The following is a 243,793-nucleotide window of genomic DNA, read 5'->3' on the forward strand; positions in this document are numbered from 1 at the left end:
TAAAAAAAAAGTCTGAAGACCACCAGTCTATTTCAATACTCTATTTTGTTGATGAAGAAGCTGGTGACCAAAGATACCCAAAGACTAAGTCAGGGGGATGCAGGGGTACAGGGGTGCCTCTCACTTTCCCAAAGTGAGATCCACATACCACAGCAAAATGATTTGAGCCAGCCTGTGGATGAACACATTTAAAATTTTATTTATAAATACATTTACTGTTACATTTGACTTCTTTTTATTAAATACATTTGTGATTTATTTTTGCAATGGTCTTCTGTGACAAGTCATTGATAATGGTTTTCCACTTGAGGGACTGATAGGAAGTTTCCTTTAAAAAATGCATGCAGATAAACTGGACTTCGTAAAAGCTAAAAACTTTCTGATGCAACACACACTATCAAAAAAGTGAAAAGACAACTCACGGAATGAGAGAAAAGATGTACAAATCATATGTCTGCATAAAGAAACTGTATGCAGAATTACAACTCAGCCATAAAAAGACAACCCATTTGATGAATGATAAAAGGTTTTGCTTTAGCCAAAAAGCTCATGCAAATGTGCTCAACATCAGTAGCCATCATGGAAATGCAAAGCAAAGCCACAATAAGATACCACTTCATATTCAGTCAGATGGCCATAATCAATAAGACAGATGATAACAAGTGTTGGCAAAGATGTGGAGAAATTGAAACCCTTAGACACTGCTGGTGGAAATGCGAAACAGTGCAGTTGCTTTAGAAAATGGTTAGGCTGGCCGGGCACGGTGGCTCATGCCCGTAATCCCAGCACTTTGGGAGGCCGAGGTGGGTGGATCACGAGGTCAGGAGTTTGAGACCAGCCTGGCCAACATGGCGAAACCCTGTCTCTACTAAAAATACAAAAATTAGCCAGGCATGGTGTTGGGCGCCTGTAATCCCAGCTACTCTGTAGTGAAAACTACCCATATGTCTATAAACTGAAAAATGGATAAAGAAAATCTATATATCCATACAATAGAATATTATTCAGTCATGAAAAGGAATGTAGTATTGATAAATACTGCAATAATGATAAACCTTGGGAACATCATGCTCAGTGAAAGAAACCAGTCTTAACCATATACAGCATGATTCCATTTATATGAAATGTCCAGAATGGGCAAATCTGTGGAGACAGAGAGTTGATTAGTGACTGCTAGGGTGGATGGGAAGAGGAGGTGGTGACCACCAGTGGTTTGGGGTTTCTCTTTGGGCTGATGAAAATATCCTAGGATTATGGTAATGGTTGCACAAATCTGTAACTATACTAAAAACCATTAAACCATACACTTTTGGCCAGGCACGGTGGCTCACGCCTGTAATCCCAGCACTTTGGGAGGCTGAGGTGGGTGGATCATGAGGTCAGGAGATGGAGACCATCCTGGCTAACACGGTGAAACCCCGTCTCTACTAAAAATACCAAAAAAAAAAAAAAAAAAAAAAGGCTGAGTGTGGTGGTACGCGCCTGTAATTGCAGCTACTCAGGAGGCAGAGGCAAGAGAATCACTTGAACCCGGGAGGCAGAGGTTGCAGTGAGCCAACATTGCACCACTGCACTCCAGCCTGGGTGACAGAGCGAGACTCCGTCTCAGAAAAAAAAAAATCCAAACCAAACAAACAAACAAACAAACAAAAATACACTTTTAAAAATTGCTGCATAATATTATTAGATTGGTGCAGAAGTAATTGTGGTTTTGCCGTTATGCAAAAAATTTTGCACCAACCTAATAAATGTGCATAGTTTCAGGGTATATGTGATAATTTAATACATTCATATAATTTGTAAAGATCAAATCAGTGTACTTGGGATATCCATCAACTTAAATATTTGTCTTTATGTTAGAACTATTCAAATTCTCCTAGCTATTTTGAAATATGCAATACATTATTGTACACTGTAGCCACCTTACTGATCTATCTGTCACTAGGTCTTATTTCTTCTCTCAAACTGTATATTTGTACCCATTAATCAACTACTCATCATCCCACCTCCCTCCTCCCCTTCAGAGTCTCTGGTAACCACCAAACTACTGTCTATCTTCATAAGATCTACTTTTTAAGCTCCCACACATGAGTGGGAACACGCAGTATTTGTCTTTCTGTGCTTGGCTTATTTCACTTAACATAATGACCTCCAATTCCATCCATGTTGCTGCAAATAACAGGATTTCATTTTTTTTTATGGCTGAATAATATTCCATTGTGTATATACACCACATTTTCTTTATCCATTCATCTGTTGATGAGCACCTAGGTTGATTCCATAGTTTGGCTATTGGGAATCATGCTGCAATAAACATGGAGTGCAGGTGTCTTTTCAATATATTGATTTCCTTTTTTTTTTCATATATACCCAGTAGTGGAATTACCGAATCATATGGTAGTCCTATTTTTAGTTTTGTGAGGAACTTCTATCCTTGAACCATGCACTGTAAATGGGCAAATTGTATGGCATGTAAATTTTGTCTCAATAAAGCTGTTAGAAAATGCATGCATTTGGCTGGGTGCGGTGGCTCACGCCTGTAATCCCAACACTTTGGGAGAGCGAAGTGGGTGGATCACGAGGTCAGGAGATCCTGACCATCCTGGCTAACATGGTGAAACCACATCTCTACTAAAAATACAAAAAAATTAGCCAGGCGTGGTGGCGGGCGCCTGTAGTCCCAGCTACTCAGGAAGCTGAGTCAAGAGAATGGTGTGAACCCAGGAGGCAGAGCTTGCAGTGAGCTGAGATCTCGCCACTGCACTCCAGCCTGGGCAGCCTGGGTGACAGAGCAAGACTCCATCACCAAAAAAAAAAAACAAAACAAAAAAACATGCATTTGATTTTGGCTCCCAGTTAAGATGTGGTAACAGAGACCAGGTTTATCCTCCCAGTTGAAACAGCTAAAAAACTGGAATGAATACATGAGACAAGAGCTCTTAGATGTTGGACATCAGGCAATAAAGGACAGTGATCCTTGAGAATTAGGAAACAAATGAGTTTAGCCCTACGGTCTCCCCAGCTGACTGCCTGGAGAGCGTTTCCAGACCACAGCACAGGGAAGGAAAACTGAGGTGGGACCAGGAGATTCCCTAAGTTGAAGAGACAGAGCTGGAAATCCAGGGAAGCCATGGCAGGCAGGGTTCACATTGCAGAGCACAGAGACACAGTTGAGAGATCACAGAGCAAAGCCCAGAGGTATGCAGAGAATCCTTGAACATGCAGTTGAGTTCTGCTCAGAGAATACAGACAAGGAAACTACCCTAGGGCTAGGAAAGAACCACCCAAAAGGAGAAGAGGGAATCATACCTGGAATCACACAGGGCCAGGAATAGTGTCTATTCCTGACAGGTGAATAAACCTCAGAATTCACAGGGCATTGTTTAGCGTACTAAGAAGGTTTTGGCTCAGTAGCAGAGAAAAAAAAAATCAACTCTAGAATAAATGCTTCTCAGGCCCTGCCTAACACATCTTAAAGACAAAACCTGAAAAAATTCAAACAGAGCATCAGTTAACCACGGCACAACTTCAGTGGCAAATATACACAATTGAAGTCTCCAGAGGAGAAGGAGGGCAGAAAAAAAATATTTGAAGAAATTATGTCCAAAAAAAAAATCCAAATAGGATGACAATTGGACACTCAAAGATTCAAGAAATTTCATGAACCCCCAGCACAAGAAACATGAAGACTATACCAAGGCAATAATCAAATTACTTAAAATCAGTGATAAAACCTTAACAGCAACTAGAGAAAAAAGACGTGCAGAGGAGCAGAAATGGATTACTAGCAGATTTCTTGTCAAAAATGAGTGAGAAAATAATGGAACAGTAAACAATAGCAAATACCCAAAAGGCTGTCAACCTAGAATTCTTTACCATTGAAATGTATTTCAAAAAAGAAGAGGAAATAAGAACTCTTTCAGTCATACAAAAGCTGAAATAATTTTTCAGACATAAAAAGCAGATTTACGCTACAAGAAATGCTAAAGGAGTGGCTCACACCTGTAGTCCCAGCTGCTTGGGAAGCTGAGAAAGGAGGATCGCTTCAGCTTGGGAGACATAGGCTGCAGTGAGCCATGATCGCGCCACTGACTGCTGCCTGGGCGATAGAGGGAGATACTACGGCAGAAAGAAAGAAAGAAAGAGAAAGAGGGAAAGAGGGAAAGAAAGAAAGGAAGGAAGGAAAGAAGGAAGGAAGGAAGGAAGGAAGGAAGGAAGGAAAAGAAAAAGGCAGGCAGGCAGGCAGGCAAGCAGGCAGGCAGGCAAGCAAGCCTGCCGGCCAGGTGTGGTGGCTCGTGTCTATAATCCCAGCAATTTGGGAGGCCGAGTTGGACAGATCACTTAAGCCCAGGAGTTCAAGACCAGCCTGAGCAATATGGTGAAACCCTGTCTCTAATAAAAATATATATATAAAAAAATTAGCCAGGCATGGTGGCATGTGCCTGTAGTATCAGCTATTACACTTGGGTGGCTGAGGGACAAGAATTGCTTGAACCTGGGAGATGGAGGTTGCAGTGAGCCGAGATCACACCACTGCACTCCAGCCTGGGAGACAGAGTGACACACTGTCTCAAAAAAAAGGAAAAAAGGAAGAAAGAAATGCCACTGCACTTCAGCCTGGGAGACAGAGTGAGACACTGTCTCAAAAAAAAAAGAAGAAGAAAGAAAGAAATGTTAAAGGAAATTCTTCGAAGAGAAGGAAAATGCTACTAGACGGAAACCTGGTTCTACAAAAAGAAATGGGGTCAGGCGCAGTGGCTAATCCCTGTAATTTCAGCACTTTGTGAGGCTGAGCTAGGAGGACTGCTTAAGCCCAGGAGTTTGAGACCAGCCCGAGTAACATCATAAGACCCCATCTCTACAAAACAATAGATAAATAAATTAGCCAGATATGGTGGTGTGCACCTGTGATCCCAGTTACTTGAGAGGCTAAGGTAGGAGGATCACCTGAGCACAGAAGGTCAAGACTGCAGTGAGCTCACAATATGCCTATATGTCACTGCACTCCAGCCTGGGCAACAAAGCAGACCCTGCCTCAAAAAAGACAGACAGAAAGGGAAGGGGAAGGGGAAAGGGAAGGGGAAGGGTGAAAGACAAGGAAGGAAGGAAGGAAGGAAGGAAGTTAGTTGATTAAAATTTAATTAACTTAGGCCAGGTGTGGTGGCTCACGCCTGTAATCCCAGCACTTTGGGAGGCTGAGGCAGGCAGATCACGAGGTCAAGAGATTGGGACCAGCCTGACCAACAGAGTGAAACCCCGTCTCTACTAAAAATACAAAAATTAGCTGGGCGTAGTGGTGCACACCTGTAGTCCCAGCTACTCAGGAGGCTGAGGCAGAAGAATCGCTTGAACGTGGGAGGCAGAGCCATGGTGCCTGGCCTTGTCATAAATCTTTAATAAGAAAAATAACCTAATTTTAAAATGAGCTCAAGGCCAAGAGCAGTGGCTCACGCCTATAACCCCAGCACTTTGGGAGGCCAAGGGTGGGTGGATCCCCTGAGGTCAGGAGTTCAAAACCAGCCTGGCCAACATGGTGAAACCTCATCTCTACTAAAAATACAAAAATTAGCCAGACATGGTGACGGGCACCTGTAGTCCCAGCCACTTGGGAGACTGAGGCAGGAGAATTGCTCGAACCCAGGAGGTTGGAAGTTGTAGTGAGCCAGGATCTCGTGCCTCTGCACTCCAGCCTGTGTGACAGAGCGATACTCCATCTCAAAAAAACAAAAAACAAACAAACAAAAAAAAAAACAAAAAAAGGCTCAAGATATGAACAGACATTTAAAGAAGATGCCTAAGTGGCAAATAAGTACATGGTAAGATGCTCAACAACATTTATCAGTAGAGAAATGCAAGTTAAAAGCAGAAAGAGATATTACCATATGCTGATTAGAATGGGTAGAATTCAAAAGACTAACCATATCAAGTGTTGGCAAGGATATAGAGGAACTGAAATTTTTATATACTGCTGGTGGGAATATAAAATTGCACAATTGCTGTAGAAAACAGATTGGCACTTTCCAGGCCTATCATGTAATCTACCTATTTCACTTATAGGCATTTACCCAAGAGAAATAAAAGCATATATCCGCACAAAGACTTGCACATGAAGTTTTGAATGTTCATAGCAGCTTTATCTGCAATAGCCGAAAACTGGAAATCACCAAAATGTCCATCAATAGGTGAACTGATAAGCAAAGTGTGGTATATCCATATAATGGAATACTACTCAGCAATAAGATGAAACAGACTAGTGAATCATGCAGAAACCTAGATAAATCTCAAAATAATTACACTAAGTGAAAGAAGTCAAACAAAAAAGGACACGTACTGTATGGTTCTATTTATATAAATTTCTTTCTTTTCTTTTCTAAAAATTTATATAAAATTCTTTAAAATGCAAAGTAGGTGGGGTGCGGTGGCTCACACCTATAATCCCAGCATTTTGGGAGGCTGAGGCGGGCAGATCACTTGAGGTTAGAAATTCAAGACCAGCCTGGCCAACGTGGTGAAATCCCATCTCTTCTAAAAATACAAAAATTAGCTGGGCATGGGGGTGCATCCCTGTAGTCCTGAGGCAGGAAAAGCGCTTAAACCCCGGAGGTGGAGGTTGCAGTGAGCCGAGATCGTGCCACTGCACTGCAGCTTGAGCAATGGAATGAGACTTTGTCTCAAAAAAAAAAAAAAAAATGCAGACTAATCTAGTGGCAGAAAACATATCAACTGTTACCTGGGAACAGGGAGGGAGGCAAGGATTATAAAAGGGGTGATGGATACGTTCACTCTCTTGATTGCGGTGATGGTTTCAAGGAGTATACGTATGCCAAAACGTATCAAATTGAACACCTCCAATATGTGCAATTGATTATATATCAACCATACCTCTAATAAAGCTGTTAAAAATAAAAAATCTGAGACAAGCATTTAAGTTTTTTTTTTTTTTTTTTGAGATGGCGTCTTGCTCTGTCACCCAGGCTGGAGTGCCGTAGTGCGATCTTGGCTCACTGCAACCTCTGCCTCCCAGATTCAAGTGATTCTCCTGCCTCAGCCTCCCAAGTAGCTGGGACTACAGGCACCCACTGCCACGCCCGGCTAATTTTTGAATTTTTAGTAGAGATGGGGTTTCACCATGGTGGCCAGGCTGGTCTCGAATGCCTGACCTCAGGTGATCCACCCACCTTGGCCTCCTAAAGTACTGGGATTACAGGCATGAGCCACTGCGCCCAGCCACATTTGAGTTCTTATAAAGTCAGTTAACCTCAAGAGAAATAGTAAGTAAAGAGAGGTACAGTTGGCACAAAAACAAGGCAAAGATTGTGCATGTTGAACTGGAATGAGAAGAGTTTAAAAATTTGAGCAGAAAGAAAAGCAGTAGGCTCTGGAATTAGCCTGCTTGAGTTCAGATCTTCGGTCTCCTGCTTATCAGCTAGGACCGGCCTGGATAAAACTGTAGTTAAGTGAATAGACCTTGCTTCCATAGTGCCTGGGTTGAAATCTCAGCTCTGCCACTTTCTAGATGAGTGGCCTTGGGCCAGTTATTTAACCTCTCTGTGCCTCAGTTTCCTCATCTCTATCAAAAGAACATGTCTCTCAGCATCGGTATAGTACCTGGCATATAATAGGTGCTCAATGAACATTAACTGTCATTAGTAGTACCCAGTGAATTGATGACCGGATTGGGGTGAGATCTTGAGTACCTGATGCCAAAACCTGAGCTCTCCCACCCTTCAGGGTGCATCCTGGACAAACAAATCCCAGCCCCAGGGAGGGAAGTGTTGCTGTTAAGGTTGGATCCGTTCCTTGGTCTCAGGTGCTCAGCTCGGAGGTCCAAACTCACATCACATGCTTCTAGGCATTTTGCAGTCATGGCTGATAGTGTTGAGTCCTGGGCGGCACAGGTCCTTTCTCCCCCAAGGTCAGAGGCTGAGCTGAGCATCACTGCAGCGGTGAGATTCCTGTAGCTGGATGGAGCCAGGTGCTTGTCACTATGCTCAGCTTGGTACATATATCCCCTTATATAATCCTCTCAGCAACCTTGAGAAATGAGGGGTCTCTGGCTTCATTTGACCCATGAGGAAACTAGACTCAGAGAGGCAAGGTGATCTGCCTGAGGTCACACAGCGAGGTCAGCCCTTCCCAGCATGTGGTTCCAGAGCTGGTGCTCTTTCCACTCTACTGTGCTGTTTCTCCTCCTCCCAGCCCTGAGCACCTTTTCTCTGGGTCCCTGGGTGCTATTGTGTGTGGGTGGGGTGGGGGTGCAATGCTGAGGGTGATGGCTTTCTGCCTCTTGCCTGCAGGGGCCTAGCTCTTGCTGCTTTCCTGGGTCTGGTCCTGTGGCTGTCTCTGGACACCTCCCAGCGGCCTGAGCAACTGGTGTCCTTCGCAGGAATCTGCGTGTTCATCGCTCTCCTCTTTGCCTGCTCAAAGCATCATTGCGCAGTGAGTGCTAGTTGTGGGGCCCAGGGCTGGAAGTGTTTGCCTCTCTCTTCTGCCCCTAGGCTGGATCTGGGAGCTGGGGTATAGGCAGATGCTCCTGTTGGGAGAGCCCTGGAGGCCCAGGGCCTGGAGAAGGCCTGTGTGTATCAGGATAGGCTTCCTGTGAAGCAGAAGTCTTCAAAATCCCCAGCAGGGATTTTTTTTTTCAGACTCAGAGGCCACCAGGACATTTGTTTCCTTGGTGACATGTCCTCTGGTCAGTCTAATCCTGGTCTTCAGGTCTGTAGGCTCAGGAACCACCTCCACCCCCAACCACAGAAAACACAGGCCAGAACTCCAGTCTGTCTGCAGAGCCAAGGGTTTCCTGGAATCATTAGCTTAAAATAGTGCTTCTCAAAGTCTGCGCCCCAGGCCAGCAACAGCGGCGCCTCCATGGAACTTGCCAGAAATGTAACTTTTTAGGCCCCACCCTAGGCCCACTGCATTAGAAACTCAGGGGCAAGGGCAGCAATCATCCTGTCAGCAAGCACAGTTCTGATGTGTACTAAATTCTGATGTAGACTAAATTCTGATGTACGCTCAGGCAGCCACGCACCCATTTGGGAGGGCCCTGCCATAGGCAGATGGAATCTTCTCTCTCTCTGCCTCCGTAGCATAAGATCCCTCCCTGTTTCACAGTGAGGCTACCACCTTCCCCAGGCTACAGCCAAGCCTCCCAGGAGCTTATGATACACACCTGAGCTTGGACTCACTGCTAAGGAATTATTAAATGCTCATCAAGGAACAGCAACCTGAGGAGCCCAGCTCTTGTCTGCTAGGAGGGGCGTGGGATGTGGGCATGGAGAGAGTCGGGGTCGAGGCGGCTGGGAGTCCAGCCTATGGAGGAGAGATTGGAGACGGTCAGGCAGACAGGGTTCACACGAGCTGGGGAGGAGCTGGGCCCAGAGTAGTCTGGTGCTGATCCTGAGGCCAGACCCCCAGGCCACATCTCTGGCAGTGATGACCAGGAGACGAAGTGCCGTGGCATGCCCAAGGCTGGTCCGGTTTCACCTGAGTTCTTGGTTAGAATCTTGGCCCACCCCTCCTCACTGCCCAGGCCCATTCCTACCAAGCACATGGCCTGTTCTGAATCCCAGGGAGGGTGTGACCACTGGCAACAGGCCTAGTACTCTGCCTGGCTCCAGCCCCATCCTCTGGGCAGGCCAATGCCCCCTGCTCTCACCCCCACCCGGCTCCCTGCCCATCCCCCAAGGAACTGAACTCAGCTTTCTGTTGGGTGGGGTGGTAGGTGTCCTGGAGGGCCGTGTCTTGGGGACTTGGACTGCAGTTTGTACTTGGACTCCTCGTCATCAGAACAGAACCAGGATTCATTGCGTTCGAGTGGCTGGGCGAGCAGATCCGGGTAGGTATGTGGGGTCTGGCTGCCCAGAGCATCTTAGATTACTGGGAGTAGGGGAGAAGCCACTTGGCAGGGGGAAAAGTCGGTGGTGAGGCCATAGAGAAGGCTTGGGACCTGGAGGGTGGGGTGGACTGGGGCCCCAGACCAGGTGGGCAGCTGGGGGCCAGGCAGTGCAGCTGCCACTTCCCTCACGCCTGGTACTGAGGCCCCAATAGAGTAGTCTTTCCAGAGGCTGGGTCTGCAATCAGCAGTAACTTGGAAATTGTAATAGTTAAAAGTGCTAAAAAAAAAAAACCCCAAATCTGCAAATGATTTACTTCTGTGTGTGTGTGTTTAAAAATAACGTTTATTGAAGTTATACATTTTTGTTCTTTTTTTTTTTTTTTTTCTTTCAAGAAGGAGTCTCGCTTTGTCACCCAGGCTGGAGTGCAGTGGTGCAATCTTGGCTCACTGCAACCTCCACCTCCCTGGTTCAAGCAATTCTCCTGCCTCAGCCTGCCCAGTAGCTGGGATTACAGGCTCCCACCACCATGCCTGGCTAATGTTTATATTTTTAGTACAGACAGGGTTTCACCATGTTGGCCAGGCTGGTCTCAAACTCCTGACCTCAGACGATTCGCTTGCCTCGGCCTCCCAAAGTGCTGGGATTACAGGTGTAAGCCACCACACCTGGGCCCATTTTGTTTTGTTTTGAGACAGTCTTGCTCCGACATCCAGGCTGAGTGCAGTGGTGTGGATATGGCTCACTGCAGCCTTGACATCCTGGGCTGAAGTGATCCTCCCACCTCAGCCTCCCCAGTATTGAGTAGCTGGGACTACAGGTGTAAGCCACCATGCCAAGCTAATTAAAACATGGTTTGTTTGTTTGTTTGTTTGTTTGTTTCTTTCCCTTCCTTCCTTTCTTTTTTTTTTTTTTAGGAACGGGGTCTCCCTATGTTGCCCAGGCTGGTCTCAAACTCCTGGGCTCAAGTGATCTCACCTTGAGCCACGGTGCCCAGCCAATTCTGTTTTTTATTTTGGTAAAATATACATAACATAAAATCAACCATTTTAACCCCTTTAAGTATCATTAAATTCATGCACACTTGTTGTGCAACTATCATGATTTACTTTTGTCAAAAGAAAATTAGAACAAATTTAGTTTAAAGATCTTAATTGGCTTTTATTTGTGATTTTAGAATTAGGCAACACCTCATTCTATAAAAATACAGTGAGTGTTCCAATGAGTTGAGCGGAGGAGGTTGGCTTTATAGACAGAGAAAGGCTGAAGAAAGCAGAAACAGAAAATAAAAAGCAGATTGGTTGTTTCAAGGTCACTTTCCTTATAAAGGTCACAGCTGAGGGGACTGCCTGTCATGCTGCATTTGGGGATTTGGCTATCTGTCTCATTCTCCTGATTTTTTGGAAGGTCAGAAGACAGCTTAGTTTTGACTTGTGATGTGGAACTTTATAGCATGAGTGATTCCATTGTGGTTTGGTCTGTTGGGAGTAGTGCAGGAGCTCAGTCCAAACTAATGGTCTCCTTTATTTAACACTTAGAATTTTTTTTAAATCTATTTATTTGTTTATTTATTTTGAAACCAGGTTATGAGACTAGCTAATTTTTCTATTTTTGGTAGAGATGGGGTTTCACCATGTTGCCAAGGCTGGTCTTGAAGTCCTGAGCTCAAGTAATCTGCCCGCCTTGGCCTCCCAAAGTTCTGGGATTATAGGCATAAGCCACCATGCTGGCCTTTTTTAAATTTTAGTTTAGTTTAGTTTAGTTTAGTTTTGAGACAGGATTTCACTTCCATCACTCAGGCTGGAGTGCAGTGGCGTGATCTTAGCTCATTGCAGCCTCGACCTCCTGGAATCAAGGGAACTTCCCACCTCAGCCTCCCAAGTAGCTGGGACTCTAGGCGTGAGCCACTACACCTGGCTAATTTTTGTATTTTTAACACTTTAAAAAATATAAATCATCAAGGACATAGGTTAAATATGTTAATCTACTCACCTCCCTCTCACCAGCTTGCAGTTCCCTGTGCTCTGTGCAGGGTGGAGCATGAGAACCCTGCCGGTCCAGGAATGTGCACACCTGCTGGCCTCGCTGACAGTAACTGTACAGGGTGTGGAGGAAAAGACAGAGAGTTTCTTTTCTGGTCATGTCTCCATTTTATAGATGGGAACACTGAGGCCTGAACAAGAGAAATGACTTGCTGCCCCTGCAGTCACATTGCAAGTTCAGGATATAACACAAGTCTCCTGTAGAAGCATGGCTGGGCTCAGACTCCAAGGCCACAAGCCCGGGATGGGGACAAGATGAGGGGAGGCTTTGCCGTTGGTTGTCAAGGGCCTGAGCGGCACAAGAGGCACTGCCTTCTTCACATGTCTCATGGTTACTTCTTCTGTTATCTCTTCTTTATTGTCCTAATAACTCCCACAGCATTTCTTTTTTTTTTTTTTTTTTTTGAGTCAGAGTCTCGCTCTGTTGCCCAGGCTGCAGTGCAGTGGCGCAATCTTGGCTCACTGCAACCTCTGCCTCCCGGGTTCAAGCGATTCTCCTGCCTCAGCCTCCCAAGTAGCTGGGATTACAGGTGCCCACCACCATGCTCAGGTAATTTTTGTATTTTTAGCAGATATGGGGTTTCACCATGTTTGCCAAGCTGGTCTCGAACTCCTGACCTCAGGTGATCCGCCTGCCTCAGCCTCCCAAAGTGCTGAGATTACAGGTGTGAGCCACTGCACCCAGCCTGCAGAGCATGTCTTTAAAATTGACCAGAAAGGTGTCTCTTTGGCAAATATGCTTAGGAGTGAGTGCCCGTGACAGCAGCTTTAACACACCTTGCCAGGTGGTGCCCCCCCGGATAAGGGCCTGGGGGGACTACGTCCCTGGGCCAACCCGCCTGTCTCTGGCCGCTGCTTCCTCCCTCCTCCCTTCCCAGCCTCACTGCCTGTTTTTGTTTGTTTTGCTTTTTTCTTTCAGATCTTCCTGAGCTACACGAAGGCCGGCTCCAGCTTCGTGTTTGGGGAGGCGCTGGTCAAGGATGTCTTTGCCTTTCAGGTCAGCTTGACTCAGGGTCCCAGAGGCCTTTAGCAGCCACCGCCCAGCGACTCCAGCTAGAGGGGAGTCTGGGCATGGTGGGGGCCCAGGTGGAGGGGAGGAGTCCCGTGGGCAGAGGTCGCCATACTGGGAAGTTAGTGAACCTTAAGCCTGGGGCCCGGGAGGAGCCCAGCAATGTTCACCTCATGAGATGTTTTTGCTATATTTTGTAAAATTTGCAAAAGTAAGATATTTCTGTATGTTTTTTTCTTAGAGATGAACCTCCAAATTATAGAATTACTGAGTAGCTGAGGACAAGAAGTGGGGGTAGGGGTCATGGGGACAGCTCCTGCTGAGACCTTAGCCCCTGATGTGCTGCAGAGACTCTGGGCCCAGAAAGAGCAGTTTCCAGGAAGGCTTAGGCTCAAATGATCCTCTCAGGCGCTCCTCCTTCAGGGCCCCTCACAGGCCACCTCTGCCAGGAAGCCAGCCCTTACTAGTCCCGCTGCAACAGCTCCCTCCTTTGTGTCCTCCTCAACCTACGATCCCACTTTCCCTCCCTCCCTGCCTCCATCCATCCTTCCTTTCTTTCTTCCGACAAAAATCTATTGTACATTTACTGCACTGCAAAATATTATAGGGGAAATGGAGATAAAGGCACTGTTCTGTTTCAAAGACCTTATTGTCTAATGGTGGAGCCCCAACCCTAATTTAAAAACAGGGCAGCCTGTGCGGAGGATGAGGATGCTACTGGTGGGACTGCTTCACTGTTCTGGGTGGAGCTGTGGTTGTATTCTTTTTTCCCTAGTTCATTGTTTAAGCACCGAAATGCCTTGTTTAGTAAGAACTCTAGTGTAGCCCTCCTCTGCCTGTCTTACACTCCAACTGTCTAAGACCAGCTTGCTCTAGGCTTAAGCTCCCTTGCCAGGCAGAAGAGAGAGACTTGGGCCCCACTTACCCAGTAGCTGGCCCCAGTTTTCTGCCACTGATGCGTGGCACTGAGAGGGAAATCAGGGCTGCCCACTCTGGTACATCCGGGACCGCCATCACCATGGAGCTGCTATGCAAGACCCCATGTGCAGGTTCCAGAGGTTTCTGCTGTTTTTCATTATGCTGGCCACTGTTCCCAGAGTCTCCCCACCCTGCTGGGGGTCTTGGACCCAGGAGACTTTTGGCCCAAGCCATGGACTTAGCTGTGGACTTCTGGGCTGGCGTTGAGCCAGATCATGAATTCAGACCCTCCTGCCTACCCCTGACCCTGACCCTGACCTCTGGTGAGCTCCCCTTGGAGCCTTAGCATCTCTTGTGCCAGCAGACTCCTAGGGAATGTCCAGTCTAACATCGTCAGCCCTAGGAGGAAAGGGAGGGGCCCAGGTTCCTATCTTCTCTGAAGTCTTCTTGCCCCCTGGGCAAATTTGCCCATCATGTTTTCTGAGACCAGTTCTGCATAGGGAGAATATTGGGAGGGGGAGCCTATGTCAGCCCCGCAAAGGCCCCTAATACCATATTCCTTTAGGGTAACGAGCAGCTGCTCCCTTACCTTTGCATAACCAATGCGGGGGTACCCGAGGTTTCAGAAAAGACAAGTAAGGTCTGCTTCAGGGTGACTTCTGGCGTCCACCCAGGCAGGGAGGCTCCCACAGCTTCTTACACTTTAAAACACACACACTCAGCCGGGCGCGGTGGCTCATGCCTGTAATCCTAGCACTTTGGGAGGCTGAGGCAGGCGGATCACTTGAGGTTGGGAGGACCAGCCTGACCAACATGGAGAAACCCCATCTCTACTAAAAATACAAAATTAGCCAAGTGTGGTGGTGCATGCCTGTAATCCCAGCTACTTGGGAGGCTGAGGCAGGAGAATCACTTGAACCCAGGAGGCAGAGGTTGCAGTGAGCTGAGATCATGCCATTGCACTCCAGCCTGGGCAACAAGAGCGAAACTGCATTTCAACAAAACAAAACAAAACAAAACAAAAACACACACACCCGACACTCTGCAGTTCAACCTCCCCAGGCAGCTGCGTTCAAGTGCAGTAACGGAGGGGCCTGAGGAGTGCCTATAAGGAGAGATTCTTCTAATAAGAGACCGTGAGGGAGACTCCTTGAGGAGGCAGCATTTGACATGGAGTTTAGGACAGAAGAGATTTGGGCAGACTGAGCTAGGCAGGAAGAGGAAATGGCATGGGCAAAGCATGGAGGTGAGAATGTGCTGGTGTGTCCACAGTGCAGGGCAGAGTTCACTGGATGGGCAGGTAAGCTGTTTCCCAAAGGGAAATTAAAGCCTCGTTAGCCAAAAAGCAGGGGAAGAGGTGCTGGGCGGGCCACGCAGCTGCTGTCCGCCAGAGCGCCTTCCCCCACCCACCACTGGCCCGCGTCTCTCCTGCGTCATTGCTGGGCTTGCCTCTGTGTCTGCCCCCTGGCCACATTAGCTATGTCTCCTCCCAGCCTGCCTCCCTCTCTGGAAGGATGTGTACACACCTGCTGCTTGCATCTCTCCCTGAATCACCCTTTAGAATCATGGATTCCTTGACCGTTGGTACCAGGAGGGAGCTCAGTGGTGTTGGGGCCTCCCTTTTGTATTACTGATGGTCCAGCCAAGCTCCAGAGAGGAGCAGTGCGCTGGCCGCAATGGCACAGTGAGTTAGCGCAGAGCCAGAGCTAGAACCCCTCCCCTGGAGTTCTGGTTAAGGGACGTATTCTTCCTCATACTAGCTAGAACCCCTCCCCTGGAGTTCTGGTTAAGGGACGTATTCTTCCTCATACTATCAGCAGAAATCAACGGCCTCATGTCTCTCCTCCAAATACAAAAAGCACTCTGAATAACAAAAATGATCATTTAAAAATGTATCCATTAGGCTGGGCGTGGTGGCTCACGCCTGTAATCCCAGTACTTTGGGAGGCTGAAGTGGTTCGATCGCTTGAGTTCAGGAGTTCGAGACCAGCCTGGCCAATATGAAACCCCATCTCTACTAAAAATACAAAAATTAGCCAGGCATGGTGGTGGGCGCTTGTAATTCCAGCTACTCAGGAGGCTGAGGCAGGAGAATGACTTGAACCTGGGAGATGGAGGTTGCAGTGAGCGGAGACTGCACCACTGCACTCCAGGCCAGGCAACAGAGTGAGACTCCATCTCAAAAAAAAAAAAAAAAAAGAAGAAGAAGAAGAAAATAAAAATGTATCAGTGGTGGCAAAAAACTTTGAAGTTGAATGTTCGGTTAAGACAAAAATGATAGTGAGGTGGGTTTATCATTAACCAGCCTCAGCATTTCCCAGCGAAACACCAGCAGTTTCCTGGCCCCTGGTAGGCCCTGTCCTCTGGACAAATTCCTGGACCGTGTATTGGCTGATGCACCATCCTTAGCAATGCCAGGAAAGAGGAAGGAGGACTAGGATAAATGCTCTGTGGCCACAGAATTATCTTTCTCACTAATCACAACATTTTATTCAGCCTCCCCCTCTCCCCTATATCACACACATGTTATTGGGATTTGCCCTCAAGGTAGGGGTGGTTTTGTTGAATGCTGAGCTGAACAGAAGACTCAGGAAGTTCTCTCTGTTCTTTCTATGAATCATACAGACCTAGTCCAAGGCCTTTGGCCAATTTCAGTCTGGGGAAGTCTTCTCTGAGCTCACTCAGATTTTCAGAATCCAAGCTGCTTCCTGCTGGGCCATGGTCCAGCTGCTCTCTTCTGGGGGGAAGTAAAGTCTCTCCCTAGGGCTTCTTCAGCCCTCAGCCTGCCCTGGACCTGGAATCCAGCACAGTGGACGTGGCAGTCACCCCTTGGCTGTATCAGCTGGATTAGTCATTCCACCTTGGCTCTGTCTCCCTTCTAGTAACTTTCCACCCGCATGATCATACTCCCCTGGGTCTGGCTGACCCGGGAGCAGACTCTCATTCTTTCACTATTGTTCTAGCCTGTGGAACAAGCACCCACTGCTAAGCTCAGCAGTGCTGCTCAGATTTTCTCTGGAGGAACCCCTAGGGTCAAGGAAAATGTCTTCATCTCCTGAGAGTTTCGGGATGTCTGATGTAGACTCTGCAGTCCCCAGTGGTCAACAGTGCCAAATTTTGCACACGCACACACACACACACACACACACACACACAAAGATCAAATAAGGACCAAAAGGTATCATTGGATTTGGTAGTTAAGGGGTAACTGGTAACCTTAGTAAGCATGGTTTTCGGTGAAGGGAATGGGAAGTAAATGAAGCCTGGGGTGGGATGGCTGAAAGAAGGGAGATGGGACAGCCGAGGCAGGAGGCATCTTGTTGAAAACCCAGGATCCAGGCAGAAATGGGAATGAGGGGCAAAATGCTGAGGCCATTCTGGGCGAAGGGATGGCACAAACAGGAAATCAGGAGGCGTAGCTAGGGGACAGCCAGAAATGCAGCTGCTCTGGACTTGGAGATGAGTCCCTTCCACTTTCTGGCGGTGGTACTGGTACAGTGTGCACCACAGCTGCTGCCCCGAGCATCTTCCAGCTTTGGGTTTTAGTGGCTCACTGTGGCCTGGGGCTGGTGACAGGGCACTGTCGACAGTGCTCAAGCCTTGGGGTCTGGAGACATGAGGGTTTGCCCAGACAGCCTTAGAAAGTCAGCAGGAGCCCTGGCTCAGCTTCCTCCAGGGAGAGGAGGGGGCAGGCCGTGTCCTTAGTGGGGTTTATCTGGCCTTCAAAGCCTGTTTCTTGGCCCAGGTGATGAAGTTTGCTCAGAGCGTCTAATCTAGTCTCCAGGGCTGTGGTTGTCAGAGTGTGGTGTCCAGGTCAGCTGCACCAGCAGCATCTGGAAAGGCCAAACATCAGGCCCCACTGTAGACCTATTAAATCCAAAATATTTTTAGCAAATTCTCAAAGGATGCTGCTGGTCCACGTGCTGAGAACCACTGGCCTAGAAGAGCCAGAATTTCCTTCTTCCTTGAGTTATGGTACTAGCAGGACCAGCCTCCAAAGCCATTTCTACAAGGCAGTGGTCAGGACTTACTTGGCTCTTCCTTGAAGGGGACTGCCTTAGTCCATCCAGGAGGCCATAAACTGGGTGGTTACAAGCAACAGAAATTTATTTCTCACACTTCTAGAGGCTGGAAGTCTGAGATCAGTGTCCCTGCAAGGTTGAATTCTGTTGAGGCCCACTTTGCTCTCTGCCCACTTGGTCGTCTGTGTCCTCACATGGTAAAAGAGGTGAGGGAGCTCTCTGGAGCCTCTTTTATTTTTTATTTTTATTTTTTTGAGACAGGATCTCACTCTGTTGCCCAGGCTGGAGTGCAGTAGTGTGATCACTGCTCACTGCAGCCTCCATCTCCTTGGCTCAAGTGATCCTCCTGCCTCAGCCTCCAGAATAGCTGGGACTGCAGGCACATGCCACCATGCCCAGCTAATTTTTTTGAATTTTGGTAGAGACAGGGTCTCACTATATTGCCGAGGCTGGTCTTGAACTCCTGAACTCAAGGGATCCTCTGGCCTCAGCCTCCCAAAATGCTGGGATTACAGGCGTGAGCCACGTGCCTCTTTTACAAGGGCACTAATCCCATTCATGAGAGCTCCACCCTCATAACCTAATCACCCCCAAAGGCTCCACCTCCTAATACCATCACCTAGGGAATTTGGTTTCAATATATGAATTTAGGGGGACACAGACATTCAGTTTCCAGCAGGGATGCATGCTGCCCCTGAAGGCAGAGAAACAAGCCTCCAGGACTGTTCCCAGGGCAAACCTCCTAAGGGGCATGGCAGGACCTTGGCAATCTGCATGGTGGCTGGGAGGTGCATCTGCCTCTTTGCAGGTGTGTGACCTCGGGTGGGTAGCCAAGATCTCACAGCCTCCGTGTGCCCATTTGTGAAGTGGCGACAGTTACATCCACCACAGATGCTGTGATGATTCATGAGTCCCCACATATTAGGGACCTGGCCCAGGACAGGCCCTCGTGGTTGGCACACAGTGGAATTTAATGGCACTTGCCTCCCCTTTCCACAGCAGCACTGCCTCGAGCTGCTGCCCTGTTCTGCCATCTCACATCCTGCAGGCCCCAGAGGTGTTTCCTGGGCTGTAAGATGATATTGGCCACAGGGACCTTATTTAATATTCTATCCTACCTTAGAAAATTGGGGCCACCTCTTTTCTCTTTCATTCCCCTCCCCTCCCTAGACAGGCCCCACTTAATCCAAAACATAGCTTCTCTTCCACCATTCTCCGTCTCACAGATAGAAAATCTTTTGATTGCTGGCAGGAGAAAGTCCCAATGCTGCAGTGGGGTCCTGATGCCCCGGGCACTCTCCTTCCTGGCGTGGGCCCATCCCTGCAGGCCTGCCAGCTGCCCTGCAGTCCCTCTCAGGATCCACTGGACAAGCAGTCTAGACAGTACGTGACCCTCTCTGCATCTCAGTCCCAGGAGTGTGGGATGATGTCATCCTACCCGTGCTGGAGGTGTTTCTAGCCCCAGGCGGGAGGAGGAGTCACGGGGCACAGTTCTGGTGTTCTCTGTCGGGTGACTTCCCCACCACAGGGAAGTTGGTGACAGATGACAGCAGAGCAAGTCCAGATACAACCTGCAGCATTGGTCTGGGAAGGGACAGGAGAAAGAAAAGGCCTCAGCAGGGCTTGCCTCCCAGCTGCCCGGGCAGAATCTCCAATCTCTTCAGGGTCCATTCTGTAATCCCAGTTTACTTTGAACTAGAGCCTAAATTTGGTTGCTCAAGACTCTCCCTCCTTAAAAAATAAAAGCAGCCCTTGCCGGGCCCTCACCAGTCTCCGGCAGTGAGCACAGTGCTGCTTCTTGCAAGGGCTGTCCATTCTTGTGGTCTCCCCTTCTTCATGTCTCACTTCCACCTTGGCTCACTGACATCAGCCTCAGTCCCCACCCTTCCTCTGACACTGCTCTCACCTAGATCATGGGCGCCTCCAAGTTGCTAAGTCCCAGGGGTCTGGCTCAGTCCTTACCGTTCCAGAGTTCTCTGATGCCCCTGACACAGTGCTAGTGACTATCCCTTCTTGAAAGCTGCCCCTCGGTTTCCATCCTGCCTCTCTTCTGGCCGTCCTCCAGCCTTTGGCTATTTCTTTGTCTCCTTCACAGGCTCCTCCTTCCCCTCTCACCCTTTAATGACACACTGACCACAGGGCCCTGTCCTTAGCTCCTGCTCTTCTCACTCAGGGCTATTTCTGCAGTGAATTGCATCCACCAGCCACCTCAACCTGTTGTTGTTGTTGTTGTTGTTCTTCTTCTTCTTATTTTAGACAGGGTCTCACTCTGTCACCCCAGGCTGGAGTGCAGTCGGATGATCTCGGCTCACTGCAACCTCTGCCTCCCGGGTTCAAGCGATTCTCATGCCTCAGCCTTCCGAGTAGCTGGGATTACAGGCACCCGCCACTACTCCTGGCTTATTGTTTTCTATTTTTAGTAGAGATGGGGTTTCACCATGTTGGCCAGGCTGGTCTCGAACTCCTGACCTCAAATGATCCACCTGCCTCGGCCTCCCAAAGTGCTGGGATTACAGGTGTGAGCCACCATGCCTGGCCTTTTTTTTTTTTTTTTTTTTTTCAAACATGGGGTCTTACTCTGTTGTCTGGGCTGTAGTGCAGTGGCATGATCATGACTTACTGCAGCCTCGAACTCCTGGAATCCAGTAATCCTCCCACTTCAGCCTCCAGAGCAGTTGGAACCACATGTGTGTGACACCATACATAGCTGTTAAAAAAAAATTTGTTTATGTAGAGATGGGGGCCTTGCTTTGTTTCCTAGGCTGGTCTCAAACTCCTGAGCTCAAGCAATCCTCCTGCCTCGGCCTCCCAAAGTGCTGGGATTACAGGCATGAACCACCATGCTGGGCCAACCTGTACATCTTATGAAAGAGCCCCAAGCCAAAGCCTGGCCCAGATGTCCCTAACCCTTTTATCCAGCTGCCCACTTGGTATTCCACAGGCATCTCAAATTCAAAGTTCAAAGCCAAACTGATCTTCCCACAAACCTCTCCTGCCTATGCTCCTTCCCTTGAGAAATGTCCACCTATTATTGAAAATTCTAGGAACAACTGGGCACAGTGGCTCACGCCTGTAATCTCAGCACTTTGGGAGAATGGGGTGGGCAGATCACTTGAGGTCAGGAGCTCGAGACCAGCCTGGCCAACATGGTGAAACCTTGTCTCTACTAAAAATACAAAAATTAGCTGGGTGTGGCAGCAAGCGCCTGTAATCCCAGCTACTTGGGAGGCTGAGGCAGGAGAATCACTTGAACCCAGGAGGCGGAGGCTGTAGTGAGCCGAGATCGTACCACTGTACTCCAGCCTGGGCAACAGAGTGAGATTCTGTCTCAAAAAAAAAAAAAAAAAAAAAAGTAGGAACAGATGAGAAATTCAGAAATAAAGAAAAAAGAAAACAACATTTCCATAGCCCCAGCACATAGAAACAAATCCTTTGACTATCTGGGAGTGCTTCTTTCTATAATTTTAATATTCCAATTTTCCCATTTAACATTGTAGCATAAGACTGCTCCCATGCTATTACCAGTTCTACATGACTATTTTAAACTGTTGGGAACACAGGACACAGAATAGAGCAAACATTCCAACACAAAAGGGTATAAGGTAAAAAAGAAAACTTCCTTTCATCCCTGGCCCCCAAGGCACTCAGTTCCCTCCCCAAGGCACCTGCTGTTGCTGGCCTCTTGCACATCCTTCTAATGATTCCTGTGCCCATACAAGATCACACACAACGCCCCTCACACACATGCTTTTAGAGAGGTAGGGGACCTTACGATGTTGCCCAGCCTGGCCTTGAACTCCTGGACTCAAGCAATCCTCTTGCCTCAGCCTCCTGAGTAGCTGGGACTATAGACATGTGCCATCGTGCATGGCTACCCCCCACCCCCTTTCTAAACCCACATAACAGCATAGCATACACTCTTGTGGTACACCTTCTCTTTTTTCATTTAACAACATATCTTGGAAATCAGTCCACAGCTGCCCATAGAGAGCTTCTGCATTCTTGTTTCCTGACCTTTAGTGCACTAGGGTATGTCTGTATCCTAGGTGATGAAACTAGTCTTCCACTAAAAGACCTCTCCATTTTTTGCCAGTTTGTTACTAAACATCAGACTACAGTAAAGAAAGACTAGGGTGCAGAAAAGCAACCTCCTTTTCCTTGGGCCTGGAAAAGAAGGAATGGGTGTGAGAGAAATTCTAAAGGGAGAATGGGTGAGCTTGGAGTGAAGGAAGAGGAGTGTTAAGCCTGGTACTAATAATAGGAAATGGGGTGATGGGAGGAGATGCTGGCTCAGGTCCAGGATAAGCCTAATTCTGAGCCTGTTGGTGCTGAGCAGAAGTGGAGCACCAGAACGATGAGGGTCCCCTCATTCAGGCCCAAAGCATGAGAGGGAGGTTAAGGCCAGAGTCTGAGGCCAAGGATTGAGCTCATGGAGAAGGGTGCACACTGCCACCTTCACAACGACCCTCAGATGTGGGCATTTTACTCCCCTTTTAGAGACAAAGAAGCAGGAGATAAAAGTAGTACACTCAGGCCCCACCCTACCACAGCACAGGCCTACCTGTGCTGAGGAGAGGGGGTGGTCTGGCGGCTGGTCACTATTTAGAGGGGAGCCGAGAGGACAAGGCTGCCTCCAAAGAGGCCCTGCATGTGGAACCCTGGGACTTCATGCACTGATCTCAGAGCATCTTCCCGGATCCTGTCAGGCATCTGAGTGGCAAGGCCTGGGATGGAGTGGGCTGTCTGGGGTCTCCTGGGCCCCGCCTGGCACCCTGCATCCTGCCTGCCTCTAACCTGCGGTCCTATGATCTCCTTCCCGGCAGGTTCTGCCCATCATTGTCTTTTTCAGCTGTGTCATATCCATTCTCTACCACGTGGGCCTCATGCAGTGGGTGATCCTGAAGGTAAGTTCCCAGTGCCCATGGCCAGGGCTCTCCCAGAGTCACCAGCTCACAGGGTTCACACTCTCCCAGAATGTCTTGCTCCCAGAGCCCAAACCTCCCCAGAAACACTGCTCCCCAAGCCCACACCCTTCCAGAATCCCCTGTTCCCAGTGCCTCCACCTTCCCAGAATCCCCGGCTCCCAAGTTCCACACCTTTCTGGAATCCCTTGCTCCTGAGGCCCATACCTTCCCAGAATCCCCTACTCTTAGAGTTCACACCTTCCTAGAACCCCTTGCTTCTGAAGTCCATATCTTCCCTGAACCCCCGGCTCTTAGAGTTCACACCTTCCTAGAATCCTTTGCTCCTGAGGTCCATACCTTCCCTGAATCCCCTGCTTCCAGGATCTTCACCCTCACAGAATCTAGTGCTGACCAAATATCCTTTCCCAGGGTCTCCTGTCATGATACTAAAGAGAAATAGCACCAAAGTCTAATGTGGTCTTTGCTGGAGGAAACGTTGCAGTTTTGAGGCAGCACTGAAAAGGTGTAGAGGGAAGAAAATAATTTATACCGAAAAGATATTGAGAGACTGTAGCAGTGGACCACGTTGGCCAGACTTAGCTGGTATAAATGTCAGATCCTGTGCTTATGTTCATAAAATATGCTGCACAAAACTAGGATGTAGGAGATAGCATTGGACAGCAACAGATAGCATTGGACTTGGCAAAAGATTCCAAGGTTTTAGCTGATTGAGCTCAGAATAAATCAGCAACATCAGATGGCTTCCAGAAATGCAAAAACAACCTGTGGTTATTATCTTTGTTCATTTTCTGTTGCTATAACAGAATATCACAGACTGGGTAATTTATAAAGAAAAGAGATTTATTTGGCTCATGGCCAAATAGAGGGTATGGTTTCAAGATTGAAACCTTGGCTGGGAAGGCCAAGAGCATAGCACTGACATCTGGTAAGGGCCTTCTTGCTGTGTCATAACATGGTGGAAGGGCAGAAGGCAGAAGTGAGCACACAAGACACAGAGAGATCAGGGCCAAACTTATCCTTTTTATCAGGAGTTCACTCCCATGATAACCAAACTACTCCTGCAATAACAGCATTAATCCATTCATGAGGGCAGAGCCTTCATGCCCTAATCACCTCCTCAAGGTCATGCCTCTCAACATCGTTACAATGGCAATCAAATATATATTTTTATTTGGCAATCAAATTTCAACATGAGTTTAGGTGGGGATATTCAAACCATAGCAGTTACGTTAAGAGCACACACAGCATAGCATAAAGGAGGTGATTCTCCCCAGACCTGGAGACTGTGTTCAACCAAGAGGCTATGACAAACTGAACTATAAGCAGGAGAGTGAAAGGGATTGAAACCATACCCTCTACAAAATGGTTGAAGGAATAGGGAATGAGGAGCTTGGAGAAGAGGAAGTTAGGGGAGGATAGCTGTCTCCAAATACTTACAGAAGAGAGATTAGGCAAAGGGCAACCGGAGAGGCACCAGCAGTGGAGAGAATTCCAGGGAAGCAGATTTCATCTTGATTAAAAAGAAGAGCTTTCTAGTTGGGCGTGGTGGCTCATGCCTGTAATCCCAGCACTTTGGGAGGCCAAGGCAGACGGATCACCTGAGGTCAGGAGTTCGAGACCAGTCTGGCCAACATAGTGAAACCTCATCTCTACTAAAAATACAAAAATTAGCCGGGTGTGGTGGCGGGTGCCTGTAGTCCCAACTACTCAGGAGGCTGAGGCAGGAGAGTTGCTTGAACCTGGGAGGCAGAGGTTGCAGTGAGCCAAGATTGTGCCACCGCACTCCAGCCTGGGTGACAGAACGAGGCTCTGTCTAGGAAAGGAAAGGAAAGGAAAGGAAAGGGGAAGGGGAAGGGGAAGGGGAAGGGGAAGGGGAAGGGGAAGGGGAAGGGGAAGGGGAAGGGCTTTCTAATAGAGTGTTTCCCAAAACCTTTCCCACAAAACTCTAGTTCCACAGCATGTTAGTAAATGTTACCAGGTAAAGGTAGCCTAATCCCATGGTCAAATAATTTAGGGAAACTAGGCTAGACATTATGCTATGTAAATTTAAATAGGCTTAATGCAGGACTTCTCAGAGGCTTTACTAAGCTAATGTGTATTGGTAATCTCCAAGGTGTGTGTGTGTGTGTGTGTGTGTGTGTGTGTGTGTGTGTGTGCATTTCACAATTCTCAAATATATTGGGCCAGGAAATCCTTTCTGCATTCCTACAGTGAAATGAATGGCCTTGGGAAGGGGTAAGCCCCCATCAATGAAGGTGTGGAAGAAGAAGATGAATGGACCTTTTGGGAAAATGTAGATGAAGGGGTCCTACACTGGGCTGGGAGTTGGGAGGAAACTGTGTAAGGTCTTCCACTCCAGCCCCCTCTGACTCTGGGGTTTGCTGATGTCAGCCCACAAAGAACACTCTGCTTCCTTCTAGATTGCCTGGCTGATGCAAGTCACCATGGGCACCACAGCCACTGAGACCCTGAGTGTGGCTGGAAACATCTTTGTGAGCCAGGTGGGTATGGAAGCCTCCTACCCTCATGCTCATCAGCAGCTTCCCCAAAGAGGGCAGTTTCCCTGGATCCCCAGAGCTCTGATTCAGTCCAAGGAAGAGCCATTTGAACCTTCTCCCAGGGTCATCAAATTCTGCTGCCCCAGGGATACTCTGTTTGGGGGATGCCTGGGTCATGCCAGGGAGGATGTCATCTGTCTGGCTTCTCTTACCACTCTAGCCCTAGGCGGTCTTCATCAGCCCAAAGACTCACAAATCCTCCAGATGGATCCAGTTTCTCATTTTACACATGAGGAAACAGGCTCAGGGGATGGGAATCCCTTGACCAAGATCCCACACATATAAGCCACGGCTTCAAATCCAGGTTTTCTTCTTTCTGGTCAGAGTTTTTTCCACTGCATCATTTTGTCTTTTCTTTTCTCCCTCTTTCTTAAAATGTGTTTTCCAAAGTAAATGTGACTCTGAAAGTACCCTCGGTGCCGAGTCCCTTTCAGAAAGCCTGATCCCCCTGAGGATGGCCCTCTGGAGACTCTGCCAAGGCCTGTCCTGGCCCATCTGCCTAATGTTTGAGTCACCAAGAGACACACTGGTCAGAAGATGCCATATTTCACTGGACAGTTTAGGAAACTTTGGAGAATATTTTTATCTTTTTTGCTACGGTGCATGTGTGTTGATTTGAAAGTTTTTGTTCTGGTTATTTTTTGTTTAGTTTTGTCTTGTTTTTAGCCGATGAAGGTAGACGTGCTCTCAGATAAACTGTCAAAAAAATCCCTTAAGGTGTTCAAAATGAGGCAAAAGAGGAAAACACTATTAAAATGCAAAGCAGTTATTCTATATGAAAGGCTGCAAATGTGTTCCATGTGTTTTGCTGGGAAAATATGTAGGTGAAATTGACATTGGGCGATGTGAAGCGCTGCCAAGGTGAATTCACTTTGGACAAGCTGTTGATTAAGCTGACCTAGATGCCAGGGTCTACGCCTCATTTCCCCCAAGAGGGAGGGATGGGGAGCCTTCAGGGGTCAGTGGCATCATTTGAACCTCTCTACTTGTGGCAGGCCTGGGCCCTCTGCTCTTGTCCATCCACACTCCCTCCCTGCAGGATCACATTAGCCCCATGGCTTTAAACACTTTAAATGTCTCTCAGGTCCTGCTCTGCAGTCCTGATCTCCCATGAACTCAGGACTGACAGGTCAACTGGCCCCTTGACCGTCCACTTAGAGATCTAAGGGGTGTCGCACATTAAGACGCTAAGTCCAAACAACCTGAACTGTTGCTCCCCTCCCTCATCACCCCTGCCCCTCTCAAGCCCTTCCCCTCTTGGCAAGTGGGAACATCTTCCACAGGATGGTTCAGGCGGAGCTGGAAGAGCTGCCCTGCCTTCCTCCGCTTCCCCCACTGCGGCATCCAATCTATCAGCATTCCCACAGCGCTGCCTCTGTGGCCCATCTACAACCCCCCGCTGCCCGGGCCACCTGCCTCTCACCTGGACACTGCCGTCTCCTCCTACCTCTTCTTCCTTCCCGTACTATCCGTCCTTCACTCATACACCCGAGTGACCCTTCAAACACACAAAGCAGATCATTCCACTCCCGCCTAAGCAAGCGTGCCCCTCACCGTGGCTTCCCAGCCCCTCTGTGGCCCACCTGCCCACTCTGCCTCTGTCTCAGGCAGCTCCCCCGCGCCCATCTGCAGCAGACATGCTGACTGCTATGGCTTTTGGACCTTGCAGAGCTTCTTGCTGCCTTAGGGCCTCTGCTATTCGCTTGCCTGGAATGCTGTGCTATCACACCATGTCACTGGCTCCTTCAGGTCTCAGCCAACCCTAACCTAATGTCACCTCCTCAGAGAGGGCTTTGCCGATTTCTCAGTTTCTTTGTTTTTGTTTTCTGAGATGGAGTCTCGCTCTGTCACCTAGGCTGGAGCGCAGTGGCACAATCTTTGGCTCACTGCAACCTCCGCCTCCCGGGTTCAAGCGATTCTCGTGCCTAAGCCTCCCTAGTAGCTGGGATTACTGACATGTGTCACCATGCCCGGCTAATTTTTGTATTTTTAGTTGAGACAGGGTTTCACCATGTTGGCCAGGCTGGTCTGGAACTCCTGACCTCAGGCGATCCTACCACCTCAGCCTCCCAAAGTGCTGGGATTACAGGCGTGAGCCACTGTGCCTGGCCTACTCAGTTTTAAACACCCCTAACCAGTAGGCATTATCACACATATCTTCACAGCTTTCATCACCATCTAAAATGACACTGCTTACCTGCTTGGTTCCTTGTTGATTATCTATATCCTCCCACCACCTCCTAAAGCCCCCCTCCCACCCTCCACTGCTCCCAGGATATAAGCCCTATGAAGGCAGGGACTTTATCCTGTCGACGCCATGTTCCTATTCTATATAACAGTGCCTGGAACACAGTAGGTGCTCAATAACTAGATACTGAATGAGTAATGAAGGGCTTCGGGCTGCCCAGATGCCCAGAAATGCACCCCTCATCCAATGCCCAAGCTCCTTTCTTTTTGGCCACTGCTGTGGCTGCAGGAGAGCTTGGGCCTGCAGCAAGACCTGCTTCACATCCTTTTACATGAGCAGGGGTCATTCCTGGAACCCCTCCGAACCTCTGTTGCTCTCCTGGAAAACGGAGATACCCAATTCTATCTCAGAAGGTTGTGAGTAACAAAGGTGACGTGCTTAGCGGGGTGCCTGGCACGTGGCAGGACATCAACACAGGGGAGCATTGTCAGGCCGGGAGGGAGGGATGGGGGTCCTTCTGTAGAGGTAGGCAATGCTGAGGTTCAGAGAAGCTCAGCCAAGTACAGACCCTGGTCCTTACCCCATCCTGCTGCCTCTTACCGTGGGACTCCCAGCTGCTCACTGTGACCTGTGAAGGGAGAGGATGTGCCCAACCACCCCCACCCTGCTTGTCTGACATCTTTCCTGTTTGCAGACCGAGGCTCCATTACTGATCCGGCCCTACTTGGCAGACATGACACTCTCTGAAGTCCACGTTGTCATGACCGGAGGTTACGCCACCATTGCTGGCAGCCTGCTGGGTGCCTACATCTCCTTTGGGGTAGGTAGAGCCCTCCTTCTGCTTGGCTATGTTGAGGACCTGAAGCCCATCTTTGTGGGAGCCCCACACAGCTCCTGGCCAGAGCAGCCCTCAGATCTTCTCTCTTGGGCCTGCTGTGCTGGCAAGAGGAGTGGCTTCCCCTGAGCCCAGTGGGCTGGACCATTTGCTCGGGCTTTGCGCATGGCCACCTGGGGCAAAGCTTCCTGGTGTTCCATTTACTGAGTGCATGCTAGGTACCAGGCAGTATGCTAGGTGTTTTAATATCCCCATTTTCCAGATGAGAAAATTGAGGCTCCAGAGTAAGTGAGATGCCCAAACCCAGATCTGTCTGACTCCAAAATTCGTGCTCATTTCTCCAGTCTCACACCTGGGCTGTCCCTAGAGATCCGTCCTACTCCTTCCCTCCTCCCTTTCCCCACACTCTGTCTGGGCTCAAGTCCTGCCTCTGCTCCTAAATTATTGCCTGTGCAGTTTACACAGCACAAAGAATTTGTAGGTCAAATTCCAGTGGTGTGAATTAGGCCCTAAAAGCAATCACAATGCTACTGCATGGTGGGCAGAGGGAAATTCTCAAATGCATCCCTCACGTAATGCCCGGTAATAATGCTTTACATTCATAAAACACCTTATGCTTTCACATTTGTGCTTTCACAGGCAAATCTTCAAAGGTCTCAATTTTATTTCCTTAATGATCAAAGAAATTCTTGCTTATTGCAGAAACAAATAAGTTTTTAAATCTCTTTCTTAACCCCACTTCCCATGGGTAACTGATTTTATTTTTTATTAATTTTTTTTTTTTTTTTTTTGAGACGGAGTCTTGCTCTGTTGCCAGGCTGGAGTGCAGTGGCGCAATCTTGGCTGACTGCAACCTCTAGCTCCCTGGTTCAAGCGTTTCTCCTGCCTCAGCGTCCTGAGTAGCTAGGATTATAGGCACGCCCCACCACGCCCAGCTAGTTTTTTTTTTTTTTTTTGTATTTTTAGTAGTGACAGGGTTTCACCATGTTGGCCAGGATGGTCTCGATCTCCTGACCTTGTGATCTGCCCACCTCAGCCTCCCAAAATGCTGGTATTACAGGCATGAGCCACGGTGCCTGGCCTGGTAATTGCTTTTAATAGCTTAGAACAGCTATTCTGAAAGTGGGGTCCATGGACCAGCATTGTCAGCATCACCTGCAAACTTGTTAGAAATGCAAATTCTTGGGCCCACCCTAGACCTGCTGAATCAGAAACGATGGGGGAGGCCAAGGCGGGTGGATCATCTGAGGTCAGGAATTTGAGAGCAGCCCGGCCAACATGGTGAAATCTCATCTCTACTAAAAATACAAAAAAATAGCTGGCCGTGGTGGTGGGTGCTTGTAATCCTAGCTATTTGGGAGGCTGAAGCAGGAGAATCACTTGAAACTGGGAGGCGGAGATTGCAGTGAACTGAGATCGCACCACTGCACAGTAGCCTGGGCAACAGAGTGAGACTGTGTTTCAAAAAAAGAAAAGAAATGATGGGGGTGGAACCAGCATACTGCGTTGCAACAGGCCTCACAGGTGATTCTGATGCTCGCCCAATTTGAGACCACTGACCTAAAATGTCATTCCAAATCTTTCTGTGTAAGTAGGCTTTTAGGTATATACACCTGAGTACTCACATACTTTCTCTCTTTTTTTTTTTAATAAAAGTTGAGAATCATTGATCAGGAGAAAATAGTTCACAAATTATAAAAAGATATTCAAGCTCACTGATGTTCAAAGGAATTAAGACAATAATAACTTATCTTTCTTCTAAGTGATATGAAACCCTTTACGTGCCCCCAAATGGCAAGTGTGTGGTACTCACCCACTCATGGTAACAGTTTAATTTACTGTAACCTTTTTTGGTGAATGCCTATCAGTCTATTTATTTTTTATTTATTTTATTCTATATATAATATTTTTTTATTTTATTCTATATATAATATTTTATTATTTTATCGTATATCACTTTTAATTTTTTTATTTATATAATAAAATATTATATTTTATTATATAGAGCACTTAAAAATATTTATTTTTTGTTTTTTAACTCCCCACATGACACCAACATGTATTTATATATAGAGAGACAGAGTTTCCCTCTGTTACTCAAGCTGGAGCACAGTGGTGCAATTACAGCTCACCATAGCCTCAAACTCCTGGACTCAAGCAATTCTCCCACCTCAGCCTTCTGAGTAGCTGGGACTACATACGTGCGCCACCACCCCTGGCTATTTTTTTGTTTTTTTTTTTTTTTGGTAGAGACGGGATCTTGCTATGTTGCTCAGGCTGGTCTTGAACTCCTGGGCTCAAGCAATCCTCCTGCCTTGGCCTCCCAAAATATTAGGATTACAGGCATGAGCCATTGCATCCAGCTTCAATCACTTTAAAAATATTCTTTCCCTTTGATCCAGCTAGAAAAATTGTGATATAGGGATATTCTCACAAGTGTTCAAGAAATGCAAAATTCCAACATTTGCAAAAGCAAGAAAACTGGACAGCCTAAATGCCCAGCAGTACAGTCATAAGCTGGGTAAGTTGCCCCATACAAGGTGGTAGCATTCAGCATGAGAGTGAGGTGGCCTGTATGTGCTGATTTGGAGATTGACCCTGCCCTGCCTTCTGGCTCTCTGCCCCTGCCCCAGGCTCTCTGGATGCTGTGTGTGTGGGGGGGAAGGCGGGGTGGTGGTAGGCGGTGACCAGAAAATGACCTACACTGTCCCCTTCTTTAGTCCCAAATTCCACCTGTCTCTCTCATCTCTGTCCCTGGGGATGATGAGAGATGGGTGAACAAACAGCCAGCCTGCCCCTCCATCTCTCCTTCACTCCGGATGCCTGGACCACACCAATAAGCTCAGCTCTACATGCCACAGAGCTGTCTGGGCAGGGCCAGCTGTTGCGTGACTTTTCAAGAAGTCCCCTTGGGCTCAGGGGCTTTGGTTTCTGGCCTGGTACCCTCCCATCTAGAATTCTAGAGACTGTCATCTGGTTTGCACCTGTCTTGCTAAGGCCTAGAAAGGGCTCATTAAAACTAGTGCACCCACCCACCCCACCACCAATTGTTTTTGGAAGTGTGGAGGCCAAGGGAAAATTTCCCCTACGTCCTCTGAAGGTTCACTGAAAAATCAGCTCACAAAAGGGAGATTAACAGGAGAAAGGCACACAAATTTATTTAATGTATAGACACGGGGGCCTTCAGAAGGAAGACCCAAAGATACAGGGAAAATTGTCCATTTTTACGCTCAGGTTCAACAAAGTATGGACAGCCACATAGAAATAGAATTGGACAAACAGAGTGTGATCTAATACTAATCGACTGAGTGGAGGAAAAACAGCAAAGCCTGTCTGTGTAGACTCTTCTTGGGCTCTCTGAGCATTTTTTCCTTCTGGGTATGGGGCAAGATCCTCTCTGGAAGGGGGGGTCTTATGACCTACAGTCAAACAAAGTAGGTCAGATAATTTCTTTATTGCCACTTTTTACCCAGAAAGGCAGAGGGAAGTTAGAGCAATGTTTTTGGGCTTTATGGCTGACTTTGGGGAAAAGGGCTTCTGGTCTCCGTGCCCTGCCTTGGAGAAGGGGAATTCTAGTTTTTATGGCTAGCCTTGAAGGAGAATTGGACTGATAAATGGGAGGGCAGGACAGAAAAACTTCTTCTGAGGCTACTTCTGAGCCCTTCATTCTAGGTTTTGTTTTCAGAGTCCCAGCAGAAGGAATTTGATATTTCAAAAATGGAAACCCAAAACTTTGTTCCTGAAACTTTTTTTCATGGCAGGATATTGGGGGAGGGGATGCCATAATGTTTTCAGAACTTAGGGCTTTAAATGTCTTAACCTTGTTCTGGTCCCCTTAGACAACGAAAAGAATAACGCTGGTGTTCCTCCTAGTCATTACTTAGAACTTAAACACTGGAAGAATGCTCGCCCATTTCCACAATCTGGCTTAAAACTCAGCCCTCTTTTCTTCCCTTTCTCAGGCAAAAGTCCAGGCCCAGCCCTGGGCAGTCTGGCTTCCCCATTGACAGGGCCTGGGTACCCACTTCCCTTTAGCAGCACAGAATGGGCAGAGGCAGCCAGGATCATCCCTAGGTGCCCTTGAGCCTCCATTTTACAGTCTCTGGTTTGAAAGCCCCAGACTACAACTATAGCTGGCCCAGAGGAAAAGCACCTAACAAACCTTCCTTCCCTTCAGTCTCTGGATCTGCCCCAGTCTTGTCTCCAGAGCAGCTCTCTTTTGCCCCCACCTGGCTCATGACAGTCACTGCACCAGCCCTGTACTGCACACCCTCTAACTTCCTTCCCCAGTCAGTTCCTCAGTATCTTTGGCTCTGCCCTCAGTCCCTGAATCCCAGAAAGGTCTCTCTTGCCCTTTCCTTCAAGCTCCCAGGTTCGTTCGTTCGTTCGTTCTTTCTTTCTTTCTTTCTTTTTTTTTTTGAGACAGAGTCTCCCTCTGTCGCCCAGGCTGGAGTGCAGTGGCTCAATCTCGGCTCACTACAACCTCCACCTCCCAGGTTCAAGCAATTCTCCTGCCTCAGCCTCCCAAGTAGCTGGGATTACAGGCATGCGCCACCAACCCAGCTAATTTGTGTATTTTTAGTAGAGACAGGGTTTCACCATGTTGGGCAGGCTGGCCTTGAACTCCTGACCTCAGGTGATCCACCCGCCTCGGCCTCCCAAACTGCTGGGATTACAGGCATGAGCCACTGCGCCCAGCCTCCAAGCTCCCAGATTCTTAAAACCACTTTGTTGCTCAATCTCTGGCTCGCTTCTCCGCACATCCCTCCTATTGCTAATATCTGGATATTTCTAGATCTCCACTGTCCAGTACAGTAGCCACCAAACACACATAGCTATTGAGCACTTGAAATGAGGCTAGTCGTACTGAAAAAATTTTAAGATGTTTTATTAATTTAAAATTTTTATTTTGTCATCCATATTGATAGGTTTATATTGATTACATGGGTGGAAAGAAAATATTTTGGATATATTGAGTTAAGACATTATTAAAATTAATTTAACCTATTTATTTTTTCCTTTTTAAAATGTGGCTATGGCCGGGCACGGTGGCTCACACCTGTAATTCCAGCACTTTGGGAGGCCGAGGCGGGTGGATCACCTGAGGTCAGGAGTTCAAGACCAGCCTGGGCAACACGGAGAAACTCTGTCTCTACAAAAATACAAAAATTAGCCAGGTATAATGTCAGATGCCTGTAACCCCAGCTACTCAGGAGTCTGAGGTGGGAGAATTGCTTGAACCCACAAGGCAGAGGTTGCAGTGAGCCGAGATCGCCCCATTGCACTCCAGCCTGAGCAACACAGCAAGACTCTGTTTCAAAAAAAAAATGTGGCTACTAGGCTGGGTGCAGTGGCTCATGCCTGTCATTCCAGTACTTTGGGAGGCCAAGGCAGGAGGATGGCTGAGACCAGGAGCTTGAGACCAGCATGGGCAACATAGGGAGACCCCTATCTCCACAAAAAATTTAAAAAATAAAAAATTACTTGGGCATGGTGGCACACATCTATAGTCCCAGGTACTGGGGAGGCTGAAGTGGGAGGATCACTTGAGCCCAGGAGGTCAAGGCTATAGTGAGCCATGATCATGCCATTACACTCCAGCCTGGGTGACAGAGCGAGACCCTTTGGGTCAGAGAGAGAAGGGTTATGGGCAGGCGTGGGCCCTGGGATGCTAGGATGGAAGGCTCTCCTGACCAGGTGCCTGGGAGGCAGGGCTGGGGAATGTCACAGCCCTGCAGAGTAGCTGGCAGTGGGGAGGTGGGTGTGGGCTGGCCCAGTGCCCAGGGAGCCCTGCCTGTGCAGGACTCAGCCCTTTCTATGATGAGATGGAAACTAGCAACTGCAGCATTTGAGGCTGTGACCACAACTGGGTCACCCAGGGGACAGTGTGCAGGAATGTGACAACTGCAGGGTGTGTTCTCTGCCGTGACTCAGGTTTACAAACCAGATGTAATCTACAAGTCAGAGGAAGGGTCAGGGTCCTGCCTGGTGGAGGGAAAATCCCAAGATTCCAGGTGTGGCACCATCCCAGCTGGGGCTGAGCAACTGAGGAGGAAGCAGGGGAAGTCCCAAAGCCCAGCCCAGAAAGTCCAGAGAGGACACCTGCCCCAAGTGGGTTTCATCCAGCAAGGGGCAGGGGCCCAGGCTTGCACACCCAGTGTCCACACAGGGCCCTGGGGAGGTATCAGGCTGCTGCCAATTCTTGTTCACATTTTAAGAAGTTTTGTCGATCGTTAAAAAGAAACAACTGGGGTTTAGAAAAAGAAGGACACAATACCTGGGATTCAGAGCCTGAGAGGGTCTCCAGCCTGGTTTCTCAGCAGCAGGCCTGGCACTTCCCTGAGATGGTAATGAGGGGTGCCCACGATCTGCCCTCTGCTTTTTTTTTTTTTTTTTTTTGAGATGGAGTCTCACTCTGTCGCCCGGGCTGGAGTGCTCGGCTCACTGCAACCTCTGCCTCCCGGGTTCTACCCATTCTCGTGCCTCAGCCTCCCAAATAGCTAGGATTACAGGCACCCACCACCACACCAGGCTAATTTTTGTTTTTTTTGAGATGGAGTCTCGCACTATTGCCCGGGCTGGAGTGCAATAGTGCGATCTCGGCTCATTGCAACCTCCGCCTCCTGGGTTTAAGTGATTCTCCTGCCTCAGCCTCCCGAGTAGCTGGGATTACAGGCACACACCACCACACCCGGATAATTTTTCTCTATTTTTATTAGAGATGGGGGTTTCACTAAGCTGGCCAGATTGGTCTCGAACTCCTGACCTTGTGATCCTCCCACCTCGGCCTCCCAAAGTGCTAGGATAACAGGTGTGAGCCCCACGCCCGGCCTAATTTTTGTATTTTTAGTAGAGATGGGGTTTCACCATGTTGGCTAGGCTGGTCTCAAACTCCTGACCTCAAGTGATCTGCCCGCCTTGGCCTCCCAAAATGCTGGGATTACAGGCGTGAGCCACTGTGCCTGGCCTGCCCTCTGCTTTTATCAGCCTGAGTGTCTGTCTTCAACTTACCTCCCTCCTCCTTTTTATTTTTATTTAACACTTTAGAATGCAGTTGGCTTATTACAAACTTTAAGAAGAAACATCTATTTTGCTTTTGGTATATTAAAAAAAAAATTGTTGTGGACATTTTGAGAGATACCAAAACACCTGTAATCCCAGCACTTTGGGAGGCCAAGGCAGGCGGATCACGAGGTCAGGAGATTGAGACCATCCTGGCTAACACAGTGAAACCCCGTCTTTACTGAAAATACAAAAAAAAAAATTAGCTGGGCGTGGTGGTGGGCACCTGTAGTCCCAGCTACTTGGGAGGCTGAGGCAGGAGAATGGCGTGAACCCGGGAGGTGGAGTTTGCAGTGAGCCAAGATGGCGCCACTACACTCCAGACTGGGCGACAGAGTGAGACTCCATCTCAAAAAAAAAAAAAAGCAAAGAAAGATACCAAAATGCAGAAAGAAAAGAAAATCGGCCGGGGATGGTGGCTCATGCCTGTAATCCCAGCACTTTGGGAGGCCCAGGTGGGCAGATCACGAGGTCAGGAGTTCGAGACTAGCCTGGCCAACACGGTGAAACGCCATCTCTACTAAAAATGCAAAAATTAGCTGGGCGTGGTGGTGCACACCTGTAATCCCAGCTACTCTGGAGGCTGAGGGAGGAGAATTGCTTAAACCCAGGAGGCGGAGGTTACAGTGAGCCAAGATTGTACCACTGCACTCCAGCCTGGGCGACAGAGCAAGACTCTGTCTTGGAAAAAAAAATAAAGCAAGAAAGAAAATCACCCCTGGCCCCAGCAGCCAGGGACAGTCAATTCATTGCCATTTTGGTGTATTTCTTTCTAATCTTTTCATGAGTCATTTTGGAGTTTGTTTCCCCACTGCCCCCAGTTTTGGTTCTTCTCTACCTGCAATGTTGTGGGCCCTTTCCCACTTCACTGTGAGGCCTTGATGACCATCATTTTCAATGACAACCTGACGATGCTTAGCCGGTCTCCCATTGTTAGATGTCTGAGTTGGTTCTAGTTTCCCTGCTTGGTAAATGACACAGTGATAGGGGGAAACGTGTCATATTTCTCTGTGGAAAAGAACAGAGAAGCAAAGGGTTTGGGGTCCCAGTGAAGATAAAAATTCAGGAAGGGAGAATCCCAGGGGCTGACATTGCTCTGCCATTTTGCTGGGAGTGGTTTTCACAGCGTGGCTCCCAGAAGGAGACTGAGGGTCAAACGGTGGCTGTCATAGAGGCAGATTTCCTGAGAAGTTCTCAAACTGCAGGACTGGATGTGATGGGTTGCCTTGCAGTGGTGAGTTCCCCGTCACAGTAAGCATTCAAAGAGAGAGCCTAGAGAGGGAGTACCTTCCTACGCTAGTACATACCTACACTAAGGTGGAATTGGTTTAGCTCTTAAATCCATTTCATTTCAACTCTTAGGTTCTAGAGCTTTGTCTGAAAGCATTACAAATTCCTCCACTAAGGGGGAAACCTCAGCTAACGGGGATTAGTGGTCAACAGTGACAGCCTAAAAAGGAAGAAAGAACCTTGAACTTGGAGCCAAAAGATGTGATAGGCTCTAATTCCTTCTCTTCCTTTATTTTGGGAAACCATATTTAATCCTTTGGAGTCTCAGTTTTCTTGTCTGTAAAATGAAGATAACAATATTTGTCATTCCTAACTTAGGGAAGCACCAGGAAGAAATAGAAGGTCCTATACATATAGCCTGTGACCTTCTACACATAAAAGGTATTATTATTATTAGTGATGACAGCAGTTATGACAATGAGGACATATCAGTGGGACAGACTACACATGTGCCCTTGCTGCCCTGGGCCGCACTCCTTGGTCGCCAGCATTTCTTCTGACTGTCCACCTAGAACCTGCACTCTCACTCTTGCAGATCGATGCCACCTCGTTGATTGCAGCCTCTGTGATGGCTGCCCCTTGTGCTTTGGCCCTCTCCAAGCTGGTCTACCCGGAGGTGGAGGAGTCCAAGTTTAGGAGGGAGGAAGGAGTGAAACTGACCTATGGGTGAGCACAGCAGGAGGTCCTGCAGACAGGGTAGTGGTACAAGGTTGGGGGAGCAAAGCAGAGGGTCCCGTTCTCTCTGTCCATCACTGTCTTCCACTAGCCCGGGCCCATCTCTCCACTTTCCCTGCTCTGGTTTGGGCTTCATTTGCTGTCTTAGTCCATTTTCTGTTGCTTATAACAGAAATCCTGAAACTGGGTACTTTATAAAGAATAAGAATTTATTTCTTACAGTTATGGAGGCTGAGAAGTCCAAGGTCGAGGGGTTGTATCTGGCGAGAGCCTTCTTGCTGCTGGGGATTCTGCAGAGTCCCAAGTTGGCACAGGGCATCACATGGCGAGGGGTTGAGGGGTGCCAGGCAGGGAACTGAGCATGCTAGCTCAGATCTCTCTTCCTCTTCTTAAGAAGCCACCAGTCAAGTCCAGGTGCGATGGTTCATGCCTGTAATCCCAGCACTTTGGGAGGCTGAGGCAGGCAAATCACTTAAGGTCAGGAGTTCAAGACCAGCCTGGCCAACATGGTGAAACCCCATCTCTACTAAAAATACAAAAGTTAGCCAGGCATAAAGGCTCATGCCTGTAATTCCAGCAACTTAGGGGGCTGAGGCACGAGAATTGCTTGAATCCGGGAGGTGGAGGTTGCGGTAAGCCTAGATCACACCACTGTACTCCAGCCTGGGCAACAGAGCGAAAGTCCATCTCAAAAACAAAACAAAAAGCCACCAGTCCTACTCCCATGATAACCCATTATCCCATTAATCCAACATTCAGGAATGGATTAATCCATTCAGGAGGGCAGAGCCCTCATGACCCAATCACCTCTTAAAGGCCCCACCTGTCAATCCTGCCACATTGAGGATTAAGTTTCAAAATGAGTTTCCGAAGGACAAACATTCAGACCACAGCATTTGCAAAAATGCGCACTCCAGTTCTCACATCTTAATGTCCAGTCTCTGACCAGCAGGAAACAATGGACCAGGCAAGGCTTGGGAGTGTGGCCTGGTTCTTGGGTCTGTGGCCTGGTGTGTGTACATGTTGAGGAGGGTCATAGAAAGGCCCCATGCCCCCATCTCTATGTGCCTGAGCTCTGACTGCCAGGGTGTCAACCACACATTGACATGCTGAGTGCCATCTTTGATTTCACTCACCTCCTAACATCCCGTCATAGTCTTAATAACTGTTAGGTAACTTTTAAACCTTAAACAATGTTGAAAGGGCACCACATTGGACACATGTGCTTGGGCACAGTGGATGACCCCAACCTCACAACCTTCTGAGGCACTGGAGCAGTGCTGTCCCATGGAAATGTAATGTGAGGCGCCTGTCATTTTCTAGTAGTTGTCTTTTAAAAAGTGAAAAGAAATGGGTGATTTTAATAACCCATTTTACTTAACCCTGTATACCCCAAAGTATTGTCATTTCAACATGTAACCAGTATAATAATTATTGAGGTATTTTGCATTTTTTGGTACTAAATCCTCAGAATCTGCTCTGTATTTTGTACAACACAACTCAATTCAGACAGCCTCCTGTCACGTGTGGCTGATGGCTTCCATCTTGGACAGTTCAGCGTTAGAAACCTGGATCTTATCCCGGTGCTTTGACCAGCCCCTTTTTCTCTCTGGGTCTCAGGGAAAATTAGGATTTCCCGCTCTGAAATGCTCTTCCAGGGTTCCTATTTGAGCCTATAGGATAGGGACCCTTGCTGGTTGTGGAGACAGGCCAGTAATGATCATTCTTGATCCCAACAACAGAGATGCTCAGAACCTCATAGAAGCAGCCAGCACTGGGGCCGCCATCTCCGTGAAGGTGGTCGCCAACATCGCTGCCAACCTGATTGCATTCCTGGCTGTGCTGGACTTTATCAATGCTGCCCTCTCCTGGCTGGGAGACATGGTGGACGTCCAAGGGCTCAGCTTCCAGGTGCGTTTCTGGCAACCACACTCAGTCTGTAGAGAGGATGGCCCCAGGTGGGTGGTGAGTGGTGGCTGGAGACCTAGCAGAGCCCAGGCCCAGCCCTCGGTGCCAGCCATACCGTTGTGCCCTCAGCTCATCTGCTCCTACATCCTGCGGCCTGTAGCCTTCTTGATGGGTGTGGCGTGGGAGGACTGCCCAGTGGTAGCTGAGCTGCTGGGGATCAAGCTGTTTCTGAACGAGTTTGTGGCCTATCAAGACCTCTCCAAGTACAAGCAACGCCGCCTGGCAGGGGCCGAGGAGTGGGTCGGCGACAGGAAGCAGTGGATCTCCGTGAGTGTCCCAGTCCCTTCCCTGCAGCAGGGGGATGACACGGCACAGCCACTCCTCAGGGCCCCTGGCAGCTGCTCTCCCGCTCTCTGGGCCTGGCTGAGACACTGAAGTGGTGCTTCACCTCCTACATCCTGTAGTCCTGGGAGACAGGACAGCTTCAGGCTTCGCTGCCATCTTTCTCAAGGCCTTTTAGGAGGCTGAGGTGCGCGGAGAGAGCATTGTTTGGGATGTCTGAAAGCTGGCTCTAGATGGGTCGCTTTTCACTGTGGCCTTAGGCCAGCCACAGTACCTTGCCTCTTCTGTTGGAAAACGGGGTGAGATGACTGCCACATCTACTCCAAAGGCATACACGTGTGCACCCAATGAGCTGGGAGAGTGAGTGAGATAAGGAGACTTCACTAACACCTTCACTGTTTTGGTTTGGTTTGGTTTAGTTTTTTTTTTTTTTTTTTTTTTGAGACGGAGTCTCACTCTGTCGCCCAGGCTGGAGTGCAGTGGCGCGATCTCGGCTCACTGCAAGCTCCGCCTCCCGGGTTCACGCCATTCTCCTGCCTCAGCCTCTCCGAGTAGCTGGGACTACAGGCGCCCGCCACCAGGCCCGGCTAATTTTTTGTATTTTTAGTAGAGACGGGGTTTCACCGTGGTCTCGATCTCCTGACCTCGTGATCTGCCCACCTCAGCCTCCCAAAGTGCTGGGATTACAAGCGTGAGCCACCGCGCCCAGCCGTTTTGGTTTGGTTTGGTTTGGTTTGGTTTTCTGAGATGGAGTCTCCCTCTGTCACCCAGGCTGGAGTGCAGTGGCACATTCTTAGCTCACTGCAACTTCCACCTCCCGGGTTCGAGTGATTCTCGTGCCTCAGCCTCCCAAGTAGCTGGGACTACAGATGCCTGCCACCACGCTCAGCTAATTTTTGGATTTTTAGTAGAGACGGGGTTCACCATGTTGGCCAGTCTGGTCTTGAAATCCTGACCTCAAATAATCCACCCGCCTTGGCCTCCCAAAGTGCTGGGATTACAGGTGTGAGCCACCATACCCGGCCATCACCTTCACTGTTAATATAGTGGATTCAGTGCAGGGGTTGGCTCTTTCTGTTAAAATTTATTTTTAAAAACTATAAAAGTTCTATAAAATTAACCTTTCTAAAAGAATAGTAACATTATTGAGAATGAAAAAATTACCTACAATCTCACCATCCCAGATAATAGTTATTGTTGTTTCTTACATTTTCTTCCATTCTTTTAAGAGAGAGTTTAGGTCAGGTGCAATGGCTCATGCCTGTATTCCCAGCACTTTGGGAGGTCAAGGTGGGAGGATCACTTGAGGCCAGGAGTTCAAGACTAGCCTGGGCAACATAATGGGCCCCTGTCTTTACTAAAAATTTTAAAAATTGCGGGGTGCAGTGGTGCATGCCTGTAGTCCCAGTTACTTGGGAGGCTGAGGCAGGAAGATGGCTTGAGCCCAGGAGTTTGAGGCTGTAGTGAGCTAGGATTGCATCACTGCACTCCAGCCTGGGCAACAGAGCAAGACCCTGTCTTTAAAAAAAAAAAAAGGGAAAGCAAGAGAGAGTTTACATAGTTTCTGTCGTAGCAGCCAAACCGTGCTGTAGCCATTTTTGTTTTTTTGTTTTTTTTTTTACTTAGTATTACAACATAAGCATCATTTTGTATATGTGTCCTAACATATTTACCCAATCCCCTGCTGTTGGGCCATTCAGACAATTGTATTATTTGATTTTTATCCACATGTTGAAATGAGTATCTTTGTGCATACAGCTCTTCCTTCCTCTCAGATCATTTCTGCAGCGTTCCCAGGTGTGGGCTGACTGACTCCCACATGAGTCTTCACGTGGCTGCAGCAGCTGAAATCAGCAGCACCAGCTGTGCCTGCGAGCATTTATTTCGCCACACAACTAAACAGCATCGAGTAGCTTCTTTTTAAAAACAAGGTTCACTACTTCAATAAGCAAATAATAGCTCATTGTTTTCATTTGCATTACTTGGGTGACTGGAAACTTTCAATGGGAAGTCCTTTCTCTTGTCTTTTTAATTATTTTTTAAATTGTAAAGGAAGGGACTCTAGGTTTTTTAAAAAAGAAAGTTTGTGGCCAGGCACGGTGGCTCACACCTGTAATCCCAGCACTTTGGGAGGCTGAGGTGGGTGGATCACTTGAGATCAGGAGTTTGAGACCAGCCTGACCAACATAGCGAAACCCCTTCTCTACTAAAAATACAAAAATCAGCGGTTGTGTTGGAATGTGCCTGTAGTCCCAGTCCTTGTGCTGAGGCACGAGAATTGCTTGAACCTGGGAGGAGGAGGTTACAGTGAGACAAGATTGTGCCACTGCACTCCAGCTTGGGCAACAGAGTGAGACTCTGTCTCAAAAAACAAAACAAAACAAAAAACCAGGCATGGTGGCTCACACCTGTAATCCCAGCACTTTTGGAGGCAGAGACTGGAGGATCACCTGAGGTCAGGAGTTTGAGACCAACCTGACCAACATGGAGAAACCCCGTCTCTACTAAAACTACAAAAATTAGCCAGGCGTGGTGGCAGACGCATGTAATCCCAGCTACTCAGGAGGCTGGGGCAGGAGACTCTCTTGAACCCAGGAGGGGGAGGTTGCAGTGAGCCAAGATTGCACCATTGTACTCCAGCCTGGGCAACAAGAGTGAAACTCCATCTCAAAAAAAAAAAAAGTTTGTATAGAGTAAAAAGCACAAGTTTCCCCTCACTGCTTACTCTCACCTCTGGTCTCACCCCCTCCTCAGAGATTAATAGAGGGCACGCCCCTTCCTGTTCTTTTTTTTCTTATTTATTTTGAATTTCTGTGAGTACATAGTAGGTGTATAGATTTATGGGGTACATGAGGTGTTTAGATGCAGGCACACAGTGTAAAAATATAGAATGCTTCATGAATTTGCACATCATCCTTGCACAGGGGCCGTGCTAATCTTCTCCGTATCGTTCTGATTTTAGTATGTATGCTGCCGAAGCAAGCACTTCATGATCTTTTTTTAATGAACTTCATTCCTTCAGCAAGTATTTGTTGAGACCATTTAGGTGCCAGGCATTCTGCTAGGCACTGGGGATAAAAAGGAGAATTACACAGACATGGCTCTGGTCTCATGGAACCGACATGTAGTGAGAGACACAGGCAAAACACAAGAAAGCAAAGGAACAAAAATTAAAATAACCACAATTCGTGGTAAGTTCTATGAAGAAAACAACAAGAAAAGAAAAAAAAAAAAACAGGGCAGGGTCTTCCTTGGCTGGACTGGTCAGAAAAAAAATCCCTGAGGTGTGGCATTTAAGCCAAGACTTGGAGAACAGATGAGCTAGGACAAGCTGGGAAAAACATTCCAAAGGAAGAGGCATGTGCAAAGGCCCTGAGGTTGAAAAGCACTTGGTGTGCTTAGAGAGCAGAGGCAATGGATACAGCTAGAGCAGGTGGTAATCACAGGCCAAGGAACAGTTGGAAATCACTGAAGATTTGACATTTTGAATTTTAAGAAGATGACTGGAGGCTGGGTGTGGTGGCTCATACCTGTAACCCCAGCACTTTGGGAGGCTAAGGCAGGAGGCTCACTTAAGACCAGGAGTTCAAGACCAGCCCTGGAAACAAAGCAAGACCCTGGCTTTACAAAAAATTTAAAAATTAGCCAGTTGTAGTGGTGCACGCCTGTGGTCTCAGCTACTTGGGACACTGAGGCAGGAGGATCGCTTGGACCCAGGAGATTGGGGCTGCAGTGAGCTATGATTTTGCCACTGCACTCTAGCCTAGGTGACAGAGTGAGACCCTGTCTGAAAACAAAAGACAGAGAGAAGGAAGCAAGAAAGGAAAGAAGGAAGGGACACAGGGAGGGAGGGAAAAAGACAGTGAGACCGAAGGAAGAGAGGGAGCCTGGGGCTGCTCTGTGGAACACAACTGTAGGTGGGCAAGCAGAGATGCAGGTACCTTCATATTTTTTCCAATAATATTTGTATCAACGCTTTATGTTATAAAGGCATTAACTTTTTTCTGATATATTTTCTACATATACTTTTCCTAGCCTTTTCTGTTATTGCCCTTTATGTTGTATAAGGAAATTTATTTTTTGGTTTTTAAATGTAGAACGCTTCATGAATTTTTGCGTCATCCTCAGGTAGGGGCCATGCTAATCTTCTTTGTATCATTGAAGTTTTAATATATGTGCACAAGAAGCAAGCACAGGAATGTGTTTTTTTTTCATTAAAAAAATTGTATTTACTTAGAAGCATTCAGAATGTCAACAAAACAGCTGTAACTTTTGAGTGGTATGTATGTATGTATGTATTTATTTATTTTTGGAGACTGGGTCTCACTTTGTCACCCAGGCTGGAGTGCAGTGGTGCAATCACAGCTCACTGTAGCCTCTGCCTCCTGGGCTCAAGTGATCCTCCTGCCTCAGCCCCTGTGTAGCTGGGATTACAGACGTGTGCCACCACACCTGGCTAACTTTTGCATTTTTTGTAGAGACGGGGTCTCGCCGTATTGCCCAAGTTGGTCTCAAACTCCTGACCTCAAGCAATCCTTCTGCCCTGGCCTCCTAAATTGCTGGGATTACAGGCATGAGCCACCACGCCCGGCTCCAGTGGTGTTTAGTTAACAAAACAGCAACTATTTTGTGTAAGCTGCATCAGAGACAACTAAAGATGAAGGCACTACCATCCACATACATAACTAATGTGTGCTGTGTGCCAACAAGAGCCTGCTTTAAATTTCCATGCCAATTTATAACCCCCATACTGCACCAGGCAAGGTCGGTGGCTATTGAAAATACCACCAGGACAGAGTTATCTAAAGACACATTGGGTAGTATGTAACTATGCAAAAAAAAGGACACTGTACAGTTTAAAAACAAATCTTACATGGCCTTACATTTTAATTTATTTCTTTAAAAGGAATGAATTTAGTTTGGGGGGGTTAAATACATTATATACAAAAAAAAAACTACTAGAACTAGCTTATTCATCATCTTCATCTTCCCCATCTTTCCTTCCCCCTCATCCTCTTCCTCTTTCTTATGTTTCTCCTATCCTTTCTTTTTCTTTCTTTTTCAGCCTTGACAGCTCCCTTATTTTTGCTACATCAGGCTTTCCTTTAGCTCGGTATGCAGCAATATCCCTTTTGTATTTTTCTTCCAGCTTTGCAGGTGTCTTTTTCTAAGGCTGCTTATTCTCCACAGCGGTTTTATAACCACATCTCTCCTACTTTCTTTGCAACATCAACAACGGATAGGCTGGGATGTTCTCCTTTGATTTTTGGGTGATGCTTGGAATAGAACAAGAAGAGGCCAAAGGAGGCCTCTTGGGCGCATTGGGATGCTGGAACTTCTTTTTTGTTTTCCCTTTAGGAAGGATGTAAGTTTTCATTTCTCTTTCCTAGCCAGCCTTGTCCGCCTTTGCCACATCTTCAAATTTTCTTTTCTGTTTAGCTGACATAGTCATCTGCCTCTCTGGCACTTCTTTGAAAGCTCTGAGGAGTTGCCTGAAGCATCTGGGTGCTTCTTCTCGTGTCCCTCCCAACAAGCTTGGACAGGGAGTGCGTATAATGACATTTTGCCTCTTGGCTTCTTAGGGTCTCTTCTGCCCATGTTTAGTTATTTTTCCTCAGTGAGGCACAGAGTCACCCAGTGCCTGTCAGCTCTCACTTGACCCAGCATTTGGGATTTGTTTTTTTTTTTGAGACGGAGTCTCGCTCTGTTGCCCAGGCTGGAGTGCAGTGGTGTGATCTCGGCTCACTGCAAGCTCTGCCTCCTGGGTTCACGCCATTCTCCTGCCTCAGCCTCCCAAGTAGCTGGGACTACAGGCACCCGCCACTGTGCCCGGCTAATTTTTTGTATTTTTAGTAGAAATGGGGTTTCACCATGTTAGCCAGGATGGTCTCGGTCTCCTGAACTTGTGATCTGCCCACCTTGGCTTCCCAAAGTGCTGGGATTACAGGCGTGACCCACTGCACCCGGCCGAGATTTGTGTTTTTTTTTTTAACATAGATTTTATACCAAATATTTTCTTTTGTGATTTCTTCTGTTATTTCTAAACTTAGAACGTTATCTGGAAAGTGCGGCTGGGCACGGTGGCTCATGCCTGTAATTCCAACACTTTGGGAGGCCAAGGAGGGTGGGTCACTTGATGCCCGGAGTTTGAGACCAGCCTGGCCAACATGGCAAACAGGAAATAGAAAACTTAGCCAGGTGTGGTAACACACACCTGTAATCCCAGCTACTTGGGAGGCTGAAGCATGAGAATTGCTTGAACCCAGGAGGCAGAAGTTTTCAAAAAAAGGAAAGAAAGAAAAAGAAAGTTATCTGGAAAGTGTTAAATTCGTGAAATAACATGATGAGATAATTCAGACCATGAGCTTTGGAGTCAAAACTGAGTTCAAATTCTGATACAGCTACCTTCTTGCTGTGTGAACTTCCTTAGTTACTTAACCTCTCTGAGCCTCGGTTTACTCCTCTCCAAAATAAGAGTAATAATAGTACCTTGTAACTATATTTATTATCCTATATTTTCTATCATTCTATACTTAAAATATTAATATTTATCTAGAATTAATTTTATATAGTGTGAGGGGAGGCTCTATACCAATTTTTTAAATAATTTTTAATTTTTGTGGGTATATAGTAGGTGTAAATATTCATGAGGTACATGAGATGCTTTGATACTGGCATGCAATGTGAAATAAGCACATCATGGAGAATTTATCCTTTGTGTTACAAACAATCCAATTATACTCTTAGTTATTTTTAAATGTACAATTAAGTCATTACTGACTATAGTCACCCTGTTGTGCTATAAAATATTAGCTCTTATTCATTTATTCTAACTATTTTTTTGTACCCGTAAACCAATTTTGTTTTCAAATTATTTCATTTTGGCTCTTAAAACTTCTTTCTGGGAAATAGGACAGTTGTTAAGAACAAAAGCAAATAACTATTGTGTTTGAACACTTACTGTCTGCCTGGTGTTTCCCATACATTATATAATCCTTTTTACAGCCCTCCCAGGCAAGTACTATTATTCCCCTATTCCAGACAGGGAAACTGACACAGAAAGAAGTGACTGACTTCTCAAGCTGATCATTGGTGAGACAATCCTAGAAGCCAGGCTGGCTGGGCTCCAAATCCCTTACTCTTTCCTGTGGGCCATACTCCCTCTCTCAGCCTGAGAGCATTCACAGGAGTGCTGTGAACTGGAAGCCCAGGACTGCAGGGTCAGGGAAGGGGCTGTCCACCAAATGGCCCCAGGACAGAGCTTAGTAGGGCCAAAGCGACAGGACTAAGAAAGGCTGAACCCCATCCAGAAAGGCTGGTAATGAAGATTAAAAAGTTGAAGGACAGGCTGGGTGTGGTGGCTCACACCTGTAATCCCAGCACTTTGGGAGGCTGAGGTGGGCGGATCATCTAAGGTCAGGAGTTTGAGACCAGCCTGCCCAACATGGCGAAACCCCATCTCCGCTAAAAATACAAAAAGTTAGCCGAGCGTGGTGGCGGGCACCTATAATCCCAGCTACTCGGGAGGCTGAGGCAGGAGAATGGCTTGAACCCAGGAGGCACAGGTTGCAGTGGGCTGAGATTGTGCCACTGCACTCCAGCCTGGGTGACAAGAGTAAAACTCTGTCTCAAACAAAAACAAAAACAACAACAACAACAAAAAAGTTGAAGGACAGATAAGAGAGGGGGACTATGTTTTTGATGTGGTGCAGTTTGAGCCAACTTAGAGGTGGGATTGCAAGGCTGGGGAAGCGGCAGCACAGAGGACTCGAAGGTCAATTACATGTAAGAAGTGGGTAAAATTAAGGCCAGGGAGCCTGGGTGTTATAGGGGTGCCCAGGCCCATCTGAGGGGAGCCCCTCCTCATGCATCTTCTGTATTTTCAGGTCAGAGCTGAAGTCCTCACGACGTTTGCCCTCTGTGGATTTGCCAATTTCAGCTCCATTGGGATCATGCTGGGAGGCTTGAGTGAGTCTAATCAGGGCCTCACCAGTGTCTAGGAGAGTCTGGGACTTGAACTTGCTTGGGACATGTAGGCCTCAGTTGTCTCATTTGTCTAAAGCAGGACCCAAACAAGATGACCGGCCGGGCGCGGTGGCTCACGCCTGTAATCCCAGCACTTTGGGAGGCCGAGGCGGGCGGATCACGAGGTCAGGAGATCGAGACCATCCTGGCTAACACGGTGAAACCCCGTCTCTACTAAAAATACAAAAAATTAGCCGGGCGTGGTAGCGGGCGCCTGTAGTCCCAGCTACTCGGGAGGCTGAGGCAGGAGAATGGCGTGAACCCGGGAGGCGGAGCTTGCAGTGAGCCGAGATCGCGCCACTGCACTCCAGCCTGGGCGACAGAGCGAGACTCCGTCTCAAAAAAAAAAAAAAAAAGATGGCCATAGAGGCCAGGTGTGGTGGCTCATGCCTGTAATCCCAGCACTTTGGGAGGCCCAGGTGGGTGGATCATTTGAGGCTAGGAGTTTGAGGCCAACCTGGCCAACATGGCAAAACTCTATCTCTACTAAAAATACAAAAATTAGCCAGGCGTGGTGGTGCACGCCTATGATCCCAGCTACTCAGGAAGCTGAACCCAGGCACGAGGATGAGCTGAGATCGCACCATTGCACTCTAGCCTGGGCTACAGAGCGAGACTCTGTCTCAAAAAAAAAAAAAAAAAAAGAAAAAGAAAAAGATGTTCATAGAGTTTCCTCCTAGCCCTAGAATTCCGATTCTCTGCTGCTGCTGGTGGCCCAGGAAGTTAGCACCTGGGCCTTGAAGGCCAAGCCTGGCTCAGGGGCGGGAGGTGTGGTGCTTGCCTGTCCCCAAGGCTTTGGCCTGCCTGTTCCCACACCCACAGTGGACAGGCAGGCAGGCCTGGTGGGGCCTAAGGTCGAAGGGTCTGCACAGTTCTCAGTTCTTTACAAATAACATTTCCAGTCCTGGCAGCTACACTGCCTGGTGGTATAATCACCCCATTTTACAAAGAAGGAAACTGAGTCTTCATGAAGTGAAGTGGTGGCCCAAGTCACTCAGCTAGTGAGTGGCTGAGCTTGTATGTAATCCCAGGTCTGCCTGACTCCAAACTCACATTCTTTTCCTGCATCTGCCACTCATGGTGTGTAGGGAGATGTGGGGCATTGCCTAGGGGTCCAAGCCAGGCCAAAGAGAACTCCTGAGCTCAGCAAGCTGTCAGGAGGACAACCTCTGTCCCTCTGGCCATCTATTAATAGAAGAGGAAGGGAGGTCAGCAGATGCAGCCCGAGCTGCGGAACACGGGCAGAGAGGGACACAGCTTCCCAGGCCCTGAGCACTTCTGTCCCCTTGCAGCCTCCATGGTCCCCCAACGGAAGAGCGACTTCTCCCAGATAGTGCTCCGGGCGCTCTTCACGGGAGCCTGTGTGTCCCTGGTGAACGCCTGTATGGCAGGTGAGTGCAGGCCTGGCAGGCTCAGAAGGTGGAACCCTGACTTTCTGGCTAGCCCGGGGGCCCTGCCCACCCACCACTTTCCCTCTACAGGGATCCTCTACGTGCCCAGGGGGGCTGGAGTTGACTGCATGTCCCTCTTGAACACGACCCTCAGCAGCAGTAGCTTTGAGATTTACCAGTGCTGCCGTGAGGCCTTCCAGAGGTGAGGGCCTGGGCTGTGGGACATGCAGGGCACCCACAGTGATAGACAGAATGCCTGAGTGCTGGGGGGGATGCCTTCGGTACCAGGGTGAGGGTAGAAATGTTACGGCTGCAGCTAATGGGGAAGTGAAGGCTCGAGGACCAATGGAGGAAGGGTGGACCAGAGACTTGAAACAATGTTCCCAGTGTTGCACAGCCTGGTGGTGGCCCGCGGAACCAGGCCTGGAGCTCACACTGCAATCTTTGCTTTCTTTTTAGCATCAACCCAGAGTTCAGCCCAGAGGCCCTGGACAACTGCTGTCGGTTTTACAACCACACGATCTGTGCCTAGTGAGGACAGAACATGTTTGTGCTTCTGTGCTTCTGAGGGCTGTTCTCCCCCAGGAACCATCTGTCCCCACCTTCCCTTTCCCAGAGCCCTCTTCAGGGAAGCCACAGGACTTAGACCCAGCTCAATCCCACAATTGGGAAGGGGTCATGGAGTGAGTGTGCAGAGACTGAGTGAGGACATAAGGAAGGACATGTCCCACTCCATCCCCCTTCCTGCTCCCCCATTTCCTAACTCCCCCAGTGTGAATTCTCAGGGTCACTTCTGCCTCCTCCCGTTTCCCCTCCACATCCAAACAGCACCCTGGTCCTCTCTATCCCCCCTCTCCTGGGGTCCCTCACATGCCCCTTCCCTTCTGTTGTGGGCCGCACACCAAAGCCTCCTCCCCTCCCCACTTCCTGGGCACTAGGATCTCTCTGTGGCTTCCCCTGCTGGGTGGTGTCACCTCTTTCTCTGCTTTCAGAGAAACCCTTCCCTCCTTTCCTCAGAGTGCTTCCCAAACTGAGGTCCCATGGCACACTGTCCTGGGAGGCGTTCAGAGGGTTCCATGATGGACTAGGTTTGGAACCACTGGGTTAAATAAACTTAGAGAGGGCTGTTTAGACTTTTTGTTTGTTTATTTTTTTGTTTTTTTAACTGTGAACTTGTCAGAGCTTGGTGGTTTTTTCCACATTTACTTGACCATAAAAACCTTTTCACTCTGTCACCCAGGCTAGAGTACAGTCAGGTGATCATGGCTCACTGCAGCGTCAACCTCTCAGGCTCAAGCGATCCTCCCACCTCAGCCTCCTAAGTAGCTAGGATCATAGGCACATACCACCATGTCCAGCTAATTTATACATAAATACACGCACATATATACATACATATATATGTGTGTGTATGTTTTTATATATATATATATATATATATTTTTTTTTTTTTTTTGGTAGAGATGAGGTCTTGCTATGTTGCCCAGGCTGGTCTCAGACTCCTGGACTCAAGTAGTCTGCCCACCTTGGCTTCCCAATGTGTTGGGATTATAAGCATAAGTCACTGTATCTGGCCCGTAAGAACCTTTTTGATGGAAGTGTCTCAGTTGAAGATTTTGTGGAATACAACTTGGGAAATATTGGCTAATGTTCAAACTGCTTTGCTCTAGGCAACTGTAATGTTAGCAAATGCTTATGTGGCACTGTGTGCCAGGCACTGTTCTCAGCACTTTATATATTTTAACTCAATCCTTACAACAACTTCATGCAGTAGGTGTTATTATTGTCACTAGTTGAGGAATCGGAGTCGCGGACAGGTTAAGTTATGTGCCTAAAGGGACAGAGCTGGGAAGAGGCAGAGGCAGGATTTGAGCCAGGCCACCTAGTTCTGGGTGCTATAGGGGTGCCCCGAGCCCATCTGAGGGGAGCCCCTCCTCATGCATCTTCTGTATTTTCAGGTCATAACACAAACTGTGATGTGGGGCCTCTCTGTTGGGCTGCTGGTGTTCAGGGAACCCTGATGTGTGGCCCGCCCTCACCTCCCTCCCTGCCTTTCCTCCCCACCCCAAGCCCTCTGTGCCACTAGGTGAGGCCCGATGTCCCTCCCCTGCCTTCGTTTCTGGAGTTCCTATCACCAGCATGCCCTCTCCATCTCCCTGCCACCTGCCCTGCTCCCATCTCAGTTCTCATTTTCCCCAGCAGCTTTGGCTTCCAGGACCTGCGATGCACCCTGCCCTTGTGGCTGCTGGGCCCCTACACCCTCACCCCTACCTGCCAGGTCCAACTTCCTTCCTAGCTGGGGCTGACCCTGACCTAGGGCAGTGGGAGGATGGAGCCCTGGGCAGCAGTTATTCAGCTCAGCCCCAGTGAGCCAGGTCCTGTTTCTGTTCTGCCACAGACTTTGGTTCCAGTGGGCAGCAGCCTTGCTCCTTGTGAGCCCCACAGGCTGACCTGGGTCCCCATCCTCAGGGCCTGTGTCCTTCCCTTAGCTCCACAGAGTGGAGGCTTGGCCTGACTCCTGTAGCTCCAGCTAGGCTCTTGCCTTCTCTCTGCAGCCCTCCCTCAGTCCTTGCCACCTGCTCCAGCTGCCCTTGGGCTGTGGGCAGGGTGCCCTGTTGATATGGACAACACAGTCCTCTCCCAGGATTGGCCCTCCGCCCCTTCCCTGCCCATATGTTGGCCTCAGCTCCACTAGCTGGGTCATGGAACAGCCCAAGGACTGCCCTTGACCCCCTTCTCTGGACTCCCTGCATGCTCATTCTGTGGCCAGTGGCCTTCCCTAGAAGACTGCAGGCCACTTGAATATAGGGCTCACACTGTACACTTCTGTCTTAGTCAGTTTTGGCTGATAACAAAATACCATAAATGGGATAGCTTATAAACAACAGAAATGTATTTCTCACAGCTCTTGAGGCTGGGAAGTCCAAAATCAAGGTGCTAGAAGATGCTGTGCCTTGTGAGAGCCTGTTTCTCATAGGTGGCACCTTCTCCCTGTGTCCTCACATGGCAGAAGAGGCTAATGAGATCCCTGAGGCCTCTTGCATAAGGACATTAATCCCATTCATGTGGGCTTTACTCTCATGACCTTATCACCTCCCAAAGGCCCCCCCTCCTAATACCTTCACCTTGGGGGCTAGGATTTCAGCATATGAACTTTGAGGAGACATGAACATTCAGACCATAGCAAATAGTAGTGTAAGCTATTAACAAGAGGGGAAAATGGGTGTGGGATATATGGGAGCTCGGTAGTATTGGTGCAACATTTTGTAAGTCTAAACTATTCTAAAATTTAATAGTTTATTTTTTAAATGGCATGGGGAAAAAAAAAACCGCGTGGACACAGATGCTGTATAACTTGTAATTCAGCCCATGGGTAACTCTGTCCTAGAAAATGCATGTCCCAATAGGCAACATGCCAAGGTCTGTGAGTTGACTAATGGGCTACATTGACCCCCCTTCTGCCCCTTTCTTCCCATGGCCCTGCCCTCACCTCTGCTGCCCCCTCAATTTAATTCAAGCTCATGCCTTCAGCTGAATGTTAATTAGTCCTGACCTCTTTGCAACCACATGAAGAATATCATCTGCTTGAAATTACTTTTGACTTGGGATTAGTGAGCCCTGAGGTTGGACAGGACCTTAAACATCATTTTGAGGGTGTCTACCTCCCCATCCAGCTTTTCTGAGAATGTTTATACCCACTGTATGGATGGCCTCTGTCACCATGTTTTTATATTTGAGTCATGAGACTCCATTCCCATGAGTGATTTGCTATTGAACCAGGATTGAATGCCTGACTCAGGGCAGGCCAAATCTGTACTCTTGCCAATGGCCTTTTGGATTCTTGGGAAGGAATATGAATTATAAAACCCAGAAACAGAGCTGGGAGCTGAGTCACCACGGTGGGGCTATGGCTTGGAGCTGATCTCATTCCCTCCCTTACTGCAGCCCAGTTGTTCTGCTTTTCCTTGGATTCCATGACAGCCAAATTCTTTCCAGAAATCCCCTCTAACCTAAACTAATTGAGAAGGTTCCTCTTTGTAATGAGAAGGACATTGACTAGGATAGTCACTTTGTTAACCCCCGATTCTGCTTGAAATCAAGCAGTCATTCATCATTTGCTTAAACCTCATCAAGATAATAACCTCACGCCTCTCATTGCTACTCCACATTGGAGAGCTCCACTTCTGAGAAGGTTCTTTTTTGATTTTGCATCAAAAAGTGTTTTGCTTTGATCCATCCCAGTTTTGCCATTCTGGGCCACTCTGAATGGGTCTCATCTCATATGTATATCTTTGTTGTCCTTTTTCCTACTTACCAAAGTAATACTTGCCCATTAGTTTTAAAAAGTCAAATCTTAAAACTTATAGAAATGGTTTAATCCCTTTTTCACATGACAATCCATCAAGTATTTGAAGATGATGCCCATCCAGGCTTCCCTTCTCTGAGCCAGGCACCCTTAGTTCTTTCAGCTGTTCCTCACATAACACATAGCAGGGTTTCAAAATTTGCTCCAGACCTGATTCGAAGCTGTTCTGCATTTGTGTGCAGACAGTGCATGAGTCAAGAGCAAGTCGAAGATGAAGCCAGAACACAGCATGGTAAATATGATCTCATGGGTGGAACCAAGATGCTGTGATGAGACTAAAGATTGGATATGGTCTTAGGAGGATATTTGAAAGAGGCAGACTTATTAGGAAGGGTGTTTTGCTTTGTTGTTTGTTTTGTTCGAGATGGGGCCTCTGTTGCCTGGGCTGCTGTGCAGTAGCGCAAAAATCCTGGCTTGCTGCAGCCTGGACCTCCTGTGCTCAAGGGGTCCTCTCACCTCAGCCTCCCACCTCAGCCTCCCAAGTAGCTGAGACTACAGGTGTGTGCCACCATGCCCGGCTAATTTTTTTTTTTTTTTTTTTGTAGAGATGGCGGGGACTCTCTCTATGTTGCCCAGGCTGGTCTTGAACTCCTGGCCTCAAGTGATTCACCCATCTCTGCCTCCCAAAGTGCTTGGATTACAGGTTTGAGCCACTGTGCCCAGCCTTAGGAAGGGTGTTAAGAAGCTACATGCCCGCTTCAGAAATCCTCAAATCCGAGGGCTTGCATGTTGAGGGTATAATTTGAAGAGCAGTTGTCATTTAGGAGAGAATGAGAGAAAGTCCTGGCCTGGATCATAGAGGCACTATCTCTAGGACACAGCAGGAATGGGGTGGGAAGGACCTTATCTACAGGGGCATCCTAATTGCCCACCACCAAGGAGTGCAACAAGTTCCTACCTTGCCTGGAGGTTGCTTTCCATTTCCTGAGTGAGAGAAACTGCAGCTTTGGATGAAGTTCTGACAAAGATATGGAATGGTGGAATGGGGACAATTTGCCAACAGAGACTTTGTCACTGGCAGGGATGGGGAGGCAGCACAGCCAGGCAATTGTCCCACACTTGAGAATAAAGCCATTTAGGAAAGAGACTCTGCAAGGAAAGGCAGCGCTTGGATTGAACCCTGTCTCTGCTGGGCAAAATATCCTAATGAGGAAGGAAAGGCAGAGGCAACAAAAGAAATCAACGTGGCTATGAGTGAATAGGAAGGATCTCATTCATAAACTCAAAATTTTAAAATATCAGGCACCAACATCAGGCTGAAGAACACTTGACCCGTGTAGAAAGACAGCTGGCTGTCCTCCAGTCGCCAGTCTCCTTTTTTTTTTTAGTAAAAACTGACAATCCAGCTGGGCATGTGGCCACTTACAATAAAAACTACATTTCTCAGCTAGGCGCGGTAGCTCAGGCCTGTAATCCCAACACTTTGGGAGGCTGAGGTGGGAAGAGTTCAAGATCAGCCTGGGCAACATAGTGAGACCCTGTCTCCATAAAAAATAAAAAATTAGCTGGGCATGATGGTGTGTGCAAGCAGTCCTAGATACTCACGAGGTTGAGGTGGGAGGATCACTTGAACCTGGGAGATTGAGACTGCAGTAAGCTGATAGTACCACTGCACTCCAGCCTGGGTGACAAGAGTGACTCTGTCTTAAAAGAAAAAGAAAAAGGACTACATTTCTCAACCTTCCTGGGCTAGGGGTGGCCATGGTCTGGCCAGTGGGGTGTGAGCCGAAGTCCAGTAGGCAGCCTCCCATCATGCCCTTGGAAGAGGGTTCTGTTGACTTTTTCTTAAGGGTCAGATAGTAAATATTTCAGCTTTTGTGGGCCATATTGCTGTGTTACGACTACTCAACTCTGCACTTGTAGTTGAAAGCAGCCATAGACAAACAGAGTGACTGTGTTCCGATAAAGCCTGTTTACAAAAACAGGAGGCCAGCCTGTAGGCTGTGGTTGCTGACCCCTGCCTTAGATAAATGGGGGCATCCCACACGTTCTTGGTATATTTCACATTTTTGCTCCATGCCAGTTGGAATGCAGATGGGAAGGTGAGCAAGCTTGGACCATGAAGACAAAGGCAACACCCGAGAGATGGAGCAGCTTCAAGTTGAAGGGAGCCTGAGGCCGTGGCTCGCCTCTGTAGTCCCAGCACTTTGGAAGGCCAAGGTGGGCAGATCTCTTGAGCCCCGGAGTTTGAGACCAGCCTGGGCAAAATGGTGAAACCCCTTCAAGAAAAATTAGCTGGGCATGGTGGTGGGCACCTGTAGTCCCAGCTGCTTGGGAGGCTGAGACAGGCTTGAGCCTGGGAGGTGGAGGCTACAGTGAGCCATGACCCACTGCACTCCAGCTCAGGTGACAGAGTGAGACCCTGTCTTAAAAAAAAATAATTAAAAAAAAAAAAAGAAGGAGTCTGGGGTCCTGATGTCTTTGCAGAGCAAGACTGCCATGACAGCACAAACTTTATGTGAGAGGGGAATAAGTTTCTATCTCCTTTATGCTATTATTCGGGATCTCTTATATGAGCCTGCTAGTAGACAGGAAGAATAAGATAGGTGGCAAGAAGGAGCAGATTTGCCTCTTTCCTGCGGGGATCCTGATGTACAAATGGGAACAAGCTATTATTAACAAAGTGCCCATCATCCCTGCCTGGCACTCCTGGTTCTCTGGTAACATGGGGCTGGTACATTCACCTGGAGTCCTAAATGGGCCCACTCCTTCGGACAAAGTCTAAATCTGAAACATACCTCCCACTGGCCACCAAGACTTCAGAGAAAAAAGAGAGACTCCTGATACATATCCGAGGGGAAGTGGAAAGAGAGCCAGATGGCCAAACTGCAAAGTTTTCCAATTTAGCTTCATGATGGGAAAACACCAGAGACAGAAGGCAAGGCGAGGCAAGGGAGGCTCACAGCAGTTTCCAGCCTCAGGCTTACAGAAGCAGGAGTCGGCAGAGGTCCATGTGCTGTGTATAACCTTTCAACACACAGTGACCTGATCCACTGGTAAGTGTGGCCCAGTCTACCCACTAAGATCCGTGTTCCCTCCCCTTGAAGAACAGCAAGGAACTAGAACAGGAGCTAGAAGAAGGACAGGCTTCTCAGGTCCCCATCCTGCTCCCCCCCACCTGCCAAACACTGCAAATTATGTTGAGAGCAAAAAAGAACAAGGAAGAGATGATCCCACAAGGACTGCTTGGAGCAGTTTTCTCATCCTCACACAGGGTGTGTGGCTATCTGCTCTCTATACAGACACCTTTCCTATCTTTCCAAGGTGGGACTCATTTCTCATCTACAAGTAAGAAGGCAGTAACCCACAGATCAAGACTGCCAACCAGATGGACACACGAAATGCTGCTACACACTCTCCTACACGTCAGTAAATTCCTTGCATCCAATGACTCCACGTGCTTCAGTGACGGACCATGAGTGAGCCTGACCAGGCTGGAGATGCTACCACGCAGGTTACTTCCTCCACTCAGCCCCAACTGACAAAGGACACATTTTTATCCCAGCAAAACTTCTGTTTTTCTTTTTCCAAGAAAACAGAAAAGTCGCCGGGCACGGTGGCTTATGCCTGTAATCCCAGCACTTTGGGAGGCCGAGGCAGGAGAATTGCTCGAGCCCGGGAGTTTGAGACCAGCCTGGGCAACATGGTGAAACCAAGTCTCTACAAAAAAATACAAAAAAATTAGCCAGGTGTCGTGGTGCACGTCTGTAGTCCCAGCCACTCCTGGGAGGTCGAGGCTGCAGTGAGCTGTGATCGTGCCACTGTACTCCAGCCTGGGGAACAGAGTGAGACCCCGTCTCAAAAAATAAAAAAAAATTTTAATAATAAAGTATAAAGAAAAGTTATTTAAAGATAGAAAATTCACTTTATAAACAAAAGATTGCTTTTATCCCTTGAAACTTCCTTCCTCAATAAGATTCTTTTCTACTTTTAGAGGAGTCCATTGTTTATATTACCAAACTATTCTTTTCAATGCCATCGCATCAATTAGAAGACAAATAAGCTCCATCAAAGCATACAGCTTTCAAGGGATCTTTTCTTGGGCAGTGCCCAGAGGGCAGATATTTCTAATCTCTAATCCTCTTTGGATCTGGGGCATGTCATTATTTCAGTGTCAGCTGCTCTGAGCCAGAGTGTGGCCCGATGCTGCAGGCTGGGACCAGGGTCCTCCAGGTAGGCCCAGAACCCAGAGGTGAGAAAGTCTAATGGCTGGTATGGAAAAGACAGGGCCTCCTTCTGAAAAGTTCCGTAACTCGGTGAATCATCTTCAATGACTTAAACTGTTAGGAGTCTCAGGAAGTTCATGGCAAGAGCTCTCAACAGCTGGTGGGTTTTATCACTTAGAGGTGTGTCACTGTAATTAATTGATTCCTTTATAACAGTGGAAAGCCTGAGCCAGGTGGCTCACACCTGTAATCCCAGCACTTCGGGAGACTGAGGCTGGAAGATTGCTTTGAGCCCACGAGTTCAAGACCAGCCTGGGCAAGATAGCGAGACCTTGTCTCCACTAAAAATTTAAAAATTAGCCCAGCATGGTGACAAGCACCTGCAGTCCTAGGAGTCTGAGGCAGGAGGATTGCTTGAGCTCAGGAATGTGAGGCTACAGTGAGCTGTGATCACACCACTGCACTCCAGCCTGGGTGACAGAGCAAGATGCAGTTTCAAAAATAAATAAGAAAAGTAGAAAAATATAATAGTGAAAGTACTGGAGTTTATGAATGATTTACCTTATTTGTAAAAAATGTATAAATCAGAGGGGTATATTACTTAGGATTCTTTTGGTTGCAAATGACAGAAAACAAATCAAATAGCTTAGGAGAAGAGGAATGTATGGGCACCAGGAGGGATGAGGGTGTAGCTGCAGGCAGCTGGGCCTGGGGACTTCATGACTCTAGGGCTCTGCCTACCGCTGAGTTCCTGCTTTTGTTGTGTTTGTGTCTTCCTGCACTGTGACCTCCTTCTACTGAATTGGATTTCTCCATAAGACTGGACCATGGCCATCAGAAAATCATGGGTTCATATATTAGCTTGTTTTCCTGATAGCTAGTTGTGGCAAAGAAAGCAAACCTCCAAGAATGTGATTGATCTGTCAGGGCCATGTGCCCTCCTCCAGACCCATTGTTGAGGCCTAGAAAATGGGATAGGGTGATCAGTGTGGCCTGGCTCTTCTGCCCACCCCTGAAGCAATCACTGTGACCAGGGAGGTAGAAGCTGGCAGCTCCTATTTGAACAGAAAGGGAAGGAGGAGCAGTTTCCCACGAGATCAGGGGTGTTGTTTCCTGATGAAAGCAACCATTCTTTCCATTTATCTATAAAGATTTCAAATGATAGCATATCTTCAAAAATCTGAGATAATAGAAATAATGGAAATGTAGCACTTGAAATAATTTAGGGAAAAAGGGACTAACGTTTTCTGAATGCTTATTGTGGGACAAGTTATTTGCATATGCTGTCCGTGTAATCCTTAAAAACAAACAAACTATGTGAGGTAGATATTATTATCCCCATTTTACCAACAAGGCAACTGAGACGTGGAGAAGTGAAGTGGTTTGCTCAAGGGCACACAGTTCAGCGGCTGAGCCAGGTTTTGAACCCAGTTCTGTTTGGTTTTAATGCCAGATACTTAACCATCGTAGCACGTTGGCTTCCTCATTGATCTGTCTAGTAAACAGGTATATGATATGTGTAAAATACTTTACATTATTTTTATTTTAATTAATAATACTGAGTCATTGTGGTATTTTTATGACATGGCTGCAAATTTTCTAACACTCCTCCCATGAAGCAGTCAGATCTATGTCCTCTCCCTGTTAATCTGGGCAGGCTTGTGACTGCTTTGAGAAAGATGGCATGGTAGGAATGATGCCATGTGACTTCTGAGGCTGGGTCATGAAAGGCCAGGCAGTTTTGGTCTTGTTCACTGGGACACTCACTCTTAGCACTCTGACCCACCACAAAGAAAGAGTTCTCCCTGCTCTGTGGCTGCCACGCTGTGAGGAACCCAAGTCATCTGGAGGAGTAACATGTAGGCACCAGGTCAACTGTCCCAGCTGAGCCCAGCCTGCAAGTCATCATAGCCCAAGTGCCAGACACGAGCGAAAAAGCCTCTGGGTGGTTCCAGCCCACAGCCATTTGAATCTTCCCCACTGAGGCCTCAGACATCATGGAACTGAGACAAGCCATCCCCTTTGGTGCCCATCTAAATTCCTGAGACAGTGAATCCGAGAGCATAATGGATGGTAGTGGTTTTATGCAACGGGTTTGGGATGTTTATTCCATAGCAACAGATAACTGGAAGAGCCTCAGAACAGCAATCAAAGATGTCTGACCGTGAAGCATCTGGAATACAAGAAGATGAAACTGAGGAACACCTTGTATCAGTAAAGTAGCAAAGTCGTGATTTTTCCCAATACAGAAGCTCTTGGAACACTCGCGCTGCAGTCTCCCTTCTTCCACCAGGTGGGGTGGATGCATTGGTGGCTGCCTCCACAGCAGTTCCTCACGGAGCAGTGGAAGACTGTGTTTCTTTGGTTCAGCGGGACTGTGGCTGACCCCACCCCAGCTGGGATCCCTGGCTGCGAGGCTGCAGAGCACAGAGCCCCAGGAGGGCTTGGGTTTGGCTGCTGCTGGGAGCCTCTCCCTTTTGTGGGGGAGGTCGGTGCCTCTGAAGGAGGATAGAATCTGAAAACATATTCTCCTGGCAGGCTCTATCATCCCACTGCACTCCTATCAGGGTTGTGGACAGGAGGAGTCACTCTCTGTAATGCAGCCCCCTAGGTGCGGCTCAATTTTCCCTCCCATTGGACCTGAGGTAGGGGCATTGACCCCAGCCTTCCTGATCAAGGGATAGGATCCACAGCGAACCCCCAACTTCCTCCTTCCCTCTCCACATTTCCTTTTTCCCTTCCATTCAAATCAAAGTACTACAGATACTTGATTTTTAAAGTCAAATGGTACCATAGTTATATCAGCAACAATAACAGGAAAACATTTCGGTAATTCCCTCCCCATCCCTGACTTCTCCCCTTCAAACTCTTTCAGTCATTTCTGTTACTTACATCCATATTTCTAAGTAATGCATCCATACTGCTATTTTCTCAAATTAGTGATTTTAGATAGTGTCTTTTTACTCCCCATTACAGAAGATGAAGCATTAACTCTTTCATACCACCCCATATTCCATTTGCCCTCCCTTTCTCCTCCCAACATGGTAATATACAACTTTCAGAAAAAGCTGTATTCCATTAATGTGTTTCTGTCTGATTATGGCTATAAGACTTGTGCATTGGTGAGCCATGGAGCATATTATAATTACATTTCCTATCTTGCACATTTTTCTCTCTCCCTTCTTTCCTTTCTTTCCTTCCTTCCTTCCTTCCTTCTTTCCTTCCTTCCTTCCTTCTTTCTCTTCCTTCCTTCCTTCCTTCCTTTCTCTTTCTTTCTTTCTTTCTTTCTTTCTTTCTTTCTTTCTTTCTTTCTTTCTTTCTCTCTTTCTTTCTTTGTTTCTTTCTCTTTCCTTTTTCTTTCGACAGGGTCTCACTTTGTCACCCAGGCTGGAGTGCAGTGGCACAATCATGGCTCACTGCAGCCTCAACCTCCCAGGCTCAAGAGATCCTCCCACCTCAGCCTCCTGAGTAGCTGGGACTACAGGCGCACACCACCACACCTGACTAATTTTTACTTTTTTTTTTTTTTAATAGAGATAAGGTCTTCCTGTGTTGCTAAGGCTGATTTCAAACTTCTGAGCTCAAGCAATTTTCCTGCCATGGCCTCCCAAAGTGCTGGGATTACAGACGTGAGCTACTGCACCTGGCCTCTTGCACATCTTGTTCCTTCTGAACATATCACCATAATTCTTCTAATTTAAGACAGTAAGATGTGCCATTTTTTATGTACCACTAAGAAAGAACACTCCCAACTAAACTGTGACACTCCATTGTTTGTAGGATGCATCTCCATATCAGAAATGTTAAAATGTGAAAAATTTATGCATTTTCAAATCCATATACCTTGTTTTTTTGTTTTTGTTGCTTAGATTTTTTTTTAACTGTCATTATTTCTTCCCAAATTTGTTAAGAAAATTATTTTTAATTTTTAAACAACTTTATTGACATATAATGATACACTATAAAATTACCCTATAGTGTAAAATTCAATGGTTTTTAGTATATTTAGTTGTACAGCCCATCACCAGAATCTATTTAAGAATATTGTCATCACCCGAGAAGTCATTCCCCAACTCCATTCTTTTGCACGTAGTTTTTTGTTTGTTTGTTTTGTTTTGTTTTGTTTTTTGAGACAGAGTCTCACTGTGTTGCCCAGACTGGAGTGCAGTGGCGCAGTCTCCACTCACTGCAACCTCTGCCTCCTGGGTTCAAGCGATTCTTGTGCCTCAGCCTCCTGAGTGGCTGGGAGTACAGGCGAACGCCACCACGCCCAGCTAATTTTTCTATTTTTAGTAAAGACAGCATTTTGCCACATTGGCCAGGCTGGTCTCAAACTCCTGGCCTCAAGTGATCCACCCATCTATGCCTCCCAAATTTCTGGGATTACAGGCATGAGCCACCATGCCTGGCCGACAAAACTATTCTCTCTGATTGAATTGTTTTGGCACCGTTGTCAAAAATCAATTGACCATAATATGAGGGTTTATTTTTGAGCTCTTAATTCTATTCCATTTATCTGTAGTCTATCCTCATGCCACTACCACACTATTTTGATTACTGTAGCTTTGTAGGAAGGTTTGGAATCAGGAAGTATGAGTCTTCCATCTTTGTTATTCTTTTTAAAGATTGTTTAAGCTATTCTAGTTCCCTTGCATTTCCATATGAATTTTAAAATCACCTCATCAATTTCTGCAAAAAACCCAGCTGGGATTTTGATAGAGATTGCATTGAATATGTAGATCAATTTGAGGGGTACATCCAGTTTAAAATATTAAGTCCTCTGATCCATGAACATGGGATGCCTCTCCGTTTGCTTAGATCTTCTTTAATTTCTTTCAACAATGTTTTGTAGTTTTCATTGTACAAGTCTTGCACTTCATTTATTAAATTTATTCCTAAGTACTTAGAATTTCTGAAGAAAACAGAATTGTTTTCTTCATTTTGTCATTGGATTGCCCATTGTAGAAATATACTTGATTTTTGTATATTGGTCTTATATCCAGAGAAAATTGTTTATATATATAAATTCGCAAGCTCCGAGAGCTATTTTCTATAAGGTCCTATATCTGATTCCCTCTTTTCCCGAGATGTTCCTTCTGGAACCCTGTGTTATCTTATTCCACCTGGTTCTCTTCAGGCCTGCTGCTGCTCAGCTGTCACCCTGGGACTTGCTTACACCTCTCTTGGGTGGATGTCCTATTTTTGGAACCCTTGTCTTTCTCTTTCTTGGGTTATTCCCTCATTTTGGTAGAACACCTGAGAAAGTATACACAAGAGATCAAATTTTGTGAAAAATTGCATATCTGAAAATGTCTTTATTCTACCATCACACTTGGTTAATAGCTTAGTAGGGAATATAATCTAGGTTTGGAAATCACTTCCTCTTACAGTTTTTTGTTGGTTTGTTTGTTTGTTTGAGGCAGGGTCTCATTCTATTACCCAGCCTGGAGTACAGTGGTGCAACCATAGCTTACTGAAGCTTTGGTCTCTCAGACTCAAGCCATCCTCCCACCTCAGCCTCCCAAATAGCTGGGACTACAGGAAGGCACTACCAAACCTGGTTAATTTTAAAATTTCTTTTATAGAGATGAGATATCATTATGTTGCCCAGGATGGTCTCAAAATTTATTTTATTTTATTTTTATTTTTTGAGATGGGGTCTTGCTGGGCATGGTGGCTCATGCCTGTAATACCAGCACTTTGAGAGGCTAAGGCGGGTGGATCACTTGAGGCCAAGAGTTCAAGACCAGCTTGGCCAACATGGTGAAACCTCATCTCTACTAAAAATACAAAAATTAGCAGGGTTGAGTGGCGCACACCTGTAGTCCTAGCTACTCAGGAGGCTGAGGCAGGAGAATCGTTTGAACCCAGGAGGTGGGGGTTGCAGTGAGCCGAGATTGCGCCATTACACTCCAGCCTGGGTGACAGAGTGAGGCTTCATCTCAAAAAGAAAAAAAAAAAAAAAGAGAGATGAGGTCTCACTCTGTCACCCAGGCTGGAGTGCAGTGGCATGATCACAGCTCATTGCAGCCTCGACCTTCCCAGGCCTAGGTGATCCTCCCACCTCTGCCTCCCAAGTAGCTGGGATTACAGGCCTTTGCCACCATGCCCAGCTAATTTTTGTATTTTTTATAGAGATGGGGTTTTGCCATGTTGGCCAGGCTGGTCTCAAACTCCTGGCCTCAAGTGATCTGCCCACCTCGGTCTTCCAAAGTGCTGAGATTACAGGCATGAGCCACCATGACCAGTCAGGGAAGTTTTATATCCTTTCTTTGTTAATTTTCTGTCTTTCATTTTCTCTATTTTCTCTTTCTGAAACTTCTTTTTTTTTTGTAATGTTAGACCCTCCGAATTTATCTTCAAATTTTTTTACCTCTCTTCTCTTATTGTTCTTTCTTTATAATTTTGTTTGCTTTCTGAAAATTGTCCTTAAGCTTGTCTTCCGACTTTTCTATCAACTTGTTTCCTGCTATCATAATTTTAACTTTCCAAAGCTCTTTCCTCATGGTTGGGTTTTCTTTGTTTCTAATATGCCCTTCCTGTTTCATGTGAGTAATATCATTTCCTGTGTCTCTGAGAATATTAATAGTTTCAAGGCGTTTTTCTTTGTCCATGTGCATTGTCTCTGGACCCTCCATTCCTTTTTGTTTTGTTTGTTTTGATCTCTGTCTTCCATATTAGATTCTGTCCTCAAATCTATGGTGATCCTTTGTTTTATGTTCATACGTAACAATGAGTCCCTGAAGAGTTGCTTAAACACTGAGGAGTTGGGGAGGGATAAGGCTTATCAACTAGTGTATCTTACTGTGAGATAACTGGGCTGAGACCATCTATTTCAATGGGGGGAACTCTTGGATTTCAGTACCTATAAATCTATTTTCTGGGGTCATGATGTTTCTCCGGAGAAGAATCTTCCAGTCTCCTGCCTGGAGAGGGCACACATAGGGTAGAGAAAATTCCAGGAATACAGTGGCACAAAGAGGGAGGAGGTGGTGCTGAACATTCAGTTTATAAACTCTCCCGCAATCTTTCTTTAAAATACGGAACATTTTCCACTCCACTGTGCCTGCCTGCTTTTTTTTTTTTTTTTTTTTTTTTTTTGAGACAAGGTCTTGTTCTGTCGCCCAGGCTGGAGTACAGTGGTGCAATCTCAGCTCACTGCAACCTCCGCCCCTGCTGAATTCAAGAGATTCTCCTGCCTCAGCCTCCCAAGTAACTTGGATTATGGGCATGTGCCACCATGCCCGGCTAATTTTTGCATTTTTAGTAGAAACAGGGTTGCACTATGTTGCCCAGGCTGGCCTCGAACCCCTGTACTCAAGCGATCCACCTGACTTGGCCAGCCAAAGTGCTGGGATTACAGGCATGATCCACTGTGCCTGGCCTGTGCCTGCTTTTCTGATTCAATATCTCCATAGGATAAAACTCCAGTTTCCTGTCAGAGAAGAAAGAGCCACCTGGATGTGGGTGATGGGCAGGTGGGCCTGGGGCTCTAGGCTTTCAACTCCGCTTCCTGTTTTCAGCCCCACCTTCGCCCTCGCTTTTGCAGTAATAGGTGCCTCCAGTTCCTGAGCTTCACAGTTCAGCTTTATCAGCTCTGCTTCCAAAACTGTGTTAACATTCCTTATCTCTCCTGTTGCTGCTCTCACTCTCTTAGTCCTTATTGCTTTATAAATCTTTTCTTTCTTTCCCCTTTTTTTAGTGGAGTTTTGAGCGACAACAGTGCTAACTACAGGTGCTCTCAATTCAGCATGTTTAACTGGCTGATCCTGAATTGGCTTTGCAGGGACAGAATAGCAGGGTGAGGGAAAGCCTGGGCTTTAGAGCCAGACACATACATGGTTGAGTTCCAGCTCCACTTCTTCACATTCCTGTGTTGTCCTCGGGCAAGATAATTTCAGGTTTCTCATCTGTAAAATGAGAATATCACCTCCTAACTCGTAGGGGTGTTGTAAGCATTAACTCTGATAATGCAGGGATTTTTGCCTAGCCTTATCTGAATGCAAGGCTGTGCTCTGAACCATCCAAGCAGCCTGCCTCTTTTGAGAACAGCGTGACTCAGAAAGGGGCTTCTCTTTTCTGCCTGGATTTCAGGATAAAGAAATGCATGGAATAGAGCCGCAGCAACCTCAGGTGACTCATTCTGTGAGTGAGAGAGAATTTTTTTTTTTTTTTTTTTTAGAGACAGGGTATCACTCTGTTGCCCAAGCTGGGGTACAGTGATATAATCATGGCTCACTGTAGCCTCAACCTCCTGGGCTCAAGGGATCTTCCTACCTCAGTCTCCCAAGCAGCTGGGACTACATGTATGTGCCATCACACCTGGATAATATTTTATTTTATTTTATTTTTTGTAGAGACGAGGTCTTGCTATGTTGACCAGGCTGGTCTTGAACTCCTGGCCTTAAATGATCCTACTGCCTTGGCTTCCCAAAGTGCTGGGATTACAGGTATGAGCCACTTTGCCTGGCTGAGAGATAAATCTTGATGGTCGTAAGACACTAAGATTCCGAGACTGTTACGGCAGCATCATTTAATGACAGTTAATTAATACAGCAGCAGTTTAAGGTGGTCCAAGTACTCCAAGATGTTGGGTGAGAGAAGCTCATGCCAGGTAAAGTCACTAACTAGGTGAGACAGCCAGGAAGAGTTTGGGATTCACAACGGCAGCACCTACGACAAAGATACTGCCCTTCATCAAACCACTGGGGCAAGATGATTCATTGAAATGTTACCCTGTGCTCATTTGGTTTACATTTGCTCCTCCCCTGGCTCTTTCAAGCAGAGAGTGAGTCCCTTGGTGTTTCCTTGCCTTGGGTATTTCTGGTGGTCAGAGCATAAAAGCTATCGGAAGTTGGTGGGTCTTTCTGTCTTTTGCAATAATCTTGACCTAAATTTTTAAAAAAATTTCTTAATTATTTTTAGAGACAGGGTCTCACTCTGCCACCCAGGCTGGAGTGCAATGGTGTGATCATAGCTCACTGAAGCCTCCAACTCCTGGGCTCAGGTGATCCTCCCGCCTAAGCCTCCAGAGTAGCTGAGACTACAAGTGCTCACCACCATGCCCGGCTAATTTTTCTTTTTTGTAGAGACAGAGATCTCGCTATGTTGCCCAGGCTTGTCTCGAACTCCTGGCCTCAAGTGATCTTCCCTTCTCAGCCTCTCAAAGTATTAGGATTATAGGTGTGAGCCACTGCACCCAGCCTTCCTTGACTCTTTATAGAGACTCTGTAAGGTGTCCTGAAAAGAGAAGAAAGAAAGGGTGGGCCTATGATTTTTTGTTTTTTGAGATAGAGTCTTGCTCCGTCACCCAGGCTGGAGTGTGGTGACATGATCAGGGCTCACTGCAACCTCCATCTCCTGGGCTTGGGTGATCCTTCCACCTCAGCCTCTGGAGTAGCTGGAACTATAGGTGCATGCCACCATGCCTGGCCAAAGTTTTGTATTTTTAGTAGAGATGGGGTTTCACCATGTTGCCCAGGCTGGTCTCAAACTCCTAGTGCTGGGATTACAGATGTGAGTCACTGCACCAGGCCAAGGGTGGGCCTTTGAGAGCAGGAAGAAGGGAGAGGAAAAGATTTTTACCCCAGAAGGGAAAGGGGCAGAGTGTGACTAGGGCTGGGGGAAGGGAGGAAAGGTCTCAAACCTTGACTCTAGGCAGTGTCCAAAGGTGACAAGGCCTTAGAGGACATGGCTGCCTGGTACACTCAGGGAGAGTGGACTTGAGCACAGAGCTTTCGCCCCTCCCTCACAATTCCCACATTCCAAGGGTGACTCCAAATCAGCAGAGCCACCAAGCCTGAGGTGCCACAAGGCTGGGATGATGGATGTTCTGCATTTGCTAGTGTGACCAGTGGAGCCAGCCTGAGGCCTCAGCACTGCCTAAGACCCTGGGACCTTGGCAAAATCTTGAGAATGGGGGAGGGAGACTCAACGATATGCCTGAGATTGAATTTCTTGCCAGCTCAGTGGGATAGTGGCTTAGAGTCAGATTTAAATTGAATTAGAAAAAATGAAGAAGCAGGCCAAACCACTCCAGCCTTGCAATCCCTCAGGCTATCCCTAGCCACACCCCTTACTCTCATGCTCACCAGCAAGCAGTGGCTACCACCACTGGATGCCCCATGTGACCCATAGCTGAGGGTCTTTATACACCCTCTCCCCAGGAGTGGGCATCCACTTGTGTTTCCCTGGACAGGGAGCTTCCAATCTTCCATCCTGAGGTCCTGCTAGAATGGGCTGTTAGAATATTCCCTCACTAGATAGAGGGGTGGGGAAGCAGGAGTCCAGTTTCAGAAGCAGGGAAGGGACTACAGTCATAGCGAGTGGTGGACATGTGGCGGAGGGTGGGACACCCTTTCACAAAGTGGCCCATCACACCACAACACAGTATGGGACAGGGCTGGCTTCTCTTCAGCTCTGGCATGGCCAGGGAGGGTACCTACCTGGGGTCCAGCTGCACCCTGAGCCTGTCTATCAGCCATTGTACACCAGGCCAGTCCATGATGGGGTTCACCCAGGATGAGACCTGGACAGCAGCTGAGCCATGCAGGGCAAGTGGGTGGTTAAGAGGCAGATGGTCCAGTTGGTTCTTTCAGGCAATGTGCCAGCTCCTCATCGTGGCTCACGAGGATGCTTGGATCCAGCCCCTGATGACCCCCTATTTCACCTCTAGCCATTTCCTAGCACAGCCCCTCCCCTGTCCTAGCTCCAGCCTCACTGAGCTGCTTTCAGTCCCTTGAAGGAGTTGCACTCTCCTTCCTCTCGGCTCTTCCACAGGCTGCTCCAGACGCTTGACCACTCCTTTCTTTCATGTACCTAACTCCTACTCATCCCTCAGGACCCAATGTGGCTGTCTTCTCTAGGAAGCCATCTGAACTTATAAGTTGAGTTAGGAGTCTGTTCTGGACCTCCCACAGCACCCTGATTCTCCTGTCTTGGCCCCTGTCATACCTTGTGAAGTCTTGTTTAATCATCTATCTCATACGTGTCAGTATGCTTCTGGGGGAAGGAAATGTGTCCATCTTGTTTAAAACAGTATCTTTAGGGCTTGATGTCTAGTGAGGGAGGAAGGGAAGGGGAAGGAAACGATAAGGGCATGGGAAGGAAGGATAGAAGGAAGGAGGGAAGGAAGAAGAAAAGAAGAGAAACAGGGAAGGAGGCAAGGAAGACGTTGAAGGAAGATTGCCCACTCCTTTCAGGGCGCTCACTGCCCCAACAGATCTTCCCAGCAGGAGCAGCTGCACAGAGATCACCTATTCCTTCCTCTCGCTCAGTAGGAGACATGCTCTTTATTGGTTAGAATGATTGACATTACCCAATATCAATTGCAAGTAACAGTGCATTCAATAGAAAATGGTTTACATGATGTGAGATTTTTAATATCTCACATAGTAGCAACTCCAGGGGTAAGTGGCTCCAGGATTAATCCAGGCATCAATGATGGTATCAGGGACCCTGGCTCTTGCCACCTCTCTGCTCTGTTATTTTGGTTTTATCCTTGGATTGACCCCTTGTGGTCACAAGATGGCTGCTGAAGTTCTGGACATTACACCCAGACAGGGCCATGACTAGTAGAAAAGGCTTTTCCTCCCATGCATTCATTAGATGGGAAGAATCTTTCCACAGAAGCCCCCAGCAGATATTTCTTTCTATCCTGGGATTAAGCCAGAGGCCCATGCTGTAGCTGCAAGGGAGGCTGGAAAAGCAAGTGCGTCTGCAGCTGGAGGCAGACTGCCAACATAGGAGCAGGAGGGGATGATTGATGCTTCCCTCTTTTTCTTACCTGTAAGGCTTGAGACTTCCTTGCCTTTGAAGATCCTCAGTATGAAATCCCAGTGCTTGGACCTTTATATGGTTTGGCTGTGTCCCCACCCAAATCTCATCTTGAATTGTAGTTCCCATAATCCCACGTGTCACGGGAGGGACCTGGTGGAAGGTAATTGAGTATTAGGGGTGGTTACCCCCATGCTGTTCTCATGATAGTGAGTTGAGTGAGTTCTCACAAAATCTGATGGTTTTTTAGAGGGCTTTTCCCCCTTTGCTTGGCACTTCTCCTTCCTCCCACTATGTACAGAAAAATGTGTTTTTTTCTTCCCCTTCTGCCATGATTGTAAGTTTCCTGAGGCCTCCCCAGCCCTGCAGAACTGTGAGTCAATTAAACCTCTTTCCTTTATAAATTACCCAGTGTCAAGTATTTCTTCATAGCAGTATGAGAATGGACTAATACAGACCTGCATGGCAGTTTTTTGGGGGCAATACATGGAAGTCTCCTCTCTGGATTTAGGCTGGAGACTGCTTGTTGATTCCAATAGCAATTTTCCCTTCTTTTCTCATAAGTGTATAGTTGGATATATGGCCACCCAGAATAAAATCAACATGTCCTGGCCTCCTTTGCAGTGGATGGGGGCACATAACTAAGTTTTGGCCAATGAGATGAAAGCAATATGCTATATAACTTCCAAAGTATACCTAAGAGAGGGGCCATGCACTTCTTCTAGGATGACCAACTTGTCCTGGTTTGCCTGAGACTTTACTGGTTTTAGCACTAAGAGTCCTGTATCCTACGAAATCTCTCGGTCCTGGGCAAGCCAGGATAGTTGGTCACATTCTCCATCCCTTCCTCTTTCCTTCTGGCTAGAATGTAAGTGTGATAGAGGCCATTGTGGAGCCCCAAGTGGAAGCCACACACTGAGGATCTCACAAGATTAGGCTGTTAAGCTGGAGGGAGGCAGGGGGGGAAAAATATTAGGCTGCTGGAATGGTGTAGGCACACTGATTTTAGGTTACTCAAATTGTTTCTATAGAGAGGGGTCCTGAGCCTAGATCTCTGATTAATCCCTTTAGGTGTCAGTGATCTGAGAGAAAAACAAACTTCTATGTTGTTGGTATTTTTTTAATGTAATTTTATTCATTTATTTATTTTTGAGACAGAGTCTTGCTCTGTCACCCACACTGAAGTGCAGTGGTGCAGTCTTGGCACCCTGCAACCTCCACCTCCCAGGTTGAAGCGATTCTTCTGCCTCAGCCTCCTGAGTAGCTGGGATTACAGATGCCCACCACCATGCCCAGCTAATTTTTCTATTTTTAGTTTCACCATGTTGGCCAGGCTGGTCTTGAACTCCTGACCTCAAGTGATCTGCCCGCCTCAGCCTCCCAAAGTGCTGGGATTACAGGTGTGAGCCACTGTGCCCAGCTTATTTATTTTTTCTTTAGAGTCAAAGTCTTGCTCTGTCACTCAGGCTGGTGTGTGCAATGGCATGATCACAGGTCACTGCAGCCTCGAACTTCTGGGCTCAAGCAATCCTTCTGGGGGTCTTGCTATGTTGCCTAGGCTGGTCTTGAGCTCCTGGTTTCAAGCAATCCACCTGAATTAGTCTGTTTTCATGCTGCTGTTAAAGATTTACCTGAGACTGGGCAATTTACAAAAGAAAGAGGTTTAAAGGACTTACAGTTCATATGGCTGGGGAGGCCTCACAATCATGGCAGAAGGTGAAAGGCACATCTCACATGGCAGCAGACAAGAGAAGAGAGCTTGTGCAGGGAAACTCTCCTTTCTAAAACCATCAGATCATGTCTTATTCACTATCACAAGAACAGCACAGGAAAGAACTGCCCCATGATTCAATTACCTCCCACCAGGTCCCTCCCACGACATGTGGGAATTCAAGATGAGATTTGGGTGGGGACACAGCCAAACCATATCACCACCTGTCTCAACCTCCTGAGTACCTGGGACTACAGGAACATGCCACCATGCCCAGCTAAGTTTTTTATGTTTTTTTGTTTTGTTTTTTTTTTAAAGAGATGGGGGGGGTCTTGCTATGTTGCCCAGGTTGGTCTTGAACTGCTAGTTTCAAGTGATCCTCCTGCCTCAGCCTCCTGAGTAGCTGGGATTATAGGCATGAGCCACCATACCCAGCCCTTCTATGTCATTTTAGCTTCTGTTATTTTGGATTATCTATGACCTGCAGCTGCAGCAAATCCTAACAGATAGAGAAACAGGTCTAAAGCCTTGGAGGATGCTGGGGTATTGGAGATCCGCTTTGTTACGTTGCTACTTGTGCACATTGGGGAGCAGGTGTTAGTCCTGAAAAGTTAAAATGTTTTCCACACAGGTGCTTCAGGGGCTGCCTTGGGGGATGAGTGGCTGACATTATGGTAAACTTTCTACCCCCCACCTCACCAAAGGCTTCAGCCGGAGTGGTTCCTGCTCTCGCTTCCTTTAGCAAAAGGGTTTCCTTCCTAAAAAACAATTTGAAAGCCACTGGTTCTTAAAGGAACAGTGATGGCCTGACCCCCTGTCATGCTCTGACCCTCCCCTCCCAGCTATTTTGCCACTTCTTGCCAATTTACATATGAACTGCACAAATTCATTCAGACACAGACATAATAGTGAGCTTAGAAACCCAAAAGAAACAGGAAGTTAAATCCTAGAAAAAGTTGCATCAGCCTAAATCCCTAGAAGAGACTTGGCAGCAGACGTTGTCCCTTGTAGCAGCCCCGTATGGGACTTGCTGCTACAGGGACCTCTGGGGGCCATCACCTTGGAAAGGGAACCTACGAGGCCCTGGGGTGTTGCATTATGTCCCAGGTGACTGTTGTTTCTAAGAAAGTGTCGCTGTTCCTGGAAATACTGGCTTCAGGTGCACCTGTGCAACCCAGGAACTGTCTGGGTTTGTGGGTGCGTCTGAGGGTAGACTGCCAGGCCAGGGAATGAATATGCAGGCAGGGTTAGGGACAGACGCACTAGACGCACTTCAGAGGCTGGGGCAAAAGAAGGGCTCAGATTTAGTGAATCTTGGAGTCAGGATTTCCTATCTGGTCCACTGTTGGTTGGTATGGAAGATACAAGCAGAGCCCTGTACTTGAGGAATCACTGGGGACCAAGACACCCAGGACAAGGGGCATAGTTTAGGGGATTTCTGAAGCCTGTACAGGTAAGCAGGGCTGGGCTATCTCTCCCAAACTCATCTGGCTAGAACCCATCTGGCCCATCTAACCCTTGAAGAGAGGCCTTGTTTTTTCCCATCTCTGCCACTTCCTGGTTGAGCCTCAGTTTCCTCTTCTGCAGTATGGGGTAATAATAAAGCTTGCTTGATGGGTGTTGTGAGGGTGGGATGCAAAAATTCAGTCTGATGCCTGGTTTGGTGTGGCTTAGCTGGTTGTTCTGGCTCAGGGTCTCTCACGCTGCAGTCATCTGAAGGCCTGACTGGGGCTGGAAGATCTACTTCCAAGATGGCTCACTCACAAGGCTGTTGACAGAGGCCTCAGCTCCTCTCTACATGGGCCTCTCCTTAGAGCTGCTTAAATGTCTTCATGACATGGCAGCTGGCTTCCTCCACAATGAGTGGCCCAAGGGAGAGAACAAAGTGGAAGCCACAATGTCTTTTATGGCCTAGCCTTGAAAGTCACATGCTGTCACTTCTGCAGTCTCCTATTGGTTACACGAGCCAACACTTTCTAACATGGGAGGCAAGGCTACCAGGAGGTAGGCAGCATTGGTGCCATCTTGGAGGCTGCTACCACAGTGACCTAATTGAGCTGTGGAACCAATCTTGAGAACGATCTGTTGCCTTCTTGTTAAGTGATGTAAGAAGTCCTGCTGTTATGTTACTTGTAACTGAGAACATTCTGATATCTCATCCCCAAAGTTCTTTTTCTTGGTTAAGGTAGCCAGAGTCAGATTGTGTGACTTACAACCAAAGCCCCTGACTGATCCCAGAGAGTAAGCCCAGCCCATCAGCCCGGGTAAGGGGAGAGGGAAAGGAGGATCCTGAGCTGGGGCACCCTCTGGGACACTCACTTTGAACCTCAAAAACCTGACCTGGTCTTCTAGGATCCAAGAACAGGCACTGTGAAGGGAGAGAAAACGTGGCTTTTATATGCACAAATGGTCATGGTTAGTTAAAAAGAAAAAGAAAAATGCTTGTATAGTAATGATATGACTCTGGTTCTGCCAGCTTCTACAGCTGGCTCTGTGGCTGAGTCTCTGTGGAAGGACAGAATCCTTCTCCTTTCTGATTCCCTGCTTAACTTTGGTATTGGACTAGTTCCAGCAGAGATTCCTAGCAACCAGGAGAATTGCTGAGGTTGCCACCATGGGCCAGGAGAGCACTGAATTTATACAAGTCAGGTCTCCTACCAAAGATAGGCCAGAAAATCAGGATTCACTGAGTCCTCCATCGCCTTCATGTGGGCCCTGGCAAGCCTTCACGCTGCAGAAGGAAGAGAAGCCTATGTGAACTCAGCCCTCTCTGATCTTCTGGATCAGCTGCAGCTGGGAGCACAGTGGCTGGGTTGTCCACAGATGCTGGCAGCACCATTGCTGCCAGGCCTGGTAATTATGTGCGGGGAAAGAGAGCACCCTGCCCCCCCACTCGGACTTCTGTAATTTGCTGGATCCCAAGAGCACACATGTAAGGGGCAGACTGCAGGGTCCCAAGCACAACATGCAGAGGGGCAGGCTGCAGGAAATGACCCAGGGTCATCTTCATCCAATACTGTAATCTTTTGCATCTGTGAGAAGCTGTAGGCGGGTGAGACACTGAAGCATTTCTTAGAAACAATAACTATTTAGCAATAATCTCCATCGCTATATAAAGGGCTTGGGCAAAGGGGTGTAGTGGGAGAGAATGCAGGAGCCCAGGGGTCCTGGCTATGCCACACATGTATGGCATAGCCTTCAACTATTTCGCTCTTGTCGAGCCTTGATTTCTTTCTTTGAAAACAGAAGAAGTTGAATCACAAAATGTTACATGTAATAAGGACAGAGGGATTTGACTAATGGCCTAATATGTAAAGTACAATGCTTCTGGCTGCAAGTAACAGAGGACCTAACTAGAAATAGCTTAAACAACAAAGATGTATTACACCACGTAGCAAAGAGTTCAAATGTTGGATGGTTCTAGGGTTGGGGAATTTCAGCAGCTCTGTGATTACACTTGGGACAGGGACGCAGGTTCTTTCCATCTTTCCATTCTGCCATCCCCAGGTGCTAGTAGCTTTGCTCATGGATAGCTGAAACAGCTCCAGGTATTGCTTTCTCAGTCATTCCAGAGGCAGAAAATGGTTAGGTATCTTTCTCGAGTCTCTTTTTTAGAAGGAAGGAAACTTTCTCAGAAGCCCCTCTCCACACCATCCTCCAAGACCACCCCATACATCTCATTGGCCATGGTTGTGTCACATGCCCGTGACTAACCAATCTCTCACATGTGGAAAGGAGTGACCACAGTTGGTTGAAACCAATCAACCTTGACCCTTTGTGCATGGGAAGGGTCTATACAGGACAGGAAGAAAAGTGGGAAGTAGGTGAGGGGGGAATGGATGTTGGTTGGACAGAAAACAAACTGTGTCTTTTATGGCTCAGCTCCTCCCCTCACAGATGGGGACCTGAGCTTGAGTGAGATCTCCTCAAGTCAAGTCCCACAGGACTTGGTGGCAGTCAGGGGGTAAATTTGGTTCTCACCTTTTGCTTATGGCCTAGAGCAACTCGAGCATGGAACTAAGAATCTGATTCTCCGTGAAAACTTTTCCTTCTAAAATCATCTTAAGGGTCAGGCACAATGGCTCATATCTATAATCCCAACACTTTGGGAGGGAGAGGCAGGAGGATTGCTTGAACCCAGGAGTTTTAGACCAGCCTGGGCAACATGGTGAGACCTCATATCTACAAATAAATAAATAAATAAAATAAAATATAAAATAAAATCACCTTAAGTCCATGGCCAGTCCGAGATGTAATTTTCAGAGCTGACTCAAGCCTTTGACGTCTGTTATGCCTCCAGCCACAGTGGAATGCCAATGAGAAGTTCAAGGGCACAGTGGGCAAGTGCTCTCCAGGCCGGCTGCAGGTTCAAATGCCATCACTGCCTTATCTGCTGTTTGTTGATCTCAGCAAACTATTCTGGCAGCAGCTGGCAGTGATACCATCTGCAAATGACAGTAGCAACCCCTATTAGGCATCCCTGTCAATGAAATTGTATCAGTCAGTGGCCAGCCAGGAAAATGGAAACCACAGAGACATTTCAAGTTTTAATGAAGAGGATTGGTTACAAAGCTGTTGAAAGAGCTAGAGAACAAAAATATGGTAAGGGGTGCCATAGTCTGAATGTTTGTCCCCCTCAAACCTCATGTCGAAATTTGATCCCCAGTGTTGGAGGTGGGACTGAAAAGGAGGTGTTTTAGTCACAGGGAAAGATCCCTCATGAATGTGTTGGTGCCGTCCTCATCCTCAATGAGCGAGCTCTTGCTTTATTAGAGTGTTCTCACAAGAGCTGGTTAAAAAGAGCCTGGTCCCTCCCCATCTCTCTTACTCCCTCTCTCACCATGTGATCTGCACACACCGGTTCTCCTTCCCCTTCCACCATGAGAGGAAGCAGCCTGTGGCCCTCACCAGAACCAGATGCTGGTGCCATGCTTCTTGTACAGCCTGCAGAATGTACACCAAATATACCCCACCCCTCCCTCCCCTCCCTTGTTCTTCTCTTCTTCTTTTTGACAGGGTGTCACTCTGTCACCCAGGCTGGAGTACACTGGCACGATCTCAGCTCACTGCAACCTCCACCTCCCAGGCTCAAGCGATCCTCCCACTTCAGCCCCTCAAGTAGCTGGGACGCCAGGCACGTGCCTCCGTACCCAGCTAATTTTTGTATTTTTATAGAGACGGGGTTTCATCATGTTGCCCAGGCTGGTGTCGAACTTCTGGGCTCAGTCATCCTGCCTCAGCTTCCCAAAGTGCTGGGATTACAGGCATGAGCCACCACACCCAGCCCTCTTTTCTTTATAAATTATCCAGCTTCAGGTATTCTTTTACAGCAATACAAATGGACTAAGACATGGATGTTTCCCAGGGATTAGGAAGCTGCTTTATTCCAGGCACCCATACATGTCATTGCTGAGCTGCTAGAGGGGCTGCCCCCACCCTACACAATAATCCAGCCCCTAATCCAGCCAGAACCACTGGCACTGCCAGAGCCAGAATGGCTTTTCCCTTCCTCCAGCCTTCTCATCTCTTCAGTACTTCCACTGGCGAGACCCAATTAAAAACCAACTGGTTGGAGGACAGGGATGGAAAGAAATGGATTGAGGCCCCAACAGATCATATGTGGAACAGAAACATGTGAGATGATGATCAATAGCATAGATTTCAGACTCAGAGAGGCCTGGGTTTGGGTCTTTACCCTGTGACCTTGGGCAAGTCACCTCCCTGGTGTAAGACTTAGTTTACTCATCTATAAAATAGGAATGATGATATACCCATTTCAGAGTATTGTTGTAAAGGCTCAAGAAGAAAATTATTATAAAGGACTTTAGCAGTGTCCAGCATCTTAGAAGGGGCTAAACAAATGTCAGCTGCAATTGTGTTCATTACCATCTTCATCATTATCATCATCACCTTCACAATAATCTCAATACTTCTAGCCACAGCCTTTGCAACAAGCTCCTAGGCCCCCTTGCATCAGGGTTCCACTGTACCCTTCTAGGGGTAGCCAGGGCTTTCACAGAACTTTTACTAAGACTCCTTTGGACTTCCAAGACATTCTCCAATTTCCACGGAGCTACATTGGTAGCTATGCTTCTATTCTCCCAACTGAGAAAATGTGAAATAACAAATGCCCCCATGAATTCAATAACACCTTTGAATGACCACGTAATTTACCAAACACAAAGGTGTATACACACATTTGAAAAATAGATCTCTCTTTTTCTGTGGGAGGGGTTATTTTTCTTGTCAGCCAATGATGAGGATGAATGGACTCCTCCCAGGAGCCTCCTCTCTGACCTGGGGCTACCTCCTTCACACTTAGAGCCTGTCTGCTTGAGTGTGGACTCGTATTACTCCAAGGCTAAGGACCAAAGTCCTTGTCATGGCTGACAAGGCCCTGCACGGTCTGACTTTATGCCTTGTCCACCTCTTCCACCTCATTTTTCCACTTAGCCCCTTGTTTTCTGTTCTTAGCTATCCTGGCCCTCTTTCAGTCCCTGAATATGCCCTGCTCCTTCCTCCCATTTCAAGGCCTTTGTACTTTCTTTTACCTCTGCCTGGAATGTTCTTTCCCATATTTTTTAATCTCATTACTTCAGACTTATCCCCCTAGTCCAGGTGGGATATTTTTGGTTGCAAGAGACTAAAAACCAGACCCAAAGTGACTTAAGCAAACGCAGAAATTAAAAGTCCAAGCATAGTTAGTTCTGACTTCAGGTATGTCTCTATCAGGGGCTCAACCATTGACATCAACACCCATTAACTCTAGATTGGCTCATGTGTCCATCTCCAAGCCAATTGCCATGGCCAGGGAAGCGGCACATGCTAAATATCCCACTCATGAGTTGAAGAAAAATCAGATACAGTTCTAAGAAGGATGAGTGGGTGCTGGGCATGGAGACAGTGATCCACTCATGTCTTACTCAGTTCAGGGAAGTGCTCTTGGTGCTCACGCTCCACCCTCCAAGATTAAGTCAGTCCCTACTGCGATACACACTCAGAGCTTCCTGTACATCACAGCACTCATCATCTTGTAATTACACGCTCGTGTAGTTGCATGATGTCTGCTTCCTGCACCAGATTATGAGCTCCATGAAGTCAGGGGCTGTTTTGTCATCACTGTATTCTCAGTGATGAAAAAGGCATTCAATAAAGAGTACGCATTTTAAGAGATTCATCTGCGACCCTGGGTGTGACTAGGCCCAGCTTACTGCCTTGACTTTTCCAGCCGCACCGCCATTAAAGTCAGAATCTTCCCCTCCACAGTCTTCTCTTCAAGCAGGCTTGGGGACGCTTACACAGGACACATCTCCCCTGACAAGAGAATGACAATTTTCCCATGGGACCTGGCAGGCCTGTGTCCTAGAACTTGGAGTGAATGATTCAGGCCAGCAGAGGGGACTTGAATCAGGAGGGGAGCCAGGGAGAAAAGGAGGGTCACTTTGGATTAAGAACTTTAAAAAGAGTGATTCACGATCGTTGCGGCTGACATTTAAAAAGCCTCACATACTTTTGGTAACCAGTGTGCTGCTTTGCATTTTGCCTCACATTTACCCTGGGAATGAAGCAGCCCTCAGTTGCTCTGGGGTAGATCGTATTTCGTTTTCTGCTTCTCAAGTATCGGTGATGTTTGGCGCCTCAGTTTCCCATATTTAACTTATTGCCAAAGCTTATTTTCATGGGAGCTCTTGCACAGTGGAGACATTCTGGGCTTTGGTGTCAGGCAGGCCACGGTTGGCAACCCGACTTTGCCATCTGCTGCATGACCAAGGACAAATTACTTAACCTCTCTGTCTCCATTTCCTCTCCAATCAAGTAACGATGCTAATGCCAACCTGGCAGGGGTTTGGGGAGGTGTAAATGGGGATGATTCTATGCAACCTCCAGCTTTAGCCAAAGCTATGGTGGGATTGTGGAAGGCAGGGGGAGAAGCATGTCTTGTGTGAGGGAGGAGAATGGGGAAGCCAGCAGGGCTCAGGTTTTGCTCTGTCCTACCCTGGTGCAAGTGTTAGTCTGAGTCCTCAAGAGAAAGTCTTGGGCTCCTTGTCCAGATATGGATTCTGTAAGACACAGGGCACAAATGGTGTAGCTTTAGGATGCAGGAGACAGTGTGGAATGCTCGGTGTGTTGGGGAGTCGGGGATTGTGAGGGAGGTCTTGGAAAAACCAAGACTCGGTTCCCTGGACGTGTGCTATTTCCCCACTGAGGCCTGAAACCCAGAGAAACTTCTGGGGCCTCAGCCTTTCCCATACCAGGAGTCAGTGCCTGGGGCCCAGCCATTAACAAGGTACAGGGCATCAGGGTAGGGATAGTGATGGGGTGATCTCACTACCTCCCCTTTGACACCCCCAGATATAACAGGGTGAAACCTTGTTGGAGGCTGGAGGCCTGTGTTAAGTAGATAGAGGAAGAACCAGAAAAATGTGGGTTCTGACTACTCCAGTAATCCCAGATGAGGCCTGGGTGACTTAGGTTCCACATGAGGGCCAACATAGTACTCAGCACTTACCGTGATTTTTGTTATTTTATTTCCCAATTGAGTATTTCTAGAATACAGTAGCAGTGACACATACTTTTTTACTTCAAATCTGGCCACTTTAGAGAACTCTTTCATCTTAATGACTTTTGAGTTGATTCCCAGGCATCTTTGACATAAAGTCATGTCACCTGCAACTAATGATGTTATCTCCAGTCCCAACATCTGCGTTCCAGTTTCTAAGTCATGTCTTATTGCACTTCTCAGAACATCTCGACAACATTAGATAATAGCAGCGATGGTTGTTGCCCCTCATTTTATTTCTAGTTCCATTAGTTATGTTCCAGTAAAGTGTTTCTTGCTCTTAGGATACTCAAAAGTACACCTGCCGAGTCCCAGCCCTGAGGAGTGTTTTTGTGCTTCATTGTTAAGTATCTTGGAGGCTCTCAGCTGGAAATAAATGCCCTTCATTTATTAAAGAAGCATCCTTACATTTTTAAGAGTCTTTGAAAAGAATGAGTTTTGTGTTTTATTAAGGACATCAGCTCTGGTTCTAAAACAAAACAAAACAAACCAACCTGTGTCTTTATCTGTAAAATGAGCTAAGAGGTATGGAGGAGCAGCAAAGGTAATAGTAACCACTTCACAGACATGTTGAGGGTTAAATGAGCTAACACGTGCCAAGTGCCTGGCAGGGAGTCCAGCAGCATCAGGCTGGCAGGTGTCATCGCTGTCACAGGTCCCATCCGGGGCTGTCCTGACACACTGCTCCCCTCCTCCATGCTAGGAGGCCCCAGGCTTCTCCCTTGCTCCTCCCCTAAAATGACATGGCCAGCAGGGATCCCAGGGGCCATTAGCCAAGTGCTCTTTTGGAATTTGGCTGAAAGCCACAGGCTGGGCAGTTGGGAGGCTGGATAGACTGGGATGAAGACCCCCAGGGAAAGGCCAAAAGCTGGAGGACCTTGGGTGTCCTGGCTGTGCCCATCCAGCTGTGGGACCTCAGCATGTCCCTGGGCCCCTGGGCAGCCTGTTTCCTGCGGAGATAGTCTCTGAGGCCTGGCCTACCCGCTGGGACCCGCTGAGTGAGACGCAAGGCTGAGCTGGCCCAGAGCACAGTGGGGAGAGGACTCTTGTTATATAATAGATAACGACATGGCTTGCTTGAGCAGATCCTGTGAATTTCTCCAGAGCCACCATATTACTCCCACACACTCCCACACTGCTTCTCTCCTCTACATGCACCTAAATGGTGTGCTTTTTAGGGGGACGGGAATGGGCAGGACTAGCTGAATAATGTGTGGGACCCATTGCAAAATGAAGTGTGTGGGGGCCCTTTGTTCACCAGTGATTAATAATTTCAGGCAGGGCGCCATGGCTCACGCCTATAATCCCTGCACTTTGGGAGGCTGAGGTGGGAGGATTGCTTGAGGCCAGGAGTTTGAGACCAGCCTGGACAACATAGTGAGACCTCATGTCTATTTTTAAAAAAAATTTGGCTGGGCACGGTGGCTCATGCCTGTAATCCTAGCACTCTGGGAGGCCGAGGCGGGTGGATCACCTGAGGTCAGGAGTTCAAGACCAGCCTGACCAGTATGGTGATACCCCATCTCTACTAAAAATACAAAAATTAGCTGGGCGTGATGGCACACATGCCTGTTATCCCAGCTACTCAGGAGGCTGAGGCAGGAGAATCGCTTGACATGGGAGGCACAGGTTACAGAGAGCCGAGATCACACCACTGCACTCCAGCATGGGTCACAGAGCGCGACCTCTGTCTTAAAAAAAAAAAAAAATCAAAATGGTGGCCTCAGAGCATTAAACCAAGAGTGAGACCCTTGTGGACACAGGCCCTATGACTGCAGAGGTTTCACACTCACGAAGCCAGCCCTTAGGGTACGAACAGACACCCCCCAGAACACTACCTATTAAGAACTTCGGACAAGAAACTTCCTTGCTGTCGTAGAAACCAACAGTGCAGTCATGCGGCTGTGAATGTGGAAGGCGGGGAATCCCAAAGGCCTTGGTTTCATCATCACAGAAAACCTCATCAGGAAGGTCAAGTTGTCGGGACTGTGAGAGTGCTAGTGGCATCTGGGTCCATGTTGCTGAGTTCATCTTGACCTTCCTGTATTTTGGGTAGGTGAACCCCTAAGCCCCTAAGTACCTACCTTTGCTAAGCTCAATGAAAATGGATTTCTGACATTTAAAAATATAGCAGTGTTGAGAATCTTGGACTTTATCCAGTAAGTGGGAGAGGATTTGACTCCCTTGCCTGGTGGGAAGCAGGGTGGAGTCAAGAGGAGAGGGCATGTGGGGTGAGCATTGGGGACAGAGCCATTTGTTGGAAGATAAGTCTGAGACTGTGGCAGTTAATAAGGTCATTTTGAGAAAGGGAGTCCATACTGAGGTGTTAATCCAGGGCTCCAGCTGAACTACAAAAACCAAGGTCTGGAGGGAGATGGATACAGGTGCACACCTGAACTCTACAGGTAGAGCGAGGGTCCTCCCGGGGTTTTACTCCTTTACTATTCTGGCCCCAGAGGTGCTGCTCCCTCTAAACTTACAGTTTTCCCTTAAGGGTGGTCACTTGGTCCCTCCCTTATCTAAAAAAGGCTGGAACATTCAAGAACACTTTACTAAAGGCTTGGAAGTACCAAGAGAAATAAAGATAAGGGTGCCCATGAATCTGGAGATGACCGAGAGGCCTTTATCTGGAGATGGCTGGACCCCCCTTTTCTAGGAGCAGAGAGGGGATCCAGGGAGTTCTCCGTTTTAGTCTCTCAGCTTCTGGTGGCCTCTCTCTCTTTCATTTCCCCTCATCCCTTCTGGAGCTGAGGGGGTGAAGGGGATAAAATACCTTTAGATCAAGCAATTCCACTTTTAGTTCATCCTACAGAAAAAGTTACATTCAAGGATGTTCACTATAGCGGTAATATTGTAATAGCTGTGCGTGTGCAACTGTGTGTGTGTGTGTGTGTAATATATTTTATGTAGAAACAGGTCTGGAAGCATACAGTCCAAACTGTTAACAATAGTTACCTCTACGGAAGGAAGGGAGTGGGGAAGGAAGAGAGACTTTCCTTTGCCTCTGTACACTTTATATACTTCTGCTCACTTCGGATTTTTTTTTTTTTTTTTTACCATTTTTCCAGTATGTATTCATGTGTATAATTATAAAATGTGTAATTTAAAAATAATGAAACTTAAAAATCATATTATACAAAATTTTGAAAGTTCGAGGAAAGAACATGAAGTCAGATACCATAGATTTGTAGGGCTGTTAATCCCCACGGTAATTTCATTTTTTCCACCAGTTTTCAGCAGTCTGGGGGCAGGACTGGAGGAAGGTGATGTTAAATGGACCCAGGAGAAGGCAGCTAAGGCACAGGGGCTCAGTTGTTGTTCTAGGCATTTGACATCAGTGAGCCCATTTACTCTCTGAGGTAGATAGTAGTCCTAGATTTACAGTGGAGGACAGTGGCTGGGAGAGATGAAGTCAGGAGCTCAAGGTCTAATTGATGGCAGAGCTGGGATTCAGACCTCAGGGTGTGGAGCTCTCCCACTTGTGGCTGCCTCCAGCATGGTTCAATGGGGGAAGGCAAGGAAAGGAAGACAAAGAACTGGGTGCAGGTGGCACAGTCTTTGAATGGCTGACCCCTGGGTGGAGACGGAGATCAAGCCAGGAGGGAGAACTGGCTGTACAGAGGCTCAGGTTTAGTAGAAGAGGTGTGGAAGCAGAGTAGGTTTGGATTTTAGACAGGCAAAGCTGTGAGGGACCCGGCATCTGCATGCCTTTAATGAACAGGTGAGGGGGGCCATGAGGGCTAAGGAGTCTCCTGGGAATGGACTGACCTATAACCCACAAATCTGTGCCAGTCACAGGGGTAGGAGGGAGGCTGGGCCTAGGTCCTTTGGTTTATCTCCTTTCCCAGCCCCATTGACCTCATGCTCAAGTCCTGGAGTAAGAACTGAAGCAGACATTCAGCTACAAGTCTGAGTCTTGTGGAAGTCAAGCAGTTCGGGATGGGGGTCCCTATACCCGGGCAAAATGGATTGGGGCAGCCAGTGAAGCGTGTTCCACTTTGTGCCACGGAATAGTGAGGCTGAACATGGCTGGTGTGGTGGAGGCAGCCTACCTTCCAGCAGTACTGGGATTGTTCATGAGCCCTCTAGACACCTGGTAGGGATAGGATTCTTTGCAGGGGCCTGGGAGTCCTTGGTGACTTTGTGGGTGGCACACGCCAGTGAGGTTTGGGTTACTTCTGTCAGTGTGACCCATTTTCTGTCCACTGTCACAGGGTACAGAAGTGTTCAGGGACCTCAAGGTGCAGGTTAGAGCCAGGGGAGGAGGGGTGGGGTGGAATTGATGTTAGGTGGTTGGAGCTGAGAGGAAGGGCCTGTGTCTTCCTGGAGTGTCCCAGGCCGAGGTTCTGGGTATGGGAAAAAGTGGGCTGAGACTCCAGAAGCAGGCAGATGACTCCTATTTTTCCTATCTGCTTCTGCATCATTCATAGCCCCAGGTCTCTAAGTCTAGGGTCCCAAAATTGCAGAGCTGGAAATTAGTTACAGCTTTCCGGGAACAGAGAGGGTAAGTGACCAGCTCAGGACAGCACAAGGCAGTCCGGGCAGTCAGCAAGGTGTGGGGCGGTGCACACGGGGCTTTTCAGGCCAACTGATCCCCCAGCCCTAGTCCCCAACTCCTTCATTTAGTGCATGGCCCAAGGACCAACAAGGGAGGCGGGACGCCGAGGTCCTGCCTAGGAGGGGCGGGCCGAGAGGACTAGAGCTGCCTGGAGCCCCAGAAGCGGCAAGGTCAGCGCCGGGAGTCGTCAAGGCCGTACTTCTCTGCAGGGCTGGGAGGAGAGGTCGCGCTTTAAACTTCCATGAACTCTGGTGGTTCCAAGCATTTTCTCCATGAAGTATCCTTTATTTACAGAGCTCCAGATTCTACCTGGAAAAAAGACCTCTTAAAATTGCAGAGCAAAGGCAGAAAAAAATTATACGATTTAGGCGGAATAAAGAGTGATGTTTAAAAATCTTTTCCTTTGTTTTTTAAGACATCTTCACCAAGCCAGTAATAATTTTATAAGGCAGAGAAGCATAAATATTAATATTGCTTAATGGGCTTAAACTTGGTAATAGAGCCACGTGCCAGTGGTTCGGGGCAGTTTCGCCAGTAACGTGCTCTCGGGTTACCCTGCTCGGGCCAGAGATCGAGGCTCCGGGGACCCGGCACCTGAACCTGTGCTGCAGTCCCAGCGCGACAGCAGGGACTCCAGCGCTACAGCAGGGAATCCAGCCCGCAGCACGCCTCCGGGTCTTTGCAGTAGCCGGGCCAAGGCGGGAGCGGCTGCCTCTCAGGGTCGCTCCAGGGCCGCGCTAGGAAAGGTGTGGACGGTCGGAGAGGACAGGAAGGAGTCGGCTGCACCGCGCCAGGGTCTCCGCAAACCAGGAGCCCAGGGAGGGCGGGAAGACTGCGGGGGTCCGAGGCAGCCCGCTACAGGATACGTGATGGACGCCCAGAGACACCGCCCTCCAGCTGGTGGGGGAGGAGCCCCAGCCACCAAGAAGTTAAGTGACTGGCCCAAGTTCACACAGCAAGCTAGTGGCTGTATGCGTGTCCGGGGTCCTCATGGGCCCCAGGCCTGCACTGCGTACGCCCCTTCCCCTGGCTCTGCCTTTGGGGTCTCGGACGCCCGACTAGCACTTTGGTTAAAATGAGAGGAGGACCGGCGCCTGCAGCCTGCCCGGTGCTGTAGCTTTGCGGCCGCCCCGGCGCCTGTGTAATCCGAGGCGTGGCGCGCCAGGTTTTGGCGTGCGAGGGAGCGCACGTGGACTGCGGCTTCTCGCGGACGCCCAGGCCCCACCCACCCGGGACCCGGCGCGCGGCGCCCTAGTTTGACTTTCACTACCCCCAAAGGAGGTCTTTCCACCGGCCTCTTTTCTGGGTAACAGCTCCAAGGCTCACACTTGGTGACCCCACCCAGGTCACGTGGCCGCTAAGTTACGGAGCCGGAATTCGAAGTTGGCGGTCGGGCTTCTGGTGGCCTCGGGACGGAGGTGGCTGTGTGTCCCTGGGCAAGTCTCTTTCCTTCTCTGGGTAGCCCAGTCGGGCGCCCCGCCTGTCGTCGCCGCGCATGCTCAGTTGCGGGCGGCGTCCGGAGGAGGTGGCGGGCGCCCCAGCTGCTTTGCATTGACGCCAGCACCCGCTGGAGGTCACCGCTGGGGGCTGGGCGCGGCACGCTGCCGGCAAAACCCGGCCCGGATCACGGAGCCGGAGCCGGAGCCGTACCGCCAGCAACTCCCGGGTGCGCGCAGCCGTTTCTGCGCTTCTCGACGGTGCGGCCCCAGGCCCCGCTGGAGCCGAGCTGCTCCCCTCCCTACCCCGGCGGACGTGGCCCGGCCGCTCCGAGGGGTTTCCCTCGGACCCCGCGCCTCAACCCCGGCCAGCGGGAGCGTCTAAGGCTAGCCTTGTACCCCACCGGCACTCGGCCTGGGGGGGCTTTTCCGCGAGGCGGCGGCCCAGCGGGCGGAGCGGCGTGGGTGTCCACAGCTAGGCGGAGTCTGGAGCCGGGGAGGCGGCGGCGGCGGGAGCGGGGCCGGGCGCGACCGGGAGCTCGCCTCCCCCGGGGGTCGCGCCGCAGCTCGGCGAGGGCAGCGTGGCTCGCGCGGCGTGGACTCAGCCGCTCCTGGGTAAGGAGAGCGCAAATCTCCTCCCCCGTATTTCCCCGGAAGCGCGGCCGAGGCGAGCCCGGCGATGTAAGGGAGGCGGCCGTCGGCTCCTGCCTCAGGAAGGGCATGTTCGGAGGGGCGGCCTCGGCACGCCACCCGCCTAAGCGCCCCCTTCCCACCGCAGCCGCCGCCGCCGCAGCGCCCGCACCGCGATAAAAGGGGCGGCCGCGTTTCCTGACGCGAGATCCGCGCTCGCCGCCGCCCGCCCAGGAGGCGATGACACGGCGCCCGCGGCGGCCCCGAGGCGCCGGGTGGGCCGTTTGCTGACCGGATCGCGGCTACCCGCCAGCGTGTCCGCGGCGCCGCCGCCAACATGGGCTGTGCCCCGAGCATCCACATTTCCGAGCGCCTGGTGGCCGAGGACGCGCCTAGCCCCGCGGCACCGCCGCTGTCGTCCGGCGGGCCGCGCCTCCCGCAGGGCCAGAAGACGGCCGCCTTGCCCCGGACCCGCGGCGCCGGCCTCTTGGAGTCGGAGCTTCGGGACGGCAGCGGCAAGAAGGTAAGGGGCGCCGGGCACTCTGGGGCCGCCGCGAAACTCAGGCCCGGCCAGTCAGCAACTTTCCCGCAGGGGCCGGGCGGGGTCCCCCCCTCCGGGCCTCGGTGCCCTCTTGTCCCGCTTTGGATGGTTCTGATTGACGCGAGTCTCCCGCCTTGCCGGGGCAGCGTTCAGAGAAGAACCGACCCAGGTCCCGCGACCCTGATTTCCTAGGGTTGCGATTAGGACGCCGCCTGTGTCGCGGCGTCGGTTCCTTGGACACATCCGACTCCCGGAGCGGCGGGGCCCGCTGTGAACTTGACTGAGGCGCTTGCATCTATTTCCTCTCCAAGAGCGGGTGTTTGAGGGAAACCCCCAGGATATTCTGGCGCGCCCCTGCAATGTTAAATCAGTGTGAACTTTGTTCTTTTCCTGTGGTAGAAAGGGAAGGGCGACTGGCCTCACCACTCTTTTCCCTCTGTCAACTTTGCACATGCAGTTGCAGGTTACCATTTTCTTCGGGACTGTTAGAATGTAATCTGGAACATCAGCTTTGCTTCATTGCACATGTATTTGAGGTCCACGTTTATTAGCATACATACTGTATTTAAAGCATATGTAATTAGAAAATACTGTGAAACGCGATTTTTGAAGCATTCAGCAGAACAAAGTTAATCTTTTATTAAGCCGACTTACTGGGACATTTTGTGACTGGGGTTTTTTGTTTTTTTACATTGCGTGTCTTCTCCAGCGCATGTTGCCTTGGCTTATGTTTTGTCAAAGTTTCTGGGCTTAGTCTTTGTTGAGGTTTTCTAAAGGAAAGTTAAAAAGGAAAAAGAAAAACGTGATCATTAAGGCACACAGCAGCAGCTTTCCAGTTCTCTCATTTCAGAATTTAAAGCTGGAACTCATGCGTTGGTTTATGTTTTCTTAAACCAGTAAAAGACAACAACAACAAAATTCGTGCATGGCTGCAGATTGTTGGCTGTCATCCCTCTCATCACGACCAGTTTTTGAAAGAGTAATTTGCAAAATTTGTTTGATTTTTTCCTTGCTTGCTGAGAACTGCTGAACATCCGAAGTTTGAGGGATATAGTTTGATGTACTTTCTGTCTTACATTTCTGGCAGTCGTCATGATACTTTTTCTGTACGAAAGGGGAAAGTCTTTTTCATTGTTGCATAACATAGTTGATTTCCCCACCATTCCCATACCCTAAGTGAAAATTCAACTTTGTTCTGATTATCAGAAATTGAATTCCTTCTCCTATAGATTCTTTAAAGAAACCTCTGATGGTTTAGGCTTACTAACTCAAGGTGCTCTTAATATCAGTGTTAAGCTGTGTGTTAAGCCTACTTGGCTTTAAAAAAGCGTTACACAGGTGCATATGGAAACTTTAACAGCTTTCAAGTTTTCAGTCCAAATCTAACATTGGTAATTTTGCAGACTAATGTGATAATTTCAGATTACCAAAGTAGCCCTTTTATAGTAAGGGGACTTTGTGTCTTACAGGCTTTTTTTGTGGTGGATTGGGTGTCCTAAAATTCACCTAGGTGTCTTGTAAGCCTCCCCAGTGCAGCAGCAGCTTGCTCTTGTGCTATCGCAGTGCCGTTAGGTCCCTGAGTTTTTAAGTACTTACTTCAACCATTCTTCTGTATTGGCAGACCATTGTCTTGTGTTGGGGGCTCAGAAAATACTTTCATCCTTAAAGTGCCTAACCCAGTGGCATACACATAGTAGGTACTAAATAAATGTTTACTGATTTCTTAAAAAATTGTTAACTGATTGATGAAACTTTTTCAGTCATTGGAATTTGATTTCATAAAGCGTCCTATGTAGACTTCAAAATAATAGTATTTCCAGAGCAGGAGTCAAATTATAAATTATAACACCACAACCACAGAAATAATAGCCCCATACTTGTTATTCATGAACTGTACATGTTGATATCTCATTTACAGTTATTTGCATTTAGGCATGTCAGATAGTAGAGCAGAGGTAAATGTCAGCATTTTTTCTAGTCTAATATTTTTTCTTTAGAGAATGAATCTTTTTAAATTTTAAGATATTAACTATGCTCTGGAAATTCATGTTTAGAGAAGGCAAACTGCTAGCAATTTAGCAAAATTAAATCATAAAATTAGTTTCTTTGTATTAACATCTCAAGATGCAATTTAATTCATTACAGAATTTCTTATTAAAACTGTAAGTCAGCATATCTTTAAGTGAATTTCAACAAGAAATTCATTGGGGGATGCTTTTATAGTCCTACAGCATTTAGTAAATACCAGTTTCTCAGTGTGGGTGGGAGATTGATAACTAATTGCATTTTTAGGTTAAGCAGTATGTACTTTGCGTTAAAGTGTATCCTGCATGTGTTCTATGGAACAATATGTGGACTGTTAGTAAGTATTGTATGAGAAAAGAGTTCGTGGTCTAGTAAGTTTTTGGGAAATACAGGTTGAATATCCCTAATCAGAAAATGAGAAATGTTCCAAAGTCTGTTTTGAGTGCTGACATGATGCTCAAAGGAAGTGCTCAATGGAGCATTTCAGAGTTTGGATTTTCAGATTAGGGATGCTGAACTGGTAAATATAATGCAGATATTCCAAAAGCCAAAAAAAAAAAAATCCAAAATCCAAAACACTTCTGGTCTCAAGCATTTGGGATAAGAGATATGCGGCCTATACTGGCTCAGACTAAGTTCAGCAGAGTTCTTTTATGTAGGGCTTGTCAGAGAACCTAATTTCTGAAAGTAATCTGTGAGTCTCCAAGTGGTTTTTAGAGTGTGCATCATTTCCTAAACTAGTTGATTGTGGAGCCCTTTTCTTGAGGTATATGTCAGGCAGGCCACATGTTAAGACCTGATTCTTTATGTGAGATACCAATATTCAAAGTTCAAGAAATATAATTAACAGTAAAACTCAACGAATGTAATTTGCTTCTTAATGATTCCAAAGGTACTTTAGATCTTGTAATATATTAGGCTGGGTTGTCTGTATGAACTTATTTAAGTATTACTAAAAATACCCTCTGTCTGTTTATTCCTTTCGGGAGTTTATGTGGTTACAGATAATGAATGCTGTGTTCAGTTTGAACACTTAGAGTTTTGTTTATTTTTAATCAGTGTGAGCCTTAACTGTAACATTTTAATATTTTCTTGCCAGTCTTTGGATTTACCCCGTTTCCTCTTTCCCTAGCCAGGACTTGAGTTGCCCTTGAAAGATTTGCATGTAGTGTTAGAGACCCTATGCTCACCCCCTGCCTTCCTTTTTGCAAACACCCACTGCACTGCTAATGATTGATGCTCCCCACACCCCAACTAATCAACTCTGTGAGATGGCAGTCATGTTTGTTTTGTTCACTGCTGTATCCCCCAGGCCTGATGCACAGTAGGCCTTCCATAAACGTATGTTGAATTAGAGAATTTTGTGAACCAGGCTGTCAAGTTGAAAATCCACCCAGGCCAGGTAAGTAGAAATAGAAGCCAGTTTTAACCAGAGTAGAGGCTGTAAAGTTTGGATTTGGTTTTGTGGAAATCTCTGGTTATTGCTCTTCAGAGCACTGTACCCAGGGAATAATATATTTCTACCCTGTTGAGCAGAGTAGATTTCCCTGTACAGAAAGATTAAAGAGGCTGAGCGCGGTGGCTCATGTCTATAGTCCCAGCACTTTGGGAGGCCAAGATAGAAGGATTGCTAGCGCCCAGGAATTTGAGACCAGCCTGGACGACATCTCAAGACTCTGTCTCTACCAAAAAATAAAAAAAATCAGCTGGGCATGGCACCGCACACCTTTAGTCCCAGATACTTGGGAGGCTGAGGTGGGAGGATCACCTGAGGTAAGAAGTTCAAGGTTGCTGTGAGCCGAGAGTGCGTCCCTGCACTCCAGCCTGGGCAACAGACAGAAACCCTGTCCCAAAAATAAATAAATAAATAAATAAAAGATGTAAGGATTAGTGCAGCTAAGGTGATAGATAATAGTACAGCTGCAAGCCAACCTCTAATCGAGTGTTACTGCTGTCAGCACTCACTCAAAATCTCAGACATTCTCCAGTTGGTCCATTTCTGTTTCCCTTTGCTTCTGTCATTCACTTCCTTCAACCTCTTTTCTCTTACTTTTCATCACCTCCCGTCCCACTTCCATCTTCCTCCTTGCTTTTTTCTGCTAGCCCACCTTCCTGCACAAAACTGGCCACTCTTGCCATCTTAGTCAACTAAAGTTTAGTGGTTTCCAAATGTTACTTAAGTAACATTTGGAATGGAATAAAATTTATTGCCTGCTCCTAGTTTACAAAGTGGATTAGTCAAAACTTTTTTTTTTTTTTTTTTTTTAAGACAGCGTCTTGCTTTGTTACCCAGGCTGGAGTGCAGTGGCACAACCATGGCTCACTCAGCCTTGACCTCCTGGGCTCAAGTGATCCCCCCACCTCAGCCTCCCAAGTAACTGGGACTACAGGTGCGCACCATGTGTGGCCAGTTTTTTAAACTTTTTTTTTGTGGAGACGAGATCTTGCTGTGCTGCCCAGGCTAGGCTCAAACTCCTGGGCTCCTGTGATTCCCCCAGCCTCAGCCTACCAAAGTGCTGGGATTACAGGTGTGGGTTACTGTGCCCGACTGATTACTCAAAATTTTATATTTGGCTAAACTAAAGCAATTTTCTCTTTGTGTGTGACCTGACTGATTTTTTTCCTCCAGTAGGGGTCTTTGACCCTTGCTAGATTATATGGAATTACTGAAAGTTTCCCTTTGAAAGTGTAGTTGAGAAAAATGACACCAAACTTTCTGCTGCCATAATAAGTGACTACAGTTTATCTCTAGAGTTCAGGGGTTGTGAGTTCCCTCATTGTGTTCTTGTGCTTTTCAGTATATAGAAAGATATTTCTTTATTCATTTTCTTGAATTCCTTTTACATACATAAAATACTTTGCATTTATAGCATATGTTTTTTAGTACTTACTGTCATTGCCATCATAACTTTAAGTGTGATTCTTAAGATAGACATTGTCACAATTCTGTTACCTGAAACCTATCCCTGACCAGCTTTGACCCTCGCCTTGCTGAGGCAAGGTTTATGATAGGGCCTGTGGTCCCTTCTGGCGCAAATGTTTCCCGTTAAGTGGCTTATGACTGGTTTTCCCTTGGATAGCTTACCCATTTGGATTGGTTCCTTTTTTTTTTTTTTTTTTTTTTTTTAAAGACAGTTTTTTGCTCTTGTTGCCCAGGCTGGAGTATAATGGTACGATCTCAGCTTACCGCAACCTCCGCCTTCCGGGTCGAAGCAATTCGCATGCCTTAGCCTCCCGAGTAGCTGGGATTACAGGCTTGCACCACCATGCCCGGCTAATTTTTTTTTTGTATATTTAGTAGAGATGGGGTTTCTCCATATTGGTCAGGCTGGTTTTGAACTCCTGATCTCAGGTGATCTGCCCACCTCGGCCTCCCAGAGTGCTGGGATTACAGGCGTGAGCCACCGCGCCCGGCCTTGGATTGGTTCTTAAATAGGAGAAGGTTCACGATGTGAGGACACAGGGTGAGGCAGACATCTCAGAGTAACCTTAAAGGACAGAATATTTTTAAAAATTAAAAAAAAAAGAACAGAGGGAGAAGTACTTAGGACATGAGTAAGCCCTGAGTCTTACCCAAGCTTAGTGGCTTCATCCTGGTTTCTCAGTACACTGAGGCAGTAGGAGATGATGGATTCTGCAGTTCTTAGAGTGCAAACTATTCATATTAATAATAGCCACCATTTCTTGGATGCCCTCTGTGTTGCAAGCACCATGTTAGATGCTTTAAAGATGTTATCTCATTTAATCCATTCAACGCTGTGAGGTGGCAGGTATCATTTCCCTTTAGCAGATAAGACACCAGAGGTTAGAAACTTGTCCGAGGTCATACATTTAAGCTGAGATTCAAATCCACTGGTCCTGGCTTTCACCTGTTAGGTTGTTGCTCTCTGTTAACTAGCTATGTTCATTGCATTTCCCATTCTTTGGTCTTCTGCTAAGCTACAGATTTCACAGGACAACTGGGTTTTAAGCAGGCATCTTGAATCTGCATTATCAGGATTTTGTTAAGTTTCAACTTACTGTGGAAGTTGCTTACAGCTCTACCTTAGGTTCCTGTGTTTGAGGAAGTTGAAGTCATCTTCAGCCCTGTGCCAGTTAACTCCTGAAGCTAGATATTTTGTGACGCCCTCTGATCTGCCCTCTTTGCTGTCTGAAATGAGTTGGGAGGGCATCCCTTGGGAGTTTTTTTCCTTTCCCCTTTCTCCTGCTCAGGTTTCAGGCAGCCTGCCTTACCAAGAGTTCCCCAGGAGCTGGTTCTTTCCATTGCCCTTTGCCTAGAGTGCTGTTCCCCCACCAGTGCTGCATGTACCTATCTTCTCAGGAGTTAGTCAAGGCCCAGCTGAAAGCTTCCTTGAGCCCTTGGCTGGTTTGCACTCTTTTCTCTGCTCTTGGGACTTGCTCCTTTATCCGTGTGAGCCTAGGATTTCTGTCTTCAGCCTTCTGCTGGATTATATGCTGCTTGAGGGCAAGCACTGTGTCCTAGTTTCCTTATAGTTCCCAAAGTGCTTGGCACACTTGGTAAATATTTGGATAAGTACACCAGTCTTTTATTCATGTTCCACGAGTCTATCTCACCTTGTTTAGATTTAACAAAAGTTGTTGGGGTGTATTCTGTGTTTTAACAGAAAGCTAAAATACCCTTAAGCCAGTGATTAATCTGTGGGGTGATTAGTAAAGCTTTTGCCTCCAATTCTGGCTGAGTTAGGGTTGAGCAATGTTCCTGAGTCCCCTCCTTCTGTTCTACTTTTGTTCTGCTCTGTGTGGTAAAGAGTGGTAGAGTATCATGTCAGAGAGCTGTTTTGACAAGTTTATATTGCATGTCTTAGCTTCAGGCACCATGTGTAGTTTGCCCATCCACACAGACAGGAAGGATGTTGCAGATTTCCCAGAACTTTGAGGGTGACCTCAAATAATTTGGGATGGGGGGCTTTGCCAGTGCTTTTATTCTGTATTGGTTGGAAATAGACCTTTGCTGTTTTGAATTCATCCTCTTTCACTGCTTGCCTTCTCCCTTTCATGTCCTATTAGGGAGTACAGGAGCTGCTTCACTTCCTCTTACTCTGCTTATAGGATAACCCAAAGCGCTGGTGGCACATCAGCAGTTCCCAGGTTGTCTGCAAAGGTTTGGTGTTGATGGCAGCTCCCTAGTGAGGTGTTAAAAGACTATAGGAGGAGGAGCCAGAAGATGTGTGTTTTGGGTCCAGCTCCATCAGGCTTTGGCTATGTGATACTTGGCAACTCCTGATCCTGAGTTTTCTCAAGTACAGAGTGAAGCTAGAATGCCTGGGTTCTGGTAAGGATAACTAAAAATAATCTGTGTGAAAGTGTTTTGTAAACTCCAAGACACTATCGCATGTAAGGATTGACCATTTTCTTATGAGAACCTTTCTCAAAGGCAAACTTGTTTCAAATATATCTATTTTTTAACGCAGATCTCATTTTTAATATAGTTTTTCTCCAATATTTTGTGAAAATTTTCATAGAGCAAAGTTGAGAGAATTATGCACTCATATGCCTGCCATCTGGATTCTGCAGTTAACACTTTTCTATATTTGTCTTATATCTGTCCACTCCTTTATCCATCCATCAACCCATTTTATTTTTGGATTCATTTCAAAGTAAGTTCCACACATCAGTATACTCAACCACTAAATATTGCAGTATGTATATCAAGTACTAGATTGCAAAATTTGAACTTTGGGCATGGTAACACACACCTGTAGTCCCATCTACTCAGGAGCTGAGGCAGAAGGATTGCTCGAGCCCAGGTGTTCGAGACCAGCCTGGGCAATATAGCAAGACCTCATCTCAAAAAAAAATTAATTCAAAATTAAATAAATTCAAAGTTTACATTTTTAAATGTGAAATGCCATAAAGTAAAATGTGTAAATTTTATGTGTACCATTTGTGAGATATGACAAATGTATATGTCTATGTACTATGAATCTCTATCAAGATACAGAATTACACAATATTATAATCACCCCCAAAAGTTCTATTGTGCTCCCTTTCCATTCTTAGCCCCAGCCACCAGCAACCACTGTTCTGAATTTTTTCCATTATAAATTATTTTTGCCTATTCTAGATTTCATGTAAATAGAACCTTACAGTCTATTCTTTTTTTGTAAGGCTTATTTCACTCAGCATAATGTTTTTGAGATTCTTCTATGCTGCACGAGTCAGTAGTTTGTTCTTTTTTCTAATTAAAGTAGTCTTATATGAAGAAACTACAGTTCACTTATCTATTCTTTTGTTATTGGATACTAGGGCTGTTTCTAATTTTTGGCTATTATGACTAAAGCTACTATGAATCTTCTAGTACACATTATTTTGTGGACATGTGCTTTCATTCCTCTTGGTTAAATACCAAGAGGTGAAATTGCTGGGCCATAGGATAGGTATATGTGTAGCTTTTTAAGAAACTGCTTGACCTTTTCCCAAAATAGTTATCCAATATTACACTCATGCCAACAATGTATAATAAAAGTTCAGTTGCTCTACATCCTTCCCATCATTTGGTGTTAATCAGTATTTTAATTTTAGCCATTCAGGTGGGTGTGTAGTGGTATCTCATTGTGGTTTTGATTTGTATTTCCTTGATGGCTGATGATTTTGAGTACTTTTTCCATGTGCTTATTGTTCATTTACTGTATTACTGTCTTTTTAAAGTTTTTATTTTAATACTTTTTTATTAAAAGGAAATATAAATATTATGACCTGGGTAGGGAAGGACTGATTAAGCAAGTTACACAAGGCATTTACATAAAGGAAATGGTTGATAAATTCAACTACGTTAAAATAAAGAACTTCTCATCAAAAGAGAGTGAAAAGGAAAGCGGCAGACTGGAAGAAGACATTTGCAATGCATAGTACCAATAAAGGATTAGTATTCAGAGAGGTCCTAAAAGTCAATAAGAAAACAACCGCCCAGTTGAAAAATTGGAAAAGGTTGGGACAGGCACAGCACTAAGAGGAAACCAAATAGCTAATAACTATATGAAAAGATTTTCAACCTCATTGGGGAAATGCAAATTAAACCCACAATGAAATAACATTTTATACTCATCAAATTGGCAGACATTTAAAAGGTTGGCAGTATTTTGAGGAACTGCTCAATATTAAGTAGAGGTGTAAATTAGTTCAACTACTAGGGAAAAACCCGTTGTCATTGCCAGGTAGAGTTGAATATGTGACCCTGTGACATAGCAGCTTCTCTTCTAGAAACTCTTATATATCTTTACTGGAAACATGTACGAGAATTTTCAGAGCAGCATTACTTTTAATTCCAAACTTTCCTGTAAAACCCAAATGTCCATTAACAACATAATGGATAAACAAGTTGTGATATGTTCAAAGAAAGGAATACTTCACAGCTGTGAAAAATGGATTATAGTTGTAGATATTAACTTTGATAAATCTCAGTGGAGAGAAAGAAGAAGCCATCAAAAAATCTGTAAGTTATGGTTCTTTTTATTTAAAGATTGATAGGCTGGGAGTGGTGGCTCACACCTGTAATCCCAGCACTTTGGGAGGCTGAGACAGGAGGATTACTTGAGGCCAGGAGTTTGAGATCAGCCTGGACAACATAGCAAGACCCCGTCTCTAACAACAAAAAAAAGATTAATAGCTAAACAACATATAGTAATACACACATAGGTGTTAAAACTTACCATAAAATCAGTTCAGGCAAATAAAGTTTATTTTAAGGACTTAAATGTTTAGCATGTTAATTTGAGTGCCTAATATAGAGGCTATAGGAGGATAACAGGCCCTGCTCTCAGGGAACAATTAGTCCTTTCTGGAAAGGTGGGGTAGGTCTCTGACCTGGAAGTGATGATGGCACCTTGGGGGATGGATTGGTCATAAGGTATAGAAAGAGGAAAGGAGGGAGAGGTTTGACCTGGGCTTAAAAGACTGGGAGGATGTGGATAAGTGGAAAAGATATCTCTGGATAAGGGGAAGGAAGGGTACGGGGGTTGGGTGCATGTTCCAATTATGAGGAGGCTGACCAGAGATAGGACGGGAGGTCTAAAAGCCAGGTTGAGGAGTTTGAAGTCCATCCTATAAACCTCAGAGAACTCCCAAAGGCATTTCATTTTCAGCGGGGTAGTCAAAGGATAAACATGTTTCATGAAGATTAGGTTTCAGGCAAAAATTGCAGTAGGTGGGGTAAGGGAAAGCTAGAGGTGGGGCACTATGCAGGACCTATTGCAGTGGTTCAGGCACAAGGTATGACCAGGTATGACTAACTTAGTGCAGTAGTTTGGGAGAGGAGGGAATGAGAGAAGGAAAAACTGACTAGTGACAAATTGGACTTGGTGAGTGAAAGGTCAGAGAGTGGAGGGTGACTCAGAGGTTGGGGTTTACCAGCTTAGAAGGACTGTGATAACATGCCACAATTTGTACAGTGCTTTATGGTTTACCAAATGCTATTTTTGTACCTCATCTCATTTGATGTTCCCCAAATCATGGGGAGGTGGAAAGGAGGGATTTTATTTTCCCTGTTTAAGGCCTAACGAAGCAGAAATTCAGAGATTGAATGACTTGTTCAAGTTTGTGGTGACCACTTACAGAAACAGGTTCACTGTAATAGCATAAGGGGAGAAGTCACAGGAAAGTGAATTTAGGGAGTTTTTAAAAAACCTTTCTTGTCTTTTGGTTCTGAGTTCATCTTATAAAAATAAACTTTTACTTTTCCTGATTGTAAAAGTCATATTCATTGTAGAAAACTTGAAACATATAGAAAAGAACAAGGATCGGCTGGGTGTGGTGGCTCATGCCTGTAATCCCAGCACTTTGGGAGGCCAAGGCGGGTGGATCACAAGGTCAGGAGATCAAGACCATCCTGGCTAACACGGTGAAACCCCGTCTCTTCTAAAAATACAAAAAATTAGCCGGGTGTGGTGGCAGGTGCCTGTAGTCCCAGCTACTTGGGAGGCTGAGGCAGGAGAATGGCATGAACCCAGGAGGCAGAGTTTGTAGTGAGCCGAAATCGCGCCACTGCAGTCCAGCCTGGGCGACAGAGCGAGACTCCATCTCAAAAAAAAAAAAAAAAAAAAAAAAAAAAAGAACAAGGATCACTTAAATTGTACAATCACTTAAATTGCACAGTCAGGAGATAATGTGTCTTAAAATGGTGGTGTGTTTCCTTCCATCCATGTAGATTGCTTTAAATAACTATAATTAAAAACTTTTTTGGGCTGGGCGTAGTGGCTCATGCCTGTAAATCCCAGCACTTTTGGGAGGACAAGATGCGAGAATCACTTGAGGCCAGGAGTTTGAGAACAGCTTGGGAAATGTAGTAAGACCCCCATTCTCTATAAAAATAAATAAATAAATAAATTAGCTGGGCATGGTGGTGCACACCTGTAATCCCAGCTACTTAGACTGAGGTGGGAGGATTGCTTGAGGCTGGGAGTTTGAGGTTGCAGTGAGCTATGATTGTGCCATTGCACTCCAACCTGGGTGACAGAGTGAGACCCTGTCTCTTAAAAAGCAAAAAACAAAAATATTTTTTAAGCAGTTTTGTTTTTTAGTTCTAGGAAACATTTAACTATTATTTATTTAAATGTTGGCCCCTTACGTTTTCTCATTTTCTCTTCTGCAGCTCCCTCCAAAAGATAGATTGAGACGCGTCTTGATCTGTCCTCCGTGTCTCTTCACTTTTCTTTTACTTCACCTCTCTGTGCTATCTTCTGGGAGGATTTTTTAGCTCAATATTTTAAGTCACGAATTCATTCCTCAAGGTCTACTCAGCTCTTTAGCCCACTGAGTTTTTAAATTTGAGTTTTTGTCTTCAATCTATGGTTTGCTCTTTTTTCTTAATTGCTTATTCATGTTTTATGGTTGCAGCATACTTCCTTATCTCTTTGAGGATATTAATTATACTCACTTTAAAGTCCTATTCTGATTGCTGTATTAAAAACACTTTTTATTGAGTTATAAATGTAATCAGCCAAGGTGTACAAAATCCCTAAGTGTACAGCTTGATGAATTTTCCTCATGCTCCCATGTAATCACCACCCAAATCAAGACAGAACATTTCTAGCATTCCAGAAGACTGCCTTGTGGCTGTTTACTGTTTTTTAGTATTTTTAACATTTTATGAAAAATCTCAAAATACAGCAATCTTGAAGGATTTTTCACAGGGTACCCCTGTGTACCCAATGCCTATATTTTACATTAGCATTTTACTGTACTTGCTTTATCACATATATCCATGTATCCATTCTTCTACCTATCATACTCCTTTTTCTTTGATATATTTTAAAGTAATTGCAAATGAGGACGGGAGCGGTGGCTCACGCCTGTAATCCCAGCACTTTGGGAGGCTGAGGCAGGTGGATCACCTGAGGTCAGGAGTTCAAGACCTGGCCAACATGGTGAAACCCCGTCTCTACTAAAAATACAAAAAATTAGCTGGGCATGGTGGCAGGTGCCTATAATCCTAGCTACTAGAGGCTGAGGCAGGAGAATCGCTTGAACCCAGGAGGCGGAGGCTGTAGTGAGCTGAGATCACACCATTGCACTCCAGCCTGGGCAACAAGGGCGAAACTCTGTCTCAAAAAAAAAAAAAAGAGAAAAAGCAATTGTAAATGTTAGTATACTATACTTCCCCTTAAATATTTCAGCATGAATTTGATATTTGCTTAGGTTTTTTCCTTTTGAAGCAACATTTACACACAGTGAAATGCACAAATATTTAGTGTATATTTGCTGAGTTTTGACAAATGCATACATATATCTGCGTAATCCAAACCTCTATGAAGTTATAGAACATAATTTTCATTCCAGAAAGTTTCATTATGCTCCTTATTGGACAATCTCTTCTTGCAACCACCCTTCTGATTTTTTTCTTACCACAGATTAGTTTTGCCTGTTCTAATTTTAATATAAGTGGAGTTACACAGTATGTACCTTTTTTTTTTTTTTCTGAGGCAGGGTCTCCCTCTGTTGCCTAGACTGGAGTGCAGTGCTGTGATCATAGTTAACTGCAGCCTTGACTTCCCTGGCTCAACTGATTCTCCTCCCACCTCAGCCTCCTGGGTAGCTGGGACTACAGGTACGCACCACCACTCCTGGCTAATTAAAAAAATTTTTTTTGTAGAGACAGGGTCTCATTATGTTGCTCAGGCTGGTCTCAAACTCCTGGGCTCAAGCAGTCCTCCTGCCTCACCTTCCCAAAGTGTTGGGATTACAGGTGTGAGCTACCACGCCCAGTGTATGTACTTTTATATAAGACTTCTTTCCCTAAGCGTTATGTTTTTGGGATTCATCTATGTTTCATGTCTCAGTAGTTCATAATATTACACGATTAACTTTTAAAAGCTCACGATAAATATTGTTAAATTGCCCTCCAGGAAAATGTGATGAAATTTTGTAATTAAAAAATCCCTGAGTGGCTGGGATTATAGGCATGCACTACTTTACCCTGCCCTGTGGTCAGATTTTTATTTCATAAGGAGCATGTGAGAGTGCTTTGTGGTGCATTCATCAATCTGACTGTGAGAGGTGGTATTTTATTGGTATTTTAGTTTGAACTAACTTCATTTATTATTTGTTACTCTTTATTTCTCCCTAGTATGTTTTGGACATTTGAATGTCCTCTTCTGTGAATTTTTCATGTCTGTTGCCTATATCTCTATTTCGGTTTTAGAAGTTAAATTATTACTTAAAAGAACTTTTTAATAAGTTTGAATGTTAAATTTTGACCTCTCATGTGCATTGCAAATTTTTTTCCTCAAGTATCTTTTTCTTTTTTTTAGATAATGTTTTTAAATTTTTTTTAAATTTAATTATTTTTAGAGCCAGGGTCTTGCTCTGTTGCCCAGGCTGGAGTGCAGTGGCAGCCTCACTGCAGCCTCAAACTTTTGGACTCAGGTGATCCTCCCACCTTAGCCTCCTGAGTAGCTGGGGCTATAGATGTATGCCACCATGCCTGGCCGATTTTTAAAATTTTTGAAAAAGAGACAAGGTCTCCCCATGTTGTCCAAGTGGTCTTGAACTCCTGGGCTCAGAGGATACTCCTGCCTTAGCCTCTCAAAATGCTGAGATTACAGGCATGAGCTACCATGCTTGGCAGGTATTTGTGTATCTAAACATAGAAAAAGTATAATAAAAATACAGTATAAAAGATAAAAAATGGGCTGGGCATGATGGCTCATGCCTGTAATCCCAGCACTTTGGGCGGCTGAGGCGGGCAAACCACCTGAGGTCGGAAGTTCAAGACCAGCCTTGCCAACATGGTGAGACCCCATCTCTACTTAAAAATACAAAAATTAGGCGGGTATAGTGGCACATGCCTGTAATCGCAGCTACTCAGGAGGCTGAGGCAGGAAAGTCGCTTGAACCCAGGAGGCAGAGATTGCAGTGAGCCGAGATCGCACCACTGCACTCCATCCTGGACAACAGAGCAAGACTCTCTCAAAAAAAAAAAAAAAAAGAAAAAAAAAGGTGGTACACTTATATAAGGCACTTACCATAATGGGCCTTACAGGACTGGAAGCTGCTCTGAGTGAGTCAGTGAATGAGTGGTGAGTGAATGTGAAGGCCTAGGATATTACTGTGTACTACTGTAGACCTTATAAACACTGTACACTTAGGCTACACTAAATTTGTTTTAAAATTTTTTATTTCTTCGATAATCTCAGCTTACTGTAACTTTTTTACTTTATAAAGTTTTTTTAACTTTCTGACACATTTGAAGTAATACTTAGCTTAAAACGTGAACATATTGTATAGCTGTAGCTAAGTATTTTTTTTCTTCACGTACTTACTCTATAAGCTTTTCTCCATTATATTTTTTTTTCTTTCTGAGACAGGGTCTCACTCTGTCACCGAGGCTGTAATGCAGTGGTGCGATCTTGGCTTACTGCAACCTCTGTCTCCTGGGCTCAAGTGATCCTCCCACCTTAGCCTCCCAAGTAGCTGGGACTGCAGGTGTGCACCACCATGCCTGGCTAATTTTTTGTATTTTTTTGTAGAGATGGGGTCTTGCTATATTGTCCAGGCTGGCCTTGAACTCCTGGGCTCAAGCAATCCACCTGCTTTGGCCTCCCAAAGTGCTGGGATTACAGGTATGAGCCAACGCACCCAGCCTTGATTTTTAAATTTAATAATAAATTTCAGCCATTTTCCCATTTTATTAATTTCTTCAGAACATTTATATGATGGTACTAATGCTGCCATGTACATCTTTTTTTGTTTTTTTTTGAGACAGAGTTTTGCTCTCGTTGCCCAGGCCGGAGTGCAATGGTGCGATCTTGGCTCACTGCAATCCCCGCCTCCCAGGTTCAAGCAATTCTCCTGCCTCAGCCTTCCGAGTAACTGGGATTACAGGTGCATGCCACCATGCCAGGCTAATTTTTTTGTAGTTTTAGTAGAGATGGGGTTTCTGCATGTTGGTCAGGCTGGTCTCGAACTCCCAACCTCAGGTGATCTGCCTGCCTCGGCCTCCCAAAGTGCTGGGATTACAGGCATGAGCCACTGCGCCCGGCCATGTATATCTTCTTCAACAGGTTTAAGATGGGTACAATTTTATAAGGCTTTGTGCACAAAGACTTGGATTTATTCTTAGAATCTACTTTTAAGTCTTAATTTCAGGTTTTAAAACATTTTAGGGTAGTCTGTAATGAAAAAGCCCTAAATTAAAAATTTTTTATGTATAAACTTGGCTTTAGATAAGTTACATTTACTTATTGAAATCTTCCATTTTCTTAAGAAATCATTCCTGAGTGGGACCTTTGACTTTACCATATCCAACTTACTTTATCAATTTATTGAGGAGGAAATCGAAACCCTAAGGCAGTTGTGAGACAGGTGCAAGATCACACTGCAAGTATTGGTGAAGCTGGGACAAGAACCCCAAGCTAACTCTTGTCCTTTATCTCATGGCACCTTTTATATTCATGGGAAGTGAACCAGTTACTTCACTCCCTTTGGTCACTGAGATGGCCTGGCCTCAGACTCTGCATGCTCTTCTAATTCAGGTTTGCAAAGTGTAGCCTTGTCCAGCAGGCTTTACTGTATCAGAAGCAATAAAGAAGTTGAACACTTGGAATTTCTAAACTTGGATGTCATTAGAGGAGTTGCTAGATTATTGCAAAATGGCTCTGTTTTCATTTTGAATGCATGTACGGATACCTATTTTTTCATCTCAGTTTGTAACCCATGCATTTGGGGTTGGAGTTGGCATGCAGTGAAACCTACAGTATTTATTAATATGTAGTCATTAACTGTATTTTTGATCAGCTTCCTTTACTGCCCTAACATTTTTAGGTAAAAACAGGAAGTCTTGTTCCTTTTTTCTCCCCAAATCATTATGCCCTGTCTTTTTGTTATTCTAGAATTAAGAAATAGGGTCTTAAAAAGCCAAAAACTTCCCATGAGGTGAATTATAGTAAAGGCTTTCCTTGGGATGAAGAAGGCAGGGTTAAAACCTTGTGGGCCAGCAGTATTTTCAAAAGGCACAGAACACCTCTATGGAGATAATTGATAGTTGACTATATGAGCAAACATATACTCGTTTTCAATATTGCTAAAAATCAGTTCTTCCATTAGACACTAATCTCTAATGAGATTAGTTTTCAGACACTATGAGTTAGAAATTGTTTTAGTGGTTTTCTAGTCTGACTTCTTGAACTCCATAGTAGGTATTCTCTTGTCATTTCTCCCATCTACACAGAGAACTCCAGTTTGGTAAATTTTCCTGATAGGTCACATTCTTTTTTTTTTTTTTTCTTCTCCTTTTTTTTTTTTTTAATTTGAGACGGAATCTTGCTGTGTCACCTAGGCTGGATTTCAGTGGTGCAATCTTGGCTCACTGCAACCTCTGCCTCCTGGGTTCAGGCGATTCTCCTGCCTCAGCCTCCCAAGCAGCTGGGATTACAGGCACCCGCCACCACGCCTAGCTAATTTTTGTATTTTTAGTAGAGATGGGGTTTCACCATGTTGGCCAGGCCTGGTCTTTGAACTCCTGACCTCAGGTGATCTGCCTGCCTCGGCCTCCCAATGTACTGGGATTACAGGCGTGAGCCACCGCTCCTGGCCCATATTCCTTATTGAACAATAAAATATTCCCTCATTCATTCAGCAAACCTTTGGTGCTTACCATGGGCTAGGAACTGCACTGGACACTTGCTGGTAATGTGATGATGAATAAGACATGGCCTCCCTTTTTTGTTGTTGTTGTTGTTGTTGTTGTTGTTGCTGTTTTTTGTTGTTTTTGAGACGGAGTCTTGCTCTGTCGCCAGGCTGGAGTTCAGTGGTGCAATCTTGGCTCACTGCAACCTCTGCCTCCCGGGTTCAAGCGATTCTCCTTCCTCAGCCTCCTGAGCAGCTAGGACTACTGGCGGGCATCAGTACACCCAGCTAATTTTTTGTATTTTTGGTAGAGACGGGCTTTCACCATGTTAGCCAGGATGGTCTCCATCTCTTGACCTCGTGATTCACCTGCCTCAGCCTCCCAAAGTGCTGGGATTACAGGCATGAGCTACCGCGCCCGGCTGGCCTCCCTTTTAAGATGGTAAGCTCACAAGACCACAGGCTTGCCTCTAATTGTGGGTGTTTCCACTGCCCCCTTGTTTTTATAAAACCTGTATAGAAATCTAAACATATTGTTGCTGCAATACAGTTAAAAAGAGCGGGGGAATTGAAATCTGAAAACTTGCGTTCAAATTCTGGGCTTTCTCTTTGGCTTTGGTACTTATTTAGCTGTGTGAGCTGGAGCAAATTGAATAACTTGTCTGTGAGCCACGGTTCCTTGTATATAAAATGTGGACATGAGAGAAGGTATAGGAAGATACCTTCTAATCTGTTAATGCACCTTAGAAGTGACAGACTTTTCTTGTTTTTCTTTGCCTATTAACCAGAATTTTGTTTTCTCACCAGTGGGTCACTGGAGAAGGAAGCTGTGTTATAATCCTTTCAGTGCTGCTGAATATACTGATAATGGAAAAATAAACAGGGGTGCACTGGTTTTCTGGCCTGTAAACCAAAAAACAGTTTTCAGTGCCAAAAGCTGTGTTTGTCTTGCAAGGCCAAGAATGTTTCTGCAGTGTAGGACAGCTTCAGATCCCACTGAATCTCTTGGGTAATCACATGGTTTTGGTTTAGGTTCAGTTGTTTATAGGGCTAGCTTTGCTTACTGTGCTCAGTTTCTGCTGTAGTAAAATAATGTAGGCTGGCTGGAGGTGGTCTCTGTTCAGGGTTATTATGAACTGGCCTTGTTCTTCCAGTGTGCAGGCCCTGGCTAATCAGAGAAGTGTACCTGTCCCATAGCTAGGCTCTGGAAAGACCTTCAAGCATGGCATGTGAACTGGGCCCTGGCTCCTCCCCACCAGGTCCATTTGGAGTCAGTGGTTTCTAAATGGTGGCAGTGAGGGCTTTGCTCTGGCCCTCAGCCTTCTTAGCTTTCTCTACCACTGTAGAGCCAGGTAGCTAAAATAATCTGCCTTGTTTTTATTCCTTATGAGGACATTTTCTGGAATTTTTATCCCACCTTATCCATTCTTCTGAAAAACTTGTCTTCAGACCTCATTTTTCTAACTCCCAGATAACCAGAACCTACATGCAGAGGTCTAGGAGATCTCTACCCTGCAAGCAGAGATTCAGAAAAGGAGCAGAGTGAGCAAATGCAGATACCATTGTTCTGTTCCCCTGTCTAACACCCCCTGTAACTCCCAGTTGCCAAATTCAGACTCCTTTCTTTGGTCTGTAAAGCCCAGCCTGATGGGTTCCTGCCCCCTCTCCAGCTTCTTCCTGTGCCTCACACACTGAATGCCTCGAGTACTCACATTTCCAGGGACTTGATAACCTCTGGACTTTTGACGGTGCAGTTTCCTTGCCAATGCTCCGCAAGAATTTCTTCCCAATTTAATCAGTGTAATTAACCAAAAAAACCTCGATGAAGGTAGAGCACTAAGAAGGAAGTAGGTAACTGTTAAAAGATTTTATGTCTGGAAAAAATGCCCCCTTTTTTTTGTATTTGCAGTATTCCATTACAAAAACAAAAACAAAAAAAAAGGCAAGACTAAGATAGGATAAAGGGTTCCAACTGTCAAAGTCATGCATGCTCAGAGGATGGAGAGGTTCCTGTGGTCTGCTGTAGGACGGTTTTTCCCTCCTGACTGTTTCACTATGGCCTTGAGGACCCAGAGAGTGGAAGAAGGTCACGGAGAATGGATGGATATCCTAGGGACTGGAAGAGCATGGTGGCTGGTACTGGGTATCCTTGTTGAACTCCAGGAGGGATCTGAGGTTGTTGAAGTGGCTTCACCTTGTTGGGCACCTGAAGACGTCATTACAAATCAAAGATCTTCTGGATTTGGTGGTGCACTGCTGAGTGTTGGATTATGAGATCACAGTGTGAGTGTGTGGCACAAACACACTTTCTATGATCAGCTTGATACGTTTCTAGCTGTGACACCTTATTAAAGCGTGGGTCACTAGCCTGGAAATAACTAAGACTGGTATAACAATAAAGCTGTCATGTATTGACTGTTTACTGCATACCAGGCACTGTTCTAAGTACTTTATGCATGAACTAAGTTAATCTTATGACAATCCAGGGGGCTTGAGGTTACCTTAAAGGTTCACCTTTTCAAAATTCTACCTTTTTTTTTAAGAGATGGGGTCTCGCTATGTTGCCCATGCTGGTCTTGAATTCCTGGCCTCAAGTGATCCTCCTGCATTGGCCTCCTAAAAAACTCCCACACACGTAAAGCAGCTTTTCAGTTTGTGGACACCAGCTTGGGTGCCCTAAAGTTCAATTCAATTCTGACTGGAATTAGTGTAGACCCCCCAGGTTAAGGAGGCTGCCCCCCCATGAGGCTGCCCCCCCAAGTTCAGATGCCAGTCGAAAGTAGTAGGTCTTTAGGTTGCCCCTAATTGTTGTCTGACTTGGCTACGAATTGGAAGTTCTCATGACCAACCCTCTTGGGATTGATGATTTGCTAGACTGGCTCACAGTTTACTTACTAGATTACCAGTTTATTAGGAAGAATATATTTATTAAAGGATACAAATGAACAGACAGACAAAGAGGTGATACACAGGGCTAGGTCTAGAGGGTCCCAAGCACAGGAGCTTCAGTGCCTGTAAAGTTGGGTGCGCCACCCTCTGGCATGTGGATGTGTTCTTGTTCACCAACCTGGATGGTCCCTGAACACATCTTTCTGGATTTTTATGGAGGCTTCATTACATAGGCATGGTTGATTAAATCATCGGCCATTGGTTAACAGCTCGACTCTCAACCCATTTCCTCTCCACTTGATCTTAGCCAAAAGGCCGAGAAGCGATTCCCATTTCCTCTCATCTTTCCTGGGGGAGGTGGGGGAGGTATGCTGAAAATCCCAACCCTTTAATCCTGTGGTTGCTTGCTGTGGTAACCAGCACCCCATCTTGTGGTTATCTAGGGGCTTTCCACAAATCACCTCATTAGCATAAACTCCGGTGTTGTGGAAGGGGCTTGTTAGGAATAACAGAAGTCACTTCTTTCACCTTTATTGGCCTGGAGCTGCTCCAGAGCTGTTTCAGGACAAAAGACCAAATATTTTAACAAAAGATAAGCTATGAGTGAGGAATTGTGGAAGAAGACCAAAATATGTATTTCTTATTATATCACAACTATACTTTGGTATTTCTGTATTTTTCATTTTACTTTTTTGAGTTTAGTGAGATGTCATGAAATTTTTTTTTTTTCAGTCAAGTTTCCTGATTATATTGGTCAGGTTTCTTTTGACTGTAAGTGACATAATGCATTCTAAACTAGCTGAAGCCAGAAGTGGAATTTGTGGATCACCATATTCTGGCTTACATAACCAGACCAAGGGAAGGACATGGGTATGCTGGCCTCTGGTACAAATGAAACCAGGACTTTTTTTCCATCTTTCCCTGTCATTGGTGCCATCTTTGTTTCTTTGGGCTGCCTTTTGCTGTTCAACAGGAAACAATGTCCATCAGTAGCTCCTGGCCTCACATTTTATAACTTCATCAGTAGAGAGCTTCTTCCCTTAATTCCAATTTGAAAATCCTGGGGAAAAACCAAGATGGGCCTGGCTTGGAAACACCTGCCCACCCCAGCAGCCAGTGGACGACCTCTGCGATGGGCAACAACTTTCACAGAACAAGATAGTTGCAGTGAGGGGGAGCGCCCCTCAGAGGAGGTGAGGGTACTGATCAGAACAATAGCTGTCCCTGCACTGGGGTTCAGCCAAGGCCCCAAAACGCTTTTTCAGCGTAAGAATTAATACTACTTTTATATGTAATGATAGTTTTTATTCCTAATCTTACCCTGCGGCAGTTTGTATTCTGAATTGTTAGAGAACTTTTCCACTTCCTCTGTTTGCTAAGAGAAGAACAGGTAATTTGTAGGAAAATTTCAACAAGGCTTCCCAGTTGACCTTCTCCCTTACTTCGTGTAGCCTGCCTAAGAGAGATTTAATTACCCTGCATTGCTCATCACTTCTCATTTTACCCTGTCCTTAGAGAAGAGTGGAAGACTGTTCTCAAAGCAGTGATTCAGGGACTAAGGCTCCTTCTATCTGTGGCTCTTTTATCTTCAACATATGGTTGCCAAGGTTGCCATGCTTGTCTATATGGACAAGCTCCCAAAAGGAGAAAAGAGCATGGAGGGTCATGAGTGAGAGGTTTTTAACGGCCAGGTCTAGAAGTGGTCCATGTCAGTTTACTTACTTTCCATTGGCCACATGGCCACACTTCACTGAAGGCTGGGAAATATGATCTAGCTGTGTGCCCAATAAGAAGAGGAACTGAGTTTCAGCAGCCAGCAAGCCAGCCTCTGCCACAGCTTCTTTGGTAACAATTGTTGCTTCCCCTTTTCCCCTTTGCCATGCATAGTAGTTGTGTAGTTTGGGTGGGATTGAGCTCATTTCCAGCTCCAGAGTGGGCCCCAGCAACATCCTTGCCTCATTTATTGGTTCAGTAATAGATACATAACCCAGGCCCAAGCTGAGCAGGACATGGAATTCATCTGGTCCCAGTTACTAATTCAGGGGCAGGCATGTCATAGAAACTGTCCCAATCAGACTGTGGAGTGGTTGGGGGAAGATGTTCCTCCCACCTCCCTCACAACCCCACACAGTGAGGACAAAGCCAACTCCTGGGTGAGAACAGGCTTAGAGAATTGCAAACCCATATTGTGAAGTCCTACCAAACCTTTCCTGAAGCTCGCAAGAGCTGACCCTGGACTCTGCGTTAGCATGAGGCAGTAAATCCACTCTATCGCCTAATACTTTAAGATTAATTTTCTTGACTTGCAACCACAAGCATCCTGGCTGATACAACCAATGAAATGGAAGAGGAACAGGGAGAGAGAAAGGATACAATCTGAATCTCTAAGTTCTGCTTCCGTTCATTGCTGTCAGTTCTATGATGTTTCTTTGAATACTTGAACACAACCAAGTTGGGTCTGAATGGATGTTATCTTAGTTTCACTTCCCCATTCTCTGGAATTAGAGTGGGGATAATTACATTTTTTAATATATATATATATTTTTTTTTTTTTTTTTTTTTTTTTTACCTTTAGACAATGTTTTCTCTCTGGATTGAATGATACATAGTTCCTTTGAAGAATACATTATGACATTTTATTTATCTTCCACCATAATGGAATCATATGGACTCAACATAGTCCATATGATTTTTTTTCCTGTTTTGTTTTAGTGACTTTTTTAAAGTTTGTCTTTTCATCTAGGAAGTATATAGAATACATTTATCTTACACATTGCAGCATGCATTTGTTTTATAGCTGGGTATTATCTCTATATTACTATAAGAAGTTTTTTTTGTTTTTTGTTTTGAAACAGGGTCTTGCTGTGTCACCCAGACTGGAGTATAGTGGCATGATCACAGCTTGAGCTCCTGGGCTCAAATGATCCTCTCACCTCAGCCCCCTGAGTAGCTGGGACTGCTGCCATGCACCACCACATCTGGCTAATGTTTTAATTTTTTTGTAGAGAAAGGGTCTCACTATATTGCCCAGGCTGGTCTTGAACTCCCGGACTCAAGCAATATTCCTGCCTTGGCCTCCCAAAGTGTTGGGATTACAAGTATGTGCCACTGTGCCCAGCTGTTTTTACAGGAACTTTTAATATTTTGAGTTAAATATTCCAGGCCATTTTAGAATTTGAGTAGCTTGTCAAATTTGTTGATTTTATAGCACCTCCGTCTTGAAAAATATGCCCCCTGGTGTTCCTAAAACAACATTTTGAGAGAATTATATGGTATTTAGTAAGGCAATTAGAAATCACCAAGTATTCAGGGACTATTGCTTAAGAAGCTAATTTGCACAACCAGAATTCCTTAGCCCAGGACACAGACACCTTATACACCTGTGGTGACAAATGAAAACTGTGAAAGTCCAGTCTGATTCATTCCTCTCAGAATATGGAGGACAGGAGAGTGGGGACAACCTCAGCATTAGGACTGCCCTCTCTTGTTTTGTTTCAAAAAGAGTTTAAGTAACTTAAAAAATACATATAATAAGTTTAAAAAAAAAAAGGAAATTGGGCCAAGGGAACATGGCGAGAACTGACCAATTAAGTCAGGAGTGAGGTCAGTATGTGGAAACACATGCCACAGGGGCATGCATGGTTGCCATGGGGCTGGGTCACACGTTCGGCTCTGAGCTTCCACAGCCTCACCAAATACGAAAACAGTTCCAGAATTCTGGAGATTTAAAAATGGCAAATGACTCAGGAGAAGTACAGTTTCTGAGCTCAGACCTAAAGAAATTATTCTCTCAGGAAGGGGAACATCACACTCTGGGGACTGTTGTGAGGTTGGGGGAGGGATAGCGTTAGGAGACATACCTAATGCTAAATGACGAGTTAATGGGTGCAGCACACCAGCATGGCACATGTATACGTATGTAACTAACCGGCAGATTGTGCACATGTACCCTAAAACTTAAAGTATAATAATAATAATAAAGAAAGTATTTTCGTGGGTCCTTTCAGAGGGACAAGGTTCTGAACGATGTTGCCATCATAAATGTGGTGGTGAATGTCTCTCAGTGCAAGCTGAGGGCAGGATGCCATACACAGATTCCAGGTGGGGCTAAAGTACATGGTCCAGGCACTCAGTTTGATTTGGGAATTAACATTTAGTCTACCTGGAAGAATGTGGTATTACCCATTTTTAATCTTGGCCAATTTTACTTGCATTAAGTTGATTTGAAACGGATATCAGTCTTTCTCCGTATGTTTATCAACCATTTGTAATTTTTTTTATATTGTCTATTACTTTGGCTGTTTTCCTATTGGAGAAATAGAGTTTTTCTTCTTGTGTAGATTTTTTAAAAGTTAAGAATGTTAATCTTTTTGTCATGTGTGGTGAATAACTTTTTTTTTTTTTCCTGGTTTGCCTTTTAAACTTACCCCTGGTAAACATTTTTAGGATTGCCCACTGAAATAGGAGGGAATTAGGCTACTGTATTGCGAGTGGGAGGATGAGGTTAGGGCATGTATATGATGTCCCTTCTGGCATTAGAGACTTTTGACATGAACTTGAGAAGAGGGAATATTTGGAATTTGGACTAGTCCCTACGAAGAGGAGAGGAGGAGTGGTTGGGGACATGGAGAATGCACCTTCGGCAGCACTTGGTGTCCAGCTGTGGTGGGACATTGTGCATTTAATTACCATTCTGCAAGCGGTGTGATCTTTAGCAGTGTTTGGCCATTCTTCTGTACATGGGTGAAAGATAGACAGTTAGATTGATCTGGAATTGGAGTTTTGCATTTCGCAGAATGTCCAGTAGCTACTGATGAGAGAGCAAAAGTGTGGGATGTGGGTTTGGGTTTGATAGAAGGGAAAAGCATTAGAGGGGGACTAGGAGAACAGATGAGATAGGGCCAGGCAGTGTCAGTTAAAGGGGCCAAATGATTATATGCTTAGAGCAGCGCCTAATAGGTGGAGCTTCTCAACACGATTCAGCATGGGTGGTGGTGAGAAGTGAAGACTGAAGAAGCAGCCAGCCACAGTAGCACAAAAGCAGGCAAAACAGATCTATGCTGTTAGAATTCAGCACAGTAGTACTGGGAGGGGACACAGGGCGGCTTCTAGTATGCTGGTAATGTTGCTTCTTGATCTGGGTGCTGGTTATACAGGTACGTTCAGTTTGCAAAAATCTATTAGTACAGTTACGCTATATGTACTTTCTGTGTATGTTCAATAAAATGTAAAAAATAATGAAAGAGAGCACATACTTTGGTGCCCCACCACATTGTTTTCAGATCTCAGCTCTGCCACTTTATAGCTGTGAGACCTTGGGCAAATTACTTTACCTGTTTGTGCCTCAGATTTCAAGTCATATAAAATGAGAATAATACGTACATCACAGGAGTGCTGGGAGGATTAAATGAGTCTCCCAATAGTGTTGAGTACATAGTAAATACTCCCAGAGTGTTGCCTATTATTATTTTTTAAATAATTATTATAAATGCGAATATGTATGAGGGAGAACTGATGAATTGGAAATTTGTGGTCAGAGAGAGCTCTTGGACATTCTGCCAAATGACATTCCTAAGTATGGCCATGCAGTGGTGCCTGTAGTGGAGTGGGATTGGACTGCAGCTCATAGTCAGAATTAAAGGGAAGGGTGAGGTGGTTGTGTTGCCATATGAACCTTGACCTTGCCCAGGGTGATGGTAGTACTTGGAGTGAGCTTGAAGCACTGAGGTCCTTAATGAATGTGAGTGACTTAGAGGTCAAGAGAAGGTGGCAAGGGTGGCATTGCTGTGTGTTATGAGCCTCAGGGTATCTAGGAGTGACAGTGGGAGAGTCAGAAGCTGGCTCCCTCTAATAGGGAGTGGTCTGGGGAGGGCAGCTGTGGCCTTTGCAGAAAGTCCTATTCCAGGACTTTCCCTACAGTCTCTGTGCCTGCATAGTCAGTGGCTCAGGGAGGGATCAGAAGCCAGGGAACTTTGCAGTGTTGTGATGGTGAAATATGGGTTAATTATATTTGCTTCAATATATTTTCAGAATTCCACGTGCTGATACCTGTAATACTCTGTCAGACCCCATTACTGCCTTTCTCCTTGAACCTTAGCTGTATCTGCTTCCCCTCACCAGACCCTTCCTCCATACTGTGTAACTCATCCCCCACCCCCAGTTCAGTTGGAGAAAGTTAAAGTCATTCTAGTTCCACACCCTGGGCCCCATTTTTAATAACCGGACCCTGTGGCTGTGGACACATTCCCATTTTAAATTCTGCTACCAGGTATAGGTCTTGCTCTTATACCTTATCCTGGCTACCTGCCAGTACTCCAGCTTCCCCACAGCTGAGGTCTTCTTTGCATTCGGCCAAACCCTTTTCTGACTCCAAGCCCCAAGGGTGCAAGCCTATCACCTGATATGAACTTCCTCCCTCCTCTAGTCTGCCTGCATCCTCCATTACCACCTTCATCCCACCCTATTCCACCTTGCCCCTGTCTGCTGAGCCATCTGCATTTGCTGAACCTCGCTAAGGCATAGTCTGCCAACATTGTCTGCTGGGGGTACAGAGAGAGCCTCCCTCTCCCTGTGTCTCGAGTTCAGCACCTATTCCACCTTAGTAAGCCTGTGAGGCTTCCTAGGCATCTCTCCCAAGCTGGTCTGTCCCTTGTCTTCAGGGCTCCTGTTCTGACACTGGGCCCATGGGAGGTACAAGTTTTGAGTCCTGTAAAAAGGAAAAAGAAGGAAGTGTCCTTCACACAACTTCTGACCTTTTTCTTCACTTCCTGGTGTGTTAGTGTGTAAGAGAGAGAGAGTGTGTGTGTGTGTGTGTGTGTGTGTGTGTGTGATGTTTAGGGTCTGAGGATATTCAAAGTGGAAAAGGGTATAAGAGCTAGGTAATTTTTATTTTGTGACTAGGCAAAGGCAGTCTAAAAAACTGACCTATGGAGACAATTTTAGTTCTCTTCTACCTGTTAATGTAAGAGATGTAAAAACTAAAGTCTTTCCTTTCAAAGTGACTACTAGAAAATCCTTTTGGACTGTAGGTAATACAGAATGTTTATAATCAGACCAACAAAATACTATTCCTACACATTGTTTTCTATGACCTAGAAATAAGGATGTTACAGATCCTTCTTTGTAATGGAATTTGTCCTAAGATCATACCCATTGTAAAATTTAGGACTTTTCGTTGGTAAATAATAAAATTTGTGGAAAGAAGTACTCACAAGGATTTCAGGCTGGAGAAGGGACTATTGGCCATTGTATTTTTCCTGGCCAGTTTTCATCAAAAGTTTAGATTTTCTCCGGACTGTGGTAGGTTATCTTGTCTGTTATGACAAAAACTAACCAAACAAAAAACAAATGTCACATGCTGTTAGCAGGAATGTAAATTAGCAAGATTACTTTGGAAAACTGTTGGCAATATTTACTGAAGTTGAAAATATGCATGTTCTCTCACCACCAGTTCTACTTCCAGTTATATAGCCAGCAGAAATGTGTAGATATGTTCACCAAAAGTCACTACTAGAATGTCCATTGTAGTATTAGTCATACTAGCTAAAAACTAGAAATAACCCCATAGTTCATCAAAAGAATAAGCTGTAATATAAGCATACAATGAAACACTTTATAGCAATGGAAATGAAAGAATCATTGCTACATGCAACACCATGGATGAATTTCATAAGCATCATGTTGAGTGAATGAAGCCAGACAAAAAAAGATTACATGCTATATGATTTAGTTTATACAAAGTTCAAAATCAGGCAGAACTATGGTGTTGGCAGTTAGGACAGGGCTCACCTTTGAGGAAGGGGAGGGGTAGTGATTTGGAGAAGGCTTGAGGGCTTTTGAATGTTCTATTTTTGACCTAGGTGGTAATTATATGGGTGAGTTCACTTTGTGATAATTAACCAAGCTGCACACTTAGGGTTTATATTCTTTTCTGTAAGTATGTTAACCTTCAATAAAAATGTCCATCAAAAAAACTTTCAGTGTTTATTATACTTGAGCCACATGTTCATATGCACCTGTCCCTTCTGGTCTTAGGGACTTAGCATGTGCTTTAGCCTCAGTCTCAAACAGTTTGACTTCATTTTTGCGAAATAATACTCATCATTTTGGAAACCTTCTCTGATAAGCTGCTTCCCTCTCTTCCTTACACACAGAAGGGAGTGTGTAGTTTCCCTGTTATATCCTCTGTGGGCACCATGTCCTGAACCACAGCTAGGAGTTCACATGTCTGTATGTGGACTTGAGGACGCTGGGCCTATTTATGCCAGTCATTATGTCTCTAGGGACCACTACAGTGCCTACACTCATTGGTATTTGTCAAATGAATGAACTGACTTCAAAGGGAACAGTCTTTTTTTCTGTCACCCATTTCAACTTTTAATTAGGGTTAGTAGGAGGTTGGAGCCCCTGTGAGGTTGCATGGAACATTTTTGAGATAATAGTGACTTTAATAGCCTTAAAGTATGACCTGTAGGAAAACTCAGCTGAAGGAGGGGAGCAGTTATTGGCTAATCAGTGTCCCTTAACCTAGTTCTGTGTTGCCCGCTAGTCATGTTCCTGAGAGTGAAGTTTATATATGATGACTTCATTTGTTCTGGCTTTTCTCATGACAATCCTAAGGTCAAGTCTATTTTAAGTCTGAGAAATATGTCCTGGAAGTTAGTTTCAGAGTCCCTATTTCCTTTTTCTCTCCTTTGTATTGAAATCTTGGCTGTCCTCCCCATTCCCTCCTTCCAAACTGTTCTTAGAAACGACTTTGCAAGTATCATAAATATCCTCTATGTTGATTTTTATCTGAACTTTAGTTGTTCTTTTTCAGTTAGATATGGGGAAGTGGCACGTTCTCACTCACCATTCTAACCTGACAGAATTAAGCCAAAAGCAATGTTCAGATTGGCCCAGTAGGAAGATGAATTGAAGATGAGACATTTACATTACACTTTATTTGCTGGATGATTTTTGTAGGGTTTTTTTCTTCTTGTGTAATGTTGTTAGAAGACAGGTTTGGAGCCAGAGAGTACTGGTCCAAAACTCAACCCTGTCTCTCCCTGCTTTTTGACCTTTGGCAAGTTTCATAACCTTTCAGGGCCCTAGCTTTTTCTTATTTGTAAAATGGTGGTAGTTGTCCAGTTTTAATTAAATTTTGAATGTAAAATAGTCTGTCAATGTGTAAAAAATTATAAAACACTCAATAAATTGCAGTTGCCTAAAAGGGAAGCTTCAACTTTATTGTTAGAAAAATAATGGTTTTCCTAGAAGAAAACCTAGGCATTACCATTCAGGACATAGGCATGGGCAAGGACTTTATGTCTGAAACACCAAAAGCAATGGTAACAAAAGCCAAAATTGACACATGGGATCTAATTAAACTAAAGAGCTTCTGCACAGCAAAAGAAACTACCATCAGAGTGAACAGGCAACCTACAAAATGGGAGAAAATTTTCGCAACCTACTCATCTGACAAAGGGCTAATATCCAGAATCTACAATGAACTCAAACAAATTTACAAGAAAAAAAACAACCCCATCAAAAAGTGGGCGAAGGACATGAACAGACACTTCTCAAATTAAGACATTTATGCAGCCAAAAAACACATGAAAAAATGCTCACCATCACTGGCCATCAGAGAAATGCAAATCAAAACCACAATGAGATACCATCTCACACCAGTTAGAAAGGCAATCATTAAAAAGTCAGGAAACAACAGGTGCTGGAGAGGATGTGGAGAAATAGGAACACTTTTACACTGTTGGTGGGACTGTAAACTAGTTCAACCATTGTGGAAGTCAGTGTGGTGATTCCTCAGGGATCTAGAACTAGAAATACCATTTGACCCAGCCATCTAATTACTGGGTATATACCCAAAGGACAATAAATCATGCTGCTATAAAGACACATGCACACGTATGTTTATTGTGGCACTATTCACAATAGCAAAGACTTGGAGCCAACCCAAATATCCAACAATGATAGACTGGATTAAGAAAATGTGGCACATATACACCATGGAATACTATGCAGCCATAAAAAATGATGAGTTCATGTCCTTTGTAGGGACATGGATGAAATTGGAAATCATCATTCTCAGTAAACTATCGTAAGGACAAAAAACCAAACACCGCATGTTCTCACTCATAGGTGGGAATTGAACAATGAGAACACATGGACACAGGAAGGGGAACATCACACTGTGGGGACTGTTGGGGGGAGGGGGGAGGGATGGCATTAGGAGATATACCTAATGCTAAATGACGAGTTAATGGGTGCAGCACACCAGCATGGCACATGTATACATATGTAACTAACCTGCACATTGTGCACATGTACCCTAAAACTTAAAGTATAATAATAATAGAATTTAAAAAAAAGAGGAAAATAATGGTTTTAACATACAGTATTGTTAGACTCTGAAAAGTATATTAGGGCTTTCTTTTTAAGAATTTATTTGGAAATTAATTTTGATGATTTATAAATGATTATATAATACCCAGTTATACAATTTACCCTTGGGAACAAAGAAGGAAATATAATATTATATTGGCTTGTATAATCACCCTGTTACTTTGGAAACAAAAGAGTGGGAGTGGGAGAATTTTGGAGAACCTGATCCACTGTTAACTCTAATAATCGTTTCCTGAAGAACAGCCCCATCCACAGTTAAACAGAAATCTGGGGATATTAAGTGGAGCTTTGTACTCTTGTCACTTTTTTCTTTCTTCATCAATTTCTAGTTGCTTAGAATTAAGGGCTACACTAAATGACCCTGCATTTGTTGGTGAGAAAAGGGGAAGCAGAGAGATGTTTTGTAAGGGATGGAAGGTAGTATTTACATACAAAATTCACAGATTTGGACCTTAGCAACTTTGATCCTGATGGGCTTCATAGAGAAATTACAAGGTTAAAAGGGCTTTGAGATGTGGTGGAAAGAACAGAGACTTCCTATACCCTGCCTCTACCACTGTGCACTTTTAACAAGTTATTAACTTCTCTGAGCATCACTTTTCTTATCTGCAAAATGGGAATAATGAATTCTGTCTTTTAGAGTTTTTGAGATTAACTGAGATAATGTGATAAATGATACTTTTCTGAAGGCAGTGAGATAGAAAAGCAACAAATTTTTATTACCTCTTTCTTCCTCTCCTTCAATTTAATCTATTATATGTGCTTGCCAGAATAAAGGAATTGTGTTTAGAGGATTGTCTGTAATTACTCAACTTAGTATTTTGAAATATTTTATTGTGGAGAATTTATAACATGTACAAAAGTAGAATTATGTTGTATTTGTTGCATAACAAATTATCCCAAAGTTTACTGGCTTAAAACAGTAATAAGCATTTATTTCTCACTGTTTCTTTGGGTCAGGAATTTGAGAGAAGCGGGGCTCAATAGTTCTGGCTCATAGTCTCTCTTGAGGTTGCAGTCAGGTGTTGGCTGGGTCTTTGGTCATCCAAAACCTTTAGTGGGCCAGCGGATTCACTTCCAAGGTGCTTCACTCATATGATTGGCCAAGTTAGTGCAGGATGTTTTGGGGTTTGAGGAAAGACCCAGTTCCTCTCCATGTGTGTCAGCTTCACAGGGCTGCTCAGGTACCCGCTGGCTTCCCGCAGAGAAGTGATCCAGGAAGTCAAAGCAGAAGCTACAATGCCCTGTTTGACCTAGCCTAGACTACATATTGTCAGTTCCACTGTATTTTATGCATTACATATTCCAGCCTTGATTCAGGGTGGAGATGATACACGATCTTGTGATGATAATCACATCTTTCTTTCTTCCTTTCTTTTTCTTTTTCTTTTTTTCTTTTCTTTTTTTTAAAGTCAGGGTCTTGCTCTGTCCCCCAGGCTACCAGGCTGGAGTGCAGTGGCATGATAATAGCTCACTGCAGCCTCGAACTCCTGGGCTAAAGCTATTCTCCTGCTTCAGCCTCCCGAGGAGTTGGGAGTACAGGTGCGGGCCACTAGTCCTGGCCACAGTCATCACATCTTTCATTTATTAGTGGTGATATGGCAGCAAATGGTGATATTCTAATTCTCTCATTACTTTTCATTTAATACTGAATACCTCTATAAAGAGAAACTCCTCTCATTAACTATGTGATAAAGTTTGAATAGCATAGGCAGGATAAATGCTTGTTTCTTGTTCTCCATTTATTATACCAGTTTTCAGAATAATGGTTTGACTTCCTAATATCCTCCAAAGGGGACCTGTTAAATGTTATTTGTATTACTATGAAGTTAAGTATTTTAATGTATTTGATATGTTTCAGTCAATTGCTCTTATTACCTATATTGATGTTCATATATTTATACCCCTTTTAGAGAAATGGTAGCATACTGTACATAGTACTCTTGATTTGCTTTTCTCGCTTCACAGCATATCCTTGGGATCACTCCATAGTTGTCTATGGAGGAATTGTTCATTCTTAAAAAAATTGAAATATAATTCATATACTCGCCCTTATAAAGTAGACAATTCATTGGTATTTTAGTATAATCAAAGTTGTGCAACCATTACCACTAATCCTAGAATGTTTTCGTCAAAGAAACCCTGTACCTATTAACAGTCCCTCCCCATTGCCTCCTGCCCCTTTACCCGCTACACCCCCAGCCTCTGGCAACCACTAATCTATTTTCTGTCTCTCTGAATTTACCAATGAACGTTTGATTTAAGTAAAATCATATAATTTCTGGCCTTTGTGTCTGGTTTCTTTCAGTTAGCATAATGTTTTCAAGGTTCATCCATGTTGTATTAATAGTTTGAATCAGTTCCTCATTCCTTTTTTAGCAGCACCATGCTCCACTGGCTTGATCTGTCTGTACCTTAGCTAACCAGCTCATGTTGGTGAACATTTGAACATTTGAGTTGTTTCCCTACGTTATTATATGACCTTGTGCATAAGTCTTTTTTTTTTTTTTGGACAGGGTTGCCCAGGCTAGAGAGCAGTGGTGCAATCACAGCTCACCAGAGCCTTGACCTCCCGGGCTCAGGTGATCCTCCTGCCTCAGCCTCCTGAGTAGCTGGGACCACATCACGCCTGGCTAATTTTTGTAAAGATGGAGTCTCACTATGGTGCCCAGGCAGGTCTCAAAACTACTGGGCTCAAGCAACCCACCTGCCTCAGCCTCCCAAAGTGCTGAGAGTCATCTTTTTTGTTTTTTAACGTGAATTTTGCTAGGTGTTGTTCAATTTCCCTCTATAAAGGTTGTACCATTCTGAATTTTTACCAGCAGTGTATCAGAAAGTATTATTTCTCTACTGCCTTGCCATAGAATATTTTGTGATATCTCACTATAGTTTTTAGTTATCATTTTACTTCTCATATCATGATTGAGATTGAGCATCTTTTCACATGTTTAAACTCTGCATTCCTTTTTTTGTTAACTATCTGTCCATATCACTCTAGACTCTCTCCAAAGGGTTGTTTGTATTTTCCTTCCATTTTTGGCATCTCTTTCTGTATTGCAAATATTCTTTCCATTTCTTCATTTCTCCTTTTGTTTTAAGATGACTTGTCGGCTGGGCGTGGCGGCTCACACTTGTAATCCCAGCACTTTGGGAGGCTGAGGTGGGCAATCACTCCAGGCCAGGAATTGGAGACCAGCCTGGCCAACATGGCAAAACCTCGTCTCTATTAAAAATACAAAAATGCGCTGAGTGTGTTGGTGCACAGCCGTAATCCCAGCTACTTGGGAGGCTGAGGCATAACAATCACTTGAACCCGGGAAGTGGAGGTTGCAGTGAGCTGAGGTCGCGCCACTCACTGTACTTCAGCCTGGGTGACCAAGCAAGACTTGGTCTCAAAATAAATAAATAAATAAATAAAATTTAAAAAATGACTTGTCATTGCAAATTTAAATTTTTATGTAATTAATTCTGACAGTATTTTCCCTAATATCTTCTGGAGTTTGAGTCATAATGGGAAAGCTTTCCATACTCCATGTTATAAAATATTTACCCATGTACTCAGTGGTTTTATTTTTCACATTTAAATCTTCAATCCATTTGGAATTTATCTTGGTGTATGATATGAGGAATAAATTCAGTTTAATATTTTTTTCCATATGGCTATGGAATTATTCCCAGCACCACTTATTTTGTTCATTCCCCCACACTAATTTGAGATAAATTCCATTCATAATTGAGTTCATTTCTGGATTCTCTGTACTGTTCCATTAGTCTCTCTTTAATTATGTGCCACTACCACACTGTTTTAATTATAGAGCTTTCTAAGAATATCTTGCAAGGCTATTCCTCTCTCTTTTCTTTCCCTTTTCAGGGTCTTCTGGCTGTTCTTGCTTGTTTGTTTTTACAGATGAACTTTATAATCAGCTTGTCTAGCTGTGGGAAGAAAACGCAAAGGTTTTTTCTTTTTATTGAGGTTGTATTATATTTACAAATTAGTATAGGGAGAACTGACATCGTTGTGATGTTGTATCTTCTTATACAAGAACATGGTATGTCTTTTTACTTGTTTAAATCTCTTGTGGTTTTTTGGGAGTGTTTTTATGCCTCTCCTCATAGAGTTCCTAATTGAGTTTATGCCAGATATTCTATTATTTTTTGCTTTCATAAGTAGGATTTTCTCTTCCATTATGTTTCTAACTGAATTTCCCTTTTTTTTTTTTAATAAATGAAGCCTGTTGATTTTGATATGTTTCTTATATAGCCTGCTAAGTTCTCTGATTTGTAATACAAAGCACACAAATTCTTTGGGGTTTTCCAGACATATCATTATATTATTTGTAAATAGAGTTTTACCTCTTTTCCAGTTTTTAGAACCACTAATTGCAGTCTCTTATTGCATTGGATAGTATCTTTAATACAGTGTTAAAATAATAAAGAAGATAATGTTTTATACAAAATAGTGTGTCTTGTTTCTAACTTTGTCAGGAAAGTTCTAGTTTTTCCCCATTAATATTTAGCAGACTTTTACACTTTTATTAAAGGAATAAGACCGGACACGGTGGCTCACGCTGGTAATCCCAACACTTTGGGAGGCTGAGGCGGGTGGATCACTTGAGGTCAGGAGTTCAAGACCAGCCTGGCCAACATGGTGAAACCCTGTCTCTACTAAAAATATAAAAATTAGCCGGGTGTGGTGGTGGGCACCTGTAATCCCAGCTACTAGGGAGGCTGAGGCAGGGGAATTACTTGAACCTGGGAGACAGAGGTTGCAGTGAGCCGAGATCATGCCATTGCACTCCAGCCTGAGCAACACGAGCGAAACTCTCTCTCAAAAAAAAAAAAAAAAAAAAAAAAAAAAAAGGAATAGTGGGAGGAAATTATGTGGAGAAAGTTTTTGTGTTTTTTGCTTCTTTTCAGAGTATGGATGAGATACGCCCAGGATGGTGGTGGTAGATATTGTGATTATTTCTACTCTCAATTCTGTAGTTATAATATCCAGAATGAGTATGGTTTGATGAGCGTTTCAAAACAACCACTTTGGCTACCAAGTGAAAAGTAGATTGTAGAGCAACAGAAGTGGCAGTAGGCTAACTAACTACAGGACTTTTGCAGCTCTTCAGAGAAGTAGTTTGGATTTCATGGTAGCAGTAGATGTAGAGGGATATAGGCAAACTTGGGATATATTTTGGAAGTAGAGTCTATAGTGGTACCAATTAAAATAGTCATGTAGATAAACTGTTTCTTACTGTTTCAGGACAAGATGAGTCTATGCCAGATGTAAGTCACCACACTCATTTACTGATTTCTTCCTTGAGGATTTCTTGTTGTTAAAAAATTTTTGTGGTTGATCTGCATTCTGGCTTAAACTCGTTATTTCATTGTGGATTATTAACAGTTGGTCCACAGGCCACACTTTAAGCAACGTCAATCTCTAGTATCCATCTTAGGGGCAAGCCATCATCTATTTAACCAGTCTCTTACTATTGGGTATGGTTAAACCTCACATCATCTTTTTTTTAGTATTAGGAATAAGTAACATTGCCATGAAATGCTTGTTTCTATAATTATGTGTATATATCTTATGCTTTCTTTAGGATAATTCCTGGAAATAGAGTAAGGATTTTGGAACATAATGACAAATTGTTCTCCATTTTACACACTCGCAGAGCCACATTTTTACCAGTATGAATTCTTTTTTCAAAAAAATCTTTGCTAATTTGGATGACAAATAGCAAGTCATTATATGAATATGTACTTATTTGATTACTAGTAAGAATATTTTAAATGTATTTTTTGGAATTGATACATCCACCTTTGCCATTTTTAATGCTCTTGGATCATTTTTACTTTGGGGTGTAAGTACCATTTACATTAAGGTTATTTACTCTTTGTATAATGAAAATATTTTTCCTCTGTTTTAAAAATGGATTTTGGTATTTTTGCATCATGTAGAAATTGTCCTTTTTTATAGACTCTCCTAGCAGTATAGTTACTTGGGAGGTGTAGTTGGTCAAGCCTTGCTGCCTCCCTGCTTCCATCTCTAAAGAGGTTGCCCTTTGGTGGTAAGGGCAGTTCACTATTGTGAACTTGCTGGGGTAAAAGGTTTTGGTTTGATTAACTTAGGAGTTAAAAACTCTTCTGTAAGGGAAATGTATATGAGTGATAGATGATATTAAGAGGTTATTTTTAAATTTTGTTAGGTGTGAAAATGGAATTGTGGTTGAGTAGAAAAATCTGCATACACACATAGATGTATTTAGGGGTGAAAAATGTGAGGGATTTTCTCGAAAATACTATAGTCAAAAAAAGAGATAGACATAGCAAATGTATCAACATTTAAAAAATTTTTGATGTGAGTGATGGGTTTATGAGTGTTCTTAACACTTTTAAAATTTTATTTTAAAGAAATGGGGTCTCGCTGTGTTGCCCAGGCTGGACTAGAACTCCTGGGCTCAAACGATCCACGTATGTCAGCCCCTACCGAATAGCTGGCATTACAGGAGCACTGTGCTTGGCTTCTTAATACTATTCATTATTTTTGTAGGGGGTTTTTTGTTTTGTTTTGGAGTCAGAGTTTCGCTCTTGTCACCCAGGCTGGTGTGCAATGGCATGATCTTGGCTCTGCAACCTCTACCTCCCAGGTTCAAGTGATCCTCCTGCCTCAGCCTCCCAAGTAGCTGGGACTACAGGCACCCACCACCACACCCGGCTAATTTTTGTATTTTTAGTAGAGACGAGGTTTCACTATGTTGGCCAGGCTGGTCTCAAACTCCTGACCTCAAGTGATCTGCCCACCTTGACCTCACAAAGTGCTGGAATTACAGGCATATGAGCCACTATGCGTGGCCAATGTTTATGTCTCGAAAAGGCTCTTGGGTCTTTGGAGAACTTTGGGGGAGTTTTGTTTTGTTTTGTTTTTTTGGCTTCCTGTGACTAGGATTCTCAGTCTCTCTCCTGGCACTTTGCAGGCAGGGTGGTTGGTGATCTACATTACAAATGGAGCCACCAGTAAAGTCAGAAATGAGTCAAAGAAGGAGGTTTATGGTTGCCCCTTTATTTAAATGATCATGGTCATTGGCAAATAATAGGTATTCTCTCTTAGGCACAAGATTACTAATCTTCTCAATTCTCTGTCTGTGTTTATTTTTTATGTGATCTGTCTGCCAAAGAAGGAGAGTAGTGTTTTGAAGTCCTTCAATCACAGTTGTGGTTTTGGCGAGTTTTTCCTCATACTTCTCACAGCTCTGGGCATTAAGAAAACAACAAGGGCCCGGCGCAGTGGCTCATGCCTGTAATCCCAGCACTTTGGGAAGCCAAGGCGGGTGCATTACCTGAGGTCAGGAGTTCGAGACCAGCCTGGCCAACACGGCAAAACCCTGTCTCTACTAAAAATACAACAGTTAGCCGGGCATGGTGGCGCGTGCCTGTAATCCCAGCTACTTGGCAGGCTGAGGCACGGGAAGTGCTTGAACACGGGAGGCGGAGGTTGCAGTGAGCCAAAATTGTACCACTGCACTCTAGCCTGAGTGAGACTGTGTCTCAAAACAAAACAACAACAAAAAATTTTTTTAATTTTGAAATAATTTTAGACTTAGAGAAAATTTACCAAAAAAAGTACAAAGAATTCCTGCGTAGTCTCTACCCAGATTGCCCAAATGTTATTAATATTTTACCATGGGCTTCTATTTATTGTCTGTATGTATCCATATTATTATTATTTTCTTAATCATTTAAAGTAAGTTGCATACCCGATGCCCCTTTACATCCCTTCAGTGTGTTAATTCCTAAAAATAAGGACATTCTCTATTATCAATACTGTTACCAAGATCATGAAATTAACATTGTTACAGTATTGTTAGTACCACAGACCTTATTCATGTCGTCCCACTAATTTCCTTTGTAGCCGCTATGGTCTCAATGTTCCTTTTCTCCCAAAATTCTTGTTGAAACCTAATCACTAATGCAATGGTATTAAGAGGTGGGGCCTTTGGGAGATGATTAGGTCATGGGGGCAGAGACCTTGTAAATGGGATTAGTTCCCTTAAAAAAGAAGATTGAGGGAGCTTGTTCTCCTGCCGCCTTGTAAGAACACATAGCAGGTGCCATCTATGAAGAGCAGGCCCTTACCAGACACTGATCTTGGACCTCCCACCCTCCAGAACTGTGAGAAATAAATTTCTGTTTATAAATTGTCCAAGCCTGGTGTGGTGGCTCACACCTGTAATCTCAGCAATTTGGGAAGCTGAGGTGGGAGGATTGCTTGAAGCCAGGAGTTCAAGACCAGCCTAGGTGACATAATGTGACCCCATCTCTAAAGACAAATTAAAAATTTAGCTGGGCACGGTGGCCTTTGCCCATAGTCCTAGCTACTGGGGTTGGGGGTGATGGTAGTGCAGAGGTGCGAGGATTGCTTGTGCCCAGGAGTTCAAGGATGCAGTGAGCTATGATCGTGCCACTGCACTCCAGCCTGGGCAACTGAGCAGTACCCTGGCTCTTAAAAAAAAAAAGTTACCTAGTCTAAGGTATTTTGTTATAGCAGCTCAAACTGACTAAGACAACAGCAGAAGAAAAAAAAAATACTGTTACTTTCTGATCTCATATCCAATCCAGGATCACACATTGAATTATCATGTCTCTCTAGTCTTCAGCCTGAGGCAATTCTTAAGTACTTGTCCATTGAGATCTAGATGTTTTTGAAGAGTACGGAACAGTTATTTTGTAGGATTTTCCTTATGTTTGCTTTGTCTCCTGTTTTCTTGTGATAGATTCAGGTTGTGCACATTTGGCGGGAATACCACAAAAGGGAGGTTGCGTGTCCTCCTTACTGCATCATATCAGAAGGCACATTCCGTCTGTTTGTTCCATTCCTGGTGATTTTCACTGTGATCACTTAAGGTGGTGCCTGCCAGGTTTCCTTAGTATTTTCTGCTTTGAAATGAATAAATATCTTATGGGGAAGTATTTTAAGACTGTATACAAATTCTCTTAATCATTAAGCTTTCACCAACTAGTTTTAACATTCATTGGTCATTTTTGTCTGAAATAGCTAATAACCACGGATAGTTGCCAAATGGTGAATTTTAACTCATGGGTAGCATGTTTTGACAGCTTGTTATTCAGCCATTTGGGGTTTGTCTTAGTTCTTTTCAGCTGAGATGTACAGCAGCTTTGTAGAAAAGGGCAGCTAGATCTCAGCATTGGTCCAAAGACATGGGTGCTTCACATTTTGTTATATCTCCTTGGACAGGACCTGGATGGGTCGAGTTCTCACCCATGCTGGACGGGGCACCCTGCCTCTGCCTGTCTGCTCTTCTCTAGCTCTAGCACCAGTCCACCCAGGCAGCTTTGTCTGGGTATTGGAAGTGTTTTTTGTTTTTGTTTTTTGTAATGTCTGACATAGATCATATTAACTAGAATAAACCAGGCAAGGCAGCATTTTTCAGAAGGGGCTATGGCATGGTAGTGTCATATATATATATATATATGCAATTTTTTTTTTTTTTTTTTTTGAGATGGAGTCTTGTTCTGTCACCCCTGTCGCCCAGGCTGGAGTGCAGTGGCGTGATCTCAGCTCACTGCAACCTCTGCCTCCCGGGTTGAAGCAATTCTCCTGCCCCAGCCTCCGGAGTAGCTGGGATTACAGGTGCATGCCACCACACCTGGCTATTTTTTTTTTTTTTTTTGTATTTTTGGTAGAGACAGGGTTTCACCATGTTGGCCAGGCTAGTTTCAAACTCCTGACCTCTGATGATCTGCCCACCTTGGCCTCCCTAAGTGCTGGGATTACAGGCGTGAGCCACCGGACCTAGCCAGATTTATATCTAATGGGATCAAGAGAATATTTATTTTGTTGAATGGAAGATGAAGATATATGAACATGTTTACATGCTAAAGGGACAGAGTCAGTAGGAGAGATTAACGATCAAGACAGAGGGGACTGTTAAGGGAGTTTCCCTGAAAAGGTAGACCTAGGTAATGGGGTTAGCTCTTGGCAAGAGAATGGACACTCAGGAGGAAGTTGGAAGGAATGAAGGGAAGGGAACATTACTGTTTTTCAGGTTATGAGTAGGCAAACATTTGAAGGAGTTGTTCCCTAATTGCCTCATTTTGCTTTGTGAAATAGGAGTGAGATTATGTCCTAAGAGTTAGCAGGTACAGGTCTTGAGGACGTCGCTGAATAGGGAAAGTGTTGTGGGGAATAAGAGCGTTGTCTGAGGTTCACCAAAGGATTTCTAGGCTTCTGGTGGTAGAGACCATGAATTCTTGGTGGCCTCAGTCTGCAAGGCTCTGTTATTTTCTCCCGCAGTGGTTATCAGCTCAGGTGGAGAAGCATAGGAAATAATTGGGTTGGTTGGGGATGGGGCTTTGCCACATATTGTGGTGGGAAGGCCAGGGAGGTAGGAGAACAGAGAGTGGGACAAGAGGGTAGGACTTTGTTTGGAGACGTGGTTTATGACTCCATGGTGGTCTATACAGAATTGGGGAGGTGGGATTGGAGAGAGGGTAAAAGAGTGAATGTCTTGAGAAGGTCAGAGAATTATTGGAGGAGGAATTAGGTTCAAGATTGCTAGCAGCATAGGAATATTAGAGAGTAGAATATTGGAGTTTAGCATTTTCATCATGGGACAGTTTTGGCTGATGAGGGGCTGGAGTGGAGCAGGGTAAGGTGAAGATCACTGGGTTGTGAGAAAACTTGAAATTGGTGGATGGGTTATTTATGTGGACATTGACACCACCAGGTTGATGGGAGGACATTGGTGGAGGGGGGATGACAGTGTTCCAAGTGTTCAGGGAAGGAGGGAGAGTTGAGCAGGAATGAAGTATTGAGGCCAGATGGCATGAACACGCTTAAAAGATGGCATTTTGGTTGCCAAGGGATCAGGGATGGTTTGGACCTGGAGGTTTGGTGGAACTGGCTGTCCACAGCCTCCAAAGATGTCTTGATGCTACGAAGAGTGGAATTTGCTCAGATTTCCAAAAAAAAGTTGGTCATTGGGCCTTTGCTTGTATTTCTTCCTCCTGTAGCTCCCTTGCCTACCTTCTCTACCTGGCTAACTCCTGCTGGCCCTTTAAGACTGAGCTCTGAGATCACCTCTTCCGGGAAATCTTTCTTGAACCCTCTGATCTGTCTATCTGTCCCTATATTCCTTGTGCTTATCTCTAACTTAGCAGGTATCATACCATATCATCGTCTGCTGTCCTTCCCTCCCCTAGACCATAACTTCCTTGATGAAAGCAGGGACTGTATCTTTGCATCCCTGGCACAGTACCTGGCATATATTTGGTTGAACTATATGAAATTGCTGTTTAAGAAGTGAATTTGGTCTAGTTTGTAATTTCTCTCCTTAATAGGTGACTTTCTTTTGTCAGCTCATCTTGAATCTTTTTCTGAAGTTACAAGCCCCTTTCTTAGTTTGGCCTTAGCCAAGTTCCATGCAGGTTGTTTCTCTTTTAGTGACCAACTAATTTCTATGTGGGCCAGTCAGTCTTTCATCTTGCTTAGGCTTTTTTTTTTCTTTTCACCCTCTATTACTCCTACTGCGTAGGCTTTTTGTTACATTAACTTCCCTTCTGCTTTTCTCTACCCTCAGCAGAGGGGGTCAGAAGAAACTTCTTTGTTCTTAGTCTTCCTTAGCTGCCCAAAATTTCCCAGTAGTTTGCCCATGCATTTCATTCCCCTATTGACTCTTACTGAGTGACCTATGTGCCAGGCAAAAATTCGGACTTGTTCATTCTAGTTTCTCTGCTTCTAGTGTGTCTCATGCTGGTGTTTGTTGGCTCAGATGTGTTAATGGGGCTGCCGCTGCTGTTGTGGTTGTTAGTCATTCTTTTGAACAGCGGCTTTAGCTTACCAATGCTCCAGATACAGTTTTTCAGAAACTCAATGATCTGTGTGCATTACACATTAAAAAGTGCATTGAACAACAGCATATCCAGATTAAAAACAAACAAATTAGATTTATCTGGTGTTTTTCCATTATGGGTTGGAGCAAACATGCTGTGTATAAATCAGATAAACCTTTTCTTTCACTGTTTCAGACTGAGAATTGTTTGTTCTTGCTTTTGTGGTCACCAAGAATGTAATATAACTGTGCTCTTCACATCCTAAGGCCACCATAAGTCCTGGATCAGACCTGTTTTTTTGAAGTCACCTGAATTCTGACTTGAGGCTCCCCCAACCCCTACTCCCACTACCCCTTTGAACTAGATCACTTTGCTTTTAAGGGGCACTCCCTTGAAGCCAGTTCCCTGAAGTGACCTACTTTCTTGAGGTGCTTGAAGAGCTTCCCTTTCATTTGGGAGGTTTCCTCAGTGCCCCCATTCCCAGGCGTTTTTTCCTGGGAGTCCTGTCCTATTCATGAATTTCCTGTTTTTTCCAGGGGGGTGGGTAGGGGGTGTGGGGGCAGGCAGTACTATGTTATTATCGTAACTAGTGACATTTAAAGAAAGAAACCCAAAGCCCAGTTAACCAATTACACTTAAATTCTCTGGGCCCAGGCCTGCTGGATGCTCTCCATCTACCAGAAGTGCTTCTTATCATCCCCCCTCTTTTTTAGACTGCTAATCCTTAACAGATTAATCTGAGTTTATATTTAGATGAAAGTTATTCATTAATAGAAAAACCTGAAACTGTAGTGAGGGCTGACAGTGTTGAAGTGGATAGAGGTACATAGGCCACCTTTAGACCAAAAAGTCTTTGTAAGGCACTGGAGTCTTTAAGTGTCTGCTTTGGCACAAGGACATCAGGTTATCCTTAGGAAGCCAGGAACACCTTGAGACTCGGGCCAGAACAATGTGGCCCACCTTTGAGCTTCAGGTTTGGTCCCAGTGAGTCTCACGCCTTTTTGATGCTGACCATATATATGGGGCAAAACACTCTGTAATCTGCTTTACCCCACTACACCCATCCCATCCATCCCTAGTTGCAAAAATTTCAACTTGTATGAATATGCACAGATTCAATAGTGGAAACTCAGCACAGTTGAGTGCCAGGCTTCAAATATGGAATTAGTGACCTCTGAACCCGTGTTTGTCAAACTGCCTGCTAATGGGTCATGACATCAGTTTAGCAGATTATGCGTAGCACTATTGTTCCAGTTAAATTGCTGTGAAACAAACCACCCCAAACTTAGTGACATTAAACAGTAACCGTTTATTATGCTCATGGATTCTGTGGGTCAGGAATTGGACAGGGTACAATGGGAGGTGGCTTGTCTTTGTTCCATGATGGCTGGGGGTTGGGATCATTTGGAGGCTCCTTTACTCCACATCTGATGTCTGGGCTGGGGTGCCTTGAAGGCTAGTGGAATCAGCTGGGACCAATGACCAGAACACCTACATGTAGACTCTCCATGTGGTCTGGGCTTCTCACAGTGTGGTGGCTGGGTTCCAAGAGAGAGGTTCCCCAGAGGAAGCATTTAGAGAGCCAGTGTTCCAAAAGAACAAGAACATTTGATAACCTTGCCTCTGAAGTCACATGGCATCACTTCTGTTCCGGATTTGTGGATGCTATCTCAAGCCTGCACAGATTCAAGGGAGGTGGAGATAGAGAGATGGAGATCTATATCCCCATCTCTCAATGGGTAGAGAGTCAAAAGATTTGTGGCTGTTTTTAAAACTACTACAAGTTCATTTTAAAACAAGATAGATGCTTGAGCCCAAAAGTTTGAGGCTGCAGTGAACTATGATCATACCACTGCATTCCAGCCTGGCCCTGTCTCAAAACAAAAAACAAAACAAAACAAAAAAACTAAATTTAAAAAATAAAACAAGTTAGAATATAGAATAACAAAGTGCCTCATGTAGTCAAAAAAGGCATTGTGAAACTTGTGTTTCAGTTATGTGTGTCTGTGTGTTCTGGTTTATGAGGTAACGTTTTTCTTTCTGTGGTCTACAAAAACATTTTTTAAAACACTGCTTAACTGTAGTAACATCTAATTTGGTTTATGAACACCAAATTTTATCTCTTAATACCTCAGTTAATAGGTTACTACTGTGTGGTTCTTTGTTATAAAGATGAGAACTTAAGGAATTGATTGTCCTTTGCCTGTAAGAACAAAAAGTCCTTTGGGACCTGTTTTCTTTGCCCTCCAGGACTCCCTGAAGGCCTTGTTGGACTGTGGACCAGACTTGGAGAGTCAGTGCGCTGCAGAATGGTCTGTGGTCTGGGCCAGGAGTCAAAACTTCCTTAAAGTTTTAGTCCAATCTTTGCCAGTCAGTTTCCTAGAGTAGCAAACAAATGTGAAATGAAGAGGACATACTTCTTTTTAGAGACAGTCAGAAAATATTTAGCCATCTGGAAGCCCAAGAACTATTCATAATAATAAAGAGACAGCTACCTCGCCTGAGCAAGGTGGTGTCTGTGGTAAAGCAATCTCAGGAAAGGCTTTCTACCTTCATTGTTGAAATCAAAAGGAAATACTGAGATTGGGGTCTGCAAGAAAAGACATGCTATGTGTGTTGCCAAAACAATCTGCCTTCCTCCCCTTGCTGTGACTTACTGCGTTTAGTTATTCCTACCCTTTCAAGGAAATGTGCAAAGATGACTGAGCAATGGCATTTACTGTCATCTTATAAAACACTGCATTGCAAAACAATTTTTGGGAATAGTGCGATTAAACGGTAAATTTTGCTCACGTATGTTAGGAAATTTACACAATTCTGTGCTTCTATTTCTTCTTATTAAAATGAGACATGTTTATTCTAGAAAACTAGAAAATACAGATAACTGTTATTTTACCACGTAGAGGAGGGTATTATTTACCACTGATTTTTTTTTGGTTGCATATCCTTCCTGTCATTTTTCTGATATGTATACATTTTAAAAAACAAATGGGCTGTTGCAGTACACTGTTCTGAAATCTACTTTTTAAACTTAGATGAACACATTCCATGTCAATTAATGTACTTCTATTATAAAAACTTCATAGTGTTACATTGTATAGAGATAGTATTTGAACGCTTAACATTGCTGACAACATTTAACTGTGGTAAACGATGCTGTGGTGAACATCTATTAATATATAACTAAATCTTTTTTGTAATCATGATTCCTAAAATTTTTTAAAAATCTTTTTTGAATATATATGTACATGGTACACAATGTTATGATTTTCCTTAGGAGATACCTATGTAATTTGATCTGCTAAATCACAGAGCATGAACCTATTTTATTTATTATTTTATTAGAGACAGAGTCTTGCTCTTATCACTCGGGCTGGAGTGTAGTGGTGTGATTATAGCTCACTGCAGCCTGGAACTCCTGGGCTCAAACGATCCTCCCTCCTAAGCCTCACAAGTAGCTGGGACTACAGGTGTGTGCCAGCACAACTGGCTAATTATTTTATTTTTTGTAGAGACAAGATCTTGCTTTGTTGCCCAGGCTGGTCTTGAGCTCCTGGCCTCAGGTGATCCTCCCTCCTCAGCCTCGCCAAGTGCTGGGATTACAGGTGTGAGCCACCACGCCCGCCCAGCGTGGACATTTTGAAAACAAAAAATTTTTGTGCTGCTAAATTGTCCTTCCCAAATGTACCAGTTTATACTCCTACAAAAGTGTTATCTATTCCTTGTATTTCGCAATTTGATAGAGAAAAAAGTCACTTGCTTTCTTAGTTGGGTGATTTATTTGCATTTTAACTTCTTTAGCATTTTACCTCTGAAAATCTTGCCTGTTTTTTAATCCTCATCTCAAATACCTCCTACCCGACCCCTCCCTAACACCTCCCAGCGCAATGAAGACTTCCCATCTGCTCTGTCTTGTGGATTTTTCTTGTCCTTTCCAATCACCTGTGGTTTACTTGAGAGCATTAAGCACTGTGTCTAACTCACTTTTTAATCTTCTTTTGCATGCAGCATATTTCATTGCATATGTTTAAGACTCAGTAAATATTGAGTTAAATTGCAGTCCAACAAAAAGGATTGATGGCAGCACAAAGTAATCTGTCGAGAGAGAGAAATGTAAAGAAAAGAAATGTTCGTCAAGCTGAAGACCATGCAAAGCTACTTTGGAGAGGGCATTTAGTATTTCATTTAGGAATTCTTATTTGCCTGTAGTAAAAAAAGAAAGGCGTCTCCCTTTTTTTGAACCATTTTTATTTATAGCTAATACTTCCGTTAGGCAGCCCAGTCCTGAAATTCTTGTTTAATAATAGCCGATGTTTTGTCAATATTCTTATATTAACCGTAGGTAGTAGGATCCTCTGAAGCCAGGACTATTTTTTTAATGACCCAACTTATTGTTAAAATATATTTTCTCAATAAGTTAGTGTTGGCTACCGTTGGAAACTTACATCTCTTTCCTGTTTTCAATGCCTTTCCCTTCTGCCATTGTATTTGGTTCAGACCCCTTCAGATCTGTTTTGTCCTCACGGGTCTTTTTTTTTTTTTTTAATGACTTTATTTAAACTTGGAGCATCAGTCACAAATTTGCAGAGACAATGCTATTTTCTACTGAAGGCTTTTGTCTGAGCTTATTACCTCTGTTATGTTTGCCTTATATCCATCTTCTTCCCAAATATACACTTTACTTCTATTTATTTCTTTTCTACATGAATTTGTATATATGTGGTGCTGAGTGAAATTACAAGAAAATGCAATAGTAACACACAGTTTATAAAACCCTGGAGATAGAAACATTTTCTGGTGCCTGACACTGCTGGACTGGACCCTTTTCTGAAGCTGCACATTCTGCCATTATTCATCTCTGAGTGTTAGATGGTATCAGTTAGGACCCTTCAGCTGCAACTAACAGCATTCAGAACTAAAAAGCAACTTACTTTTCTCACATAGGAAGTCTAGAGTCTGGAAGTCAAGTGTCACTCATATGACGATGTCTAAGGCAGGTGGGAAGGGGGACACTCTTTTAACTGGGAGAAAGAAGTCTCCACCTCTCCCCAGCAGGCTTCCCCTCAGGTCCCACTGACCAGGGGTTCTGTGTGCCTCTGCTCTGTTCTAAAGAGGGTTGCAGAAGGAACATCTAGTGGCTTCCACTGCTGTCAAGGGAAAAATGATGTTGAGAATGTGACCAACAGGTGCTGTCAGAGGCATAATTCTCACTTGCATTGAGCTCCAACCTCCCTTTGGTTACTTCCATAGGTCAGCTCTAGCTGTACTCTAAATTAGAGTCCCACAGCCATTTTATTTCTCTTTCTTTTTGTAAATTCCTAGAAGTGTTGAAAACAGAGGGTATGATTCTGCCTGAGTTTTGTCTCCTGCTTGTGGAATATCTTCAGTTCCTGGAACCTGAGGTTGTGTCTTGCCCCCGTAGCCTCCATTGAATCTGGCCCAGTTTGGTATGATCTCCTAGCCACAGCCTCTTTGTCTCCCAGCCACAGTCACTAGTTTCCTTTTCCTGTGAGAAGTGAGAATTAGTCACTTACTTCCAGTGCTAAGCATAATCAGAGTGAGGAATGTAGGAGCAGCTCTAAAAACCTGAGAGCTATTGGTGTCTGGAATTAGTTTTATTGTTTTTACCTGGTATTTGTGCCTGGGCACTTAAGTGCTTGCCTGGCTGCAGCACTGTTAATTGATGAGACCCAACAAGGCCCTCTGTCATCTGACCCTGACCCCTCTGTCATCTGACCCTGACCCCTCTGCAGCCTCATCTGCTGTGGAATCCTCCATTTCAACCATACTTAGTCATTTACTATTCCTTAACATGCTTGGTGGCTTCACACTTCCATGCCTTTGCACATAATATTTTCTCTTTCTAGAATGTTCATGTCCCTCTTCTTATCTGGCAGAGCCCTACTTTTCCTTCAAGATTTAACCTCAGCAGGCATCACTCCACTCCTTTGGAAAACTTTTGTGATTTTTCCCTTGGGCAGAGTTAATCAGTTACTTTTCAGTCACACTCTGTACAAGTTCCTGTTGTTAAACATTCACAAAGTGTTGTAATTATCTGTTTATATTTTTATATCCTTCTATATTTAGCTTCTGGAAGATGGGATTTATGTTTTTATTTCTATAACATCAGTACTCAGTATAAGTTTAGCGCATAAAAGGTGCTTTATATATGTTGAAATGAATAAATGACAATTTTACATCTAAACCTGCTGATTAATATCAACTTCATATCCTTCTTGTAAGAAATCTGTATATATTAGAAGATTATAAATTATAAAATACACAAGCTACTATGTTATCTAAAACTGAATCTGATAGCCCATCTCATTTCTTATTTGGCAGACTAGACTAAGGCCTGGAGTGGGTAAGTGACTAGCCTAGGCCACATAATGATGAGAGGCAGAGATAAGACTAGACTTCTATGTCTTTGTCTCTCACGTAGCTTGTCTTGTAGTTTCTATAACACCATCTTACCAGATAGGTGAGGGAGATTTGGGATTAGCATCATCTGTGTGCCGTCAAAAACCCTGCCATTGCTCTCCTCGCCTGTATGCTTTTGTTCACATGGACCTTTGGCTCTCTGCTTGCCTGAGTCCTGCCCTGTTGCTCCAGACCTACCCTGATTCTTGCCTTTTCTGACCATCTCAGTCAGAATCACTTAAACCGTCTTCTGAGTTTCCGTAGCTGTTTATAGCACACGCAGCAATACCATGCAGTGACTGAGTACAGCCCTCAGTCCACACCCCTGCTTCCTAGCTGTGTGACTGACAAGTAGATTAACCTCTCTGTTTCCAAATCTATAATTAGGAATAATAATAACAGTTCCTACTTTATAGAGTTGATGTATGAGGATTAAGATGTTCTGTGGTACATAGTAAACATCCAAATGTTACATGCTGTTATTGGTGGTGATGGCCTGATTACTATTCATAAATCGCTAGAGGCTGATTACTGGCCGCCTCTAGTGTCAGCTCTTCCTGTGTCTGACTGCTTATTGCTGAATCCAGGGTTGCCCAGTTTTGTAAGGGGTATATCCTAACCTACAGGTTACCCTCAGACACTTGTTGGAATATTTTTGCGAATAACATTCACTTAGGAGTTTTGTTCCCTGGCACACACCAGTGCTTTGTCATGTAGAGGTTTGCTCATTTGTATAGGTGATGTTACTTTGAAAAAGTTGTCTCTAAGGTCTGCTCAGTGAAAGAACAGGGTGTTTTCTCTCTCTACTTCACAGCCATAGCCAGCTTTGAGGTTCAGTGTTTGTATAGCTCTAAGTCTCTGTTAATTAAGGAAATGGACTAGAAAAGACAGTTTAATGAAAACTCACAGACAGTAGACAATTTGCACACATTCCCTTGTTTGACACCATAGTAGAAGCTCACCTCTAGATGTAAAGGAGCAGTCTGTAATTCACTTGATCCTTTTCCTGATTAATAACCTGTAGATATTGTCCATCCATGGTATAAGAGTTGGATAGTTTTGTTTGGATTTTCTCTATCTTGTAAATGAGAAACCAGGGAAAGAAAATACAGTGTATTTATTATACTGGGAACAAAGGTCATGGAAACAGTAACTTTTAAAAAGAACCCTTGGTTACCTAGTTTTTAAAGACCTAGACTTCCTTGTTCTATTTCTAAAAGTCTGTGGAATAAACCCCTCATTTTCTCTGATTTACAAGGAAACTAAAATGTGGAAAATTTGATCTCTAAGGGGCATGACTTCTGGTTTATGGGATTGTTTATTTTAAAGTTTAAACATTTCAGTGTCTTATGATACTCTTAGTTAAAAGGAAGTTCTCTTGAGTATCATATAACTATTAAAATTATAATTTAGATCTGTATTTTCAAGAAAATACTCAGTTTTAAGTGGAAAAATGCATGGGAAAAGGTCAATTTAAATGCATTTTTAAAAATCAAAGAATATGTGCTTATGTTAATAAGGATTACTTTAGGGTTATGAGATTTCGGGTAATCGCTTTTTACTGTTTTCCTCTGCAGCCTTTCTATATTGTCTGGATTTTGGAGTGACCATGTGTTACTCCATATTCAAAAAAATCTTTTAAGCCATTTTGTTTATGGAGGAAAAAAGTACAACTTAAGATTTGAACATGGTAAAGTCAGCCTTTTTCTATCTTCCCCAGGGAAGTTATCCCCAGCAGCTGGGAGAGAAAGAAACAGAAATGAAAACTCCATCTTTGAAGAAATTGGGAGATACCTGAAACCCCAAGCCAGAAAATGAGTAGAATGAGTTCTTCAAAGATTGAACCAGGGTATGAGAGGAAGTAGACTGAAGGCACTTGGGACTACAGATCTCAGGAAAAGAGAGAGACATTTTCCAACGTAAGGGACACACCCTGGCATTCAAAACCAAATGCTTCATTTGAAATAGTGGAAATGAGCACACAAGCTGATGGCAGGAGCTTCCCTGCAGTTAGTTTGATTCCAGGATGCAGAAGAGGCTGGATTGAATGAGGACTTAGACAAGTAGTACTTGTAGGGAGAGGTCTGACCTTGTAGCAGGAAGGAGAGACTACACTGTGAACAGCTCCACAGCTGCCTTTTGCTTTTGGTTGATGGGGGAGAGAGGCTCAAGAATACCTTCCCCAACCCTGTGTGCATATATACACACAGGCTTGCAAGTAAAAGAAAGAAGACTTCTACTCTCCTGAATATGGCCCTGGCTCCTCTCCCAAATGAATCTTCAAAAAGCTGGTCCAAGCCAGGCGTGGTGGCTCACATTTGTAATCCCAGCACTTTGGGAGACTGAGATGGGCAGATCACTTGAGGTCAGGAGCTCGAGACTAGCCTGGCCAATATGGTGAAACCCCGTCTCTACTAAAAATACAAAAATTAGCTGGGCGTGGTGGCGGGCGCCTGTAATCCCAGCTGTTCGGGAGGCTGAGGCAGGAGAATCACTTGAACCTGGGAGGCAGAGGTTGCAGTGAGCCAAGATTGTGCCGCTGCACTCCAGCCTGGGCGATAGAGCAAGACGCGGTCTCAAAAAAAGAAAAACAAAAACACAAAAATTCCCTAAAGAAGGAAACAAATAGTGGACAAAACAAAAGTTTTGTAGTACAAATCAAGAAGTTTCCAGAAATAAGAGAAAGCTTGAATCTACAGTTTGAAAAGACACACTGTGTTCTGGAAAAATTAACATAGAGTGGCCAGCCTTGCAACATCTCCCAGTAGGGTTATTAGATTTTAAATGTAAAGAATCATTCAGGCAGCCAGGCCAAAAGATCAAGTCACTTAGTAAAGGAGAAATTTTGACTCCTCCGTATTATTAACGATCATGGGAGGACACTGGAGCAACAGTGAGAAACTCCGTAAGGAAAGTCAGTGTGACTCAAGGATTTTATATTCAATGAAATTGTTTTTTAAATATAAAAACAACAAATGCATTTTTCTATGTTAGAAATCAAGAAAGAATATTCTCATGAATGCTTCTTGAGGAATCTAGTCAAAGATAAACTTCAGTCCACCAAGAGAGAACTGGAAAAACTACAGCAAAGTAGATGGCAATGAGTGTTGACCCTCTAACTGTAGGTTAAAACAAATGTGGAGATTGATACAGTAGAACAGAATGTAAAGGTTATATGACCTGACGGTGTGTGGTCATATAACTAACCACCTGTGAGAGGAGAGGGGAAAGAAGATTGGAGGTAAAGTAAGAGTGCTGTTCCCTCATCGTTAATAGCTAAGGTTCAAAGGGTACCATGTAAAGCTGACAATGAACTAATAGAGGTATAGGGTCTATTTACAGCTACAAAGCTAAACAGTAAGAGTTAATATAACTGACTAAAATAGGTTAGCAAAAGAATGGTGCAGGAGAAGAAAATATTTATTTAGTTTTACTAATTTTAGAGACAGGGTCTCACTATGTTGCCTAGGCTGGTCTTGAACTCCTCCTGGGTTCAAGTGAACCTCTCACCTTGGCCTCCCAAAGTGTTGGGATTACAGGCATGAGCCATCAAACCTGGCCCAGAAATATTTTAATTTCATGATTTTCATGGGGGTTAAATAGATACTATCTAAATAAATAAAGGTTGATAGATATTTATAAATAAGTGACGATTAGACAAAATATCAGTTATCTTAAATATCAAAATACATGCACAAAGGAAAGTAGCCTCTACAAGGGGTAACAGAAACAATGGACAGATACCTGACATACCAATAAATATAAATGGGAGTTGGGGTTACAACGGTCTTGGTCATCAAGAAGTCGGACCTTATATTCCACTAATATGTTTCTCTGAGCAACTCAAAACCTGGTATTTCAGAAGCTTTGGGGTCAGCAGGAGCAGCACCTCACCTCTGGGTATTTCCTCTTTTTTTTTTTTTTTTTTTTTTTGAGACAGTGTTTCCCTCTTGTCACCCAGGCTAGAGTGCAATGGCGCAATCTCAGCTCACTGCAACCTCCGCCTACCAGGTTCAACCGATTCTCCTGCCTCAGCCTCCCAAGTAGCTGGGATTACAGGCGCCTGCCACCACGCCCAGCTAATTTTTTGTATTTTTAGTAGAGATGGGGTTTCAACATGTTAGCCAGGCTGGTCTCAAACTCCTGACCTCAGGTGATCCGCCCACCTCGGCCACCCTAAGTGCTGGGATTACAGGCGTGAGCCACCGCCCCGGGCCCTGAGTATTAACTTTAAAGTGATTTTCTTTTTCCACTCAGCCAACTATAGTGAAGGTACTCAGTGTTTTGTTTAAGGTGATTAGTTTCACTCCTCTGAAAAAATTAAAAATTCAAAACTGATAAATAAATGAATGAAACTAAAAAGGAAAGACCAAATTATTATTTATTTTGAATAGTTATGTTGGAGTTTTTGATGAAGTTCTTTTCTCAAGAGCTATTCCCAAGGACCAGGAAAATATATTTTGTTTTTGGAAGTTCTTGGAATATAAACAGACCAACTTTCTGAAGTGTCATAATATGTGGTCCCCTAATATGTGTATTTAATGTTCTCCTTTGTTTCACCCTCAGAACCAAAGCTGCCTTCATTCCTTGGTTTCATGGAAATAGTGTGCATATGTAACAGACAATAATAGCACACATGGAGATTCTAGTTTAAATGACATCTAGCAGTTGCTAATGCCACCTTTCCAAATTTTCAGCTGATCTGAGGTTGAAACTGACAACACCAAAAAACAGGCCTAATGGGGCACATATTTAGAAGTTATGGAACTGGATTGAAAAACATATTTTAAAACAGGAATATCACCCTGGGCAATTTGATAGAAAATGGGAAGACTTAACTGCCTTCCTCATGGTCCACTTCTCATTAACCCTGGCAGCCATCCAAATTCCTCTGTTTATGTGGATGCTACTTTTAACAGCAGTCAGGTACTGCATTCCCTGTCTTCTTCCTGCTTCCTCTTGGTACTACTCTATTCTACATCAATTCAAAGACCCTGGCTGCCAGCATGTATCTGAGCAGTGAATGTGATGCTGTCTCAGAGGCTCCCATGATTAAAATGGGGGCATAAACAGGAAACACCCCAGTAGTTGACCATGTTAGAGACATTGAAGGACAGAGTACATATGCCAGGAAGCAGAGCCACTTTATTCCTAAAGCCTAGTGGACTTGAACCTGTATACATCAACCCTTCCCTCCCACCAAACAAAACATTAGTGCTCAGAGAGTAAAGCTGTGAGCACACATACACTTTGGCTATGGGCAGATGCAGGATCCAGGTAGAATGTTGACCTGGGGTCATTCTTACGGAGTTCCTGCCCAAGATGTTAGCTCATCAGGCAGAGAGGACTCCAGCAGTAAAGGTTGTGGGATCTATACTTTGGTAGAAAAGGAGAAAGGACCAAGAAAAGCCAGCTGAGGCACTGCCTCAGCTGCCCATCTAAAGGAAGTTGCAGCAGGAGGGACACAGTAGAAGAATCTCTAGAGACATCACAAAAATGCTTTTTAAGAGAAAGAGCTTTAAACATCCATCAGGCCCCAAGAATGAGAAGTCGTCTTCTAACAGCACTGGTCAGGGACTTCTCTGACCCTTTCCTGTCCTCCCTGCCTCAGAAACAGCAGCTAGCAGATTGGGGAGGAAGTGAGGGAGATAGAACAGTCCCCACCCCCAACTTCTTCCCTAGTGGCAGGCTGCCCCTGCAACTGGTCCTGCTATTAGAGAGAGGTCTTTTCTTCAAATGAAGGTTGCAGTGCTCTTAAGATACTGGACTGATTTTTTTTTTTTTTTTTTTTTGGAGACGGAGTTTCTCTCTTGTCGCCCAGGCTGGAGTGCAATGGCGCAATCTTGGCTCACTGCAACCTCTACCTCCCGGGTTCAAGGGATTCCCTTGCGTCAGCCTCCCAAGTAGCTGGGATTACAGGTGCCCACCACCACGCCCAGCTAATTTTGTATTTTTAGTAGAGACAGGGTTTCTCTATGTTGGTCACACTGGTCTCAAACTCCCAACCTCAGGTGATCTGCCCACCTCTGCCTCCCGAAGTGCTGGGATTACAGGCGTGAGCCACAGCACCCAGCCTGATCACTTTCTTTTTGCAAATGTAACCATCCAGATTAAAAAAGAGCATTCCAGGACCCCATGAGATGCCCTTGTATTCCCTTTTGATTACCTCTCACCCCACAAAATATACTATAGATTAGTTTTGCCTGATTTGAACTTTATTTAAATTGATCATTTTTAATTACTGAATTGAGCCTTAATTATAATGTGAAATGAGCAGAAAGATATTTCAAAATGTTTCGTGACGGTTCTTTATGGCCAGTATTTTTGTATATCCTGTAGAAATATGTCATTCCCTTTATTTTCAAACCTCATTTGTGAGATTTTAGGGATACGAATGCCTTTTTGGGACTGGTGTGGCTGTATTCTTCTTATTAATTATTACTGAAGTAAAGAGGAAATGATATCAGCAGATGTGCAGAGCTTTTATTTGCACTGAATACACTATTCATTTAGACAAAAAGATCATTTCTCAATTCAATCGGAATATTCTAATTTAAGGCTGAAATCAGTTGTGTCATAATCTCTATGGAAACAAAGCTTTCTACTGTGTAGTAGTTGCATAAGTAACTCATTTCCCCTTGTAGATATACAAATTGTAGATGCAAATACTTCTTTTTCCATTTTCTCCCAACAATACTCTTGAAATAGAAGATACTTTAGTCATATTTGTTACGTTTTATAAAATTTAAAATATCTGTTCAAATTTCCTGCTGACATACATTTTAATAAAATTGTTAAAACTTAAAAATTGTTGATGAGCTCACTTTCTTTTGCTAGTTGAATTCAGAAAAAGAAGATTGAGTTATCCTTCTTAGCTCTTGTGTATTAGTGTCATCTAACTCTGCAAGGCTCTCTCCAGTTGGGGTGTGTGTGTGTGTGTGTGTTTTACTAATCTGCAGGCATTCTTTGTATATTGTGGGTATGAGCTCTTTGTCAGTTTTACGTTTTGCAGATACTTTCTCCAACTTCGTGGCTTACTTTTTCATTCCTTTACATGGGTCTTTTGATGACCCGAAGTTCTTAATTTTGAAATCTAACTTATCAGTCTTTTCCTTTATGATTAGTGCTTTTCGTATCTGGTTAAGAAATCTTTGCCTCAATGAAAGCAAAAATAGAAAAATGAGATTGCATCAAACTAAAAAGCTTCTGTACTCGGCAAAGGAAACAATTAGCAGCATGGAGAGACAAGCTGCAGACTGGGAGAAAATATTTGCAAATCACACATCAGATAAGGGGCCAATATCCAAAATATATAAGAACCGCAAACTACTAATAACAAGAAAACACGTAACTTAAAAAATGGCCAAAGGACCTGAATAGACATTTCTCAGAAGATATACAGATGGCTAACAGATAAATGGAAAAAAATGCTCAACACCTCTAATCATCAGAGAAATGCAAATTAAACCATAATGAAATATATCACCTCATACCTTTGGATTGGCTGTTATCAAAAAGATGAAAGATAAGGCTGAGGCCGGTGGCTCACGCCTCTAATCCCAGCACTTTGGGAGACTGAGGCAGGCGGATCACCTGAGGTTAGGAGTTTGAGACCAGCCTGACCAACATGGAGAAACCCCGTCTCTACTAAAGATACAAAATTAGCCAGGCGTGGTGGTTCATGCCTGTAATCCTAGCTACTTGGGAGGCTGAGGCAGGAGAATTGCTTGAACCCGGGAGGCAGAGGTTGCAGTGAGCCGAGATTGTGCCATTGCACTCCAGCCTTAGTAACAAGAGCGAAACTCCATCTCAAGAAAAAAAAAAAAAAGAAAAAAAAAAAGACTGGGTACAGTGGCTCATGCCTATAAGCCCATCACTTTGGGAGGCTGAGACGGGAGGATCGCTTGAGCTCAGGAGTTCCAGACCAGCCTGAGCAACCTAGTAAGACCTCATTTCTATAGAACACAAAGTAAAAATTAGCTAGGAATAGTGGCACATGCCTGTAGTCCCAGCTACTTGGGAATCTGAGGTGGGAGGATTGCTTGAGCTCGGGAGGTTGAGACTGCAGTGAGCTGTGATCGCACCACTGTCCCCCAGCCTGGGTGACAGAGTGAGATCTTGTCTAAAAAAAAAAAAAAGATGGAAAATAAACGTTGGTGAGGATGTGGAGGAGAGAAGGGAACTTCACACGCTGTTAGTAGTATTGTAAATATATACAGTCACTTTGGAAAACAGTATGGAGGTTCCTAAAAAAAAACCTAAAAATAGACTTAGCATGCCATCTAGCAATCCCACTTCTGAGTATATATCCAAAGGAATTGAAGTCAGTGTGTTGAAGAGATGTCTGTACTCCTGTGTTCATTGCAGTTTTATTCACAACAGCCAAGATGTAGAAACAATTGATGTGCTGATCCATAGACAAATGGATTAAAAAATGCAATATATACATGCAGTGGAATACTATTCAGCCTTTTAAAAAGCAGGAAATTATGTCATTTGTGACAACATGGATAAACTTAGAGGACTTTCTGCTAAGTAAAATAAGCCAGGCACAGAGAGACAAATACCCTATGATTTCACTTATGTGGAATATACAAAAGTTGAACTTAGAAGTAAAGAGTAGAATGATAGTTACCAGAGGCTGGAGGGTAGGGGAGTGGTAGATGGGAAAAGAGGATACATTGGTCAGAGGGCACAAAGTTTCATTCAGATAGGAGGAATAAGTTCTGGTGGTTCATTGTATAGCAAGGAGATTGCAGTTAATAATAATGTATATTTCAAAATAGCTAAGAGATAGCATTTTAAATGTTCTCACCATAAAGAAATGATAAATATTTGGGGTGATGGATATGTTAAAGAAAAAAAAGAAAAAGAAGCTGAGTGTGATGGTGTGCGCCTATAGTCCTAGCTACTTCGGAGGCTGAGGCAGGAGGATCACTTGAGCCCAGGAGTTCCAGGCCAGCCTAGGCAATATAGCAAGACCTCTTCTCAACTCCTGACCTCAGGTGATCTGCCCACCTTGGCCTCCCAAAGTGCTGGGATTACGGCGTGAGCCACCGTGCCCAGCCAAGACCTCTTCTCTAAAAAAAAAAAAAAGAAAAGAAAAGAAAAAACATTTTTGCCTTAAGTCTCCTCTTTTTGTTTTATTTCTGATTATGTACACCCTTTTCCTTTCTGTCTTCTCTAGGCACCTGTTCTAGTGTGTTTAATGTATGTAGTTTTGTTTTTCTGTGTTCATTTAAAGTATATATTGTTATGTGCTTATGTATTTTTTTTTTTTTTTTTGAGACGGAGTCTGGGTCTGTCGCCCAGGCAGGAGTGCAGTGGTGCAATCTTGGCTCACTGCAAGCTCTGCCTCCCGGGTTCACGCCATTCTCCTGACTCAGCCTCCTGAGTAGTTGGGACTGCAGGCGCCCACCATCATGCCCGGCTAATGTTTCTATTTTTAGTAGAGACAGGGTTTCACCGTGTTAGCCAGGATGGTCTCGATCTCCTGACCTTGTGATCCGCCTGCCTTGGCCTCCCAAAATGCTGGGATTACAGGCGTGAACCACCACACCCGGCTGTGCTTATGTATTTTTAATTTATGTAAATGGTATTGTATTGTAGATCTCATTGTCTTTATTTTTTTAATTTGGCATGTTTTTAAGATTCATCATATTATTATCCCCTAGTTAGATATACTGAGAATGCTCGTAACCCCCTGCCACCATACATAACCCTAGACAGACATCTTTTCATATGTCCCCTTACAGATCTTTGTGAATAGGCCCAGGCTCATCACTTCTGGGTTGTAGGGTAATGCAAGTGCAGGCATTTTAGGCCAAACCTCAGTAATTGGTTCCTGAACATCAGATGCTATACATGAAAATGTCAACCAGAAGCAATTTCTTGTTACTTTTAATGGGAAAAAATACGATTCATTACAAGTCAACTCAACCCCAAACCTATTTCCTACAGCATAACTGAAACTTAGTAAAATAGTAGTCTAGTCTGGTAGGATGTAAAATGCTTAAAACATCATTTTCTGTTATCAGACATTGCTTATTAGCAAGTGTTTGCTTTGAACGCACCAACAAGAACCGTTTGCCTGCTCTCTCGTGACCTGCCCTAGGAAGGCCAAGAGCAGCCCCACAGAGGATGGTGCTGGATGTCCTCTGCACCAGCAGCTGTGGAGATGCACATCCTCTTTGACAGTCTGTGCTTTTCAAAATGTTTATGCACTTATGACTACTATGATGTTCTAACAAGTGTATTTGGATTATAATTTGAGACTTTCTGCCCACCATTTTGTTAAAAATGTATTCATTTGGGGGCACATAAATACACATTTTTTTCTTATATAAACACCAGACAACTTCTGGTCAAGATTTTGCCTTTAAACCCTTAGGAAGATGCACCCCTAGGAAGAGACGGTCTCCCTTACGAGAGGTTTAGGTTTCCTAAACCTTCAGCCTGGGCTGTTGCTGCTATTTGCAATGAAGGGGCAGGCGGTGATTGTCCAAGGCTGGGGCCTCACCTCCATCCCCATCCTAATGTCCCTCATCCTTGATCTGAAGGCCTTCATCTGCCCCAGGAGTTCTCACATTCTTTGTTGATGTTGTTAGTTCCTTTACTATATACTTACCTCTCTTTCCTGTAGTTTCTCCTCTGAAACCCCAAGTTCCGTTTTCTTTTGAACGTAAGCAAATGACTCCCTTGATTTTTCTGAGATGATTATTTGAAATTTAGAATTAGACATAATTAGTAGTAAAATTCCAAAAAGAAACTTTAAAGAAACCAATTTTTTTTTAAAAATAAAAAATAGTATAGGCCAGTTGCTAGTTGCTGAGATACTTGTATAGCCCTCTTAAAAGAAGACTCAGAGGTTTGTTTTTTGTTTTTTTGTTTTTTGTTTTGAGGGGACAGGGTCTTGTTCTGTCACCCAGGCTGGAGTGCAGTGGTGCAATAATAGCTCACTGCAGCCTCAAACTCCTTGGCTCAATTGATCCTCTCACTTCAGCCTCTCTGGTCTTAGACTACAGGTATGTACCACCATGCCCAGCTAATTTTTTGTAGAGACAACATCTCACTATGGCTGGTCTTGAACTCCTGGGCTCAAGTGATGCTCCTGCCTCAGCCTCTCAAAGTGTTGAGATTACAAGCATGAGCCACCACGCCCAGCCAAGAGATGGTTTTAACAGTACAGCCTCAGGTTGAGGACAGCATTCAGAAGGTCCGATGGTTTAATACAAGAAGGAGGCTGGGGTTAACAATTTACTCTGTTGCAGATTTTTTTTCAGATAGCTTTCAGTCTCAAAACTCACTTTCTACCCAAAGCTATGACAGAGATAGCATGTTTAGCTTCCCTACCTGGTCAAGGATGCCTTCTTTGTTCTAGAACCAAAGTAGGGGCTTTATGAATGGTTGTGCATCCACTTCCAGTAGTAATGGCTATACATTATGGAGCACTTAACTGTGTGGCGGGTGCTGCACAGAGTGTTTCATATCTGTTACTCATTTAATCTTCACAATCACTATTTTCCAAGTGAAGCTTAGCAAAGTGAAGAAACTCACAGTTTTTCAGAAAGGGTCACAGTTCAAACCCCGTATCTGTCTAACCTCCAGAATACGGGTTATGGGAACTGGTGATTCTAGATAATTCGATTGTGTGGATTGTCATTCTCATTGTAATCTCCTTAAATCTCATTAAAGCTCATTAGCCAACCCAATAAAACCTAGGCTGGCCTTTGCAGTCAGGATGCTAGTAGTGATCAGGTATGCAGGCAAACAGCTGTAGAACCTCCAAACAAGGCTCTCTGCTTTCTCAATATACAGTGTGTTACAGAAACATGATTGACAAATGTAAATATTCCTGAAATAGATTCATCTGAGAGAGAGGCATGCTGCTAATTTGTTAATTGATTTGGTATCCATATCACCCATGCCTGCTGAATTCAGTTTTTCTTTAGAAGGGAGTTAAATAAATAGCACTGAGTTCTCAACCTTTGGCTCCCTGCTCCCTGGGGCAGCCTGTAGACCCCCCTTTTCATTCTGACAGATGAATAGGCAAGTGATCAGTTTTGTCTTTTGGGAGGGTGGAGGGAAGAGGTAGATTCTAGTCTGGCCTCCATGATGTTATACCTCAGATTGCCACATTGGATTTGAGGATCCTCAGATCTCAGTGACATGTTTGAAGATCTCGGATTGGGTTATCTCTCCTATAGTTGACTATTCTCATTTTTCTATGGGTTAATTCTTACTAGTTTTACTTTCAAAGGTAATTTTAACATTTCAGGAAAACTTACATTTGTCCCCTGTATTTAATACGTTAATATGATATTTAAGAACTAGATCCTACTTTGTACAGTATTTCAAGGTATCATGAAATTAATGGTTTTTTTCTTTTTTTTTTGAGGCAGGGTCTCACTCTGTCGCCCAGGCTGGAGTGCAGTCGCGTGATCTTGGCACCCTGTAACCTCTGCCTCCCGGGTTCAGGTGATTCTCCTGCCTCAGCCTCCCGAGTAGCTGGGACTACAGGTGCCCACCACCACGCCCAGCTAATTTTTTGTATTTTTAGTAGAGACAGGGTTTCACCATATTGGCCAGGCTGGTCTCGAACTCCTGACCTTGTGATCCACCCACCTTGGCCTCCCAAAGTGCTGGGATTACAGGCGTGAGGCGCCACACCCAGCCAGTGTGTTCTGAAAGAAATAGTGCTTTGGAAAAATACAGTTTAAAAAAATGCCTTGTAATATGTATGTGCATTATAGAATTATAATTTCATAGCAAAAGCTTCTTGGAAAATATTTGCTGTAGATATTTAGAATTTATTGGGCATTTACTCATTGTCAGGCATTGTGGTAACTACTTGAAATAGCTTATTTAATCCGGATATCATTTTTTGTCCAACACTGTGGGTTTGGGAAAAAAGGATGTGCATGATTTCACCCCAGTATATAACTAGAATTTGCAGTCAGTCAGGGTAACATACAAAAGGTTCACAGTAAATATTTACTGTTTAAATCGACTGATGGGAAAATTAGGAACAGGTAAGGGGAGGAAAAAGAGACTATGACAGTGGGGGACAGATAGAGTTTGGGAGAAGAACCAGGGAAAGCAGCTGAGAACTTTGCCTCAAGAGTAGACCTTGGTGCCATCTTGTGGGTGGATCTGGAAAGGACCAAGCAGATGCACATCAGTTGCTACTAAGATGCCTTGCAGAGCCCCACATTTCCATGCCACACTGATAGAAAACTGCAAATCAGATAATCAGAACTCTGGTCTAGGAATCAGTAGATCTTAGTGATGGAATCAGTGTCCTGTCCATCAGCAAGTCCTGATCACTCTCTCCAAAACACATCCTAAATCTGTTTATCTCTGTGGCCGGCCCCAGGCCAAGCCACCGTCTTCTCTTGTTTGGACTACTGCAGAAGCTTCCTTATTGGCCTTGCCTCTACTGTCATCCTCCCATAGTTCATTCTCCATTGGCAGCCAAAGACATCTTTTTTAGAAAGAAGAATCAGATTATGTCACTTCTTTGTATAAAACCTTTAAGCGGCTTTTCATGAAATTTAGAATAAAATTCAAATGTCTTGTCCTGCCTTAGAAAACTCTGCATCGTATGACCCCTGCTTAGCTGTAACTTCATCTCATGACCTTCTTTGTATGGCCCCTGCTTAGCTGTAACCTCATCTCTTGACCTTCTTCCTCTTCGTTTCCTCCAGTGTCCCACCTTATTTCCACTGTAGGTCCTGTGCACTAGCTGTTCCTCTGCCTGGTACTCCTTCCTCCACCTCTTGCATGGTTGGCTACTTCCTGTCATTCAGATCTCACCTCCTGCATTGCTGCCTCAGAGGGGCCTTCCTTGACTCTGATTCAGTTACTCTCCATCACATCTTTCCCTGTTGTTAATCAGAGATGTTGTCTGTCTTGCTGTCTGTTGAATCCTCAATGCCTAGGAGACCATTTGGCACATAGTGGATGTTCAGTAAAGATCTGTCAGAAGGATAAATGCTGTTTTCCAGTTTCTTGATCTTTTTCCAGCTAGATACAGATTACGGCCAGGTTATTTTAGACTTTTCCTAATAGAGCATGAAAAGATCACAGGAATTAAATTCAGACAGAACTGGGTCCCATTCCTGCAACTACTGCTTACCAACTATTTGACCATACTTCTCTGAGTGTCAGCTTCTTCATCAATAAAATGGAGTTAATGAGCTTACCTTGCTCATAAGGTAAGAACTAAATTGGACTTAAATATGATTGGATCCAAAGTATTTACGTGTTAGATACTTTTTTCTATTAAAACTGACTGGATCATGTTGTTATTTACATTTTCCTCTCCTACTACCCAAGGGACAGGATTAGGTTCTTTGTACTCCTAGTATCTAGCACTGCACTTGTCTTACAGTAATAGGTGGTCCACAAGTGTCTGGATTTAGACTCTTCCACACCTAAGAACTGATATCTCCTGACTCTTTCCAGGCTGTGTCCCTTTGATCACATTATTTCTCTTTGTCCAGAGAGAGAAACAGATGGTCACTGGTTGTACATGGAAAGCCTGAAGGGATAGTATGGTTCAGACCAAAATTGGATTTATGTATACATAATTCCTGGGTTTTGTATACAATTAATGTAAATTGACCCCAGGATAACTTTCTGTTTCTAATAAAAGGATGAAGAAAAAAAGAGATCGATCATATGATTGTTTTGTAGTTCCTAGGACTTAGGCTCTTCGTAAGATTCTTCTTTCTGTTTCTTTTTTTTTTTTTTTTTTTAAGACAGAGTCTCGCCCTGTCACCCAGGCTGGAGTACAGTGGCTCTGTCTTAGCTCAGTGCAATCTCTGCCTCCCAGGTTCAATCCCTCCTGAGTAGCTGGGATTACAGGCACCCACCACACCTGGCTAATTTTTGTATTTTTAGTAGAGACAGGGTTTTACTATGTTGGCTAGGCTGGTCTTGAACTCCTGACCTCAGGTGATCTGCCCACCTCGGCCTCCCAAAGTGCTGGGATTACAGGCGTGAGCCACCGCGCCCGGCCTCTTTCTGTTTCTTAATGGAATAAAGTACCTATGAAATTACTCTGAAAACTAGAAGTCCTGTATTACATACATATATTTATGTAATAAGCTGGTATGAGTATAATTTCTAGATAAATGATTGGTTTAAAAAGATTAGCTGTTGACTGCACATTAATTCCAAAATATTTTTTGAATACCATGTACCAGACACTGTTTTGGGTGTTGGGAATATAGTAATGAATAAAGCAGGTAAATCCCTGTTGTTATAGAACTCTGTATTCCAGTGGGAGAAACAAACAAAAAAGAAGATAGATAATAAAATATGTAGTATACCAAATGGTGATTGGGAGCTAAGAAATAAAAACAAAGCAGGCAAGGGATAGGGAGGGTAAAGGGGAGTAGAAATTTTACAGAGGTTGGAATTATATATCTATTTTCTTTCTCACCCACCCCTAATCAAGATTTGTAACATAATAACTTTGCCTTCTAATACCACATCTAAATGATGTTAGATCAGTTAGGCAAACGAAATCAAAACTTCTAATAATTTGTTTCATATATCTGTAAACCATATTTACAGAAAATTTTACCTTTCAATATTAAAATGCAAATCAACACCATCATATTGTCTGATATCCTAATATAACCTTTTTAAATAATCTTAATACATTCACAAATATTTAAAAGTATAAAAGATTAAATTTAAGAATGTGTATAATTACCGATATCAGCTATTGAACATACTTTTGTTTCTATATTGCTTAAAAATGTCAGTTGCTTTTAAAGCTGAAAGATAAAATCAAAGCTATGCTATTTAAATTTATTTGAAATGATTATTCCCTTGTAAATATTAATGTGAAAAATAAATTATTATTAAGAGGGCTGTGACCTGAAGCCTTAGGTCAGTTTGATTATGATTTCCATACATAAAGAAAGGATGGATACAAGAATTCCAGAAGTTCCAGTCCTCTTTTCTAGAGCAGTCAGGAAGTTGTTTACTCTTTGACGGCCCACTGCTGACGTCTGCTCACTGAGTAATGTCATCAGATTTCCTGGAGGTGGTTATTTTGGGGGGAGCAGTGGTAAGTAGTTGTCCGGCTGTTAGGAGACTCTGCTCCATAGAGGTCCTGAGAGCCGGATATACCCCGTAGACAGGATGTAAGGTTAAATGCAATCTAGTTAAGTAAATAAAGTAAGCGTTCAGTGGTAAAAAGGAATTGCTGAAACATGAATGTTTTAAAATGATATTGCTAAAATTTTTACGTGGCAAAATTCATAGTCTTAAATCTTTTAAAAGTGAACCCATAGCTGCCTTTATTTCTTAAAATAAATCCAAAGGTGAGTTACTTTTATAAGTTCACATCATAAATTTATGCTGTCCTTTGTCTGTACAAATCAAGTTATTTCACCAGCTTTTGGTGTAGACCACATATTCAGGATTGTTTACCTAGGAGGGATGAGCCTTTTGCCCTGAGCTATCCAGACTTTTATCTTTTCCCTCAGCTTGTGACCAACACTATGTAAATATGTATATACATACTTTTTACTCATGCTGGTCATTAATATTTAAACAATTTATTATTGTCTTTATATTTATTTTCCTTACTGGTTTCCTTAAGTTTGTACTGTTGATTTTCTCAAACTTAATGATTTGAAAGCTTAGTGTACTTATTTTGTGACAAAAAGGTTTTAGACTATAGATTTTGCCTCTCATTATAATTTAGCAGTAGTATCCTGTAAGTCTTACTACATAATATTCACTTTTATTTTCCAAGTTAACTGTAGGCATAGTTTGCATATCTCTCTTTGATTCAGTACTTTTGTGAGTTAATATTTTTAAGTTTTCTAAGGAGGCAGGATTTTTTGTTGTCGCTTAAACTTAAGTTTTTAATTCCTAGTTTGACTGCTTCGTTGAAGGATAAAAACTGTACAGTTTTTAGTTTAGGAATATATTTTAAGGGTTTTTTTCTGGTAACCTAGTATATCATGTTTTTCTAATATTTATAAATATTTTCTTTCTTTCCATTCAGACTTTATTTTTTATCTATTTGATCCTTCTTAGGAAATTTCATGAGTATTCTGTCAAGAGACTGAGACACCAATTCATATAAAGGACCCAGGTGGCTCTCTGACCCTGCTTTATTGTGGCAGTAGCAGCATCCCTCCAGTTTATGCTTTTTCTGCTTTCTCTTATGAAACTGTGCCCCATACTGTAGGAAATCAGCAAAATGATTTTCTTTCTCTTCTTCCTGTCATTTTCTTCCTTTCTTCTTCCTGAGCAGTTCCACTGCATTCTCCAAGCAATAGGTCAGTCTCATTCATTTGCTCATTGCCTTAAACTTGTTCATTAAGTGCTGGTGCAACAAACAAAAAACTCATCGTTCAAACTGGTCTCTCAGAGCCTCTTGCTTTCCTTCTTCCTGTACCGTGAGAGTATGATGATTATACAGACCATTTCAAGCACTTGAAAGTTGATTTTAAAAAATAACAAAACAAAGCCGGGCACGGTGGCTCACGCCTATAATTCCAGTACTTTGGGAGGTCAAGGCAGACAGATCACTTGAGGTCAGGAGTTCGAGACCACCCTGGCCAATATGGCAAAACCCCGTCTCTACTAAAAATAACAAAAATTAGCCAGGCATAGTGGCTCGTGCCTGTAGTCCTGGCTACTCGGGAGGCTGAGGCAGGAGAATTGCTTGAATCTAGGAAGTGGAGGTTGCAGTGAGCTGAGATCGCGCCACTGCACTCTAGCCTGGGCGACAGAGTGAGACTCCATCTCAAAAAATAAAACATAAAATAAAAAAGAAAATGATTATACAGACCAGATCTCTCCTTTTTTCCTGATTTTAAAAAATATGGTAAAATACACATAACGTAAAATATACCATCTTAACCAGTTTTAAGTGTACAGTTGAATGGTATTAAATACATTCATAATGTTGTGCAACTGTGATCACCATCTATCTCCAGAACTCTTTTCATTTTGTAAAACTAAAACAATATATCAATTAAACAAGAACTTCCCCATTCTTCCCTTCCCCTTGTCCCTAGCAAACACATTCTGCTTTCTCTCTATATATTTTGACTATTCCAAGTACCTCATGTAAGTGGAATCATGTAGAATTTGTCTTTTTGTGACTGGCTTATTTCACTTAGCATAATGTTCTTACAGTTCATCTGTTCCATAGCATATATGTCAGAATTTCCTTTTTATGGCTGAATAATATTCCATTGTATGCATTTACCACATTTTAAAATACATTTATTCTTTATTTTTTAAAGGAAGAAATAGGATCTCACTGTGTTGAGCTCACTCCCAGGCCCGAGTGATTCTCCTGCCTTAGCTTCCCAAGTACCTGGGACTGCAGGCACACGCCATCACTCCTGGCTTTGTTTATTTGTTCATCTGTCATTAGACACTTGGGCTGTTTTCATGTTTTAGAAATTATGAATAATGCTGTTATGAACATGTGCATACAGATATCTGTCTGAATCACTGGTTTTTATTCTTTTGAATATATACCCAAAAGGGGATTGTTGGATCATATGTTAATTCTATTTTTTAAATTTTTTGAGGAATTGCCATTCTGTTTTCTGCAGCAGCTATACCATTTAATAATTCCACCAACAGGGCACAGAGGTTCCAGTTTTTCCATGTTCTCATCAGCACTTGTTATTTTCTGGTAGTAGTGTGAGGTGGTGTCTCATTGTGGTTTTGATTTTCATTTCCCTACTGGTTGTTGATATTGAGCATCTTTTCATGTGCTTATTGGCCCTTTCTTTTATTAATATATCTTCTTTGGAGAAGAATATCTGTTCAAGTCCTTTGCCCATTTTTGAATTGGGTTGTTGTTGGATTATAGGGGTTCTCTATATATTGTAGATATTACTCTCTTATCAGATATATGATTGGCAATTACTTTTTCCAGTTCTGTGGATTGCATTTTTACTCTGTTGATGTTGTCTTTTTATGCACAAAATTTTAAAATTTTGATGAAGTTTAATTTGTCTCTTTTTTCTTTTGCTGCCTGTGCCATTGATATCATACCCAAAAAAATCATTGCCAAGTCTATTGTTGTGAAGATTTTGCCCTATATTCTCTTTTAGGAATTCTGTGTATTAGGTCTTACATTTAGGTCTTCAATCCATTTTGAATAAATTTTTGTATATGGTGTTAGATAAGGGTCCAACTTCATTCTTTGGATGTGGTTATCCAGTTTTCCCAGCACCATTTGTTGAAAACACTCTCCTTTCACCATTGAATGTTCTTGGCTCCCTTGTTAAAAATTATTTGACCCTATACACAAGGGTTTATTTCTGGGCCCTTTATTCTAGTTCGTTGGTCTGTATGTCTGTCTTTATGCTAGTACCACATTATTTTGATCACTGTAGCTTTGTAGTAAGTCACAAAATCAGGAAGTGTGAGTTCTTCAGTTATGTTCTTTTCAAGATTGTTTTGGCTATTCGAGATCCCTTGAGATTCCGTATGAATTTTAGAATGGGTTTCTCTGTTTCTTCAAAAAACATATTTGGGATTTTGATAAGGATTGCATTGAATCTATAGATTGCTCTGAGTAGTATTGACATCTTAACAATATTAAGTATTGTAATTTGTGAATGTGGGATATGTTTCTATTTATTAAATCTTTTTAATTTTTCAGCAATATTTTGTAGTTTCACTTGTACAAATCTTTCACCTCCTTGGTTAAATCAATTCTTAAGTGCCTTATTCTTTTTGATGCTATTGTAATTGGAATTGTTTTTTGTAATTTCCTTTTCAGATTGGTCATTGTTAGTGTATAGAAATGCAACTTGTTTGGTGTGTTGCCTTTGTGTCCTGATACTTTGCTGACTTTATTAGTTCTAACAGGTTTTTGTGTATGTGTGTGTGGAATCTTTAGGGTTTTCTTACCTATAAGATCATACAAATGAATAAAGATAATTTTACTTCTTATTTTCTATTTCGACTGTCTTTTCTTTTTCTTACCTAATTGTTCTGGCTAGGACTTTCTGTGTTGAATAGAAGAAGTAGGCATCCTTGCTTTGTTCCTGATCTTAGAGGAAAAGTCCTTTACCATTCGTTATGATGTTTGCTGTGGGTTTTGTTCATACATGGCTTTTTAAAAAATTTGTTTAAAAAATTTTTTTTTCTTCAATTTTCAAGTCCCGGGGTACTTAGGGATGTGCAGGTTTGTTACATAGGTAAATGTGTGCCATGGTGGTTTGCTGCACAGATCAACCTATCACCCAGGTATTAAGCCCAGCACCTATTAGCTATTCTTCCTGATGCTGTCCCTCCCTCCGCCTGCCACAGGCCTCAGTGTGTGTTGTTCCCCCAACATGTCCATGTGTTCTCATCATTCAGCTCCCGCTTAGAGAACACACAGTGTTTGGTTTTCTGTGCCTGTTAGTTTGCTGAGGATAATGCTTCCAGCTCCATCCGTGTTTGTGCAAAGGACGTGATCTTTTTCCTTTTTATGGCTGCACATACATGGCTTTTTAAAATTATTATTATACTTTAAGTTCTAGGGTACATGTGCACAATGTGCAGGTTTGTTACATATGGATACATGTGCCGTGCTGGTGTGCTGCACCCGTTAACTCGTCATTTACATTAGGTATATCTCCTAATGCTATCCCCTCCCCCCTCCCCACACCCCACAACAGGCCCCAGTGTGTGATGTTCCTCACCCTGTGTCCAAGTGTTCTCATTGTTCAATTCCCACCTATGAGTGAGAACATGCGGTGTTTGGTTTTCTGTCCTTGCGATAGTTTGCTCAGAATGATGGTTTCCAGCTTCATCCATGTCCCTACAAAGGACATGAACTCATCCTTTTTTATGGCTGCATGGCATTCCATGGTGTATATGTACCACATTTTCTTAATCCAGTCTATCATTGATGGGCATTTGTGTTGGTTCCAAGTCTTTGCTATTGTGAATAGCGCCGCAATAAACATATGTGTGCATGTGTCTTTATAGCAGCATGATTTATAATCCTTTGGGTATATACCCAGTAATGGGATGGCTGGGTCAAATGGTATTTCTAGTTCTAGATCCTTGAGGAATTGCCACACTGTCTTCCACAGTGGTTGAACTAGTTTACAGTCCCACCAACAGTGTAAAAGTGTTCCTATTTCTCCACATCCTCTCCAGCACCTGTTGTTTCCTGACTTTTTAATGATCGCCATTGTAACTGGTGTGAGATGGTATCTCATTGTGGTTTTGATTTGCATTTCTCTGATGGCCAGTGATGATGAGCATTTTTTCATGTGTCTGTTGGCTGCATAAATGTCTTCTTTTGAGAAGTGTCTGTTCATATCCTTTGCCCACTTGTTGATGGGGTTGTTTGATTTTTTTCTTGTAAATTTGTTTAAGTTCTTTGTAGATTCTGGATATTAGCCCTTTGTCAGATGGGTAGATTGTAAAAATTTTCTCCCATTCTGTAGGTTGCCTCTTCACTCTGATGGTAGTTTCTTTTGCTGTGCAGAAGCTCTTTAGTTTAATTAGATCCCATGTGTCAATTTTGGCTTTTGTTACCATTGCTTTTGGTATTTTAGTCATGAAATCCTTGCCCATGCCTATGTCCTGAATGATATTGCCTAGGTTTTCTTCCTGGGGTTTTTATGGTTTTAGGTCTAACATTTAAGTCTTTAATCCATCTTGAATTTTTGTGTAAGGTGTAAGGAAGTAATCCAGTTTCAGCTTTCTACATATGGCTAGCCAGTTTTCCCAGCACTATTTATTAAATAGGGAATGCTTTCCCCATTTCTTGTTTTTGTCAGGTTTGTCAAAGATCAGATGGTTGTAGATGTATGGTATTATTTCTGAGGGCTCTGTTCTGTTCCATTGCTCTATATCTCTGTTTTGGTACCAGTACCATGCTGTTTTGGTTACTGTAGCCTTGCAGTATAGTTTGAAGTCAGGTAGCGTGATGCCTCCAACTTTGTTCTTTTGGCTTAGGATTGTCTTGGCAATGCAGGCTCTTTTACGGTTCCATATGAACTTTAAAGTAGTCTTTTCCAATTCTGTGAAGAAAGTCACTGGTAGCTTGATGGAGATGGCATTTAATCTATAAGTTGCCTTGGGCAGTGTGGCCATTTTCACGATATTGATTCTTCCTATCTGTGAGCATGGAATGTTCTTCCATTTGTTTGTGTCCTCTTTTATTTTGTTGAGCAGTGGTTTGTAGTTCTCCTTGAAGAGGTCCTTCACATCCCTTGTAAGTTGGATTCCTAGGTATTCTATTCTCTTGGAAGCAATTGTGAATGGGAGTTCACTCATGATTTGGCTGGCTCTCTGTTATTGGTGTATAGGAATGCTTGTGATTTTTGCACATTGATTTTGTATCCTGAGATTTGCTGAAGTTGCTTATCAGCTTAAGGAGATTTTGGGCTGAGACAATGGGGTTTTCTAAATATACAATCATGTCATCTGCAAACAGGGACAATTTGACTTCCTCTTTTCCTAATTGAATACCCTCTATTTCTTTCTCTTGCCTGATTGCCCTGGCCAGAACTTCCAACACTATGTTGAATAGGAGTGGTGAGAGAGGGCATCCCTGTCTTGTGCCAGTTTTCAAAGGGAATGCTTCCAGTTTTTGCCCATTCAGTATGATATTGGCTGTGGGTTTGTCATAAATAGCCCTTATTATTTTGAGATACGTCCCATCAATACCTAGTTTATCGAGAGTTTTTAGCATGAAGGTCTGTTGAATTTTGTCAAAGGCCTTTTCTGCATCTATTGACGTAATCATGTGGTTTTTGTCTTTGGTTCTGTTTATATGCTGGATTACGTTTATTGATTTTTGTATGTTGAACCAGCCTTGCATCCCAGGGATGAAGCCAACTTGATCATGGTAGATAAGCTTTTTGATGTGCTGCTGGATTCAGTTTGCCAGTATTTTATTCAGGATTTTTGCATCGATGTTCATCAGGGATATTGGTCTAAAATTCTCTTTTTTTTGTTGTGTCTCTGCCAGGCTTTGGTATCAGGATGATGCTGGCCTCATAAAATGAGTTAGGGAGGATTCCATCTTTTTCTATTGATTGGAATAGTTTCCGAAGGAATGGTACCAGCTCCTCTTTGTACGTCTGGTAGAATTCAGCTGTGAATCCGTCAGGTACGGGACTTTTTTTGGTTGGTAGGCTATTATTGCCTCAACTTCAGAGCCTGTTATTGGTCTATTCAGGGATTCAGCTTCTTCCTGGTTTAGCCTTTGGAGGGTGTATGTGTCCAGGAATTCATCCATTTCTTCTAGATTTTCTAGTTTATTTGTGTAGAGGTGTTTATAGTATTCTCTGATGGTAGTTTGTATTTCTGTGGGATCGGTGGTTATATTCCCTTCATCATTTTCTATTGTGTCTATTTGATTCTTCTCTCTTCTTTGTTAGTCTTGCTAGCGGTCTGTCAATTTTGTTGATCTTTTCAAACAACCAGCTCCTGGATTCATTGATTTTTTTGAAGAGTTTTTTGTGTCGCTATCTCCTTCAGTTCTGCTCTGATCTTAGTTATTTCTTGCCTTCTGCTAGCTTTTGAATGTGTTTGCTCTTGCTTCTCTAATTCTTCTATTTGTGATGTTAGGGTGTCAATTTTAGATCTTTTCCTGCTTTCTCTTGTGGGCATTTACTGCTATAAATTTCCCTCTACACACTGCTTTAAATGTGTCCCAGAGATTCTGGTATGTTGTGTCTTTGTTCTTGTTGGTTTCAAAGAACCTCTTTATTTCTGCCTTCATTTCGTTATGTATCCAGTAGTCATTCAGGAGCAGGTTGTTTAGTTTCCATGTAGTTGGGTGGTTTTGAGTGAGTTTCTTAATCCTGAGTTCTAGTTTGATTGCACTGTGGTCTGAGAGACAGTTTGTTATAATTTCTGTTCTTTTACATTTGCTGAGGAGTGCTTTACTTCCAACTGTGGTCAATTTTGGAATAAGTGTGATGTGGTGCTGAGAAGAATGTATATTTTGTTGATTTGGGGTGGAGAGTTCTGCAGATGTCTATTAGGTCTGCTTGGTGCAGAGCTGAGTTCAATTCCTGGATATCCTTGTTAACTTTCTGTCTTATTGATCTGTCTAATGTTGACAGTGGGATGTTAAAGTCTCCCATTATTATTGTGTGGGAGTCTAAGTCTCTTTGTAGGTCTCTAAGGACTTGCCTTATGAATCTGGGTGCTCCTGTATTGGGTGCATATATATTTAGGATAGTTAGCTCTTCTTGTTGAATTGATCCCTTTACCATTATGTAATGGCTTTCTTTGTCTCTTTTGATCTTTGTTGGTTTAAAGTCTGTTTTATCAGAGACTAGGATTGCAACCCCTACTATTTTTTGTTTTCCATTTGCTTGGTAGATCTTCCTCCATCCCTTTATTTTGAGCCTGTGTGTGTCTCTGCATGTGAGTTGGGTCTCCTGAATACAGCACACTGATGGGTCTTGACTCTATCCAATTTGCCAGTCTGTGTCTTTTAATTGGAGCATTTAGCCCATTTACATTTAAGGTTAATATTGTTATGTGTGAATTTGATCCCGTCACTATGATGTTAGCTGGTTATTTTGCTCGTTAGTTGATGCAGTTTCTTCCTAGCCTTGATGGTCTTTACAATTTGGCATGTTTTTGCAGTGGCTGGTACTGGTTGTTCCTTTCCATGTTTAGTGCTTTTTTCAGGAGCTCTTGTAAGGCAGGCCTGGTGGTGACAAAATCTCTCAGCATTTGCTTGTCTGTAAAGGATTTTATTTCTCCTTCACTTATGAAGCTTAGTTTGGCCGGATATGAAATTCTGGGTTGAAAATTCTTTTCTTTAAGAATGTTGAATATTGGCCCCCACTCTCTTCTGGCTTGTAGAGTTTCTGCTGAGATATTAGATGTTAGTCTGATGGGCTTCCCTTTGTGGATAACCCGACCTTTCTCTCTGGCTGCCCTTAACATTTTTTCCTTCATTTCAACTTTGGTGAATCTGACAATTATGTGTCTTGGAGTTGCTCTTCTCGAGGAGTGTCTTTGTGGCATTCTCTGTATTTCCTGAATTTGAATGTTGGCCTGCCTTGGTAGGTTGGGGAAGTTTTCCTGGATAATATCCTGCAGAGTGTTTTCCAACTTGGTTCCATTCTCCCCGTCAATTTCAGGTACACCAATCAGACGTAGATTTGGTCTTTTTACATAGTCCCACATTTCTTGGAGGCTTTGTTCGTTTCTTTTTACTCATTTTTCTCTAAACTTCTCTTCTCACTTCATTTCATTCATTTGATCTTCAATCACTGATACCCCTTCTTCCACTTGATCAAATTGCCTACTGAAGCTTGTGCATGTGTCACATAGTTCTCATGTCATGGTTTTCAGCTCCATCAGGTCATTTAAGGTATTCTCTATGCTGTTTATTCTAGTTAGCCATTCGTCTAATATTTTTTCAAGGTTTTTAGCTTCTTTGCAATGGGTTCAGACATCCTCCTTTAGCTCGGAGAAGTTCGTTATTACCGATTCTCTGAAGCCTTCTTCTCTCAACTCGTCAAAGTCATTCTCCGTCCAGCTTTGTTCCATTGCTGGCGAGGAGCTGCGTTCCTTTGGAGGAGAAGAGGTGCTCTGATTTTTAGAATTTTCAGCTTTTCTGCTCTGGTTTCTCCCCATCTTTGTGGTTTTATCTACCTTTGGTCTTTGATGCTGGCGACCTACAGATGGGGTTTTGGTGTGGATGTCCTTTCTGTTTGTTAGTTTTCCTTCTAACAGTCAGGACCCTCAACTGCAAGCCTGTTGGAGTTTGCTGGAGGTCCACTCCAGAGCCTTTTTGCCTGGGTATCACCAGCGGAGAACCACAAATACTGCAGAACGGCAAATGTTGCTGCCTGATCATCCCCTGGAAGCTTCGTCTCAGAGGGGTACCCAGCCGTATGAGGTGTCAGTTGGCCCCTACTGGAAGATGTCTTCCAGTTAGGCTACTTGGGGGTCAGGGATCCGCTTGAGGAGGCAGACTGTCTGTTCTCAGATCTCGAACTCCGTGCTGGGAGGACCACTACTCTCTTCAAAGCTGTCAGACAGGGACGTTTAAGTCTGCAGAAGTTTCTGCTGCCTTTTGTTCAGCTATGCCCTGCCCCCAGAGGTGGAGTCTATAGAGGCAGGCAGGCCTCCTTGAGCTGTGGTGGGCTCCACCCAGGAATTCCCTGATCCCTTGTGCTTCCCGGGTGAGGCGATGCCCCTCGCTGCTCTGGCTCATGCTCCATGGGCTGCACTTACTGTCCGACAAGCCCCAGTGAGATGAAGCCAGTACCTCAGTTGGAAATGCAGAAATCACCCTTCTTCCGCGTCGCGCACGCTGGGAGCTGTAGACTGGAGCTGTTCCTATTCGGCCATCTTGGAACCTCCTGTGCTCGTACATGGCTTTTTAAATGTTGAGGTAGTTCCCTTCTATTTCTATTTTGTTGAGTGTTTTTATCATGAAAGGATATTGAATTTTGTTAAATGCCTTTTCTGCATTATTTGAGGTATAATGAATGAGGCTTTTGTCCTTTATTCTGTACAATAATGTATTACACTGATCAATTTTCATATGTCAATACATCCTTGCATTTCAGGAATACATCCCACTTAGTCATGGTGTATAATCCTTTTATTATGCTGCTGAATTCAGTTTTCTAGTATTTTGTTGAGGATTTTTGCATCAGTGTTTATAAGGGATATTGGCCTGTAATTTTCTTTTAGTGTCTTTTGTTGTTGTCGTTGTTTTGTTTTTGAGATAGAGTCTCACTTTGTTACCTAGGCTGGAATGCAGTGGCACGATTGTTTTGTTTTAAGGGATAGGGTCTTGCTCTGTTGCCCAAGTTGGAATGTAGTGGCACAGTCTTGTCTCACTGCAGCCTCAACTTCCTGGGCTCAAATGATCCTCTTCCCTTAGCCTCCTGAGTAGCTAGGATTATAGGTGCATACCACCATGACCAGCTTTTTCTTCTTCTTCTCTTTTTTATAGAGTTAGGGTCTCATTATGTTGCCTAGGCTTGTCTTGACTCCTGGCCTCAAACAGTCCTCCCACCTTAGCCCCTCAAAAGCGCTGGGATTACAGGTGTGAGCTACCACATCTGGCCCTAACTTTGGTATCAAGGTAATACTGGCCTCATAGAATGAGTTAGGAAGTGTTTCTTTCTCTTCAATTTTTTGTAAAAGTTTGAGAAGGATTGTATTCGTTCTTTAAATGCTTGGTAGAATTCACCTGTGAAGCTATTGGGTCCAGGGGTTTTCTTTGTTGGGGGATTTTTGATTACTGATTCAGTCTCCTTACCAGTAATAGATCTATTCAGGTTTTCTGTTTCTTTATGATTTGGTCTTGGTACTTTTTGCGCTTCTAGGAATTTGTCCATTTTATCCAGATTATCCAATTTGTTGGTGTATAAGTGTTAATAGTACTCTCTTAGAATCCTTTTTATTGCTGTAGAATTGGTAGCAATGTCCCTACTTTCATTTCTAATTTTGGTAATTTGAGTCATTTTTATTTTTTTCTCCATCTTGCTAAAGGTTTGTCAATTTTGTTGATCATTTCAAAGAACCAGCTTTTGGTTTCCTTGATTTTTCTGTATTATCTATTCTCTATTGTATTAATCTTTGCTCTAATCATTATTTCCATCTGCTAGCTTTGGGTTTAGTTTTCTCTTTTTCTAGTTCCCTAAATTATAAAGTTAGGTTGTTGATTTGAGATCTTATTTTCTAGTGTATTTATAGCTATTAATGTTCCCTTAGCCTGTTTTTGCTGCTACATCCCATAAGTTTTGGTATGTTGCGTTTTTGTTTTCATTCATCTCCAAGTATTTTCTAATTTATCTTGTGTATTTTTCTTTGATTTGTTAAGATTGTGTTGTTTAATTTCCACAGTTTTGTGAATTTTCCAGTTTTACTTTTGTTATTGATTTCTCACTTTATCCTTAAGATACTTTGTGTTACATCTATCTTTTAAAAATCTATTGAGTTTTGATTTGTGGCCTAATATGTAGTCTGTCCTTGAGAATGTCCCATGTGCACTTGAGGAAAATGTATATGTTATTATTGGGTAGCACATTCTGTATATGTCTATTAGATCTTGTTGGTTTATTGTGTTGCTTAAGTCTAGCCATTATTGAGAGGGGGATGTCGAAGTCTTCAACTATAATTTTAGAACTGTCTCTTCCTTCAATTCTGTCAGTTTTTACTTTATATATTTTAATGGTCTGTCATTGGGTAGATAATTGCTTATAATTGTTACATCTTGTTACTCTGTTGAATGTTTAACATATAGTGTCCTCCTTTGTCTCTTATAGCCTTTTTTGGTTTAAAGTCTATTTTGTCTGATGTTAGTATAACTTCCCCTGCTCTTTTTTGATTACTATTAGAGTATCTTTTTCCATCCTTTCACTTTCTATTTTTGTCTTTGGATCTAAAGTGAATGTCTTATAGACCACATATAGATGGGTTCATTCTGCCAATCTCTGTCTTTTGATTGGAGAGTTTAATCCATTTATATTTAAAGTAATTACTGAGCTTGCACAACAAAGCAAGGCTGTGTCTCTACAAAACATTAAAAAATTAACCAGATGAGGTGGCATATACCTGTAGTCTCAGCTACTCGGGAGACTGAAGTGGGACGATCTCTTGAGCCCAGGAGTTCAAGGCTACAGTGAGCTATGATCATGCCATTGCACTCCAGCCTGGGTGATAGAGCAGGACCCTGTCCCTAAAAATAAATAAATAATTACTGATAAAGGTGGACTTAACTTCTGTCATTTTGCTATTTGTTTTTCTATATGTCACATAGCTTTTTTTGTCTTCCATTTCTTTAATTACTGTCTTCTTTTGTGTTCAGTTGATTTTTTGTAATGCAATATTTAAATTCCTTTCTCATTTCCCTTTGTGTATATTCTATAGCTACTTTCTTTATGGTTAGCATGGGGATTATAGTTAACATCTTAATGTTATATAAATATTTAATTTGAATTATGCCAGCTTAACTTCAATAACATACAAAAATTCTACTCCTATACTGCTTTATTCCCACCCTTTTCAGTTATTGATGTCACAAAATTAAAGCTTTATGTAGTTGGTCCTCCGTATTGGTGGGTTCCACGTCCATGGATTCAGCCAACTGAAGATTGAAAATATTTAGGAAAAAAAACAATAAAAAATGTAAAATAATACAGCATTAAGAACTGTTTACATAGCATTACATTGTATTAGGTGTTATAAGTAATTAGAGACAATTTAAAGCATAGAGGAGAATGGGAATATGTTATATAAGGTACTTGAGCATCCATAGATTTTCATATATATGGGTGTTCCTGGAACCAATTCCCTGCAGATAACAAGGGACAACTGTACATTGTGTGCCCAAAAGCGTACACTAATACTTTCAAATGTCTCTTATTTAGGAAATAAAATGCAAAATGTAGTTACCCACAAAAGTTACAATAATACTTCCTTTTAGACCAATGATTTTTTTTTTCCACCAAACTGTATTCGTCTCTTAAATCATGTAGGAAACAAACAAAAGGAGTTATAAGCCATTTATACAATAGCAATAGCTTTTATAATTATCCATGGTTTCACTTTTATTGAGATCTTTATTTCTTCAGACAGCTTTGAGTTACTGTCTAGTGTCCTTTTATTTTACCCTGAAGGACTCCCTTGAACATTTCTTGCAGGGCATATCTAGTGGTAATGAACTCCCTTAGTTTTTTTGGTTTGTTTTATTTTGTTTTTGTTTTTGTTTTTCATTCTGGAGATGTCTTAATTCCTCCCTCACTTTTGAATGAAGTTTTGCCGAATATAGGATCTTTGGCTGACGATTAGCTGACCTCCAAAGTTTCTGATGAGAGATATTGATAATCTTATTGAGGATTTCTTGTGTGTGACCAGTTGCTTCTTTCTTGCTGCTTTCTTTTTTATTTTTCTTCTTTTTTATTTATTTATTTTTTTTGAGATGGCATCTTGCTCTGTTGTCCAGGCTGGAGTGCAATGGTGCAATCTCGGCTCACTGCAACTTCCACCTCCCAGGTTCAAGCAATTCTCCTGCCTCAGCCTCCTGAGTAGCTGGGATTACAGGCACCCGCCACCACACCCAGCTAATTTTTTTTTGTATTTTTAGTAGAGACGGGGTTTCACCATGTTGGCCAGGCTGGCTTCGAATTCCTGGCCTCAGGTGATCTGTCTGTCTCAGCCTCCCAAAGTGCTGGGATTACAGGCGTGAGCCACCACGCCCAGTTCTTGCTGCTTTCAAGATTCTCTTTTTGTCTTTGAGCAGTTTCATTATAATGTGTCTTGATATGGGTCTCTTTGAGTTCATCTTACTTATTGTTTGTTGAGCTTCTTTATGTCCTACATCAAGTTTGGGATATTTTCTTCATACATTTTCTCTTTCCCTTTCTCTTCAGCATCTGGGACTCCCGTGATGCATATATTAGCTTGTTTCATGGTGTCCTTCAGGCACTGTAAGCTCTGTTCACTAATTTTTTTTAAAGGTTTTTTCTCTTTCCCAGACTCGATAATTTCAATTGTCCCCTCTCTAAGTGTGCTCATTCTTTCTTCTGCCTGCCCAAATTTGCCTTTGAATCTCTTTAGTGAATTTTTCATTCCAGTTATTGTACTTTTCAGCTCCAGAAATTATTTTTGGTTTCTTTTTAGTTTTTTTCATCTCTTTACTTATATTTTCATGTTGTTTGTACATCATTTTCTTGACTTTCTCCACATCTTTCTTTAGTTCTTTTAGCATCTTGAAGTTGTTGTAAAGTCTTTGTCTAGTAGATCTGCCATTAGGTATCTTTCAGGGATGGTTGCTGTTGATTTAGTTTTTTTCATTTGAATTGGCTGTACTTTCCTGTTTGTGTGCTTTGTGAATTTGTGTTGAAAACTGGACATTTGAATTTAATAATGTGGTAACTCTGGAAATCATATTCTCCGTCTTCCCCAGGATTTGCTGTTATTGTTTTGTTTTGTTTTGTTTTGTTTTTAATTGTGGTAGGCCATCTCTGTGCCAAGGATCAGTCTAATGTGTGAACTCACGGTCTTCTCAGGCATTTTCTAAGCCTTTCCCTAGGCTTGCATAATCACTTTCTAGTTTTCCCTGTATATGCCATTGCTTTTGTGAATGCCTTAGTCCCTAATGTCTGACTCTCAAAGGGGATAAAAGAGAAAAATGAAAGGAGAGGAAGGGCACTAGCCCTTTAAATCTCCTAGAAGTCTCTTCAACTGGAGGGGGAATGGCTTGCAACAATGGGAGAAAGTGCAACAATGCACCCCTTCTTTGTCTGCACCTCTGTATCAGTGATCAGAGCACAGATCCCTGATATTTGGAGGACACGGTTGTTTTTGCCTTCCCTGGGTCCTGCAAGTTGTGTGCAGGTTGCTTTAGGAACACATGCACAGCTGCCCACCATGGGCCTGGGTACCTGCTATGTGCTAAGAGCTAAAATTAACTGCGGTTTACCATCCAAGCCTTCCCCTGGAAGTTGCACGTCTTCAATTGTTCCTAAAATAGTTGCATCAGACATATTCTGCCAGTGCAATATTGTCTAGGTGGGGAAACAGATTCCTGGTGCTTCTTACTCTACTGTCTTCTCTAAATCCATCTTTTAAGACTCTCCTGTGGACCTCTTGGACCATCTTCCCTCATAAAAATTCTGGCTTTGGCATCCAGTTACACCAGTATGAGACTGGCCCATAGTTACACAACTCAAGAGGATAGGTGATAACCATGCACTGTCTGTTCTCCTGACTCTTTCACCCTACTGAAGAATCTTCCTCCTCAGTCTTTGGTCTAGAATATTAGGGACCCTCATTCTTTTCATGCCTTCCGAGAGATAAAATTATTACAGAGCAATGCAGAAACTGAGCCAGTGGCCCATAATTACTAGACATCAGCTTCTCATGGTTAAAAATATATGTGGATTTTTCTCCCATCACTAAGCAAACTTCGTAATGTGTTTACTAGAATAGGTCACTGTTTGAGGGGAGAGATTGGAGGAGGGCAGTCAGTTGGGAAACATTTTGTAGGAAGTCTTATGGATCTAGTTCTTCTGTTGCTGTGACGAATCATACCATCACACAGAGGCCCAGATTGGGACCTCATCAACACCTACAGAGTCACTGGGCAAATTACAAAATGTGTCTCTTCCCCTGGGTAGCAGCCCAGTGCCAGAATTCATCACCTGGAGCTGGTTTTCAGTCCCACCTTCTCCCTTCCTTGGGCCCCTCTGTGTTGTATACAGGCTATTCAAATCTTCTAGTGGTCCTGAGTTTACAGCACAGTGTATGGAGCTAAACAAACCTGGGTGGAATCCCAGCACTGCCACTTGCTGTGTGGCCTTAATGCAGGGTACTTAGAACTTCAGTTTTCTAGCTATAAACTCTCACCACATTACTATCAGATTCAGTGAAATAACATGTGCAGCCCTTAGCACAGTAACCAGAACACACTAAGTCTTCCATTGGTGCTGTGATTGTTATTACTCACTGGGGTTTGGTTATGATATTACATTTATCTTTGATTTAGCATTACATTCTCAAATGGATAAGTACTTACAGTAAGTGCTATTATGCTCCTCTGTAAAATGGAAAGTGTCAACCATTTTTCAATGACATTCCATGGTTCTGACTGCTGGATTGCATTATTCATGTGCCATTTGGGTGTAAGATTTCATTGTCCATCAGGAAAAAAATGGAAATAGGCACAGAGGGAATCAGCATTTATTTAGTATCTATTATTGGGGGGCTCTCTATATTGTCATCTCATTTGGCCTTTAACAAATGAGAAGTTGAGGCTGAGGAAGATTAATTCACTTAAAGTCACATGTAGCTAGTAAAAGGCAAAGCCAGAATCACATTCATTTTATTTGTTCATTTTATTTCTCCTTTCCTGCTCCCCACTTTTCCTAGGGGCTATAAGGAGATCCTTAGGATTCTTCATAATCATTTCATTTATCTACTATTTACTTTATTTGCCTCTAGAATAGAAATTTTGCTTTCATTTCTGGCACTGTTTAGAGAGAGAAAAAGTTAAGCTTCTCTTTCTCTGTTGTCTTTTTTTTTTTTTTTTTTTTTTTTTTCATTTTTAAGCCAATCTCTTTCTTACAGGTAGCAGTAGCTGATGTGCAGTTTGGCCCCATGAGATTTCATCAAGATCAACTTCAGGTAATAATGAACGATGCTGTATTTTTCACATGCTGATTTTCTTTAAAAAGGGTGGAGGTGGAGCTAAATTTACACATTTAAAATAGTCTTTCATTTAGATAATAGTGTTTGGATCAATGTTAAATTCCCTGAACTGTGTAACAGTATTATACTTATATAAGAGAATATCCTGTTCTTAGAAATACACATTGTGGTGTTTAGAGATGAAGAAGTGTTTGTAGACTACTTTCATTGGTTCAGCAATAGGTCAGGCACGGTGGCTCACGCCTATAATCCCAGCACTTTGGGAGGCTGAGGCAGTTAGGATCTCTTGAGCTTGAGGAGTCCTTGAGGAGTTTGAAACCAGCCTGGGCAACATAGGGAGACCCAGTTTCTGCAACAATAGCAACAATAAATTAGATGGACATGGGGGTATGTGTGCCTGTGGTCCCAGCTACTTGGAAGGCTGAGATGGGAGAATCACCTGAGCCCGGGAGGTCAAGGCTGCAGTGAGTCATGATCACACCATTGCACTCCAGCCTGGGCAACAGAGTGAGACCCTGTCTCAAACAAACAAAAGAAAAAAAATTGGTTCAGCAATAAATAAAAAATATGTATAATTGTATGTATGTACATGTATGTGTTTAGAGAGAGAGAGAAAGCAAAGCAAAGGTGGCAAAATGTTAATTGATGAATGTAGAGAAAGGGCATCTTTAGCGTTCATTTTCATTCACGTTTCTGTAGATTTGAAATTTTCCAATATAAAAAGTAAAAAGATTGTCTTTTCAATGTCACTGAATCAGCTCTGTCAGAGAGAAGATATCTGTAATTTATCTAATTCAAAATATGAGACAGAAAACAACCAATTGAAATTCAGCGAAGTTATCCAGGCTCCCCGCACATAAACATGTTTCATTCACTATTACATTTAAAAATATATGAGAAGTGCTGACAGAAATGTGTGCTCTTAGTTCTTTGCATGTATGGTCTTTGTGTAGTTGAGTAAACTCGGAAGAAATAAGCCTTAGGAGGGTTTCTGATAGCTTTGCAGTCTGTTTCACAGGCTGCCCATCTCCTCCTTACCACTGTTGCCCCATTGTCAGTCTGCTTCTGAAGGGATGGAGCACGGGTGCTCCTGAACCAGATTGGGAGTGGGAATAGCAGGGAGAGAGAGGGAAGGAGGCTGGCTGGATAAGGAAGACGCTATGGATACAGGCCTCGCTTGCTCCAGGCCAGGACTGACGTGATCAGGGCAGGCAGCCACTGTCCTGGGCAGAGGCACAGATGCTACCTCTTGCACCTGGTGACTGTGTCACTTAACTGATAGGCTTTGAAGTGTCACATTTTGGTCTACTTTAAATCTTTCTTCTTTTAATCAAAGCAATTTTTTTTAACTTGGAGGAATTACATAAAATCTTGAGTCAAACATTTCAATACATTATTTATAGGATTAAGTATTCCAATAATTTCACCAAGATATTAGCATTCACCATCTGAGAACTTACCCAGTTAACTTTCTTTTAGCTAAAATAAATATTAATGTGTTTTAATTCTTTTAGTTTCAAGATAAAATGCTTAACTAAATCTTTGTTGAGTTCTGCCAGTGGGTTTCTTAGCAAAAAAGTAGGCATATGGCCAGGTGCAGTGGCTCACACCTGCAATCCCAGCACTTTGGGAGGGCACAGCAGGTGGATCACTTGAGTCCAGGAGTTCTAGACTAGCCTGGGCAACATGGAGGGACCCCATCTCTACTGAAAATACAAAAATTAGCCGGGCATGTGGTGGCGCACACCTGTAATCTCCCAGCCACTGGGGGCTCTGAGGTACAAGAACACTGGAACCCTGGAGGTGGAGGTTGCAGTGAGCTGACATCACACCACTGTACTCCAGCCCGTGCAACAGAGGAAGACCCTGTTGCCCACCCACCATCCCCCCAAAACAGACACACACACACACACACACACACACACACACACACACACACAGAAATAACGATTCTGACCAGGCGTGGTGGCTCACGCCTGTAATCCCAACACTTTGGGAGGCCGAGGTGGGAGGATTACTTGAAGCCAGGAGTTCGAAATCAGCCTGGCCAACATGGCAAAACCCCGTCTCTACTAAAAATACAAAAATTAGCTGGGCATGGTGGCACGTGCCTGTGGCCCAACTACTCGGCAGGGCTGAGGTGGGAGAATCACTTGAACCTGGGAGGCAGAGGTTACAGTGAGCCAAGATCGTGCCATTACACTCCAGCCTGAGCAACAGAGCAAGCCTCTGTCTCAAGAAAAAAAAAGTGTAAGAAATGACAATTCTAACATCTTTTTTTTAAAAAAGTGTTTGTGCTCTTTTGATTCAGGTACTTTTAGTGTTTACCAAAGAAGATAACCAATGTAATGGATTCTGCAGGGCATGTGAAAAAGCAGGGTTTAAGTGCACAGTTACCAAGGAGGCTCAGGCTGTCCTTGCCTGTTTCCTGGACAAACATCATGACATTATCATCATAGACCACAGAAATCCTCGACAGCTGGATGCAGAGGCACTGTGCAGGTAAGCCCAAGACTCGGGCCTAAATAGTCCCATTGGCCTTTCTGACAATACATGCAGCCTAGAAATAGATTAAATTAGACTCACTCTCCTTTAAGTTGCTTTCCATGCATGTGAAATAAGCAAAATATTAGAACCTCACTATTTATAGGACTGATGTATATCTCTTTTGTTTTGTCTTGCTTCACTTTACTTGAAACAGTAAGAAAATGTGAATAATAAGAATTATTAAGGGTCAAAGTGAAACCCAAAATGTAATTAACCACAAGTATCACTTGTATATTAGTGCAGTAAGAATTATAATTTTTCAGATTGTTTTCAAAGTTTTAAAAATTTTGAAAATTGTCTTTTAATGTTCAATGAATGGGCTTTATTTATAATACTTGCACCTTGTCAATATTATGAGAGAATTCTCTGTAGTGACCTAAACCTAAAAAATGCCTTTTAAAGAAAGTTATTTGTTGCTGATGGAAGCAAGGCAAATATAAAATTTTATGACATGTTAACTTTAAAGACATTTAAAATCTTGACTTTTAAGAGAGAGAAAAGATATAAGCTAAGTAGATTAAAAACCCTTGGGTTAAAAACCGAGGTGACAAGCAAATGACAACATATTAAAAGATTATTTATGGGGTATGTGGTGACGTCAACTTGGGTTTGTTTCCTTGGTGTTGAGAACTCTACACTCCTGGTAGTCAGACTAGGTAGCGTTTACCCTTCCATGACTTGCCTCCAGTAGTTTCTCCTGTGGCCTTGATCTAGTGCCTGAAATGTGCCTATGTTCCTCATCTGTTTCAATCTGCATGACTTCACAATAAGCCATCATCATTGTAGCCCAGATTTCTTTTTTTTTTTTCTTGAGACGGAGTCTCACTCTGTAACCCAGGCTGGAGTGCAAGGCTCGATCTCAGCTCACTGCAACCTCCGCCTCCAGGGTTCAAGGGATTCTCCTGCCTCAGCCTCCCAAGTAGCTGGGATTACAGGCGCACACCACCATGCCCGGCTAATTTTGTATTGTTAATAGAGACGGTGTTTGACCATATTGGCCAGGCTGGTCTTGAACTCCTGACCCCAAGTGATCCATCTGCCTCAGCCTCCCAAAGTGCTGGGATTACAGGTGTGAGCCACCGCACTGTGCCCGCCCTACCCCAGATTTCTTGACATGTCATTTGGCCAGTCACCCAGCACATTCATGGGGGTTTGCAGCCCAAAAGAAATGGAGAGAGCTCTGGCCAGGAAAAAGGGAGGTCCAGGTCCTTGTTTGGCTCTTCCTGGATAGCTGCTTGTCTCTGGGTAACTCTGCCTTCTCTGGGGATGTTTTAGCTCAGCTGTAAATTTGGAACACTTGGTTTCCAGTATCCCTTTTATCCCTAACATTGAATAGATACCACTCAGAGGAAGGGAAGATGATATCTAAATTACATGGTGCTTGGTAGTCATGGTGGAATGTTGCAAGGCAGTAGAGGTGTCTAAGGTGGGCCAAATGGCTGCCGAGATAGAAGAGGGAGGACAGGGTGAGGGACTGGAGAAAATTTGGCCTCTTTCCTAGTCTTGTCCAGGCCCAAGCCTAGCCACAGGTATGTGCTAGGCAATGAAAGTTCATACTTTTAAAGGTGACTACTAGAGCATCTTGTATTGTAAAAGAAATTTTAAATTGTGTTGGTTATGCTCCACTGTTAAAAATTGTGGTAAAAGAAACATTAACTTTATGTTCCACTTTTTAAGGGAAGAAAATGTACTATTGCTGTACATTTTAGGAATATTCTAAACAAATAGGATTAATTCATTCAGCAGATTTTTATTGAGCTGTGTACAAGAGAATGTTTTAGACTGAAAGTTATAAAATGAAGTTCTTGTCTTCTATAAGCTTATAGACTAGAGGAGCTGAAATATTTCAATGAAAAAAGTAATGTTACGTGCTCAGTTAAAAACTCACACAGGCCGGGCGCGGTGGCTCACGCCTGTAATCCCAGCACTTTGGGAGGCCGAGGCGGGCGGATCACGAGGTCAGGAGATCGAGACCATCCTGGCTAACACGGTGAAACCCCGTCTCTACTAAAAATACAAAAAATTAGCCGGGCGTGGTAGCGGGCACCTGTAGTCCCAGCTACTCGGGAGGCTGAGGCAGGAGAATGGCGTGAACCCGGGAGGCGGAGCTTGCAGTGAGCCGAGATCGCGCCACTGCACTCCAGCCTGGGCGACAGAGCGAGACTCCGTCTCAAAAAAAAAAAAAAAGAAAAAAAAAAAAAAACTCACACAAATACCAAATTCCATAAGCACTATAGTTAATCAGAGTTCTTTCATCATGTAAATAACAATTTTATATAGTTTTAAAGTAAAGAATGGGTACTGGATTACTTTAATATGTGGTTTTAGAGAAGCAGAGAATGTCAGATGTACCTCTCCTCTATGAAGTGCCTAGCACTCTCCATCCAGCCTCTCCTCAGGACCTGGGGCTCACTAAGTGAAACCCTGAGATTTAGAAGCTTTGCTTTATATTGAACGCAACTTTGTCCACAGTTGGCCCACAGGATTGCTAGAACAGATCTATTATTCCTCTTCCCCAGAATGGACTTCCAACACTGGAGGACAGGAATTGTGTCCCCCCACCCCAGACATCTTTCCTTTTCTGAACTGAGCACACCCTTACTGCTATGAGTGGCTCCTAACAGATCCTGGTTTCATATTCCCACCACATCAAGGGTGCTTCCCCTGAGTACCCTTTTCTGATTGATAGACCTTGTAAGCATGGCTCCAGAACCGAAAAGCTCACACTAGGTTTGGGGGAACCAGTGACAAGTAAGCAGAACAGTCCCCTCCACTGTGCTAGCCAGAGAGAGCAGGCCTTTACAAATGTAATCCCCAATCACATTTATTTCCTGATGGCCACATCACAGCCTTGGCCAAGAATCTCAAGTGTTTCTCACAAGCTGTTTTCTACCACGTCATCTCCATCTTGTTGGGTGAGGATTTGGGATAGGGGTGGGTCCTTGTGCTAATCGTAGTGAGTTTTCTAGAGGCAAAAGCAGACCCTGATTTATTTTCCTAATCAGTTTTGTCTTCATTCTGGCCCTTACCTGGCTTATCTCCCTTAAGATCATCCCTTTAAGGATGCCCGCCCACTTTGGACTGTTCAAGAAATCTTTCCAGGCTCCCCACCCCCGAACCAGCTTGCCCTGTCTCTGAGCTGACTTGCATGGCTCTTGAGACCTTAGCCCTGCAGAATTCTGTCCTTCCCTTCATCTTCCCTTTTGGGATACCTAATCAACACTGCCTATGAAGAGCTTTTCATTGGTTGTTGACCTGTCTAAATGACTAGCATTCACCTGTATCTCTCTGTTGGGGGCATTTGGAACTCCTTACACTCCTTATGAGATGCCTTGCTAACAGCAAATATTCTATGTCTATTATATTTCCAAATCTACCAGTTTAGGAACCCTACTTTGTAAGTCTCCTCAGGTCTGGGCACTGCATTTGGTACTAGAGCTACATAGATGAGTAAGATGTGCTTCTTGTCTCTGAGGAGCTAATACTTTAGTTAGCAGGGAAAGTGAGTGATTTCGGTATAGGCTTGTAAGTGCCTGCAGAAGAGGTTTACGCAGAGTGTTGTGGGTGCCTGTGTCAAAGAGGGCTTCGCAAGAGGATACTTGAGTTGCATCTTAAAGGATGAGCAGGAGTTTTGAAAGGAAAAAAGGTGGAGAAAATGTTCCAGGTAGAGGGAGCGGCATGTGTAGAAACAGGCAGGACATCCGGGCACCTCTGCTCAGTGCTAGATGGCTGCTGGTCAGGCAGATGTGGAGTAGGTGTCAGGGGAGGTTGGAACAGCAGACGTGAACCAAATGATGAAGGCCTTGTGTGCTAAGCCAAAGGCTGTGGACTCTACCCCGTAGGTAGTTGAAACACTGATACATTCTGCGCAGGAAAGTGTTGAGCAGGATAGAAAAATAACTTGGCTGCCAAGTGGAGAATGGAGTAGAAAACTGGAGGAGATGAGGCAAATCAATCAGTTGTGAGGCTGCTAGAGGCCATCCAGTAGTTCCTAACAGAGTATAGCTTCATATTCCCACTGTAGCACTTGATATCAATGTCTCCTCCCAACTTCCTATCAAAAAACCCATGAAGAGGGAAAAAGAGACAAAAATTGACCATAGCAATAATAAATAAAAACGCACAAAGATAAGATGATAGGTCAGAAGCTGAGAGAACAGAAAAGTATAGGAATCTCTACTGTATCTGTCGTACCGTGGAGACTAATAAAGAAGCCTGTTTGTGAACTGTGCCTCGCACACTTCAGTCTTTGAAGCTGAAATACCAGTGGCCATAAAGGAAGGCAGTGGAAACAGGCTTTGCTTTACTCCCACTGTGTTCTGCCAAGCCTGGGATGCTGGAGTTGCTCTAACCAGAGAAACAGATGACTGAGCCCCAGCAGAGCAGCAAGGCTTTATGAGCTGGGCAGAGGCCTGCACTCTAGCCCCTGCCATCCCTGCTGCCCCTGATTCTTTACTTTCTGCATCTACTCAGAAACCCAAGGTAAGGAAGAGAGGGATATGGACAGAGACATGGTTTTTCCTACTATGTTTTAAGAAGGGACAGAGGTATAAGGAACCTGAAGACAGTTCTCCACATACTGCAGTTTCAAAACAACAAATTGCATCAGTTCTCAGGTTCAGTTTGAGAATCAGAGAGAACAGGCCAGGAGCCCCGCTCTGCAGCAGACCTGTGCATGCCTGCTGGCAGTGTTCTCCAAGCCCAAACTGTGCTTGTTGATGTGATCTACAGCCCAGACCTAAGAGGAGGACAGCTACTGACACCAAGGGTTCAGTGAAGAGGTGCTAAGGAAACTCTTGTGACCCTCTTTGTTGGCAAACTCTTAGCCTGCATAGATGCGAATTGCATTCAGGGGTGTGTAAACAGGATGAGAAGGGGGGCCTGTGAAAAGTGCCACCACATAATGAGGGGGGAAAGAACAGCCCTGAAGACTAAGAAAATTATTTTTTATAAGACACTGTAGAACCTTTTGAAGACAAGATACAGTGTCACTAGAAGTGAAAGAAACACTGGTAGGAGCTAAGTTCCTGATCCTGCAGAGTCCATGGCAACCCTGGACTGTCTCCTCTGCACATTTTTGATGTGTGAGACAGATACTGTTTAAACCACTCTTCTCTGGTGTTTTCTATCTTGTGTGGCCAAAAGGATTCCTAATGGTAAACCAAGTAGCATGCTTTTAAGACTTTCCCAGTGAGGCCGGGCTTGGTGGCTCACACCTCTAATCCCAACACTTTGGGAGGCCAAGGCAGGCAGATTGCTTGAGCCCAGGAGTTCGAGACCAGCTTGAGCCACGTGGTGAAACCCTATCTTTACAAAACATCAAAAAATAAACCAAGCATGGTGGCACTTGCCTGTAGTCCCAGCTACTTGAGAGGCCGATGTGAGAGGATCACTTGAGCCCAGGAGGTCGAAGCTGCAGTGTGCCATGATCACACCACTACACTTGAGCCTGGCCGACAGAGCAAGACCTTGTTTCAAAAAAAAAGTGGGGTGGGTGGGGACTTCCCTGAGTACTTAACACTGCTTTCAGAATCTCATTCTACAGGATCGCATTCCATCTTTTTCATGACCTTCTCGAATTCTGACTTCCTGAACATTCAGGTATACATTTCAATAATGCCAAGTAATTTCTTTCCTAGTTTTCATGAATTCCAGTGCAAGGATGTTATTTTTCAACTCAGTTTCCTGACATTTCTGTTTTCTAGCCCGTTCTTCCTTCATATGCACAAGAAAAGGTCCCAGTATGTCTCTACCTTTTTATACAGTTTTAGAGCTGTTTTTAAGGGCTTATCTCCAGGTAAACAAGGTCCTCCCTTCCACTTTATCCTTAATCCAGTGCTTCTCATTCTTGTGTCTCCAGATAGGAGTAATTCATTCAAAGCTCCTTAGTGAGATCACCTACATACTTGCCTACTTGCCATTACATCACTCCCATCTTGATTTTTCTTCTAAAAAGCTGAAAGCTGGTTTGAAATGGCTACATACTTAAATTTGCCCTTTCTCCTTCCAAATCTCTGTGGTATGATGGAAATGTAAACACAGGACAGATACAGTGTCTTTAGAAGTGATGAAAATACCATTTGTGAGTCACGCCTTATTCCCTGTTTGAGATCAGTGTTAGGATGAGTATTAGTCAGCAGGTGTGATGAGTGCACTAGCTGTGTCTGTGAGTGTCTGTTGTGCCAGTGACCCCTCCAGGCCTAAGCAGCCTTTCCCATAGCTCTTCCCCAGGAAGCTGAGCCTGCCTGCTCTCCCCAGTCAGGGGGACCAGGGTTGAACTGGGGATTGACACCTGGCCAGTAAGCCCTGAGGTGGCGTGTCTGCAAGGGGTCTTCCGGCAGAGCCATGCAGCGCCCTTAGGTTGGCTCCCTCTGGAGAGGATAGGCAGGTGGACGCTAGAGGAGTACAGAGTGAACACAGAAAAGCAGGGATGTTGAGGGGGTGGGGAAGAAGTGAGCATGAGAGAGACTGGCTGGTCGCTAGAGCTGCTTTTCCATTCCTGAGCAACTTCCCTACCCCTGGCCTACTCTGCATGTGTTGTTAGATTCAGCCTTTCTCAACCTGGATTCCATAAGAAAATGAAGCCCGAATGCCTACAGGCAAGAATGGGCAAAGGAGAACACAGTCTTGCCCATTCATTTGTGTATTATGTGTGACTGCCTTTGTGCTACAGTGGTAGAGTTGAGTAGTTGTGACAAGAGTCCATATGGCCTGCAAAGCCTAAAATATTTATTCCCTGACCCTTTACAGAAAAGTTTGCTAAGACTGGGGCGGGGGCATTTGGCTGAGTGTGCTGGCTCACGCCTGTAATCCCAGCACTTTGGGAGGCCAAGGCAGGAGACTGCTTGAATGCAGGAGTTTGAGACCAGCCTGGGCAATGTAGTGAGACCTCGTCTCTACAAAAAATAAAAACATTAGCCAGTGGCATTTGCCAGAGGTCCCAGCTACTCATAGCTGGAGCCCAGGAGGTCAAGACTGCAGTGAGCTGTGATTGCACCACTGTACTCCAGCCTGGTGACAAATGGGAACCCGTCTCAAAAAGATGGGGGCATCCATTGTGCATGATGAATCTCTTACACATCTGGAATGGTTATGTTGTATACCATCTTTGAGAGACTTGAGAACTAGTTACTCAAATTATTTTCTGGATTTTGTGATTCAGAAGTGGTTCTGTTCCTTGAACTAACAGCTGAAGCAAATGCAGTCAGTCTTGACTGGTTTCTGTGTCATCCTAGACACATTCTCCAGGAGGCCAGCTCACCTTTGACTTGACTAGGGCAGTCTGGTTATGTTCCTCTACATTCTCCTCCTTTTAGAGTCCCTCTCCAACATAAGTCGTCTTCCTCTGGGTCTGGGGTGAGTTCCTTTCTTCAGTGGAGTTCTTCTCTAGAGCCTGCTCGCTTCTCCCAGTGTAGGATGAGTTCAAAGCTGTTGCATATCTCCAGTGGAGCACTTTTTTCTTTCTTTTACTCTATGTCACATTTATTTCTGCTCTGATATTTTGGCCGTATTTTCATTCCCCATGGCCTCTAAAGCTGCTTCTGCAAAAGGGTTGAATTTACTCTGTATGGGAAGTCTTGTACTCTTTGGGTAACTTTAGTCGAACAGTCTCTTGTACTTTTCTAGACCAGTCCTCTGTTCTTAACCTTTTCATGAGGTGTTGATGCTCTTCTTTCTGACCGATTACAATATCTTGCATTTCCTAGTTTTGGATTATTTTTGGTTCTTTAGCCTCCATTTTACCTAGTAACTCTTCATCCTTTGTGCTCCCTAGAATGCAGTGGAGCCAGCCCTTGGGTTCCTTTATCCCTGTTGTAAGCATAGCCATCATCTTGTGGTAATAGACATAAACTTGCATTTTCCTTTGGAAGAAGAGACCAACGGCTTCTTTCATGTAAGCACAAAGTAGGGAAAATACTCCGCCTGAAATAATGCAGGTTAACAAAGATCAGAACAAGTAGAATGCATGTCATCTTAGTTAGCTGTTAATTCATACTCCATAATTGTTACAGTTAACACAGTCCACTGAGTGGGAGTTTGCCCCCAAAAGAGAGAAAGATCAAGTAGTCAAGAAGGTGAGAGAATTCAGAGAGTGAGGGGATCATTTACTCTCCCTTCTACGAACCCTCTTCCAACTTTAATTGTTGTAATTGTTTAAGTATATTTGGTTTTTAAGGATTATTTTTATATTTATTTTAAAGTTTTGTGTTTTTTTTAAGGTCTATCAGATCATCAAAACTCTCAGAAAACACAGTTATTGTTGGTGTAGTACGCAGGTAAACTTTCATTTTTTTAATGTTGAAATTGAGGTGTCAGTGTAATACTTGCTCTTAACAGATGGCCAAATAACAGCTTGCATGCTGTGTCAGGCATGCCCCTTTGTAGTGTGGCCTTCTCTTCTTTATTCTTTCTTATTTTATTTTGCTTCTTCAGTTAACTTCCTGGAAGGACTTTGTGCTCTCATGCTAGATTTTTGTGATTTTTAAACTGCCTTTCACTTTAGAAACAGGTGAACTATGAGAGAATCCCATTCCTAAAAGTATGAATGTTTTCCAGGGGTATCTTCCTAGGCCTTCTAACTCCAAATATCTCTGAGGGGGGAATCTTAGGTTTTGTCTTTAAATTGGAGGTAAGGAAAGAAGAGAAATATATTAGGAGAAGGGAAAGTATTCAAATTAATGTTATTTAGCTTATATGTTTTTATACATAGAAGAAATGTTTCTATGTACTTCAAAGTTTTTTCCTGAGCTGTAGGGGAGAAAGGAATTAAACAAAAAAAAACCTGGAAGTAGAAGAAAATAGGAGTAGTTTAAATTAAAAATTTTATATATTAAAAAGATATATGAACACTCCTGTATTCCTGCTTATTAATGTAGTTTGTGTATTTCAAGTATTATAATATATAATTCCAAAAAGCTAAATGTGAAATTGAAACAGAAAAGTTTTCAACTTTATCCTTTAAATTTGTATATTAATCTGATTCATCTAAAAGTACTCATTACATAACGAAGTATTATTTAAATTAGTAGAGTAAAAGAGGTGAGATGTAATTGATAAAAACTATGTCTATGTTCTTTACTGTGTTATTTTGAAGGGTGGATAGAGAAGAGTTGTCCGTAATGCCTTTCATTTCTGCTGGATTTACAAGGGTATGTACTCACTTATTTGTTATACAAGTATAATTCAATTTGAGAAATTATTTTATCTCAGTTCAGTACCCAGCAAAAGCTTTGTATTAATTTGAAGAAAAAAAATTGTCTGGCCGGGCGTGGTGGCTCAAACCTGTAATCCCAGCACTTTGGGAGGTCGAGGTAGGAGGACCCCTTGGGCCCAGGAGTTCGAGACCAGCCTGGGCAATATAAGGAGAACCTGCCTCAATCGTACTTAAAAAAAAAATTACTGTCCTTGTTTTAAAGTTTGGCTTAACTTTATAATCTGCTAATCTAATCTATAATAGTTCATAGTCTCTCAAAACTATGCCTGCTAAAGTCATCTAAACATAATAAAATCTCCTTTAATGGCATTTTCATTAAAAATTATACCACAGGATGTATTGTTATGATGCTGACATGTATACATGCAACTTTTTAAGCTAGTTCAAGGATTCTGGAAATAAGGCAGCCCAAACACAGCTCTCTTTCTCTCCACTCCCAGCTTCAATCTCTTGGTTTCCCTAAGCCAAAAGGTTGCTTGGGGCTTTGGTCAGCTGGCTGCAAATGAGGCCTTAGGAATCATACAGAGAGAACTTAAATAAGGCTGACCCTTGGGCAGATTTGTAGCCCAGGTTAGTATAAGCAAGGTAGTCAAGAAATCTCAAGCCATGAATTTAGTTTCAAGTTTTCTGGATGAGTAGGACTCCTAAGTGCCTGGCAGAAGCAAATATAAATCCTCCCCAGAGGAAGACAGCTTCATCTTTGCCCGCAGAGGATCTCCATAAATAATTGCTCAAGGGCAGCAGTCAGCAGTCAGTCAAAGCTGGAGTCAATCCACCAGGTGACAGGGCATCCCAAGGAAAAACTAGGAGGGAAAAAAGCCTAGTAACAGACCCTCACACCCCTCAGAGATTAGTTATGAGATATGAATTATAAAGCAAGTATGCTTACTATAGGTAAAGAAATAAAAGATAAACCAGGAAATATCCGCAAGGAATAGGAAACTATTAAAAGTGGCATAGCAAATTTTATGAGGAACAAAACTGAATTGTAAGAAATGAAAACACAGTAATTGAAAAAATTAAAACTTAGTAAGTCACATGTAGCACAGAAATACAATGACAGGAAATAAGTTAGACAGGTGAAGAAATGTGGAGGATAGTGTGTGAAGTTTTAGTTGTGTATATGTAACTGGAGTTCCAGGAGAAGAGGAAGGATAGAACAGAGGAAATATTTGAAGAGTTACTAGCTGAAAATTTTCCAGAACTAATTCATAGATTCATGAATTCTGACATATCCAAAGTAGAGTAAATTTTAAAAGACGACACATCCTAGTGAAACTGCAAAAAAAAAAAAAAAGAAAAAAGAAAAGGACTTAAAATCGGCCACAAGTAAAAGATTACCTTCAGAAGACTGACACACACACTAACAGCTAGCTTCTCAGCAGCAACAAGTGGAAAACAGAAGACAGTGGAATAACATTTTCAATGCAATAAAAGAAAATAACTTCCTTGGGAGGCCGAGGTGGGCCGATTACGAGGTCAGGAGATTGAGACCATCCTGGCCAACATGGTGAAACCCTGTCTTGACTAAAAATACAAAAATTAGCTGGGCATGGTGGTGCACACCTGTAATCCCAGCTACTTGGGAGGCTGAGGCAGGAGAATCGCCTGAACCAGGGATTTGGAGGTTGCAGTGAGCCGAGATTGTGCCACTGCACTCCAGCCTGGCAACAGAGCGATACTCCATCTCAAAAAAAAAAAAAAAAGAAAAGAAAAGAACTTCCTAGAATTTTATACCTAGCATACATATCTTTCAACAATGAAGGTGAAATAAAGACTTTCAGAAATGTGGACATTGAGAGAATTTGTAACTAGCAGATCCTCACAAGGAAATGCTAAAGGATATACTTCAACCAGAAGGAATGTGAATTCCAGGTGGAAGGTCTGAAATGCAAGAGATGAGTAAAGAAAATGGTCTGTATCGGGTAAATATATATTTACTGTATGAAACAATAATAATGTCTAGTTTGATGAGAGGATACAGGGAGAAAGAGACTACAAACTAATCATATATCTAGCCAAGTTATTGTTTAACCTTTCTTTTGGGGATATACATAAAATTCAGAGATATAGTTCCCCAAGGAAAATAATTCAGAAAAGGACTCTAACCATATAAGAAATGAACTACAACAGAAATTTGAAGAGGAGAGGAGGGAAAAGTAGTGAGCTATAAACCCTGCCATGTGCATACTCCTTCATGGTGCCTCCTGCTTTCTCTGGCTCTCTGTCTTTCTTTATAGATGTACCCACACTTATGCATATATGTATAAGATTAGTCCCAAACAGATAAACATAGACTAGAATATATAATATTCTTTTAAAAGAAGGGACATACTCAAAGAGGAATTTTAATAATAGCTCACTTTTAAATTCTAGACTATCTTAGTCTATGCTAGGTGTTTGTAAGGTTTGTGGGGAGGATGCAGGCATTCTTACAGACTTATCTAAGAGGTAGAATGAGAATGAGTCCAGGAAGTATTCATCTTTGTGGGAAATGTTCTGTGTGGGAGATACTTTATTCTGGGGGTAATTGGTATCTTGTTTTCAAATAATAGTAAAGAAATCTATGTCTGCTTTTGAGATGATGAAAAGGAGGGTAACCACTGATAGAACAGGAAACTTAAGTAAAACTTCCAAAATAACAAGAGGAAATAGGGAGTTTACAGCAACTTGATCAAATTGGTAAGCTGAAGAAAGATGAAACAACAGTGTAAAATCAGTGAGAAACACAAAGTCAGATAGAAAGAATATAAGCAGGCTGGGCACGGTGGCTCACGCCTGTAATCCCAACACTTTGGGAGGCTGAGGCAGGTGGATCACCTGAGGTCAAGAGTTCCAGACCAGCCTGGCCAGCATGGCGAAACCCCGTCTCTACTAAAAATCCAAAAATTACCCGGGCATGGTGGTGCACACCTGTAATCCCAGCTACTCAGGAGGCTGAAGAAGGAGAATCCCTTGAACCCAGGAGGTGGAGGTTGCAGTGAGCTGAGATTGCACCACTGCACTCCAGCCTGCACAATGGGAGCAAGACTCCATCTCAAAAAAAAAAAAAAGAAAGAATAAAAGCAAATGTATATGAATGGGCTGAATTCTTCCTTTAAAAGATAGGCTGTTAGATTGGGTTGAAAAAGTACAATTCTATAACACTTACAAGACACTTAACATGATAAAAGGAGCTTAAGTAAAAGAACATAGAGGTAGCAAGTAAATGCAGACAAAAAGAACACAGATACTGATATTGATATTAATATCAGATTAGGTAGAATTTAAGATTTTAGTTTATATGTAAATACAGTTTTATATAAAAAGCACACATTAGGTTATTGATTATATAGCTGTGGCTTTCTTGTGTTTCCCCCTTTTTGGACAACCCCCACAACATACATACACATCAGCACCTGCCTCCATTCCCTGACCTCTAGTAATTCCTGTTAAATTGTATGAGAACAGTTTACTTAGCCAGCAGTAAGGCGTCCCAGGTTGGAAGTCAGAAGTCCCCTATGGATCTTTATGTCATCCCTCCCTAAGCTGCTTGCTTTTGCAACTAAGGCCGCAAAACTGGCTATTCCTTTTAACAAGAACCTTAGAAGCTTCCACTTTCTAGTGAAACTTAGGGGATAGATTATTCCCTCTGCCTTGGGTTATTTGCTTACCTACAGCCGCATGAGGTCATTAAGGCTTGTGTTTGTTTGAAGTCTCTTTGAAAGTACATAGATGCACTGTTGGAAATTTGTGCCTGGTGACTGCCGTGTTTGAAATTCTGCCCAAGAAGTCTATCAGCATAGTTCTGTGGACCAGAGAGAGCATCCTGGTAGAAGGTCAAGTAAATCATGGTCCTTATTTTTTCTTAGTATTACTGTGTTATCATGGAGCTAACTTGAAAAGTAACTGACACACACACTTTTGCTGCCCTCAAGCCTGTACACCTTAATCAAGGAATCTCCTGAAGACTTTAATGGAACCACTTTTAGGTGCACGCCCCTGTGAGGACACGTCCACGCAAAAAGCCCAAAAAGCTTTACAGTAGTCACTTTAGAAGCACCTGACTTAGGAAATGTAGAGGTAGTGGCAGGCTCTCCATTTTGTAGGTGAGGAATTCATGTGGGCAACCAGTCCTCAGAGACCACTAGCTAATTAGTGCTAACTAATCTCATCCAGAGTCTCTTACTTTTGTGTGACAAAAGGATGCTCAGGTTACTGAGAAGAAGAGTTAGACCTAGAGGAAGGGGATTCTCCCAGTCATGGCTGTAGGCGGTGGTGCCAAGGCTTGAATCTGAAAGCTAACACCATAATGATATCTCTGGTACGGGGGATGGGGGATAGGAAAGGGCATGAGCTATTTTGTGTTTTAGCCATGATTCAGGATTGAAAAGTAGGTGGAGGACCTGCTAGCTTCCTCAATTGGATTTGGCCATTGAGTCGGTAGACTCACTGCTGGGTGCACATTAGAATCACCTGAATAACATCCTTAGGGAGTCTGTTTCAGTTGGTCTGGGGAGGGGCCTGCATGCTGGTGTTTTTTCAAATTGCAGATAATTCTAATATGCAGCTGAGAGTTGAGAACCACTGGGAGAGGCCTAGCAAAGATGGGCTCAGGTCCTAGCCGTGGGTGTGATATGCTTTGGAGAAAGTGAGGTTAAGTTAGCTTAGAAGTCTGTAGGATTTGTAGTCCCAGCCCCTTTCATGGAAGAAGGTTAAGGGAGAGGAGACTAACCGCTGTTTAAGCAGAGGGAATAAGCTTGCTTTCTGAGGATCCCTGGACCTGATTCTTCACCCTCCATGCCCTGTGGGATCCTTGGGACAGAAACAAAAGTTGGCAAGGGGCAGGAAAGATGAGATGTTTAGATAAAGAGAACAGTGTTTAAACACACATAGCAAAACACAAGTTTTGAGGGAGGGGGCAAACAGGAGCAAGATGCTGTACATTTGGTCACATGCTAGTTTTTTTTACCTTGATTTCTGCCTTTGGGGTAAAAAAGTTTGGTGGATACATAACATTCAGACCAAGTAAAAAGTCTGATTGCGTGCGTGGGAATCCATTTGTGGAACTGGATAAATACACATTCCCTCCACAGCCCTCACATCCCCTCCACAGCCCTCACATCCCAGGATCTTACCTGCAGAAGAACTGAGGACCCTTGTCTATCTCATGGCCCCAATTCCATGTCTCCTGGAGTGGCACAAGCACTATGTCAAGAAATCTCTTTTCCCTGTCCCTGCCCAATCAAAAGTGGGTTCCTGTCCAGTGTTTTTGGGTGTTCCCATGGGGTCTTGGCTGATGGAGGTGTGGACAGCAGGTCTAGCATACTCCTCCCTTCTCAGTCGGTGGGAGCTGGCAGGCATGTCACCTCTGTCAGACCTCTGGGTAAGAAAGGGGCTCTGTTTTGGCCTATAGGTATAAGGTTTATCATGCTCCTGGTCAACAGGTCTTGCCTTCCCCTGTGGGGGTGACAGTAGCTGTTCTTTACATTTATGCAGCAGTTGGTACTTAAAATGCTTTCTCCCATCATGTCTTTTTATTCTCGATGACCTTCATTGGGTAGGAACAGTATTATTTTTCTTGCTTTACAGTTGAGGAAGCAGGCTCAGGAATGTTAGGTGCCTCATATACAATCATACAGCTTTTAAGGCACGAACCAAGGGCTAGATTTTTAGGTTGCTTGACACCCAGACAAGACCCTGATCACAGTTCAGACGGGTCATTTGCGTTCACCGTGGTAGTAGAAGGAACTCTTCAAGGGGACCCCTGTCCCAGATTGGTCTGGCTGGGGCTTATAGATAGTGATATGCAGAGGCTCTGCCTCTTAGGCATCAGCTTCCTCTTCAGCCAGGTAGAGTATTGTCCACTTATTGTGCAGGTAAAAAGCAAGGAGCTCTTTAGAAATGGGGGAGTAATGTTCACAAATATTTTTACATCTGAATAGAACTATATGACAGAACACAGTGGCTGCTAAGATGTCTTTATGGAGTATTTAATTTGATGGTGGAATGGGTCCATCTTCTCAGAACTATGTAATTCACTTTGTCGTGAGATATTTCCACTATGTAAAGGTTATACAAAATACTTAATGTCCACGGCTATAAGAGACACTGGGCAAATCCATCCATGGCTTCTGCCAGTGCCTCTGCTGTGGAAGATAATCATCTGTCGGCTTCACTGAGCCACTGTTGGAGGTTAGTTCAGGAAAATGTTGCCCATGTTGGGGTTCCCCCTGTGAAATACAGATGCAAATAGAAATGCAAGTATATTTTCGCTTATTGTAAACTTATATGACTTTAAAGAGGACCAAATACTGTTCTTGAATATACTCTGAAAGCCTAATATAAGTAGGACTTTAGTTAATAAATTTCCTCCTCCACATGTTCTAGCCTTGCTTTGTCAGTGACATGAAAACAACCAAAATGCTCTTAATGGAAGATGCTGAAAGAAAAGCATTTTTTAAAAAAAATGAAAGGCTACTAAATGATAGAAGGAAAAGCATTCTTAAACCCTATTTTTTTAAAAGCTAATTTGGTGCCCATAAAGTTTCTCTTTTACCTTCTGTTCATCATTAATGATAAAGTATTTTTTAGATTTCAGTTGCCAAGTTGAGAAGTTTGTTTAAAGAGTTATTTTTATTGGCACAAATAAAGAAGCACTTTTGTTTATCCACAAAATTCCTCTTTCTGTTTGTAGAGGTATGTAGAAAACCCCAACATCATGGCCTGCTACAATGAACTGCTCCAGCTGGAGTTTGGAGAGGTGCGATCACAACTGAAACTCAGGTAATTCTACCACTTCTGGAAAGCCCTCCAGGCCACACAGGGCAGCATGGCAAGTGAGAACTTTGGTTGTGGGGATTACTTTTGAGCCATAAATGGCCTCTTGCAGAAATGGGATTGGAGAGAATGGAGTGGCAACTCCCCTCATACAGACTTTCTGGAGTCTGCCTGGATGTCTAATAAGGGGTCATTTTAGTGATTAGAGACTCACATTTAAAGATGGAGCCCCCAAATAATAGTAAGTTTAAAAAGCAGAATACAAACTGCATATGCTGGATTATCTGTTTTGTTTTCTAAGGGGAAAAAAACGGTTTTAATATACACCCCCCCAATCTATTAACATTAGTTATCTCTGGTAGGTGACATTTTTTTCTTCTCTACAATAAGCATTTTATCTGCTCTTGATAAACAGGGTTTTTTGTTTTTTTTTTTAAGTGAAATGAGTAGAAGCCTCATTCTTTGTAGAGTAAGAAAAGCAGAAAAATTAATATAATTTTATCAGCTTGACAAAAGAAAAATAAAGTCAGCAGCTTCCTGTCATTTTAGGTTTCTTCCTTGGGTGTTCAACTATTCTTTAACATTTCCTTCACTAGGGATCAAAGAGAGAATTGTATCATTTCATTTGTATGTGCCCAAGACAGTCAAAGGGGATCGGAATGAGAGTACCAAGATTAATAAGGACCAGTACAGGGTTCCACGTGTAGGGAAGATAGGTACTTTATAGACAAAATGAAATGAATGATTAGCGGGCAGAGTGTGAGTTAGCAGAGAAGTGCTGCTGAGCAGAGGTGTTTGAAGGCTGGTGTGGTATACAAAAGAGATTTTTACGCTGCTAGATTTTGCAAGGAAACTTAAGGTAGATGGTTGCCCTTGGGCCTGCTTTTTTCCCACTCCTGGGTCATCTCAGCCTGGCTGCAGCACTCCCACAGTGAATTAGGCTACTACCCTCTCTCAGAGGAGAGTAGAATTTTGGAGCAGTAGGTGATGTTGGAGCTTATTTTATCCAATCAAGAATCAGAAACTGAGACCCAAGGACGTTAACTGACTTACACCCAAGATCTTGTAAGCAGCAAATGGCAAAAATAGTCCTTTAAACTGAAATCTGCATTTTCGAAACTGCATTCATTCTTTCTCCCATCTCTAAATCTGACTGTAACCTCAAACCTTTTCCTCCTGTATACCTTAGCTGTCATCTACCTTGTGGTCCTAAACTAAAACCCCTGTCTCTTCTACATACGTCCCTAAATCCAGTCACTGACCAAGTCCAATTGATCTTACTAATTTTTGGAATCTGTCCACTTAATCTTCATCTCTACTGCTACTCTTAGTCTAGGTCCCTCTCTTTTTACCTGGATTATTGAAACCACCAGTTAGTCTCCCTATGTCTAGTCTTGACTCCTTCTTCATTCTCCACACAGACGTAACACAATTCTATTTGTGTTCCTGTTCTATGACACCCCAGATAGGCACCCACTGCCTTCAGGATGAAGTCCAAACTCCAGAATGTAGCCTACAAGGGTCTCCATGGTCTGTACACTGCTTATCTCTCTGTCCTCATCTCCCATCATGCCCTGCTTTGTTCTCTGTGCTCCAGCTGGCAGCCAAATTATGATGTCCATTATACAGGGAGATATAAAAATATAAAGGGAAAGGAAATGTGAGGCTAGAGAATTGGGAGAAATAGAGTCTTGTTCTGTCAGATACTAAAATGCACTAAAAAGCTGTAACAAGCAGGGGTGTTACTGCTAGATTGGTAAACTAGAATATAAAAACCAGAAACAGGCCGGGCACGGTGGTTCATGCCTGTAATCCCACCTCTTTGGGAGGCTGAGGCGGGCGGATCACGAGGTCAGGAGTTCGAGACAAGCCTGGCCAACATGGCGAAACCCTGTCTCTACTAAAAATACTAAAATTAGCCGGGCGTGGTGGTGAGCACCTGTAATCCCAGCTACTCAGGAGGCTGAGACAGGAGAATCGCTTGAACCTTGGAGGCGGAGGTTGCAGTGAGCTGAGATCGTGCCATTGCACTCCAGCCTGGGCAACAAGAGCAAGACTCTGTCTCAAAAAAAAAAAACAGACTTGGATATATTTAAGAATTTAGTATATGATCGGCTGGGCAGGGTGGCTCACGCCTATAATCCCTGCACTTTGGGAGGCTGAGGTGGGTGGATCACCTGAGGTCAGGAGTTCGAGACCAGCCTGGCCAACATGATGAAACCCCGTCTCTACTAAAAAAATACAAAAAATTAGCTGGGCGTGGTGGCGCATGCCTGTCATCCCAGCTATTTGGGAGGCTGAGGCAGGATAATCACTGGAACCCGGGAGGCGAAGGTTGCAGTGAGCTGAGATCGAGCCACTGCACTCCAGCCTGGGCAACAAGAGCAAAACTCCATCTCAAAAAGTAAAAAAAAAAAAAGAATTTAGCATATGATTACATGGCATTTTAAATCAACACAGGAAAAAGTGGACTTTTCAGTGACTAGAGTTGTGATAGTTGGTTGACTAGCTGGAAGGAAAGTTAAGCTACGTTCCAATCTCATGTCTTACCCGCAAAATGAACCCCAATGAATTAAAGACTTAAATGTGAAAAAGTAGGGCTACGTAAGTACTAAAAAATAAAAGTGGACATACATAATTGGATGACGAAGTCATTATAAACTAACACCTATAAAAGCCACATTTTATAAAGGAAGATAATCAGATTAGACAACATAAAAATGTTAAGCTTATCTACAGTTAAAATAAACCTTAAATAATGTTTAAAATTTAGACAAATGACTAACTGGGAAAAATATGTTTGTAACATATAGGACAGACATTAGGTTAATATCCTAATAAATACATGAAGAGCTTTGATTAATCAATTGAAAAATGATCAATTAAAAATTAGAAAAATATTAAAAGACATGTTCAAGTGGTTCACAAGAGATGTTAATGGCCAATAAATGTGAAAAGATGTTCAACCTCACTAATAAAGACATGCAAATGATTTAACATTTTTTTATTTACCGTATCTGCGAAAGTTAAAAAAAGTATGATAAAACCCAGTAGGGCTTCTCACAGATCCATCTCCTTCAAGCTTGTTATATTGGAGGTGAGAACTTCTTATTGTTTTTTGCTTTTTTTATTTTTTATTTTTTTATTTTTTGAGACAGAGTCTCACTCCGTTGCCCAGGCTGGAGTGCAGTGGCATGATCTCTGCTCACTGCAACCTTCACCTCCCAGGTTCAAGCGATTCTCCTGCCTCAGCCTCCCAAGTAGCTGGTATTACAGAGGTACGTGCCACCAGGTCTGGCTAATTTTTTGTTGTTATTGTATTTTTTAGTAGATACGGGGTTTCACCATGTTGGTCAGGCCGGTCTCAAACTCTGACTAGTGCTAGGATTACAGGTGTGAGCCACCACGCCCAGCATGTTTTTTGCTTTTTTTTTTTTTTTTAAAAACAACTTTATTGAGCTATAATTTATATATTATCTCCTGGTTTTTTTTACATGCTAAAAATGAGCTAATTTTTATTGGCTAAGCTATTGTCTTTAGTGAGACAGTTTAGTAATACCAGCAATAATGTAAAGGCATTGTTTTTTTTATTTACTTATTTAGAGACAGGGTCTCACTCTGTTGCCTGGGCTGGAGTGCAGTTGTGTGATCACTGCTCACTGCATCCTTGACCTCTTGGGCTCAAGCAGTCCTCCCACCTCAGCTTCTCAGGTAGCTAGGACTACAGATGTATACCACCAGGCCAGCTAATTTTTTATTTTTTGTAGAGACAGGGTTTTGCCATGTTGCCCAGCTGGTCTTGAACACCTGGACTCAAGCGATCTGCCTACTTCTGCCTCCCAGAGTGCTGGCATTACAGGTGTGATCCACCGTGCCTGGCCAGCATTGTTATTTTTAGAGTTTACTTAGTAGTATCTCTGCACTTTATAAGCAGGCAGTTTTCTTTTTTTTCATCTTCTGAGGCCAGAGAATCTTAAAATCATTCTTTGGGAGATTACTTATACAAGGAAAAAATCTGGAAGCAACCTAAATGTCTAGTCATAGGGGATTTATTGAATAAATCATAATATAATCTTAGAATATGATATAGTTATTTAAAGTGATGATAAAGAATTAAAATTATTGATATGGAAAGATTAATGTATAGTGTGCCAGTGAGAAAAGCAGATTATAAAACTGTAGAGTATGATCTTGTTTTTGTATACATATTACATATGCATTTGTACAAGTTAATGCCTAGAACATTTTTCAATGCTTACTGAAAATAATTAGATTTTTTTCTATAAAATAGAATGTTGAGATGTCTAGGTATTGGGATTTCAGGTTATTTGATCTTATTATTTTTAAACAGCCTTATTAAGGTATAGTCAAAGGATTTTAGTATATTCATAGAGTTGTGCTTCAGTCATCACAATTTTAGAACATTTTTATTATCCCCAGCCCAGGCTGGAGTGCAGTGATGCAATCTCGGCTCACTGCAACCTCTGCTTCCTGGGTTCAAGAGATTCTCCTGCCTCAGGTTCCTGAAGTAGCTGGGATTACAGGCGCCTGCCACCATGCCCTGCTAATCTTTTTTTGTGTGTTTTTAGTAGAGACGGGGTTTCACCACGTTGACCAGGCTGGTCTTGAACTGCTGACCTCAGGTGATCCACCCGCCTCAGCCTCCCAAAGTGTTGGGATTAGAGGCGTGAGCCACTACCCCCAGCCCAATCTACTTTCTATCTCTGCAGATTTGCGTATTCTGGACATTTCATACACTGTGTGATCCCTGTGACTGGCTTACGGTTTTCAAGGTTCATTCATGTTACGGCATATATCAAGACTTCATGTCCTTTTATGTCTGCATAATATTCCATTGTATGGATATACCACATTTTGTTTATCCATTCATCAGTTGATGGACATTTGGGTTTTTTCCATTTTTTGGCTTTTCTGAGTAATACTGCTATGAACATTTGTGTATAAGTTTTTGTGTGGACATAATGGGGCTGTTTCCCAAAAAGGGGCTGCACTTTTTTACATTCCCACCAGCAGTGTAGGAGGGTTCCTCACTAATACATGTTATCGACTGTCTTTTTTATTATTCAAGTGGGTGTGATATAGTGTTCCACTTATTTTTGTTAATGTTTATTTTCTAATTTTTTTCAATAAACATTGTCACTTGTATAATTTTAAAAATGTTTTCAAACATGAAGGATGTGAGAAAATGCTCACAGAAGAAGGCTAAATGAAGAAAGCAGGAAGCAAAGCTAGTCATTCCAGATGCCCTCTATTTTGTGAAAATAATTTGTTTAAAATAATAGGTAGAAATGATTGCCTTCTCTTTGCCAGGCTCTGTGCAGTATTCTTGACTCTATTCTCTTATTTAGTCTTCATGAAGACTCTAAGGTGGTGAAAGGGAAGGCTTGATGGGGTTCAGTCACTTGCCCAGGGTCCCACAGCTGCTGAAGAGCTGTGATTTGACCGTGGTATGTGGCCACCCTGGCTCACTGGCCCAATGTGTCTTTCCTTCACATTGGAAGGAAAGATACCACAGTGTGTACATAGTGATGATTCCAGTGGAGGGGCTTGCAGGGGGGTGTTTATTTCTTTTTATGTTTTAAAATATTTTCTCCCTTATAAATCAGACAAAAAATACATTTAAATAATGTAATAACCCAAGATTTTATTTTGTAGTATTTACATTAATCATTCCTTTTTTTGTTTACTCATAAAGGGCTTGTAACTCAGTATTCACTGCATTAGAAAACAGTGAAGATGCAATTGAAATTACAAGCGAAGACCGTTTTATACAGGTTTGTTATTTTGGAAATCTGTCTTTCTGGATTTCTTGTTTTGCTTTTTCCAACTTTTAGGATTGAACCTCTCCAATATGATTTTTTTTTTTCTTTTTGAAGTTCAGGAGACCAGTTTTTCCTTCGAGGATTATCAGAACAAAATTAAATATGTAATTTAAAATAAGCTCTCTATAGATTAGAAAACATACTAATAATTAAGGTGCTAGAAAATGCCTGTAGAAATGCCACATTTGCATTCATTATTTCCACTAGTTTGTTTATTTAACAAGGAGAGACTCACTGAAAAGGATGATTGCTGGGGGCTTGGGGGTAGTGCTGTTGTACGAAGGGGAATGCCCTGACCATAAGGTCTGCGAGTACAAGTCTTTAACCTTTCTCACTGTTTTTGAAGATAATTTGCACTTACAGAAATATACTAGAAACAACTAAAAGTTTCAGAAATAACATACCTAGTAAGTACTGAATAAATTACACATTATTAGCAAAGTGGGTTTATATGAGTGACTTAAGGCAACATAGCTTAATGTTTTCAGATAACAGCAAAAAAGGGAGTTGCACTAGAAAAAGACATTCATTTTGTCTGAGAATTAGCTCCACTTTGGAGCTCTCCAGTCTTTCTTACTTCTGGGCTCTCCAGTCTTTCACTTTAATATGACTCGTGACTTCCTTGTTGAAGAGGTGATGGTATTGACTTTGAGTTGGTGCCCTGAGAGGCAGCGTGGGCCAGTGTTTGAGGGCACAGGCTTTGGTGTCAGACGGGCCTGGGCTCCATCCTGCTTCAGCTGAACAACTTTGGGCAAGTTGTTTAATCCAGCTGAATCTGCTTTCTCATCTGTGGAAATGGAAATAATATTAGTAAGAACAACAGCCTGCCTTTTGTAAGGATGTCATGAGGACTAAATGAGTTAATGTATGTGAAGTGTTTACTATAGTGCCCAGTGAGGAAAACGGACCCTGACAGATAGTATCAATTATTGTTTTATCATCATCATCATTAGCACGTGCACAGTTTTCCCATGTATTTTCTGCTTATCTTACAGTCATATCTGAAACTTAACCATAAAGCCTTACATTTGTAATTACTTCCTAGTTCATAGCCTGCTTTCCATACACATCATTTATTCGAACCATATGAAAGAGACAAGAGAACTGGTTCATTCCCATATCCGGATAAGAGTCTCAGAGGGATTAAGTGACTTGCTGAGGTCAATGTGTGGAGGGGGAGGACAGCCTGAGTGTTTTGCACTCTACCTGGTGCTTTATTCCATCATCCCCCCACCCCCACTCCCATCTAAACAGCCCTGTTGTAGCAGCTCCTGGTTTGGCCCTGTGCACATCCCTTCCTCTGCCCCTGTTGAAGTGGGAGTGGGCCTGCTGCCCTCCTGGAGCCTCAGGAGAACATAGCAGAAAGCCCAGCCGGGTATCACCCAAGCAGAAGCTCGTCTGGGCTCCAGAATTCTTCGTGGGTTATGTGCTTATGGCTTCAGAACTGCCACGGTGAGGTCCAGGCTCCTGAGCTTTTTCTGGGGAAAAACCTGAAGGGCTTAGGTCGAAGACCTTTGATTTTCCTCTTTTTCAAAATGACTTTTAATTTACTTTATGTTTTTTCTTTTGTCTCCCTTCAGTATGCAAATCCTGCATTTGAAACAACAATGGGCTATCAGTCAGGTGAATTAATAGGGAAGGAGTTAGGAGAAGTGCCTATAAATGAAAAAAAGGCTGACTTGCTCGATACTATAAATTCATGCATCAGGATAGGCAAGGTAAGTAAGAGGTCAGTACCTTTTTTAACTTTCACAACACAGAGAGAAGGAAGACTTAGTGTTCATTGAGTACTACCAGGTAATCTTAATCTTACTCCTCCCAGCAGCACAGGGAAGTATAGGGAATGTTATCCCTGTTATATCCATTTTGCAGGTGAGGAAACCGGGGCCAAGAAAATATATAATATGATTAGCCAATAAGCAAAGTAACTTGAATTGACACTTAACAATCATTGTTTTTTATCTTTGTAGTAAGTTAATAACTTGATCTTTCTAATAATTGGTCTTCTTAGTTGTAGATGTTGGCAGATGGTTCTGGGTAAAGAATTGCCAGTAAGGCAACACATTCTCAGAAAACATCTGAGCCCAAGATTTCTCCAAGCCTCGTTAATTCATTGAGCATTTTAAAAATGCCTTCTGTTAGCCAGACACTGTGCTAGATTCTGGTATGGAAAGAAGAGCAAAACAAAAATTCCTGCCGTAGAGAGCTCATATTCAAGGGTTGGAAACAGACAAATAAAAGTAACTATTATTCAATAATGTAAGAAGTCACATAGTCATGGTGCTGAAGGAACAGGCAGAAGAAAGGCAGGCTCAGTCTGAAAGGTTATTTCTCTGAACCACAGCCTCTGAGAGTGCCTCACTATGACAGATTTTAAAATATGATGAGAAGGAAAAGGCTACTGCTTTTCACAATCATTCATGGTCCTTTCTGCTGGACTTTTTTTTTTTTTTTTTTTTTTTGCTTTTGGAAGTTGGGTAGAGACTATTAATCTGATTATTTCAAACATTTGAAAAATTGGTGACTTGTGCAGCCTGCTCTGTGGAGGCACTGATGGAAGTGATACTGTCTCCCCTATGGCATTTGGCTAGTTCCTATCTTGTAGCACAAAACAGCAGCTTACCACAGGGGCAGGGTGCTGTGCAAAGCTTATACTCCGCTCATCTTGGACCCCATGAAGACACCATGAATGGGCCTGTTTTTCTTGCCTTTTCTATGCCTCTGAGCATACAACATTGCCTTGAAGTGAGAACAAGGAAATAATAGGCCAGCTGCAGGGGCCCAGTGAAGCCCTGCCAGGGGAATGACAAAAGTAGGCACTGCTCTATTTTGCCTTCAACTTTTCTGTCAAGGATGTTTTTTTGTTGTTTTTTTTTGTTTTGTTTTGTTTCGTTTTTTTACTAGAGGGAGTGGAAGGTCCTCTAGAAAGAGAGGTATGAAGGCTGAGATGGATGAAGAGACCCTCAGGTGCTCAGGTGCACCATGTAGGTGAGGGCAAGTATTCCTTTCCATGGTTGAGAAGAGCATACTCAGAAGGAGGCCACAGAGCAGCAGTCATCCGAGACCACAGCAGCCATAGTGGGGGCGTTACCATGACCACCTCAATCCTGGCATTTAGGTTCCTTGCTGCTACTGGATGAGCCAGTGGTTTTGTTGTGAGGTTCAACTGGGTATGAACCAGGATGGGCCTTGTACACCTTGACGTGGCAGAACTTCCACTGAGGCATTCCATGTCCCTCTCACTGAGGAGGCAAGTAGAGGTAAGGAAGGGATGTGCTATAAGTGCTGGGCTCCATCCAGTTCTGTGTGAACTGTGTCTCACCTTTGCTGGGGTTGTGCTCTTGGGCACCAGGTAACAAAAGCCCTCAAACTTGAATAGCAAGAGACCTGCTCTCTAAAATTATACTTATTGTGAGCAAAGAATAGGAAACATCATCAAATTATTGACCCCATACTGCTTTCCTTTTTTTTTTTTTTTTTTTCTTGAGACAGGGTCTCATTCTGTCACTCAAGCCGGAATGCAGAGGTGCAACAGCCTTGACCTCCTGGGCTCAGGCAGTCCTCCCACCTCAGCCTCCTGAGTTGCTGGGACCACGGGCACATGCCGTCATGCCTAATTTTTAAATTATTTGTAGAGACGGGGTCTCTGTATGTTGTCCAGGTTGGTCTCGAACTCCTGGGCTCAAGCAGTCCGATAATCGGCCACCCAAAGTTTTGGGATTACAGGTGTGAGCCACTGCAACTGGCCTGTACTGCTTTATTTCTAAAAACAGCCTGGGTATTTGTTTCGTTTTTCACAGTTTTTGGGGAGCATGGAAAAGCAACCTTTGTCCTTTGTCAGGAACCTGCTGGTCTATGGGCAACATGGCAGCAGGGCAGGCCGCTGAGCTGGCCTGTGTTTTGAGGTGAAAGAATCCGTAATTCCATCTCCGGGGAACAGGGCTTGTTGAGGGGTCAGCAGGCCTTATGGAACAGTGGCACTGTGATCAGGAAGGGGAATTCAGGCATCTGCTGGAGACCAACATTGCAGAATGGAGACTTAGGAAATGGCCAGATGGCTAGGAGTTGGGACCTTGGAGTGTCAGATGCTAGGTGTTGGATATTGAAGTTGGACCTTCTTGAGGCAGAAGAGAAATTTTGCTGATGTTCAAGCAGGGAATATTATAAACATTTTCCATCTCCACAAACCCTGCTGCCCATTGTTGTCAGTGGCTCCTCTTTTGGGTAAAAATAACAGGTATGTTGATTTCCAGCCCCCGCACTTAGGCTTCTTTGCATCCTATATGTATATCCACCTGACTCTTCTCTTTTTTCTTCTTCCCCAAGACTTGTCTATCAGGGCTTTAGAACCCATAGTCTCCCATCTTCTCAGATACCTAAACTTTATATTGTCAATTCTCTTTTAGAGATCTTTTTTTTTTTTTTTCTTGAGACATGGACTTGATCTGTCACCCAGGCTGGAGTGCGGTGGCACGATCTTGGCTCACTGCAGCCTTGATCTCCCAGGCTCAAGCGATTTTCCCACTTCAGCCTCCCAAGTAGCTGGGACCACAGGTGTCTACCATCACACCTGGCTAATTTTTTAAACATATTTTTTAGAAATGGGGTCTCACTGTGTTGCCCAGGCTGGTCTCAAACTCCTAGGCTCAAGCAGTCCTACTCCCTCAGCTTCCCAAAGTACTGGGATTACAGGCGTGAGCCACCATGCTTGGCATCTTTTAAAAATCTTGATTTTTTTTCCCCTCCCTCAGAAACTGTGTGTTCTTCTTTTGTCATTTAATGGGTACCAAGTAAATGGTGGCTACTTAGATGCCTATGATGATGATGTGCAGCTGCAGAACTCTTCAGCATTTCAAAACTTTTACCTTCATTAGCTCCTGTGCCTTTGCTTTCCTCTCACTGTCTCCCCTTTTCCTACTCTTCTTCCATTTCCTCCCAGATTTACCAGAACTCTGGCCTTCGCCCCCTACTGTTGTCCCTCAGAATGTTCCTTTGTTGTTGAAGTATCTTTTCTGCTCTGTGTAGAAATCTCACACTTCTCTGGTTTTAGTGTCAGCCTCTTTTCCAAGGTCTGGTTCAGCATCCTACTATCATCTTAATTGTCTAGCAATGGTTTTCTCTCATCTCCCAAAAACCCAATCTCTCTTCCAACTCCTGCTGTCTCTGCTCATGGACCTACCTCACAGTTGCTTTGACTTAGATTCCTGAAATGGTTTTGATCCCTTCCTGCCCATTGGTCCCCTCCATCAAATCCACAAGCATTGATGGCTGTTAAACCCCTGTTTTGAGGGTCCATTGCCTGGGCCTGACCTTGCTCAGGGCCTTCTTCCCACACTCTGGAGTTACAGTGTGTAACTCTGTCTCCTTGTCCGGAATCCTCCATCTCCACTCGGTCCACCATACACTACTGCCTGATTAGTCTTACTGAGTCATCATTTTGTCATGTTGCTTCCTCAGCATAGAGCTCATAGTCCTCAGCTTGGCTGCCAGGATTCTATAGTTGAACCTCAGCCTACCTTTCCCATTCAGTAACAAAAGCCCCAAGTGTTCTTTGACAGTTTATCATGTGCACACACTGTGCTCACCCTGGGGATAGGATGGCTGGATGATGATTTAATTCTCAAGACAGCGGGTGCCAAGAGGGACTGCATCAATAGCTTGGTGTATAGCTTGTAGCAGACAGAAGGGAGGTAATAGTCTTACTCCTGTTCTGAGGGGAGCTTGGCCTGGAGAAAGAGGCCTGTGCAAACCACCTGCACCCAAACCAGCTTATTTACTGAATGTTTACTGTTATGTCAGGACTTTGCTAAGAGTTTATGTGAATTACCCAACCTAATCTTCATGGTAGTATTCTAAGGTAGTACTATTATTATTCTCAGGAACTAAATATATATATATATTTTTTCCTCGAGACAGAGTCTCACTCTGTTGCCCAGGCTAGAGTGCAATGGCGTGATATCGGCTCACTGCACCCTCTGCCTCTCGGGTTGAAGCAATTCTCCTGCCCCAGCCTCCTTAGTAGCTGGGATTACAGGCGCCTACCACCACGCCTGGCTAATTTTTGTACTTTTAGCAGATACGAGGTTTCACCATGTTGGCCAGGCTGGTCTCTCAAACTCCTGACCTCGTGATCTGCCTGCCTCGGCCTCCAGAAGTGCTGGGATTACAGGTGTGAGCCACTGTGCCCAGCTGGAACTAAATCTTATATGATATTTATGTAAGTAAATATTTTTTGTTTCCACTGGTGACTGGAAAACTTATTGACTCTGTTACCCTAGCCAAGCCATTGCCTAAATTGTCCTACTCCTTTAGATGGACTGTGGAACTTTGGCTGGAATGGCCTGTTAGCCTTGACTTGGGATCGCTCAGTCACCCAAGTCTATTCAGAAAGGACAAGAAGATCCTGAATATATATATATTTTTATATATATTTTATATATATATATATTTTTTGTTTTTTTTTTTGAGACGGAGTCTCGCTCTGTCACCAGGCTGCTCACTGCAACCTCTGCCTCCCAGGTTCAAGCGATTCTCCTGCCTCAGCCTCCCGAGTAGCTGGGACTACAGGCACATGCCACCACACCCAGCTAATTTTTTGTATTTTTAGTAGAGACAGGGTTTCACCACGTTGGCCAGGGTGGTCTCAATCTCTTGACCTCGTGATCCACTTGCCTCAGCCTCCCAAAGTGCTGGGATCACAGGCGTGAGCCACTGTTCCTGGCCTGAATATATTTTTTTAAATGCTGACTGATTGAATTGGTCCCTGTAATTTTTTTCTCTCTCTTTTTTTAATGTAACAGTTTTATTGAGATGTAATTTCTATGCCATACAAGTCACCCATTGAAAGTATACTATTTGATAGCTGGGCATGGTGGTATGTGCCTGTGGTCCCAGCTACTTGGGAGGCTGAGGTAGGAGGATCACTTGAGCCTGGGAGGTTGAGGCTGCAACAAGCCGTGGTTGTGCCACTGCACTCCAGCCTGGGTGAATGGCGAGAACCTGTCTCAAAAGATAAAGAAAGTATACTATTTGGTGGTTCTTAGTATATTCACAGTTTTGCAAATGTCACAATTAATTTCCCATATTCCCCTTGATAGTGAGCTTTAGAAGTAACCCTTAGACCTGTCTGCTGAAGCCTTCCTTCTAAGGTAGACATGCAAGTTGTGGACATGGAGGACAACCCACTTATTTCTGCCTAGGGAACCCTGTTTAGTCCTTGGTGGTTTTGGACTACAAGCCTCGTCCTGTGGGCTGAGCTCCCCCTCAGAACTGTACCAAGGCCCATACCTCCCTTCTACTCCAGTGTGACCTAAGGACTCAGCTGGGCTTTCTGGCTGTTTTTTGATATAGCCCTTTTTTGGTGCCCATTGTTTTCAGAATTAGTAAGCATCAGTAATCATCCTTTGATTCTGTTGGAGTATTCTGGTTTCTTTTTGATCTGCTTTCCCAGAGGAGTCTGAAGATGAGCTCTTATCATTGGTATTTGGATGCAGATTGCCATGTACCAAACAAGAATATTTTAGAATTGACCTGGAATAGAGCTCTGGATAGCAAACCTCAGCTAAGCCAACAAGGCTGCCATGGTGCTTAACACCCAGCCTGGGTCAACTCTAGGTCCTGAGGGACTCTGGAAGGCTAAGAAAGGTTATGGAATACCCTAGGGGTTCAGTGTCCTGTTGTGGGTTTTAGGGATTTCCATAGCTTAAGGGCCTTGGTGATTTTCTTGGAGGAATTCATAACATTTTAGGATGGTGACAAAACCCAGCTCCATCCTGGCTTTCCCTACCACCCCAAGATAAAGGGAGTCACCACAGCCCGGTTCTCTTGCTGTGGTCTTGTTCTGTGAAGCCCTCTTTCCCCAGGCTGCACTTCCTGTCTGAAAGAATCCCCACGTTCTGTGTCTGATCAGGAGAGCACAGCTAATGTGATTTCAGCCCTGGGTTTTGAGGTCTCGTCGTTTGTTTTACTTTGAGCTTGGTCCTGGCTGTTATCTCATCCTCCACACCCCATATGCAGGGGGTGAAGCCTTCACACATCCCAGAAGGGCCTCAAGCCATTTAGTTCACCTCAGAAGCTGGTAGTGGCCACATAATGGTCCCTTCTGGCCCCCAGTCTGGCTATTCTTCCCCTCCCAAACACAGGGGCAGAGGCTAAGCCCCCTCTTCCACTTCAGCAGGTGGGAGTTATGAGAGGAGGAAGTAAGGGGGAGTGCCCTTTATTTGGGGGTCCAGGACCCCTCTTGTCTGCAGATGGCCACTGAAAATATATGACCACTTAGACTATGGTAACCTGACTTTTGTCAGCAACTCAGAAGGAGGTGGACTTTGGAAGTTAAGAAAGAATTGTCCTATTACCTGAAATCAGTTTGGGGTTGGGATCATTTTTTATCTTAATTGCTTTAGCAATGTAAGTGAATCAGAACTGAAGTGGAAAATGTTCTTGGGTTTATGTTTTCAACACAAAGTATGACGATGCTTACATTCCGTTTATAGGAGTGGCAAGGAATTTACTATGCCAAAAAGAAAAACGGAGATAATATACAACAAAATGTGAAGATAATACCTGTCATTGGACAGGGAGGGTAAGTGGAAAAAACAAGTACATCTATCAACATACAGTGTTTTGGGTTATTGCAGAATTTGCTTTGAATATTTAAGTTAAGGACTGCTGACAGAAGTGTCAAGGTCAGGTGTCATCACAGAATGGCCTTCCAGCATAGTGTTTCCTTGGTGACTTCCTCATGGCTACAGTCTGACTCTCTACTTGCAGCCCAGAGCCAACATACTCTGGGCAGTCTTGTTTAAGCTGCGTGGATACACAAGAAACTGAAGTATTTGTTTAAGTCAGAATGTCACTTTAGTAAGTTGTGTGATAATACTGACTGGTAGACTCCCTATATTGAAAAGATTTTTTATCTAATTTGATAGGCTATGTATTATTTCTGCAAAGACCTATCAAATTAGATAAAAATATTTTAAATACTAACAGTTATGGACATTCCTATATAAAACAGATGTGACTGTAGATTGGAAACCAGTATATATCAGGAGCCTAAAACTTTCAGACAGTTTATCTCAGAAACCTATCTTAAAGAAATAATATGGTAAGATGAAAATTATGAATATGAATTATAGAACACCTAAAATATTGCAGCCATTAGAAATGATGATCATATTCACAGGTTCTAAGATGAGGGCCAAAAAAAGTAGAAATGATGATCATAGAAAATTAAATTACCTCATGCCTGTAATCCCAGCACTTTGGGAGGCCGAGGTGGGAAAATCCCTTGAGCCCAGGAGTTTGGGATCCACCTGAGCAATATAGTGAGACCCCCATCCCTACAAAAAATGTAAAAATTAGCTAGGTGTGGTGACACACACCTATCAGTTACTTCAGGGGGCCGATGTGGGAGAATCGCTTGCTTGATTTTGGGAGGTCGAGGCTGCAGTGAGCCATGATCATGCCACTGTACTCCAGCCTGGGCAACAAAGTAAGACACTGTCTCAAAAGGAAAAAAAAAATATGAGAAAGGTTATGATACAATGTTAAATGTAAAATGTAAAATGATACCTAGTGTTTAATCTCAATCATGTAAAGAAAAGAAGGAAAAAAGAACAGGAGAAAGTATGGCAGTGGCAGTTGTAGTAACTGCTGTTGTTTAATTGAGCCCCTCCCTTCCTGGCCAGTTCTCAGCATCTGGTAAATGCCACTTCATTCCATCCTAACTGCAGCCCTGTGAGGTTGGGACTGTGATCATCTCCACTTTACAGATGAGGAAACTGAGGCTTAGAGAGGTCAGGTTTCTAGCCTAGGGGTCCAGCTGCCAGCGTGAGGCGCAGCCAGGCTGCAGACCTCAGCACTGACTGCACAGCTCATGTGCTTTGTCACCAGGCTTTGCTGCCAGTTGGTGATCGCCTCAGGGAGATGGATCTGTGTGGGTTCTCTGTTCTGATTCTTTGCCCTTTTATGTCCTTTCCAGTTTTTTTGGGGTAAGTATATAGGGATTTGATTATCAAAGGGAAAAAGTGAAAAAACTGAAGGAACAATAAATAAATGAGAAGAGTCAGCAGCCTCTGAGCTAAGCCCTCGTTGCTTTGTTTTAGACATCTAGCTAACCACGTTTCAGTGTGAACCTCAACTCCCAGTGTGGCCCGCGGCTGTGGCCACCAGTGACTGTGAGCAGATTGTTTGTTGGAACTTGAAGAAAAGCATCAATGTAAAGGGTTGTGAAAATAAAAACATGTTAAGGAACTAAAGGCTCTCAGTTGGTTAACATGCAGTTCATTTTAAAAAATATGTATATTTGATTGTCTCATGATTAATTGGGAAGAATTTTGTCATTTTTACTGAAGTCACTTGTACAGAGACGCCAAAGGATGTTTGTGATCTCTTGTTTATTTATTGGTGGCCTTGGTCACAGTGAGAAGAAATGTTCTCAGGGCATTTTGTGTATTGCAAAAGGGAGGTGCCATTTTCGTAATGAAAAATTAATGACATATCCATCAAATTAGAGACTCAGAAGAGAAATAATGCATTGTTTTTTACTTGCAGAAAAATTAGACACTATGTGTCCATTATCAGAGTGTGCAATGGCAACAATAAGGTACGTAAGGAGAGCTCCCCGGGGCCCCAGGAACACCCCAGCAAGATTTTCAGCAATCAGAACTAATGGCTTTTAAAATTCACTTTTAGGCTGAGAAAATATCCGAATGTGTTCAGTCTGACACTCATACAGGTACGGTACCCAGTATTTATTCTTAGAGTTCATTGAGTTTTTGGAGAAAAAAAATAAAAACAGATCTTTAACTAGCTTGCCTGGTGTAATGGTGGGATTTTCCTCAGACTGTGGCAACATTTCTCTCCTTGACTCCCCAGGCTGGCTTATGAGTCACTTGTACAGAGGACTTGAGCGCTTGTGAGCATTCTGACGGGTGCCCTGGGGCGGGTCTCTGAGCCTGCGAGGGAAAGAACTGGTCAACTGAAATGCATGGACTCATATGAAGTGTGGTTTTATAACCTGATTTATACTTTAAGAGGGTTGAGTGTTTATCCCACAGTCCTTTAACAGGGATGTCTTCATCTGTCCTGACACTTACCACTGCCAGCCTGCAGGGAGGTAGCCAGGCCCCTCGCACTTGCCTCACCTCTGTGTTTCTTAACCATGCCTTGGACACCATCTGTTCTTCCCCATAGCTTTCTTACTGCAAATGCATTTCCCTGGTTTGGAGTCACCTGTTTCCTTCAAACGTGTCATGACTTCAGCAAGCCACTTCCTGTTCTGGCCCTCACAGATGAAGGGGCTGGGCTGGGATGGTGAAGGACCACTCCAGATTCAGGCAGGAGGTGCTCTGTCAAGTGTCTGTGTAGACACTTGGCGTGCCACCCTGCCTTGCCTGAGTAGTGTGCTCTGCTTGCCCATGTGGTCTGTAAGAGCCTCTGAGGAGAAGACTTCCCTTCATGCTGTTGGTGACATGCTTTCTGCCTTACCAGAACAGTTCATTCTTTCATTCTAGAAACATTTACTACATATTTTTGTGAGCACTTAATGTGTACAAGATACCTGTCCTAAGTGCTTTAGGTACAGCTTATTTTAATGAAGCCTTAGAATAACTCAAGGAGGTAAGCATTTTTAGGTGAAATTCTCTTTACAGGTAAGGAAACTGAAAGTTTAAGTAATCTGCCCAAGGATCTCCATTTAGGAAGTGGCAGAGCTAGCACCTGAATCCAGGAGGACTGACACTAGGGCTCTGAAGCACAGTTTTTATGGGTGCCCCAGGAGCAATCAGAGATTTAATCTGAAAAGAAGAGAGACACATTGACACAAAGGAACACAGCAAGTGATAAGAAGTGATCCGCAGGAATGAGAAAGGGCAGTGGGTAGTCTTCTAGACAGGGAGAGGTGGATTTGAATAAGAAAAGAAATGTGAGCGGGAAAGCATTCCAGCAATAAAAACAGGCATAGAAGGGGGAAAGTACATGGCATGTTCCAGAAAAAGCAAGTACTAAATTTTGACTTATATAAAAGGTCAATGGGGAAAGAGGTATTTGGGTCAATAAGAATCCTTAAATGCTAGGTGGGAAGTTTCCATTTTCATCTGTAGACAGTGGGAGTCTGAGGATTTGTGAGTCAGGGAGCAGCGTGATGACATCTGAGCTTTGAGAAGCTCTTAGAGCATGTATGTAAGATTACATGGAAGGAGACACCAGAGAGAAGAATACCAGCATTGCCATGGTCGAGAGGAAAGAAAACAATGGCTAGGGAATAATAAGGTGATGACAGTAGGAAGAGAGAAGAGAGGCCAGATGTGATGATGGTGTGGGACTAGAGAGAGAAAAGAAAGTCCTTGAAAAGGTTGTTTCTGAGCCTGGAGATTCAGGGAGTAGCAGTAGGGCTGGGGAGGATGAATGTGGAGAGCTCTACCTGTGAGGTCCTGGTGGGCAGTCAGGTGGGTTTGTTTGTTCACCCCTTTGCCCATTTATTCTACAGATTTCTGTTGAGTACCTGCTGAGTGCTGGCTTCTGTGTTCTGCAAAGAGGTTAGGTCTAGAGATGAAAATGTTTCTGGCCAGCCAAGCATTAGCAAGTAGCACAGATGTGGAAGTGATGGAAACCAGGGATGGTAAAGAGGAATGGAAACTTTGAGGTTACAGTGGAAGAGAACAGCAAGAAAAGGAGAGGAAGGAGGGGTAAGGTGGATTCCTAGAGACCACCTACCTCCAGAGAAGGAGGAAACAGAAGCAGGAAAGAGGGGTTAGAGGGAGGAGGGAGTCTGGAGAGCATTGCTGAAGCTGAAGGTGGGGAGAACGGGAAGCATCAAGACTGGTCAGGGCTGAAGCGCACATAGGGAGGGAGGGGGATATGGAGCCAGAGATGGATAAAAACTTGTGCTTTGCATTCAAGAGCTCGTGTGTGACCTGCCGACATGCCGTTTCAGGAGAATGGCAAGGGCAGAAGCCAGATTGCAGGGGCTGGAGGAGTCAGAGTAGAAAGCAGCATGTGTGGGCCTGTTATGGAGAGTCCTACACTGCAAGTTCACAGGGGGCTTTTACTTGGTTGTAAGCATTTTTTTTTAACTCTTAAGAAGAGTACCATAGGGCTGGACGCGGTGGCTCACACGTGTAATCCCACCACTTTGGGAGGCTGAGGCAGGCAGATCACCTGAGGTCGGGAGTTTGAGAGCAGCCTGACCAACATGGAGAAACCTCGTCTCTACTTAAAATACAAAATTAGCCAGGCGTCGTGGCGCATGCCTGTCATCCCAGCTACTCAGGAGGCTGAGGCAGGAGAATCACTTGAACCCGGGAGGCTGAGGTTGTGGTGAGCCGAGATCGCGCCATTGTACTCCAGCCTGGGCAACAAGAGTGAAACTCCATCTCAAAAAAAAAAAAAAAAAAAAAAGCCACTGTAAAGTAGGTATGACTATTATTTATATTCCTTTATTACAGAGGAAGAAACTGAGGCTCAGAAAAGTTCAATGAGCCAGGTGTGGTGGCTCACACCTCTAATCCTAGCACTTTGGGAGGCCAAGGCAGGTGGATCGCTTGAGCCCAGGAGTTTGAGACCAGCCTAGGCAACATGGTGAAAACCTGTCTGTACCAAACATACAAAAAATTAGCCGGGTGTGGTGACACGTGCCAGTAGTCCCAGCTACAGGGGAGGCTGAGGCACGAGAATTGCTTGAACCTAGGAGGCAGAGGCTGCAGTGAGCTGAGATCGCGCCACTGCACTCCAGCCTGGGCGACAGCAAGACTCTGTCTAAAAAAAGAAAAAAGTTGAAAGACAGCCTAGAGTTGGGCAGCCGGGATATGGCAGAGCTGGGACTGAGAGGCAGAGTCAGTGATGCAGTCAGAGGAAATGTTCGGCAGGGGGAGCATCTCCCAAACTGCATTTGTACCAGGGCATTTGGTCGTTTTACTTGGTCACCGTTGACTTAGGAGTTTTACCCATCCCACCCAGGTGAGCCACTTGCCCATCCTACCTACCCCCTTAGCAGCATAACCACCTTTATGTCCAAAGGTCTCAACTGGCCATCTTCACTTGAGAAGGCAGGGTGAAGCTGTTATAGGCCATGGGCCAGCCAAAGTCCTTGGTTACACACAACAGAAATCAATTCTTCAGCAGAAAAGGAGTTTTTTCTGGAAGGAAATAGGGTTGCTTATAGATTGGACCACAAAGCTCTAGAACTAGTTTTGGAAAAGGAAGCAGGAACCTGGGGAAGCCGAGCAACTGTCCCCACTGCCGTAGGCATGCCATAGGAGCACTGTGCTTAGGGGGCCACTGCTGTCACTACTGAGCTTTGAGCACCACTGGCCCTGTTGAGGTCTGGTTATAGGGTGTTGCTGTTCTCACCACGGGTAGCATAGCTTCTTCACACCTCGCTTCCTTGCCTCACTCAAAAGCAGACTCTTGGAAGGAAGCACTCATTTGTCTGGGCCTGTGTCACCTACTCTGTCACTAACTGGGTATGGAGCAGTGGAGTCTCTGGCCTTCTCCCTCCCCTACTGAGAGGACTTAGTACTCCCAGACATGGGAAGGAAGGTTCAGGGTCTGGGCATCCAAAAGAGTAATAAAATCCCAATACATGCTCCCTTTTCCCTGGCCCATGTGTTGTTTTCACGTGACACTGTCTCACTGAGGACACCAAATTGTAGTGACAACTGTCCAGTCTATTGACTTGTTCTAGGTCAGGCCCTGAGCCTGACTGTAAGCATACAGAAATGAACATGAGTTTCACTGTCTGGTGGAAGGAGAAAATAATTTGAATATGCTGTGGTTTGTACTACCACACTGGAGAAAAGCTGGGGAATGCTTCCCAGCAATGATGATGATGATGGTTGACCTGGTGTCTGAAGAGAAGTAGGGGTCATGCAGAGGACAAGGTGGGAGAAGCAGCACCCATAAAGGCATCGCGAAGCGAGGCTGGGGCAGGCCAGTTTGGATTCATCCTGTAGGCAGAGGAAGACCAAGGGAATCTTTATAAATAGGTAAATGGGAAAGGGTCAGGTCTTAGGAAGACAGTCATGGAGAAAAGAGATTGAAGACAAAGTAACTCCTGAATCCAGCCTCAGGAGCCCAATCAGAGACTGGATTCAGGAGTTACTTAAGTATAATCAGTAGGATTTGGGAACCAGCTTACTGTGTGGGATAAAGAGAAGACTTCAGAATGACACCAAGATATCTAGCTTGGCCACTGGATGACATTAGTTAAAATAACAAGTGCAAATAAAATCGTAAGAAAGCAGGTTTGTACAGGGAGTGGATAGTAAGTTTAGATTTGAACTTACCACATCTGAAGTGATAAGCCAAAACTTTTGGCCCTGGGCCAACTCTTCTGAAGAGAGAAAGTGAGGCAGGAAGACTGAGTACCAAGAAAGGAGTCCAGCAATAATAGACGTGAATAATGGCCAGGGGAGCACTGAGGAGCAGGATGAATTCATTCATTCATCATTCATCCAAACTCAGTGCAGTTGTGTCTCTGCTTGCAAGATATGTTTCTAGCTGGGGGTGAGGTAAACAGTAAGCAAATAAACATACAGTATATCAGATGGTGCTAAGTTCTGTGGAGAAGAATAAAGCCAGGGGATTGGGCATGCAGGGGATGAGGTGGTCAGGACAGGCCTTGCCAGTAATGTGACAGGCTCTAGTTCTTGTTCAGGTGGTATGGAATGGAGCCCAGGCCTCATACTTTGCAGGTGTTCTCATGGGCTACCAGGGCTGGGGCCATTGTTAGAGGCCTCATAGATCATTGAAAAGACTTGGGAGATTTGGTCTGCGCCTGGAGAAAGTGAGCTTTCTTGGGAGGAAGAGGTAGTTACCAGAGGCCCATGTGCAGAGAGTCCTGTGGGCTTGGCAGTTTGGAGGTGGCCCCGTTGCAGAGTAAGTGCTCTGCAAATGCTTGTTGATAGTGCCTGAGGAGATGTTCCGACAGTCTGCTGTGGTCCCGGCAGAATGACTTTTGGGCAAGTCACATAAAATACTGGGGTCTGGACTTCCTCATATCCAAACTGGAGCTCATACTTCCAGGCCGCAGGGCTAATGCGAGTTGGAGGAAGCTGCTGTTTTTGAGGGGTACTGATTGGTTACCCTCTCTCATCACCCCCACTGTTTTTCCAGGGTTTCCTGGATTTACCCAGCAGGTCAAGGAAATGCTATTAATTTTTCTGTATTGAAAGGGTGGGCAGAGTTTATGGACCCTATTTTACAGAACAGGAAGCCAAGAGCAGAGACATGAAGTTGCAGGTGATCCTGAGCCCGAGACATGAAGTTGCAGGTGATCCTGAGCCCAAGCCCTGGCTATGGAGGCCTAGTTAGTGTTCTCTCCACTGGCAGGCCCGATACCTCAGGATGAGTATGTGTTTTCTGAGCACCCAGTAAGCATGAGGCCCTGGGCGCAGCACGCCTTCAGGAGCTGGTAGTCTCATTGGGATGTTAGCCTCACACTTCATCTTCAACCTCTTGGTGTTCCCTGAGGAGAGCTTCTGAGAGCTGGGTGCTGGGGTGACAGGGTGGAGACGTGGTCCATCTCTACCCACTGGGCGAAAATTGCTAGAATCATCTATAACGTGCTACAGGGACTAGGGGAGCAGTGAGCTTAGCAGGGCTTTTGGGAACAAGAGGATCTTGTATTTACATAAAGTAACTTTGAAACAGTCAAGTAGAAATTAAAGCCTGGTTAGTCTCCCTCCACTTTTCACAGTGCGTCCTTCATACACCCTCTGCTGCTTGCTCCTCTCCAGCCACACTGCTCCATCTGCACAAGCAGTTTCCTCCTCCTGGAAATGCTGTCGTTCTCCTCCTCATCTTGGCTGCAGCTACAAGACTCCATCCATCTCCTTTCTGCCCCCACTCCCTTGAGAATCTGCCATTTCCCCTCCAGGCTCCTCCTGAACTTCAGAATTATTACTGTAACTCCTAGTTTACCCACCCTTTTCCCCACTGACCATCTCCTTTCGAGTTCATGGACTATACCTCATTCATTTTCACCTCCCTAATGCCTAGCTTAGGGCATCACACATGGTGGGTGAAGGTTTGTTGAGTGGAATAAAATAAGAATGAAGGAACAAATAATCATAAGTTCTCAGCCCAGGCTCATCAGGTGGCTATGTGGACATTACTCATCATGAAGCTCAGAGGAAGGAGACACATTTCCAGCTCCATGTGGTTGAGAAGAGGGGAAATTTGAAGGAATGAACACTTGGAGAGAGGGTGCAGTGTTGTGTCTCAGACAGAAGGAGCCGGTGTCAAGGCTGTTCCAGAGATGGAAGGCGGAGCAGTTGTGCTGATGCAGCACATTCATGGGAAACAGTGAGAGATGAAAGGCAGGCTGCTGCAGGCCATCCTTACCTGTCCTTGAATGCCAGGAAGTTCTTTATCTCTGAGACGCTGAAGGATTTTGAGTAGGGGAGCCACAGTGGCTGATTTAACAGAACTTTGATTTGTGCACAGGAAGGTGCAGGTTTTTGGTGAAGCAGATGTGTATTTATTGAGCTTCTATACACATATGCTTCTTCCAGCAGATGGTAGGCACAGTGCTGGTCACCTAGGAAAGACAGGAAAAACTGTCCCTGCCCTCAAGTCATTCATGTTAGCAAGGAAGGCAAGAAGGCAAGACAATAAAGCAGGCTGTTACCCAGCACTGTTGGGGTGGTGTGGAGAGACTTTAAGGGAGGGTTTCCCAAAAGTTAGGATACCTGAACTGCATCTTCAAAGAAGATCAGAGGTAACTAGGCGAAGAAGGTGGCAGGGGAGAGGCACATTTCCAAGTAAGTGGTTTGTCCCAAATCATAGAGGTTTGGGAGGCAAATTAACAAATCATAAATAGTTCAAGGTGGATAGAGATAGGAGGTGCAGACCTCATAGGACTCTGGGTGCCACACTGAGGAGTTTGAATCTTATCCTAAAGACAAGGATGAGCCATTGAAGTGTTTTGATTGAGAGATCTGGTTGGATTTTTGTTTTACAACGATCGCTTGGCTGCCTGCAGAGAATAAGTTGAAAGGGGTAAGGTTGGTGTTTTGGAACCAATCTGGGAGGCCATTAATCCAGGGAGGATGACAAATGTCTGAGCTTGGACAGGGATAGAGCAGGGGATAGACTGGAGGTGTTTAGGAGGTAGAATCCTTAGATTTGGCTGACCCAGTGGAAGGAGAGGGGAGGGGAGAAGTGATGGATGACTTCTGTCTACCTTATGGTACATGCTGTTCAGTGATCTGGGTTAAAGAGCAGATTTGGAGAATGATAAGGACTTCATGGTGGATAATGAATTCATTTGCAGTGCCTGAGGAGTGTCTAAGTGAGGTGGTAAATGGTAAGTTAAGATGTAAGTCTGGAGCTCAGGAGAGAGGCCTGGGGTAAGATGGCAACATAGGAATTAATTAAAAGTATAGGTAGAATGAGATCTCCCAAGGAGGTTTTGTTGACTGAGAAGGGCTAAGGATAGAACCTTTTGAAAAACCACCTTTGGAAACACCAGGGGTACTGAGGAAGAGGAAATCATGAAAGAAACTAGAAAGGAGTAGTAAGAAGTGGAAGGAAAACCAGGAGAGTGTGGACTCCGCAAACAGAAGTGTCCAGAAAGGGATCAGTTGTGTCTAGTACCACAATCAAGTCAGGTCAGGTAAGGATTGAGTTGTAGCCTTCAGATTTAGCAAAAAGGAGGTCGTTGGTGACCTTGACACATTCACTCTTTAGTGCCCACAGAGAAGAGGATTTAGTTTAATTGGGCAAAGAAGCAAAGAGCAGGTGAAGAGCCTTCTCGATGGTGCAAAGGAAGTGCTAAGGGCCTGCATTCGGATCCTGTCCATGAGCAGGGAGAGAAGTTCCAAGTGAGGAAGCCAAGACAAGGCAGAGAAGCTACTCCATGGCTGTGGGAAGAGCTGAGCTCAGCGCCCACCCTGCTATGCACTCATCTGCAAAGCAGCTCTCAGTTTCCTTGTCTGTGAAATGGGGATGCATGGTACCCAGCAGGTGCACAGAGAAGGGGTCAGGAAGGTAAGTCAGAGTTGCCTTGTCAGTGATTGGTTTGGGGGTCAGGATTAGAGAAGAGTCAAAGACAGTCCCCGTTTGAAGCCTAGGAGAGTAGTGTGTCCTTCGTAGAGAAGAGGGGGTGAAAGGGAGGCAGATGAACTATCATTTGAAATATACCTCAAACAGTGTTCACCATACTACCCTAGGAAAGAGAAGAATGTTTTCTCTGGGATATTGTAGTCCTTATTTTGTAGAGAAAATAAAAGATTTTTTTTCTTTAGGGCAAGATGAGTGGGGATCAAAATTTTCCCATCATTTTATTTAATTATATAGAAATATAATAGGAGAAATTCTCCTGAGGTCATTTCTATCAGTTGTCACTTTATGTCTTGGGACTCTGTAATTACATAATCTGGAACTGTAAAGCCCTTGTTTATCTGTGCACCTGGTGGGACATTTTGAGAAACTCTACCCCCATAAAACTGGTTTCTCATAGTCTTCATCTCTGTACTGTGTTTACTTTTGTGGCATTTAAAACATTTAAAGTTGAGAGTTTTAAAAAAATTTTAGATTGGTAACCTTCCTTAATATGTTGTTTAAATATCTTTGAAGGGTGATTTATCATTTGTTTCTACAGATAATCAGACAGGCAAACATAAAGACAGGAGAAAAGGCTCACTAGACGTCAAAGCTGTTGCCTCCCGTGCAACTGAAGGTGAGTGACAAAGACAAGAGAAAAAAATGTGATCAAATCACTGTTGAACACATGGAGCCCTGCCCTGCCTTGCCCAGGCTCATCCTGTCTACCTCCAATTCTTGGGAGAGGAGGGAACCCTCTGGAAACTAGTGTTCCCTTTCTCCCTCTCTGTGGACTCCTGCCAATGGGCTCCATTCTGAGCCTTTTAATGGAATCAGAAAATAAAGAAAAGGAAGAAGATACATTTCCCATATATTCTATACTTGCTTTTCTAAACTGTAACAGCAGAAGATGTCAATTCATCTGCTATAATTGTTTGAATTTGGTAATTCTTAAAGATCTATCGTGGTTTGCAGTTTGCCATGGAAACTTTTAGAGAGAAGTGAGCTCGATTTTGGAATTGTGAAAGACCCTTATTCAGCAAATATTTAAGTTCTAATTGAAATATACTTTTTAAAAAGAATATGTAAGTGCATGGTCTGAATGACTTAGTTTTTGAAATGTAATCAACATTGTTTATACAGAGTGTGGAGGCAGGTATTGCTGCTAGCTGTATACATTCTTTGGCCCAAAAATGAATACAGAAGGATACAGAGCTGGTTGTACTGGTTCAAAAGACAAACTTTTCCAAGGTGATATCAGCTAAGATTATACAGTAGGGATCAAATGCCACCCTCTCATCCCTCACAGATTTGTTGTAAGGCCCAGATGACATGCTGTGTACTCCTTGCACTGGAAAGACCATACAGATTACACCCCTGCTTTGAGGGCAGGATTGGGGTGGTGCCAGTGAGGAAGCGGTATGGGGTTATGGGAAGACTGTAAGCTTTGGTGTCAGAATGACCTCAGTCCAAGTCCCAGCTTCATCTACTCTCTGTGTAGCTTTGAGGGTGGACTTCTGTGTTTCCATTGCCTTATCTGTAAAGTGGGGATAATTTGCTGTCTACAGAGGATTGTGTGAGGATTCAATGAGTGTGTATGGTGCCTGGTAAGTAAGGGTAGGGACTCAGTTAGTGTTAGCTGCCATCGTCATCTTCATTGTAGCTGTCGTGATTACAGTCCCAGACCCTCTGCAGTCCTGGAGCAGCACAGAGCAGGGCTGAGGTCCCTGCCCAGAACAGTCTTCACTCACCACATGCTAATGTTTGTTGATCCTTTGGATTCCTTGGTATATTTCTGTGTTTTAATAAACATCTTTTTCTTATAACTTTTTATGATTTTTGAGTTATAATTTATATACAATGAAATTCACTTGTTTCATTTCAGTGAGTTTTGACAATTCTGTATGCTCATGTAATCACCACCCAAAATAGATATAGAAAATCCACACACACAAACACATCATTAACCATGCAGAAGCAACCACTGATTGCTAGCACCGTAAATTAATTAGGCCTCTCCTTGTGCCTCATAGAATTGGAATCGTACAGTATGGCTTGTTTGTGTCGTGTCTAGCTTCTTGCACTTTCATGTTTTCGAGGTTCTTCCATGTTGTTAGGTATGTCATAGTTCCTTCCTGATTGCTCAGTAGTATTCCGTTATAGGAATATACCACAATTTGTGTACACATCTTCTTATTGTTTCCATTTTGAGGCTGCTAAGAATAAGAATGCCATGAACATTTTTATGCAGGTCATTTTTTGTGGATGTATATGCTCATCTCTCCCTAGAAGTGGGACTGCTAGGCCTTAGAGCAGCTGCAAATGGTGCTCCCCAGTTTTATTCTCCAATAATAGCTCCAACATATGGCACCATGTTACTCTCCTCACTCATCTGTGAGAGTTCCAGTTGTTCCATGTTTTCCCACACTTGGTAATACCAGAATTTAAAATGTTAGCCACTCCAGTGGTTTTAATTTTAATTTTCCTTATGACTGAAGTTGAGCACCTTTTTATTGGTCATTTGGATAATCCTCTTCTGAAGTGTCATTCAGGTCTTTTGCCCATTTTTATAATTGGGTTGTATATCCTGTTGGTTTGTAGGGATTCTGTATATTGTCTAGATATGGGTTATCTGTGTATCACAAATATATTTTTTTAGTCTGTTGTTTGCCTTCTCCCCTCTAAATCATATCTTTTGATTCTTAATCAAAGAGCAGAGGTTCTTAAGGAAATTTATTTTATCAGGTTTTCTATTATTACTTGTGCTTTTTATGTCCTATTTAAGAAATCGTTCTTTATCCCAAGATCGTGAAAATATTCTCCCTTGTTTTCTTCTAGGAGTTTTATTGTTTTATCTTTTGTTTTAGGTCTTTGATCCATTTTAAATTTTTATATCTGGTGAGGGTAGAGATCAAGGATGACTGCCCCTGACCCTGGGGAAATCCAACTGGTCTATCACCATATTGAATAAACATCTTTTGCAGTAGCACCATTATTATAAATCAGCTTACTACGAATATGTGATCTGTTCCTGGACTCTATTCTGTTCCACTGTTCTGTTTGTTTACGCTTGCACCAATATCACAATCAGTTACTTATATAGTAAGTGTTGATATCTGATACCTGGTAGTAGGTAGCTGTTCTTCTTCAGTGTCTTGGCCGTTCTAGGTCCTTTGCATTTCCATGTGACGCTTAGAATGAGCTTCTTAGTTTATACACACATCCTCCTGGGATTTGTTTTCAGAGTGCCTTAAATCTGTAGATCACTTCAGGGAAAATTGAAATCTCAATAATGGTGAGTCTTTCAAATCATGAACATGCTATGTCTCCATTTATTTAGGCTGTCTTTGTTTTCTCTCAGCAGTGTTTTACATTTTTGTTGTAGAAATCATACAAATCTTTAATTAGATTTATTCTTAGGTATTGATGGTTTTTTATGCTATTGTAGTGGTGTTACTTGTTTAAATTTCCAATTGCTTGTTGTATATAGTTATAGAAATACAACTGATTTTTGTATATTGACTTTGTATATCTAGGAGCTTGGGTAAACTTACTCACTGTAAAAGAAGAGGAGTGCATTTATAGATTCTTCTGGGCTTTCTGTATACACAGTCATGACAATCTTTATACTTTTTTTCTTACCTTATTGCTCTGTTTGATTTTTTTCTAATTCCTTTATTTTTAATTGACAAGAATTATGTGTATTTATCATATATATGATGTTTTGACCTATCTGTACATTGTGAAATGACTAAATCAGGCTAATTAACATGTGTATTACCTCATACACTTTCATTTTTTTTGTGGTGAGAACACTTAAAATCTACCTTTAGCAATTTTCAAGAATACCTTGTTATTAATTGTAGTTACCATGTTGTACAATAGATCTCTGTTGTTTGTTACAAGCATATATCAATTATTTTTAAATGAAAACAAGTCCTTTTATGACAGTGATAAAATAGGAGTTTTTATTTTTGGTTTAATGACCTTGTTGGGTAAAATGGAAAGTTGGCAATCCTATAATCACCAAAATTTTAAGAAGTTTAGTTGGGCCCCCAAATTTAAAACATTTGAGACCCCCTGAATTGGTTAACTTTGGACGGTGTCTCTCCTTGGGCCTCAGTTTCTTCATTGGTAAAATGAGGTTGACACATCAGTCTCTGGGACAGCCCCTGGTCCTGTAACGTCTTTGGGAAGCAGCATTTAGCCTGATAGGATTGTTCGTGGAGATACCCAGGACTGGATGTTAACTTTTTTTCTGCCTATATTGCCCGGGCTTCTCCTCACCCCAAAGGAACCATATCTTGACAGGAACAACAGAAATTAACAAACTTTAGAGCCTAAGAATTGCTGCCTGCCTCATTGAAGATATTTACCTAATCAGTCTAGATTAAACATAACAGTGGGAAGCACCAGAGGGTACCTTGAAAAATTTAACCAGAAATTTGTGTATTTCAGTTATTGGTGAGTTGAATGTATTGCTCCTGCCATATATGAAACAAAGAGCATTGTGTGGCATTGTCTTCCAGAACATTTTTACTCCTAGAGAATGGCAAGCTAAGTAATTATAAAGGCTTATTGTCATAGACACAAAAAGAGGCTGTTTGACTTTGGCTTGCTAGATTGTTTCCTCTGTTTTCTCTCTGGCCTGTGACATCAGAAGTTCAGTCCATGGGGGCATATGTGCATTCTAGTGCCTAGAACTGAAGGAAACAGAATTGGTTATGCCAGAACCCCAGGCTTGTTAAGATGGGAAGGAAGCTCAGCAAACTCAGTTCTATCCTGCCCCTTCATCATGCAGCCGAGCACACTGAGCCCTCTGCTGTCAAGACAGGTGCCCAGGGTTGTGCACGCCCTGATTTGTGCATCCCTTTCTCCACAGTTTCCAGCCAGAGACGACACTCTTCCATGGCCCGGATACATTCCATGACAATTGAGGCGCCCATCACCAAGGTGAAGCAGTTTGTGGTCTGTCTCCATTGAGCACACATACTCCTTGTTCTCCCCAAGGATCATTTCCAATGAGAAGAAACAGGGACCCGCAGTAATGAGCATGCTGTCATAGTTGTGTGGTGCTAGTAGCCTCCTCTGAAGAGAGAGGATGTGTGACATGGGCATTTTAACTAGTCTTAAGTTAGTATTAAGTACTATGGCCAGACTGAGTCCTGTTGGGTTTTGTTTTGTTTTTGCTGTTATTTGTTTTTTAGAGATGTGCTCTCTCATTTCTGTTGCCCAGGCTAGTCTCAAACTCCTGGGCTCAAGGAATTCTCCCACCTCAGCCTCCTGAGTAGCTGGAATTACAGACACGCACCGCCATGCCTGGCTTTCCCACTGTTTTTAAGGTTATGAAACTCAAGTATTTTCTTTCCATAATGTAGGTAATCAATATTATCAATGCTGCCCAGGAAAGTAGTCCCATGCCTGTGACAGAAGCCCTAGACCGTGTGCTGGAAATTCTAAGAACCACTGAGTTATATTCACCACAGTTTGGTGCTAAAGATGATGATCCCCATGCCAATGACCTTGTTGGGGGCTTAATGTCTGTAAGTATATTTGACTAGACTCTTGGCTAGAGCCTGTCTGTTCTTGGTTGTTTTCTCAGAGGTTATTCACTTAAACAGATATTGAAGAGGCAGGCAGGGCTCTGTAGGGTTCAGTCAAGACCTAAACTCTCCTCCATTGCCTGGGTTCTGCTATTCTCTGGCCAAGCACCCACCTGCTGCCTGCCTCCTAGGGAGAGCTTAGCTTGGAGCAGAGCAGGGAGGAATGTAATCCTGACAGTCTGCTGAGCACCAGTTCTCCAGTGTTGCTTAGGGCTTCTACAGTAGTTTATCTAAATAAAGCTTGTTTAGTTGTATTAAAGATCTTCAAAACTGGGACAGTGTAGAACAGAAAGATTGTCTTTCTCCCGCCATATGTATTTAAAATGGTGCCAGGGGGTGCAACAGTTTGGCCTTCAAAGCATCCCACACACATTTAGATGACTGTAGGAAAGAGGGGTTTGGGAATCTTTCACTAGAAGGGGGCTTTGTGTCATAGACTCTTGAGGGGTCCTGGATGCCTCCTTCAGCATGTCTGGTGTAGAGCTCTCACAAGAGAGGGACAACTTTGTGCAGCACAGATTATTCCATTGCTCTCTGTCAGCTTTTGTCTTGGTCAGAAGCAAAATCCACCTCCCTCCCAATTCCTGCTTTCTGAAGTCACTGGATTTTATAAAAATAAGGTTCCAGGCAGAAATCTAGAAGGTAGAGTGTTTACAATGCTGATAATATCTCACTGTGGTCTTGCCTATTTGAGACAGGGTCTCCTCCAGACTGCAGGTAAGAGGTGAAAATCATGAGGGATGGGGGTAGGATAGTGTCCTGGAGGCGAGCAGATGAGAATAGCCACAGGACTGGAGAAAAGGGGCTGCTGAGAGTACGGGTTTGGGCCAGGTGGTCTGGAAGCAGTGGTGAGGAGCCCAGGAGAGTCAACTGTGGGGAATGAGGTCACTTATGAGGTGAGAGAGGAGCTAATGTTTCCAGGAAAGCCTCGTGTCCTCAGAGTGAGGAGGGTTGCACGAAAATGGAGGAGAAGGACTGAGGGCAGAGCACAGTTGTCCCCAAGAAACCAAATGGTCCTGGAGTGCAAGCAAGAATGCTGGGCTTAAAGACCACCCACCCCTCAAAAGATGCAGGCTCATCTCCCGGGTGTTGACCTTGCTCCTGAGTTTAGCTTCCAACAGGGCCAGGACCATCCTTCCCAGCATTAGCCTGTTGTGCTCTCCAGTAAGTGACTGAGGTCAGTGGTCGATCACAGGGGTGGACCTGCTGGGCCCAGGGCAGCCTTGAGTGCATTGGTGGAGAGGGCTGCCCTGAGTTGTCCTGTGGGAGGACCACCTGGAGTTTCCAGGAAGGAAAGAATAGTTGTGACTTTTCTTTTTCTTGTTTCCTTGATTTTTATCAGGATGGTTTGCGAAGACTATCAGGGAATGAATATGTTCTTTCAACAAAAAGTAAGTTTTTCCTTTTTAATTTCTTAGATCACTGTCTATAATACTGCAGTCTAGCTTAAGTGATGAAAATAATTTTTCACCTCATTAAGAAGTTTCTTGGTATGTCATAAAGCCTCAGAAACAAAGCAGCTGTCCCTGAGGCGGTACTGTCCTCCCTAAGAAACAGTTAATCCTGGCCGGGAGCGGTGGCTCACACCGCCGAGATGGGCAGATCACAAGGTCAGGAGTTCAAGACCAGCCTGGCCAACATGGCAAAATCCTGTCTCTACTGAAAATACAAAAAATTAGCCAGGCATGGTGGCAGGTGCCTGTAATCCCACTACTCAGGAGGCTGAGGCAGGAGAATCACTTGAACCCGGGAGGCGGAGGTTGCAGTGAGCTGAGACTGTACCACAACACTCTAGCCTGGGCAACAGAGTGAGATTCCGTCTCAAAAAAAAAAAAAAAGTTAATCCTTTAAAGCCTATTTGTTCTCCAAATTACATCACTTTACAGACACTCAAATGGTTTCAAGCAATATAATCACTCCCATCTCCCTTGATGATGTCCCACCACGGATAGCTCGGGCCATGGAAAATGAGGAATACTGGGACTTTGATATTTTTGAACTGGAGGCTGCCACCCACAATAGGTGAGTTCATGCAGAGCTCAGCAGCGGGAGAACTAGATTCCCAGGGCCTGTGTGAGGAGGCTACCTGAGGAGTATGGATTGTGCACAAGCCTGGTACCTGGTCAGGGTGGGGCCCTAAGGAAGGAGTAGCAGGGCACCAGGTGGCTCTGAGTCACCAGGGCCTGGGGGAGAGTCTGCTGGCCACAGTGATGGCACATTCATGGAAAGCATGCAACTGAGCCAGTGACTTCTCCAAGTAGCACAGGACTTTTTTCCGTGAAATAAAGGTATTTCTCCTGTAGGTGGTAATATGTTAAGATTGCTGTAAGAGATCTGCTCAGAGCCTAGAACCAAAATTTATTAGAAACACATACACATGTGATAAGAGCTGCTCCCAGCTTTTGGTTGTTGTGTTGGTGATAGGCATAGGGACACCCAAAGCCCCAGTCATCCTCATCTGGGTGTGATCACAGAGAGAGGGAGCAGGAATGGGGTTTTGCCTTGAGTTTTTTCCCTTGCGGGAGAAGAGCTGTTAACCAAAGGTGGTAGTTGGCTGGGCACACAAGAAAGGGAGGTCCACAGAGCTGATTCCAGCCAGGACTGCCCACTAGGGTGTCTAGGCAGAGGTGTGCTCGGTTGGGCCATGGGATGGCCCCTCAGGTCTCATCTCAGTCTGGGTGACCTGTCCCCAAGATAACTCCCTGACTTTTTCAGGCTCCCCTTGAGTTAACCTGCTGATACGTTCTACTTCCCTATCTCCCAGCACAGCCAAGGAGAGTTGAAAAGAATACTCCCTGGGCACATGAGTCTTTGAGCATCTGGTTTACATGCTAGTGACATTACATCCATGTGAACTGGGCTAAGGCAGGTGAGTTTAAGTCCTGCGATCACTTCTGGATACTGCCTCAACACAGCCAGTTTCTTGGCCTTCACAGGCAAGGGCCAGATGCTGGGTCAAGGTGATTTCTCGAGTAAGAACCTAACTTGGTGGCCAGCTGGACACCTCAGGGGAAATCCCCTCATACTTTTAACACCCACCTCCAGAAAGGTGGGTGTTGAGAAAATTCCATTGCATACGGCAGTGTCTGGCTTATATGACATTTTCAGGAAATGTTTTCTCATAGGCAGGATGTCTGGCCAATGGCATCGGTCCAGCAAGTCCAAAGGAGAGGATAGTGTTCAAGGTGGTACAAGCTTAGCCTGGAGAAAGGGTTATTTTGAGGAACCCACTAGTGCAAGTAGGAAGCTGAACCTGGAAGGACAGAATGAGCAAACTCCCCCCAACAAATCGGGAGCCCCAACGAGGCTGAAGTCAGAGCTGCTGTGGACAGCCAGCTCTCACCCGTGCATCATGGTCCCCTGAGGGCAAGAAGTGGAACCAGTTGGTTGGCCCCACCAGAGAGAGGCCAGCACAGCCCAAGCAATCTCCACTTTGCTGCCCTGCACTCTCTGAAATTTGGCTTGGAACCAATTCAGGCCTTAAACACTTGGCCTGTTTGTTTGCTTTGTTCTAATATTGTGGGGTTTTTTCTGTCTATAGGCCTTTGATTTATCTTGGTCTCAAAATGTTTGCTCGCTTTGGAATCTGTGAATTCTTACACTGCTCCGAGTCAACGCTAAGATCATGGTTACAAATTATCGAAGCCAATTATCATTCCTCCAATCCCTACCACAATTCTACACATTCTGCTGATGTGCTTCATGCCACTGCCTATTTTCTCTCCAAGGAGAGGATAAAGGTGAGCTGTTGTTTACATGCCACATTTAATGGGCAGGAGCAGTGGGGAGAGTCTAGTGCTTCTGCCTCCACTAAGATACATAGCATGACTGCTCACGTGTGCAGCCTGGCACAGGAAGGGCAAGGTCATACAAGGAATCAGGCAGGAGGCCACACTAGCTTTGGGAAATTGATGTGTTAATTCATGACATAATCCCAGCCATTCCATGAGGGTACAAGAGGCAGAATTTGGTCCCGGAGGAGAAACCTAAGAAGGACAGGATAGGGCTATTCTTCTGGGGGTCTCACTCCAAGCCTGTACACTAGTAGAGCCAAGTAACTGTTGGATATCCCCACTTTAGGGCCTCCATCTGTACATGAAAGTCTGCAGGGCTCTAAGGTCAGGTTCATCATCTCTGTTCCCAGCACTGCTCCCACCCAGGTTTATCTACCTAATCCAGGGTTCCATTATCCAACCGGATACCCAGATTAGAAACCGAGAGTCATCCTTGCTTCTTTCCACTCCTCAACCCCCCACATCTGGTTGATCATCTGACCTTGCCTCCTGTCACACCTAAATGTTCTCAGATTCATCTCCTGCTGCTGTCCCAGTGAGGCCCCCCACAATCCTTTCGCATCTGGGCAGTTCCAAACTAGAATTCTTGCCTGCCCTGCCTCCCATGGAATGCCCTTACCCTACTGCCAATGCGATCTTTCTGAAACAGCATACCTGATATTGTCATTCCCAGGAGCAGCTTCCCACCTCCCTCAGGATTTAAACTTTAAACTCTACAGCTCTCCACAGTCACCTCAACAATGAGCTCCTCTCATCATTTCCTCTCCTATGTCCCAGTCACAGGCCACTTTTTAGTTTCTGAAGCTTCTGCCCTTGACCTGTTGCTCCCTTGACTGGGGCCTAAGATGACTGCAATCATGCAGGGCCAGGGCAAGTGGCTCCTGGCTGCATTTCCTCCTCTGTATCACGGGACTAGCATTTGGCAGAGAGCAAAGCAGAAGATGACATCTGGCACACGGAGGGAGTGAACAAGTGTTCATTCCTCACCTTGAAGGGTAAACCTTCTCAGAACTTTCCATGCTCCCTCTCGTTCTTATTTCTGTTTTTTTTTGTTTTTGTTTTTGTTTTTTCCAGAAAAAATCAAATCAGACTGTAGGTAAAATAGGTGTCCAGAGAAGGGGACTGTTTTCTAAATTATGAAAACAAGTAATAACAGAGGGACATCTGTGTCAGTATGGCTCAGCATATAAAGAACCCAATTTTTGCTGTATTGCTTTTAAACTACTCTATAGACAACATACAAATATATATTTAGAGAGCTAACTGAAAACAGTTTATTAGAGCATTTATTGAAATGTCATGGTGGCTCACACCTGTAATCCCAGTACTTTGGGAGACCAAGGCAGATGGATCAGGAATTCGAGACCAGCCTAGCCAACATGGTGAAACACCATCTCTACTAAAAATAGAAAAATTAGCTGGGCATGGTGGCGCAGGCCTATAATCCCAGCTACTTGAGAGGCTGAGGCAGGAGAATCACTTGAACCCAGGAGGTGGAGGTTGCAGTGAGCCAAGATCATGCTATTGCATTGCAGCCTGGGTGACAGAGCAAGACTCTCGTCTCAAAAAAAAAAAGAGCATTTATTGAAAGGTAATTCACATACCATACTATTTGCGCACTTAAAATTTAAATTATTGAATTTTAATTTAAATCAATTTAAATAAATTTGCAAGGCTGATTTATTAGCTATACATCTCAAGAGTCTGCAGGGTATTTCCAAAAATGATCTTATACTGGGACATAATGTGTTGAACTTCTAAACTTCATAGGCTATATTTTCTAACCACAACACAACAAAATAGAATAACTAATGGTTAAATTTAAAATATCAGCTACAACAAATGAGAAAATATTCTGAATAATTTGGGAATCAACAAAGAAATAAAACCAAAAATGACATTAGTTAGAAAATAACAAAAATGAGAAGCTTATCTGTCAAAACCTATAGAATGAAGCCAATTATATATTTAAAGGTTTATGTTTTAAATGCCTTAATTACTTTTAAAAGGGAAGAAAAAAAACATGGGAAAAGCAAAATGATAATCCAGTGTGACTCTTGGAAATAACCAAGAAAATAGGTGAAGTTCTAGCCAAACTAGTTAAGATATAAAGACACAAAAATATACAAATTTACAGCAGAAAATAGAAGTACTGCACACATATGTACTAAATCAAAAGCTTTAAAATAGTTTTAATGGAATGTTTTAAATTAAATTGATATAAGAAGTAAAAAAACAAAAAAAGAGGCCAATAACATGGAAGTAATTTTAGTAATTTTTAAATTATTATTTAATTTCTTCAAAAGTTGGCTCCTGACCCAGATGGACAGGTGAATTCTTTAGCCCTTTAAGGAATTTTTCCATGTTACATAAACCTTTTCAGAGTCTTGAAAAAGATGGAAAACTTCCATATCATTTTGTCAAACTCACAAAACTCTGACATCAACCTGACAAAGATAGCACTAAAAGGGGGAAGAAAACTAAACCAATTCCCAGTTAATGTAAGTGGTGCCTATTTTAAATTTTATTTAAAATTGTTTCTCTCCTTTATTAATATTAGTTTATGCTGGTCTAAGTCAATATCTCAGACTAAGGACTTTTTTTGTGATGGGTCTAGAGAAAGACTGGCTGAGGAGGTGACTCCTATCTGTTGAGAACACCTGTATTTTGGTAAGTCCTTAACTTGTGTGAGACTAACAAATATGCAGAAATATAACTGTTTCAGGGTGGAGATAGGAAAACTAGATTTGCTCACGTAGTATGCTTTTCTTAGAAATCTGAAATATTCTTACCTGAAAGTAATAGGGGAGAAAGAAAACTATACAGAAGGCTTCCTTGCCTTCAGTGTCATACCCCAGTTTTTAAAAGCTCTCTTGTTTTCAGGAAACTTTAGATCCAATTGATGAGGTCGCTGCACTCATTGCAGCCACCATTCATGATGTGGATCACCCTGGGAGAACCAACTCCTTCCTGTGTAATGCTGGAAGTGAGCTGGCCATTTTGTACAATGACACTGCTGTGCTGGAGAGCCACCATGCGGCCTTGGCCTTCCAGCTGACCACTGGAGATGATAAATGCAATATATTTAAAAACATGGAGAGGTAAGAACAATGGGAAGTGTGTTAATCCCTCTCTCTCTTTTTTAAACAGCTATATTGAGATATAATTCACATCTTATACAGTTCACCCATTTAAAGTGCACAAAGTATACAGTGGGCCGGACATAGTGGCTCATGCCTATAATCCCAGCACTTTGGGAGGCTGAGACAGGAGAAATCACTTGAGCCCAGGAGTTTGAGACCAGCCTGGGCAACGTAGGGAGACCCTGTCTCTACAAAAGGAAAAAAAAAATTAGCCAGGCTCGGTGGTTGTGTCTGTAGTCCCAGCTACTCGGGAGGCTAAGGTGGGAGGATTGCTTGAGCCCAGGAGGGTGAGGCTGCAGGGAACCGTGATCACACCACTGCACTCCAGCTTGAGCAACAGAGCCTTCCCTGATCTCTCATGCTAAGTTAAACCCTCTAATTATTCAATCCCAGATTTCTTCATAGCACGTATCACATTTCTTATTTAATAATTACTTTTTAATTATTTGCGTAATGTCTGATTAGATTCTTAAGCTCTGTAAGGTCACAAGGGTCATATGTCACTGTGCCCTCGGTGCCCTCAGTGCCACAGTGCTTGCTACATACTAGAGCGAGACCCTGTCTCAAAATAATAATAACATGTACAGTGGTTTTTAGTATATTCATAGTGGTTTTAGTATCTTCATAGAGTTGTGCAACTCATAGTATATTCAATTTTAGAATATTACCCCTTCGATAGAACCTCAAATTTATGAGCAGTTCCTTTCCATTCCCCCTCAACTCCCCTAGTCCTAGACAACTACTGTGATCTACTTTCTGTCTCTATAGATTTGCCATTTCTGGACATTTTATGTAAATGGAATCATACACAATATGTGATCTTTTGTGACTAGCTTTTTTCACTTAGCACAATGTTTTTAAGATTCAGCCGCTTTGTGTCTGGATGTTTCAAGATGAAGTATAATGCTGATATCTTGAGCTCTTAGAGACTCTCAAAGAAGCAGTCATCTATCTCTCTCCCTGAAGCACTCCACTCTGCCCTCCTGTGCTCAGCATACATCTCCTTGGCATTGTCTCTGTTTACATGTCACTTCCTTGGGGAAGCCTTCCCTGATCTCTCATGCTAAGTTTAACCCTCTAATTATTCAATCCCAGATTTCTTCGTAGCACGTATCACATTTCTTATTTAATAATTATTTTTAATGATTTGCGTAATGTCTGATTAGATTCTTAAGCTCTGTAAGGTCACAAGGGTCATATGTCACTGTGTCCTCAGTGCCACAGTGCTTGGTACATACTAGGAACTTAGTGAATATCAGTTGAAGAATGAAAAAATATTGTGTCATGAAGAATACTTATTAATTTGGATTTTTAAAGAAGAGGATTCTTGATTTTGTAAAACTCCTTTCTGCCATGTTCTAGGATTTCAGAGGTGGAGTTAAAGTAGTTTCTATTCATATTTGCTTATAGTTACATCAGTTATCAATGGAAAACTACATGAGACCCTATTAACTTTCCAGAGAAAGTTTTCTACTCAACTGCAGAAAAGGGATTGAATAGAGACTTTGTTTCATATTCATACCCCTTCAAATTTTGAATTACATGGATTACCCCTTCAAGAAATGAATTTTTTAAAGTACTAAAATAAAAGCAAGGGTTAGAGGTGGAGGTATCAAGTACTCCCTATGATTTCTCAGCTTTCAGAAGATCGATCCTCACATTCTATGGGCACTAAAATTGTTGGGTCTCAAGGTACCTCCATGTGGGGTATATTCTTTCTAACCACAGATTTCTATCTTCATTGACAAGATAAACACTGCAACTATAAGTTTTGCCTATAGCTTTTGGTTTTAACTTCTTTTGAGGTTCTAGGCACTAACGATCTAGGCACTAACCCCTAACTTCCATGTCTTTTTAAAATGTGCCTTGTGACTTTCAGTGGCATTAGATTTATAGCTGCAGAGGACACATACCTGGATAACAGATTGTTTTCAGGAGTACCTGTCTGGTCTGGATCAGTAATTTGTAGCAGCCTCTAATTTGTCATCGAAAACAGGAATGATTATCGGACACTGCGCCAGGGGATTATCGACATGGTCTTAGCCACAGAAATGACAAAGCACTTTGAGCATGTCAACAAATTTGTCAACAGCATCAACAAACCCTTGGCAACACTAGAAGAAAATGGGGTAAGGGAAACTTATTGCAAAGAGAACCTGTGTTTGGGGTCCTTGTACTGTTGTGTTATGGAGACACATGGGCTATGATATCAGCCACAGAAGGGTTCCCTCAGTGAGTCTATTAGACTCTTACAGGGACAGAACTAATGGGATACACACACACACACACACACACACACAAAGGGGAGTTTATTAAGTAATAACTTACACGATCACAAGGTCCCACAATAGGCTGTCTGCAAGCTGAGGAGCAAGGAGAGCCAGTCTGAGTCCCAAAACTGGAGAACTTGGAGTCTGATGTTCAAGGGCAGAGAGCATCCAGCATGGGAGAAATGTAGGCTGGGAGGCTAGGTCCATCTCTCCTTTTCATGTTTTCCTGCCTGCTTTATATTTGATGGCAATTGATTTGATTGTGCCCACCAGATTAAGGGTGCATCTGCCTTCCCCAGCCCACTGGCTCAAATGTTAATCTCTTTTGGCAACACTCTCACAGAAACACACCCAGGATCAATACTTTGTATTCTTCAATCCAATCAAGTTGACACTCAGTATTAACCATCACAGTGGGCTCACTGAATTTAGTTTTTATTGGTTAAAAAATTATTTAAAGTGCAAAAACTTGGCAGGAAAAAAATTAGCACATCCAACTAGATGGGAAAACTCGAAAGGAAGGTCAGATTTTAGATAAGCTAACTTTAGACAGACTATTCCGGCACCCTTCCTCACTAATATCCCCCTCCCTTCTCCATTCTGTGATCAGTTGGAGCCCTTGATATCTCTTTCTAGCCACTCCCACTGGGCACATATCATGGTAGCAGCAGCTATCCTCTCTTGGTCCTCACTTAGAGGAACATGTGGATTGAGAAAGACACTGTATTTGTGTCACAAGGGTGACATTATTGTTGCCCCTGTTTCTACATTTGAGGCATGGAGTCCACAACAACTGCTGGGCAAGGATAACATTAACCCTCTCACCAGGCAGGAGTCTCCAGCTGAGGAAGCATACAGGCCCAAGTTCCCATCATTTGCTTATCTGTAGAATGGGGATAATAAGTCTCAAGGCATAGGACTGATGAGCATGGTACATGGTAGGCACTTAAGAACTGGTGCCTATTATACTAGATTCATTGTGTCATCAGCAACTTAAAGAATATGTTCTTTCATGAACCTCTTCTTTGAGGCCCACATTTACTGAACATGTTGGCAGCAGCTCACAGTCTTCTCTCCCACCACCCTCCCCAGCTCCTATCACCATCCTGAGATATTTGCCACACACAGGGATGACTTATCCTCGCAGGCTAGGATCATAATTCCTTGACTTCTAACTCCATTTTACTTCTGCAATTCATTTGTTTGGCCATGGCCTTTGTCTGCCCCCTGGTTTTCTAGCATATTACCCCATGACACTTACTTTGGTTTAACCTGATGTTGAGAACTATTTCTTCACCCTTTCCTGTTCTCTCAATTTGTCAGCCTGCCCCTGACTTCACTCTCTTTCCAAAGACTTTTAACAGAGGTGCCTGTACCAGCCTGTTTTATTGGCTCCTGCTCTGCCATTCTGGATAGGGCTGATTGTCACCTGGCCACCACTCCTGGCTGACCTCATGCCACAGAAGGAAACCATACACCCAGCAGACTTGGTTTCCTCTGTCTAGTCTGGACAGCCCCTAGAGCTGAGTTCTCTGCTCCACTTAACATTATGGTTCTCATCTCTGTTGTTGGTACATGGGGTTACTTCTGAGAGACTGAAAATCAATATCCAGTGGGTCAGAGCAGGAGAAAGGAAGATGAAAGAGAATAGTTTCCAGGCTGGCAGTACGAAACTATAGTCACACTGCAGGTATTAACGGATCTGAAGAAAGAAGGGTCAGCACAGAGCTGGTCACAGTGGAAACCTGGAGCGAGGAGAGCTACTGAAGTGTCACCGGTGTAGTATTCATTTTGGCACTCTCCAGGAAGTGTGGGAAGCCTAGAGTCAGGATGCCACCCATCCATCTTGATGGCAGTCTGTTCCCTCTGAGCTGGGACCATCAGGGCTTCTTACGCTACTGCTATTGCATATTGAAATCATATGACTAACTCCTTTGGAATGTTGCTTGATGGGCACAGAATCAGACTGAGGAGACCTGCTTGCCTTTAGTCTTTTTCATTGCTCTCTGCCCCAATACCCTCTAGCCTGAATTCTCTTCAGAGAGCCTACAAATAGTGGTTCTGTTACATCATAAATTGATCCATATCCAGTGGGGATCCTTGGATGCAGACAGCATATGGTACTGTGAGTGGAAGGCACGCTGGGACTAAAGGCAGAACTGAAGTTCTTATCCTGGCTCGGCTGGTTGCTTTGGACAAGTCACTTCACCTCCCTGAGTCTCAGTGTCCTCATTTGTAAAATGTAATAAATAATACTTTCATGCTTACCATTAGATCTTCTTGTGAGTGCAGATCAACAGAGAATGACTGTTAAGTCCTTTATCCATCAAAAATGTTAGGTGTTATCTTGGGAATCTGCCCTATCACAGGACTGGGTTGAGAAGTATGGAGGCTGTTGGGCTACAAGAGCCCATTTGTTGTGAGGGCAGAGAAATTTATTTTTTTCAGCTCATACTCTTCTTTAATAAATATAATAAAAGACAAAACCAGTCTTTGAGTTCTTACCAAGGGGGAGAGAGAGAGTGGAACAGAAAAAAAGGCAACTGTGAGAAAGATTTAGTGAGAGGAAGAGAAGAAAGACGCAAGGAAAAGGGGAAGGGCAGATATACCAACCCCTAGTGCTACCCTCCACTTCTAGGTCCTGTTGGAATCTCACTGAGCCTCGGTTTTCTCCTGGGTAAAATGAGAGGCCAAGCTCAATGCTCACAGTATCCTTGGCACTGTTTTGTGAGATCCTTATAGATCCTGACTAGTGCTCTTTTTATGCTTACAGTGGGACAGACCAGTAAGAGAGGGCTTGGCACCAAGGGATCCATTTTGATTGCTTTGAATTCCACTCATGTTTCAGGAAACTGATAAAAATCAGGAAGTGATAAACACTATGCTTAGGACTCCAGAGAACCGGACCCTAATCAAACGAATGCTGATTAAATGTGCTGATGTGTCCAATCCCTGCCGACCCCTGCAGTACTGCATCGAGTGGGCTGCACGCATTTCAGAAGAATATTTTTCTCAGGTAAGATGCTGCCTCTTTTAAGTTTCTAGAGAGAGAGTTAAAACCCATAAAATCATACGAGATAATGGACTTAACACTAGGAAATAGGGTTCTAAAAAAATTCTGTCCTTGTTTTGCAAGGTAACAAATGGTAACTGGTAACAAATTTTTTTTTCTTAAGAATATTTTATTTTCCCTTTATTCTTGCAGGATATTTTTGTTAGATATAGCATCCTGGGTTGATGATTTTTTTCCTGAAAGTACTTTTAAGGAGTCATCTGGTCTTCATATTCTTTCTGAGTAGAAAAAACCTCTCTTGGGGCAGAAAAAAATATTAGGAAATATACTGGCTAAGATTTTTCCAGATTTGGTGGAGGGCATATGCACATGCATATGCATACAGATTCAAGAAGCCCAGTGAACCTTAGCCCATGTCAGATGTGTCATAGTCAAGCAGCTAACAGGCTAAAGATAAATCTTGAAATCAGCCAGAGGAAAAGCGACACATTACTTATAAGAAAACAGTGATTCTCATGTCCTCTGACTTCCCATCAAAAACTATGAAGGCCAGAAGACACTGGAACATCTTTAAAGTGCTGTTAGCTTTGGAAGGATCACTTGAGCCCAGGAGTCTTAAGAGCAGCCTGGACAACATGGTGAGACCTTGTCTCTACAAAAAAATTAAAAGTTAGCCGGGCATAGTGATGCATTCCTGTAGTCCCAAGCTACTTGGGAGGCTGAGGCAGGAGGATCGCTTGAAGCCCAGGAGGTTGAGGCTGCAGTGAGCCATGATCATGTCACTGCACTCCAACCTGAGCAACAAAGTGAGACCCTGTCTCAAAGAAAACATACAGCTAACATTATATTTAATGGCATGAGATATTGAATACATTCTTAAGATTGGAAACAAGGTAAGGGTGCCCATTCTTACCTCTTCTGTTCAACCTTGTATTGGTGTTCCTCATCATTGCAATAGACAAAGGAGAGAGAGGTTTAAAGAACAAAAAGTAAGACATACATTTGCTTCTGTTTGCAGATGACATGATTTTATGTAGAAAATTCTAAGGAATATACAAACAATTATTAGCACTAATAAGTGGATTTGATTTACCAATGTCATAGGACACAGCTCAATATACAAAAGTGAGTTGTATTTTATGTACTAGCAACCAACAATTGGAAAATGAAACCAAAAGCCCGGTCCCATTTACAGTAGGAAATAAAATTTAAAAATTAAAATTAGGAAAAAATTTAATAAAAGATGACCAGAACTTTACAGTGAAAACCATAAAACATTGCTGAAAATTTTAATGAACACTTGAATAAATGGTGAGGCGTATCATGTTCACATACTGGAAGGCTCAGTGTTAACATTCACTTCTACCCAAATTGGTGTTTCAATTCAATGCAATCCCAATCAAAATTTCAGCAGGTTTTTTTTCTGTGGAAGTCTACAGACTGTTTCTAAATTATATATGAAAATGAGAAGGACCTTGAATAAGCAAAGCAAACTTTAAAAAGTTGGAAGATATGCCCTGTTTGGCTTCAAAACTTAAAATAATCAAGAAAGTGTGGTGCTGGCATAAAGATAACAAGTACAACCATGGGACAGAATAGAAATCCAAGAAACAGATCACATTTATATGATCAGTGGCTAATGTGAAATTTTTTCAGTAAGTGGTGTTAGGATAATTGGATATTCCTATGCAAAAAAAAAAAGAACCACAGCTCCTATCTCATACCATAGAGAAATTCATAGACCTACATACAACAGCTAAAACCATAAAGCTTTTAGAGAGAAACATACCAGAATATCCTCAGTGACTTGAAAGTGGACAAAGATTTCTTAGATGCAGAAAGCAACAACCAGCCAGGTGCGGTGGCTTATACATGTCATCTCAGCACTTTGGGAGGCCAAGGTGGGAGGATTACTTGAGTCCAGGAGTTCAAGACCAGCCTCAGCAAGATAATGAGACCTCATCACTAGAAAAAAAAATTTTTTTAATTAGTTGCCTGTGGTGGTGGCACGTGCCTGTGGTCCCAGTTGCAGGAGGATTGCTTGAGCCTCGGAGGTTGAGGCTGCAGTGAGCCATGATTGTACACTGCACTCCAACCTGGGTGACAGAGCAAGACTGTGTCTTAATAAAAAGAAAAGAGCAACAACCATAAAAAGAAAATTTGATAAATTAGACTTCTTCAAAATTTACAAAGTTTGCTCCTTCAAAACACAGCTAAGAAAATGAGCAGGCAAGCCATACTGGAGGAAAATATTTACAAATTATATTTGAAAGGACTGTATCCATAGATATATAAAGAACTATAACTCAGTAGTAAAAGATAAACCACCCAATTTATTATAGGCAAGTATTTGTCCAGACACTTCCCCAAAGAAGCTATTATGAAAAGCCAATAAGCACATGAAAAAAGTGCTGAACATCATTAGTCATCTGGGAAATTCAAATTAAAACCACAGTGAAATACCACTACACACCCAATGGGATGGCTAAAAATGGGAAAGGCTGACAACACCAAATGTTGAAGATGTGGAGCAACTAGAATGCATGCATTTGTGATAGATGTGTAGAATGCTACAGTCACTTTGGGAAGCAGTTTAGCAGTTTCTTTTTTCTTCCTTTTTTATGGTAAAATTTACCATTTTAGATCTGGGTTTTCTTCCCTTCATTCTCTTCATATGGTATATCACACTGATCTTCATGTGCGGAACCAATCTTGCATTTCAGAAATAGATTCCACACAGTCATTGTGTATAATCCTTTAATATGCTGCTGAGTTTGGATTGCTAGTATTTTATTAAGGATTTTTGCATCAGTATTTACAGGGGATATTGGCCTGCAATTTTCTTGTAGTGTCTTTGTCTGGCTTTATTAGGATAATGCTGGCCTCATGGAATGAGTTAGGAAGTACTTCCTTCCTTTTCAGTTTTTCTGGAAGAGTTTGAGAAGGATTGATATTAATTCTTCTCAAAATGTTTGGTAGAATTTAACCAGTGAAACCATCCTTTCTTGGGAGGTTTTTGATTACTGATTCAATCTCCTTGCTAGTCATTGGTCTATTCAGATTCTGTTTCTTTATGATTCAGTCCTGGTAGGTTGCATGTTTCTAGGAGTTTATCCATTGTGTTGGCATTCAGTTGTTCATGGTACTCTCTTATAATCCTTTTTATTTCTATGAAACCTGGAGTAATGTTCCCACTTTCATTCTGATTTTGGTAATTTGGGTCTTGCCTTTTTTTCTTAGTCCATCTAGCCAAAGATCTGTCAATCTTGTTGATCTTTTCAAAAAATTATCTTTTGGTTTTGTTTTTTCTGTTCTCTATATACCTCTGTTCTTTATTATTTCCTTCCTTTTGCTAGCGTTAGGTTTAGTTTATTCTTTCTATAGCTCCATAACATGTTAAGTTAGGTTGTTGATTTAAAATCTTGTAGGCATTTACAGCTGTTAATTTCCCCCTTATAACTGTTTTTGCTGCATCTAATAACTTTTGGCATAGTGTGCTTCATTTTCATTTGTCTCAAAGTATTTTCTAATTTCCCTTATGATTTCTTCTTTGACCCCTTGGTTGTTTAAGAGTATATTAGTCCATTTGCATTGCTATAAACGAATACCTGAGGCTGGGTAATTTATAAAGAAAAGTTTATTTTGGCTCATGGTTCTGCAGGCTGTGCAAGCATAGAACTAACATCTGCTCAGCTTCCGGTGAGGGCTCAGGAAGCTTATGATCAGAGCAAAGGGGGAAGCAGATGTATCACATGGCAAGAGAGCAGGGGGAATTGCCACACTCTTAACCAGATTACCTGTAAACTCAGAGCAAGATCTCTCATTACCATGGGGAGGGCACTAAGCCATTCACGAAGGATCTGCCCCCATGACCCAAACACATCCCACCAGACCCCACCTCCAGCACTGGGGATTATTTTTCAACATGTGATTTGGAGGGGACAGACATTCAAACCATATCAAAGCATATGCTATTTAATTTCCAGATACTTGTGAGTTTCCCGGTTTTCCTTCCATTACTGAGTTTTGGTTCATTTCACTGTTATTAGAAAAGGTACTTTGTATGACCTTACCTTTTAAAATATATACTGTTTGTTTTGTGGCCTATCATATGTTGTATCCTGGAGAATGTTCCATTTGCACTTGAGAAAAAAATGTATACTCTACTGTTGTTGGGTGGATGTTCTATACATTCTGTTAGGTCCAGTTGGCCTAAAGCATTGTTCAAACTCTATTGTCTCATTGTTCTATTCATTATAAAAGTGTAGTATTGAAGTCTCCAGCCATTATTTTAGAAGTATCTGTTTCTTCCTTCAGTTTTATAAATGTTTGCTTCATATGTTTTGGAACTCTGGTATTTGATGCTTATATGCTTATAATCATTATATCTTCCTGATGAATTGACCCTTTTATTAATGTCCTTCCAGGCTAGAGTGCAGTGGCACAATCTTGGCTCACTGCAACCTCTGCCTCCCAGGTTCAAGCAATTCTCCTGCCTCAGCCTCCTGAGTAGCTGGGATTATAGGCACGTACCACCATGCCTGGCTAATTTTTGTGTTTTTAGTAGAGACGGGGTTTCATGTTGGTCAGGCTGGTCTCTAACTCCTGACCTCAGGTGATCCGCTCACCTCAACCTCCCAAAGTGCTGAGATTACAGGCCTGAGCCACCGCACCTGGCCTGTAACAGTTTTTGACATAAAGTTTATTTTGTCTTTTAGGATACCCACCCCAGCTCTCTCTTGGATATTATTTTCATGAGATATCTTTTTCCATCCTTTCATTTTCAACATATGTATGTCTTGAGAGCTAAAGTGATTTTCTTGTAGATAGAATGTAGTTGGATCATGTGTTCTTATCCATTCTGACAGTCTGCGGCTTTTGAGTTGAATCTATTTACACTTAAAATAATTACTGATAGGGAAAGACTTTTGCCACTTTGTTAGTTTCCTGTATGTCTTACAGCTTTTTTGTTCCTCTTCCTCCATTACTGCCTCCTGTTGTGCTTATTTGATATTTTGTAATGGCACATTTTGATTCCCTTTTTCTATAGATAGTTGCATTGTGGATACCATAGAGATTGCATAGGACAACCTAAAGTTACAACAGTTGGTTTTGATGTCAACTTAACATTAATTGCATACATGAACTCTTATATAGCTCTACCACCCCACTCCATTTTGTAAATGTCACAAGTAATATCTTTATACATTATATGTCCATTAACATTTAAAATTATTTTTATGCATTTTTAAAAGTAAAGTTACAAAACAAAATTGTAATAATGCTGCTTTTTATATTTTCCCATGTATTTACCATTATCAGAGATCTTTATATCAAGTTACTGTTTATATCAAGTTACTGTCTAGCTTCCTTTTATTTCAACCTAAAGGATTTCCTTTAGCATTTTTTGTAGGTCAGGTCTAATGGTAATGAATTCCCTTGGCTTATGTTTATCTAGGAATGTCTTAATTCCTCTTTTTTGCAGGACAGTTTGCCTGAATCAGAATTTTCAGTTGACAGTTTTTTTTCTTTTAGCACTTTATATATATAATTTCACTGCCTTCTGGCCTTCAAGGTTTCTGCTGAGAAATGAGCAGGTCATCTTATTATCTCCTATATGTGATGAGTCTCTTTTCTTTTGCTGCTTTTGAGATCCTCTGTCTTTTGACTGTTTGGTTATAGTGTGTCTCAGATAGATCTCTTTGGGTTTATCCTACTTGGAGTTTATTTAGCTTCTTGGATTTGTAGATTCATATATTTCCCCAAATTATGGCATTTTTTGGCCAAGATTTTTTCAAATATGGGGTCTCACTATGTTGCCCAAGCTGGTCTTGAACTCCTGGGTTCAAGAAACCCTCCTGCCTTAGCCTCTCAAGTAGCTGAGGTTACAAATACTGTGCCTGTTGGCTATTATTTCTTCAAATAATCTCTGTCCTTCTCTTCTCCTCTTCTTTTTGCTGGACTCATAAGATGTGTATTTGTCCATTTGATGGTTTCCCATAAATTCATTAGGTTCTATTCACTTTTCTTCATTCTTTTTTCTTTCTTCTGTCTGCCCATATCTGATACTGAACCCCTCTGGTGAAGTTTAATTTGTTTTTTGTATTTTTCAGCCTTCAAATTTGAGATGGAGTTTTTGCTGTGTCGCCCAAGCTGGAGTGCAATGGTGCCATCTTGGCTCACTGCAACCTCTGCCTCTTGGGTTTAAGTGATTCTCCTGCCTCAGCCTCCCAAGTAGCTGGGATTACAGGTGCCCGCCACCATGCCCAGCTAATTTTTGTATTTTTAGTAGAGACGAGGTTTCACCATGCTGGCCAGGCTGGTCTCAAACTCTTGACCTCAGGTGATCCACCCACCTCAGCTTCCCAAAATGCTAGGATTACAGGTGTGAACCACCGCACCTGGCTTGTTAGGTTACTTTTCATAATTTCTCTCGTTACTTTTCATAATTTCTCTCTTTGCTGATATTCTCACTGTGTTGTTCACCTGTCATTTCCTATAGTTCCTGGTCTGTGTGCGTGTGTGTGTGTGTGTTTTTAGGTCTTTGAGCATATTTAAGACCGTTGTTTTGAAGTCTTTGTCCAGTGCCTGTACATCTTTAGGGACAGTTTCTTTTCTTCCTTTGAGAGTACCGTATTTTCTAGTTTCTTTGTATGCCTTGTGATTTTTGTTGAAAATTAGGCATTTTAAAAAACAGCCACCTCTCCTAGTCTTTGAAAACTGTCTCTCAGCCTTACAATTAACCCATCATGAAAGTTTAAAGTTTTCTCAAACATTTTCTGAGCATGTCTTGCCTGGGTCTGCATATACATACTCTTCTTAATTCCCCTGTATACACAGCTGCTTTCAGATGTCTTAATTTCCCGAAGCATCTTGTCTGAGGTTATCCTCAGGGCCTTAGATGATCTGTTGTTGGTCTCCGCTCATAATCTCTTGTCTTCAGGCATCCATATTGGTCATCCCCCTGCAGCTTTCCTGAGCAGTAGTCATTGCTTTTCTACCTGGGAGCTAAGTGAAACAGAGACCAAGCCTTCAGGCAGCCCACAGACTTGTCAGAATGTTGCAAATAAGGTCTGCTCTGCTCCCTCCGGTTCAAGGGACACAGCTGGAAACTGGGCTGCTGCCTCCTCCAGACCAAGATTGTACCACACTGGGGAAGTGTGGTGCAAGGTTGAGTGAAAATACCCTTAAGTTTCCTACTGTTTTGAATGTGGCTTTTCTTGAATGGGCATTCACTTGGTTGCTGTAGACTTTTGACTGTTTTCCAGAGTTCCTGTAAGGCTATTTTAGCCAGTCTCTCATTTCATGGAGAAATGAGGACTTGGAGCTTCCTAGTCCCCCATATTACTGATGTTACTCCAGTGCTCAGGCTTTGATTTTAAAGTCATTAAGACATTAAGATACAGTTGCTTCTTGTATTCAGTGGGGTTAGGTTTGCAAGTTCACTCCTTATAGCCACCCTGTCTCTTGAATAGCATGGATACTAAAGAGTGCCAGGGCCTGAAGCAAGGTGAAGAGGCATCTCTGGTTTGTCTCTGGCTGGGGCTGCTTGACTTCATGGGGAGTGGGGCTTGAGTACCACTTGCCTGGCTCTGTGCCAGGTGTTGTACAGTCTTTTATTTTTGCTTGGGGCACAGCAGTGAAATGTGAAACTTGTAGACCCTGCCTTGCAGGTGGGGTCACAGAAAGGAAGCATCTACAGGTGTGGAGTTCTCACTGGTGACTTAGGTGAGGGCATGGGCCACAGTTTGCTGGTCTCCAGGAGGGAACGGGGGGCCCTGGACGTTCCATGCACTTGTCACATTGGGCCAAAGAGAAGAAATCTAAGCACGAGGGTCTTCACTGACCTTCAGCCAGCCAGCTGCTTACATGTGAATAGGGAGGGCAGGCCCTGAGAGCAGAAAGACAGAACAGCCTCTGGATGACTGAGTGGCTGAGCTAACGGAGCCTTTGCCATGGCTGCCCGAGAGAGCTGGCTTAGGGTCTAGTGTGACCAAGGGAGGGCACATCAGGAGAGCGCCCCGCCCAGGGCACTGCTGTTTGAGCTGGACAGGCCCATGGGGTGTGAACCCAAGGCCCTCCCTGCGCCCCCACCCCTTCCTCTCTATCCCATGGCAGAGACTCGTGTAGGGCTGACTGCTTTTCTGAGACAGCAGTGGGGCTGCCAACAGCAGGGCCTTCACCACAGCCAGCGGATGCTGGGCCAGCGTTCCCCACTCCTTCTCTTACCAAAGCACGTGAATCCCATATTCTGAACCACCGGAACAGCAGGAACTCTTCTGACTTTCTTGGCACTTGTCCCCAGCACCATCAACACTTACCTAGCATACACGCACCTCTGGGCACTGTGCTAGGTATGGTGCCATCCTAGGAAAACCTCCAGAGGTTTGCCTGCTTCTCTCAAGTAGAGAGCCCATATGGAGAGCTGGAGTGAGTTGTTGTGCACAGGGCAAGGTGCACAAATACTTGGTAGAGCCAGGCCTCTGGGTGTCACTCTGGGAGAGCCTGAGGTGCTGGGCCAGGTGTAGTAAGGAAGATGGGAGAAGGGTGACTGAGTGCACAGAAGAAAGGCAATGGAGTCAGCGACTTTAGGGAGCTCCATGCAAGTGCCGGAGCTGGTGCCGTAGAGCTGCGGTGGGGGGAGAGAGATGCTGGGACGAGAGAACTTTCTGACCTGGCATCCCCTGGAGGGCCTGTGAGTGCAAGCATGGGAACGTTCTTGGCGAGGTGCTGCAGCCATGGTGAGGCCCTGTGGAGCAAGGGCTAAGGGGAGGAGCTGCGAGTGAGTTCTGCCAGCTGCCAGAGCCTGGCTGTGATGGGGTGAGCTCTGCTGGCCATTTGGGAGCTGGAAGTTCGGCTGTGAGTGTAGAAGACACGTCTTGTGAGTGGCCAACAGTGGGACGAGACTTCAGTGGTTAGCAAGTGGTTAGCCTTTCTTCTGTGCACTCAGCTACCCTTCTCCCTTACCACACCTGGCCCAACACCTCCTCAGGCCCTCCCAGAGTGACCCCCCCAGAGGGCTGGCTCTACCCCCTCCAGCCCTGGCACTGGGGAGAAAGGCTAGTGTTCAATACAACAGCCACCATCCCTTCACCCAGCCCCACACATGTACTAGGGTCCCATCTAGAAGAGCTGCTCCCCCCAGCCCACTCCTACCTCACTCCATCTGCACTCACCCTGTTCTCATCCTGCCCCACCGTTTGACTTGACTCCCAGCACAGGCGCCCTGGCACAGCAGGGATCGTGCAGCGCGATTCTGGTTGCACATCCACAGGGGCCTCTAAAGAATGCACTCAGGACTTCTGGCCTCATTCCCACCCCATGGGCCTTACCTCACCCTTTTCTCCAGCACCATTGGGCCAAAATGAGACTTTATCAAATAAAGAACAGGACGCTTGCCTTTTTCCTCAGGTTCTTAATTATGTTTTTAGTTTTTTGCGAGTCTCTCTGGAATCCTGAAGATGTGGAAGAGTTTGACTAAAGTATATAAATACTCAGAGCTCTTTTTTTTTTTTTTAAACATCCAGGATCTCAAGGGTGTTCAGAACCTTTTCAAAAAAATAATTTAGCCATAGATGAGAAGCAGCCACTAGGCCTTTCCTTGTAAAGTGGCCCCTGTGTGGGGATGCTTCAAGCCAGGTGGAAGGACGGCTGGACTGTGATAGGAGTGAGAAAAGAACAGATCTTTTTCTTTGAGGAATGTGAGCCCCCTTAGTTGTCAGACCCAGAGAGGCATTGAAATGTGACAGCAGTTACGTCTCACTCCCCACCCTGACCTAAGTAATCGCCTGCTCTGTGGACTCCAGGCCAGTAGCCTGTAAACTCTGTATATTAATTTTGCCTCAGTTTCTTTAGGTCAATACGAACAACAGAGCGGTGGCTGACTACACATAATGTTTGGGATCTTACCTGAAGAGCTTCTGCAAGGAGGCTTCCAGATGTTTAAAGTTTGGCTTGAGTTGGGGTGTCCTCAGACCCCACTGACATGGAGTAGTCCTCATTCTGAGAACTTTTGGTATCTGTTATGAGACGTGGTTTGGCTGCGTGAGGTGGTGACTGGCTTCTCACCATGACAAGCCACCTTAAGCTGCCAGGAGAAGCTCTTCCTGGGGGAGGGGCTGCCCCTAGGTGGAGTGGAACCAGATGCTGGGGTCTCCTGATCACGTTTTCTGCTTTGCAGACTGATGAAGAGAAGCAGCAGGACTTACCTGTGGTGATGCCAGTGTTTGACAGAAATACCTGCAGCATCCCCAAATCCCAAATCTCTTTCATTGATTACTTCATCACAGACATGTTTGATGCTTGGGATGGTAAGAAATCTTCCTTAAAATAGCATATTTTCCTCTAAATAATGGGGAACCGCGTATGAAAGAGCAGAGTGCATTTGACTGTAGAATATGATTTGGGGCCTGGGCTTTCAAGAACAAGAGCGAAGTGAACCATCGCCGAGGGCCCCTGAGGGCTAGGTGTTCTTTCTTAACACTCCCCGCAGGCATAGGTGTCTTTATGCCTGTTTTATAGATGACGGGATTGAACTTGGGGCCCCACAGCTTGTAGTAGAGCAGCTAGGGTTCAAAACCAATCGTGCTGGCTCCAAAACCCATGGTGTTTCTACAGCAGCCCTTTGCCCTCCACTGTCCCCTGCTTCTCCCAGCCTCACTCTACACAAGACCAGAAGGACTGGTCTGTCTCTGACTGATGCATGTCACCCTCCTTTAACTTCAGGTGGGGCACAGGAGTCTGTCAAATAAAAGAATATCGGAGAACTGATATTCCACGTGCATCTTCGTCCTGAGGGCTGCACCTTGAAGGAGGGGCTACAGGGCTGATAAATGTCCAGATCCAGTCAGGAAATAAACCCATGTCTCAGGAAGGCCGTAGAACACGGGTAGGCGGCTGGGGAGAAGGACTGAAGTAGTGGAGCTAGATAGCTGCAGCTTTGGGGGAAACTGCATACTCTGCAGCTCACTGCTTCTGGGACTGAGACTAGACGCGTGTGTCCCCAGGCTGCACGTTCTTCATGTGGTGCAGGTGAAAGGAGATGCTGGTGTATGTGAAGGGACAGTGAGCACACAGGGGCCAGACCATTGGCTGGGGGCAGGGGTGGGCACACTACATACTGCTTTCTGACACCCCAGGCCCAAAGGTGCTGCTGGTTTAATGGTAATTAAGCCGAATAGCCACCTTCTGTTTTATTTACCACAGTTACCAGCTCAGCAGGTGGTCACAGAGGAGGTGCTGGCATTGAGGACAGGGTTTAACTTCAGTCAGCCACGCCTCGCTGAAGCTGCTGGGTGTGTTTGCCCAGGTCTGTTTAGCCTCACGCAGATGCCTGCTCCCGTCTGTCACTCTTTAAAATGCAAACAGAGGCTGTGAAAGCATATCACATTCCTATCTTTCTCTCCAGCCTTTGTAGACCTGCCTGATTTAATGCAGCATCTTGACAACAACTTTAAATACTGGAAAGGACTGGACGAAATGAAGCTGCGGAGCCTCCGACCACCTCCTGAATAGTGGGAGACACCACCCAGAGCCCTGAAGCTTTGTTCCTTCGGTCATTTGGAATTCCTGAGGGCAGCCAGAGTTCCTTGGTCCTTTCAGTATTAGGCAGAACAGCCCCCGATCTGCATAGCCTGTGAAAGCCCACGGGGACATCAGTAACCTTCTGCAGCCACCATCCAATGCCATTACTGTCAAGTGAGACTTGGCCACTGTAGCCTGGGCCTGCTGCAGGAGCTCTTCAAAAAGGCACATGAAGACCACGGTTTGCATCAGTTTCTGGTAAAACACAAGGTCTGGAGTGCCCCTGCAAAGGGTATTGATGGACTTCCTGCCAGTGACAGAGCATGTCTGTTGCAAACAATTCTCTCAGTTACGTTCAGCACTTAAGAATGGCTAATGGCAATAGGATCTTTAGCAACTTTTTCACATCATAGAAGGTGCAATCACTCACTTGGGAACACTACTGAGAGTGACTTCTCTTTTAAAATTGAGTAGCAAATGAAAAATTAAAATTTGAACTTGATTATTAATATCAATTAAAATGTTTTATTTATTTCATTAAAAGCTCAATATTTTCTATGAATTCAAAAATACTTCAGAGCCAAAGCCAACTTCAAGTACCGTGACCAAATTTACATGATTCATATTCATTATGCATTACTTGGTATACAGACTTATTTTCATAATGCAAATTAATAAAATGATATTTTTACTGCACTATAGAAATATTCATGTATGTTAAACTTTTCTGATTGAGGCTAATTGGAAAAAGCTGGGGTCTTATTCTAAGTGCTAAAGAAGGCTGCTTCCACTGTATAGAACCCAGGGCTCTGAAATAGCTCTAGCTGCCTAATGAACTTCACAGGTAACTCCCCAAGGTAAAATTAGACTCTCTTCTTGGTTTGCAAAGAAAAGTTAGGACTTAACACTTTTTTCTAAAATTTTATAATTCAGTTTCCAAAAGTCTACTCTATTTTATACTGTTTCTACAAAATATTCCTTATAAAAACGAACAAAAATTGAATATTTAATGAATTGACATTTTATAACCAACCTGTTTTTATCTACAGTGGGAATCTTTGATGCCAGAAATTTATAAAGAGGTTCTGTATCTTCACACCTTGAATAAGCATAATACTATAAAAAATGACACTTGACATGTCAATGTATTTGTCATTTCATTTTAAACTCGTATTTGTGGTTTTTTTCCCAGATAAAAATGAAATTAAACCATTTCTTTTTAAGAAATCATGTTTTATCTTTTTGGAGAGTTCTTTGTCTCATAATACTTATAATTTTTTTTTTAAATAAAGGTCAGGCACAGTGGCTTATGACTGTAATCTCAGCACATTGTGAGCCTAAGAGTTCAAGACCAGCCTGGGCAACGTAGCAAGACCTCATCTCTACAAAAAATTTAGCATGCACCTGTGATCTCTGCTGCTTAGGAGCTGAGGTGGGAGGACTGCCTGAGCCCAGGAGTTCAGTGCTGCAGTGAGCTATGATCATGCCACTATACTCCAGCCTCGGCAACAAAGCAAGACCCTGTCTCTAATCATAAAGAAAAGAAAGAATATTCCTTACTTTACAGAAAAGATTGGTAGTTAAATGACTTTTTCAAGGTCACACAGGGCCAGATGAGTATGTTGAGAAGTTCTCAGAATTAACCTTAGTTCACTGCCTGGTACCTCTGAATGGGAATTGAGAGATAAGAAGCACACTGGAGGACTGACAGAGGGCTCTCAGAGATGGGTCTTGGGCACGAGGTGCCCATTCAGAGATGTCAGGGCACTGGAGGGCTGACAGGGCAAGCCCTTTGGAGTTTCTGTTTAAGGAAACAAAGGCTTTGTCCTGTGTTAAGATATTTGGCCTGAGATGGTAATTGTGGACTGAGCAGGGAAGACAGTTCTGTCCCCTCCCCAGGTGCAAAGAAAAAAGGAAACAAACCACAAGAAGAACTCAACCATCTTGAGGCAGAGATAGCAGTGTGTGCAATATATGGAATTTGCATCACCAAGAGCTGGTAATAATTATCAAATAATCTGAAAGAGACTTTAAGATGAGTAGGCTTAACATGCTTAAACAGATAAGCAAAAAAGAAACTAAACCGGGCCAGGCACAGTGGCTCATGCCTGTAATCCCAGCACTTTGGGAGGTCGAGGTGGGCGGATCACGAGGTCAGGAGATTGAGACCATCCTGGCCAACACGGTGAAACCCCATCTCTACTAAAAATAGAAAAAATTAGCCGGGCGTGATGGTGGGTGCCTGGAGTCCCAGCTACTCGGGAGGCTAAGGCAGGAGAATGGCATCAACCCGGGAGGCAGAGCTTGCAGTGAGCCGAGATGGTGCCACTGCACTCCAGCCTGGGCGACAGAGCAAGACTCCGTCTCAAAAAAAAAAAAAAAAAAAAAAAAAAAAACACAAAAACCTAAACCAAGACAGTTTAAAAATAAAATAGATTTGACAAAAAAACATATTAAT

The 243,793-nt window shown here is 43.8% G+C and overlaps 3 protein-coding genes, 1 long non-coding RNA gene and 2 other non-coding genes across 6 annotated transcripts; 4 read left to right on the plus strand and 2 right to left on the minus strand.

The window, feature by feature from the left end:
• Positions 1-8,304: 8,304 nt before the first annotated feature.
• LOC134729099 (uncharacterized) lies at positions 8,305-22,731 on the plus strand. The gene is made up of 3 exons (XR_010109984.1): positions 8,305-8,439; positions 9,725-12,875; positions 22,651-22,731. It is a non-coding gene; the product is annotated as an uncharacterized LOC134729099 (long non-coding RNA).
• A 1,383-nt stretch (positions 22,732-24,114) lies between these two features.
• LOC134729054 (sodium/nucleoside cotransporter 1-like) lies at positions 24,115-30,772 on the plus strand. Its single transcript, XM_063596501.1, has 3 exons — positions 24,115-24,156; positions 25,173-25,253; positions 28,193-30,772. Exons 1-3 carry the CDS (start codon positions 24,115-24,117, stop codon positions 28,460-28,462), a joined length of 393 nt encoding a protein of 130 aa, XP_063452571.1. The 3' UTR covers positions 28,463-30,772.
• Positions 30,773-31,713: 941 nt separating this feature from the next.
• On the plus strand, positions 31,714-51,315 carry LOC134729055 (sodium/nucleoside cotransporter 1). Its single transcript, XM_063596502.1, has 7 exons — positions 31,714-31,767; positions 37,221-37,351; positions 39,103-39,271; positions 39,398-39,595; positions 47,497-47,578; positions 48,928-49,026; positions 49,117-51,315. The coding sequence occupies exons 1-7, from the start codon at positions 31,714-31,716 to the stop codon at positions 49,230-49,232; spliced, it is 849 nt and encodes a 282-aa protein (XP_063452572.1). The 3' UTR covers positions 49,233-51,315.
• Positions 42,490-42,596, minus strand: LOC112437388 (U6 spliceosomal RNA). Its single transcript, XR_003026007.1, has one exon. It is a non-coding gene; the product is annotated as a U6 spliceosomal RNA (small nuclear RNA).
• On the minus strand, positions 43,698-43,804 carry LOC112437399 (U6 spliceosomal RNA). Its single transcript, XR_003026018.1, has one exon. It is a non-coding gene; the product is annotated as a U6 spliceosomal RNA (small nuclear RNA).
• Positions 51,316-82,480: 31,165 nt separating the features above from the next.
• On the plus strand, positions 82,481-242,562 carry PDE8A (phosphodiesterase 8A). The gene is made up of 22 exons (XM_008959571.5): positions 82,481-86,751; positions 168,502-168,558; positions 170,894-171,084; positions 179,349-179,405; positions 180,224-180,278; positions 187,020-187,108; positions 192,819-192,897; positions 194,526-194,663; positions 201,438-201,526; positions 203,497-203,548; positions 203,638-203,680; positions 212,549-212,626; positions 216,872-216,942; positions 217,368-217,532; positions 218,935-218,983; positions 219,479-219,614; positions 221,134-221,332; positions 224,270-224,487; positions 226,526-226,658; positions 229,648-229,815; positions 239,993-240,122; positions 241,220-242,562. The coding sequence occupies exons 1-22, from the start codon at positions 86,566-86,568 to the stop codon at positions 241,324-241,326; spliced, it is 2,490 nt and encodes an 829-aa protein (XP_008957819.4). The 5' UTR covers positions 82,481-86,565; the 3' UTR covers positions 241,327-242,562.
• The last annotated feature ends 1,231 nt before the right edge of the window (positions 242,563-243,793 follow it).

Source organism: Pan paniscus, chromosome 16 (genome assembly GCF_029289425.2).
Source record: "Pan paniscus chromosome 16, NHGRI_mPanPan1-v2.0_pri, whole genome shotgun sequence".
NCBI lineage: Eukaryota > Metazoa > Chordata > Mammalia > Primates > Hominidae > Pan > Pan paniscus.

What these genes read in the sequence shown, in the direction of transcription:
- LOC134729055 (XM_063596502.1), top strand. Translation starts at nt 31,714, where the DNA reads ATGGGGCAAGATCCTCTCTGGAAGGGGGGGTCTTATGACCTACAGTCA. An exon ending in ATGACCTACAGTCAAACAAA is followed by an intron (nt 31,768 to 37,220) that starts GTAGGTCAGATA and finishes TCACTCTTGCAG; the next exon opens with ATCGATGCCACCTCGTTGAT. An exon ending in ACAGGAAGCAGTGGATCTCC is followed by an intron (nt 39,596 to 47,496) that starts GTGAGTGTCCCA and finishes CTGTATTTTCAG; the next exon opens with GTCAGAGCTGAAGTCCTCAC.
- PDE8A (XM_008959571.5), top strand. Translation starts at nt 86,566, where the DNA reads ATGGGCTGTGCCCCGAGCATCCACATTTCCGAGCGCCTGGTGGCCGAG. An exon ending in TGTGCAATGGCAACAATAAG is followed by an intron (nt 203,549 to 203,637) that starts GTACGTAAGGAG and finishes ATTCACTTTTAG; the next exon opens with GCTGAGAAAATATCCGAATG. An exon ending in CATGTTTGATGCTTGGGATG is followed by an intron (nt 240,123 to 241,219) that starts GTAAGAAATCTT and finishes CTTTCTCTCCAG; the next exon opens with CCTTTGTAGACCTGCCTGAT.
- LOC134729054 (XM_063596501.1), top strand. Translation starts at nt 24,115, where the DNA reads ATGGTTGAAGGAATAGGGAATGAGGAGCTTGGAGAAGAGGAA. An exon ending in AGGAGCTTGGAGAAGAGGAA is followed by an intron (nt 24,157 to 25,172) that starts GTTAGGGGAGGA and finishes GCTTCCTTCTAG; the next exon opens with ATTGCCTGGCTGATGCAAGT. An exon ending in GAAACATCTTTGTGAGCCAG is followed by an intron (nt 25,254 to 28,192) that starts GTGGGTATGGAA and finishes TCCTGTTTGCAG; the next exon opens with ACCGAGGCTCCATTACTGAT.